At 39.6% G+C, this 288,358-nt stretch overlaps 2 protein-coding genes across 4 annotated transcripts; one reads left to right on the top strand and one right to left on the bottom strand.

Annotated features, from left to right (window-relative positions):
- Positions 1 to 59,343: 59,343 nt before the first annotated feature.
- Positions 59,344 to 165,831, top strand: CLVS1 (clavesin 1). The gene is made up of 6 exons (XM_075141789.1): positions 59,344 to 59,561; positions 70,005 to 70,629; positions 98,012 to 98,186; positions 147,252 to 147,362; positions 148,485 to 148,720; positions 164,571 to 165,831. The coding sequence occupies exons 2-6, from the start codon at positions 70,241 to 70,243 to the stop codon at positions 164,656 to 164,658; spliced, it is 999 nt and encodes a 332-aa protein (XP_074997890.1). The 5' UTR covers positions 59,344 to 59,561; positions 70,005 to 70,240; the 3' UTR covers positions 164,659 to 165,831.
- A 4,017-nt stretch (positions 165,832 to 169,848) lies between these two features.
- On the bottom strand, positions 169,849 to 288,070 carry ASPH (aspartate beta-hydroxylase). Of its 3 annotated transcripts, XM_075141785.1 has the most exons (28): positions 287,817 to 288,059; positions 269,096 to 269,245; positions 268,286 to 268,330; positions 266,944 to 267,012; positions 244,778 to 244,867; positions 243,156 to 243,230; positions 242,487 to 242,648; positions 241,244 to 241,303; positions 239,577 to 239,633; positions 239,006 to 239,050; positions 238,272 to 238,307; positions 234,897 to 234,935; positions 233,448 to 233,492; positions 233,286 to 233,327; positions 231,744 to 231,791; positions 230,737 to 230,781; positions 220,927 to 220,968; positions 206,854 to 206,939; positions 204,304 to 204,390; positions 201,028 to 201,178; positions 199,777 to 199,913; positions 194,203 to 194,301; positions 193,450 to 193,539; positions 188,313 to 188,450; positions 181,537 to 181,672; positions 180,600 to 180,691; positions 175,917 to 176,050; positions 169,849 to 170,149 (listed from the first exon to the last, which is right to left on the bottom strand). In XM_075141785.1, the coding sequence occupies exons 1-28, from the start codon at positions 287,875 to 287,877 to the stop codon at positions 169,999 to 170,001; spliced, it is 2,412 nt and encodes an 803-aa protein (XP_074997886.1). In that variant the 5' UTR covers positions 287,878 to 288,059; the 3' UTR covers positions 169,849 to 169,998. The 3 variants fall into 3 exon arrangements, with proteins under 3 accessions (XP_074997886.1, XP_074997887.1, XP_074997889.1); XM_075141786.1 differs by lacking the exon at positions 268,286 to 268,330 and having other exon boundaries at positions 287,817 to 288,070; XM_075141788.1 differs by lacking the exons at positions 169,849 to 170,149; positions 175,917 to 176,050; positions 180,600 to 180,691; ... (20 more) ...; positions 244,778 to 244,867; positions 287,817 to 288,059 and adding exons at positions 260,623 to 260,954; positions 272,245 to 272,301.
- Positions 288,071 to 288,358: the final 288 nt, after the last annotated feature.

Below are 288,358 nucleotides of genomic sequence, written 5' to 3'. Positions count from 1 at the left end.
ACACCTGGCACCCAGCTCCTCACCGGGTTGTGCTGAAGGGAGATGAGGATTTCAGTTTCCCAAGTGAAGGAAGGAATTGAGTTTGGTTTCACAGGAGGTGTCTACGGGAGCTATGTCCAAAATACTGAGTCATACCCCCTGAAATGATCAGGGCGCCTTACTCAGAAGAGAGGTGTGAGACAACACACAATCATAAACTAAGTCCATGTAGAGGACTCGAAATCCTTCTGGGGTTTAACCTGTAGTCCTTGCTCAGGCTTCATCTGAGCCTTACACATGCAGAATTCCCAGTGAAGCATCAGGAGTTGTTTTTCAGACATTGAAAGGCAGTTCTTTGTGTACTTGGAGAGAAAATGACATGAATCATACTGAAAATGGACCCTGGAAAATGCCTGACACGCTGAATGTATCTATGCAGAGCTTTGAAATATTTTGCCAGACAGGAACCATTAGCCAGGGATGAACCTTGTTCTTTTGAACATTTGAACTATCGCATGAATGAAAACAGTAAGCTTGTTCAACCGAATAAAGCTGCTCTATTAAGAATAGGAAGGGTTATACTGGAGTAACTGGAAAAGACTAGAGACTGTGATAACACAGCAGTTGACACAGGTGACCAAATCTTTAGACAACAAGCATAATCCTCAAAATTAAAAGTAGAGTAAAATAGCATACTTTGAATAGGAATGGAGGTGAGGGCCTGGCTCACAGCAGAGCCCCAGCCCTGCTTTGCTGCCTCGAGGTATCACAGAGCACGTGGGATGACGGCTTTTTGGGGAAAGGAGAGCAGGAAGTTTGCTTGCTTTCGGTCCACGATTGCAGAGCAATGAAGAAGAGCTGAACTTGAGGATGTGCCCCTCAGAGCACGCCAACAACAGAAACTTGAGTTCATCACTTCTTCGCATCGTGGACCAAACGCTTTCGAAAAACGTGAAGGGATTCGTGAAAGAAAAGCACCGCTCTTTTACTATCACGCGATATGATTGAAAATGAGCAAGAACGGGAAAACGTCGCGCCTCGGGGAAGCACCAGCAGAGGTCAGCACAGCCGGGCGAATGGAGCAGCGTGCCCCGCCGCCGCCGCCGCCGGGATGCTGCCGCCGCCGGGATGCTGCCGCCGCCGGGATGCTGCCACCGGCGGGATGCTGCCGCCGCCGGGATGCTGCCGCCGCCGGGATGCTGCCGCCGGGATGCTGCTGCCGCCGCCGGGGGAGGGCCGGTGGCGCGGCCCTTTCCACGTTGCTCCGTCACACCGAGAAGGAGTTGGAGTTGGAGTTACGTTCTGCTAAGTGCGTAACAGCACGCATTATCATATGTTCTGGGACAAAACAGCAGCAGATACTAGTAGTTTCTTTATTCTGACCTCATATGTGCTTTTAAAATTCAAGAAATGTAGTTTGACATAGCACTTTATGTGAGAAAAAAACCCACCTGAATTCTTTCACAGCAAATAAAACTTTCTCTACAATTCATATAACATGGAAGAAATCACATGTGTCACTGTCTGTTAAGAAGCCCAGCCTGATGCACCTTTTTCTTTCACAACACCAACTCTCGCAGATCATTGTAGACATAAAAGCCAGAACATCATTCATCAGACTTAATCAGTAAAACCCTCCTTCATGGAGCTGTTTGTTCCAGGAAAGCCCTGTTTCAGGAATCATTTTATATCTGGAATCCTTGATTTAAAGCTATTGCAGGAAACTGGATTTCCCTAATGTGAGGTGATACATCATGCCTGTTTCTCCTGAGAACAATGCTGAAACTTGGATTCCTTCCAGATCAAATGATGGCAAATGCCAAAACGCCCAATAAAAAGTGAGGTGTAAGGAGGTGCTATGCAGAAACATACACAGAGCTTGCTTCATCTCCTTCTGAAGTAGAACAGTGCAGGTAAGAGAACCTTGGTATGTAGCAGGGTAGTGTGAGTTTGAGGTTATTGAGTTATGAAATGAATTAATAACCATGATGATGTGCAGCTTAAAGTAATGTCAGTGATATCATGCCAGTGATTTCCTGGCTGAAGAGAACTGCAACTGATTGACTGCTTTGCTTAAAATCATGTGGATCCTTTCCCGGATCCAAAGAGGTTGGGTTTCTCTAATATCCCATATTCACACTATTAATGGAAACTTAGACCTGTGTTTCTCCAAGATAAAATGTGAGACACAGTTATTTTCCATAGTATATGTTGTATGAGGCTGGGATTTTCTGAAGAACTGATAAGAACATCCAAGTGAAATTATATTTCATACCAGTAGGCATAATTACAGAATTGGGTAACTTTACAGTGACGAGTATCATCACTGATGTCTCATGCAAAGACAGGAAAGAGACATATACCCAGCATGAATTCTGTGCAAAGACACCTGGGGTAACTGCTACACCAGCTGCTACACCAGCACGGCGTGATGTAGCACTGGAAAGAGCTACTAACATGGGCCTGGAAGCAGTAGAGCTATTTTAACTGTGTTTTTCATCTCATTTCATGTTAACCAGCCCTCAGCAGTGTTATTTAAGCATGCGATATCTACATGACTAAATTGCTGGTTATTCCAGAACTAGCTTGTATGGCACTAGCTTAGATAACTTTGCCAGTCACTGTATTACACAGTATGGGCATCTCGCTCACTTGAGTCCCTGGAGAACAGAAGTTACTAGCATCCAAAGAAATACAATTTCTTATAAGGCTGATGTAACTGCAAAATGGGCATCTACTTTGTGCGTAATTTTTTAACTCAGAAGATTCTTGTGGACTAACATGAAATGGAATACTGTCCACTATTATTTCAAATATTGGTCAACCTGAAAAACCCAGTGGCAAGAGATCTAGCAACAGAAATATAACGATGTGTGTAGTCTGTACTCAGTATTCATTGCGTAGAGAGGTCTGAGTGGAACTCCTATGGGAGCAGGGCTTCCACAGCTACATAGTCAAAAGGCTGAGAGCATGAAGATGTCACCAGATGGTGGTGAGACCCAAGCCTTGAGGGACAGAAGGAGGTGTCAGTTGGAGTTGTAACACAAAAATTTATTCAAAAGCTTTTACTGTAGGCTAAATACATAATAAACCCTAACAACAGTAAGATCCTGGGTATAACCCAAACACAGAAATGGGTTTGGACTGCTTAACTTTTACTCACTTTTCCTCAGTTTTCCTATAAAAATTCCATTATTCAGGGTAATTATTGGCAGACCCAGAGAGTGGAGGTCACGACAGCTGAAACCAAGTTACAGTGCCCTTGTGTGTGTAAAATGTGTCATTTGCCCCTTTATGTGAAAAGAAACGGAGCTGGATTTCTCTGATGCCCAATGATGTTTGAAGCCTCCATTCCCTGATAGGAATTGAACAAAGAAAACTGCATTTTGAAGAAGCTATTTAAGTCTGAGACAGGAAAAAATAATCCAGTTTATTGACATTAGTTTTCTTTTTGCCTGAAATCAGTAATGCACAATGTTTTTTTTCTGTGATATAAACAGAATCAGTATTTGTCTGGTAATGTAAAACATCCTAAATGACAGAGATTTACCAGTAGCAGATGATGAATAGGACAGAGGGCTGCAGAGAATAATTACTATATAATGGTAGGGCTCTCTCCTTCTAACCTAAGAAGAAACACATGACATTATTTCTGGATATCCAAGAAAACTGCTAATGTGCAGTAAAACGATTAATAAAGTGACTTTTCTCTCTATTATTTAGGCCTGCGTGAGACTGACCTACCTGACAAAAGACGTTGCCTGTGAGCTGGTGTTACTGATATAAATGATGGAGCAACCTCATTTTTTGCTGATAGCTATTTATACATGTAGCTGGGTTTTACTGTAGTACAAAAAAAAGGAACTCCTTAATATATGGTGATGCATGAGAATGAGTTTCTCTGAACGCAGAGGAGTACAGCATCACTTGTGACTGCACAGCTGAAAAAGGTGTCTGCGTATTCCCATTATGTCCAAAAAGGAAAAACCCAGTCTCATATATCAAGTGGAGTCAAGGATACTCCTTGACATGGATTAGTTTATATTAAAGAAATGTAGCGCCATGCATCAGAGAACATTAGTGAAATGTGACCTCATCCATCACTGGCTCTCAGGGAAGTGTAGCCATATCCATTAGTTTCATGAAAATCCAGACGTCGGCATCAGTTTATGTCAGGTAATCCTTGCATCGCATCATGTTACATTAGAAAGAATCTCAGTGTGGTAAGTTAGTATAATTTACTCCTACTAAAATCAACACAACTATCACTCACCACTCAGGCAATCTTGTTACACAAACTAATGCCAATGAAGAAACCCCAAACCTCAAAACCACAAAATAGCTGTCAGTCAGGACACATTTATGAGTCGCAGACTTAGATCTCACCAGCACTTCTCATCAGGGAATATCACATAGGCTGAGTGTGTTTCTGATGATGCCAATGCAGTGACATGGAATGACACTGCCAAAGAGCTGATCTTTCCCCCCTTCAACACCACCCCTGGCTCAAACCCATTGCTATCTTTATGAGAACTGGACTCCGTTGCATTCAGACAGGAATGTCTCATGCCATTTTAAATCCTCAGAGTCCTGGCAGGGATGGCACTGGGCCCATGGGTCTGCAACCTGCTAGAGGTGCAACTGGAGGTCATATAGGATAGCTTAGTGTCCCTAAAATGATACTGTATTTAGTCAGTCAAGTCCCACCATTGATGTCTTGCCTGATTTCAGAGAACTTCGACCTGGGCATCAGCCCTTTTCTGAGCAAAGGGTTAACATTAACAATGCAAACAGGTTGTCTTGGGTAGAAAAATCAGTGATGCTGTATATAAAATGTTTCATATACAAACATAAGTCAGTCTTTGAAAAGTACAGGGTCACACATCAAGGAAAGACTTGGGATGGTTTATTTCATAGTTTCTCAGGTGGATTATAGTTTTGGCACTCACTTTCCAATTCCCAGCATGCATCTGTTTCGCAAAAATCCATTCTTACCAGGACAGGCAGGGAGGTGGGGGGCCAGAGTGGCAGTCTGCCTTGGGTTCCTGTCGTAAAAGGAGCTTGGATTTTCATAGTGTGGTACATCCTGCTATGTAAATCATGTGCCTCAAGTTTTGCCTTTGGGCCTTCTGGAACTTCTTTGTGTCCCTGAGCCAAGTAACTCAGCTTCAATCATCAAGGTACCTCAGAGAAAATTATAATAGGGCATCATTTTATAATTAAGAATGGAAATTCAGTCTCCCAAATGGTCATGAAATTAATCCCTTTTCATCTAGCGTTTTCAGAATGAGAAACCTAGTCTAATGCATCTCTTGACAGTAGCAACAAAATCATCATCCATCACTTTGCACCAGGGAAGTCCCTTCATTTGCTTCATTTTCAGTCTGGGAATACCATCTTCCCACAAATGAATGAACACCAGAAAAACAGCCCTTCAGATAAATTGCCTCCTGGGGATATATATCTTTAGATACTGCATTGCATTCATATATTAGTATTATACGCATTATCTTTCCCATAAGATGAATAAAGTCTCCATACAGCAGAAATCACCCTGTGTATATTCACTTTATGATCAGGATAAACCTGCTACGTTACCTTTAGTGTGGGAATTCTGATTGGAGACCAGGAAACCACTGGAGAACAGGAAAATCTACTTTATTGCACTGCAAAGTAAATGTAATGGAATGTGCAGCTGACAGCCCTACATAGCCAAAAGCTACTGTAACAACCCTGCACAAACACTAAACATACAATCCATTTTAAATAACCTTGATGTTGTTTCCATATGTTGAGTACAATGATGCAGTGATAAATTATATTGAGGTTGGGAACCTTTCTAGAGAAACAAAATCAAATATCCTCCAGCAGAGAGATTCTTTGCTTTCATTCAGCAAAGAAATTTTGCCTCATGTTTGTGTTTGTGGAGGAAAAAGACCCAACCTGTTACTTACGGAATGTTTGCTTTTGTAATCTAAGAATATCAGTAAGGTCTTTGAAAATAAAGCATATTACTGTTCCCCAAACAATAGTAAGTAACAGATTACTGTAATTGTAATTGGGTATCAGACAATCTTGGAAATATTTTTAAGGCAAAAAGGTGGATGAGGCTCAAGACAATTATGTCTTATTAGACTGTAAGCGTTGCCTAATACAATGCTGTCCATAAAGGGAGCTTGGGCTTATTTGTATCACATCATTTCAGTAAAAATGCAAATTTAGAGGAATTCAGATGTAGACATTAGCTCAGATCAAAGAAAATTCCATAGGCTGTCCTCAGTGTATGCCACGAGATTTCTCCTCACCTCTTGTAAGAGTTAAAAAATTCCTTACTTCTAGAAAGGAAAGCCTTTTCTTCATATTGTACCTAGAAACAAGATGCTTCACCATGTGCACCACACAACACCACAAGATTCATTTTACTTGGCACAAAGCCTCTGAGAATAAATTTATCTAACTGCATCCTTCCTGTTTTGAACAGAGGCAGGAAAACTCATTCTTGCTTAGTACCTACCATAAAAGAATTTCAGGCTGAAATTTTATGTTGGAGACATTCACCTTCACTCATCTTAGAGAAAAACAAGAGTATACAGAAGCTGATGTTCAAACATCTGGCAGACCTTGCTCATGTCAGCAATAGAGCTTCAGAGCTCAAATGATTGCCTGTAATAGATGGAACAACATGGAGAAAATCAGATGAGGAAATATATTGTAAATGGGATGAATATTGTACTAGGGTAAAAAATGTGTTCCTCTTTCATTCTTCATTTTATTTCATTAAATACACGTTCAGTGAGCACATATACTGAGTTGAATAAAAGAGACTCCAGTGGAGGGATTTCCCACACTTGGAAAAGAAAACTAGCACACAGTCGAAGAATGTATCATTCTAAAATGGGACAAACTTCTTATTGCTCTATGGGAGTTTTGATGCTGGGTCCTTGAGTCTCACTGCTTTGTTAGATAGTTGTAATGAGGTCTGTCAGTCTAAGGGGTGTGATATTCACCTCTTATACCCTCACAGACAACCAGAATGCAAACCGGACATTTGTTTCAGCTGTGGTTTACACAGGTAGATACCAGGCTACATTTCACTTTACATTGAGGGAAGCTGCTTTTGTATATTAGTGGGCATTTCAGCAGGGATGGATATATCACAGTATGAAGTTGGTGGGCTGGGCCCATGGTAACTGCAGGTGAAGTGCAGGAGTGGGATGGACTCTCCGGTGTCCAATCCTTTCATCAGCTGGTAATTTTGCACTGGAGTTCAGTATAGATTTGATAGATTGCATTCTTTTTAAAATCAGAAATACAGGAATGAACACCTCCACTCCTGTATAGAAAACTGTCATCTTGTACTAAGAAAAATATTGCCTTTTCAAGGCCTGTAAGCAAGGCATTGCAGGGACCAGCAATAAAACTGGGCTTCATCAAACAGTTTGTGTCATGGCAATGATCTTTGGTCTCTCTTGCCTAAACATATACAATTAAATGGTAGCACCATTGATAATCTGATACCAGGGAACTCTGTCTTCAGGTTTCTCATTCTGTTTGTGAGAAATGGATATTAAGTATCACTGGATCTCTGAAAAACACTAAATCTTAGTTCAATTTACATAAGGAAAATGTAACTCCATGCTTCATTGGGTGTTGGAGAAACTCATGCATCACCGTAGATGGGGAGAGGTCAGCAGTTGCTTTTTATGCTCTTTATTCTGGGGAAACATTTCTCCAGGTGTCACTTTTCATTAAAGGTACTTGGCCACATGCATCATTCTGTGAAATGTAGAGTGGGTATAATAAATCACATTACCAGAGGGAGATACCATCACACATTACACTAAAGAAATGCTACCTCATGGTTTTGTTTAATATTGAGGAAAGGTAAATCTTTCACATCACTTAACATCATGGCAACGCAGCCTGGAAGTGAGGAACCTGGACTGGGAATTTCAAATCCTTAGCTAGAATAGCATAGGAATAAAAAGCATATCATTTTTCAGTTACAAATGTTAGTTATTTATTATTGTTACCCTCTCTCAATCTAAAGTTAGATTAGAAATAACCAATGCTCTTGGTTATTTCTACCAGAGGTGTAGTTGATGGTGGCATTTTCTAATTCTACCATCTAAACTTATCATGCTGATAGGGCACAGGGTGAATTCTTGTTGTCCAGAACACAGAACAGTTTTTTCAGCTTTCTGTTCCTAGCTCCCTTCCTTCCATTCAACACTTTCAAGTTTCTTTCTCTAGAAAGCCCCTGTGACCACATGGCCTTCCATGGGCCAGGCTGCATGTGATTGAGGTCTTCAGTTCTGGTTTGCAGAACAAGTACATTGCTATATGTTGGTTCCTTTGAGAGATACATGTCCCCAGAGCTCACCAAGGCTTTCTTTGTAATAATAGGAACTCATGGCCTATGGGAAAGATTGAAACAACTGGGGTTGTTTACCCTAAGGGAAGAAAAAAATCATAGGGGCTAATGATAACAATCTTCCAGTACATTAAAGACTCTAGTGAAGATGAGAATAATCTGACGTCTATGTCTGCAGTGAGCAGGGTATGTAATACACTGACCCTGCAGCAAAAGAAAGTCAATGTAACACTAGGGAAAGCTTTCTAGACGTAAGGATAGTGGCACATGGGAAGAGTCTGTTCATGAGAAAATGTCTCTATAATAAATCTTTTAAGAAAAAGCTGATGCTGCCCTGGGGCATAAGGTTTAGACTACATGACATCTCAAGTTTTATTTTCTAGTTTTATTTTTATCTATCTCTAAAGCAAACATCACGTAGTCTTCAAAAAGTTCACAATCTTCTTGTAGTATACTTTTTTTTGGGCCATGTTAAACTTCTTGAAAACTTCTGAAACTGTAGAATGACCATAAAACTCAAAACATCTTTCGACAATGTACTCAGTACAATTCATGTCTGTACTCATCATCTACCTCTTTTTTCCCGCACATCATACGTGAGATGTTGTTTCAAATGTGAAGCTTCCCCATGACAGATAACAAGGGGATTCAAAAGTGATTTCAAGTGCCATTTCTAGTCACGTGCTATTCTGAAAGGAAGATTTTCACTCTGGAAAGTTTTTCTCTCTGGAAAGTTTTATTTTCATTATTGCACCAGGTAAACCAGAATTATTTCCTGACATCTTTTCCAGACTTAATATAGTCACATGAACAACCAGATCCTAGTTATTTGCAGCTAACCTGCCAGCTATGCCATGAGAAGGAGGCATCAGTGTTACTGTGCTGTGCTCAGCAGGTACTGTGGTTTTTGCAGTTGTTTTTGAGCAAGTTGCCCTTCAGAATTCCTCAGTCCACAGAACCCTTCTAGGGACACAGGGTTTGGTGTGACCATAACAATCTTCCCATCCTCATAATGACATTTGGCTGTTGGGGTCAACCCATCCACTATAACTGCCAATAGTTCCTTTCAGATAGCGTGCAACAATTTACCTTTCAAGCAGTTTAGACTTCTGTTGCAATTAGCCATCATCCTCTGGAGTCCACTAAGTTCTTGTGTCAATAAAGTCCTGGGCTGTGCATAGCACCTATCTCCCATGAAGGCATGGCATGTGAAGATATGAGGCTTGTGAAGATATGAGGCTTGTGAAGATACACCAAGACAGGAGCGGTCACTTACAAGAATACTTGCCAACACTGAAGATGCTGAAGCATCTGCAGGCCATGGAAGTGGCTTTCCTTTCTGTCCACTAATGCAATGGTTTTGCAGTGTTAGCAAACCCACAAATACAACTCTCAAGCAGAAGCAGAGTATTTAAAAACATTGTTAGTCTGAGTGTTGACCACATCTGTAAAAATCAACCCTGAAATATACCATTAATGACGCAGTTTCTTTTAACTCCAAAAGTTTGTAGTACGTATATTCTGTTTGACTGCGTTTAAAATCCCTCCAGGCTTTCACTTTAAATAACTGTAGAAAGTCTCTTCCTCATCTATTATTTTACACAATAAAACCTTTTATAAGAAGTAAAAGCCGTAATATTGGTGTATAATGCCTGCACCACAGCAAACTACGTTCAGTAACAGCTGTCAGGCTCAGTGCTGCAACAGATATTTTGATAGTGTTTATAATTTACTTATCTTCCAAGAGACTCCCAGTGAATGTAAACAAGAATTTGTAACAACTCATTTTTTTCTTTTCTTTTCATTGTATATCTAAAATATCACTGACAGCCATTTATGGACTGATTTTTTTATTGGCAGCAGCAAAATAACAGCAGAACTTGAATATTACAAGTTTTGATAAGGATGCATCTGCCTTTCACTATTGGATTTTAGATCAAGGCTGGATCTTGATGACTTACCTATACAATAAATATATATATTTTGAAGATATGCATGCTTATGCACAAATATTCTTCAATATTTGAGGAATTTTCTGCAAACATTTTTTTTCTTTCTCTTTTTCTATCCTGGCGCCACAGATTACTTTGCAACTATTGTTCACACATCTTGTTGAACAGAAGTAAGGAATACTGCACATTACTAAGAACCCATGAAGGATTCCTACAAGGGGAATTTGGGATTGTTATCATAAATTTGCTTAGAACATCAACATTACAAGGAAAACCACTTTCATTACAAAGAGAGAGCAGTGTCAAGAAAAGAGAGAGAATATGTGACAGTAAGAGATTAAAGAGCCTTTTTTAGTGATCCTGGTTTATGGCTCTTGGTTGGCTTTACATCATTGGAAGAGGCTTCAACTCTTTCTCACCTCTGCTGCCTGTTGGTAGATCTCAGGTAGTCTTTCTGAAACCTGGAGTTATAAAGTACACTGGAAACTGTAGCCCATCAAAATAAGACATGGTGTAAGCCTCTCTCAAGTCTTGAAAGGACATATAGGTCACATATTTATAGCATTGTCTCACAGATTAGGGAGAGCCCTACGAGAAATCAACCTGACCGCTGTTACTACTAGGAGTAGCAAGATACTGAGTACCCTTTTCTTCTGTTTCAGTCTGTGGTCATTCTCATGGCAATGAAGTTGGTCTTCTCCAAAAGCTCTCTGTAATAGTCCCTCTGACAGTGTATTTGCTAATCCAAAGTTACGTGAACAAAAGGAAATCTTTATAAATATGTTCCAAAGTCTTCTTGGCTGCACTGCATCAATATACTTCTCTGATACAAAGCAACACATAGTAATACTCTGCTTTTCAATGATGCAAGGGCCGAGGTTTTCATAAGCTCAAGTGATCTGTGTGGCAGAGTCTTATTTCTGTATTTGTGTGGCAGAGTCTCATTTCTGTATTTATGATGCTTGGTTTTTCTGTTGTGCAGGAATGCATTAATTTTGGTGTCACATATGTACAAAAAGTAATGTAGTTGATTCGTAAATTCAGTGGCATGCAAAGTTGGACTCCTCTGACATAAAGCAGTGAATGGGATCCAGTTTTCCTTCTCCTGTTCAAATATAAGCTATGAAGTTGGGTTCCAATGAGATAGCTTTATAAGCACAACTGGTTTGTAATTTTTCTGACTGGGTATATTCTTTCAAATTGTAAGACTTTTACATTCATTATTTCAGAATGAAATTTAACTTTTTCCTAATGTCAAAATTATCTGTGATATAGGAATTCTGACTTTATAAGATTTTTTTCTGATTTTATATGGTTTCTATCTATCTATCTTCTTTTTATTTAGGTCTTCTGACTCCTAATTGAAGGACACATTATTACCTACGCCTAGGTTCTGTTTCTAGGTACATGACTTCAAACTGATTCACGTGATGACTGCAAATGATCCTTGGAAAGAGTCCCAGGGTTTCCAAGAAGTCTGAGGATTTGTCCAAGTCCAGCAGGTTTGCAAGAAAATATGAAGGCCAGATCACAAGATGGATAGGCTCTATGAAGTTCTGATTCTTATTCTCATTGAAGCCAGCAGAGTAATTCAAGGTTTATATTAAGGCAATTATATTAAAAAACTGTCACTTGGTATCTCTGTCCTGATGAGTTGCATTTGAGAGATTTGTCTTGAACATTTACAGACTTCCCCCACTCCCAGTCAGAGAGTAAAGGTCTCCCACTAACTTTCAGAGCGGCTTGGAGATAAGCCATGATGTGATACCGTCACCTGTGGAACAGCTGAAAGAGATGTGGTGACAAAGTGCATTCACATATTGGCTGAAAGTTTGTGATAAGTAACAGAGGAAAATCCTCTAGTTTTATGCAGGCTGTAGCTTGGCTTTGTCTTTGCAGCAACATATAAACCCAAAGTTCAATCGATGTCCACAGGCGAGGAACAGGTCACACAAAACGTGCACTGCAGTAATAGCACCTTACAGCCAGTAATGGACGATTTGGCCAACACCTAAACCTTTTCCTAAGAGGGACAGACCACAAATATTTCTCAACTCTATTCCTTTGCTGACACCTACTCCTTTGTATAACTTCGACCTCACTATGAAGCTGCTGGGAAGGAGTATTCAGTGAAGAAATGTTTGTTTTCCCTATGGTACACTTCAGACCTCAACAGTTATTCAGAAATACCTGATGGCCCACATTCATGGCCATGTGGGAGATGGTCATAGATGCCTGTTAATGAGTTTATGATTTCAGATTTAGTTTCCATCTCTTACCTCTCTATCTGCTGTTCATAATAATGAGCTCTGGGACATGATTCACTGGGAGGAGGGGGAGCCCTTAACATTTTTTTTGTGCATTCCCACTAACAGAAGTAGTACTGGGACATAATTGTGCATGTAACCTCAGAGGTGCCTCTGCTGCATCCTTTCAAACCAGCAAAGAGCAGATTTTCAAAGATATGAGGAAGTCTCTATTAGTTTCCCACTCTGAGAGAGGCAGAATGGTCTGAAGTCAAAAAGTTTTTACATCATCCCTTTTGGAGACACTTAAAGTAAATCTGAGACCCCTTTGAAGTTATACAAGCGTCTTTCAAAGCAAGAGGTCAAAAACAGCAGAAAGCACAAACGTACCACCAAAGTATAAATTAGATACAACTTTTGCTAAGGCTATACAGGGGGAAGCACACAGCTTTTAAAAATGGCCTTAATTATTTCTTGCTTCAACTCAGATCACTTGTATCCCTAGAGGGAAGAATGCCTGATAGAAAGAGGAGGGTTTGTCGTATTTGTAAAGATTGCCATTGTTTGGAGTGATTCAAAAGATGAAAAGCAGCACAGTGTGAGAAAAACAAGAGAGATCATGCAGTCCAACACCACCAAAAAGGCTTAGGGACGTGAAGATGTGATCTCTGGGCATCAAGCAATTTCTGAAATAACATCTGTTCCAATTAACCTCTTGTCCCTGAGAGTCTGAGCTCTCCATGAGGTTGAAACACAAGGCAGTTATCGAATTGTCCCCTGGATCACAGTCTGTGAGGTGCACAGCACCAGCGGCCAACTCGCTGGGCCCCAGCAAGGTGAGATCCAAGGCTTGCCATCAGTGAAGAAAGACAACAAGGGAAATACAGCGATCCTCAAATCAAACATAAATCTTCTGAAACATAAATCATCCAAAACCATGCCTTCTTAAGAGGCTCAGTATATGTCAGGAGAGCATATCTGAGACAAGGCAAGACTAGACTTCTGATGCTATTTTAAAAAAGAATGAACATTCTCCATTGTAGGAGAAAAAGGAGAAAAGCAATTGCTAAAATTAATTTTTGTTTCCTGAGCAGTTTTTGAAATACCAGTTTCAAAAATACAAAATCCAAGGAGAAAGAAATGGCAAGCGAGAGGTAACTCCAGATTATTCAGTATTTGAGACAGGAGATTTACCAGTTTAGGTGTTATTTAGCGCTGTTAGAAGTCATTAGTCATCTCCACAGGGTAAGAGCAGAGGTGAGATCCTGCACCTAACATGTCAGTGGAGGGGGATAACAACTCCTTTCTGACTCAAGAAGGACACACAGTAGGGGTTTTTCTTGTCAAACAGTTGATCACCACACCGGAGCAGGAGCCTCATGACTGAAAATGGTTATTCAGCAAGAAGCAGGCCTGGTTTCCTACTGCAGTCACTGCAATACAGCTGATAGACTCACATGAGGGATGCTTTGCCTAGCACCCAGAGAGCCAACATCATGGGGGTAATGCTTTCAAACCACATTTTCGGAAGCAATGTTTGGAAGCAAAAATGTGATGGAAAAACATAGCCAGTAATGGCAAGATGTTCCTTCACAGAAGCCAGGTAACACCTCCTTGAGGGGCTAGAGACAGGCATCTGAGAGAAACCCCCGGGGTCTTCACAAAACACCAGAAACCACATAAGCATAAAGCATGCAGGAGAACATAAAAAGGGCATCCACAGGATGGTCACCCAGTGTGGGGGACTCAGTGTCTGTGAATGGGAAAGTGTTACCTATCATGAAGTGACTTATCCTTTCCCATGTTTTGTACTTATGATGACCGCCTATCTCCTGGACACAGCCCTAGTTTCTGCAGATATTGGATGCTGCACGATTGTGTAATCCTGCTCCCATACATATGGTCCTAACTCCCATTAACTTCAGCATAAACAGTAATAAAAAATTTAATGTTTTGGAAAGTGCTGCACAAGGTGAGTAATGAGTATCTGTAGCGTTTTATAAACTCAAGGATTATCACACCAGATTGGAGGGCCTCTTTCCCACTAACCTTCATAATTCATGTGAAACTTTCCACATACACCTAGGTACTGCAGTGTCCCTTTTTTGATGTTTTGTATTAAGCATTTGTACACACTAAGAGTTTGTATTTGTAAAGGCCAAGGCTTACCCAAGTAACTACGTGAGCAGCCATAAAGATGCTGAATGGGATACGTAGCTGGGATACGTATATGCCTGGGATATGTAGCTGAGTTGCTGGCTGGGCAAACTCCTCCATCAGGACATACTAGAATGAGATCTGTCAAACTGCAGTTATACAATGAGAATAATAACGTTTTATTGTGCTGTTGCAGGTAGTACTTTTGCTTTAACCGAAATGATAACATTTGCCCTGGGCATGTTCCCAGGCAGAGGATGGCTGCTCATTCAGCCTCTTCCTCCAATTCATACATAGTGACAAAGAACTTTTTCCCAGACCACAGGGTTACATCTGTCCACAAAGAGCACTTAAAAAGCTACCTTCACTCAACACTCTTTTATTGCCTTCAGTTCAGTACACACACAACCTTTTTCTGTTGTTTTTTTCAGGAAGAACAGGGGTGATCTTGCTACCTTGTTTGCTACAGGAATCCCAGGAAGAAGAAGATGCACATTTTAAGAACAATAGTAGTTTACTAGTTTACCACAGGGACACCTTGCCAAGTGATCAAAACAGTCATTGCAAATTCTTCCTTTTCCTGTTTTTAATCACTTTAATCTGGTCAGATCTCTGCATCCATTCTGCTGGTTTAGATCCACTGGAGGTTTTACATCTCATGAGTAGAAGTTTTCAAAATATCCATTGCAGCAATAGATGTTGCTAATGAGTCACAATGAATTGTTCTTGGTGTGTTAGTTTACAAATCTTTCTAAAATTTACTAAGTCCACTTGTAAAGATTTGGTATTGATTATGTGACTCATTTCTCTGGATGAAAAACTGAATGGACCATGTTAAATTGCTATTATTGCTAATGCTGTTATTTTTACAAGTGCTAGTGAACAATTGGCTGATGATAGGCAATAGCTTATGCACCACAAAAAGGTTTCTGGGAACTGATTACATTCCTCGGAAAACAGTATTTGGAGCCTGACAGAATCTAAATGGAAAAGGTTTCTGCACAATGCTGAACTGTAGAAAAAGCCTGAGGCAGATTTTGACACCCTGACTGACCTTAGATAGCTGCAGGGTAAGTAACCAGTGCATAAAAGCAGTAAAAGCCAGTTCTCTTAGCAGTTGGTAAGTGTCTTGTTGCTCAGTCTTGTTGCTCAGAAGAGGTTAGAGTGCCTGAAGCTCACATCCTACCTACATCTGCCCAGAAAGTGATGCTTTCTCCTTTCTTCTTGGCGACAGTGTTGTATTTTGTGTACAATATGTAAATATTCATTGGAGCAGGGCTGCACATCTAGGACTTCTCCTTCCCAGCTGAGTGCTCTAACCTCTGGACTGTGGAGCATTTCTACTGGCTCCAGTTCCAGCACAAAGGCTATTTATTTATGTTGTTCGGACTGGAAGGACTTCAACTGAAAGACAGAGTCACATTCACGAATGTGTTATATAGTCTGGTGATGAGACCATTTGTTTAGGAGAGAAGAGGTATCAGATATCTGCAGGCAAAAGAGGGAGTTGAAAATAAGTATCCTTTGACCCATGATGTCCCAGTGTCTGGCTAATCCACTATCTACTAAACTACTTGGGTGAAAAGGATTTTCATCAGCTCTGTCTCTTTCTTCGTCATCTATAAGACCAGATCTGAGAATTCCTATCAATCTTAGTCTACAAACATTACTATTACTTTGTGATTGCTGTGGTTTGGGTATGAGTTATGTGAGTTAGCACTGAATCCTCCCACACTCATTTTTCAGGATTTCTGGACATGTAAGTAACTCAGCTCTGTACGTTCTGCACCTGAGACGAGCATCTAAGCATTCGGCACTGCAGCATTAGTTACCACAGTACTCAGGCCTTTTGCGGGATCTGTTTGTCACCCTCTAAATTAGGTAGTTCTCTATGTCTAGCAGCAGGAAATGTCCATGGCAGAAACATATGTGCTAGGCAACTGAGAGGTATTTTTCAGATTTCAGATCTTAAAAAGGCAGTTAGATGCCTATGTCCCTTAGTGACATTAGAGTCTGCTCTTCAAATACAGCCAAGAACTGCACAGTACGAGGAAAGTGTCATGATCTGGGTCCCTGCAAAATATGTTTTTGAACAGATGTCTCATGCATCCACCCAAGGTCAGAACGTGTGAATAAAATCATAGCATCTTTTGCTAGGTGGAGAAAAGTCAATCTGGGGTGTGAGCAGTATACAACACAACTATATTAGAATCGCCCAGCGTGAAAACATAAGGATGATTCAATGGTGTAAGCAAGAACCAGCCCCTAAAAGAAAGAACAAAAAGCAGTCAAAAACCACAGAAAGGGACAAAGTTCCCAAATGCGCTTTAAGAAAGGTATGGTTTTAAGTTTGTCTGATTTCTGCATTTGAGTCACATACTAGGGTTTTGATGCCCTTGAGCTACGATGCTGATGATTATTCTTCCTGCTGCTATCAGCACATCCAAGGTCACTTGTTCTGCTTCATCTCAGCTAGGTCAGGAAGGCATTGCTGACTCACCATGCTTCAAGAAAAGAAGGGGGGGTGGATTAGGGGCAGGTGAAGCCATAGCATCTGTTACAGCAGCTAAAACAAGGCCCTTTAGTGAATGACCATGGGTCCTCATGTTACTACCTAGAGCTTTGCCAGATCCTCTGGCAGACTTTCCCAGTCGCCCAATGCAGACAACCACCCAGGGCAGAGGTGGGTGGGTAGGCACAACCATACTGTGCCACTACAGCAGGACAGTGGTTAGGGCCATGATGGACAGATTAATGTGCTGTTGTTTTCTGCTGGGGCCAAAATGTGTGGGATGGGTCTATCTTTAGGACTATAGCATTGAGTATGCACTGATGACAGATCCTACTGCTGACTGTAGTGGTTGTCCAATATGCTGGGAAGAGGTTGGCCATCGTGGCACCTCTTGGGGTAGCCCAGAGGGTCTGTGAGAGAGGTCTGGGGCCCTCGTTCACAGTGGTCTCAGGCAACTCCAGTGCTGTAGGGAGCCCTTTTCTCCCTTCCTTCCTTGCGCAACCCCTGACTGGACGCAGAGCACCGAAGATCCCTTCCTGCTTTGGGTCAGTTGAGTTTGCCAGGTTATTCCACTTACCCCATAAAATATCAGTGTAGAGCCCTGCACCAGGACCAGTCATAAGCAGCCAGAATATTTCTCACAGTTATCTTCAAATTATTTTAGTTGATACTAAACTAAGCCTGTATAAACAAAGAGCTTATACCATTAAATTATTCCCTGTGTGGTGGGGTGTTAGGTCAAACTGAAGCTCTCCCCATTCATATGGCTCTTTTTTAAATCTGCTCTTAGTAGCTAGTAGCTAGCTGCACATTTGCACTGCAACTTTTCCTTCACTGATGGCATTAATTTGTCTGTCTTGCCTTTACTCAGCTGCTGACTTTCACAAAGCTTGTGAGAACATAAATATATTTGAGACTTCTACCCTTTTTTTAAATTGGGTTGAAACTAGTTGGATTTCAACAGTCTTTAGGAGGGCTAAGGATAGACAGATAACAGGACCTCATAAGTTTCACTGCCCTAGGAAGACAGGCTAAAGGAGAAATTTTTTTCCTAGCAGTCCTTAAGGGACTTCATGATGAAAGGACAGGCTTGGAAGGCTAAATAGTAAGGAAGGCATCATAAAAAGCAATGGCATTTTTTAGAAAATACAAGGTGAAAGAACTCCCTCTTTCAATTAGCTTCCATCTGATTGGAGATGTGTCATATTTATGCAGGGAAATAGATCTCTGAAAAAGACATTGGCCACACATATGGGCGATTTTTATAAATGGCTTCTTCCCTACGGTCTTTGTGAGTAGATGATTAGCTCTCTACATACCATAAACAGAAGCAGATCTTGGATCTCTCAGGGAATGTCTCAAAGAAGGGACGGACCAGGAGGCAAGTGGAGCCTGTCTGTGTAAATGGTCCCCAAGCCTTAAGTTTAAAGTGTTCACTCCTGACTGAGAGCATATGAACACAGAAGATAGACAAATGGTTAAAACTTGGATCTATCACATGGTTTTGGAAGATTTTTGGCCAAATGTTCTGTTTTCAGATAATTAAATTACATATTACACATTCCCCTCTAGATGTGAAGGGAACAGCCAGACTCTTTGGTTTCATTTCCTCCCTGGTAGAGCTCTGGTTGGAGGGCCTTGCTCTAAAGGATGTGTTCACATCCCACCACAAGCTTGACAATGTTAGCGCCTCTGGTTTGGAGCTCTGCAAACAGACCAACCCTGCCATTCATTTTTGTTGAGCAGGGAATTTAATCTCAAAACCAGCAGTTTTTCATATATAGCTTGGTGTCTGTGTGCAGAAGTGAGGATTTTTGCTTGCCCATGCATGCATGTGGCCATGCCCACTGGCAGATCAATATAGTCAGAGAAGAGTGAAGAAAATAGACGTGAATGAAAATGCAATGTTCTCTCATAGTAAATCAATTTGACCTATCCCCAGCTTTCTCCTCTGGGATTTCCAACCCCTTTCAGTGGCCGCAGGACCACAGCTTTGGCTGCCATCTGCCTTTGAACCAATGATGTTTTGTGAGTGACTTGAGTCCTTAAGCATAATCTGATAGCATCCATAGACAGGGCAGTGCTCCTGGTGCTACTAACTTGTTTCTAAACCAGGGGTGACATAAAAGCTTCCAAGCTCCTGAATCTGGATGTAACTTGACACTGGGAGGAGACCAAAATAAAAACCAGGGCCCTTCCTTCTTTTGTTTCCCGAGGGAGGAAAATGGGCTGGGTAAGCCCAGCAGAGTTCATGTTGTTTTCTGACTAGACCCACCGGATCCCAAAGACCGACAGGCCACTTTAGCTGCAGACAAAGAGTTGTCAGCTGTGGTAGCAGTGAACGCGAGCGATTTCACCCAATGGTGGGTCTGGAGTTTAGCCGACCAGCTGCAATCACAACTCTGTTGGAAGTCCTGCTGCCTGCTGCAACTTGCATTGCATGGGACCGGTCTCCAGAATTCCTGTCACCTCCTGAAACACTCAGACCGACTTCCCTAATTTTTCTGAAATATCTTGATGAAAACATATACAGAAAATGCGATGGAGTTACCTATGCCAGTATGGCTGCCACGGAGCGTGGGTTTAGCCATACCCCAAAGGGTCAGATATAGCTCTGCAAGCCATTTCAGGGTATCAGTGTCAGACCTGGTAGGGAGAGAAAGTGATTGAAATAGAGATACCAGCCCTTCAAACCAGCCATCATATTGGCCCCCGATACAGGCAGTTTGCATAACTTTTTATTTTTAGCACAGATCTTTCCAATGAATTGAACAAAAGAGGAATTAGGCCGGTGTTGAGGACTTTTGAAAATCCCACCTACAGCATTGTCAGAACTGACCATCCAGTACGAATTAGAGAAAAAACAGATGACTTGAAATCTTACAGCATAAATCCTATTAAGATATAACACTTTTCCTGTGTAGCTTGAGAAGATAAGAAAGGAAGACTGTAGATATAGCAAAATATGTCTTTAAGTGTTTTGTACTTCCCTTTGTCAATGTCATTTTAAGAGCTGTAGAGAGAAAGACCCAGGAAAAGCCTAAGGGAACAATCTTGACAGAACTCCAGCTAGTAAATCTTTTAGGCTTTATACTTCAGTCCTGCTCTCCAGTTTGTCATATACGCACTGAGGCTGGGGAATTATTCCTTTTTTTTCACATTTTCCTTTCCCAATTAGATGTATTGATTTTCTCTTCTGTTCTTCTCTGTGGTTGAAAGTACCATTACACTCTTATCCCAAAATCCCAGCACCTTTGACTTCCACACTTGCCAGATAAGGGTTTACTGACCCACACTGTTGAACTTTGCTAGAGGTTACAGAAACCCTGGACCAGCAGTCGCTGATCTATATGTAGCCAGGAAGGTTGAGGGGGAGGGAAGAAAATATTGCAAGCCCTATCTTGTGGGGGCTGTAGTTAGGGCTCGGCTGTAGGAGGCACGGAGTCTGACCTGCAGGGAGCTGACGTCTCCTTTTGGGGGGCTCACTGTCACACCAAGTGCTCCACAACAAACACTCAATAATGCTGCGGCGGCTGCTGAGCTGCAACCGTTGCTTGTGACACCACTCATTATTATCTCCTTCTTACCATCTGCTGATTTTATGGATAGCTTGCCATTTGCTTTCCACTTAGGTGGCTCGTCTTTGGAGCCATTCTCTCTAGCATCAGCGCAGACAACGAATATTGATAGCGCTTTTGTGGAGGGGGACTCTCTGACTTCCACAGGATCTTTGCCAGAGGACAATCATTACCATTTGACTGTTCATCTTCAGATCTGACCAGGGATCTGAAAGTCAGGAAGAGCCTTGTGCAAAGTCTGACACTAATGCAAGACTCCAAGGTGGCTGGTCCGAGGCAGACTGCCCTGCCAGGATGGCTCCTTTTCCCTCACAGCTCGAGAGCTGCAGGCAGTAGCAGTGTTGTGTAGTAGCATAGTATTATATATAGCAGGCATAATACAAAATGAATGAGTGTTTCTTTTAGAGCGAATGAATGAATTGTAATCCCAGATCCAGAAAATTTGGAGCTAGGGAGCATGCTGTGAAACTGTTAATAAAGAAATGAGTTTGCTGCAAATGGCATCATAGCCTTTCTTTAAAATAAATTGTTAGATGGATTTGGGGCTTCATCTGATTTCAGATACGGAATACATATCACAGCTTATCCTGTAAAAGCAGCTGCTAAGCCTGGCCACATGTATACACAGATGCTGATTTTACAACACATGTAGTGATAGGCACCTGAGAAACTGAGATCAGTGAAAAACTGATAATGTGTTCTTGACACCACAGATTGTAAAGGGAATTTGCAGTGAATATAGATAGTTAAAGTAAAAATGTAAGTGAATGCAGGGCTCTGAGTTAATAGCCACAGCATCTTCAGTTCTTTATTCCGCCCAAAGTAAGTAGGTAAGGGAGCAACAATGCAATGTTTGCTGGAGAGCTCATTAGCACTAATGGTATTACGATATCAAGCAGAGCTGAAGGGTGAACGTCAAAAAAGTCAGCGGTGAAGGTGACTGAGAGGCAGTTTTATTGCCTGGAAATAGAATGAAACCTGAAAATTCAACACTGTTCTCAGACTAGAAATCCCAAGGTATTTCCTTTTGGAAAGACAGGAGAAACTGGTTTCCAAAATAAAACACGTTCCCTGGATCTTAACCACTTCATCTGTATGAATGAAATAGAGCCTGACACCCCAGTAACTCCTGACTGCAGTCTGTGACACCCGCCATTTCAGTGTCCCACCAGCAGCACCATGGGTGGACAAAAGGCATCCTCGCCTACCCCATCCTTCTCCTGTCAACCCTGCAGGAGACAGGTGGGTTTCAATACAGAGCCACCAGGCCTCCAGGCCTCCCAGGTCCAGGATTAGGATAGCAGATGGCTGTGGATGCAGAGACCCAGACACCATGGCATCCTTGGTGAAGGCATCCAAGCCGCCAGTGTCACAGGCTCCCAAGGTTTAGGCTCTGAGCTCGGGCTGCTGAGAGTAGCTAGACACCTGGAAAAAAACTGGCAAGTGCCCTCTCTCTGGCCTGCCTCCCTTTCAAAGCCTGTTGGAGGTTGGTTAAAATAATGCAGGTTGGTTTTGGAGAACTAGCTAATGCCAATGAATAATAGGACTGAGAATTTTGCTTGCCATCTCTGCTTTCCAGCTCAGTTTTAAGGCTCTCGGTGTGGTGCTCTGGTAGCTCTGAGGAGTTTGCAAGCAAAGAATATTAATGGATTTTTTGTTTAGATTTTATTTAGGATAGGCACATTCAGGGCAAAAATAGAAACTTTCAGGATATTCAGGATAAAAATTAGAAAACTGTTTAGAATAGTGTCGTGGTTTAACCCCAGCCAGCAAAAATAAATTCCACGCAGCCGCTCGATCACCCCCCCCCGGTGGGATGGGGGAGAGAATCGGGAGGGCACAAGTAGGAAAGCTCCCGGGTTGAGATAAAAACAATTTAATAATTGAAATAAAACTAAGTAGAACAGTAATAATAACAATGAGAATAACAACAATAACAGAATACACAAAACACGCAATGCACAACACAACCGCTCACCGACCGCCGACCGCGTGTCACGAACGGGGCGAGCCCCCCCACCCACCTGGTTTTTATACTGAGCATGATGTCACATGGTATAGAATACCCCATTGGCCAGCTGGGTCCACCACCCCAGCTGTGCTCCCCCCTCCCGGTGCAAGCATCACCCAGCAACAGCCAAAGCATCAATGGGCCATCAACGCTCCTTTCTCACCGAACCCAACACACAGCACACCCCCCCAAGCTACTGGGAAGAAAGTTAACCCTGTCCCAGCTGGAACCAGGACAAATAGATTCATGGATCTATGGGTCTAGAGGTTTGCTGTGCTACAGCAATAATTTCATCCTTTGCAAATCAACACACCCATGCTGAAAACAACACAAGGCTCAATTGAAGCAATACTACAGCTCATAAAAGATAATTTAAGTACCAAAGCTCTAGAACCTATTGGAATTTTTAGTAGCAGTTTTTGCTAAGAAAAGCAGCAGCAGGGATCAAAGGTGTGACTGTGGTTTTTGTGGGGTGGCTAGCTAGACTGAGTTATTAAGGGCATTGAACTCCAGAGAAGAATGAAAATTACTTTGGAGTAAAGGTGATCTAAATGGAGAGCTTTAATTTTAAACCCTTTGAACTACAGTAGTGGATTAAGGTCATGCTTGGAAGATTAGATTCTGCTGCCTCAGTTTTGGCTTTGTTTCAAATGACAAACCCAAGTGCAGCTAACTTTTAGCTCTGTTCTCCTGTAAGAAAGACAAGTGTGAGTTCAGACTCACGGTGACGGACCGTGGCACCCGCTGCAGAAGGGATGGACTGGCCGGCTCGCCTCCAACCCCGGCTTACAGGCAGTCCCTGCTGCCGATCAGTCCCTAATATGGGGGTGAATTCAGGTTTTTTAATCAGGCCGTTGTTTATAAAATGTGAAATACCTCTTCAGGCACAACAAATACCACCAGCTACAGCATAAGCTGAAATCATCTAAAACAAGCCAAACCTGCACATGCTTAATTTGCTGAAGAGAGACCAGTCTATGTTCTCCCCGCTAGCTTTTCTCAAGGAGACGACAGAAGGAAATTCACCTATACATACTTCCCTACGGCTCCAGGAAGTCAAACTTCAAACCTTATTTTTTTATCACCTTCCATAAATTCAGAAGCTTTTTGAGATGGCTGTGTTTGTATGCATTCACCAGTATTTCCTGATGTCAGGAGTTTTATATCAATTTTTATGCTACAACTAGTGCCATGAACTCATCTTTCTTTTTTTAATAATTAAAGATGTTGATTTTTATTCTGTTAAGGAATGAGCTGGCCATTTTTAGCTCCTGCTTTTAATACTTCTAATTTGCTCTCCAGTGACAAGCTATCTTGAATGAAGTTTCTGGGGGTTACTTAGTCCCTCATTGTGAAAGAAGTGTTTTTAGATATGAATTGCTGTTTTCGTTCAAACACACTTTAATTTGGTTCAATGTTTTTTTTTTTTTTACACCTTGGTAACGGGGTTAATTGACTTTGCTGTAACATATGATAACCCTTACAGATAAACAGTTTTCTCTCAACTATGAAGAAAAACCTGGGTCTCTTTCAAGTCTCTTGAATACGTGAACTAATGCATTTGATAGTAGGATTGGATTTTAGGTACCGAGAATTTGCACAGTATACTGTATTGAAAGGGAAACCATATAGAAACTATTGTTGTTGGGAGCACAGAAGGGGACCTTTCTTGCAGACTCCAAAAGCCTGTGGAAGAGAGCACTTATCTGAAAAAGACAGGAAAATCCCTTTCAAGGCTTTTTAGAGTTTTAAGGCAATTTAAAAAAATATAGCAACCCTTAAGCACACACTAAGAAGCTCTGAATGCCGCTAGAGAGTATGTTCAAGGGTTAAATGTGTCTTTCCCCTTACCTTTGTGGTCGTTTGGCAGAACAGGGTAAGGAAGGAGCTGTGTAAAGGGAAAACGCTTTTCTCTGCTACAGCAGTGCTCCATGGGAGAGCTCTGCAGGCTTCAAAATGAAAGAGGCCCCTGGCTTGGGAAAAGGACACAAGGAGGCAGTTTCCTTCTCAAGACATAGCAATCTGTGGGGAAGTATGTATTGGAGTTGAATCTCCTTTTTCAATGAGAAAAGAATGACTTGGAAGTCATATTGCCAGGATGACATGAGCAGAGTGTGGGAGAACTGCCTGGTTTTTCTTTCTAGAGCCTTCAGCTAAAACTTCTGTGCCTGTATTGGCCAGAATGTAAGAGGGTCTTGAATCTAAGGCCACCATTTCTTTTCAAGAAACAGGAGAGAAATAGAGCAAGACTATGTGGGAAAGAAAAGGAAATTCCCAAGCACCCCACACTCATGCTTCTTCGATCCCTAGCACGGCTCTGCAACCCATCCCAGCTCAGCGACACTTCTGCTTTGTTGATCCGCAAAGCAACTCTGTGTCCTTCCCACAGTTTCCTCCTTCACACTTCGTTTGCTGGAGATGCTGATGCAACACAGCAGGCATCAGCATGGGTACCTCTGTGCCCAGCTCTGGATTTAGGAGGTGGTAATAAGGATATACAGATCCCCTAGCATCCTTGATCAAGCAAAGATTTAGGCGAAAGCCAAACAAATTGCAGTGCTCTCTAGTCACACATGAGGATACACCTGTGCAGCCAAGGGCAGGCAGACCCCTCAGCGGCGTGCTGAGCTGGCTAGGTCAGTGCTGCGTCTGAACAATGAATGCGCTCGCTTACTTGGTTTCCCAGTGAGAAATGCCTCTTACCTGTCCTTGTCAGAGAAGGGCAGAGCAAGCTTTGTTGTATCAGCCTTGAACTGCTCACAATTTGGGTTCCCTCTGCTGCAGGTCCTGGAGCTTCTTTTCTAGCAGATGTTTTTGTGGGGCCAGACGTTCAGCTCAGGGAATTCTGTACAACTTTGTAATATACAGTGGGTTTTCTTACATCATATTTTCTAAAAACAAATGCCACGTGCTGTATTCAAAACTATCAGTATTGCAATGCGCTGTATACAAATGATTAGTCTCATGGGCTCCTTCTTTATTTCATGGTACGTAATGGGCAACTCCTTTTAGCTTTAGAAGCTAAGGTGATACTCCTAATGCACTGTCTCTCAGGACATATGAGAGAATGTAACATCATTCAGCCAGCTCAATAAAAATCAACCGATGAAATACTATTGAAATAAATATTGAACCTCGTTCCTAAATAGTCCATGGGGCTATGTCTTAAAAGAAATCAATAATAAAGCAGATATGCTGGACTTTATCCAAGCAAATTGATTTTCACCTTAAAAATAGCAAGTAGTTTGACTTGTGTCTTCTTAATACAGTTGGAAAACCAAACAATATTCCATGATCAATACACATAAATGAATTTTTGCATCTAAATGTGTTGATTATATCTAGTGTAAATACATATATTTATTGGTGGTGTTAGGAAGTGTCTCCAGGTAAGAGCCTCTACAGATATAATAAAAAGAGAAGCCCTGTGCAAAAATGTAAGAGTGCTTGAAACCTTGACTATTCATGTTCACCTGGTGAGCTAAATTCTAGAAATTACTATTAGCTGTAGGACATAGCTAAATCTTGATATATGAAAGCCAGATATAATTATCAGAGTGTCAACATCATTTTTCTAGTACAGAGGATATGGAAAGGAAGAGCATGCAGTATGGAATGCAGTTTTCTATCATCCTTCGTGACCTGTATCCTCAAGTCATTTCGGAAACAAAGCAAGCTGAATATACTCCTTTTTCCCTACAAAATAAACAGTATTGAAAAGAATTAGTAAAAAAGCAGGATATATGTACACTAACAGGCTGAGTTTTAAGGCAGAGTTCAACTTAAATGCACGGAGCATCCCTGCTAAGAGAGCACCAGCAGCAGCTTGAATGCAGCAGCTTTGCTCAGTCTGGGCTGAAGAGGCTGAAGCCTGTCTGGCAGCACCTGCTACTTCCAACCTTGATAAATTTTGTCTACTTTTTACAGTCTAAGAGAAAAGTGATTTCATCAGTAGCATCTCTAAAACCTCATGTTCCTGACACTGGTAGTCTATTTTTTTCTGCTTCTACTGTAATTAGAGAGAAGACAAAGCAGACTTCTTCTTCACAGGACTGCTGGAGGATCAGAGAGCCCGGTGGGGACACCTGTAGGGTATGCTGGCAGCTGACACATACTCGATGGCCTCCAGAACCAGCTATTAATTTTTTCTCAGCTTTTTCATACCTTTATGATTCTAAGAAATATTTAAATTAACATCACAAAAAGAATGAGGGACCGAAATCTCTTGTTGCAAGAGTTTAAGACAACCTTGTGCTTCAGGATGAGGACACATTCAGCTAGTCAAATGCTCCCTGCAGGTTCCTCTGAGGACATAGTCCTCACAGACACTTCCTTGGAAGCAGCTGGGCTTTTTTCTGTTGGAAACAGGATGCTGTGCTAGATGGACCATGTGTCTCATCCACCACGGCAGTTTTTGTGCTCTTCTCTGCTCCAGGGATGCTTCAGTAAACTGTGTCAGGAATCTGGGGCCAAAAGTGACAATGAATCCTAAAAAAATTGTTCTGTATAGATATGCTATAGGATTTGCCTGTGGCCAGCAATACTGACCATGCTTCCTAACATGAAAAAGATGGATACATAAATGCTCTACTGGCAGTGTATCAGAGAAAGAGGCTGATAGGGCTTGCAGAAGAAACATCCTGAATAGAAGCAGCATGTGTGACATCTAAAGAGAAGAAAAAAAGGAGAATGTGTCTGAGTAGAAGTGAATTAGTAATGGCAGAAGTTAAAATCTCTATTTTTAAAAAGATGTTAAAATGTCTGAGTGCTTCATGGATTTCAGATCTCTTTGTTCTGTTTCCTTAGTTGGATTTGAATATGTTTTAGATAAGTTATGTTGCCTCTCTGGAGATGGTGAAGTCCTATGTTCAAATCAAATTTTAAATGATTTTTTAACTGGTAGCTGGCTCCAAATACAGATTTTGCTTTCACAGGTGTTAAGCTTAGGTTAACATTCATAGCAACTGATAGTATTTAAGCCTTGCAAACAGCCTAGTCTGATGCTATTTCTGCAAACTGGTCTTTCCCAAATTTTAGAAAATGGAATCTTTCTTCAGAAAAATGACCTCAAATCACACTCTTCACCTCTAAATCTCCCATGTTGTATTTAAAGCCTGCCCTTTCACTTTTTAGATATAGCATGCTGCAAGCAGTGGGAATCTCTGCTGTTACCCCTCCAGCACTGTTCTGCAGTAGGGGTAAATATCCATCTTCCCTATACAGTAGCCTATATGTTGTTGACTCTCACCATTTTTTACAGATGTCACCCTACCTGGGGTTATAGGAAAAGCCCCAGCTGCTCTATCCACATGGTTGTGCTTTAGCTACCATTTAGGCCATACAGAAAATATTCTCTCTCTCCTAGTCAGACAGCAAAGTTTCAAATTATGAATAAATGTGTTCGGAAATCAGAAGGATTCAATAAACATAATAGTCATAAAGTGTAGACCTCTTGGTGTTTGAAACAATCTCATGCTTATATATAATAGATACTGGATGGTTTTTGTGTTGTAGACTGGCAATACTATATATCCAAGGATCACAGACAATTTGTTTCTGTTGCCCTTTTTTTCTGCACAATATGACATCCCAGAATGTGTTACATACATGATTTTGGTGTCACTGTGTACACTTCCCTGGGTTTTGTACCCAGATCGATGGTACATGGAATGGTGACTGCATTGCCCCAAGCATCTTCTCATATGTGAGTATCACATGGAAAAAAAAGTCTGTAAGACTTAATCTGTCAATAGTGGGGCTCAATGGGAGATAGTTCTAGAAAACTGGATGTGCCCATAGCTGTCTTCGGTGGTGCTGCAGTAGGCAGCAGCTTCTTTGCAGAATAAGCCACCTGGCAGAATTAGCATGTTCAAAATTTTACTTAGTAACAGAGTACCACAGCAAACACACACCTCAGTTATACTCATTGTTAGTGGACCCAGTCACAGGACTACACAGTGGTGATGAATGTACAGTATCTTGAATATGATTAGAGGGAAACCTTTTTTCACCATTCACTTTACCATTTCCATGATCTTTTGGTATCCCATCTCAGCTATCTGAGATTCTCTCCTCGCGTGTGATGAGGTGGCACCATGCCCAGAAAGGCAATAGTTCTTGTTTAGTCTTTTCCTTGCATGTTTTGGAATGAGGCCACTAATGAAGCTTGCTAATTTGCATTTTGATATTTTTCCTTCCCCCATCCCTTTTTTCCCCTCTGTTCCCCTTTTACTTTTCTTCCTCAGTCCAGAATTTCAAGATAGCTTTTCAGGGGGGATTGTTTTCCGTGCTTTCATCTCTACCTCCCTCAGCTGCGCTATTGTAAATGGCTTTGTTTTTCTTTAATGGATTTTCTTGTAGTGGTGAATAATTGTTTGGTTCACTGCTTCATTTTTCATGCTTCATTTGCCTCATGTTCAAACTTTTGCTCTCCCTTGAGCAATTCACTTTTGTTGCTTCTGCTTTGCTCTGCAGCCTGTGGCTAAGATGAGTGCTCAGCCTGGAATTCAGGTTGGGGCTTCTCAAGGCAGCAGCTGTGCCTTGCTTTACTTCTGGTTTGCTGGTTTCTGTAGCATGAAAGCATAGTTTTCCCAGTGGTGTTTTGTACATCTAGCTGGTGAGAAGGAACATGGAGCAGGTGGATTAGCCTGAAGCAGCTCAGGGCATAGGCAGCTGGTGGCCGTAGAACAGGCAGAAATTTCTTATCTTTTTGATAAAAGCCAGAGCATGAACTCAGAAGACAGGTAAGACCTATCTGCTGACCAGCTCTCTCTTCAGTTTGTCTTTAGAACCTACTTCTTTCAAGTGTTACTCAATACTTGCAAGTCCTTTCTAACATAAATGACCTTAAGTAATATGTCACCATAAGTGTGACCATTTCTATTTTAAAATATGCTAGAACAGGAAAAAATCTAAAATCACGCAGTAATGGGAATCCTGACTTTCTAGATGAATTGAAAGGTTACATCTAAATGGAGTGGTGGGAATGCATGGTGATTCTGACCTCTTCAAAGTGACTACATCATGGTCCTGGATGGAGTTTGCACCTCCAATTCCTTCCAGACCATGTGCTGGACACTCCTTCACATGAAAGCCAGGGCATAGGAGAGGGGAAGGGTCTCCTATGCGCTTTGGTCTGATTCAGAGGTAGGGCTGGACCCCTGACGTCCATGGTCATCTGGGCCTTGGAAGTATTTCATTTCACTGAGGGTAAGTAGACTTGACCAAACGTAGTATGTAATGCCTTCTCTGAAATACAGTATTTTTCCATAAGGTCACTGGCTACTTCAAGAATTTGGTCAGGTACTACAAAAATGGTTACAGAATAATGACATTTCACCACCTACTTTTGCCCTTTTCTCCACAGTGTTTCTTGTAGCAGATGCTGGGAGGGTACATGGATGTCAAAACTGCAGGCACATTGTGTATCTGTTTCTTTTCTAGACACCATGGTCTAAATCATGCAGTTTAATCACTCTGAAGGGAAACAAAATAAGAACAATAAGATTTCAGATAGGTTTAGGCAAAAAGAACCTGATTATAATAAAGCACACCATGTGCTTACTATTTCCCCTTGCATCATTAGCATAAATGTGACCATGTCAGTGATTGTATTCTTGTATCTGTTCGTTGTGCAGCACAGAGTTCCATATTTTCATTTTATGAGAAATACCTTTATTTGAACATTTGAATTCAATGGTAGTATATATACAACTGAAAAATCCATTATAATGGCGTTTGGAAAAAAAAACAGCTTTCTAATAAACTGAACAATTGTTGTGATTTAGACTTTCTTGTGATAATTTCTACATTTCAGAGTGATGTTTTGGTTGGTTTTATTTCAGATAAAATATCAAAACAACTCCCTATGGTAATGTTGCCCGCAGCGAAACACCGCGTTTTAAATCTTCCTGAAACAAATGAAGACAGCCTAGAGCTGGCCACAGCCTGGGTCCCACTGAGTTGGTAGAGCCACCAGAGAAGTGCAGATGGTGGTGGGATCACTGGGTTTGTTCCAGGACTGTAAACTGCAGGTGACTTCAGGGTGCTGGAAGGTAGATGGAAAGAAGAAAGACTAAATAACTCTTCAGTCCCGCTTGTGAAATACATAGTTAACTAGAGAGTGGTATGTTCACTGTATTTCTCATTCCTATCCCCAGACAAAGTCCATATTAAACTGAACAAGTCTGACAACCATTTTCTGACCCTGAGAGCAAGTGCATATGTCACATGTCTGTAGCTCGCCCTCCTTCTTCCACCCCAAAACTAAAACAAGAAAACTTCAGGGAATCTTCATCTGCATATAAATACGGAGTATCCCATGGTCTGTGTCACCTTGCAAAGCATTTCAGCATTGTATGGAGACTGCAGTTTTCATGGGCCAGAGCCATATGTGGCAGGGAGCATGCTATTAAACGCTACACATTATCATGGACATAGCTTGAGCCTGTGCCCTAGCTCTTTTTTCATTTCCTAGTATAGACAAACTTATATGTCCCTGACCAATTTAAGAGGGTGCTTCCAATCAGGACGAAGGAAACCCTGCAGGAGCCAGCTCTGCCGGGGCATTGTGCCTGCTAGGGGCTTGGTGAGAGGCGTAAACTTCAGGACAGTCCTCAGAGCTGGCGGGGAGATGGGCTCTTCAGGAGGCCTTGCATGGATCTGGAGGAAAGCTGACTGAAGGAAGGCTGACTTTGTTTTGAGGTCGCCACGTGTTTATGCCAGAAAGATGAGTATATGATACAAAAACTACGAAGAATGAAGAAATGAGCCAGTTAAACATAATGACTACATGCTCCGAAATGCTCAGGATGCTTTGTTATTCATAAGAAGGTGGCTATTTATTTCTAACAGAGGGCGTTTTGGGAAAAGGGACGTAGTTTAGTAGGGTATTTCATGTTATGGGAAGTTAGTAGTTTACAGAGGAGCCAGCCTCAACATTATTACCTTTTTCGTAATAATGGTTTCTTCTGGTTTGTTAGCAAAATTTGTTTGTACTTTTTCATTAAGAACTTAGTCAAGGCATTAACAATAAGTAACAGTTTATCAAAGAGAAATAGGACTGCTGACAGAAAAGCTTATTTTCTTCCATAGAAATTAAGGGAGAAGGAGGCTGAGGGAACAGATAAGGAATAAGGCAAGAAAAAAACAAATATCTCCTAAAAAAAATCAGGTAAATGCATTATATATGTATTATTCTGGAGAACTCCTAGGTAATAATGGCAATATCATATTAGGCTGGAAAAAGGAAATGATATGGTGCTCTCCATAGCTGTACATTAACAGAGTGATCCTATGTTTCCAAGGGAAGCACAGACATACTGTCTCAGATCTTGTCTCTTTCAGGGAACTGACTGATTAAATTTCAGGCCAGACTGTACATCAGTTTGGTTAAACCAGAGCTAAGGTTTGTATAAGCACCCTTTGTTCTGTTTATCATGAGGTTTAGTAGACATAGCCTAAGTTGGTATACAAGCCACTCAAGCTAAGGAAAAAAAAAAGCTAAGCTGAGATTGAAACAAATATCCAAACAAGATTTAAATATTGCATTAAATTAGGACTGAGACACATGATTGACTGACTTACACTTGCGTACCAACTTACAGCCTATTGCTACAGCAGCCCACCTCAACAGCCACGATAGCTCTGCCAATACACACTCCTGCTGCAATTCAGTTATGTATGTGCCTGAACTCTGAAACCAAGTTGGCAGAAACAAGCACCCATGTATAAGACCACCTGTATTCAGGGCTGCAGCTTTTTGGGATGAGCTTTATTTCCCCCAGGGGGCATAATGCATAGCAGTTAAGGCCATTGAAAGATTTCCTTTCTAACTTTCCTTTCCTGTTTTTTTGTTTGGTTTGGGTTTTTTCCCCTGTCTTGCTGTTGAAAGTGGAAAGTGAAGGGGAAAGGAAGGACAGAAGCAGGAAGAGGGAAGGAAGTCACTCTTGTGTGTCCCAGAGTGAAGCAGCTGCAAGTCTTCTTGACCTTCATGTGGACTGTACAAAAGAAAGACAAAATTGCCCCCCTTCCATGCCCTTTCAATATTGTCAAGGTGGCAGTCCAATTAGTACTATGTGCTAGGCATGCAGAATGGCAGGGTTTTATTTAGTCACAAACATCTTCATCTCTGCTGAATGAACAGCAACTAATTCAGACTTCCTCAGATTGCACAACCAGCTCCTATTAACAGTAATTAGAGTGAAGTATGTGCATTGAGGGAAAACAGCTGTAAATGATGAAGACATGGCAAGCCTGGTCTCAATCCCTCCCAAATAGTTATCTTCACCTTGCAGCTTGAAGTATCTTCCTACAAAATGTCTTCAAAAGGGTTTGGAACTTGCATTTGAGAGGGAAAAACTTAAAAGAAGTGATACATCTGCTGTTGCAGGACATTTGAACTGACTGGCTATACCAGATCCAACAGAATCTTCAGAATATGTCATCACAAATAAACAAAATAAGTTTAAAGCCCCTCCATAGAAGAAAAACAATTTTTGGAAGCCACAAAGTAGGATCACAAGGTTGATCTAAGTACTGAGACTGCATGACTTCAAAAGTAGTTGGAAACAGGATGGGGATTTAATTGTCTGGGCAACTTCTAGAAGTCACACTACGAAGTGGTATTTCAGCTTCTTTATCATCTCTGTAAATGCAGGGTGCATATTTAGGGGTCACATTTCTCTGAAAGGTGGTAGGGATTTCTTTCCTCAGAAATATTTGAAAATGGGGCATGTTTGAAACTTTTACTTAGGAAATTTCATTATGACTTAATAATAGCTCGGTGGTGTTTATTGATTGTCAATGCAAAATTATGCCCTTCTTGTTTCTCACTTGGAATCAGCCCAAGCCCCCAAAATTCGACAAGAAGGAAATATGAGATAAATCCCAAAATATGTTTCATTTTTGGCCAGTGTAGTTGCAGTTCTCAGAAAGCTCTTAATCAGTAACTATTTTTTAAAGACAATTCCAGTAAAATACTAATAACATTTCTATTGTTATCATTAGAACTATTCGATGTTAGCCAAATAATAAAAAGGTGGAGTAGCCTTTACTAACTTTATGACAGTTATGACCCATGGTACGACAGAAAACTTAATATTTTCCTTTTTCTCTTTTCAGAGCACTAAAAAAATGGCTTATTCCATTACTCCAAACCCAAGGAAAAATTTCTACTGCTTTGAGTAAAAATTTCTATTCAAGGCCAATGTGTGGTGTGGAAGATACTAGGAACAGGAAAGATGCTGGAGGCTCCATGGAAGGATCCTCAAGGTGCTTTCTTGTCCTCTCCACATCCTCATCGTTTTCTCAACCTCCAGCTCTTCTCAACTTACAATAAAATGATTAGAAAAGAGAGGACACCTACATCGTGGAGAATACTTAGCTCATCATTGATAGCAAAGTTCTCTCTTTTACAACATTTTTACTACAAGTTTGCTATTGGTCCTATTTATGACAATGTTATATTACATGTCTGAAAGTAGGGGAAAAGTATTTCTTATACAAAAGGTCCATGATACCTGCACAAATACAAATTTTAAGAAGATACCAGTAAATATTTTAATTGGATTTTTTTTCCCAAATTACTGCTTCTATTACCAAAATGATTTATAAAAAATAATAGCATAAGCAAAACTTCCTACCTTCCTACAACAGAATTAGCTTGTTTCACAGAAGGTTTCTCTAAAAAGCTGAAAAATCTTAATTCAAAAGTCAGCTTAACATTAATCAGCTAAAAAAAAGTCACAGATGTGGTTTTATTCCAACATAAGTTATGATGAGCATGAGGATGAGAATGAAGATAAGGACAAGGACAAAGATAAGGATAAGGATAATGCTGCCATCTAAGGTAAGGGACGGAAGGATAAATCACCCTCTGGACGTGCTAACTCAGAATTCATGCTTAGCTTCTAGTTGCTACCATTGCTTCAGACAAACCTCAGCCCAAATTTTTGGAAGTTGGTATCAACGGATGCACAGACATTCGATTTACCCTTGAAGCGCATTTCACTTTAATCTTTGTTAGCCTTTCTGCATGGTCTTTGGCGAAAGGAGCCTCCACGTGCTCCCTCACCTCGGAGTCCACTAGAAAGACAATCTGACTTAAATAATTGCTGTATTCTTATAGCAGTGAGATTCTCATCCTGTTGAAGTAAGTGGTCATGTCCGTTAACATCAATAGGACCGGGATTTTATCCTAAACCTGTACAATGCTGCTGCTTTGCAGGGTTAGCTCCTTCTTGAAACAGAGAGGAGCCATCTGGTTCAGAGCCCATTTCTTGTGTGTCTCAAATACAAGGGAACATAAACAGCCGTGCTGGACAACTGCAGCAAGAAACACGTGAACAAGTTTGAAGGGCACCTTCTTGCTTTGTGTAATCATGTAAAGTACTAGGATGTCCTGCAGTAAGCTAACAATAAAGCCGTTTATTGACATCCATTTTTACCCAGTAATGGAGGAGGTAATTTATAGACAAAATTCATGTTCACCTTACACCTGAATAAGAGCACAATGTTATATGACAAAATAAGACTCAGGCCTTTTTTTTGAAAAAACACTGGGCTTGTTCTTTGCTATTGCTCTCTTCTCCCAAGTACTGTAATTGAACAATCTTTACTTTTTACAAAAGTGCTGTTTCACACAAGCTCTTAGTGCTTGAGGATCAATGAGAGATGCTGGAAGGTGAAATTTAGACTGACAGAGAAAAAAAGGGCTTTTGCAACACATTCCATTATTTTTAAATAAATGACCTTAATGCATGCGTTAAGCAGGAGCTGGCCTTGAAGAATGGCAATGGTAAAAGCACTGCCAGCTGGACTGAAACATGGGTCCTTTGTTCCAAATATTACGTATTTATTCTGGATCTAAATGAATATAGGATTTTTTTCCACGCTTCTAATAATGAAGTGAATGCCTGCCCTCCCCCAGGGAACTGACACTGACCAAGAGGCAAGCGGTTGTCAGACACTGCCTGCAGCACAGCTTACAGCTGCTCCAGATCAAGCCGCACTGAAGAAAAGACTATTAGGTCTCTGGGGACGCAGATAATAGACAAAAATAATAATGTATGTGGACAAAAGTAGAGGACAGTAGTGCTTTCTGGGATTAAGAAGCAGGCAAAAAAAAATGGTTTTGTTATACCCTGCAAAATGATTGCTGACTCTCGTTTTAGGATGACCCCTGACCCAAAGGAAAATAATGGATGGCCCATCTGCTTGATACACAGGAATCCTCAGGCACCATTTTGTCCTATTATGTCAAAACTGGTGCTAGAATTATGAATGTGTTACCATTTGTCTTTCCTTTGTTACATGAAACAAAGGTACCAGATACTTAACAAAACTCTCCCCCCACCTTCCAAGTATCATTCCCCCTGCATAGGGATGAAATAGAAGCAGGTCTTCCTCATGCAGTCTTACTTCTCACTCTATTTTCATTACAGAGGAAGCCATCCATCTCAACTCAGAGCAGACATTTCTTCCATGAACTATGGATGGCTTGAGAACTGCTAATAGGATATGGAGCCTTTCATTACTGTTCTGGTCATCTGAACCTGGGCCAGCTGGGGAGACACTGAAGGGCATTATTGTTTGTCAGCTGTGTGAAGTAGATGAGAGAATCTAGTTTGCCGTCCACTTCGTAACACCAACACCATTTCCAGCTCTCTCAGCAAATGTTTTACAAGAATCTGGACCATTTTCCCCCAGTAGCAGCACTGTTCACGTTGAGGTTGAACCACGTTGAACAAGGAGGTTGTGCAGGGGTTCCTGTGTTATGACTCTGTTGTGCTAGAAGGAAAATAGGCAATTCCATGTCCATCAACCCTGGAGCTTGCACGAGATACTGGAACCAAGATTTTGGAACTGGTGCTTACATCTGGCATTTCTTTCCCAAATTAGAGTAGGGCACCTACAATTCCCAGTAACTTCACTGATGCTCAAGAGGGTTGTTTGGTTTATCTTTACAGACATGAAAAGAAGAACCTAGAAATAACAAAACACTACTTCTTGGATCATAACTTTCACCACAAGCAGGAAGTGGTTCTTGTATCCGGGTGAATTTCAGCACATTTTTCTTATTTCTTTCATCTGTTGTGGGAAAGATATTTCTCCTAGGCCTGATCCAGGACACAAGGAGGTGGCATTGCTCATAGAGAATAGCACAGTGATCTGCAATTGCAGGCATAAAGTCACCATGCACATTGCCTGAAGTGTCCCTGTGTTTGTACTTTCTACGCAATCTGTTTCTGTTGGTACTGTTGCTGGGAGCTTTTATTCTGATTATCTCTTGCATGCAACCTTCATCCTGTCCTTTACCCTGCAGCAAGCCTGGGCAGACAGAAATAAATTGGCTCCCAGCTGTAATCTCAAGCCTTGTGAGTCTCCTCCTGGTTGCCCAAATGCATCCTCCAGCATCATCAGGCACCTGCGAGGAGGCAGTCAAAGATTTCTCTCTAAGGAGAAAAAGGACGAGCATGGATTTAAAAGGTATGGCAGCAAGGCATAATCAAATCTGCCAAGTAATACAGAGGATTATTATTTCAATTCTCTTTTTTGTAATTGGGAGCAGACATGTTGCAGAACACCCTTGCGTGATGCCCACTGCACAGTGCATCAGCACTGACATAATATCCCTCGTTATTAAGGAGCTGCATTGGCTGTTGATGGGAAAAGGAAGACAGCGTAGGAATGCATTTCCTGAGCTGAGCTCAGCTAGCATCCATGGTGCTGCTTCGTACATGAAAACAGCACCTTGTGACTGGCCCAGTGATCCTTGAGAACTGTTTGTGACAGTTGATTACCTGAGAGAGACATCACGATAGAGAGAGACAGAAAAAACCCCAAACAAAAGGAGAACTTCAGGGAACAGTCCACTATAATTCCCACTATAAACCTGAGTAAGTATACCAAGCTGTATCTGGGACACCAGGTGACAACTCCCTAGGAGAATTTCCCTCGGATAAATGTCCCTAGCTCTGATGTCACTATATAATTACATTTATTTGATGTGGGATGGCAGCTAGAGAAATCTGACTCATTTGTAGGAGCTTCAGAACAAAGCTCAGTAATAACAACTTGCATTTACATAACGTTTTTTCATGTCTGGAACACAGGATGCACTTAATGATTTAGCAGCATTTTCATTAGGCAGGTCCACTTTGCAGGTATGGGGAAGTTTAGATGCACTGAAGTTAAATAACTTGTCTGAATTCACCCAGGAGTTCTGACTCAGAGCTGAGAATATAATTTAGAATAACCAAGGCCTCACCTTCTTTTTAACCACTAACCTACAATCTGTTTCAAAATACTTTTTGCTTTTGGATTAAAAGATACAAAATCGATTCAACTTCTGATACATACCTAACTTGATTTCAATGCAAAATCCTCAGTGCCATTCAGTTGTTCAACTGCCTGAGATAAATCAGAAGCTAAAAATATTCCTGTCTTTCAAGTGATTTATAGGAATATGAATCACAAACACTAAGAAGGCGTGACATGCATGCTGACATTTTAATACAACATTTCCCAGTAAATTCCAAATCCTGTCCTCCAGATTTGTAAAACCAGAGACAAAAGCCGTGATGGCATTACAAAGCAGCAGGTCTGTTGTGACATCTGCCCTTTGACAGTAGCGCTTCTGCTCCCTTCTCTGTTGGGCCACAAAAGGAGAGCTTTTCCCCGAGACCCAGCTGGCCCTGGCTTGTACCTTGAAGCATGAGGATTCGTAGTTCTTATCATGTTGTCATCTCAGGCTGAGCTGCAGGTGCTGCTTTTTTCAGGAATTTTCTAGGCTCCTTCCTTCAGTAGTATCCTGTGGCAATGAACTGCACAGGTTAATTGTAAATGGTAGAAAATTGAGTACTTGTACTGTTTTATACGTTACCTTTCAGTATGATATCTTTTGTTATTTTAAATACTCATCACATTGCCTCTTTTAGTTGTAGCTTTTCTTTTTAGAATGTGCCTAGCCCTCCTCATAGCTTTAACTTTTGCATTATCCTACCATTATCCTATATACCTTTTCAGTATTTGCTAGGTCCTTTCTGAGACAAAAGTGATCAACGGGGATTATGACATTTACCATAAAGCTCTATTCATGCAATACTGTTCTAAAAACTGCCATTGACTTCAACAGGGCTTTGACATAGGTAACTGTGTATTCATTGAAGCTGAATTTCTCTGCTTTCATCTTATCTGGTTATTTACTCTATATAACTCTGGTTATTTCCTTTTCTAGGGATTGCATAATCCTCTGTAACTGTCTTTGTTCATTTTAATAATGACTGATATTTGTTAAATTTCTCTTTCTGCATTTATTGATCCCCATTCTCCAGATGTTTAGCAATGAACTCACAGAACTAATCTGCAGAGCATCATGAATGATCTCTGGATCAAAACCGGTTATTGATTCTTACTCAAATGCTCTGCAACCTTTAAGCAAACATATATTTTGCCTTTCAAAAACGGTAGAAATCTTTGAACTTAGCATGCAGATGCCTTAAACATCAGCTACTATTCAGCCAGCTCTATCCAATAGTACGTAAATGTAAAAACAAGGAAAATTGTCAGTGTCTTTATGTGACAGCATGCATCTATTCTTCAGTGTGTTCAAGATGCAAGATTCACTTACCCAAAAGTGAAAGCCATCCTCATGTCTTTTAAAATATGATAATTATATTAATAATCTTGGCACAGGCTACTTCCTGGGGGTTAGTGGCTGACTGGGATAAGTGGCCTTTGCCTCAAGTATCAACTCTTCCCACTTCTCCATCAATTCACTGAACCTGTCCTGCACCTCCTCTGTTATTGCTAAGTAGTAATGATTCTTTTAAATGTTAATATATATAACTACTCATTTACAATGTACTAAATTTATGACATGAAGCATGCTCCAATTACGTTTTCTAATAACCTCACCATAAAAGTGATCTTCCTATAATAATTAATGACTAAATAATTTCTATAATGAGAGATAAATGTTGGTGTGGTGACATAAAGTAATATGCCCCCCTTTCTCTTTTAACATATAGACTCTGCAAATAACCGGTGTGAGAAAATGGAACAGACGTCCTCATCTTTGAGTTACCCACCATTCACTCCAGATTTGTGATCAAATCAGTCAACCACAAGTTGGAACAATACAGAAAGGAACCAACATGAAGTATTCAGGTTCCTCTTTTCTTGTTTGTTTGTGTTTTCTTTTGAAATTATTTACATTATCCCAAAGAGCTTGCAGAATTAAATTAAATTGATTTAATGCTCGTAAGAAATCAAGATCTAGTAAGCAGTCTTATCATAGATAAGAAGAAAACTGATCTCCCTCAACATAAGCAGATTAATGAATGCAAAGAAAAGTTGTCTTTTAAACGCCACTTCTATATCCAGTCCTTCTTGTACCTTTGGTACAAGATACTGTGACCTAAGGGTTTGTGCCTTGTCCTATGAAACTCAGTGTTCATGGCAGCCACTCTGAAATCCAGGGAGCAGAGGGCGTTCGCTGCTGCTACAAGCACTTGGGCAGTTCTTTGGAGCAGCCTGTGAAAAGTGAGGCCGCCAGTAATAAACTGTCTTGAAAACATCCCTGCACGATATTTTAGCACAACACCAGAACGTCTCTTACGGTAGCTGTTGAAAGAATTATAGTACTTTCTCTTTGGTTATCATTCACGGTGACTGAGGACTGACAAGCAGCATTCAGAGGATTGTAATTTATCTCACCTTAAATATATATGTTGTTTTCAGTGTCTCAGCTGATGCATGGTTTTGTATGCACTGCTACGCACATCCCTCCTCAGTGCTCTTCTGGGGGTTGTGCAAATTTGCACCTCTGTATAATACATGCCATACTGGCTGGTTATTTGACTATAGTTATATAGTTATAACAATATAATGATATAGTTGTGACTATATCTTATAGTCACTTCGATGTTAACCCAAAGTGGCAGCAAACTGCTGGTACTGGAATTTACTGACAACGTTTAACATGGAAGAAAACTGAGAAGAATAGGCCTGGAGCAGTTAGTAGGGCATTATCATGCTTATATGTTTAATATAAAATAGAAATTTCTAGTCTGCTTCCTGTCAGACTTAACTTGTGAAAGCTGTCAGAACTCACTAAGTTCGATTAGAGGTAGAGGCATACAGAATTTCATAAATGTGTTTCATCTAATCATTCAAGCTGTTTATTTCTGTAGCTAGTGTGCATACCTTACCTTCATGGCTTCTGCTACAGTGTATATGGTTGAATATTCTGAATTACACATCAGTTATTACCTCATGCTGACAGCTAGGTTTGATTGACCCAGTATTTGCCAACACAGTCATCTGAAGTCCTTTCAACAAAGATGCACTGCAGATACAGGCAGATGCAGCTGCTCTTTAGCTGCCATGAATAAGGATGTTGGACAGGCATCAGGTGGGGAATGGCATATTAACGTATGGTGTTTTCTGTCTTTAACAGAGCAAAGCCTTTTGTGGCAGACAGGAAGGGAACAAAGTATTTCTTCTTTGTCCAATCCATTTATGCGTTGTACCATGACAATGTCAGGAAAGTAGTGGGATAAAGCACATATTTTTGTAACAGAGGGAAGCAGCCCTGAGCAGACTGGTTATCTGATCCCATTTTTTGCTATGTTCATGTCCTACAGTTCATTTGATCAGATGACACTGCTCTAACTGGTGCTGTGGCAGTTTTTAATGGTACCTCGCAGGAGACTTTTGATTTTCTGAGCGGAAAGCTTATCGCCTAGTTTAATTTCAGAACCTGCTGTTCCCTTTGTGAATACACTGCCAATTTCTCCTCACATATTTTTCCGAGCTCTTAAGAAAAAGTATATGGAGTTATGTTCTTCCAGGAACAGATCCAGAGGCCATATCAGCACATCCCTGCTTGTCCTTCTCTACACTGGATTTTAAGAGGCCTTAAAGGGTATGTCTTAACCGAATGATTCCCTAGGCATTTGCGAAATGCAGGATTTGGCCACTGTTTTTAACGAGAGTTGTGGGGGCGCATTGCTGAGCAGTCCTCATCTGAAATCTGACCTTACCTCCATTCAGACTTCCAAAAAAAGGCAGTGCCTCCAGAGCAACCACCCATCATTCAAAAACATCACCAGCTCTTAAGGGCCAGTAAAATCTACAGCTGACTTCTGGTCTCCACTTTGGAAGTCTTTTTCCTAAATAAGCTGCATTGTTTGCATGAATTTTCATTTATACGAATCTTGCATTTCTGCCATTTCTAAATGTGTTGTCAACTTTAAACCACTGCCTGCCATTTGGTTTGAAGATTTCTTAGTCCTACCAAAAATTGTCCTGGAGTTCAGCAGTCAGGCTGGTAGGAAAAGCAGTCCAACAAGAGCAGCTGAGTCAGACCTAACTATGGGTTATGTTTAGCTGCGGTAGCAGGTGCTATAGCAATAAAATAAAATAATCCTGAGGCAAGATTCCAGCTCTATTGACACATAAACAAAAGGCTTGTTTGATAAATACAGATAGGAGATTCAAATACACATAAGTGCAAGCAGGGTGTTGTCAGTGCAAAAAGACACTGCTGAGCTGAGCTGAATAGCAGCCTTCTGTAATAACCTGCACAGCTCGTCCCTAATTTTTCATATCTTTTCCTGTGTAGAATAGGAAGGCGTATGTTATTGTTAAAGGTGTTTTTATTTTTCACTATACTTTCCTCAAGGCCAGACAGAAAGTGCAGATCCATTCAAAGAGATGTCTCCTAGAGATGTGGACAGGTACAAAGCATCACATCATAAGAGGAAGCCTCATTCTCAGGGTGTAAAGTTTTAGTCAAGATGTAGCATAGTATCAAATCAGTGCCCTGAGATACTCAACACAGGGCCTTATCAATCAATGAATCTCTTCCCACCCACCCATACCCCCAAAAAAAGATAAATTCCTAAGGTTTTTTTACTGTGGTCTTTTAAAAGATGTAGTTTTCTTTCAAAGTTTTTATTATATCTTGCTGTGTATTGCTTCAAATTAACTCCATTGCTTTGCATGGTGGTAATGTTACGTTAACCAGGTTATAGATGCTGAAATCTTCAAACCCCTTTTAAATATGAGGATTGGACTAATAATCCTTCCATCTTTTGTAGTGCTGCATTCTTTGAGTTGTTTAACCATTAGTGTGTTCAGATCCTTGCCCACTTCCTCTTTAATTTACATTTTCTGGGTTCTTTGGCAGATTTCTCATCCTTCCTTATCACAGATATGTCCTTTATCCAGCATATCATATGGGATGGAAACATGTGTCTGCTTTATTCCAAATGCAGGAGAGAAACAGCTATCGAGCATTTCACATCTCTCTGAATCAGTATTTATGATTCATTGAGTGCAAGAAATAAGGTAGAAACAGAATGTGCTTGACTGAAAAGAACACAGCCTACCTTTGGGAAATCCAGTGATAATATTAGTTGTAAATGTCTATTATGTAAGATTTTTAGCAGTTTCTGACTCCTAGCAACAGTCTGACTGTCATAGTCTGAAGTGCCCAATATGACACTGCATTTCTGCAGTAGCACTTTTCCTTTTTCTCTTCCCCTTGCACAGCTGCATCACTTGCTGTTTGGTATTCAGCATGGTTTGGTTTTCAGTGCTGCCAGAACCCAGAGTTTGAGAAGGATTGGCACTAGCTCCTCAAAGTGGTTTGCCTGGTATTCTCCAAAGCAATGCTGTCTCCTCCTGAAAAAGCAGTTGTAAGCTTGATTGCTGACTTGAGAGTCCCTCATCAGGTTCTTCAGCTATGTGGATGAGGTCCTACAGCTTCAGCAAAAGCCATCTCTGCGTTATTAAAATGTGTCACAAAGTTTTCAGAAAGAAAGTGGTGTGGAGGGTTCTACCCAGGGTTTTTACATGAGAAATACTGCACGGGAACACTCCTTTTTTTCCTCTTACTATTTTTCCCATGCTCCAAAACTCAGCCGTACCAGTCTGCAGTAAGCCCTCATCAAAAGTAGACTCTGCAGTTCTCTGACTCCATGTGACCCCAAAAGAATAAGCAGTATTATGTTATTTCTTTTACTTAACTCTTAATGGAGCATTTGAGCAAAATACAGCAATGACAACTTGGCAAAGTATGTTTTAAGTGTCCTATGACAGAAATACAAGTGACACTTGGCCAATGCAGTCTTTTCTTTTCACTCACCAAGCGATGTCAATCAAGATGTCTTGCTCCCTGTCAGACCGTCCATCTACTGGAAATACTTAAGAAGATTTGGATCACTCTTTTCCCTGTGTTAACAGCGTCAACAATGAGCTCTTTATGTAAGGGTCAACAGGTCACTAGCCCGTCAGCTTGGATTACTCATTGTTTCACGCCAGGGTCCTGTTTTCCTGACCAGCAGCACAGCATGCAGGCTAGATTTGTCCTGGGATCTATTCTGGAGGGGAACAACTAGTTATCTCTCAGACAAAACCCATGAGTGGTTTGATGCTTAGATCAATCAAAGGTAGTTCCAGTAGGTGTTATGGCCAGGGCTATGCCTGTCTCTCTACCCAGTTCAGGCCTCCAGCAGGTACCCAGTATGATGGACCTTTTAATGTGTTGTAATATCGTAGCCTGCTATATGCAGCCCACACTCTCAGCAGTGTGCTGGAAAGGTATAAATGTACGCAGGTGTCTCATTTTCCAAGCATATTTAAAAAGAAATTATAAATCTTTTTAAAAAATAAAAACCAAACAAACAAACAACAGTGAATTGTCCAGGACAAAAGAGAGGCTTGACATGGCCTGAAGGAGAACTCAGACTTTTATAGCAGAAGGACTTAAGAAATCCCAGAAATGTGGGACTGGAAGAATTTCCCTGATTACCCAGGGGAAGCAGCAGTGTGGCTTCATGGTAAGAGGTTTGAGGCTCAAATCAGGCTGCGTGGCTCAAAATTAGAAAGACTAAAAGTGAGTCATGATGAAAACCAACTTAAAGCAGACAAGTAGTGTCTGTGTTTTAGAGAGGCTGTGGGTGACTAGACACAGATCTGTGGGCACAAATGCCTATGGGACAGTAATCGAGCCAGGGCACTGTGGAGAAGGGAGTAACCATAGACAGCCATGTAAGTGAGCAACCATGGGACAGTTGACCAGGAGAATAAAATCACTCTCTGTAGCTTATCACTTGGCATTCTTTTGCTAGGTAGATGAGTGGAGAACAATTTATTAAGACTTTTGGCACCATCTCCCACAGCATACTTCTTTGGAAGATGAAGCAGTATGGGCTGGAAGGAAGGGATTTTTGGATGGACTGTTAGGTGGGTTAAAAATTGGCTGGATCACCAGGCTCAAAGAGTAGTGGTTAAAAGCTCAATGTCAAGATGAAGACCAAAAAATAACCAGCATAACTTAGGGGCTGATACTGAAGCCCATATGATCATCTACATCAAAGACTTGAATGATGATATAAAGTGTACTCTCAGCCAATCTGTGGATGTCATTAAATTAGGTACAGTGGCTGACATGATAAATAGCAGTGTTCAGTCCAGGGGGACATGAGAAATTTGAGTATTGTGCCAACCGCAATCATAAATGACCACAAATTGCAGCTTGGGAGGTTGAGGTTAAGAGAAGAAAGTCACTAGGAGGGTAGTGCACCACTGAAACAGGTTGTGCAAAGACTCTTCATTCCTAGAGGTATTAAAAACTGACATAGACAAAGCCACAGCTGACTCGACCTGATCTTAGCAATGGTGCCACTTTGAACAGGAGACTGGACTAGACATCTCCAGAAGTCCTTCCCAAACAATGCTTTTGTGAGTCTGTGGTACTCTGCTGCATTGCTGTTCCCATGAATCAGCTGCAGTGCCTTAGATAGTGACATCTGGGATGGTTTGGGATATGTTTAGACCCATGAAGTGTCTTTTAGCCACCTATTTGCTGTAAAAAGGAACGTGGGTTTACGCTTTCCAGATGTCGGGGAGCAGCAAGGGCAAGCTGTTCTGCGAGGGAAGGGGAGCTAGGAGCAGAAGGTGACGGCAAGGCAGGCAGGGTCTATGACCTCCCCAAAAAGAAGTCAGGAAGTTTAGACAGCCAGGGTCAGGATCAGGTCCAGGGACAGTGATCAGGGTCAGCCTTAGTCCAGTGACAGCCCTGCAAGTCCATCGTGATCAGGCTGGTCCAGGGTCAAGCCAGGGAGTCAGGTCAGTCGGTCAGGATCAGGGTCAGGACCAAGGAGGTATTTGGACCGGACACGCAGCTCCCAAGGGAAGGCTTGGAGGGCAGGACATTGCTACTAGCTTTCTTCACAATAGTTCTTATTAGCGAGGGAGCTGACTTTGGACTCAGTCAATTAGACTCCTTAACTCAGTCAAATAGGTTCCTACAAGTAGGGGGGAGTGTGCTCAGGACCCTGACACCAGGGGATTCCTACCCAGAGATCAACAACCCAGAGCCTAAAGCTGGAGAGGAGAGCTTTTCTGGCTTTGCAATACATCATATATTATTATTTAAAACATGCATTATTATTTAATACATACTTGGCTTTCTATACATGCTTAACATAAATAACACAATGAAGAAATGGGTATCAGGCTGCTTTAATGAAACAGCCTTCCCTCTCCTTTTTTACGTTTTTTTAAGGGTTTCCTGTTCTGGGAGTGTCACAGTATCCAGCAGCTGGCATTCATGGGGGTGCAGTCCTGCGGGTCTCCAAGCAGAGTAAGTAGAGACAACAAGAGGGAGCTGAAACACAGTGACACCCAGCTGTTGCACTGCCCTTTAGTGAAAGAGGCTGATGGGATTTAGAGGAAAGGCTGTGTCTTGTAACACATAGAATATGAGCAATGCCTCAAAACTTGAAGTAGGGAATAAAACCCTGCATTCTACCTGCATCCACCACAAAAAGGCATCTACAACAAGAAGGCACTCCAAAAGCAGTGATTATCTAAGGAACTGGTGCTGTTGGTTGTTTTAGAGTATTCAGACTTCCAATTAAGACATGTTCAGTTGGCCAGTGATTGCTGGCTTTGTGTATTTATGGTCATGGATAATTACACCATGCGATGAACTAAAATATTCCCACAGAGTACAACTGTATTGATCCACAACCTACTCCTAAACGTCATGAAAATATCTTTCAAGGGGCATCAATGAGCAGCCTTGTTCTGGAGGAAATTGGGTTTGATTTGGCAGCATTAAAAGTGTTTAAAAATCACTCACTGAGCAATTACAGTGTTGGCTGTGCTCATCTTATTGAGATTGAAATTTGTTCACCTAAGGAATGATACACTGAGCCTGCATGCATAGCTGGAGATCAGTCAGTGGGGCATAGGGGTATATAAGTCAAAGGATGACTGTTTTTTTGCAGAATTATTATTATTTTCTCAGGACCATATTCCTCCTACTAGAGGTATGGCACTGTCTGCCAGGGCCAGTAATTCCAGGAAACAAACTCCTTATGGGTATGCGGGCTTGTGGGGAAAAGCTGATTTAAGAACAATCACTGTCTTGTCAAGAAACAACCTCATCTTGACTACATAAAGAACTAGACTATATGCAATGGAGCCTTTCATTTCAGTTTATAATTCTTGCCGCTTCGTATATCTGGCCTTTATCCATTGCCTACCCAACACAAGCTCTATAGACTTAAACTAGCATTCATCACTCTCCTCTCAGTGGTGGCTTAGCTTGACAGCGTTAGTGTCACCTTCTTCTGTGCTGCCAGGTGAGCAGGGATGATGTAAGGCAGCAGAAAGTTGTCAGATCCCATAGCTAAGTACAACTCAGATTTCAAAGCCAGAAAAATAAACTCCTGAATGGCTGTCATGCTTCAAGGCTGAGAAATTCTCATTCCAGTTTAAAGCATTAGAAAAGATCTTGGCTCTGTCTCAAACCCTTGTTTTGTGGTGTCAGTTATGACTATTATAAAACACAACAGCATTTGCTTCAGAAAAATGGTTCTTTAACGTTTAAAACACTGGCTTTCAAAAAGGTTAAATGTAATTGAATCCTCAAAGATTTGTAGCCTATTTGCCATAATAAAATTCTGGTTTTCTTTTACACCTTATTTTGATGATTCAGAAATCACATTACCCATATTAAAGAATTAGGACCTATAACATCTCCGTGCTCTAGGCTAGTATTACTATCCTCAGACTATGGAGCAGGAAATTTAAGGCAGTCAGAGTACTGATTTTGTTCACTGTCATTTAGCAGATACGTGAGATAAATGGGAATAAGATACAGACCTCCTCAGTCCCAGGACGGGGGTGTCAGTACTGCAGGATTCTCCTTTTACTATTAGAAGTAGTAACAACAGGCACTGAATTAACAGAAACTACACCGAGGACTCACGCACTTCATCAGGCTATGGCAAGGTAACAGGATTTTGGAATCCTGTCATTCGTGCGTTCTCAGAGCGCTTCATCTGTGAAGTGTTGCTCTTCCATTGAGCTTTAAAGTCAGAGGAAGAAAGCTAAATTAGTAGTGAGTATATTCATATCCCGTATGCTAGGGTTTCTCTGCTGAGAGGTGGCAACTTTATATGTTCACGGCATATGTTCAGTCATCCCTCTGAGCCTTGAATATAAACCAGGGATTTAATTTTGTTGCTTCAAATGTGTCACACCAATGGGTTCCCCCAGCAGATTCCAAATGGGTACATAGTAGTTGTACATAACACGTTTTCGTGCCTTGTGGTGATATGCCTGCTCTAAGTATCTTAATACCAAGAACAACAGAGAGAAAATGTTGCTTCTGGGATAGCCTTTGCAAACCTCAGACATGCCAGCGCACGTTGGAAAAGGTTTTGACCGATTTTAATGAGACCACACTTATGCCATCCCATCCTTATCCAGAAATGCTTGCTCGCTCTGCCCCCCTCTGGAAGCCACAGGATGACACATGGAGAACCGAGGAGTCTGCAGTTTCCTGCTCTCTGTCCTGCCAGGGCAGCTACAACTGCCTCTGAGACCAGGCAAATTTTCCTATGCCTTCGTGGTTCTAAAGGCATGAGCAAGGCACCGCAGACCGTGGATCTCACTGACGATTATTAAAAAAAGTGATGGAGAAAGTGCACTAGAAGTAACAGTGGAGGGAAGCACTGTATAGCGTTTGGAGCTGGCAAAGGACCTTAATCCATGCTTTTTGTAAAAAAACAAAGCACAAGATGTATGAATTGACAAAAAACTCAGGTTTGACTTTGCAAATAAAATTAAAAAAAGTAGCGAAAATCTCTTGTCATACAAATAAATAAGGAGACGAGTCCACTGTGTAGTGAGGATGGGCTAAATATGAAACATAATAATGATATGGCCCCAGACCCAAACGAATACTTTGCCTCATTTTTCAGTAAGAAAGATGACGTTGATGGGATGGAAGCAAAGGCTAAATGGCTAATGGAAGTGAATGAACAGAGACAGAAATGGCCACATCTGGGTGTAAGAATACTCAATATGCTCTTTTGAGAAACAAGGTAATTTACACACTGCAATCTGAAAAACATTCTGAATTTTTAATGACGCATGGAGGAGTACCGTCTGACCAGAAAACAGCAAGCACACTACCCATATATACAAAAGGGGGAGGAAAAGAATCCAGAATCAAGAATTTAATCTGAACTGGATGTGAGGTTAACACATATTTTGAAGTGGTGAACATTTAAAAGCAGGAAATTAAATAGAAACCAGGATAAAATATAATATGCATTTAGTAGTGTTAGATTGGTCAGATGATTATTCTACTTTTTGATAACAAGGGATGACTAAATCTTTGTAAAATACAAAAAACCACCCACCAAACCCAAAGCTAAATCTTATCTATCTTTATTGCAGCTAACTACTGACACTTTACAGGAAATTATTATTTATAGAGGTTATATGAAGAAAGTAGCAAGAAATATGACTTCAGAATCGGCAAAAGAAGAGAAACAATAATTGGTCTGGCAAGAACTGTTATTAGTGGAAATCCTTAAACATTTGGGATTGATTTTTTAACATCTTCATTAATGACTCTGGGATAAGAAGTTGGAGCGTACTAATGAAGTTTGGTGATGACACAAAGCTCAACAGAGAGGCAGACTGTAATATCATACAGGAAAAACTAAATGACCTTGAGAGTAGAGTATTAGAAATGGGATGAAATTTAATTGCATAATGTGCAAAGTCATGCACTTAACGAGCTTATAACATGAACTTCTGCAAATTGGGAGTTTCAGATGAAAATGACAGAGAAGGAGGGAGACCCTGGGGCACTTACTGATTACAGGAGGATTGTGAGCTACCAGTATAGTGTGGTCATGAAAAAAACAAGTGTCACAACTTAAAAATACCTTTCCTGGTATAGCCAGTAAAGCCAGGGATGTGTTTGTGTCACTGTGCAAGGCACTAATCAGAAATAATCTGAAACATCACCTATTTCCCTTATTTGAAAAGGACAGTGTCAGATGGGAATACATGTCAAATCAGTTACTGGGATTTTCATACAGCTGAAGACAGGAGTTTTCTTCTGTGTGAATGCAAAGGCAATATAGCCACACAAACGTCCCTATCCTGCCCGTGGGCCTGGACCGGTTCCCTGCACTGTGCCGTGCCCTGGCTGGTGGATTCATCAGCCCCAGACTGCGTGAGCCCGTTGTGCAACAGAGACGTGTCCTCCCAGAGTTAGTTTTCTTGGCCTAAAAAAGTAAAATTAGCTAGAAACTTGATACTCTCTATAAATAAACACTGGGTTTTGTAGCTGTCCTGTCCCCCAGAAGGGCAATGTTAAGGAAAAAAAAAACCCAACAGGGAGAAAATCAAATAAACTTACGTTGAAAATAAAGACAGCTTTGTAAGCAACAGAAAAGAGAGATTTAGCTGTGAAATTATGGAGGAAAATAAACTTGCTTTAAAATGGAGCTCAAATTCTTTAGCATCCTTTATTCACATTCTTTCCCAAAATGGACCCAGAAAAAGCTCTCAGTCTCTGATTTGTTCTGTAAGAGCAAAGCACCAACTTCTTGGTTTACGTCTACCACTTGTTAGGGAATGTGCTAATTTTTAACAAGTTATCTCACCATTTCTTTATGGAAAAAATACATATTCAATTCAAGTTTTGGGTGTCAGTGATTTTTTTAAAGAAAACTCAGCACAGAATTTTCATTGCAGAAAATAAAATGAAATTACTGGAGTTGTTTTGTTGGTTCTTCTTCCTTTACAGTGATCTGCCCAGTGTATTTGGTGAACATTTTTCTGCAGGAAGAAAAGTCAGCAGACTGAACTGGGCATTCAGAAATGCAGTGCTAATTTCTGTGGTGCGCAGAAATATTTTCTCCTAAATGGACTAATCTTTTCACACTAAAGATGGTGCAAAAGAGGCAAAATAATTTTTCCACTAACTGCTGTCAACTATTGATGTTTTCATTGCTAGGACACCAATTATACAGACAAATGTTCTTCATGAGGTCTCTTTTGGGCACGCATATTTTACCAGTTGTCTCCCTCTCCATGGCTTAGAGTGGGGATGTTTCTTCGGAGATCTTAAGCACTTGTCTTCCTTCTGATGCTGCTAGAGACAAGTTACTGGCTGGCAATTTGTAACTTTTTGCTAACAAAGTCCCTCTATCTAAAGTCCCTGAGTACTTTTTTTGGAAAACATTTAATTTTTTTTTTTTTTAATGTTTTCCAGCTCTCACAGTCATACATGATTATGGAGATTAGTTTGGAATTCAAGGAGGGATTTTTTTTTTAAATATATTTTGAGTCCTACATGCCCTGCTGTTTTTCCCAGGATTTTGCATTTGTCTGTAGCTTTTCAGAGACGCTGAGAAGCATACGGTTTTCAGCAACACCTAGGACAAGTAGACACTTGCCATCTCTTCACATTATACTGCAGTTCCGTAGGAAAAAAAATACAGGTGAGAGGAGAGAGGCTGCAACTCTGTCGCACACAAGTGCCCATGTTGAGCCACTCCGTCATCCAGTTATTCACCCATGCAGAGTACTTAACACCTCCTGATGGGTGCTGCAGGTCTGCGGCATTTAATGCTCAACAGCAGGACTTGGCCAGTTTCTAGACTTTTGTCCAATGCAGACATAGTGTGCACCACATCATAGGAAGAGTGACAGACGAATAATCTAATCTTAGCATTAGTGTGGAGAAAACTGCTGCACATTTTCATGGTATTGATCGTAAGTCCTGTATCAGGAAGGGCCAGACACAGTCCTCTCTGGAAAATCACAGCCCAAAGTTAAATCTTGACCTTTTACTGAGGCGAAGCAAGGCTAATTGTGCCCAGCTAGTTAGGCAATAACTGAGCTTGAACACCTGATTAAAGAGTTTCTGGGACTTTATGCCTCTCCAGAGATGATCTGGCAGCTGTGATAGACTCCAACAATATCTGACAGAGAGGGCTGGCTGCCAGAGTCAGATCTCCTTTCTAGCACTTTTGCAAACAGTTACTGAAACCCCCTTTCATGTGTACACATAGGAAAAAGTAGGTATTTGCAGTAGTATATGCGAGACATGGAACAGCGACAAGGGAATACATTTTCTCCCTCTCTTATACACACACACGCACGCACGCACACGCACACACAGATACGTGTCCCAAAGCCATTAAAATCCCAGCCGAAGGGGGGAGATTTCTCAGGATGTGTGAAGTGACAGTCCTTGGCACTTCTCCAGCCAGCCCTCCTGCCAGTCCCTGCTGCATGAGAACAAGCTGATTAACAGTTTTCCGCACCCTGAAGCTAGGGGAACTTAAGAGAAGGGGTTGTTCCTTTTATCCTACAGCTGCAGAGAGGGTATCGCTGCGGATAAGGTAATAAGAATTTTCCAGTAGTCTCACCTTCCCCTTCCCAACTGTTTTTCTCACTCTGCCTCTGCCCCTCCTCCCTCCATCTTCAATGTACTTGCTCATTAATGATTACAAGAAAACCTAGCTGGTACACACAGAAGTGCAAAGCTGCTGCTGAACAGACTCCGTTTGCCTCAGGATCGTTGCTGCATCTGTTTGTGAGGCTGCCAGTCAGGACTGCAGATGATTTAAGAGGCTTTCTTATTGGCAATTTAGTTAAACCTGCTGTGCACAGCTAGGTCCTGGGAGAAGGAAGATGAATGCACATTTTAATGACTGAATCAGCATATATTGGGAATCAGGATGGCAGCAGCCTCACCTCCCTAGGGGCTCACCAGCTATGACAAGCAAAAAGCCTCCCGCCTGTTAAAAAGTACATGATTGCTGTATGCCCCTCTGCTTGATATATATTCTAGATGGATTGTGCTAGGGCTCCCCGATGACATTAAAGCATACTCAGTGTTTGCAAGATGATGTTGATGCTGTTTAGACCGTGATTCCAGTACTGCATCCCGGGAGGGATAAAACCGTACTGCGGGTGGCTTCAGCAGATCGTTGCATCCTTTAGTTCCTGTATGAAGTGGTAATGTAAAACGTCAGACTGCTGACAGGTGTAATAGTTGTTTTATATACATACACTAACCCCCATGCTGGTTAGTGTAAATTAGTGCACTCCACAAGAGTCAGTGGAGTTATGTTGATTTATATCTGCTGAGGATTGCAGCCATAGTGCTTCCTCTATTTTTGTGTATTCATGTACTTCAGTTTGCAACAGACAGACTTCAGCTATCCAGAATAAGATTGTGCCCTCCATCTGTTTTTATTTCCAACAAAAATCTCTGCAGCTATTCAGAGTCACAAATGTGAAATTATTCTATTCTTACTCCTGGATCTCCTTAGCTCTGATCTTCATTTTCTTAGGCAGCAAGGCTAAGTTTTGCTATGCTGTTTTTTAAAAGTTATATCATTTAGGTACCAGCTATGCAAAACATGACATCTCATAATTTATTTCCCTCTGCAAAAGGACACTTAATGGTTTAGCAAGACAGTGCCATTATTGTTTAGACAGAGTAGCACTGACTTGGTGAGTAATTGAACTCAATAAGAGCAGTTCCCCAGGTGATTTAAATTACAGGTATCCCACTTAAGTCAGCACAGTCAGTGTTGCCAAGTTAAACCAACTAAAGACACGAGGCCAAATCTGCACCTGACTTATACAGCACATCTTGGCCTAAAGTCAATGTTTCCAACACCCAAACGATTAGGCCATCAGAGAGACACTAGTAGTTTTTTGAATGCTGATTGATCTTTGGTACCATGCCTGGATCTACACCAAGAACTTCACAATCCCAAAATAAGCCAGCTATGGGATTTAGACTGGTTCAGAGTTAGGCAAGAGCTGAGGGGGGAAATTCTGGATTGCAGTTCTGAGAGCTCAACTTTACCTGATTTCTGCTGGCCTCCAGCTCTGCACTGGATCTCCCTGCCAGCTCCCGGACTTCCCATGGAGTCAGGGACATTTCAGCTTCACCCCTCTACGTGCTTGAGACCAAAACTTTGCTCATGTCCCAGTTATACACTATTCTGAGAGTGGCAGAAGAGGCAATTGCATGTGAACTCAGCAAAAGAGTGGATTGTCTTCATCAAGAGTAAAAATGGCAAAAACTGGACCCTGCCCATTAAATAAATCATATGAACAGTCATTTGCATATGTTCTGCATTCTTGGGTATAAATTTTTAAATATTTTAAAGGTTCAGGAAACCTGGGAAGATTTATAACATTAATCCCTCTGAACTGTGATGTAAGAGTTACTTCTCCCTTAAGAATAATGATTTATTTGGTCTAAGCAGTTTTAGCATTATTATTTTTTAATCTACTGGGGCTTTCAATGCAGTTACTTTCAAAGGAAATAAAACCAGATGGTAATTGTAGATTAGGGAAAAAGAATGAGCTCCCAATTAATTATTAAAATTGACTGTTAATTTTAGAAACTTGCAGCAAATTGTTCGTAAAACAAAATTTAAAGATACAGAGGCATCCTACATTATATTATTTCTCAAATTCCCTATTCACAAGCTCTAAAGAACATTTTAAATATTGGAGAAATCATGTTGAAAAAGTGAATGACTTACATCGAAGATCTGTTCCCCTCCTTATATATGCACACCATTCACAAACACTGACCCTGTAAGATGCTGAATATCAATATGTTTTTGTGTAATATAGATATATATCTGTGTTTCAGTTTGAAAGCAGAGTGAGAGCAGTTTTCCAGTTCTTCGGAATTTTCTGAGGATTAAAAAAAAAATCCATTCCTTACTGTGATGAATGAAAATATTTCAATGGTTTTAGGCTTTGCATGGATGAGAATGTAATATCAGAGCTGCAAGAATGTGCAAACTAGCTCCTAGCTTCATGGCACTTTTTGGGAGTCAAAAATACAGCAAGAGGCTGTGTGTTTAATGTCACTGAGTGAAGACAAAATGTTTTGCTGAAACAGAGTAGATCCGGTAGAAACTATTTATCATACCTAGACCATGGACCCACTCTGCCCTTCCATGGCTTCCTTTGTAGTTCATGTACATGGATCCTTCCACTAGTGCTGAAAATATAAGTTCTTTTTTCAAGATTGTTATTTCATTGCTCTCCATTAAAACAGAGAATCAATATGTGTGATGACAGGGAAGGGCAGGTTAGAATAAATGTAATATCAAAGTTCTGTTTTACTTTCAGAAAAGGCTGCATAAAATATCCTCCCCCTTCCAAACTGATCCATTCCCTCCACGTGTTCAGTCAGTTCTAATGCCTTCAGTGACAAACTGTGATTACTGGCACATTTTTCTCCCCTTAGCTCTGCATATTCAATACTGCAAATGAGAAAAGGATGCAGCTCCAGCCTGTGCATATCAGCAAGGGAGTTCCTAATGTCCCAGACATACCTTTATGAAATGGAAGGTTTTATATCTTCAGCATAGCTGTTTCTGAGGTCGTAACTTCAGTTGAAGTGTAATGACTGGAACAATGCAAAGAATGAGAAGACCTGAGGCATGCTCTCAGAGTACAGAGTAGACTTCGCAGAAAGAAAGTGATGAGGAAGTGATGAAGTGGTGATGAGAAAGAAACCTGAGAATATTTTCAGCGGGATCAATATAAGGCCCTGCAGTAATATGTTTAGAGACTTGTTTCTACCATAGCATTGTGCTGCATGTCAATCATCCAGTGGATCAGCAGACACCGGTCACCTAACAGCAACACTAAGTGGGAAAAAAAAACCAACCTCAATTAACAAACCAAATAACAATAGTAAATCCCTAAATATTAAACATACCTCAAATTTGGCAACTCATTTGACTGCCTAAGGCAGTTGGTTTGTAGAGTCATGTTCATCCCACTTAATATTATTAACAATTCCCAGGGAAGTACTGCATAGTTACAGTACCTAGTACACTAATCTTTATCATATGTGCAAGAGTGGAAGCTTGCAACAGGATTATGAAAACAGCATGTTTATTGTTTTATTCCAAACAGATCTCTATGCAGAAAATAATGATCTAATGAGACCACTTACTTATCAACTGACTACTAACTTCCCTGGGACTAGAAATGCTCTCTCATCAAGTGCCGGGACAAATCCTCTTGTGTGAGTTTTGAGCTCTCTGCCTTTGAGCTGCTGCTTCATCTCTTCCAGTCAATGCGATTGGGTCACAAGATGCAAATACCTCATACTCCAATTTTAAGCATGCTGTGGGTTAAATTAATGGTTGTGCATGGAAATCATTCTAAAAGCACAAGGCATCTTCCCCACACATTCCTTTTGCCTTTGCTTATGAATATTGTGGGGTTTCCTCTAAAAAGCAAGTGACTCTGTCTGGATGTACACTCTTTCAAATAGAACAAAACCACTGGCTCTTCCCTTTTCAAGAGAAAGCAAAACTGAGAGTCCTCCTGTTGTGTTCACATTCTCAAAGTCTACTTTGTGTATAAGTATATTGAGTTTGCATGGCAAGGTTTTGGTAGCAGGGGGCCTACAGGGGTGGCTTCTGTGAGAAGCTGCTAGAAGCTTCCCCTATGTCCGATAAAGCCAATGCCAGCCAGCTCCAAGACAGACCCACCACTGGCCAAGGCTGAGCCCATCAGTGGTGGTAGTAGCAACATATTGAAGAAGGGGGAAAAAAACTGTGCAACAGTAGCAGAAGAAAGGGGTAGAATATGTGAAACAAACAGCTCTGCAGACACCAAGGTCGGTGAAGAAGGAGGGGGAGGAGGTGCTCCAGGCACCAGAGCAGAGATTCCCCTGCAGCCCATGGTGAAGACCATGGCGAGGCAGGCTGTCCCCCTGCAGCCCATGGAGGTTAACAGTAGAGCAGATATCCACCTGCAGCCCGTGGAGGACCCCACGCCGGAGCAGGTGGATGCCCGAAGGAGGCTGTGATCCCATGGGAAGCCCGTGCTGGAGCAGGCTTCTGGCAGGACCTGTGGCCTCATGGAGAGAGGAGCCCACGCTGGAGCAGGTTTGCTGGCAGGACTTGTGGCCCCGCGGGAGACCCATGCTGGAGCAGTCTGTTCCTGAAGGACTGCACCCTGTGGAAGGGACCCAGGCTGGAGCAGTTCGTGAAGAACTGCAGCCCGTGGGACGGACTCACGTTGGAGAAGTTTGTGGTGGACTGTCTCCCGTGGGAGGGACCCCACGCTGGAGCAGGGGAAGAGTGTGAGGAGTCCTCCCCCTGAGGAGGAAGGAGCGGCAGAGACAACGTGTGATGAACTGACCAAAACCCCCATTCCCCTGATCCACTGGGGAAGAGGAAGTAGAGAATTCAGGAGTAAAGTTGAGCCCAGGAAGAAGGGAGGTGGGGGGGAAAGGTGTTTTTAAGATTTTATTTTATTTTTCATTATCCTACTCAGATTTGATTGGTAATAAATTAAACTAATTTTCTTTCACAAGTCAAAACTCTTTTGCCCATGATGGTAATTGCTGAGTGATCTCCCTGTCCTTATCTTGACCAACGAGTCTTTCGTTATAATTTCTCTCCCCTGTCCAGCTGAGGAGGGGAGTGATAGAGCAGCTTTGGTGGGCACCTGGCATCCAGCCAGGGTCAACCCACTGCAGTAAGAATGTAAGGGCAGCCACTACTGGGTCAGATCAAAGGTCCATCTAGTCCAGCGCCCATCTCCAGCAGTGATCAGCAGTGGATGGCTACGGAAAAGAATAAGAACAGGGCAAGGATATGGTCACTCTTTCCCAAATATTATCCCAACCTTCAGCAATTTGTGGAACAGGGACTTCCTGAGCCAGAGGTTATGACTTCATGTTTAAAAGCCCTTAATGGATTTTTCTTCTGTGGATATGTCCAACAATTTTCTGAAGCCTGAATTCCAGTGGAAATGAGTTCTACAGCTTGACTAAATATTTTGTGACGAAGTTATGTCCTTTGGTTTGATTCAAAGCTAGCCCCTAGTGGGTTTCATTTCTCCTACTCCTTGAACTGGAAATGATACTGAGATATTGTTCCAATTTATCTTCCGCATGCTGCTCATTATTATGAAATATTATAAATGATGAAAAAACCACAGCAGTATTTTATCTACATTTACTCATCTCTTTTTTTCCATGCTGAAGAATCCTACTCTGTTTAGCCATTTCTTATGCAGAAGTTGTTCCCTATCTTTATCATTTATCACCCAGTTCTTCAGTATACGAAATCCTTCAGTAGGTGACACAGGAGAGATGTCCAAGCAAAGAGACCAAGACAGTCAGCTGACTTTAATCCACTACTTCCCAGGAATTATACTCCACAATGTACAGGAGTAGCAGAAGAAGAAATGCACTTTGCTGGTACATTTGGTTGGGCTTACTGTGTTGATACTAGCAGCTGAGTGTGAATTTGGTTGCCAAGGCCATTAGGTCACCCAAAGTCTTACAAGTACAGCTTAGCACAGGTCTTATGAGGCTCATACAGAAAGTGATTTTCAGGACCTAATTTAATGAGAGAAGTTCCCCTCTCCTGTCCTTTCTACAATGCTAGCTAAAGCTTACAGACCTCTATAATGAGTGAGAAGTGATAGTTTGTGAAGTAGTCAGGTGGTCTGTGGAGCTCCTTGTTAAAAGACATTATGGAAGGATGTTCTAGAAATGTGTAGGCGTTCTAGGAGACACTGGGAAAGCTCAAGGAGGACAAATTCATCCTAAAAACACAGGCACCACATTGCTGGGGAACTCCCAAAACTTAAAGTGCTTGGGAAAGGGGCTGGGAGAGTGCAGGGGTGAAGCTTGTCCTGTTTTTATATTCTTCGCTAGACATTTGCTGTGGCTGCTGTTGGTGGCAGCACCCTGAGCTAGATGTACCTGTAGTCTGACCCAGACGAACTTCTCTTATAAACCCAGGCTGCCATGTTCATTAAGGCAGCCCATCTATAATCCATGGCCCATCGAGATTACCCTTTCTGTGGCTGCTGTAAATGCCGCAGGAGGTTGTGCTCTCCCCGAGTTTTGCTGGGAAAGGGGAGATGCGAGAAAAAAGGCAGTGAAGACCATGCCACCAGATGAAAGCCCGCGCTGCTAAGCTCGCAGTGACCGGCTGTGCTGCTGCTTTCCCGGTTGTCAGCAGCCCGCAGCTCTTTTGTCACCACTCCCTCGGCGGTGGCGGTGCGCCGAGCCCGCAGCCTGGGAGCGCCGGGAGCGCCGGGAGGCAGCCGGGCGGGCGGCAGGAGGGCTTAGGACCCAGGGGGACGGCAGCCGCCGAGTGGAAGGACCCAGGCTTTGGTGCACACGCCTCCTACCAAAAAAAAAAAAAAATCCTAGCCCCGTGGAGCTGGCGCTCGCTCATTCACAGTTTTCTAGAGAGATCTGAGCCTGAACCTGGGAGCCGGGAGATCTTTCTCACCCACCCAGCTCAACAGCAAGGACACCTACAGGGGGGGGAAAAAATCATCCCACGCAGCCCCCGCCGCCCCACGGCAGGCTGCCTGGCGCTGTGCAGGTATTTGGATTTGTCTTTTCTCGGTTTGCAGCAGGGCGGCTCTCCGCGTTCCCCGTCCCCCCCGCGCCGCCGGGCCCGGGCTGCGGCGTTTCAGCACCGCTGGGCGGACAGCTCCGGCCGCAGCCCCGCCGCGCTGCGGGCGGGGGCCGCTCCCTGCCCGGCCTCCTGCCCGCTGCCTGCCCTGCCTGCCCTGCTCCCTGCCTGCCCTGCTCCCTGCCTGCTGCCTCCTGCCTGCCCTGCTCCCTGCCTCCTGCCTGCCCTGCCTGCCCTGCTCCCTGCCTCCTGCCTGCTCTGCTCCCTGCCTGCTGTTTCCTGCCTGCACTGCTCCCTGCCTCCTGCCTGCCCTGCCTGTCCTGCTCCCTACCTGCTGCCTCCTGCTTGCTGCCTCCTGCCTGCCCAGCTCCCTGCCTGCCCTGCCTCCTGTTCCCTGCCTCTCCTGCCTCTCCTGCCTCTGTTTCCCTGCCTCCTGCCTGCTCTGCTTGCCCCCCTGCCTCCTGCCTGCTCTGCTTGCCCCCCTGCCTCCTTCCCTTGCTCACTGCCTCCCCTGTCTCCATGTCCCCTGCCTCCACTGATTGCCTCCTCTGCCTGCCCTGACTCCCTGCTCCCTTCTTGCCCTGCCTCCTCTGCCTCTTACCTGGCCTGCTCCCTCCCTGCCTCCTTATGCTGCTCCCTGCCTCCCCTGCCTGCCTCATTGCTGTCTGCCTCCCTGCCTCCTTCCCCTGCTCCCTGTCTGCCCTGCCTCTCTTCCTTGCCCTGATCCCTGCCTTCCCTGCCTGTCCTACTTCCTCTGCCTGTCCTGCTTCTCCTCCCTGCCCTGCCTGCCCTACTTTCCTTACCTCCCCTTCTTCCCCTGCTTCCCCTGCCTCCTCTGTCTCCCCTGCCTCTCCTCCCTGCCCTGCTTCCTGCTTCCTGCCTCCTACCTCCTACCTCCTACCTACCCTGCCTCTTCTGCCCCCAGTCCCTCTTGCCCTGCTTCTCTGCCTCCCGCCTTCCTGTTTTCTGCCTTCTCTGTCTACTCTCCTCCCTGCCCTGCTCCCCTGCCTCCTTTCCTCCCTGCTCCTGTTTCCTCCCATTCCTCACTTTCTTGCCCCTTCTTTCCCTCCTGTCTTCCTTCTCTATCACCAGCCTCAATCCTTCCTGAAAGAGGGCACGGGGCTGGAAAAATCAGCTCAGAGCCCAGGAGCTGGGCAAGCAGGGGAAAGAGCACAAGTTGGAAGGGAAAGTCCAGATCAAATTTGAGAGCAGGGAAGAGGCAAGAGGGATGGAGGGGAAAGGGTTAAAACTGGGAGTTAAGGGACCAAGTAAGGAGTCCAGCCAAGTGCTGACAGACAGGAGCTTGCCAAACAGCAGCAGATACCTGTTTGCTCCTCAGGAAATTGATGCCTGCTTTGATCAGGTATATTCAACCCAAAGGGGGATGGGGGATTAAAGGGAGGAGGGAATGTGCCGGGTCAGTCAAATGTTCCGCTTTCCAACGGCAAACAGTGATAAATAATGGGTGCAGGGAAGAAGTGAGGTGAATCGTGCCTGCCCTGTGGATCTTTTGCTGCAGGAAGTCAAGAATTAAGTTGTGGTCTCTGCAAGCAGTGAGGGTGTTCAGAGAAGGCTTCATACAGAAAATAAACACAAAGCAAATAACGGCTGGAGAAACCCCATGCATGCTGCTGGCCTGACTTTAATTCTGTTTGCAATGATTTAATCCTGGGAGGGTGGGGAAGGTCATAGGAGAAAGGGAGCTTTCCCTTTTCAAAATGCTGATTCCTCAATCTACAAGCTCCAGGAATAATGAAGTTAAGGAGCAGATGGCTACTCATTGTCCATCACTAATCAGTGACTGGATCATATTTGGAAGGAAAAATTAAATTACAGAAAGGCTGCTTTCATATGCTTTCTGAGTAATCAGATCATAACATGGATTTTCTCCAGTACTAAAAGTTAACGCAATGCTGACATCTAAATGATATATTATGTAACAGTATTATACCATGCACTGCATAACAAAGGTAAGGGTTTACTTTTTCATATAATGATAAGTCAGATAACCTTATAGTGCTTTCCCTGGTTTGCAGTCTGTATCCTAGCTTGAAGTTTACAGGGGCAGCTTGTGTTGTCAGCATAATCAGGTCTGATATGTGTCTGCTGCTGATATATAAAATGCTGCTGATTGTTTTAAGAGTTCTGTTGACTCATCCAGCTCTGAAAACTACTGAGTATTTTCTAAAGATTAGACTTCATAAGGTATATGCAAAACAATGAAAGATATTACAACCTTTTTCAAAAACCTTCTTACTTCATTATATCATAATTCGTAACTTAAAATCTGGTGCAGAGACTAGATACTCTTATACTGAGTAGCACTGAGTGCTGCTGAATAGTAGTGTGTGCAATGTAATTGAGCTCAGCAATGGAGGAACTGCAGAATCCACTCCATAGCACTGGGTCATAATTCCTTAAACTCTATGTGTTTTGAACACAGAGGTTGTTTCATTGAAGCATGTAACAACAGCCTACTCATCTTCCAAAAGAGAACCATGTCAGTTAAAATACAAATGATCAGCCTTATAAAAGAATGGAGAATATTTCCTTCAAACTAAGATTGTAAACTAATGCAATTGTTAATTTAAGTGTCCAGTTACTGAAGCAATTGTGCTATTATTTGGCAAGCGAGTAGTATTTTCTCTCACAGCCCGTTGCTGTGGTGTCTGGCACATACACATACAAGATATGACAATTGGGACCTACTAGTAAAAAAAAAAAAGAAACAACATCCGTCTTTTATGGAGTGGGAAGTTCAGTGAGCAGAAGTTCACATAGTTTTTGGCAGATGAGTTGTAAGACCTTTCCCTCTTGATACTAACGCTGCTCAGAGGGTTTAGTTTGAGAGTTTCCAAACAGTTTTGGTTTTTTGTGTTGTGTGTTTTTTTTTCCTTCAATAGGATTTATAGAAATAAACTCCTTAAGTCTGATATGTTCCTCTTCTGAGAAAACAAACCCACAAGGTAATATCAAATTATAATAAACTTCATTTTTACAATTTTGGGAGAAGTATCTGTGTGTAGATCTTTGTGTTTGTCCTCAGACTTCAATAGTAGTGAGAGAAAAAACAGGAGATTTGATTAATTCCTGGGTGCAGAAATCCCTCCTTCTTTCCTTTCTCTCCTTCCTCTCTTCTTCCTTCCCTCCTTTCCTTCCTTCCTTGCCTTCCTCATTCCATCCTGCCTTCCTGCCTTCCTTCCCTCCTTCCTTCCTCTCTGCCCCTGCCCTTTCCCTCCTTCCCTTCCTCCCCCCACTGCTACCCCACAGGATGATGGATGGCTTCCTCTGGCATAATGTAGAAAGCAGAACTAAGTCAGCCACTGATAGGGCAATAATACATCACCATTGCATTTCATATTTTTTAAAGGAACTTAATTTTTAAAATGTGGAGCAAAAGAACTGTAAAAATAGATAAACTTCATGTTATTAAAGGTGTAGGACTAAATATCTCCATAATATGTTTTGTTCCTTCTTTTGTATGTCTTTGTGCAGATGTTGTAACACAACTTCTACAGTGCAGTTAGGTATTTTCAGGCACCAATATTATGAACCCATGCTATCAGATTCAGGTTTGGGGGTCAGAATTCATGTTTTGCATACTGCTGATAATTTCAGCTGCAAGAAGTTTCTATAGTATTGGATGAAGTGACCCGTTTGTCCAATAGTGGCCAGGATGCTTTTTGCATGGTGACACTTGGAGTAGCTCATGACTGACATGGAAGTCCCTCAGAGCCTGCGGCTTTTTTGACATGCCACAGGTCAGGCCCCACATTCTCATAAGGATTTGCAGTTTGTCTATGGTTGGTGAATACTTAAAACTTTAAAACTATGATTTGGAGAAAGATTGAAGCAATCTCATTAAGTTCATGGGTGTTTTGTTTAACTTTTTTGTTTACAAGCTGTTTATTTACTAGTTCTTCTCCTGAGCATGTGGTCCTATTCCTTAATACTCAGGTAGGCAGTAAGTTTTGGACATTTCAGATCAAGGGATAATGAGGCAATTTTTTAATTTTATGTCTATTAGACAACCTTGTCAGTCTCTCCTCATGCCCATCAGCTTGTAGCAACAGCAGTTCAGCTGCAGGTTGGTGTTGCAGATATGCCTGCCCTACGTACTATGCAGAGGGCCACAAAGATCAGTTGAGTTGCTGCCGTGTTTTGTGCTGTGCCATGTCTAAATTACCAGCCCTGGACAGATAGGTGTGGCCTGAGGGTAACCTGTAACTGACTTAAGCTGACAAGAAGTCTGTAATATGAGGGGAATAGGAACCTGTGATGTATTGTTTGAACTGAAAGAAATGTTAGGTTTTGTACCTGAGTGAGGAGATCACATCCCAGGAAAGTGTGAGAAAGCATCAAATTCCCCACACAGCTGTTACAGTCACAAATGTTCCCTATTTTCATATTGAAGAGAAGCAACAATTCCCTAGTGAAGGTTTACAGGAGCACTAGGACTTGCAGGAGAAAGGCTTGCAATACTTAACTCGTTTAGGCTGACTGGGAGAATCTAGTCCCTTAGGGAAGAGCTACAGGGAAGCAGGGATGTTCATAATAGTCAGGACTGCTGAGGCCACACCTCAGTGGAGTACACTGTATCCAGTTCTGGGTTCCCCAGTACAAGAGAGACATGGACATGCTGGAGAAAGTCCAATGAAGGGTCACAAGGATGATTAAGTGACTGGAGCATCTCTCCTGTGAGGAAAGGCTGAGAGAGCTGGGAATGTTCAGCCGGGAGAAGAGCAGGCTCAGGGGGATCTCACAGACATGTACAAATACCTGAAGGGAAGGTGCAAAGAGGATGGAGCCAAGCTCTTCTCAGCGGTGCCCAGTGACAGAACCAGAGGCAATGGGCACAAACTGAACACAGGAGGTTCATTCTGAACATCAGGAAACACTTTTTTACTGTGAGAGTGACCGAGCCCTGGCACAGGTTGCCCAGAGAGGTTGTGGAGTCTCCTTCCTTGGAGATATTCGAAAGCTATCTGGGCATGGTCCTGGGCAACCTGCTTTGGGTGGCCCTGCTTGAGCAGGGGGATTGGACCAAATACCCTCCAATCTCAGCCATTCTGTGATTCTGTGATAATCTGAGCAGAAGTCAGGCTATGGACTTGGGATGTGAGCTAGACCTGTCTGGATCTCCCATAGGGGGGTTGCTCTTGGCAAAAATATAAAGACATGGTACACTTTTGGGGTCCTGATTATGCCATTGAAGCCTAGGGGGATTACCCTAGGGGGATTACTGGGGACACTGGGAACATTGCAGTCTACCCCTCCATTTCCTTGTGTGCAACATGGCTTCACATTTTTCTCATGATGCAGAGAATTATGCATAGAGGGGAAAGATTGCCCAGATGTTAGCGTGTAAGCCTGCAGCTCAGGAGACACATGGTCTGTTCCCAGCTCTGTGAAATATGTCCTCCGTGACCTCAGGCAAATCATTCAGGGCTGTACTTCTCCCTACTGTCTGTGGAGGATGCCAGGATCCAACAGCAAAAGACAAGAGAGAGTCAGTTTTTCTCATCACTCTTTTGAAGTTAGTTCATGGAGCTGGGATATGTCCCTTTCTATGTCTGAGCACTAAGTTTCCAGTGTGGGTTCCTACTAAGGTACCACAAGGCCACAAAGTGCCATGGGAGCCATTCCCACAAGTACAGCTATGGATTCATCCTCCCTTGCCATTATGGAGCAAACCCTGCTAAGCAGAACATAGCCCCAAGATGTTTTCCACAGTTAACATCAAAATATTTTTTAAAAAGCAATTTAATGAGATGACACCCACACTCTGAGATGAAATCATTCTAGATTACCATTTTCCCTCCCTTCCTGCCCACTCCCTTCTTTTCTGGCATGATTTTAGCAGCTAATATCTGTATGAATGCTAGGAGTTAGGAATTATATAATGAGACAAAACATAACAGTGATGCCTATTAATACCAGGTGAGGATCAAACCCTAGTGCCTTCCCTGTTTAAAAGCTGTGGTAATGAAATTTCACATGGCATATAGCTTTGGACTGAATGGAAAACACTTGGTAGACAGAGGCAAGTAAAATCTTTCTGGAACTGAAGCGGATGGGGAAGGGCCAAATGGCCATGAGGACAGTGCTTCAAGAGGCAAATGGTGTTGCAGGGACAGCTAAGCGGGCGGGAACAAAATGATCCAGACAAGCATCATCATCACTGAGAGCAGGTTTTGGCCGATTTTCCAGGGGATGTAAAGCAAATAGGGGTTGAATATTGATCCAGAAGCTGTCATTGATGAGAGAGCAGTAAAGCTTATTAAGATCTTTGAATGGAAAGTGCTATATATACTTCCTTAAGATATTATTTTAATTTTAGTTAAAATTTATTAAATATTAGTTATTAAATATTACTGTACATTTTATTATTAACTGAATTTTATTTTTGAGGATCAGGCAAAAATGTAAGCTGTTTGTCTGAAAAATGTATCCCACTTTCAGTATTTTACCTATCCTAAAGCCACTCTCTGTCCCTTGTCGTTCTCTTGTTGGGAATGAAAATGAATAAGCTGAAAGGGTTTGTGACACCACAATTTTAGTGGAAATGTCCCTTTTTTTGTTTGTATTAATATGTTGTGTTTCAGACCTCTGTTAATTATTTTTCCTTGTTTAAAGCTGGGTTTTGTTCCTGTGGAGGGTTGATTTATTGTAAGTGGCTGTGAAAAGACATTAGGAGAGCTAATAGTCCTTTGGGAACAAAGAGTCACAACACAGAAAAACAGCTGTCGAGACTATAACGCAGAGTCTAGTGTGCCAACATGCAACAACAATATTCAAGATAGGGAAAAAAAAGGCCAGCATCTTCATTTGAGAGGAAAAAAAAAAAGCAGAACAAAGATGTAAACATCTGAAAAATTGGCAGATGGATCAGAGCTGTACACAACACCAGAAGAGAATGAGAAATTGCCATGTGTGGGAGGGGGTGAAAATGGAGAAGGTGCTTCTGTTACACCTTTGGGAATCAGAATAAAGCAGTACCATTTGAGAAAGCACAATGACAATTAAACGAGGTAGCTATGGAGCATTACATTTATTGTCAAGGTAAGCAGTGGGAGAACCAAATCATCCACTGATGTAAATCAGACTCCTTGAAGTCAATGGTGCTAGAGTGGATTACTACTAACCCGTGATTTGTGTTATGATTCAGGTAGCGACAACATTGTTCATACATATTTTGGATTATTTTGCACTATATAACACTACGCCAATAAAGTATTTTAGTGCAAAGTCTATTCCGGCTTATAATTGGGAAAATATATAGAGGCTCTCCTGTAAGCTGTAACCCATGGCTATAGCTCAGCTTACTATGAGAAAACTCTGAAATGCATTTAAAAATATATCTTTTGTTAGACTGAGTATTTGTAAGTTGCTTTTTGGCAAAAATACAGTCTGACAGGAGAGGACCGTATTTCCCTCACCTTGGAATCATCCTGGGCATCAAGGATATTAATCCATTTAAATAAGATAAAAACAGTAGGAAACTTTAATGATAATAAGTAGTATAATTTTTGACACTACAAGGAAATCTGTCTCCTTGATCTAACCCCATTTTCTTTTCGAGTAGACTGCAACTGACCTTTAAAGAATTTGCCTTATTTCCAAAGAAGCATCTATGTGGAGATGGGAGTCAGAAATGGAGCAGAGGAAGGGACAGTTCTACTCCCCATAAACTCTCAGGAAACAGATGAACCCACTGGGGGGGTCACAGTTAACTGCCACAAGTCCTTGGACCTGTTAGAACCAGTCCAGAGGAGGGCCACAAAAATGATCAGAGGGCTGGAACACCTCTCCTAAGAAGAAAGCCTAAGAGAGCTGCTGCTTTTCAGCCTAGAGAAGAAAAGGCTCTGAGGAGACCTTATTGCAGCCTTTCAGTACATAAAAGGGGCTTATAAGAAAGATGGAGAGAGACTGTTTACTAGGGCCTGAAGTAATAGGTGAAGGGCTAATGGTTTAAACTGAAAGAGGGCAGGTTTAAACTGGATATAGAGAAGGAATTCTTTACGATGAGGGTGGGGAGACACTGGAACAGGTTGCCCAGAGAAGTAGTGGATGCCCCATCCCTGGGAGTGTTCCAGGGCAGGTTGGATGGGGCTTTGAGCAACCTGATCCAGTGAAAGATGTCCCTGCCCACGGCAGGGGGGTTGGACTAGATGGTCTTTAAAGGTCCCTTCCAACCCAAACCATTCTATGATTCTATGATTCTGTAATTCTAAGTCACAGGAGCTCCAAAGGTGTTCGAATTCATACTGAGCCCTGAGCCAGAGCTGGCACAGACCCCAAATAAGCTTCTTGCTTCCACCCCTCTACCGAGCACCCTGAAGCACAACCAGCCTCCTTAGGGTATGACTTAGGGAAAGAACTAATCCTTACACTCATTCCCCCAGTGACAGTGTCACACTTAAACACACTGAGCTCCCCTAAGTAGCTTATGGAGGCAATTGTAACTAAAAACATGATTTATGCAAGAAAATGCTAATGCCACCATTCATTTGAGATCTTAAGCACAAAATATTGGCCTGATTTTCCCATGGCCTACATCAGTGGAATTCAGTTGATACCATCAGAGTTATCCTAATTTGGCCTAATAAAGGCAAGAGGAAAGCAAGTAACTGTTAGTTTATTTTTGTGTGTGCTATCCACCTTTAACACAACTCTCATTTCTTCAAGAATTAAATAACCTGGACCCATAGATTACCCCCTCAAAACTTCAGGGCCTGTTTTTCTGGAGTCATCTGCACTCCACAGTGACTTGCCAAAGGAGCCAGCCTTCCTTCTTTCCTCCCCCCTTTTCCCAGGTTTTCCCAGACTCATGAATCACCGGATACTCTGCCCTGCAGGTAGCTCTTCCTAACTCCAGCTCCACAGTGAATACAGAAAGAGACTGCTTAACAAACTCTCCTTTGTATCACCCACAGACAAGTCTAATGCACATTGCTGTTGAATGAAAAGCTTATCTCGCACCACAAATGTCCTTTAAGCAAATATGCAGAAACTCTCTGTATTCAAATTTAGGGATTTCATCCCGGGGCTGCAGCTGTGGCATCCAAAATGGAGTTTTTATCAATGAGATGCAAGCTCACGAAACAGGGAACTCGGGCATCCTTGGTGCTGATTAACTTCCAGGTCCTGCAAGGTAACTCTGTGCAGCCCCTGGAAGAAGAAATGCTCTGGCTGCTGCTGTCCCCTTTGTTTGATATGAGAACGCTGAACCCAGGGGAGCAGCTGAGTGAAATGGTTGTTTTGCTATAAATAATACATAGCTTTCCAAAGAGCTTTCTTCAAATACAGTAAAGTATGTCTTTCACTGAGGGATTCCCTTTTAATTTTTAAACCAATTTTTCCTTTTCAGAAATCAGAAAGAGAGAGAGATCAGTTAAGTGGTGGGTTTTTTGTTTGCTTGTCTGTTTTTGTGATGGCTGAAAAATTGAATGGATCTTGATCTTTCTTCATACACATTTCACGTTGGAACAGACCTTGATCTTATTTCGCACAAGTGTAACTACACAGATTTCAATGACAGCCTTTTGCTAATTATGTCACTGAAATGTAAGAGATTCACTGTACCATTTTGCTCATACATAACAGCTTAAGCAGCTTTTCTTCTAACACTTGTAAAAACAAATTCTAGGTAAAGTACAGGAATGGAAATGAAATTCAGAACTCGGTATTCAGGAAAGCTACAAGATACTAAAAAAAAGAATTTGGAATAAAATGCATCTCTTCAACTAAAACACCAACCCTGTTGGATTAGATTCATCAAAGACTTTATTCCTGGGAAGTTTCCCATGAAGAGGTATTAAGTCTCAATGGGAAATATTTTCAGAGAAATTTTACCAAGTACAAAATACCCCTGATATTGGTGGAGTTTTAGGGTTTTTTAAATCAGTTTTACAATCAGCTCAGGGACTAATTCAAGGAAAGGTACAAGCTGATAGTATGGGTGATAAAGCCAAATCAATCACTTGTTATACTTACTATGATAAGTGTAAATCTGCATACTTAGGAAGCTGAAATGTAGCTCCTGTTAGGAGTGGAAAAAAATGATGGTTATTTTTGCTTTTGTCATCCTGGGCTTGAAGTTATGGGATGCTGGAACTCCCACACTTCTATAAGACAACTTTGCGAAGTGTATTCTAATAGTAAGTTGATACAGCTTAGTGTTAATTGTCAATTAATCAGATTGCCTTTCTGAAAGCTTGAATATATACATTCAAGATGTCAATGACTGCCTTATCTTAAATGCTCCCATTCTGAAATTATTTGACTGCTATCCTCTTACATATGAAGCACACAAAGCAACATTATTGCTATGTAAACTTCAGAAATGCATTCCTGTAAGCTTTACATACATATTTAATCTTTCTTTTATATATTTGCTTTTTCTTTTAGTAAGTGATGGAATAAACAACACTTTCCCTTGGATGTATTATACTACATGTGAACTGCCTGTTACTCTTTCTGCAAGAATAAGAAAAGCCCTTCGCTTTCATTTGTTAATTATCAGCTTGATAGCAGAAAGCTGCTGAATGGCTCACGCTCACAGCTGACCATCAATTGAATGGGATCAGCACTTCTCCTACTAAAATATCCGAAGTTAAGGATTTGGAAAAGAGGTTTTTGCAGAGATGACCCACTTACAAGCTGGACTTAGTCCAGAGACTATAGAGAAAGCCCGCCTAGAACTGAATGAAAATCCAGACATTTTGCATCAGGATATCCAGCAAGTCAGGGACATGATCATCACGAGGCCTGACATTGGGTTTTTACGTACAGATGATGCCTTCATCTTGAGATTTCTCCGAGCCAGAAAGTTTCACCAAACTGAGGCCTTCAGACTGCTGGCTCAGTACTTCCAGTACCGCCAATTAAATCTGGATATGTTCAAAAACTTCAAGGCTGATGATCCAGGAATCAAACGGGCTCTGACAGATGGGTTCCCGGGAGTACTGGAAAATCGCGACCACTGTGGCAGGAAGATTCTTCTGCTTTTTGCAGCCAACTGGGATCAGAGTAGGTAAATGTAGATAGTGTCCTTATCTTTTACATACACTCACAATCAACTTGTAACAGAATATTTGTGATCATACTTGAAGCACAAAGGTCATTTTCAGTAAAATATTTTGTAACCATGAGTCCATTTCACTAAAACTTTCATCTGATCAACTCTCGTTCTTCAGACATAACACCATTGAGAGGTAAACGTATATCAGTGTGTGAGATGAGTAGCTCATGGGTTTTTTCCATAAATATTTCCAGGTTTTAGCCAGATAGTGTCTGTCTGCTATAAATACATTAATGCCTATTACATAATTGCTTCAGTAATATCATAGACTAACCGAACAGGTTGACAGAAAGAAAATGTCTCAAAATATATGGGGGTTCTCATAGCTTTTCTGATGCAGAAGGAACTGATCTGATTCTGCCTCCAGACTTCTTAACAGATTTTTTCGTTTGTTTTAACCATTTCACGAATTCCAGCCTGTGTTATGAGATTTCCACAAACTGCATTGTAATTTCTACACACTCTGGTTACTGCATGCTTGTTAGTCTGATAAATGGGAGATTCATGCAAAGTGTATTTTCTGTTCAGGTCATTTCTTTACAGAATAGTGTGAACAAAGATATCTCCCAGCCATTATTATAAAATTATGTCCTTAAATATTAATGTGATTAATCAGCTTTCACTACCTATTTGAAGTGATACAGAGAAAAGGGACTAGTCCAGGAATATCATGTTCACATTTTCCTCTTCATCAGAAGTCATTCCATTCCATTTTCCCTGCCTTCACGGTGAGATGGAGAAATGTAGTCAGCTGTAGGATTGCCATATGTTCTGATGATTTTTGATAAAAATCAGGCCAAAGAACAAAATTCATATTTAGGTTTTGAGTATCATAAAGTCTGATGAGTTCCAGGTAGGATTTTGTTTTGGCATGGTCTAAAGTTGTCCATGAAAGTGTCTTATTCTTAGGAGTCAATAGATTGGAGCTTTGAATTTATGTTATAGAAATTATTAGAGAACATTACACATATGCCTGCAATTTTTCATGTTAGTTGTTTTCAGGGAAAACCTTTCAACTCCATGTGAAAACAGAGTTCAGGAATGTTTCTGATTTTCCTTTGCATGTACAGATCTGGTAAATAAATGTACAGAAAAAGTTACAGAAATGTAACTTTGCATATACAAAAGTATTTGGTGAAATCCAGAACTGAAGACAGTGATAAAAGTCTTATTGACTACAAAGGGGCCAGCAGTTTATCTCCTGTCTTTCTGAACTGTGAGCTTGCCTTTCTTCCAACCACAAAACCCTTCCTTTAGCGATTGGCATGAAAAGAAAGATGAATGAACAGGTATCTTGAATTAATAGAAAGTATCAGCTTGAGAGGACAGAAGCACTGTGGCTCTGCTGGTTGCATTAAGGGATTTAGGTATTATACAGACCCAGCTTTGAGTTTCTGATCCCTCAATAAGATGAATCCTTGCGATTAACCTCGTACATCAGGTCCTGCTCAGGGAAAGCTGATAGTGCTGCTGTCTAAGGCTCCTGCACTGAGATTTTGACAGAACATTGATTCCTGGCAGGTTTTGGCTCAAATTTTCTGCAAGCCCTTTAATATGCATCCATGTATATGTGTATATGCATGTGTGTGCAAAACCCAAAGTGATCCTGCATGTAAGATACTTTGTTTCTGCAAATGTAATTTTAAACTTCAAAGAAGAAAGGCTGAGGCTAACAGGATATACTTTCCTAAGATTCCTCAGTGAAATTAAAAATTTTACCTCTCTTCAGCCACTGAAGCTCAACTCCTCTATGGATTCAAATGACAAGAAGTGTCATTTCTGTGGGCTTTTGTAGCACTGCAAGTGCTGCAGGGATTTGGGACAGGATTTAGGCTGTAAGTAAATAGAGGGATGACCTCCTCCTTTTTTACTGTCTAAATCAACAAGAGCAAAGCTGTTAAGGAACAGGAAATGATGAGTGCAATGTCCTGTCAAGCAGAGGGGAAGCAGGTTATTGACCAGAAGAAATATAATACATTATATTTCACAAAAAATCCCAAACAAACAGGCATTGTGTATATCTTACGAACATATACCTTGGGCAACCTTATTATAGACATGTCTTCAGTGATGACAAGATATTTACAAGCTTACATTTCAGCTGAATGCTAATGCAATCAATTCATATGATGCTGCGATGCTGATACGCAAGAGTAAGAGCTCAGCCTTCAGCATGCCTTTCCTAACTTTAATTTCATTTGCAACTGGCTGTGTTTGCTCTTTATCATTAAATCATAATGATAAGGGGTCATTTATAAAGAAATCATAATTTATAAAGGATCATTTAAAGTCAGCATGGCTATAATCCATAAACTGATTTTCAGTCCAGACATTCTTACCATTTATACTCCTGGCAGTATGGTGGCTATATGGATCACATGTCAAGGAGGGAGAAGCAGCCTCATAACTTTTTGATCTTACAAATACATTGATTTTTAACAGGAAATGTCATTATTTGTGACTGCTTGGACAAATCAGATCCAAGATGTTTTGAAGGGATTCCCTGTATGGAAGATAAAACTTCTGTGTGATCTTTTAGAAACATTTGTAATTTTAGCTTCAATAATGTAATTGATAGATCTAACATCTCTTGAAAACCAGGTTTTCATTTCCAGTCTCAATGTTTTCAGTTTCAGCTTCCAGCTGCTGGATTGTGTTAGTTTAAAGGGACCACAAAAATATGACAGCTTCCCATGTTTGTACTTTTGTGTCGTGACCACGTCATCATTTAACCTACTTTTGAATTCACTGAGGATGCAGCACTGTAGGGTAAGTTACTGTCAGGCAACAAGAAGATGGTACATTAGTTACTCTACAGCAGTGGTTCTTGTGTTCACTTTTAACCATGGTGAATGTAAACAGCTAACCCTTTTTTCCTTGAGGGCAAAACAACCTTGTGTTGTCCACAAGGTAAAGAACATGCTTGTGGGCAGCCAGCATGGCAAAGATAAAGTTCTGCAAAATATTGCACTTAATATCTTGCTTAATAGCTTAATATCTTGCAATATATTGATGCTGCCAAAGCTTAAATAGATTGAACTTCTTTACTCTCAGAATTAGGAAGATTTTCCAGGTTGATAATACTCTTCATCATTATTTTCTGGACCTTTCCTATCATTTTAGCGTTATGCAGATGGATGAACTTTCACTAATAAATCATCATGTGGTAACACCATATCTTCTGCTCAATAGTTCCCTCCTTTTAGATATAAAATTGTCACTGTTTTCTTAGCTACTCTATCACATTTTGAGCTCATGTTCAGCTCAAATCTGCTTCCAAGTCACTGTTTCCTAAAATACAAACACCACTGGTAAATGTGTCATACATTCTCATCCATAATGTGGGCACAGTCTAGCATGTGATTCACGCTCTTCTGCAGAGCTAAACCTGTCCTCCTCACTAATTACCATTGCATGGGTTTTGTGACATCTGCAAAGTTCACTGGCAAGAGTTTTATTTTTGCTTCCACATCATTGAAAAAGATGGTGATTACTGTTTTGACCAAAACCTCCTTGATGACTAGGAAAAAAACAGAAGGAATGATAATTCTTATCTCCAAATCACTATTTGAGATCTATCATGGTGCCAGGTTCATTTAGCATGAGCTGCATTGGTTTGATTTTGCTCTATTTTTTAGACACATTTCTTAGAGATGATGTCATCACTTTCTCTCTATGTCCTGCATAGCATATTTTGGATCTGTTAGTTAATGTTAATCACATACGATACAGAATAGAAAACTTCAGAGGTATTGAATAAGTGAAAATGAGCAGATGGATAGAAAAGAAAGAGATCAGATTAGTTCCACACTGAGGAGAGGAAAAATGTCAAGCTATATTACCGTACACTAGAGAATCCATGCAGGGCAGGGCCATTGTTCACTTTGATCAGAGCTCAGTCCTCAGAGGTGTAGAATAATCCAACTACAAGGTGTGAACTGACCCAAAACTCACAAAGGCTTCACATATACCAGTGCTCGCAGAGCACCTTATTTTTAAATGGAAATTGTGGAGTAATAAAGACAGGTGAGGATATCAAACTGATCTTGTCAGGAACTTTTTTGACAAAATAATTTGCAGCATAAAAAATCCCAGTTTGTAAAACAAATACATGCATACTTACAAATGTAGAGTTTTGATGAGACCTGAACCAGGATTTCACATAAAAACAAATGTGCCATGTGCTGGATTAAGAATATTCTTTCTCACACTTTTTCATTTCATCAAAGTCTCACCAAACCTAAGCCCTCACTCCTCTGATGCACCTCTAGTAAATTTGAAGCTTTTAAAGAAGTCAGATAAGAGCACCTTTTCGGCTGTTGGATTGAGAAAAGCCTTCACTAACTACCACAGCTGTTCCTAGGTCTGCTACTGCCTTCTAATATATCCTGCTCGTACACGAGGGAGATGGGGGAGTTGGGTGAACTGAAGTAATTCAGCAGAAGGTGTTCATTAATCTTCCAAGTAAAGATATTTCCTTCAAGGTTGTTCAGCCAGAGTAAAATTTATTTCTGCATAGAGAGCCAGCATGAGGGCTATCTCCAATCATCATCCTCTGCGAATAGGGTCTTGGGGTAGGGGGGCAGAAGGTTGCCCATTGTCTTTTGCAGTAAAATAGTAATTAATTTCTCTCTTCATGTCTGGACTGTTGTGTCTTAGATGGTCTCACATAGCTCCAAAAATTCTGTAAGTCAGTCAGACAGAAAAAACTGCTGCTTTGTTTACAACATACATTCCCAAGTCAGCTGCTAGCCATAAATTCTCTTTTATTAACCAAGGAGCCTCAAATGTCAGACACTTACCATTCTGTAGGGAAGTGTATTGAGATAGGCTAAAGGGCAAGGAAATACTCTGACATAACGGTAAATCGACAGCTATAAATATTTTAAAGGATTGCGATAGAAAAAATGATGTCCTTGCTGAGAATGTTCATAGTGGTGTAATTACAAGGATATTATCATGAGCAGATCCTGTTGGTATAAATGAATATGTCTCAAATGCTGATTATTCCAATATATTTCAAGGATAATCTCAGATGCTTAATAGAACATGAAGGAATAAACATCTGTTGAGACTGATTTATAGTCACAGGCAAACTGTGGCAATAACAGCTTCATAGCTGTTTATTATGAGAGATTACGGCTGAAATATGGCCAGCCCTAACACCAGAATTATTTTTACACAGCAGGTCTTTGCGTTTGGTTAAGAGATGGTGCTTCTATGTTGGGAGATGCTTACAGTATTGCAGATTGAGGTTGTGGTTCAAGCATTGCATTGGCCAATAAATAGCCTAGAAGCACACTGTATTAAAAAATAATTCATATTACATTATTACATTACTGAGGTAGTCTGAAATGGTAGCAGAATTCAGGGTAGTAGAGGAAGGAAGCATAGCATAAGCAGAATACTCATTTTGGGGAGTAACAGATGCACAAACTAAATGTTGGACAAAGAAGACGAAAAGGAGCTCTGTCTTGAAATGTTTTAATTTGCTTGGAGATGGCAACTTAATTCAGTTAGTACCATTTATTATGGAAGCCGAGTTTGGGAAGGCTGTTGTAGTCCATAAGAATGACAGAAGGATGACATACACAAATGACAGTCCTGGATAGGGCTGAGAAGGGAATCAAAGAAGAGAGAGAAAATGTCTGAAAAAGAGAAAGAAAAACAACAGCTGGGAAAGTTATGAAGCATATGTTGAAGAACAAGAAAAGCCTGACTGAAAGGAAAAAAAAATCAGCGGAGGGAGGGTAGGGCAATCAAACACATATTGAGAAGGAAGAGAAGGTGACTGGGTGGTGTTGGGCTGAGGGCTGACTGAAGAGCTGTGAAGGACAGAGCCAGGGGGTGAGACAGACAACTGCTGGAGCTGGCCTGCGGGATAACAAAGGGGAACAAAGAGCAGACTGGAAAGTGGCTCTGTGCCACCTCCCTCCTGTGGAGAAAAGAAACCAAATCAAATCCCCAAGCTTTATAAACCAGAGAGAAGGACAGTTGATTAAGAAAAATACACACACGTACACAACAAACACATATGCACACATGCACACACACACCGTTTCTTCCCAGACTGTCTCAAAAGACAAAAATTTTATTGTGAGGGTTTATGTCTGGGTGGCAGAAAAGAGAAACTGTATACAGTTGTGATAGCACTTGTCCCTTGTCCCTAGAAAATGACCCATACACCTACGTGGGCTGTATATGTCATCCTCACAGCTGGGTTCTGCAACAGCACATTATAACAGAGCTATATCAACAGAATAGTACGAAGCCAAACAAGATGACATCCCACTTGGCTCTTTGTCTGTTTGACCCTTGGGAACAGCTGGTAACCATGAATGAATGCTCTTATAAACAGGAGTCTTCCGAGGTGAGACTTTGTAGGAAGAGACCAGAATATTTTTTGTTGGAGCTTTTCCTAAATCAAGTTTTCTAAATATCTGATATTCTGATCAGTTTCTAACTTGCCAACCTAATTAAAAGGAGCTAAGGCAAATTAATGCATTGCAGCAGGAACACACTGCAAAGAGTCAGGGGAGGAAAAAAATGTAATTCTCTGACTACCTATTTCGTAGGCTACATGCATCAGAAAAGAGTGGAGATACTGAGCTGAAATCCTTAATTTGAAATTTTAAAATTCTAATAATTTCTTGATATATTATTTCCCCAGGCCATGATTTATTTTAGACTCTTTCCTCTGAATTCTAAGCCTCTGTATCAATTGCATTTTACATAAAAATAGTCGCTTTTTTCACCACACCCTGGTAGGTGCTGAGCATCCTCCACTTCCAGTACCCTCAAAGCAGCATGAGGAATGCTTGGGAACTGCTGCCGTTAGCAGGCTGGGTGATCCCAGAGGAGTTACAATGGACAGCATGAATTCAGACAAGATGTGCATGGTGTGGGGAGTGCTGAGCTCCATGAAATGGCTGAACAGCAAGTTGGGGTAAATTCTACCCTGCCACCACGGTCACCCTCCTTCAGGGTGCTTGTCTACCTTGGCAAGGCTGGAGGACGAGGGAGACGGCTCCCGTGGTTGCACTGATGAGAGTGCCGCGACCACGTGTCTCTGGGATGGTCTTGATAATATGAGGAAGGAAGTGGTAGAAGCACTCATCTGCCACAGGCACCTAAAAATTTAACAGACCAGACAGAGGTGGAGGCCAGGGGAAAGGATGGGAGGAGTAAAGATATTCCAATAAACTAGCCTAAAAATTGAGTTGTTAAAGCTCTTTCTTACAAGATATTTTGCCTCTTTTGACATGGGTAAGCCAATAACACAGGTGGAGCATCGTAGTTATTATGCCATGACTGGAGACTTGATTCTTAAAGAGAAGAAAATGGAATCACTCCTTGAGGAAGAGGAAATTTTTGTCTTAAATTCTGATTACAGTTCAACAGTTTTTATTTTTAATAAGTGCAGCAACCACAGAGGCAGTAAAAAGCAACTATCCTTTGCTCCCAGACGATTATAATCTCAGCTCTGGAAACTTCTTGGAGGGTCCATTTGTAGCAGGGGGCAGAGGGCAAAGCCAGTTAGCCTCCTGCTGGAACTATTTCCTATGTAACTGCCTATTTTCTGCCCATGCTGAGCAAACTTGCATGAGTAAAGATTAATTTTTAAGGGAAAGGTAATATGCAAATATCTTCATTGGTGCTTTTTCTTTATGGAAAGATGGTATCACTTTTCCACTTTCCCATTGCAGACACACAGTGGATGGCACATGTCTGTGCATACATTAACAGATGTGATGCCAGTTATCTTTCATATATGCAGTATGAATCACAGCACCAAGTAATGTTATGATGCTATAGGATCAATAACAATCTAGTTGAAAAACACATATGGATTATTTATGTAATATCCCATAATACATCTTTAGAGGGCCAAAATTCAGTATTTGATTGAAACTGTAAGATTCAAAGCTATGGACTACCATATTTTTGAAGTTAACTTATCAATATACATAAGAAGAAATATTTGGTTTTCAGAGGCAAATTAGTATGTTTTCTATTTTAACCTTGCCAACCTGCTGTGTATCAAACCCCTTGTTAGGGACCTGTTGCTGGCCACTGTCACAACAAAGATTTGGGGCCAGAGGAACCTTTGGTCTGATCCAGTAAACCACTCTCAGGTGTACTTTACAAGACACGTATTCTCACATACTTTACAAGACATGCAGCTGATGGTCTGAAATAACAAAGCAGGAAGCTCAAGACATTTTTTTTGCCTTTTTAGATGAATTTGGTTTTCTTCATTGAGTTCCAGTTACAAGCCATCCCCTTGTTCTTTCTCATAAATAGTCCTGTTCTCCCTTCCACAAAGCCATAATTTCAGCTCCTCTGGTTTTATACCATGTCAGTAGAGGAACTGAATTCCATACATTCAGATATGAATGAAGTAATAAAGGTGAAAAAAAGTGGTAACAAGCACAAGGCCACGGCTACGGTGTGATCAGGAACACGCTCTCTCCTTGCCAGTGCTAAACCTTTCACTCTTTCCTTCCTTCACTGACTTCCTTTCACAGCAAATCCAAGAGATGCCAGTCATGTATATTAAATATGCACAGATCAATCTACAGAGAATATGTGGTGCCTATACCCCTTTGGAGTGCTAGGATATGTGTTATCACACAGAATTTCTTTTGTATAGGTATTTCTGACTAGGAAAATCTGCACCAGAGTGCGATAACCTTGTCTAAGGCATCTCCATCCTCTCCTATCATCTTGGACCTGTGATCCTCTAAGTTGTTCTCACTTTGTGAGGTTTCTGAATAAGAATGCACTGCGTTGTTTTCCCAGGGATAATCCTACCCATCTGTTGTGTAAGTACAAAAGGAGAAATGTGATTTGTATTGAAAGAGAAAGAGACTGCTGAAAAATCCTGCTTCCAAGTGCACTGCAATATTCGTTTGAAAACTGAGATAAAAAAGGAGGAGGAATAAACTATGACCTAAGGAGAGATGGTAGGAAATCTCTCCATTTCTTAGGCTCTCATTTACATGTAAGTCACTTTTAGCTGGCTACTGCAATTCAAATTCAGTTTCACTCTGATAAAACCTTCAATTCTGTTTGAATAAAAGAGCTTTGCAAGTCTGGGGAAAATGGCAATTTGTGTATGCTGTAGCTGCCAATGAATGCTTTTCCTTTTTCCAACATCTTATTACTATTCTCTGCTAAAATGTATACACAGGTACATGTACATTTACTTTCTTTCAGAGAACATTTTATAGGATTCATTTAAAAATAATTCAGGATCATTTGGGGGTTTACTTCAAAAAGAGGCATATCAGATGTAAAGTCCATGTTAAAAGCCAAGGAACCTTGTGAGACACCAGACGTACCTGCCATTACTGGTTTAGTCCTGGCTGACGCGTGTCTCTACTGGGATTTTCTCACCTCCTGGTTTGTTAAATAGGGTATTCATGGTTAATTAATGGAGAAAATACTGACTGGGCACAAAAGGATTTAGGGTAAAGGGTGGACTACAAATGGAATGATACAGTAAGGTGATACCACTGAGGAAGCAATGTCTCTGAGTTGTTTTAGAGGAATGTTGTCTGCAGGACACCAGCAGTTATTCACCTTTACTCACCTCAATTGACCTGCGACTATGTGCTAGCATGAGAGACAAATTTGAGCTAAGTCAAGAAAAGAATAGTAAAAAAAGAAGTCTGGAAAATATGACAATGCAATAAAAGTTGAGGACAACAAGAGATGGGTTATGAATCTTCCTATATATAAAAGTTTACCTTAATAAAAAATGGTAGTGAAAAGTTCCCCATTTCCTTGGGGATAGAAATACAGAATGAAAGCAAATTAAGTAATCTTAAGCAGCATTAGTTAGATTTCTGAAAATTAGAAAACATTTTACAATGATTAAGCTGGTTCAGGACCTGAACAGGTAACTGAGGTGCTCTGTGGACTCCTCATCCCTAGATTTTTTACTGAACTCAGAGGCAAACTAGGATTACTTATGATGATGCACTGCAGGAGATATAAGATGCTGTCAGGTAACTTCCTACCCCCTATTTCTAAGATTAATTTTGCTCTGTCAAAAGCTTCTGAGGAGGATAAACTCAGAAGGTGCTTTAAGATATCTTGCAATTTAAGAACATAAACATTATATCTGTAAGCTCTAAAAGTATCTAAAAGTCCAACAAACTATCTTGTATACAAGAAATGCTGTGTAAAAACAATTTTCCCATCTGGAATTCTGAATACATGCTGGCTGTTTTATGCCTCAATTATATTTGAAAATTAATAGAGCTGATATTTTATGGTGTTCCAGTGTCATTGTTTCCTATAATGGAGCTGTGTCTCCCACTTACTGTGTGCTAAGGGGAATAATGGTCGCAAAACTCATTGTCTCCAAGGTCTATTGCAGCCTTCTTGCTGGACGAGAACCTGTTTGAAACCACTAAATAATGTAGGTATCCTAACTTTGTGAAAAGGTTGCTATGCCTATCTGTGATGTGGGAAATTGCAGAATCTTTAGGTAGGTAGCCCATCTGAAAATAGTCCTCCATCGGGGTCTTTCTGACATCACCCCAAGAAAAGAAGAGAAGAAGTCTAAGAATCAAGAAGAGGTCTAAGAATTAAGGAAAGTATCGATGAGTAAATACTCTGTCAGGAGGAGTATGCAGATGCAGTGGGTGAGAATGGCACTTTCTTGTGTCTGTCTTACTTTCAGAGGTATTGAGTTTTCCCATGGGAGGGAGTTTCTGAAGTACTGATTGCGGCTGTTTGTGAAATGTCGCAGTGCAGACATAGTGTTGGTTACATGTTCATGAAGGGAATGCTCCAGCTAATGCAGGAGCTACATGGCCTGTGCTGTTGGCTACCATCGAGGACAATAGCACAAAGAAGGCTTTCAGAGCTCTTGCTGGCCCTGCTAATCAGCAGCTGCATCCCTACATCCAAGGAAATTTAATTAGTGTAAAGCCACCTTCATCTTAACTCTGAAATACACTGGGGTATGGTTCTGGCACAGCTGAGTATCTATCTAGTGTCCAGGACATTAAATGCTGTTCTTGAATACTACTGGACCTACCAAGCCAAAAATACTGTCTTAGTAGAGTGGGTTTGAACTTTAAGGAGTTTACTGTGTTATCTCATTCAACTGCACTAGAGTCAGGGAAAGACAGTGAATACCAAAGGTTATATTAACATATAATGCAGGGAGGTATCCTACAGGCAATTGTCAAACGTAATAAAATGTAAGGACTTTAAATGCAGCTGCATCAAAACTCTTGCCCAGTCAATCCAGACCATGGCTGTTGAACTGGGTGACTGCTTATTGCATGACGTATCTAAAAGGACATTGCACTCATACTGGCCAGTTGTGCTCACCAGTAACCAATTTCCTACATGAATTTGTTCATTTTTTGCTATCAGCCCTAAACTGGGTCCTAACACACTAGGATGAAAAAAATAAAGCAAGACTTAACCCCCACCCTAGAAAGTTTGTAACCTACATGGACAAGGGAAAAGAAGCATCGAATACCTTCCCTAAATGAAGAAGAGTGTGTCAGGGGGTCGGGGGGTTCCCTGGGGCAGCAGGGCAGGGCCAAGCAGCTTGCAGCTGGCTGCATCGTGGGGCAGGAGTGCACCCGGGCCTAATGGAGGGACTCGCAGGGATTGAACACAGTCAGGCAGTGAATCAGTGACACAGGGAAGAAATAACTCAATGTTTCCTACTTGTCACACCACTGCCTTGAAGACAAGGTCTTCTTTAATCCTGCCTTCCAAAAGATACAGAAGGAAACCTGAACTGGCCCCCACCTGACCCACAGAGAGACTTCAGTCCTGGTCCAGCTCGTACACCAGGGTGGGCAGGACAAATCCCTTTGCCTACTTTTTTCTCCCCTGAAGATACTCTACATCTCCCAAAGGCATGGCGGAAAATAAATCTCTTGGCTGCCGCCTAAGCCTGGCCTAGGCTATGGCTCACTATAAATGTCTACAAATACATCTTCAATAAAAAAATGGTTATTTTGTTATCATGAAGTACCCAGAAAGATAAGAAGTGTTACCATACTAGTGGCATGTTAAGAAAAGCACCATTTGCCAGGCCGGTGCTGCCGAGCAATTAAGGAGGGCATGCAAGTCGTGGACAAGACTCATTTCTTCACGTGGTGAATTGCTCCAATGTGAGCATGGCAGGATAATAGAAAATGAAACAAAGGAAAAAAAATGGAAATAGTTATGCTAGAAGAAGTGCCCAGCATCATGAAGCAGGTATGATTTATAGCTCAGCACCTTATTAGCTGTGTCCTCTGAGGAGAGGCTCTGGCTGGGACCGGCGGAGTGGCAGAGTGGAGGGGTGAAGTACTGCGGCCAGGCGGAGGGCAGGAAGGTGTCCATCAGTGTCCTGCGCGCACAAGGTCCCACTGTGCCAGCGCTGTACTCTGTCATGCAGTTTCCTACTTCTGGAATGAAAAATGGCTTAATTCATACCTAGAGTCATGTTGTGGGGCCCTTAATAAAACTAGTACACATGACTAGATCAGAATAGGTGAACTAAACGTCTGTTTTCCGACTTTCATGAAACTATGATTTAGAAGATTGCATGGCTGAAGCCAGGGAACTTCATTATCTAGTTCTTTCAAAAGCATACATAGGGTTCATGCATTTCCAAAGAGCAAGAAGACAAAGAAAATTTTTTTTCATAACATCTGATTCAGCAATGCATATACTCACATGCTTGTGAACAACTCCAACAAATTCAACTATAGACACAAAATGCAGCAATGAGACTATTCATAAGCTTTACATTAGACATTTGCTTAAGTATCTTATGGCTTAATATTCTTCTCATGCAGAAGTGAAATCAATGCATTTACTTGACTGTTAAGCACTGTTGATTAATACCAAATTTGCAAAATATTAACCAAAGCTAAGTAAACTGAATGCAATGGAATGGAAACATGAAGCATTCTGGCAGATCAGGGAAAAAACCAACATGGAGAGGCTGGAAGCACACTGTTTTTTGTGTGTTTTTGTGGAGTGAAACTAACTGCAGCATATTGGCATTCATTTTGCAAAGACTTGATCACTTGTAGTTTTTCTCTGATATTGCCGTAAGGCCTTTTCAGTAACTTTTTTTGAAGTCAAAGCTTTGGCTAGAATAAAGAGGAGTATGTACTACAGTTGCTTTTAAGTGAATTAATTCTGCTGTTGTAACAAATGTGTTGTAAGACTGTGGTTATATCTATAGGAATGAATTCTCCCTGCCTCATTTTCCCTGTTCAATACTGTGTAGACTGTGAGGCAGTAACAGACAAAAAAGGACACCCAATGTAGTATTAACCACCCCTGCACCTTTAACAAGCCATCCCATGATACCAAATTACAGCTTTTCTATATTAAATCTTCCAAAGGCCATAACTTCCCTGTTATGGTGCAAGCATCTCCAGTGTCATGTCCAGAAAGGTAGGCTTTGCTACTTTTAAAAAAGACTTCAAGGTGCAGCTATTCCAATTGTCGTGGTTTAATCTGGCAGGCAGCCAAATACCACGCAGCCGCTTGCTTGCCCCCTCCTCCCCCCCCAGTGGGATGGGGAGAGAATCGGAAGGGTAAGAGTGAGAAAAAACTCGTGGGTTGAGATAAAGACAGTTTAATAGAACAGAAAAGGGAAAATAATAATAATAATGATAATGCTAGAGTATACAAAATGAGTGATGCACAATGCAATTGCTCACCACCCGCGCTGACTGATAACCAAGTAGCGATCGCTACTTCCTGGATCACACCTACCATTCATATACTGAGCATGACATCACATGGTATAGAATACCCCATTGGCCAGCTGGGCTAGCTGTCCAGGCTGTGCTCCCTCCCAGCCTCTGCTTGGTAGCATGGAAGCTGTCCTTGGACTAGGAGGGTACTTAGCAACAACTGAAAATGTCAGTGTTTTATCAACATTCTTCTCATACTAAATCCAAAACACAGCACTAGGAAGAAATTTAACTCTATCCCAGCCAAAACCAGGACACCAATAAACCATAATATGTTCATGGTAACACCCAATCCCTTACTTTCTTAACACCAAACCAGTTAGATCTCAAGGAAAATTAATTGTGACTTTCTGTTTTCATAAAGGTTTTTTTATGGGAAGGAATAGATGAAAAAATCAAGTGTTTCTTTGTAAACAAGCTTGTACCAATGACTGCATGCAACTGTTTTCCAGAAAACAAGAGGAAGTAAAGAAGGGATGATTTATTTGTTCAAGACTTCCACGTTTATCTCTAATACTGAAGTTTTCCTTCTGGCATTTTTCTCATTTGGGTTGACAGTTGGACACGATGATCTTAGAGGTCTTTTCCAACCTGTATGATTCTATGATTCTATGATTCTATGATTCTCAAGGCCATGAAACTAGATTTGCTGTGGCAATGTCTGCTAATCCTTTTTCTGCCTCTTTTTGCTGACTTTTGACAAAACAGGGCCTCCCGGTATCTTCACCGAAGTCATTACTACTGCTTGTGTTTGGAGTGAAGATCCTGGTTGTTCCAGTTAGATGGTTCTAGAGCTGCCTCCTACAAATACCAATGTGAGGTCTGGCAGGACATCATTGTGCATTGAGTTCAAAAGCACAAAAATTTTGGCTGTCTACCGTTTTCTACTTAATTGCTACATATGTTTCTCCGTTATTATTAATAGAATGAGTAATGTAGAGTAGGGACTTCAATTAACCATATTACTTCAGTAATTGTCTGTATTGACTATGTGAGAATTCTTCTTAGAAGTGTGAAAAAAAATTGAATTGATTATATTAGCTTCACAATAAAAACCAATACAAACAGAAACAGAAGAGTATAAAACATTACATCATCAATGAACAATTACCTGTTGTTTAGGAAACTAAAAGGCAGCCCTTTCCCCCAGAAACAGCAAACCCTGGAACAGTGGTTGCCAGAAGGCAGAGACTAAACATCCACACATATAAGTATACTCTACTTTACAGAGGTTAGAATGATTTAGGAGGTTGCTGATAACTTGTGTAAAAAGAAATTAATGAAACTTTTCTTTCAGAATTCCTAACATTGCAAGTCACATGAAATTCTGTCTTCAACACAACTGAATTTTAATAGTTTATAAACCACTTAAATTGTTTTTCACTGGTAATTCCTGAGAAAATTCGATTGTCTGCCAAAGTAATAACATTACTATTCCAAGGCAAGGACCACATTGCACCTGCAACACTAATCTACACTCTACTGGGAATTGGCATGTACCAAAAAATTGTACTTGGCTTCAGGGGAATAGAGGATAACAGGCTGAGCTTCCTTTCACCATTACCATATATTCAATACAAGGCTCCACAATCCTATTTCTGCATTCTTTGGGATCTCAACTTAAACAGTTACTACTCACCACTGCTATCAATACGTGACACAAAGATCCATCCTGTCCCATCCAGGAAAAAACCTTCATGGTGCTAGAACATGGAATTTGTAATCTTGGTTAAAAGGCAGAGTTTACTGCAGAAATTTAAGGATTCAAATCCTGATAATGAAATCAAGTAAAGCATTGATTAAATGCTTCAGGTAGATTGACCATTCTTTTCTTTTTTTTAAAATACGGAAGTTATGTATCAAGCCACTGCATTCACAGAAAATGAAGTACTCAAAAATTATGAAGTACTGGTCTTAGAGTTTTAAAATATTTTTCCCTTTGTGATTATGGTATATGAAATCATACTTAAAAATTGATTATAGCCTATTTTGTTCACTGTTCCTGCACAGGGGGCATTTTGAGAACAACTGTAACCCTGGCAGTTTCTAATTTTCAATTTGCGACCTGTACGTTAATATTTTTGTTCCATAATTGCTTCATCTATTTCAAGAAATCCAGTCTAAATACAATTTTATTTCTAAATAAGCTGGGCCAGTCCCATTAATTTATTCAGGTTGCTGCTTTGGAAAAATTTCCACTTGGCTTTTTGTGTTGCAGGGAGTCCTTCTAGGTTCACCTCATTTCCCTTTGTCTTGCAGTTCTCTCAGAAAACCATATTTTGCAACTTCAAGGCCAAAAAAACCAAAAACAAGATCCTTCCAAAGGACTATTTTGCCAAAGAAACCCTGTATATCCCCGGAAAGCTCACTTCTTCACTTGCAAAGCATCAAGTGGTTGTAGCTGTCTCTGGATCTGAATATTTTTTGTTCCTCTTACCTGACTTATTCTGCGTAAGTGGTAGTAAAATCCACAGAAAAAGATATTTATCTTCCTTTAGGCAGACCTCTTTTGGTCCATTACTGTCATCCATACAAAAATACACTTAGTAAAAGACTAGCGATGATACATAGTGTAGAGCTGATTGTACTTGATTTCTCTATTCAGTAATTCCCCTTCAAAAGGAGCAATTGCCTCACTCACTGGAGTCATTACAGAAGCAGTTGTCATTCATACTGCCTACAGAATTAAATTCAACACTAGCTCCTAAGGTTTCTCCTACAATGTGGTATGATTCAGACTGATGGTGTCTTCCATAACTTTTGTTTTCTACTTGGCAGTAGTAAAATTCATTCAGTTATCAGTCTTTTGTTGATTGAAATATTAGGGAGTCATGTGTCTGTGGAATCCAGATCTCCCAGAGCAACTTCTTGTCATCTGCTTTCCACATGGGAGGCCCGATAATTAACGAAGTCTGAGAAAAACCTGGAAAACATGAGTAAGAAGACATACCTTTTCTAATTCCACTGGTAACATTTGACCAGACTCTTCATTGTTGTGGATCGCATCACGCTTTTTCTCATTAAGGATTCTGTGAAGTCTGGAGTTTTCTACAGATATCTCTCATTTACACTTTCAGTGGATTTCTGGGAAAAAAAATCTGCTCTCTTAGGGGAAATGGTTGTTTTCATTCCTTCACTTTCTTCAATGATGTTGCGTGAAATACAATCCACTCAAAAGTGGCTAGGGTGAAAACTGCTCATTTTTCTTGAGTCTCATAGCACTGCATATCCTTTTCAGCGTAACTGTGCAAAGCAGTTTCTTTGTGGCTGGCAGCATCATGATCCCATACACTTTTAACAGTCTTCTCTATTTCATAAATCTACACAGGTTCATTTTTTTCTGATCCTTCTCCCCTGCTCAGTTGAATCATTATAGCAAGTTTCCATCATCATAGTTTCTGAAGAGATCTGCAGTTAATTTTTCCTAGATTGCTGTCTTATGAATCTTTATAGCATCTGTTTTGAGTTCCCCAACGATCATTTCTGCATCAATAATATCAAGTTCCTCCATCTTGTAAGCTATATCAAAGTTGTCTATTGTTCCAGTGGGAAACCTCTTTGATATATAAAGCTTGACACATCTTTTTATTTGCTTATAAGAAATTATTAGAATATTTTCATGTCTGTCTTTTATTGGCCCTGAATGGCTTTAACTAAAATAATTTATAACCCTTTTTGTGATTGACATCACTTTTGTATATCTTTTTAACGTCTGCCACTTTCACTGCCCAGATTTAGGTATAAGCTTATTTGCCTGATTTAATAGCCTTTTTAGGTGTTTACTAAGATATACTTGCGTTTCTATTTTTTGCCACTTCTTCTTCTCATGTCTTGATAACCTCTTACCCAATATTTCTGAAGAGATTCAGCTTTGATTATTTGCCTTTGATGATGATATCCCACATGGCTTCATCAGCCTGTTCTTGCTGTTCTTGAAAAACCCTGATATGCTCTCCACCAGACAGGCATAGGGACCGCTGAGCTTCTGCAAGCTTTTTAATAACATCATCATTTTTTTATTATCCTCTATATTATGATAGTTAAAATGTCATTTTTACTGGAGAGAGGTTGTAAGACTGTGATGTTTCTGATTGTTTTCTTTGCAAATTATTGCTTTGTTTTCATTGGTGGCATTGCTGCTCACTGCCTGTACCTGCTCTGCTGTTTGCTTTCATTCCTCCTGAAAGGAGGAATATAACATGGTCTCTCTGTTTCTCCATTATAACACATGGTGATACCAAAACTACTTTATAAATCTTTCTATGGAGATATACATTACTATCACAGGGTGATCTTGCCAATGAAGATACACAGGCCATTTTCCACCGCCTTCATGTGAACCATTTCTAGACATGCCACTACCGCGGGGTCTGTCTCTGTGTGTGCATTCATTTCACACAGGCCAAGGAGGATGTCGCACTGACTTAATAAAGTCCACTGGGATATTGTATTTTTCTTTTCCTTCTTCATGTTATGCTTTTGTTAGGGACATAGTACTGCAACACTGTCACCTTCACGCGCATGTCTGGAATTACCCATAACTCGGTCTCAGTTTACTGTGTCTTTTCACCATGATCAGCTCTGCTTTTCCTACTGGATAGAGCGTCATTTCTTGAGCCTGATGCAATCTGCTCCTGACCATCTGGCCTCACTTAGTTTTCCAGTTTTCTTATGATGTTTTCTGACTTTTTTCAGCCTGCAGAATCAAACGTACCTTCCATAACTCTGTACACAAGAAAAAGGGACCCTTCAGCAGAATATTTTTCAAAATATGGGCTGCTTTCACAGGCAAATTTTGACTCTCATCTGTCAAGCACACCTATTGTACACTATCTGTGGCTCTAAAAGTCTGATATTCAGATGGACCAGATTTCTCCTCTGACCTTAGAGCTTCATAGAGATTTCAGACTAGGTACTAGAAGGAAAGAGGTGACTTTGTGCATACCTTTTGGGTTCATTGTCAGCTTATGATTACCAACTGAAAGTTCATTACTGTAATTTCAAGCACACAGAAGGAGTCTGCTTCTTAGCTGAACAGTTAAACTTTCCAACAGAGATAGAGAAAAGTGAGTTTCTGAATGAATTTCCAGGCATTTTGCTACATTTTTCAAAGCTTTCTGGACTGATGAGTGCTGTGTGAGTAACCAGGTGCTGTTTGAATATCCACAAGTGATAATATGACTTTTGTAGTTCTGAACTCAGCACTCTCATAATATATGCATTGGTGAGCAGTTACTTGATTTTAACTTTACTATTTGATCTAGTCATCATTGAGGTCTGCTGTAAGAATGACTGATTGCAACCAAAGGGGCAATTAGATAATTTTGTTAGAATTGTCTAAGGTAAAATATGTAAATATGCCATTTAGTTAGCTAATCAAAAATCTTCCTGTGAAGTTTGTATTAAAGTCTTTTCAGAAAAGTTAATAAATATACAGATGAATTCTTGCCTTGCACATAAAAGTAGCCCTGATACTTCAGTCAGAGAGTAGGATTTGTAAGTGGCAAAATTATGTTATCATAATGCTCAGCAGTATTATTCTTTTGGCAGACGTAGGTGACATAAGTGGTGACGTGACAAAAAGTAAATGGAAAGTTGTGTAGGTTAGTGAACATCCGCAAAAATTGTGGAATACTCTAGAATGACCTTGAAAAGCAGCATTTATTATGCAAAGAAGTCTAAGTGCAGTGCAGGAACATGTTGGATTTTAATACGTGACCACATCTTGCATGTAGATCCCTTACCCTCTCTTCACTCTATGCAGTTTCTTCTGGGTTTTCAATTACTTTTAACCTTTTAAGGAAAACATCAGGTCATTATGGACAGCACAATTAAGAAGTGTACTTATTGTGCAGTGGTGGTCAGAAAAGTTAATTAGATGTTAGGCTGCATTAAGAATGAGACCGAGAACAAATAGGAAAAGATAACATATTCTTTTATGTATGCTGATATTCCAAACTCACCTTGAATACTGAATTCACTTTACATTGTATCATCTCAAAAAGAAGGGGCTGTAAAAAATATAACTGTCCAAAAAAAAGAAAACGAAAGGAATTCATTAGCATTATGAACAAGTGAGGTAATTACATCAGAAGGGAGCAAGAAGTCCGGGGCTATTTCAAATGGAAAAATGTTGAAGATGCAGTAGAGATATAGCTAGAGGATTCATACAGAGAAAACAGGGAGAATTCAGCAGGGAGACTGAATTGGTGATGCCATTTGTACCTTCTTCTAATAACAGAACAAAGGAGCTGTATAATTGCTTTCTGTGATTAAACTGTAGCTTCATAATGTTCAAAAGAAAATCCTTTGCCTTCTTGTAATGAAAAATTAACTTGTGGAACGCAATGATGTAAGACATTGAGCAAATAGCTTAGTGTGATGCAAGGATGGATTGTGGTGCCAAGAGGGAATACGAAAAGGCTAAGCAATCACACAGAGTAAAACAAAACAACAGAGGTAATCAATCCTAATGCTGCTAACCATAAGCCATTCATGTACCAGCATTCGTTTTGTTCATTATTACTACAGCTGTGCTTTGAGAGAACAGTATCACAGCATCGGAAAGAACATGACAGGAGATTAAAAACTACCTCTCAAACAGTATCCTGAGCTGTGACCATCATTCTGTTCCCACATGTCATCTCCTAAATTTCTAACAGTGGAAACCACTAACCTGAAACCACCATGGACTCCCTGACTGTGCTTATGCTGGAACATACTCTTTGCCCACCTTCCCCATGCTCCTCGCACGGGACATTGCATTTGGGACTATCCAGACAAATTACCGCAGTGGCTCTGTAGTATTGATTTATTGATTGCATTTAGGGGTTGTAGCGTAGGACTTTTAATAATTTCCACAGTATCATAACACACTGCCTGTGATTGTCACTTATTCCTTCTCAACAGAGAAATTTGCACAGTGTGTAAGCACGATATTGCTGTGGGTACTAAAAAGGCAAGACAATCACCAGAGTGTAGCTCAGAAATACTGCCTCCTGAAGGAATAAAACAAATCCACAGCCAGAGGAACAGCCATATTGCACCTGAGATTCAATTCTGGCCTTTCCTTTCAGCAGCAGGCTGCAAAGCAGAGCTGCACACTGCTCCTGAAGGGCTTCACCCCTGCACGGCGCTGAGCGCTCTGCCTGGAGCCCAGCCAAGCCATTAGCCTGGCGGCTGGGCTGCCCTACGGCACCCAAGTGGACTCCTGATGTGCGATCGCTAAGCTTGTGCTGTGCTGAGTTGCAGTCGGTTGCCTGCTCCATTTGGGATCAAGTTTCTGGAGAGCTCAGGGAGGGATTTTTTGAGTTCTCAGGAGTGTAACAATTTTATGCTTTGTCTTGGACTGATTCCTTGCTAGATGGTGTAACAAGTCCCTGGGCTGAGGCAAAGGGAAGAGCAGACGTCACCTCCTCACTCCCCTGTGTAGGTCTCTTTGGTGGAAGCTGGTGCCACCAGGGGTCCAAAGAGCCCCACCACCTGCACTCTCCCTCCCCAAGCACAGGTCCTCGTTTTTCAGCCAAATTACACGTAAGAAAGGGTCCTTGCACACTCACATTAACATCAGGGACAGAGTATTCATTCGTTAAGGGTGCCCACAATATGAATGAGTGTATGTAGGAGGAGATTCGTAACACTGACTTGAATGCGGAGCGTGTAATTCAGGGGCTATTGGTTGCTATGGAGTTCAACTGAAGTGGAAAGTGACAGCAAAAAACCTCATAATACTTGTATATAGAAAAACCTCGAGCAGAAACATAACATGGGGAATATTTTTATATCTTTCATAGAGCCACTGAGAGGTAATTTTTGCATGATAAAAGAATAAACCGATATAGTTTCTTTCTGCAGGCTGGCACATTTCCCTTTCATAGGCAATGGCAGAGGCTTCCAGCTCACTCCAAGCAGGAATTCAAAGCCAGCCAGATATCTGTGGGTGACTGGCCTCCGTTCAGTTATAAGCTAAGCCGTGGATTTCTGATGTTGTTAAATACAGTGCAGGTCTCAGCTTAGTCTACTCTAGTCTTTACATCCAGTGCCCTGTTGGACTAACCATTTCCAAAGAAAAAAATCAGTACACTTATCTATCCAGTCTGTTATTGTGGATGTAAAGTTACTTTGGAATTTTATTTATAGACTCACACAGATGCTGTGGGGAAAACTTGTTATCTTTTCATTACAAAACAGAGCGATGCCTGTCTGAAGCTGACATACCGGAACAGCCTAAGATAGCTACACTGGATGTGACAGAAGAATAATTTGGAGCTATGACATTAACTTAATTTAACCCGTGTTTTACTCAGTAGGATTTTTATCTGAATATATTCTGGTTCTACAGAGAAATAAAAAAAATCTTATACTTAACTTTGGTATGGCAAAGGAAGGGTTGGTACCCCACAAAATAAGAAAACATCTCAGATTGTTGTGTAAGAATTTCTCCAGTTTGCGTACTGGTGAATTATTCATATCTTTGCAGCTAACGAGTTTAAATGGCTTTGAATTGTTCTACGAAGACAGTTACCCACAGCTGGTCAAAATATTTGTTGTGAACATTTGCTGTGAATGCAACCCATTTTCTCTGTGAATCGTAGACAAGCCTTGCTAATTTCTGTCCACATATGTGCTATTCAGACCTCAGACAGATGAGACAAACAAGCCCTTTTCAGTGCATGAGTCAGCTGTGAGCTCCTCTGTTCGACTGTTCATCTTCTCTGGTGCAGGATTAGTCAAGTGAGTCACCACGTTTATTCACGATTCTTCATTTTGCAGTTATTCTTCCTGGTTATTCTTCAGCCAAGGGCTGCCCGGCATTGTGCGGGGTTCATATGAGGGGCCTTTCCTCACCAAAATGTCGTAAAATGTGAAGATCAGGTCTTGCAACGGTTGGACTGATTGCTATTTCCCTCTGATGCCAGAGAGGCAGGGTAGCTACTCATGATCATGAGTTTGAATCAAGACATGAATCCCCAAGGACTGTATGTCAGTAATTTCCAGTGCTTTTTTCAGTAGAGGTAAGTTTTAAATTTCTAAAATAAATATGCACATTAAAACATCCTAGATGTTTTCTAAGAACACATTATCGGAAGTTGGGGCTTTCTTATCAATACTTCATGAGCAGAAAGGAGAATTTAATCTGCTGAAATAAATGACTTTGTATGATTTATGAACACCTGTTCAAAACACAATGCTGACTGATTCCAAGGGCTTTTCCATGAACACCGTACCTTGGCTGCATGTGGGAGCAATTCGAAATGCTCCTTCCCGGGTTCTTCCTCCTCCACCAGCATCGATCTGCTTGTTGTTCACGTCTTCTTTTCTAAGCCTTTCCTTACATCTTCTTCAGTTTCGATTAGCTCAAATAATATGGGGCAACCTGAGCATGTTTTTCTGGTCCTTCTTCTTTCCCCTTCCTCTTCTGCACATTACTCCCAGTGGGAATCCATCTTGCAGGGCAGTGCCAGCTCTCCCCCCATTAGAAGCTAAGCGAGCGTTTCTGCTCTCCCTTGGTGATTTACTGTGTGGGGAGAGAACAAAGCGAGATGTGGCCTCTTACCTGATTTGTATCTATGCCATGTTTGCAGCTTGCTAATCATTATTCAGCCTTGGCCATAGCTTTTTTGTGAGGTGTACTATACTGTCTTCTCTTCTCAGATGATCAAACAGACTCAATGAAAACAGTTTTATATTGCTCAGTCTTTTGTTAGCTTATGTTAAATATGCTGGTGTTGCAAGTTCACTTCTTCGTTACATTTAAAAGGTGATAAGTTCATTGGTTTGGTATCCCAAACCGTTTTTTTAACAATTAAAGAAATCCCTTTTATCTACATTTGCATTTAACTAAGCACCTTTTAAGAATTACAGGAGAGAGGCTCTTACCACATACTAACCTAGGGATGTTAAGCTGAGTTGTCTGCAACTGCCAAGATAACACTGGTCCCAACTTTGTTAGCCTGCTGTCTTGTGGGACAGTCAGGATTTTTAGTGACAGTTTGTTTTTGCTTACTACCAGACAATCTTAATGGCTTCAGCTGCCAGTACTTCTGCACGTTCATACTTTTAACCATCTGAATAATCCAATTAATTTCACTAGCATGCCTGAAACACAGCCTGTGCTTAAATGTTCAGAGGCAATAATGTCAAAAGCCTTTACTGATGCTATCTTCTCCAAAATGTATCACTTTCTTGCAGCGTGTCTTATTTGACCCCTTATTTTCCAACAGTCCCTCAGCTTTATTATCCACGTATCTCTTCAAAATGACTGGTGGCAGACATGCAAATAGATCATTTAATTTCCCTGCAATGTCTTTATCCCCTTTAATTGTTCCCATTGCACCCTGGTACTCCACTGAGCCTTTTGATTCTCTCACAACCTGCTTACGCCTCTTATAATTAAGTAATTTCTTCTTATTTATTTTCATGTTATGCCTTTGGCTAATCTCTCCACCAAATCCCTCAGCTAAACCATCTTCATTTTTGTTTTACATTATTGTTCCTTACCACTAGTTTCTGTCGGGCTAACTTCCCATTTTCCAAAGGATGTTTGAAGAGCCTCTTTTGTGGTACCTTTCCATTCAGCCAAGGCAGATAGGCACTCTCCCTCTCTCCTCCTTTTTGTCTGTCTGGGGCTTGTGCAAATCTTTTGTAACTCATTAGTGGCTCACTTCAGTAGGCTCCATGCTGAATCCTTACAGCACCTTAGACATTACCCTTTGTGTAGTAGTAATTTATTTCACTTTTTTTTTTTTGTGAGAGGGTTAAACTGGTGGGGAGGGGGTTTGGAGGAGGGAATGAAACATTAAGCAAAGGAACAAAAGAGATGGACTAATAGAAAGTGGTTCTGTGTTCATGCATAGAAAATGATTTGGATGCAAATCAGTCACACAGCTGAATGATTTGTCTCAAAGCCTCACGATTAGGGAGCAGAGGGCTTCAGCCTCAAGTGGCACTCTGTCTGATTTCTGTCCAGACCCTGCATTCATAAAACAGCGTGCCTGCAAACAGCCCACCTGGAGGACTTGTGCACTGCTTTCATCTCTCCTTGTACTCATCTGAAAAACTTCTTTGTGTTCACTTTGAGTTATTTCCTACACCATGTCTTAAAACTGTAAATACATGGCAGGGGGGGATCTGGGCGGGAGACAGCCAGGTTAGTTACACACTAAGAAAACTGGGTGCCGTATCTCCCAAGAAATAATTTCTACTGAAAGTACAGGGAAGTACAGGTAAGAAATTGCTTGATAACCTGGTAATGTATGTAGACACGTAAACAAAGATTGGAATTCCTAAGGATAGAGTCTGAGAGAAAGATTTTGCTTAATCAAATGAAATATTTCATTGTGATTTAGAGTTTAAGTGTATTATAGAAGATGCCTTGTATACACCATTTCCATACAGCCCTACTGAAATCATTCCACAGCCTTTAAAAACATCAGAGGTAGCAGGATCATGAATATGAGTTTGCATCTTCTATTAAGAAAACTTCCTCCCCAAAATAAAGGATGAAACCTTTTCTGATCACAATGTGGATCTATTTTCACACCTTCAGTAATAACAAGTTTTCAGTTCGTGTTAAGATTTGCAAATGAGGGGTTAAATCAAGCTCTGGATTAGTCCATCTTTCCCAGTCTAGCCAGAAAGCCCATCCATAAATGATGATATCATTCTGTGTTGATGCCAACAAGAGAAGAGAAGGCTGGAGTGTGTGTGAGGACACTTTTGGAGACACTGCACACCTCTGAGACCTTCCTTGGGGCAGTTCTTGTGGAAGGCTGACCCTCTTGAATAGAGATGCTGGAGTAGAGTAATGTAGGATATATTAAATAGATATGGTCTAGGGGTGCAACTGCTTTTTTCATCACTGAAAGTGTAGTAATTTAATGCTGCTGTGTGAAAGTCATCACCCGTTTCAGCTGGGCAGTGGGTAGTATATTCATATCACAATTTTTTTGAAATAAATTTAGTCTGAAAATAAATGTCAGTTGCAAACCCAGTCGGTATGCCTTTACCTTATGTTGCTAAGGAAAGTACTCCTTCAGTTTGTCTGTTTAGCACAGCTTCCCCATATGATTTGAAAAGGTCAAGGTTGTCCTGTGACTGCAAATGAGGGTACCTAGCAGCAACAAAGTTAAGTATCTTTAAGTTCTATGTATTGCAAGTTGCCTCAGCAATTATACTTCAGAGAAGCTTCTAACTTAGGCAGAAAAGCACAGTTCAGGAAGAGCTTTTTCAAGGGACCGTGTCTTTAGAGAAGGAATGTACATTTCACTCAAAACCTGCTGAGAGAAAAGAGAAAGAATAAGAAAACACTTCACCATTTACTTCTAATAGAAATTTATCATGTGTTGCTGCCTTTCAGGGGTAGAGGTCTTGATGGTAGAGAAGTTTGTTTTGACTGCACATACGTTTTTTTCTCTCAGGCAGAATTTGAAACAACGCTCTTGTAGGCTTAGATGACTTGTTTTAAATTAAAGAAAACAGCAGAAAAGGATTAAATGAAAATCTCCATGGGAGAACATGGTGTGAGCCTTCCCTGTAATAGACCTCAGGCCTCATCAAAATTTGAGAATTATGCAGAGATAAAACAGACTGCAATAACGGTATGTTACAATTTCATTTTACAGAAGTTTAAGCTGTACTTTCTGAAGCTTTCCTTGCTGCTTGTTCTCTAGAAGAATCTGTTGTTTATAAATCATCTTAATGGAAAGGACAGATGATGAGAGGCCCTGATTCAGCTTGCTCAGGTGTAAATATGGAATAAGTCATTAAAGAGTCCAATTCTCGCTTTCATAAAACGCGTGAGATGGAAGTAGAGAGCAGCCCAGACTTCTCAGTACAGACTTTCATATTAAAGGAAACATTTCAACATTTCTTCTCTGTCACTTGCTATCCCCTTCAGGGCCTCCAAGGTTTCTATTTATTCTCCCAGAGCTGAGGGAAGCCTTGCAGCCAGCTTATTGGTAGCTACTAATTAATAAACTCTTCCCATTTTGAGTGGATGTAGCTATTTTCCATGTTGCATTTGGTTCGCGGAAATAAGGCAACAGTCAAACTTTATTGTGCAAAGCCTTGGATCATTCCCTCCACTCAAGCAGGAAGCCAGGGAGCCTAGTTGTAACTGTACCATTTATATTAATATCGTACTGATTTATTTGCTTTCCTGATTTTCTTCTTTACAATAGAAAGAAAAGAAGGGGGAAAAAAAACCAAACAAAAAAAATGGTAAAGTATATCCAAAGGAGCAGGGATTTAAACTGATAGCCTGAATCCGTTTCGTTTCACCACAGAGAAATATTTTCCCAAAGTAGCTTAGCTAAAATCTATTGTAAAGAATGCCAGAAGAATCGAAAAGATTTAATTCAAGGTTTATTTTATCCACCAGTGAGCGGGACTTATCACATCAAGCAGAGGAATGTGAGTTTTGGAGCAGGAACGCTTTAGTGACACCTCTGAAACAACTCTCTTTTCAAAAGAATTCTACCAGAATAAATCCCCGACCCTTGCTCATGCCCCATCCACAGCAAAGCTGAGTAACTTGAGGTTTGAAGATAACTGGAACCATTGATTTTTTTTTTTTTTTTTTGCTTTGACTTTAGGAACTCCTTCATAGATATCCTTCGGGCTATCCTACTGTCCTTGGAAGTGCTCATCGAAGATCAGGAGCTTCAGATAAATGGCTTCATTCTAATTATAGATTGGAGCAACTTCTCCTTCAAGCAAGCCTCCAAGCTTACGCCGTCTATCCTCAAACTGGCCATTGAAGGGTTACAGGTAGGTGAAGGGTAACACCTGTACCTGCAACTTTTATTGCTGCAGACAGTGATTTTTGCCTCATCAGGCACTGGGCAGGTGAAGGGTGGTGGGAGAAAATAATCCAGAATGCTTTAGTGTCCCATCCACTTGCAGCATAGATTGATTTTCAAACATTTCATTTTGACTGTCTTTCGCTTTTATTTCAGCTGCAAATCAATGTAACCAGTATGTGTGTTACTTACTGCAGCATTAAGAAGGACAGTTAGAGATCCGAGGTTTAATCCATCAGAGAATTCAGAGGGATTAAAATCCAGCAGCGTCTGCCTTCTGGAGTGTGCAGTCCACATGCAAGCACATCTGTATGGGCAGGGAGGGTGGCAGGAGAAGAGAGCAGTTCCCTCAGCAGATGGAATTGTGTTGTTGTGTTCACGCTGATGCATTTGAGTCGGAGGGAAATGAGGAAAAGGGAGGACAGGCTCCCTGTCGTGCCCTCATTCTGACTGCCTTAATTTATCACACAAGATCCTGTTACATTATGGTTCGGACTGTTCAGGGGCTGCACATCCACTTGGTGCTTGCCAATAGATAGGAGCAAGCTAAAACTGCGTGCTATTATGGGGTTAGGTGGAAAGTGAAGACAAGGCGGCTGGGGCCTGATGAGGCAACCCGAGGATGAGGGTAGGCTGTGGTGCTCAAAGAGGACTTCAGCCCTTTCCGCTACAGTCTGAGCCCATCTCTGTTAGACCTGAGATGGATTTTTAGGTTTGAAGTAGTCTGACACAACTTTATTATTTGTGGGCATTCAGCAGAATCCAAGGACTATTTAGGTTGGAAGGACCCTGGAGATCACCTTGTCCAATCCCCTGCTCAAAGCAGGGCTGACTTAATCTCAGACCAGGTTGCTCGAGGAGCACGTTTCATGTAGCTCCATATTTAAAAGGAGAGATTTTATAAGTCATTGTTTTTCCGTTTTATTTTTAGTACTTTTCAGGCATCTTGCAGTCATAAATACCTCAGGAATAATCTTCCCTCGTGTGTGTGTATTTTAACTTTAACTCATATACTAGAAAGAACAATTTGTTCAATTAATTTTTTGACTAACCGGTTGTCTGCAATTAGATCATGATTATCTCTACTTTACGTTATTATTCAAAAATGAGGTAGAAAAATCTGCCAGCAGTTTTAAGCCTGTGTTGCCCTTTGTGGGGAATTTGCATCTATTCTAACAAATTAGAAAGTCAAGCTGTGCAATTAGTCCCTAGGACTATACCTTATCTTCTCCCGCTGCTACTATCACTTCATCTGCCTTCCTTCACGGAATAACATTCTGTGGTTCAAAAAAACCCTCCAGTTAGAAGGAAGAGAAAGCCAAGTGACATTCATAAGGAAATCAAATGCCAGCAAGGTGTCCTGGTCCTGCCCAAATTTTGCACTTCCAACTCTCCAGTAAGAGGCCAGTCCAGCCTTCATCCCGTCTGATTTCTGGCCACAGGGCTGCCAGGTTGTCTGCCTACTGCGTGGGGATGAGGGGACGTGTCCATCTTATGGTAGCTCTAGCTTTGAGTGGTAGAAAGGAAAGTTATTCCTTTCGAAGCCAGTTTCCCCTACTGTGCCTGTTCACAGGCTCTTCTTCGACATCCCCATTACCTAGAAGGAGCCCCCAGTTTATCTGCAGTTGTTGGCAACAATATGTTTCTGGAAGTACCAAAGCCTGGAAGTACCAAAGTTGGTCTTATGATGGTGTCGTTAGCCTGACATCCTGTGCTGGGCAATTTAAGGAGGCTGCCTTTCTTGTTGGTGGGTAGGCATTTCATTTCTCATGTAAAATCACGTTACTGTTGTCTTCTCCACGATAAGTAGAAATATAACTATCTCTCTAAAAAGTACAACTTGGGACAATGTGTCCCAGACTTTTCTAACCACTGGTGGGCTTGATGAGTTGTAGGAGTTGTGGATGCTGCACTCTGATTTACTAGGTTTAGAAGCAAGTCATTCATGCTTGTTAAGCACATATTTAGCAAGCAATGTTGGTGGGGGTTTTTTAGGGGTGGTTTTTTTTGGCTCTCATCGTTGCTGTTGGAGTACCTTAATTAAGACTTTGTTATATCATTATTTTAAAAGAACTACTGTTATCCTAATGTAAAATTTATGTAAAATATAATTGAAATGCAGGCAAGACCTACATACAGAAAAAGAGGAGTCACAATATGAGCTGCATTGGAGGTCACTGAAAGTGAAAAAGTTAGGTTCTACTCTCACAAGATGATGATGTCTGAAAAAAATCGAGATTGATTTAGTTCCTTGTTATTTCTCACAGCTAAGGCATTGTGCATGTACAGATGCTCAGACAGGCAGATTACATGGCTATCCAAGTCCTCCTTTCTAAGAAGAGATTTTGGGTCATATTAAGTCCTATGTAAGTCTAGTCAAGTGGATGGAAGGAAAATAATTCTCTCTTACAATTTCTGGTAGTGTTGAATCCATATGTTCACATCTTGGTGTCTGAGCCAGGAACTTCTAGCCTCTCTCTCTGTAATAGTAATTCTAATGCCATAGCTGAACCATTTTCCCATAGCTTTGTTAAGCTCTCATCTGATTCAGTATCTTAGACCATCGCTTTCTGAAGTATAGGGCTGTTAAAAAATAAACAGTAGTGTATTTAATAATTTAAATTTATGCATTTGGTAATTTTTTTTCTAACTTTCAAATTGCTTTAAACCAATTAATATATCAGTAGTTCATTTTTTTGCATTTGTATTAAATTAATTTTTTTCCTCAAATTGCTGCTGCAGTGCATTATCACTAAGTGGAGAGAACAAACATTACACAGGTGCATATGTTAATTCATCCTGTGTTGCAAGACCAACACTAGTCAAATCTAATAGAATTAGGTGCAGAGATTAACATGTTGCTATTATATAGGATGCTCAGTTCCAAATACTGTAAAGTCTGTAGACGCTCAGGGAGATGAAGTATAAGTTACATCACCACATGGCTGAAAGCACATTTTGCTCAATACTACTCTTTGTTCTGTTTGGATTTCTGTATATATTGCATCACACAAGATATAGTTATTATAACTCAACAGGGCACCTCTCTTTCTCAGTTATTTAATGACCTAAAAGTAGCCTTACGACTCCACTTTAAACAACAGTTGTTTAGATGCTAAAAAAGTATTTGTACAGTATGGCAATTCTCATTGTGCCACAGCAGCACAGGGACAAGTGTGTTTTTAGTGCCTAAAACGTCTTTGTTTAATGAGCTCTGCCCTTTTATCACAAGGCAATTGCTACTGTATGCTTTGAGCTCATGCCATACTCCTTCCTAGACCTTACTGATCTTTTGAGTTTTAACACATTAAAGAGAAGATTGTCATATGGATGGAAAGGTGGGGAAAGAGATGTATATAAAACCAATCTATTTTGCCAATAACTTGATGAGTTTTGAGTTCTAATCCTTATTCTTTTAATGTGAACAGCTTTTCCCCTTCACAGCATATTTCTCCCCTCTGTTCTCTTCGTCTGTGAAGTTATACTTCTCTGTGTGCCACACTGATCTTATGATGGTAGGCAAAATTTAATTGTGGCTTAGATTAACCAGAGACTGATCTTTTGGCATTTTGCATAACAGTTTTGAAGCACCAGAGTCTAATGGCAAAGGAAAGAAACCCATGTTGCAATCATGAAACAGGAAAAGCATGTTAAAAATGGTCACTTCTTAGTATGCAGGATGTTTGCTACTGACCACTGCATTTAAAGACCTCTAATAAACATGGGAATTAGGGCCGAAGTGTAAGTGTTACAGTGAATATAGCCTGGGTGTCCAGTGAAGCCCAGACTTTTTTTTTAATGCTGGTTGGTTTTTGCTCAGAGAATGTAGTTGCTTTGCCTCCAGACAGGACTTTTGATTTTGGGGTGCTCCTACCAATGAGTATAGAGAACCACTGTTTGCTTCTGCCTTATCCAACACCAGAGCTATGTACTGCAGTTTGTGTACATGCATGCACATACCAGTTTAGAAATTCCCCCAGCTAGTACTCTGAGTTGAAATGCAGCAACTTCTCCAACAGCATCCAGAAATATTCCAAAACTTTCAAAACAGCACAAAGTCTGATCTTGGCTGCCATTGCTTTGGTGAAAACAAAGCCAGAAGGCCACTGTCTACCAAGACCCAGCTGAGTAGCTTATGGCACAAATCAGCAAGCTGGATTCAAAACTGACCCGAAGATCAGGTTTGCACTCCAGCATACCCAGTACTGCCTCACATAAAGGCTAACTTGCCCCAAGGCTGTCTGAAGGTACTGAAAGAAGTAGGGTGAATGGTTATATCCTGGCCATATTCATTTTTTCTCTGATAATTCTGTAACAAGCAATTGTACTTACATATGCGAGGACAGTCATTCTTAAAAATAAGCCCTATTCCTACTTTGTGACAATGTTGAATCACTGCAGGAGTGATCTTTAGGATTCAAGAGAGCTTTGATTCAAATTTCACAATCATTGCAGCAAATAGCAGTAACAACAGGGAACAATCAAGATCAGCAAACAGGGATTTGTCCCCGGATTTTCATTGGTAATAGCCTGGGAGAAGTTATGCCCAACAATGTCCACTAGGACATCCATTAAAGCTCTTTTATTTTTTTAAATTATCTTCAGTTTATCATCATCCAGTGAATTTGGAAACTGTTATTTCTGGGAGGAGAGGGAAATGAAAGGAAATCAATGATGCTTGACTTAGGAACATCTTAATCAGATATTGGTACTGATAAAATTATTCTGGAAAAATTCTTCAAATAAGGGAAACTTGTATAAGCTTCTCTTAGAAAATTGTTTAAGGTACACTTGTCCAAAATAACACCAATGCCGAGATCAAGTCAGATAATCAAGATAAGAGGTTTGTTTGGACATTATTGGAGGCTATCCCACTTTGAAATCTGGAATGAAATACCACATTAGGGAAAACTCAGTCTGCTTAGAATTATGTGAAGCTTTTTTATCTTTAATATGAGCAATAGATTTAAATAAGTTAAAATAGATTTTTAAAAGCTAAATTTTTTTTGGAAATTCCCTCCTACTGTAATTATGTGGGATTGAGAAACTTAATGTCAGTTAAATTATAGCAGCAGATTACTTGTCTCTTGACACTATCTTATACAATCAAATATTTTTCCTGTTGTGCTTTAGAAGAAAGAGCTAAAATATAAAGTATGCTCAAAATGCAAACTAGAATGTAGAGCTTGTAGGAAAAAAGTGTAGTCCAATATTATGGCAAGGGTGTAATTTGTTTATTTGCTTTTCCAAATCTTAGTGAAAAATATGAGCTTTTAGAGCAGATAGAACTTTGCCAGTGAAAAACATTTTTTTCTGGAACAATGCCATTTTTTCAGAATAGAAGTATTACAGTGAAATATGTTTCCAAAATTCTCTGGAAAACTCTGGAAATATGTTTGTTTCAAAAATTTTCACCTGGAATATCAAAATACTTAACATTCTATTTCATTATGAGTGGTAAGAACCACATGATTTCTTCCTTAATTGTTATTAGTTCTTGCTTTTTCAGAGTTGAAATCAAGCTGAGATAATTGAACAGTATTTCAGATCAGCATGACCTGGGTTAATGGGTATGACTGAATCTTTGTACTGGTCAAACTGGGGATCTGAACAGAGCCTGGACAGTCCTCATGCATCTGGAGACTTTGCCAAACCCTTTGCTCTGCAAGCTTGGTCTTTCCTTCACCAGCCCAGACCCTGGAGCAAGGAGCTGACTCTTCTCTCCTTGTTTAAACACGTTTATACTCTGAAACCCGATGTAGGTGTGATCTGTCTGACTTAGTACTTCCAGTTGAACTCTTTATGAGTCATGTGAAGGATACAGGTTATGAGATGCCTTACATAGTGAGCATAAGATACTGCTAGTCTTTCTATAGAGTTTCTGAACATAATACTGCTGTTACTTGAAAGTTTAAAGTGAGTGAGAATCCACATCATAACACACTGAAGAACACTCTGAAAAGACTTGTTCTAGCTCAGACTTTCTGTAGAAATCTGTAGTGCAGGGAGAAGTCTGTCTATGCTATAAATATCCTATGATGCTGTTATGTCTCATCAGGTATTTATAACAAGTCATATAAAAGAAAGACAGAGCTCTCTGCCATTGCCTACTGAAGGCAGAACAGATCAAATCCTCAGTAATAGAAGCTAGGCAAGTAAAACCATATATAGGCACATGTATACATTGGCTTGGACAAGGACAAGTAAAAAAACCTTAGCTCCTAGTGTTTATCTCTGGGAGACTAAATGCAGACTCAAAAGTCACTTGTTCATTTGCTCTGCTATTCCTCAGTCTTTCGGGTTCAAAATCTCAAAGACAAAAATCAGCAGACAGCTGAGGCCAGTTGCTGGGGTAGTATAACTGGCTGGGGCTCTGCGCACGTCTGCAGGGTAATGCTCATTTATGGCAGCTGAGAATCAGTCCTTCTTGCTCTTCTGCTGTTAGAAAGAAACCTACTTCAAGGCAGACTGTTTTTTCTTTTTTTATGTCCAGGATTTAAAGACTTGTAAAAAGTTAAGGAAATCTTTAGATTTTGGATTTTGTGCAAAAGCCTTGTCATGATCTCTCTCAGGAGAGAGAAACTGAAGAAAAGAGGATATTTAAGGCTGGGTTCTTGAGGATGGATAACTGCTTCTTTAGTAGTGGCCTACCAGAGAGCAGACAATTTCCTCAGAGTATAAAACCAGGATGCTCCTGTGTCATAATCAGTCTGTTGATACATCCAAAAGGCATGTTGTAGCTTCCCAAACTAGAGTCCCTGCTAATAACTCTGGAAGTCCTGCTAATAACTCAAGCTTATGTTCATAGAGACAAGATTAGCTATATAAACATGGTTTTACCTACAGAGGGGGACTAATCTAATCTGTGAAGAGAATAGAGAACTCCTCCCAGTAAGAATTATTTAACTGTTTCTGAAAAGAGACAGCTTCAAGATCTAAGGATATTCAGCATCTGGAAAATGGCTACAGATCACAATTTAGCAGATGCTATAAGATGCAGTGGGCTTTCCCAAATATCTGTAGCAAAAAGCTTTCTTGATTTCAAATCCACTGTTTGCATGAGATGTAAGTTTGCATATTTACACAGATATTTGGATGAAACCATTTCCAATATATGTACATTAAAAGCATACCATTTTTTCCATTAAATGCTGTCTCAAAAGTTCCCAAATCTGTTCTCTAGTTATTTTTTGACTCAATATTAGAATGTGCTTCATGTTAGAGACCTTTGCTGAACTGCTGAACATGAAGTCACAGCTAATGATGAGCACTTAGTATCCATTGAAAGAAGGTCAGTTCGAATCATTCCAGAAACACTCATGCTATCTGTCTCCAACAGCTGTTGTGATATGTAGAGTGAGTACTCTCTGAGCTGTTGGTGAGGGTGCCTTTGAAATTTTAGGAGACGAGAAAAGGGATTGACTCATTATACATAAAATAAAGGTAGATAAACAGACTTTGCTCTCTGCAAGAGAAGGCCTAAGCTCATTGTGTGACTATCATCTCTAGGGATTTGACTGGAACAAGGAAAAAGAAAAACATAGTAGGCTGTAGACTCACATTTGTCACTTGAAAATTGGAATTAACTGCTTAGTAGAAGTGGTCAGCCCAGCCATGTTTGCCAGTTGGAGGCTTTGGGGCTTTTGGCTGTGAGTAAAGGATAAGGTGCAATGTGGAGAGCCTGAGAGGCTGGATATGTTAAATGGAAAGTCTTTTTTTAATGCCCATTATTACATTTTAGTAAAGATCTCACTGAGTTGCCAATAAGAGACAGGAAGCAGATACTCTTTCAGCCCTGCCAAGGAAACAGGAAAGTTTATTGCAATAAGTCTGGTTAGAACAGAAAGCAGCTGTTTCTTACTGGTAGCCAATAAAACAGCAGCTAGAACTATCACCAGTCATGCTTGAACCTTCCCACCAACATAGGCATAAGTAGTTGTTGTACCTTGTTGTACCTTGAACCTTTCTTCCTCTTATAAAACGTGAATGTGGCCAAATGCACTTGCATTAATTTACATTATCCCTGTCATTAATTTCACAGAACTTCAGGAGTGATGCATCTGTAACAACTGTTTAACTTCTTTCACAACCCCAAAAGCCTTTTCCTTTTTAGCATGGAAACTGAGTGAAAGCTTCCTGAAGAGAGTGTTTACTACAGATACCCTCTTGCTATGAGAAATACATGAAGCAATTACGCAAATATAAAAAGGATTGCATATACAAGACTAGATGAGAAAGATACAGGAGTAGTGACATTTCAGTGAGAGCTACGTGCCAATAGAGGTGGAATGGGTACTATTTTGTTTGAGATGTAGGGTGGCGATGGAGGTACATGTGGGTAGGGAGATGGAGGAAGTCAGAGCAAGGGGAGGACTGACGATATGACTGTACTCTGTGATACGTGGCATGGATTATCCCCTGAGCACAGGTAGATAAGGACTTGTCTCTCTCTAGGAGAGGACTGATGCTGGAGCCTCAGTAACAACTGCAGGACTGAAATCCATGTCCCCTGGGAAAACAGCTACGGAGGTGTAAGATCAGTTGTCCCTTTACACCTCCGGCTCACAGTCCCCTTTTTAGCACATGCCTTCAAGGATGTGCTGCATCCTTGGGCCCATGGGTCCATGGGTCCCTGACTGCTGCCGTGCAAGAGCCAGCAGCTCGGCTCGCACAGCTGTGGGGAGGGCTCGCGCCAGGACTTTGTGTTCACACTGTACACTCTGCTGCTCTAGGCAAAGTAATAATTTCTGGTGCAAGTTTTTAGCAAAGAGCTGCAGAGAGTAACATTTTTAAAATCTGCAGAAAGGCAATGATTTTGAGAAACGTTTGCCTGCTTGTTGTTTGACTCCTGTTATGTGCAGAAAAACAGGACTTTTCTACCACACATAAAAAATCTCTTTAAAGCCTCATCTATTATTATTTTCTCCTTCTAAACAAATCGGCTTATAAATTCCTCATACTTTGCATAGTCATACATATTTGTATGGCCATATGTGTATGGTCAATACAGGCAAAAGAGACTGCAATGTTAGCAGTAAGTTTGAGCTGAAGTCCCAGCTGATGTGACTGGAACTTTTGCCATTGATGGAGGCTGTAATTCCACCCCGGTTACACCTTGGCAGGAAGTGATTTTCCATTTCATAAGAGTTTTCCAGGCTGGCAGAAAAAGTCCCTCAGCATCAGGCACTTCTTGGAAATGTTGCACATCAATTAGAACTTTTTGTCTAGCGATCTTGAAACACTCATTTTTGTTCTCAAACATTTTTATGCCTCTTCTTAACTGTGTAGAGCCTAACACTTGAAACAGGCATTCCTGAATAGCAGGGATTCCTTGGTGCAAAAATGTCAGCCAGAAACATCTCAAATGTCACAATCTTCCAAGGAAAGATGAAAACATCGAGTGAAAAATTCACTGAGACTCCCAACTTCCTTCTCCCCTCCTTTCTACCCCTTGCCCCCCTCTAAACTTTGATTTTGACAAATGGGCATTTTCTGAGGAAAAAAGCATTTCAGTGGAAATTCCTTCAGTAGCTATACTGCCCTGTAATTCAAACCTCCCTAGGATTCTTTCAGGATGCCTTTTGCATCCCTGTCTGCTAGACACATATTAGATCATTTGAATGTGTATTCTGCTTTTCACTTTGAGCACACTCCCACTATTTCAAACTGTTTGCTGAAGAACCAGTTTAAAGCATGGCCAAAGTGTAATAAAAATAATTTCCATTTCAGAGGGGACTTTTTGATCAACTCCAATCTACATGCAATGAAAATGCAGCTAAGAAAAAGCATAGCTAACACAAATACAATTACAATGTAAATATTCTTCAAATAGCAGATACATTTAGAATGTTATCAAATTGACAGTTTTTCAGAAGAAAGGCAGAAGCATGAATATATATGTGATGAGCAAAATACTTGATCGCTGTTTAAGGATTGCTGAGGATAACAGCAGAACTTTTAATAAACTAAAAAGAGAATTGAAGCTTGCTTAGGCTTATAGGGTAATATAAATCTTATTCTTCTATTTTCCAAGGGAATTTAGAAGCAGCTTTGAATTAGGAGAATTGTGCTCAGAAGCGCATGTGCTCAATGTCTAGAAGAGATGGTTTCTTGTGGGTTGGTGGGAATGCTCACATGAACGGACATCTGCAGTAGTTATAAAGTGTCCTCCTCTAACTTCTGTGTGAAGTTTCATGAAAAATCCCACTGGCAATCCTAACATTATTTGGCTTTATTAACAAACACAGAGAACCTGAATTTAAAAGTTTCTCAGGGAATAACATCTCCTCCGTATAGCTCAGACAGCATTAACCTCCTTATGATGGTCCTTTCCTTTATCATATCATTTGATATCATTTATCAAACTTATTGCTAAGTGTGAGGAAAGCTGTGAGGGGACAATCTTGAAGAGATAAGGATTCACGAATCTGTATTGCAACTGAAATTAATTAATTGGTACAGATAAAGCTTTGAACTTAATTAAGCAATGTGAGTGGGCTTTCTGTTAACATTGGAGACAATATCTATACTCACTCTCTCTGAAAAAAAAAGTTAATCATCTTACTACGCAAAAAAATTAACCCTCCGTATTTTCAGACAAGTTCCAAATATTTTTTTGTCAGAAAGAGAACATTTGCACTCAAAACCAACCAGGCAAACCTCAGGTTCTGTTGCTGGCCACTCTCTTTGCTTAAAATGAGTCAATGATCACTGCAGCATGGAGACTGTCTGTAGTCATTTGGCATCATGTGTAGAAGACCCACTTGGACAACCAGACTGGCAGAGGACTAAGGAAGCAGAGAACAGCCAAGCTGCAGTTCCAGTCAGATACTGCATCAGAACTTCTGCAATTAAGCTTTTTTATGAAAAGTCAACATTTTCTAGAAGCAGTTCACAACTTTTCACACAGAAATAAATGAATAGGTTGGCGTGAAGAGCTGCCTCTTGTTGAAACTGAGAGAAACTCAGTTTCTCTGCGAGATTCTAGCTTAAGTTTATAGTGTATCACCCCACATATTCCTACCCAGTCCCTGCCATGGATATGTGGGTTCAAGGCGTCTTTTAGTCTCAAGGCGTCTTTTAGTCATCTGATAGCAATTTCTGCTCAAAGTAGAACTACTGCAAACACTAGATCAGTTCAGCCGTGGCCATCAAATCAGCTGGCCATTATCTAGCTTTTTCCACTTCCTAACCTCCCTGCTCTTTCTCTACCTTTGATATTGCTTTCTCCTCTAAATATTAGAAGATAAATAAAGCTGTGAGGTAAACCAGGTGTGCAAGGTGTGCATTTTGTGGTGCTGAGGCCTCATGGCTAACAGCATTAGGTATTCAAACACACCAAATATAATTAAGTATTCAAGAAATTTCCCCCCTCCAATTTGTTATACATGCCCGAGTGAATGTTAATGGGGTCACAGAGCTCTTTGAACTGCTGCTGACAGAACAATAAAGAGTTCCTGTGGTTTTCAAGAAACAGCACAGTATAATTTTGCTTGCTTTGCAAGGGCATTTCTTAATGATATCATTATACCCTCTAAACTCCTAGTCCACTCTCAGAAACTCACAACACTTCAAATGACAAGTTACCTGCTCTTCTCCCTGGGAGAATTGAATCTCAATTATAATTTATAATGTGTTACTTACTCAGTGAATATTCTTTTCCTGTGCCTCTGAGAGGTGCCAGCTATGGTATTTTAATGAAGCACCCCTGTTTTATAGCCTCTCTCCTCTAAAACTGGAACAACAGCATTTAAAGGGCTAGACATCTTATCCAGCTTGCTGAGTAACAAAGGCAAATAAATTCCATTTGAACTGTCTTAAAAGACAATGAAAATAACTTAAATTTGTCTCTGTTCCAGAAATAACTTATGCCTGAACAGTATTGCCAGAGAATGAATAAATAACCTTACTAGCAAATTCCTGTCATCTGTAATAAAATTAATTCAAATATTTGAAGTATTTTACTTTGACTGCTTACACCACTTTGAGGTTGTTTGTTTTGCAATATATTTGCAAGATATTCTAGGCAAATTAACTCAGGAATGTTTGTTAAACTAACAAAATAAGTAAATGTTACTATTAGCTTGAGTAAATTTATTTGGTATCTAACTCTAAGGATTGCCCAGCTTTGTGTGTATATAGGAAGAAAACGAAAAGAATCCCCTTTGTGGTAGTGCATTCCTTTTCTTTGAGGCTAATGCAAAAAGTACATCTGTAAGATTCCACATTTAGACCAAAAGAAAAAAGACCAGGAAATAATCTTGCATGCTTATAGGAGATTTTGCAAATTAGTCCTCTTTGATGATCTTTTTTTAAATTGGAAATTTTACAAAGTACAAATTCTGTAATAATATCAGAATGTGATTCTCAGCAATTTGCTTTTAACAGCAGAGTGCTTTGTTGGGCATGCACATTGTTGAAAATCAATACCTCCATGCAGTTAGTTGTCAGGCTGCAGATTTCCCTCAGCAGCAGCACCTTAGGTACTGGCTCTCTGCAAATTGCCCTGGACCAGTCAGTAAGTATCTATGCCACTGGCATGAACAGGGGCAAGTGATCAAGAATTTCAGCACAGTGAATCCCCAAATATGTCACCAGCACTACCAACATGACTGTGGTAACCACAGGCAAAAATCGACATCTCCCCCATTTTGTATATTTGGGAGGTTGTATCCAGGCCCAGAGAGCAACTTCATGCCACCTCTCCCCAGACCCTGGAGGCGGTGTTTTCAAGGCAGGCCTCTTTGAATCTGGGCTGGTTGGCACACTGAAAGAAGACGTGAGATAACTCTTGGCAGGAACATTTCACTAAAGATGAAACATTTGTTGATTTTTGTGTGTAGTGCATCCTTTTGAGAAACCTGCAGCCTTAGTAGGGACAGCCTTGGAAGATGTGACACAGGTGAAGATTTTGAACCCTTCTGATTTCTTTGCCATTCAACTGTTGTCGCACGTGAAGCAGACCTTGCATCCTTTAAACATTTCAAAATACTATTTGTACATGCTAAATACAGCAAACCACTAACTTTAAAATGATTTATCTTTTTCTTTTTATCTACCTTTATGCTCCTTCAGTCATGAGCTCACTTTTCCCCCTGCATTTCTCCAATCGCTAATGCACAGCAGAGCTTCACAAGTATTGTTACACTGCCATGAGAGGAGGTTTTATGAAGTAGAACAGCTAGTGCCATATCTTTTTCTTTCTTTCTTTTTTTTTTTTTTTTTTGTTCAGCGTCAGAATTATGTGAATGAGCTCAGCAGCAACACATCAAACATTGATAAGCTTCCTGTCAGGAGGTAGTACTGGGAGGATATTTGCACTACTATGCTTTGCTAAATACATCAGAAAACATGCTGTTTCACTTTTTCTTTTGTTGTCACATCTCCCACATTCTTGATGTTCTGCCCTTTCTCAGATAATTTCTGCCTGAACTTCAACATACTGTCTCTTTGGAGATTTTCTATCTATAATAAGCAAAGCTCAGATAGTATTTAATACTCTTACTATCTTTAAAAGCTCTAAAAGAATTGTAGTGTGTGAGGGGGTAGAAGGGGTGGTCATTTTTTCATACTATACACTTTTCCAGGACTTGTGCACTATCAGCACATGCTGAGATGCTGTAGGAATGCAAGAGAAGTAGTGTTCAAAAAAACCCATTTATTTTCACCCTGCAGCAAAAGATAAAATAAAAATGGGGACAAAATAAATAAAACTCGAGTCGGCCTTTAAAATACAACTGTCTGTTTATTTTATATCCTGGGGTTGCAGGCAGGGGAGCAATAAACAAATTGGGGCTTGTGAAACCATAGCAATTCCAAGATGGGGGTGACGCCCACAGAAATCCAGTTGTTGCTGGTGTGTTTAAAATCTAGATCCAGCAGAAGTAAATCTTTGGAGCAGAATTCATGGCAAACCCCCTCTCTCTGGGCTTGATGTTAACAGTGGGGCTGTAATAACTGAAGTCTGGGAACTATTGCTCTGAAAAACTAAAGGAGCACAGGGCTGATGCTTTGCCACTGTCACTAGTGGCACCTGTTACTAGTCACTAGTAGAAGGACGAGGAGGTAGCAAATGAAGCTACTAGGAACCAGATTTGGAACAAACAAAAGGAGGCAGCTCTTCCTGCAGGACGCTGTAGACCTGAAAGTCCTTGTCTCAAAGGATATGTAGGTGCCACATGACTTCAAGAGACACTGGACAGGTCAATGCAAGAGAAATCCAGCAAGGGTGACTAAGGAGACAGGAATCACATCTGATTCTAAAAGCTGAGAGTAACTGAAGGCTGAGAGCGTGTTGGGTGAAGACACATTTACCCGTTCCTCCTCTTCCCTCAGCAGCTGTGTAGGGCAGCTGGTCTAGAGAGAGGACACTGGGCCAGATGGGTCTTTGGTCTGGCTTGCATGGCCGCCTTCTGCTCCAGAAGCAGCAAAATTTGTATCTGTCCTTCAAGTACTGCCTAGTCATGGTAACGGTTATAAAACATTTGTTTCCAAGAGTCCAAAGACACTAAGCAGAAGTGGTCCTAAATTTTCCCCTGGGAAGCAGCCGATGTCGGGACGATGGACTGTGGTCATGGCTCAGGAGCAGCCCTTGGCACTGCGGGACTCGGCTCTCCTCTTGTCAGTGCAACTCAGTGGCGTCAGGATATGCATTACTGCTTTATACTGAAATACATGAAAACAGATTAGTATTGACCCCTGTGAATATTGAGCAAGCCCATCAAATAGAAGCTACAGTTTGCTCAGTCAGTGGCTCTGTTAGCGATGTTACTGGCATGGCAGCGAATACCTTTTTCCTTCAAACATCGGTTTATTTCCAATTTCTAGCATGAGAGAGGGATTTACAAATATAATCTTCTGGGTTTACTAAGTGAGTAGAGATCTGATTCTGTATAATATGGTTAAAATGAGCAAACAAACAACCACCATCTCTCCCTGATCTCCCCCAAAAGAAAAACCATATCCCAGAATGAAATAAAAATGTCTGAGCCAATGTTGTGTAAGCTAACAGGAAATCGTTAGGTATATACTGCCCACCCCCTCTGAGCTACATGTTTCATTTTGAAACAAATCTGTACTTGGAGGCATCAGTAATTATTTCCATTTATTTTCCGCTTCAGTGATATGTAAAGCTGCAGTTTTGATATGGCTTGCCAAATACCTCTGTTGATTTACATAAAAGGTTCACAGGAGGCAGAAATATTTGCCTGAAGGATAAAAAGAAATATATTCAAGCAAACAAGATGCTAGTAAAAATGTAGTAAATTCTGAAAATTAGTGGAAAGCTGATTGTATTTCTCCCTGTGCTTATCTAAGCATGACCACAACAGAGTTTGGTGGATCAAAAGCACAGAGCATTCAGTATCCCCACTGATCCATCACCTGCTCCTAAACAGCACTGTTGCCATGCTGGTGGCCTCATTTGCAGGGGACAGCGTGAAGGCCTGGTGGGTTGCTGGTCCGACCAAGGTGGGTGGGGGCAGGAGCTGCTGAGCTGAAGGTCTATTTCTCCTCTTGTAATGCTGGAGTGAGCACCGCTGATGGGAAGGGCAGAGAGGGAGAAACCACAGAGCCTTTTCCTCCACCCTCTCCGGCAAACCCCCACACACCCTGTCCTGGGGCCAGATGAAGCGGTGATCGTGATCATGAGACAAAAGCTGGACTGTGGCACTGTTGCTCCAGTGTCCCATGGAGCGCCTGAAGCACAGGAAGAGCAAAAGACCCCTGAATTCCCCAGCTGTGCTCTGGCAGAAAACCACGCAGTCTTTCCCAGCGCTTTTCAGCTTCTTCGCAGGAGTTCTGCACAAACCACAGGACTCAAAAGGGAGAGAGTCTCATCCAAAACCCTGCTGCTGCTGCTGCGCTGCACCTGGCTTTCTTTGAGGAGCTCATGGAAACCTCACAGCAGGTCCTCTCCTCCAGGTGGGCAAGAGACGGTTAGTCAGGACAGCTGCTCCATAGTACTGTTACAGCCTCCCTCTGAAAACATCTAAAAAACCCCACACTCTTCCTCTTTTATCTCCTTAGTGTCATGATTCTTTTTTTTAATAGAGATGTAAATGCAAACAAAATTTAAGACTCTTCCTTTGCATTCAGTTAATGTCTTCAAGATTTTGTCTGCTGCTATGAAGGCTGGAACAATTTTCTTCCCATTTTAATGAAAGCCAAGCTTTAATGCAATGTCACAGGAACAGCAGCTCAGGCTTTAAGGGAATCTTCGAAAATCACAAGATTGATTGCAAGTGCTGCTTCTGTATCTCCACAGAATAGGAGGTTTACATATGCCCTCACTCCCTTGCAAGGCCACTTGTGACCTGGCTGCTACTGCTGGCCTTTCAGAAGAGACAGCTGCGTTGGATGTGGTTGTGATGGCAATGGGATGGTTAGGTTGGGTGGAGGAGGAGAGATGGATGGAGAGGTACAACCTCTCTCAGCCAAATGACACATAGCATCTGTTGCACTAAGCAAGGTTTTGTGAGCAGCTCCAACACTTTCCTGTTCACCAAGTCCACGTCTAAGTGTTTTCCATGGAAATGTTGTTTATTTGCAGCTAAAATCATTCATTACTAAAGACCAAGTCCCTCTTCCTTTGGATGCAGTCAAAAGAATTCTTCGTACAGAGAATTTGCACAGTGACAATGATGTGGGTTGTTTATTTTGCTCAGAGTGAAGAGTTAATATTTAAGAAATCATATTCTTCTTCAAATCAGAGTAACAAGACTTGCCTTGAGGATGAAGTGCTGTGTTGTTCTTTGCTCCCGCTAGCACTGCAGAATAAAGCCAGAAAGGAGATAGCAAGCTTGATTTTACTGCCACTTGCACACTCCCTGAACTCCCATGAAGCAGGGATGAGTGAGAAGGGAAAAGCCTGATGTTATTGCTGTTTCCAGGCTTTAGCTGGAAAAAAAACCCTCATCTTGTCCCTTGCAAAATGGGCACAGTTTGATTTGGAGACCATAAATTCAGAAAATTGTTCCTGTGATATTAGAGAGCCCTTATCTAGCTGTTGAAAGACCAGTTCAAACCAGAAAACAGGGCTCTACTTAGTGATGTGTGCTATGAACCACTACAGCATCTTATCTAGTGCAGTAGATCTTCCACCATCTGAGCTATGCTAGTGAAGGCTTGAAGGCTTTCCTGAAGATGTGTGCTATCCCTAGCTGGATTTACTGGGCAGTTTCCAGCAATCACTTGCTGAAAATTTAGTGGCTTTTGCTAAGCAATAGTCCAGACCAGGTTTCCATTTTGCTTCATTCTATCTTTTAAAGCTCTGCATGGCTGAAAAACGAGGACTGCTACTTGTCCAGTTCCACTCAGTAGCTTTTCAAATTCACAACATACTTTTACTGCTGTAAGTTCCCTTGTACCCTGGTTTTCATTCACCTTTTTAACACTGACAGCAGTGTGAGGCTGGAAGGCAAACGTATAATTTACAAGGAAGCACACATGTTCCTGTAGTGGAACAAGGAGTTTTTGAATAGGAAAAAGTCTAAATGAGGTACCTAGCAGGGTTTTGTTATCCAGGTTGTCCTTGTGCCTCCTCACCTAGCTATTTTGTCATAAAAAAGGATTAATAAAGAGTGTTGATCCATAGCTGTATTTTCACAGTGCCTTCTAGGAATTAGTGCACTATAAATGGAGGAGAATGAAGTGGCTTTTTCAAAGGTGAAAACAGGACTAATAAAGTGATTAATGAAATAACTCCTGCCTTTTGATTGCAATGAGAAATCTCTATGGGAAAAAATGGTTCAGTGAGAATGAAGCAAATAACAGTCCACCATCCCTGAGAAAGGAAGAGCCATAGAGATAACACACCTGGTGTGAGTGGAAAGGAAAAAAAATTGTTCGAATTTGGTGGAAAGCAGCTGTGTGTCATCACGGATTGGTAGTGAGTTTGTTTTGTACTCTGCTTTGTATTCAACCCATGACGATTTTAAAGACTCCTTCAAAACAAGATAAATTTTTGCTGAGGCAGCAGTCTGTCAGCAGGCAGCTGGGCTTCAGGGCACTCGGTCAATGGTACTGCAATTATTTACAAAGAAGATCAAGTAACCTCTAATTCTTTGGATTTTAGTCCCCTTTCACCTCCCCCACCTTCCTTTCAAATACAGGGCTAAAGAGAGGGAGATAAAGGTAAAAATGCTCTCTTTGGGGTTAATCTCTTTGCCAAACAGAGGTAAGGGGAAAAGAAAAAAAAAGAAGAGGAAAAAATTTACATGTGCATTTTCTCCAGTTTTATTTTTCAATCCTATAAATAGCAAAGTTCCAGATCTAATTGTAGAGTAAAAGTAAGGACATAAAGAGTCTAAATACACCTGTTTTTCCTGAAATAGATCTTTTTTTTGTTGTTCTTTGCATCCTTTTAAAGTACGTTTCTGGGAACCACAGCCTGTATCTAGGTTTTAGAAATCCCTGCGAGAGGCAGGAGCTGGGTCTTTCCCTGGGGGGGAGGTGAGGGAGGAGGTGCTGTGGCGGAGGATGGTGGGCTCAGCCAGCCGCGGCAGCTCATTGCAGTGGGTGCGGATGTTGGCAGATGGTGTAAGCAAAGGTGGTGGGTCCAGAGGTGTAGAGCTGAGCAGCCATCACTGCCAGGAGACCAGAGTTTGGGGGTCCTGACCACGGAGCAGTGAGGGGTGGCAGCAGAGATCCTGGGGCAGAAGAGCAGGGAAGTTGGAGGATTTGGGCAGAAGGAGGTTTGGGGCAGGAGGTTGGAAGAACTGCAGAGATTCAGAGTTGGGTGGTTGGCTTTTTGGGGCAAAGAGGGTGGGTGGTCTGGCATGCGCTGGGAAATTTTGGGAAGCTCTGATCTGAGACAGATATGTGGAATTAGAAATAATGATGAACGGGATTTTTGGAGTGATAAGAGCTGTGGGTTGTGGTGCAGCTGGAGAAGGGACAAGGGGACTCCAAGGTGATTAGACCAAAAAGGACAGAGAAAGCTTAAGAGGTTGGGTAGGGATAACTATGAAGCATCACTCAGGCATTCTTGCGGGGATCTTGGTTTGGGGTGGGGAGCACACACACAAAAATCGTCATTTTTGGTATAGGGTGGTCTACCATACCACCCTATATCCTTCAGCAAAGGAACCTGCCTTTTTCCATACCACCAGGGCCACCAGGGCCTGTCAGGTGACCTGCAAGAAGCCTGCAAGTGCAATTAAGCCCTTAGTCAGCTTTAATAATTCATAATACTACATAAGGCCTATATCTACACCTTGTTGATAGGCCTACATATGGAAAATAGGATTTTTTAAAACAGGGGTGTTAGCCTCCCTTTTTCACTCTGTCAATTAATATGTGAAGCCAAAAGGATCTTATCACTACATCCAAAAGAAAATACCAGTGGTATTTTAATTAGGTAGCATCCATATGAAAAGTCGAGTCTTTTCTTCTCACTCCCCAGAGCTTTTTCTGGCAAGAGTTTTTAGCACCGGACGGCCTCAGTCACTCCTGGGAGTGTCTCTCTAGTACCAAAAGCTCGCAGGACCGTATTTTACTGAATTGTCATTTTTTTAGTACAGTTCGTGTGTATTTATACATGACAGTTCTTTTAAAAACAATGTCAGGGCTATCATTTTGAGTTAGCTAATTGGACTTGAAAGCAATGTCAGCTCTCAGAGCACAGAGGATAACTGTGTGCGCGCCTCTCCGCTGCAGTACCCTGCTCGCTGCCAGTCAGTCTCCGAGAGGTAAAAAGCCCACAACTCCGTAAGACACTTAAGGTAACGTAGGCACTAAGGAACTAGTGTTTCTTTATATTTTCCCTTTTTCTTATTGAGATTGAAAGGATTCCCCCTTTGAAGTCTCAATTCACACAATAATTGGCCATATATGCTTCTCTATTCTTAAATTACTAGTTTTCTTCACCTCCCGATCTGGAGCCTTCTCCAGGTGGTGGTGACAAACAGGTTAAAACTTTAATCTGACATATGTTTATTGTAGCTGCAGATATAAAAAATAGAAATGGTATTCTGTTTCATAGTTTAATCAATACCTTTAGCTCTTTACCTACCTTTGGATTTTATAAATTGAATTGTCAATACTCTGGTGCAGGTACATTTCTTAAAGTTTGTTAGAAGATTTGAAGCCATGAGTGGCTATTTCAATCCAGACCTAGATATTACTCCTTGTGTTACAAACAAGTACGGTATTTATTTTGCTCCTCATATCCCCAAACTCAAACCTCTGTAGTCCCCCTCCCTCCCTCCCTCCCTCCCTCCCAGCAGTACTCACTGCAGGAGTCTTTCACATGGAGCTAGAAAATGACTTTACAACCTGCACACATACCCAGACTGCAGAAAAGACGGTCACTGCATAGGCTTGTGAAGCTTTTGACATGCCTTACAACACTGGCTAACAGGGGTAAAAAGCAAGACCCCTTTTTGAGTCATGGTCCTGCTGTAGGAGCCCTACACCAAATCTAGGATTAATCTCCAGTGCATTTCTAAACCTTCCCACATGACTCATGAAATGACACTATAGCAGAAGCCATCTTCCTGACAGCAGTAATTGAGCTACAAACACCAGTCTGTTTAGATATTTGTATAAATACGGGTGTGCATACATATATATGTATATACGTAAGGTGATGGTGGCTCAATGGAGGTCTCTTCCAGCATTGGTGTCCTGCTGCAGTTCCAGAGAGCTCTTCACAGACCTCTGTGTTACTGGGATTGTTGCGTGACTGCCACGAGGTGTGGATCAGCCCCCCTCAGTTCATGCTCACCAGGAGCCCAAGGCCCTGTGGGGTCTGCTATCATTTCAAAGTGGCACATCCTCACAAATACACTGATGCATTTTTATCATAATAATATTTGCATAGATGTTATGGGAAAAAATTACACAATGAGAACTTTCCTGTGCAGGCAAGGTTTTACCCGTGGCCCTGCGGAGCTTCTGTTTGTCATCAACTGTATAAGGGGTCTTTTTCACAGCTGAATAAGGTTCTAATTTTGGGACAAAACCTGCAGACCATTTCTATGAATGTATGTATGTTTTGTTTTGTAGAGGTCTTACTTTAACAAGAACTGCAAGATTTTGCCTTCTGAAGAAGAAACACAGTGGAAATTTTACAATAGACTTTAGCATAAACTTACCCAAATCTCTCTCAGATGCATTTTTGGCAGAGTTGCCATTATTTTCATTGAATCACAGCTTTACAATTTTACATGTATTGAATAATAAGAATAATATGCCCCCAACTTTCTTCAGGCCACGTACAATTTATTCAGTAATTTTCCAGCTGTTTTCATTTCAAAAGTTACAGATACTTCATAGCACTTGATATTTCAGGCAGTCCTTTTTTCCTTCTTTGAATTTCCTCTTTCCTTCCTATAGGGAAGGAGGTAAGATACTTTCATTCATGAGCTATATTTTGCAATAGATGCAGAAATACGAAATAGAAACTTCCTATTTCTTAGTTCAGAAAATCAAGGGTCGTTTTCTCTTGGGCCATTTTCTCTTCCATCCACTAGCTTAAAGATTTTGTATCCATTTGAATTTTGCCAACAGCAAGATCTGATGAGTAAATGTACCTCTTGCACGAATTCCCATAACTGACAGCAAGGGCAAATCTTCTTCTGACTTCAGAACCAAGAATTTCAGCCTAGTGAGTCATTTGGAACTATTTGCTCTTCTCAGAGTTTGTAATCACAGGGGATTGGACACAAAAATGGGAATCCAGAAAACTACTGCTACTGTGGTTTTGAACTGCAGATACTCATTTATAATTTCATGGGGTAATGCATTTATTACAGGAAAGAGGAATATTTCGCATCACTGAAGTTCATTAAGTTCATGCATTTTTTTCTCTGTTGGCTAATACCTGTCTTTCTTTCTAGCTGTGAATGACTTGTTACTCGCAACTTGCAAATAAGCAAATACTTCTGAAGTAATATTATTACTATTTTAGCTGCATTTACAGCTATTCAAAAAGGTGCGGAAAAAAACCAAAACCAAACCAAAGCAATTCCATAGCCAAACATTTTTATGAATTAAGAATGTGTAGCTCTAAATAAATGCCCTTTCTGCCGCAATGATGTGTTGCTTCTTACCTCCTTATCTATTGATGTCTTGCCAGGGCAGGGTGGAACAGCATGGGTGGAGATGTGCATGGCAGACCAGAGTGAAGGAGTTGTATGGCTGTAATTAGTTGTTTCAAATGTCATAGGTTTTTTCCCTTTTCCCTATCCCTCGGAACATGTACCTGTGTGAATTTATGTGATGGGGCCAGTGTTTTATCGGAGGGCTGTCTTCCAGGAGAGGCAGATAACTTGTTGCTTATGTTCAGGACCACACACATCTCTTCACCCTAGCTGAGCTCTTCTCCCTGGGATCCAGTGATAGGACGCGTAGGAATGGTTCAAAGCTGCGCCAGGGGAGGTTTAGACTGGACATTAGGAAGCATTTCTTTACCGACAGGGTGGTCAAACACTGGAACAGGCTTCCTAGAGAGGTGGTTGATGCCCCAAGCCTGTCAGTGTTTAAGAGGCATTTGGACAATGCCCTTAACACCATGCTTTAACTCGATCAGCCCTGAATTGGTCAGGAAGTTGGACTAGGTAATTGTTGTAGTCCCTTCCAACTGAAATAGTCTATTCCATTCCATTCCATTCCATTCCATTCCATTCCATTCCATTCCATTCTATTCTATTCTGTTCTGTTCTGTTCTGTTCTGTTCTGTTCTATTCTATTCTATTCTGTTCTATTTAAAATTTTTGGCAGCTCTTTGCGTCTAGGACAGGGTGTGAGGTCCAGGGAGGACTGGGAGTGCATTGCTGGGAGCAGAGGTGTTATCAGTTCCAGGGTGGGCAACAGAAGGACCCCCCTTAGAGAGACCCTGAGGCAAGTGTCTAGGGGACTTCTTGAGAGACACCCATCATGCTCACTGCCTCTCTGAACCATTTTTCCCCTTTGTCAGTGCACTTGCTGGGATATCTACCTCTCCTCAGAGATACAGAGGGCGTGATTTAAAAAATGTAACTCCTGAGAACACAGATGTTCTGCTTTCAGCATCCAGTCACTGGTATATCTACCAAATGCTCTGTCATTTCCTGGGCAGATCTCGAGAGGGCTGAGCTCTACTCGTACAGCCACGTTTGTGTTCAGTGCTCCTCTTCAGTTGGACAAAATCCCTCATTTTTGCCTGAGGCTCATTAACCTGGGTTAATAAACTCTCATTATCCAAGGTTTCCTCAATCGACTGCTGAATTAATGATGAGCCTTCCAATACATGGCTACACCAGAGCGAGAGGTTTAACATCATGTAATTAAAATCCCCATTATTTCTAGCATGAAGGTGACTGAACTGACACAGAGCAAACTATGCCTACTAATTTAGAAAATAATGATGCAGAGTGAAAGCGCTCAGCACTTCTCTCATCCAGAGGTCTTCCCATGCCTGCACAGGACACAGCTAAAGGATCTTCAGATGCTGGGAGGGATGACAAGTAATTTAAAATTGGAGACTGACTCAGAGGAGGTGCATGGTATGGTTTATCTATACTGCAAGAGAAGGGGTGGAAGATGTCTAAGATAATCAACTTAAGAACTAGTAGGGAGCTAACTGAGAGACATGTGAAGGAAATAATACCTTTTCAGATGTGATGTGGCACATCCACACAACATCAAGTGGACTTACTAATTTAGGTTGTGTGTAGTCAAGGGATGCACTCTGTGGTGAGGTGTAGGCATGACTTTGGTAACTCTAGACTTGTCTTGTTGACTCATTTCTTTCCCTTTTACAAGTCAAAATATTTTTCTAAATAGTAAGTATATGGTACTGTCCTGGGGCATGTGTCATCCTCTTCCTAGTGAGGTTTGAGGAAAAACTTCCTTGTTGAGCTGTCTTTGAGAATGCTGAGTTATAAAATACTCATGCTCAAATAATTCATTATAACCAGTTCTCTGTTAGATTTTTCTGAGGGTTTTTAGATCTTTGTGCCTTAAGTAAAATACGGACGGGAAAATTATTATGAATGTATTAAGTCTCCCAGGCAAAATAATTTTTAAACCAAAACAGCCATGACAAGAATGAAAATGAAGATGTTTAGATATGTATTCATTATACCAGAAATTGAACTCAACAGGAGATGGTACAATTTTTAAGTGACAATAACCAGCTCAATTAATTCAAAGTCTTATGATAAAAGTGTTAACAAAAGCAAAATTTTATCCCATGTCTGCACATATCTGGGCAAGTGATTCTGGTATCAACAGAGAATGATGGATTTTTAAGAGTAAGTTTGCATTTATTTCCAATCAAGGTTCTTTGCCAATGTGATTGTGAGATTGCTCAAACCAATTCAACCAAGCAACTCTAAAATAACAATTTAGAAATTTAAACCAATTTAAGAATGTTAGTTCATTTCAAATTCAGTTTGTCCAGGTAACACAGCAAAGCTTTGCTGCTCTACACACAGGACTACTGTATATTAAAACAAAAGTAGGACCATCCAGCCAGGAACAACTCCAACTTCAGAGCAACCCATGCTATAGCCCTTGCAGAGAAATGAGGGAAACAGGGATAAAAATCTTCTGACAATTTCTTCTCCCTCATCCTAATTCCCTGGGTCCTAATGTCTCCCTCTCCCCTTGTGTGACTCAATATGACCCTGTCACATGAGAAAAATGAAGTCGCCTTTATTACATTTCTGAATGAGAAGGGGTTGTGGTGTTTGATCATATAATGTCCGTGCTTCTAGCCATAGACCAAATACAAGGATGGGTCTTATAGTCTTCTGGTATCTCTGTAGAGGTTACATGACACATCATGATATACATTTTTTCTTCCAATAATTTGGAACCCGCATGATAGTGGATTCTCCAGTAAGAGCTAATTTCTTTAGATAAATGCAACATTTGATAGTTGAGTCTTCCCCTGCCTTACAGTCTTCCCAGATTTCATTGTGGTCTCTCTCTGCCTGGATGTATGGTATAAAGGGAGTTTTATATTTTTTATTTAGGTAGGAGGATCTGGCTCCATTTGGCTAAGCAAATACCGTCTCCAGTAATGATTTACAAATGGGCTTGAAGGACTTTAGCCTTGTCATGTGAGAGGGTGGAAAATAATTTGGAAAGATTGTTTATTTCAACCCTCAGCCAAAAGATTTGAGTCAACCACTGACACCTGACCCTGGCTCTGCCCTCTCAGTCACACCCAGGCTGCATTTTCATCTGTTTCCAGATTGGTTTTCAATCTAGAGAAATGTTGTCTATTCAATTTCTACTCATGCTCACTTCATACGGGCCAACTCTTGTTTAATGCTTTATTTTACAGCACTGAAAACAAAAGGAGGAATAGGATTGCTTTCCAGTTTCAGAGGTGTTAGGTTAGGCATGTCTGCTTAGCACCAGGAATTCACAGCCTGCAGCTCCTCAGTGTTAAATGGCAGGAACAGCACTTATGCTTTGACATGTGTTCAAGTCATATGCCTGAACTGTGCTAAGGTTTCTGGCCAGACTGTGAATATATATCAGCTATGCGGGTGTGAATAATAGCTGTATTTTTTGTATCATTACTAAAATCAATAATTGAGAGAGCTTATCACAGAATACCTGATTAGACGGATCACAGGTCCCATCTAAGTCCCTCTGTGCTGTTGTGGAGAAGGTGGTCTGGAAATCAAGTGATAATTTTGTGCAGTACATAGCACCGTCTTCATGTAAAATATATGGTCATGAGTTTAATTATTAACATTACTCTATACTGTGTCTAATTAAAATTCATACTCAAGGTGACAATAAGATACCTGCAACATTTTAATATGGGAGACATCTACATAATACAGCAAAATCACACAACTGACAGTATGATGCACACACCCTCCTGGTACACCTGCTTTTCCCCCATTACTTTAATGGAGAATTCAACAGCAAATGCTCCACTGATCAAAAAGACATGTAGATCATCAGACCACTTTGTCCAGACTGTTTTGATAAGATTTTGCCATAAAGCAATATTTTAAATGCTCAATAAAATTAGAAGATTATCTTGAATTCTGACACTGATTTGCGAAACGCTGATGACGTCTCACTGGCACAATGAGTAACATTATTGGGTGTTCATGAGTTCATAGGCTGAAAATGTTAATGACTTTGAATAAGTTGTTTATTCAATGCGGCCATGAACCACATTGAATGCCTCATTACCCACTTAACGACTAGAGATGAACAAATTGATTTTCTAAGTCGTTGTCGCAGTATTAAAGTCGGAAAAGCAATTGTTATGGGTCAGACTAAAACAGAAAACATCCGGTTCATTCTTTGACTTGCAAAAAGACTTCTTGTCATTTTGGAATGTTTCTTTCTCCCTTTTCATATCACACTGAACCTACATATCAAAAAGAAGTCAGCGTTCAAAATAAAAGTTGAAAATATACTTAGAAAATACAAAATAAAATTTGAAAATATTTTATGCATTTGCTTGATTTTTTTTTCTCATTCTTTTTTTGGTAAGACTCTTCATCAGATAAATACAAGTAGTTTCAGTCAATCTTTTGTTTCTTCGGTGAACAAATTGTTTTCCTAAGAAATTTTGGCCACATGGGCCTTGTCTGTACAGTTGAGGCAGACAGATGCTGCATCACCCCTATTTCCTAGTGTTAGCCTGAGAATTGGGTGGCCACTCTGGTGACAAGCACCTGAGCTAAGAAGCCCTGTTGAGATGCGAGTATATACATTACTTTGGACAAGTCATCATGTCAGTGTAGCTGTGCAGCTTTCCTGATCAACTTCTGATTCAGACAGCAAATGCTTGATGTTGCCAGAAATTGTTCTCCAACAGATATATTTTTTTTGTTGTGGTCCAACTGTTACTACCTGAAACAAATATTGATACCAAATTGTATCACCTTGCAGTGTTAAAAACCAGATAGCACTGGATGGAAGAGCAGACATCCTTCACTGAGAGATGTAAGGTCTCAATTTGGCCATGTTGTCAGCAAGATCATTTCTTGTTTACCTATCTAAACAATTAAATGGTCATGTAAGAACGGTTAAGTGTTTATAAAGGGCTTCCTGTGGTTTCCCAGTCTGGAGCTTGTTTACTTCGCTGAACAGATGGTGTTCCCAGGGCCGGGGAGAGGAGTATTTAAGTGCTCCCTGCTGGCCAGGCATCAGAGAGAAATCCCGGGGCAGGGGTTTGGCCTATGGTGAGGATATTCACATCTTGATTCTAAGGGAAGGCTGCGCAGAGGTGCTGTGCTTGCCCTATGCAAGCAGAGGAGACTATACCTCTTTGCTGCCTTTAACCAATTTTTTTTTGCCAGGGACTTTTACAAGCACTGCAACCCTCCAGGATTCTGGATAGCTGCACTAAATCTCTTCCACTAAGAGGCCAAATTAGACTTTACGGGTTTTGTGGGTTGTTGTTTTTTTCCTGAAACCAAAAGGCTTTATGGATGAGACATTCTGTTTTACAAGAATGGATTTTTTTTAATGACTGCTTGTTTCTATCTTCACCTGTTTTGGTACTGCACAGAAAATATGTTGAGTAGCTGTAAATGCGCAGTGTTTATTAGTCTGACACTGTGGAGTTTTTAGAAAATACACTTAATTGCATTCCCAGGAGTAAAGACAGCTACAAAAATAAACAGCACTGGAATAAGGGATGTATTGTAGCTTCTAGAAGATACCGTAGTCCTTGTGACCTCTTCAGAGTCAGCATTTCACTCCTGTCAACTAGAATAAGGGATTGTAATAAGAATAAGAAATTGTAAGGGAGACTTAAATATGTCATATTTTGGTGAACTGAGACAGCTTTAATAACCTTTTTTATCCCTTTTACTCTACACTGGGTCCTACTAAACACTTGGCAATATCAGGAGATCCAGAAGTACTGCTGCAGAATGTCACAGAATGGCAAGGGCTGAGCTCTCAAATGGCAAGTGCTTCTGGATGAAGTGCTGTTGTTGTCACTTTCCTTGCAAATTGTTTTCTTACGATCAATCATCACCTTTTATTCAACCCTTTCACCTCAGAAAGCCCACATGCCTCAGGCTTGGAGGTGAAACTAAAAAGGAAATGTCAACCGAATGAAAAACAAGCAAGTGTTTTGGGAAGTCCCAAGTTCATACTTGTAAGTGTTCAACACCAGAGTGCTGAGCCAGGTCAGGTTCTGAGGTAGTCCAAGGAGATCTGCTACCGTATGAGTCCCAAGGTCATTGTCACACTGTGAAATATGCCCAGCGGCTCTCAACTCCAAGGATGACTTGCAAAGTTATCTATTATATAAAGCAATGTAAAAAGCACGATCATAAAGATCCTGCTTTTTTTTTTTTTTTACAAGTATTTAAGCCTTGTTGCTTAAGCACTGCATGGGAGAGCAGAGCTCTCACAGGATTCACTAGTATCTGAGACGTGCACGTAAAACTTTCCTGGCTAGCACTGAAATGTTCCTGGAGCACACAGGACAGCACCTGATCTGAGACATGGAGGAGGAACAGCTGGAAGGACATTGTACTGCAACATTTGGGATCCTGATTCATGCTCTCAGGATAATAATAGGCTTGACCCCTCCCACAGAAATGCTTTTTGTTATTTTCTCCAGTGGAAAATTCTCCTACAAGAGCCAGAGAGTCCCAAAAGAGTCTTTCAGTGAAGCAAGTAATGAGCTATTGACTGTAGCAATACTAAAATATGCTAAAAAGGCAAAACCAGAGAAACAGAAATCGTGATGGTATCCGCTTCCCCTTCTCATACCCTGACTTCCAGGGACAGCGTTGCAGCTGGCAGGGTCCCTCCTGTTTTAGTAAGGAATATTTTGATAGGATAAAGCTAAACCTTGCAATCTATTCCCAGGCAGGCAAGCTGGACTCCTAAGGTATCAATAGTCTTCAAAATTCCTGTCATTTCAGTTCATTCTTTTTTTCATCTATAGATTGCGAGGATGGAGAATCATGACTGAATTGTCATTAGAGAAGAGATGTCTTTGGAGACAGAAAAATCTTTCAGGAAAAGAGCAAATACAGGAAGTCGTCATATACCAGATTTTATCCTGTTTTTGTACTCCTTCCTGGCTGTCCATCTTTGACCACTGCCAGAGAGAGAATATTGGGCTAGCCGGATCTGGCTCAGTAAGGACCTTCCTATGCTTTTATGAATGGATTTTTCAAAAATGGAATTTGAGCAAGGAAGTGTTGAGTTCCTGAATATTTCGTCCTGTTGTTAATAACTCAGAGGCAAAGAAAAGGCAATCAGAGATCACACTGGTGTCAGCAGCCAGTCATTAACACAAACAAGTAAGTTAAAGGATGGAAGAGAAGGAAGCGATGTTCAGACCCAGTCATAGGACTTGGGGAATTTCCTGCTCTCGTATTTCCTGCTTTCCCTGATAACAAAAATACCAAGTACCATTCATGTACCAAACCTGAGGGCACCTGGGTCATTGATCAGATGTGGAGGCCCACCTTAAAGTCTTGCCAGAGCAGTATATCCTTTGAAGATTATCTTTCTTCTTTGAAGAACAAAGGAGGGAGTATGAGGGGAGAAGAAGCTGATAGGCAACCTTAGAGAGGAAGATAGCCTGAGAAGTCTTCCAAAACATGGCCTCACTGACTACAATGGAGAAGAGTTGAGATTGCAAAGATGGCAAGGCAAAGTTTTCAATGTACACTATTATTCAATGAAAAGTAGAGCAAAGGGTGAGCAGATTCTCATGCAAATGTCCAAGCTGTCAAGCCACCATGAGACTCACCTGTCAGGCATGTTTGTGCTCTTTCATATTGTCTGATGAATATTCCCCCTGCTGGTCTCACATCAAGGCAAACTGCCAACTCTCCTTTGTGGGCTTCTATCAACAAACGCAGTCCTTCAAGATAACATACAATCAGCATTCAGTATTACTTCCATTTAAATGTCAGATTATTTCATCATCCCAAACCCATGACAGTGAAGGCAGCTTTTAAAATACACTGCCATGACATTGCAGTTGTTTCCTCAAAGTCTGATACCACAAAGTATGAAAAGAAACCAGGTTCTTTAGGGGGGTGTGAGTGAAGCTCTTGCAGACACAGCCACTCCAATATGTTTAAAATACAAAGTAATATCTGCCGTCTCTCCACTCCCCTGGCTCACCATTGCAAACCCGCCTACTTGCTTGCTGCATATGTCAGCATGTCTGGAGTCAAGGCATGCGATGCTGCATGGCACAGCAAAAAAGTATGGCTGAAATCTTCCCTCTTGTTATGCTGCCAGTTCCACCAAAAACATACCTGGGTTGTATTATGTGTTACAAAATATACATATGTGATACAAGGCTGATCCAAAGCTTAGTGTGGAAAATCAGATGGAAATTAGAATTAGATGGAAAAGTTCTTAATTCTCCTCAGTGGAGCCAGACCCTTGAGGCCAAAGTCATTTTGACAAACAATTCTATAACCTGAAGCCATTGAAGCTGGGACTGTACTTTGGAGCTACAGTTTCTACTGACATTAAAATCTGCCATAAAACCAAGACACATATCAGGCAGAAAAAAACAACACACAGCAAATTTCACTGCTTCAGGCACTGACAAGTGTTATATTCAGGTCCTCTTCTAAATAGAGAAAACATTGCCTGTACCTTCTGTATGTAAAATGCACAAGTGCTAGATTTTAACCTTTTCTTTAGTTATCTGGCTTCTAAAAAACTTAAACCCACAAAAAGATATTTTCTAAACAACTTAGAGAATAAACATATGATTGAATGGGTATAAATTAATAAGACTTTACAAGTTACCGTATTTTATTTGGGGGAGGTGAAAAATGACAGTGTACCTGTTCTTAACCCACCACAATTCTGCGGAGATCAGTTTAAGAAACTCAAGCCTCCTGAGTGTACACTTGGAGGAGTACCAGTAGTATAGTAGTATATAGTAGTATCCACCCCTCATCTTGTAATTTTCCATAGCTGTGGACCAGAAATACTCTTTGAGGTTTCAGGGCAAATACATCAGGTTCATCTAAGCCATCCTGGAAAGTTTTATTTGTAATATTATAGGGACCCTCACAAGGCCAGGTACAAGGGAGGGTAACCAACAATTTCAAGGAGGTTATTAGCAGTGACGGGACAACATCATCTCTTGCTTTTTCAGAATTGCACCCCTGTTCTCATGTGTTGAGTTTCACTTCACAGTAAATTTTCCCCTGTGTCTCAGCAGAGGCAAGGCTTTTAATTTTGTTTCTATGTCTTTAGAATTACACAGCATTGCTGCACGGAGGCAGGTGCTGTTTTCTTCAGCTTCCAGCTGGCACTGCTAGCTTCATGTTTTGCTAGGATGATCAGATATTTCTGTGGTATGTACTATTTATTTAGAAGAATACTTTATAAAGCAGCAGGGAGCAATGAAGCTTTTGACCTGTGGCTCTAAAAACACAGGGGAAGCCAATCAAAACGAAAGACAAAATGCACGCTGAAATACATTGTCCAGGATTTTGCTTCAACAAACTTAGCTGAGCCAGGAGAGGACTATGGATGATGGGAAAGGTGAAGGAGTTGCAACAATGGAGGAAAAAAAAAAAGGCACAAAAAAGGCACTTCAGGAACATCAGCATCAGGTCATGGTTTGCAGTCTGAATCTGAAACTTGCAACAAGCCTTGCAGCATAACAGAAACAAATATTCCTTACCTACTAGACAGAGATTTTATTGGAGGAGTAGGAAAAGGCAGCAGAAGGCAGAGCAATGAAACATTAGTGTCCCACTAACCTGCACCTCTGCCTCCAGCTCCTCCACATCACACTGGCAGCTCAGAGAGAAGGGGCCAGAAGAGGCCAGAGGGAAGGTCAGCAAAAAATTGTAGGACTGTGTAACATGCACACATATGCATCCATTAGCATAGGACAGGTCCAGCCACGTATGGAGCTGGCTCTATGAACTTAGCCCACATATGTCCATAACTTGGTGTCCTGGTTTCGGCTGGGATAGGGTTAAATTTCTTCCTAGTGCTGTGTTTTGGATTTAGTATGAGGAGAATGTTGATAACACACTGATGTTTTCAGTTGTTGCTAAGTGCCCTCCTAGTCCAAGGACAGCTCCCGTGCCTACTGACTGAGCTAGGTACACAAGATGGGAGGGAACATAATCAGGACAGCCAGCCCAGCTGGCCAACGGGGTATTCCATACCATGTGACATCATGCTCAGTATATGAAGGGTAGGCGTGATCCTGGAAGTACCGATCGCTACTTGGTTATAGGTCAGCGCGGGTGGTGAGCAATTGCATTGTGCATCACTCATTTTGTATATTCTATCATTATTATTATCATTATTTTTCCCTTTTCTGTTCTATTAAACTGTCTTTATCTCAACCCACGAGTTTTTCTCACTCTTACCCTTCCGATTCTCTCCCCGTCCCACTGGGGGGGGCGGGGGGGAGTGAGAGAGCGGCTGCGTGGTATTTGGCTGCCTGCCAGGTTAAACCACGACACTTGGGATGCGTCCTGGACAGGGGTCAGACCTGCAACAGGGAGCTGAGTCCTGCACCACTGCTGTAAACACCAGGGTTGTGCATATCCCTGGCTGTCACTGGTAATTAAACATGGCTGATACTCATATAGTAAAGACTCTGTGAGTGCTTTAAACTCTCTTGTAGAGTATCTGATTCCAGAACATTTTAACTGCAGTTGTGCTTTCTTGTTACTGCAATTGCTGGTACTACTAGCTTTATACCTTTGTAGGATGCTTGATTATTTGTGTCACATGTCTTTTTTTTAGAAAAATGGACAGGTTAAACTATGCAAACGACATCAAAATGGTTTTTAAAGAATGGAGAAACAGGATTAAAAATGAAACCCTGTTTACTAAAATAAGAGAAACCCTGCAGAGCTGTGATGTGACTGGATGACTAAGCCAAGCCAGCTATCCTTTCTTGAAGTGTGCTCTTTCCATGAGCAGATGGCTTGCTATTATGACCAGGGGATCTGCAGCCAGAGAAATTATCTGATGTTGTGAGAATGCCATTGGGGAGAACACATTTCGTACCTTCTTCTTCCTCCTTCTTGTCTTCTCTTCCTTACTGCTGCTTCCTACCAATCTGCTCTCTGTAAGCAGTGTGGGAGACCTTATCCTATTCCCTGCAAGGGAAAAGAGGCTGTTCCTGCTGCTTTTAAAGGAGATGATAGAAAGAAAGTGCTGTTTCACATTTCCACTCCAAGTTGTAAGCACAGCAACAGTGGGGGTAGTACACTGATCATGGCTAGATTGATGGAAGAGGGGAAGGGATCAGTAATCGTTTATTACCAAGTGGCTATTTTAAGGTCCTCCTGCAAGTTCTTTGTTTTCCCACAACTTCCCTTCCTAGGCACACCATCACTGATTTTTAATGCAATTCAGAATCTCAAAGACCATCAATTACCAGTGATCAATTAACTCCTGAGGTGCGCCATACTGTCACATGAACCCTTGGATCTCAGCTGTAATATCCATGCTGCCATTTCTGCCACGCCAGGTCCTTCGGGTCCTGCTGTCGCATGTCCTGGGGCTCAGCTACCTCAGCTGAGAAAACCTACTCCACTACTCCACCTCTGCTTGTGTCCATCTGGTGCAGCAGTGTCGCTTGCGTCCGGGATGAGTCCACTGCACATTGGTATGACTGCTTCCCACCTTTATCACTGCTAGCACCATTTCACAAACCGTACTGGACTTGCTGCTTTGCTCTATCTGCCTCAAGACAGCTGTGAGGCCAAAGTGACTCTGACAAGCACAGGCATCTTGTCTTCAGAGTTCATGTGACCTCCAATGCATTACTGGTGCCACAGTAATTTCACAATGTTAAATACAGACCTGGTTGAAACCTACACCTCCTGCATGTATCTTCTCAGTAGCCCTCTCAAGTTGCTGATGCAGGCAGCTTGATTAGGTACAAATTTCCTTATAGCTCCCCCATCTGAGGGGTCTGCTGGGCGAGCCATTCCCATGGGTTTCTCTGGAATATATCTGTACACTTTACATCTTAATTTGTTTAGATTATGTCAGAATGTGTTGTGTTTTCTGAGTTGCTTGAAGCCTCCAGACAGGATTTTTTACACGTTTCCCCCATATCTAACATAATTTATGCATAACTTAGTACTGTTTACACTGTCAAACATGTTGTATTTCCAAGCAAAAAACTTCTGGCTCTAAGCGCAACCCAATGGTGTTCTGAGAAAATGGTCTCCTAAAGAGATAATGATCATGCGCAAATGGATGCCCCAGTTTCATAAGGTCACCTCCCAGAGTGTTACTGCCCTTTCAGTTTCTCATTAGAGACATTGCAATACATGCCATTTTTAGGTCATTTGTATGCAGATGAAATATTTCAACATTTTTGCTTGCTTTTTACGTGATCTGCAAGAGCACTTCCTTCACTTGTTCTTCTCAGTTATATTTTTCTCCCTAGAGCAATAGGATTCTCTTATTGTAGCCTGAATTAAGGCAAGAGAAACTTTCCTGGGTAGATGAGCCATGGATCGCCTTGACACTTTCATCTCTATTCCATACTCTGTTGAGAGTTCCTGTATTTCCTGAAAGCATCCTTAGTTTTGTCATCAGTTGCTGTCAACAATTGTCTGCCCATTGAATTAGTTCACTCTCTGAGATCCAGAAGTTGGCATATTTTTATCTCAGTAATAAGCATCTTTTTTCCTTCTGGTACTATTATAAATTTTAACTTTTCCATATTTTTCTTTATCCAAACACTTACTGACATAATTCTATAATGGAATAAAATTTACTTCTATAAGACCAGGGTTTCATTGACTCCTACCATCAATGACTTGACTAAACATCATGGAAAATCAGTCTGTGTCCCATGGGCCTTCAGGTGGACAGTCCGTTCACCTTCTACTATGTTGTTTTCCATGACTGCCATGAAGAATGCTTCCTTCCTCTACAGACCTCTGCTGATGCTTGTAAATGCCTGTGTAGTGTTGTGATCCTTTCACAAATGGCAGATATTGTCTTGCATGAGTTGTTTGTCCACTCTGGGTTTCTCAGAGTCCTGGGCTTTGTGGACTCCCACACTGACAGCATTATGCTTTCCTGCCTCAGTCTCATTTGCAGAAACATTATAGGTTTCTTTTCATGTTCACAGCATGAAATTTTGGCATGAAACATAATGTCCACAAACATAATTTTTTTTTACCACCTTTTTTGTAATGTCTGTTTAAAAACACACATCTGACATGTTTCACTTTACCTTGAGAGTAGTGCTCAAATTGCTGTAATATTCTTTCATAATTAGCCTCCTCTGCCTAAGTTAATGGGAAAATATTTTTAAGAATCAAGGTGCTTCAGAACTTCTCTGTCAGAAATTAAGCTACCTTTCCAGTGGCACTTCTGGCTTATGGATACAGACTGAAGTACTAGGCAAACGACTCCAATTATCTTCTGTAGTCTGAAAGAATTTCGGTGCTGGCAAGGCATTTAACTACTTTGTTTTTCTGTTTAGGATATTCCTTTGCTGTTTATTCTTGGGAAAATTAGTTGTTCAATAATGACCTCGAGTGAAGAATTTGCTGCGTTCAGTGATGGATTTCACACTGAGCAGGCTTTCATAACCTGAACCCCTTCACACCTCAACCAGTTCAAATAGCAGAGCCTATTTAACGGAGTAGTCTCTCCCAGATTGTACAACACAGTGTGCCTAAGATTTGTTTTAAACTCAAAATTGAAATAATACAGTGCCTGGAGCAGAGAATTAAGGGGAAAAAAGAAGGAAGTTTGCTAACAGTTTGGTCTTAAAATTTTGGAGAGGATGGTTCCAATAAGCAGCGGACTGACTTTCCCAGACAGACCCCTAATGGAAGCGGGGAAGCAAGATATTAGTGCAACCTCTGCATTATAAGTGTGTTGTCAGCGACCCTTGTCTTGAATTTTTGTGCAAAGATGTACTGTACATGCACACTACTGCATATATATGATAGAAGTGTGTCATTGCCAAAAGAAAAGGAAAAAAAAAAGAATCCCAGGTCAAGCATCTGCAAAGTGTTCAGCAGTACTATTAACTTCTCACTAGCGTTTGCAGACAAATGTTGGCCTTGGTTGCAATCTCCAAATGTTTTCCAAATTGCTGGATTTCCAGCAGAAATTTTTTATTTCCTACCAGAAATAACCTAGCACTACGGGAAAGCTGTCCAGTGAATGGCATAAATGAACACTCTTTCCTAAGCTCTGATATCTTTCTGTGCCAGTTATAGATTTCAATAACAGAGAGGTTTTAATTAAGTTGATGGACATAAGTGGGATTAATATGCATTGGGGCATGTATGAAATACTGTAGCAGTTAATAGGGAATGCAGCTTTTCTGATGACTTCTGTTCACCCAGCACATTCCTGATAACAAGGAAATCCTTCATTATTGGAACAACAGTTCAGTGCAGGGAGTTAGTGATATAGATTTTCCTCTGGTCTGAACAGATTATTTTCTTTTGTTTATTGCTGTCATTTGTGCTCATAATATGGGTTTTGCAGCAAAGCATATCTTAAATAAGCCTTACCTTCCTGCCCATTAGTCTATAATACATTCTGTGGCATATTTTAAAGATGATAAAAGCTTCAGCTTTAAATGGAAACTGCAACCTGAAGCCCTGAGTAACCAGAGATCAGTCAGTGATAAGTGTGGAACATGACTAAGTAAATTACAGAGCAGGAACAGTTTGACGACTTCAGATGCACGCATACCCACGTATATAAAATACCACAGGATCACGGGATAGTTAAGGTTGGAAGGGATCTCTGAAAGTCATCTGATCCCATTCATGGCTTAAAAGATGGCAAACTTTGAAGTTAGATCCAGCTTTGAGTTTAGCTCAGGTGACCCAGGGTCTTGTTCAGCTGAGGTATGAACATCTCCATGGACGGGGTTTCCACAGCCTCTCCAGGAAACGTGTTCCTGTGTTTGACTGCCCTTCATGAAACTTTTTCCTGATATATGGTTTGGCTTTCCACTACAGCTGCAACTCATGTCGATTACCTTGTCTTTTCTCCATGAGAAAAGTCTGGCTGTCATCTCCGTAGGTGCCCGTTAACTAGTTGCAGGGAACAGTGAGATTCCCCCTTAACCTCCCTTTCTGCAGGCTAAACAGACCCTGTTCTCTGAGACTCTCCTCATATGCCATGTGCTCCAGTCCCCGGCCATCTAGGCAGCTTCTGATGGACTCACTCCAGTATGTCAGCCTCTCCTTCAGTAGGAAGCCCAGAAATGGACATAGCATTCCAGATGTGGTCTCACAGGTGCTGAGGGGAAGGATCACCTCCCTCACCCACTGGTTATGCACTTGCTAGTGCAGCCCCGGACACACTTGTCCACCTTTGCCACACAAATACACTGCTGACTCATATTCAACTTGCCCACCAGGATGCCCAGGTCCTCTTCTGCAAAGCTGCTTTCTGGTTGCTCAGTGCTTGACCTGTCCTGCTGCATGGGGTTATTCTGTCCAAGATAAACCACTTTGCATTTTTTGATGTGGTTCCCAGCAATTCATCTCTCCAGCCTGTCAGGATCCTCTGAACAGGGACTCTCTGCCTTAACCTCCAGCATATCAGCTGTACTCCACAGCCTGTACCACCAGCAAAGCTTCTGAGGGTTAGTTGCTCCCTAGAATTACCCAGGTCATTTATAAAGACATTAAGCTGAACTGGCTCCAGTACCAACCCCAGAGAAAAAACATTAGTAAATGACCATGAGGCAGACTTTGTACCTCTGATCTCAACACTTGAATCCCAGCAACCATCTGATCAATTTTTCACCCACACTGTATTCCACCACTCCAAACAAAATCTCTCCAATTTGCTAGAGGACTAATATGGGCCACTGTGCCTAAAGCCTGCTAAACTCAAGGTAAATGGCACCCACTACTTTGCAAATGCTGATACTCAAGCAGGGAGCAGTAATAAAATGCTTGGAGTTTAACAAGGAGGATACGCTGCTGCATGCCTTCAGGTGGAAAGAGTTCTCGATGGGAAGTCTTCAAAGGAGAAGCTACACACCGACTGCCCTGTATCTACCAAATCTAGCAAATCTAGCAAATTTAATGACCTCCAGAGATATGACACAGCATACTCCCAGCCTCTGGTTGGAAAAAGCCTAATTCATTTAAGACTTCATGTAGCAGTACTTAATGTGTGACTTTAATCCAATACGAGAAAAAAGAGGAAGAGGAAAATTTGTATGGCTTTTTAATCTGAGGTGAGTGAGAAATAAGATCACACCTTCCTGCTACCTGTAGTTTTAACAAATTCAGAGAAGTTCTTTTTCTTCTATCTTGGCCTTAGAAAAAATAATCAGAAAAAAATTTTAAGAGTAGAACAGGAGAATGGAGGAATCGTTATCTTGCAGACACTGTGCTGTCTGAAAACACAATTAAGAATAACCTTTTGGGCTAGGCAGTGCAAGTGCTACTCGGGCAGTAAACTTAACTGGTAGCCCTCAGAATCCTCGTGTTCAGGGACTGTAATGGTAGCAGGTGATAATATAGAAGAGGTCAAAGGACTGAAAAAGTGTCCTGGAATTATCCCCACAGTCTAATATCCATGCTTGTCTGATGATAATGAAAAGGCTGGGAAGCTGCATTGAATAGTGCCCTGCTTTCCTTGCACCTCCACAGACAGCAGTGATATAATTTTCCTACCACTATCTTTTAAAGTTGTTTTGAAGTCAGAGTTCAGGTTGCAGTAAAGCAAGGTAGTGAGGAATAAGAAATGTGAAATGAAGGGAAGTTGTGTTGTGGAAATGAGAGCACTGTTGCAGAGAGTATAAACATGTATTTTCTGTAGCAAAGAGTACAAAGTTTATGGAGCATCCAACGCTGCCAGACTGATAAAAGCCCTGGATTCTGAGAGATTATGTGATGAGCAGCACTGGCTCCCGGCTAGCATTGTTTTAGGTGGTGAACACGGCACAAAAGAACGTTAAAATGGCAAAGTCAGTTAGAAAAGGAGAAATCCCAGTATCAAAGTACAGCTTCATGAGGCCCTGACTCCACCTGTCTTTTACGATACCTCTAGGAGCAACCACTGCAGGGAGAGCTCTGCCTCCCACCCACGGGTCAGGGCTGCAGACGCCCTGTTGGGAGAACGTAGCTGATGAACTCTAAGGATTTTGACTGACCATAGCTTTTAAGACAAGAGGGTATCACTATGACTAGTCCAGCTTATGAAACATCTCAACCTCCAAACTTCCCTGAATGAGTTCTGGCATATGCACACACGGAGCTGCAAATTCTCACTGCGGCAGTTAAACCAAGTGCACTAGGAAAACCTTATGTGAAAGGTTGGGTCCATGCCCCAAAGGCTTTGAGGTTTAAATCTCCACCCTCCAGTAGTCATAGAAATATTTTTGAAGTGCAGAAAACGGTATTTTTCCCCGCAAGCCCATTAAGAAACACTCAAATCACTTCCTCAACCCCACTCTTCAACCACCAAAACTGTCCCCATGAAAAAATGTGTCTAGCTCCCTGTTGAAACATCTGAGCCCAAAATGTAAAACTCTGGCAAAGTTATAACAAAATGCAAATGGAGCATCAGACATTCTTAGCTATTGGTGGTGCTATTAGCAATGCCTACTTTTATGACCATAAGGGAAAAATATCAGTGTGTTCTCTGTACTGCACAGTACAAGGCTCTTCATGGCAAAATGATCTTCATAACTTGTTTCTTAAATGCAGAGTGTAGAAAATGTTGTGAAACTTAAAATGCTGTCTGCCACTGTAAAAACAGCTTTCCTAAAAATGTTTTCCACCATGTATCTTTACATGTATCTATACATCTTTCCACATGTATCTTTAGTATTACTCTTTTTTTGTTGTTGTTCTCAAAGCTTATTTCAAGGACATTCAATTATGGTCAGGCTTCTCACTACCAAGGCACTGCTCCATTATTAAGGGGAAAAAAAAAAAAAGAGAGACACCACAAAAGGGCAGACACAAAGAGATTATATTTTATTGCAGACCTGACACGTTGGTCTGCTCCGGTCATTTTAGCCCTGTGACTATGTGGGACTTTGTGAGACACAATTCCCTTCAGCATAAGAAAGCTAAGCAATCTCACTCAGATACTAGAACAAGGACAGAGACTGAATCACGCAAATAGTAAAAGATTTCCCTAGGCCTCTATTGTTTGAAGAATAAGAGGTTGTACATGAAGCAAAGCTGCTGCTGCTGCTGTCAGGTGTTTATCTAATGCAGCATGAGTTGCCTCATATTGAATCCCCCCAGAGCTGGGTTTCCACCATTGCACAGGCATTTAGCATTTTGACTCCCTTTAAAATAAAGTAAGTCACAAGGTTTTCTCACCCACCCTCACACACACACACACACTCCCTCTCTCCTGCTGAAAGAGAAAAAAGAATTGAAAAAGTATCTTCACCAGGGGGACACCCATCAGGGTACATTCATCGAGGATGACAGAGACCATAGAAATTGTTTAAAAAAGGGTTTGTGGGAGAGCTAGGTGAAGGGAAAGGTTCCATTTTAAAATGAGGTTCCAATCTCAAACAAATTAGGGTAAAAACTGAAATTCTTAGTGAAATAAGATGGAAATCTAGCCTCTGTTTAGCAGATAGCCTTAAGAAAATGGGTGCTAGAAGGCTATGATACCTTCAAGGAGCTGTATGGAGAAGTCAACACAAAGGATTTTCTTAACTTCTTGCTAGATGCAGAGAAATTTACTGTAAAAGGAATAATCTCTCTCAAATAGTTTGTTTCAGCCAGTCAACAAATGCCAATAAAAAAATGGTTTCCTCATTTTTTTTCTGACCTAGGTTAGAAAAAACATTTTTCTTTCCAGGTTACAATCTTACCACAATAATAGTTTAAAATCTCCTTTACATGTTGCCCTATATATGAATGTACATGCAAAAGCTTGAAGATGATTTCAGGCTTTGCTCAAACCAAGCTACAGCAGACTGCTGTTCAGTGCCAAATAGGTTGCCTAGCACTATAAATAACAAAATCTCCTTTTCTCCATCATCAGCTTTCAATCACAACACAAGTGTAATACAACTGTATGATTCCTGTGTAACACCTTGGCGCTTTCAAAGGCAAGATGGAAAGCTTTTTCTGCAAAGTCAATAGGTCTCCTGAGAAGAAAGGCAAGTGCCACAAGACCTTTTTTAATTGCTTTTCTTTGGCTGACTTTAACTAATGCTGTGGGCATTTGTCCTCACCATGACAGTTCGGCCTTCATTGCCCCTTCACTCAGACACAGGGATATTTTGGCAGGGAGCAGATACATAGATACAGCAAGTGGCGATGTGAAGAAAATACAGAATAAATGTTTTACATACATGATGTAGATTCTCAGCATAACAATGCATATCTAAAGAGGCAGACTTTGTACAGGGTTTTTATTTAAAATCCTTATAGTGCTGGACAAGAAATAAGGTGCTGTACTTTGTCCTTTTCAGGACTGGCTTTTTGCATGCACTTTCTTCTTTCCTTTCAACAGCTTTTTAAACCCTTAGTGGATTTGCCTCAGTGTCATCTTCTCTGCCCCAAGTCCTTCACTCCCTGTGCTTCCAACCAAAGTGTCCCACAGATCTACTGCCCTTCAGGATGGCTGCAATGCCTGTCTGTGGAAATAGAAATAGCTAGGGAGAGAGAGCTTTAAATCAGGTGAGCTAATGAAAATTGTAGATTTTGGCTAGAGTGGTTAATAGCACTAATTAATTTTGTTTAGAGCTTAACTTTTAAAAATGACTTTCAAAAAAATCTTTAAGTTATTATTTTTCAAAAAGTGTATTTTAAAAATAGAACATTTTTCAGGTCAAGTTTTCCATGCCAAACTTTTTAACCCCAGGGCTCCCTGGGTGGATCTTTTTCCAGGTGCAAGGAAATTAGGGTGGTCTTTCCTTAAAAATGTCTTAATGCTGACTTTTACTTTCATTGCTGGATGTGCTCATTCTGCTGGTGGCCATTTTGCTTCAGAAGGTCCTGCATTAAAATCTGGCTACAGGAAAAAACCCACTTCTTTATCAGACACCCAAAATTTATCAGACACCCAAAATTGAGAGCAACTCACACCCACACAACCCACCAACAGCTCAGAGATGAACAGCATTGCTTTAACTCCCAGTATCAGGAAAAGGATTGGAGGGACGTCACTTCTCTGAGAGGGACGTCACTTCTCTCAGAAATGTGACGTTTGCACAGAGACTGATGATTTCGAGTGACGAACCAAAGCTCATAGGTGACAGCCAGCCAAGTGCTTGGTATCCCAGGGAGAGCAAAGCATCACGGCCGACCTGTGGTCACACACTTCAGCCAGCGGCACCTGTGTTAGTCCAGCAAGCCTCCAGGCCAGGCTTGCACTGTGCCCAGCATGTTTTGCAGTTTCTAATTAAGCCCTAAACTACTTTCAGCTTTGATGATCTTCCTGATGCTTTTCCCTTCCCCCACAACTAATTTTAGATGTTCATGTTCAGCGAGACACAGGAATAGAAGCGGCTCAGCTTGCAGTCACCCTCACTTAAGAAAGCTGGATATGAAAGTGTTTCTGAGCTGCAGTTTGCACCAAAAATCAGGACGTTGGAGACAATTTAGCCTGGTTTGCTAGAGCTGGCTGCAAAGATCATAGCAAGTTCCTAAACTAACCCTGAAAAATAGCCTCTGGCAAATTCATGTCCCTTCCCATGCTGCCGCCGGTTCCTGTGACCCAATCTACCCCTCCTTAGCTTAGCGTGTGACTGTCACTCTTCCTGCTCCACCAGAAGCTCCCTGATCTGGCTCGCCTAATCCGACCTAACCTAGAGCAAACTGTGGCACCCCAGTCACACACATGCATGGGCTACTTCCAAATCAGTGGTCAGTGCTCTTTGTATTATTATTTTTTAATCACCTTTTGATTTCTTCTCTTCTCTGTGTACCTCCTCAACCCCAGAATGAGCCAGCTGTTTCTTTATCAATATAATTTATTGATCTCTTTTTCTGGAGGGAGCCTCAGGCTATACCTTAAGTGTGTGAAACACTTTGAAATCAACAGGGGCACGTGCCAAGCGAAAAAGCAGCACTGGGGTACGGTGTCAATCCAGCGGAGTCACTGTTTCTGGGAAATTTTCTGTTCCTAAATTATTCTGAGCTGGTTCACCAAAGGGTTTCTTGCAAAAAGGTAGTGAAGAAATCCCCCTTTTGCCCCAAGGTTACAAGTTACTTTGTTGGACCAGATGATATGACAGCATGATTCTATCAGGACAAATCAAAGTTTACTGAGCAAATCTGTGTTCTATAACCTGATTTATCGGTGCCATCTGCCAACACCCATGAACAGATGCTCTGTAGGACCTCACTAATGTGCAATAATGACTGGGAGAAACCCACTGCAAATGAGTGAATTTTAAAAGTTATCAAGTGTAGCAGGAGAGATAACAAACATAATGAAAAATATCTAGGAGAATGCATCCCAATGTTCATTTTTCAGTTCCAATTCCCTGACAGCAGTACTTCAGAGTGTGCTCATCTACATACGTGGGTATGCAGTGTAAAAATAACCAAACACTCATATTTTCCTGTGATTTTGCTCCAGTCCTTTGTTACTGCATGCTTCAGAAAAAAGAGAGCGTTCCATGTGAGCAGTTATAGTCACAGCTTACCTGAAATCAATGAGTTCCTCTCGATTGCAAGAATTCTTTTTACGGTTGTATTTGAGCAGGTCAACATTGCCATATTGCTAGCACTAATGTCTTTTTTTTAATGGGTTTCCCCTACTCCGCAGCTATTTCCAAGCCCCGTGTACTCTGAGGGCATGCCAAGGTAGAAGCAAACGAGTTTGCAATTATTGCCACCGGTAACATTAATTTTGCATTCCCGTGTCTTCAAAAACACAGGGGAGCAAAAAGATATAACAGAAAGACGAGCAACTTGCCCGGATGGAGATTTGAAACATGCCTGGGCGCAGAGCAGGCACCGTAGCAGGTGAGCAGGAGCAGCCCGGGCTGCTGCAGCCCCAGGGACCGCTTGGAGAGGTGCGGGAGCAGCCTGATCCCCGGGTCCTCGCGGCCCCTGGCCCTGCCACTCCCTCCCACTGCCTCCTGCCCGCGGGATTTCCTGAACTAAGCATTCAGGAGCTGCATTAAAATTAGAATCTGAAGCTGTAGCGGTGGGGGGGACACTTTACCTTCTCTCCTAACACGCACTGTAGGACAGCTTGCTCTGTCCGCACCAAGGGCGTTTACACGACGTTCATTCATACGTGCTCAGGAACATGTTTTTGATAAACAAACCTATCCAATATCTGCCAAAGTCATAAAATCGGGGGACAAAAACTTTCAATCACAGCCACTGTTTCAGAGGCTGAATTTGGATCCAGAGCTGGAGAGCGGAAAGCCTCCTTCCCTTATCGTGCCAATCCATTAAAATCACACACTCACAGAAACTCTCTATGGAGAAACTATCACCGAACTATTAATAAAATCTTCCTGAACTATTAATATGGTCTGTGGGAGCTTTAATCCACCGCGGGGACTGATTATGTAAGTGCACAGGCATGGAGATACTGTTTTTATCCTCTGTTTAAATGATCTTTTGGTTTAAACAGTTTTGTTTATCATTGAAGTCTTCCTGAATCTACAGGAAATTATTTTCTTTCAAAGGGGATTATATTTTGATTTGCAGTAAACTGGCAAGTATGATTGAGACTAAAGTGCATTGGCATGGCAAGATGTGTGTTTGCTTTTCTGATTGCAAAGGGTAGAAGTTATGAAAGCATTTTAAAAACATTTGTGTCACAAAATTCAGATGTCCCATAACCCAGAAATATGCTACAACTTGGTTTTTGAGCTCAGGTCATTGGTCTATGTAGCCAATTCATGCAGTTTGAAAAGATTGGCCCTGAGCATCAGGCTGGATTTATCCCTAATTTTGGTATTCCACAAATTGTTTTGCTTTTCTGCCACACTTTGGTGTGAGGAGATGCTGGGGGATCATCTTGATTTTTAGCTTTCAAGTAGTTCAGAACAACAACACAGTAAAAGGTTTCTGATGCATACTCATGCCAAAAGAAATAGATGTTGTGAAGGAAAGAACAGGCAGAAATAGTGAAAAATTGTCTCTCATTCACCTCGTAGCTATTGCTCCCGAGCTATTTAGTGGAACATTATGTACCGAGGGTTTTCGGTCCCAGACTCATTTCATTTCAGAAATTTCCCTGCACGGGAGTTCGCAGCGGAGAAGGGAAACAATGATCTCCGTAACATTTTCCTCTGATCTGCAAGCTTGGAGACACTTCTCCAATCTGAAATGAAAGATGTATTGAGGCCTGTGTGGATTTTGGGGTGTCTGTGGCAGCTCCAGTGTTCATTTCTTTCTCTTCTTTGGAAATGATGTGGAGGGGAATAACTGAAAAAAGTAAAGGAAAAAGTATATGAAGTTAAAAAAAGACAAATCAGGCAAAAGAAAAGTCCCGTCTTTGGCACCATTCCATTCAAACAACAGGAACAACTAAAACCCTGCGTCTGGACAATTTTGTTTCTCTAGGTTTACCTTTACAGTTTGGGAAAGGTGTCACTGCAGCATGGTTAGAAATATTCCTTGTTTTAGTTCACTTCAGGTCCCAGTGAAGAAGACCTGGTCTGACTTTGGAGTGAGCTGGGTGCCCAAGCAGGTATCTGGAGTCCTACTGTTTCTTCCCTGCTCTTGCTGAGTAGCGAGTTAGTTAGATGAGCACGGGGTTGGATGTATTTGTTCACGCAGCAATTGCATCTCTGAGCAACACGCTAGTACGTCCAGCCTGGTTTTCAGGTAAAATGGCAGCAGTGCCGACAAATAATTAGACCAATTCCTGCGTGCTATATTTTACTTATGCCATTGGAATAAAATGTAAATATATCTTCAGGATCGGGCATTTTTAACAAGGAATCAGGTTAAGAAAAGGCTCCATGATCCCAGGGTCCTTTTCACAGTAGGCTCCAAAAAATGTACCTCATTATAAAATACACCTTCCCAAGGAATCGCAAGACATGAGAAATCAAAAGAGAATTCCTAAAAGCAAAAGCTCTCCAGCAGAAAATCAATTTCAGCTACTTTCACCTTGCCCCAGGGAAAGCAGCAGAGACTCTAAGTGGGGTGTGGGAAAGGTCTCATACATCTTCCTGGAACTGCGCAAGGCAGACCTCCAGATGGGAGCTTTTCTTTCCAAGACAGCTCTGCTCTAATTAGGGACTTCTGCAAAATTGGTATGTTGCGGTTCCAAACAGTGTCTGGATGATTCCCATATCAAATTTCTTTGGTTTAAAAAAAAAAATTATGTCTTTGTCCTTGTTCTAATTGACAGCCTTACAAATGCAGGTGGACTGAGGGATGAAGGTCAAATTGAGCTTATTGTGCTTAATAGGGTAAGGAACAAAAAATTAGCAGAAAGTTACACACAAAAAAATGTTCTTTGGTTGTTTTTTTCCTGGCCATCATGCTGCCTTTTCAGGGGTCTTTGTGCATTTTCGGGTGTAACTTGAAAAGAAATGAAAAGAAAGCAATTGCCTTTAAATAAAACTGTTATATGAGGGGTTTTCCTCTAACACTTAATCTATTAATGTACCAGACAGAATCTAGTTTATGGACTCAACAATCTATTTTGGGTGGACATAAAATTCATTTTCTATATAGGAAAGTACATCCTTCTCCTTAGTCGACCTTTTCCAGAGGCAGTCTGCCAGTTTAAACCTCTGGCTGGTTCCTATAATTCTTGGCATTCAGACCTTTCTGGGTAATGTGGTATCATTAAGGCTAGTCAACATGTTCTAAAAAAAACCACGTTCCCCCTTGGAAATGAAGTCTGACTGACATTTCTCACCGAAGATTATGTTTAATATCATCTGTGCATTCCAGTGAGAAGGCAAAACAATTTTTCTTTTTTGGGTCCGTATAAATCTCTGTGTCTTAAAGTTATTTCCCTGCTTCCCATCTCTTATTTCTTTACTGTCCTTCACTTCAGACTCAGACTGTGTCTTCTACACTGACCTATGCTGCCATGGTACAACCTGGGGCGGCTGTGGCAGCTAAGCCCCAAAGAGCAAAGGAGTCCAGAACTTTTCCCTTGGAGATACAGCTTGTGGGATAGCAACCGCCTTGACAAATATAGAACTAAAAAAAAAAAAAAAAAGGCAAATGTAGAACATTCCAATATTTCTTAATTTTTTTTTTTTTTGAATATTCCGTGAAAGTTTCAAATCTTCACATTTTCATTCCCATGTGGGAGGAAAGCAAAGAATATATGAATTTTGCATGAGATGGGCATTTTTGGCTCTGGTCTTCTCTAAAGCCCAGTGTTAGGTTATCACAGGGTAGAAAAATCACTCTTGGCTTCACTTCACACTTCTGTTGGTCAATGTTTGTTCTAGGTGGGCTCAGATTCTCTGAAGCTGTTTCTCAGCATGACCCAGTTCAAGTCACTGCAACCTGCAGCACTGCAGTAGTTTGTATCAGCCAGAGCTGCATCCCTAAACTCTAATGAATATTCCAGCAGCAATGGAAAGATGGTTGTCTTTATAGTGAATGAACACCCCAACAGAGTGTGTGCCATCCTTAAAAAGCTCAGCTTATAGTTTATTGGGATTTAAAAGGGATCACCTGTTATGTTGCATTGCTTGCCCTCCTGCATGCTGGCCTGATTACCCACTAGTCTTGCACAGAGCATCCAATATTGAGATTTGTGATGATTTCCGATAAACTGACGTGTCCGAGGTGTAAGTGGTTTATACTACTGTATAGCAAAAGAAAAAGGTGTCACTTAATGCCTGTGGCTGCAGGCATTACCCGAGTATGGTTTAAGATGACTGCCAGGGCACTCCATGGCCAGTGGTAAAGAGCATGGAGAGTCCTGCCAATCTACCTTGGGTGGTAGGAGGTGGTGGGATGCCTACATAGTGCTAAATTTGGGAAATAATTTGACCTTGAAGCAGTGCAGAAGCTATACCGAGCAGGTGTATAAGGGGATTTTCCATATCATCTCATAAATCCACCCCATATCTTCACCAGCTGTGCTCAATCTCTGATGCTCCAGAGGAAGGTAGGAGAAAGCCCCAGGATACCCCACGCTAATTGTGGGGGGAATTAACCTGCCAGAGCCAAAGCCCTGAAGGAGGAGACCTGATTATGCTCTGTCTTTATACGCTGAGCTGTAGGGGTTAGGAGCACAGGCAGGATGAGGACGGCTTCATCAGGATCTCCCTTCACGGGGGAGAGACATGCACCTCTCCTCTCGCTGGAAGCGTATTTGCACGCAGGAGCAGCAGTCGTCCCACTATTTACGCAAGCGAAAGAATCCTAAGCTCTTCCCTGACTGACTGACATTTGTTAGATGAGAGTGTAGGTACAAAATGCCCATCACAATATACAATAACCTTTAAAGACACGCCAGCAACCTCCTCTTTTATTAAGCGTGCCACGCTGGCTGAGCGGAGTAGGACACTATTGCAAACACCTCCCCGGCGGGACGCTACCTGCATGCTAATGCCGAGGGTGTTTGTGCACAGCCTGGCAGCCAGCGCTGGGCTCCGGCAGTTTCCATGGTGCCGTCATGGTGCGCTCTCCCTACACCTTCACTTATCAGCATTTCCCACCCATCCTCCTCCCCATCATATGCTGCTCGCTCACCCCGAAAGGTCAGCCATTGTAATGATGATTTTAGCAGGGGGGAGGCAGGGAGGCCGAAGGGTGAAAAGGTGAGCTGTGTGCAGCGATGTGCGTGGGAACGGGGGCTTGCCTTACGCCGCACAATGAGAAATGAGAAAGCTTCCCCTCGAGGGAGCGGTGTTCATCAGCCCCCTCTCACTTCCCATCCCAGCCAAGTCAGATGCCCTGATGGAATTAAAAAATGTTCAGGCGAAGTGTCTGGTGAGCCTACTTTAAATCATCAGCAATTGATGCGTTAGTGTGTGGAGGGGAGAAGGGACTGCGCCTGCTAACAGAAGAAACTGATGCAAATGTGTCCAGGCGTCTTTCTCTTTCCACCTCCCTCCTGCCCCCCTCCCAGCAAGCCCAGTGCTCGTTTGCAGATGGAAAGAGGCAGACTTCTTCCTCTGACTTTCATCCTATTGACTGCTGGGCTAAAGCACTGCATCTATTAACCGCCTTCCTTTTCTTTCTTTCTGTAGGACAGCTTTCCTGCCCGTTTTGGAGGAGTCCATTTTGTCAACCAGCCCTGGTACATCCATGCCCTGTACACGCTAATCAAACCGTTCCTCAAAGACAAGACAAGGAAAAGGGTAATTAGCCAGGGCCGGGGGGGGATAGGAAGCTGCAGAGCTGGAGTAATTGAGTAGGTGCCTGCTTTCTTTTCTTCCTTCTTTTTCTCTCTGCATTTTTCATATGGCCTCAGAGAATTGCTGCTGTTATTAAAACTTAGAGTTTGCAATGGTCTGGATTGAATCAATAACTCAGCCAGGGACCAGAAATCTGTCATCACTTACAAAGTGTAGATACATTTTAATGGGACATGCTCAGCGATAGGGAGGATTGGCAATGTGAAGGGATTATCAGGCTTGGCTGAAGTCACACGCAGTGAGGGGAACTTCAGCTCAACTCTTTTTGCGGGCGTAAAATTTCCTATTTCATTCCTTCAGCAAGTGGACTCTTTTCACATGGTGGTAACTCACTTGTTTCCACAAAAAATGCCCATTCCTGAAGGCTGTTTGCTCACACCGCAGAAGAGGCAGGTCTTCCCCACTGAAACCCATGTGAACTGTGGTCCTGCAGTCATCTTGGCCATTTGTCCTCTGCAGTCTACCAGACAACCACTGGATCATCTCTCAGAAGGCCCCAGAGCCCACCCTGGGGTGTGTCTGACCCCAGGCAAATCAAGAGTAGTACCAGCCCGAAATGAAAGCAAAGAGGGCTTAGAGAGACAAATGTCACTGAAGCAGTGCAAAGTGGTGACACAGACCTACACCCCTGGGAAACGTCAGTCCCCGGGTGCAGGGCTGGGTTGCCCTCTCAGACATCTTTCAGTAAGCTCCACTATCTCCCTTTTCTTCTCACCGCTCTTCGTGCAAGCCTCTATCCTCTTACAGTAGCAATAATCCGTCATTATTCCTGACTTGCACTTTCCCTGATCTGGTACTTAAGAAAGTGAAAGTGTCATGTGCCAAAAGTAAGCAGATTAGGATTTTCAGAAGTGTTTATGGTGCCAGCCTAATTCTTCAGCTGCGCACCCCAAAGCTAATCCCCCTCCTCCACCCGCCCGCACCAGCTCTGAGCGCTTCAGAAATTCCCACCTGAAACTGCAACGTCAACTAATGATGCTCCACACCTCATTAGTGCTGTTATTATTGTACTTAATGAAGTAAGGGATCGATGATGACTTTGAACTTTCTTTTTATTTGTTAAAGATCTTTCTTCATGGTAACAACCTGAACAGCCTTCACCAGCTAATACACCCTGAATGCCTGCCCTCTGAATTCGGGGGGACTCTTCCTCCGTACGACATGGGGACGTGGGCTCGAACGTTACTCGGTCCCGACTACAGCGACGAAAACGAGTACACCCACACCTCCTACAACGCCATGCACGTGAAGCATGCGTCCTCCAACCTGGAGCAGGACGCCTCGCCCAAACCCATGAAAAGGTTAGTACTGCCTTTGAAATCGTCTCTTATTTGGCGTTCCAAACTGGTTTGGCACAAATCTAGCAGGAAGGGCTCATCTGGCTCGGAGAGAGGCTGTAATTTGGCAAACATTGACCGTAAGGAGCGCTTCACCCGGGACTGCGTTCATGGTGAGGTGGGAGAAAGGAAGCCTCTCCGTGGAACCGTAATTACTCGTCTGATTACTGTAATGGAAAACAAGGGGAAATTAATGAGCCCCTGCACAGAGCATTATGGAAAGTATATCAGAGCGAGGTGCTCTTCTGTATGGCGTAGTGCGGCCAGCAGCACCACTTCAGTGCTGGTTCCTATTACTTGCTGCTGCTGCGGTGCTGCTGACCCCAGGTATTAATGATAAGGGGTTTACCTCCTTGGAAATGAAGCTTTTGTATGATGAACACCACTGCCCTCTAAAGGGAAAATGGGTTAGTCTCCTCCTGCTGCTTCTGCTCCCGCTTTCTCCATCGAGCCCTGCTAAGGCAGCAGAGCTGATCTCTGATTTTAGATCTAGTGGTTGTGCATTCAGCTCTGAATGCTTAAAGTTACGCCTCTTGAGAGTATCACCCTCAGCAATTTGGACTGTTTGCAGGGATGGGGTGAGGAGGGTTGGATACCTGGCACAGGTTTGTGGGTGGTACGGCAGAGCCAACACCAGCTGCAGCGAGCGATGGCCGGGTTGGCTCCCCTGCAGGGGTGTCACATCTGCCCTTGCCTCACCCTCCACGCTGCGCTCCTCAAAACTACTTTCAATGCAGATCGCAGCGATGCTTTAACTCGCTGCTGCCACTTGATGAGTGCGGTGCTCACAGACACGGCGTCACTTTCTGTGACAGGGAGCGGCCATCATTTTGTCACAGCAAAATCAAAGCTGACAACACAGACAAGCCATAATGTCATGCAATTAATTTTAAAAGTCTTTCATCTTCAGAGGAAAAAGAAATGCATTCTTGATTCACAGCTCCCTCCCAGGTCAGAGGGATGCCACGCTGCTGCAGCTGCAAAGTGAAGCCTCGTGCTGGAAACACGCACACGTACAGCTGACGTTAAGTGCTGTGAGTCCCACGACTCACAGGGCCACGAGACCCCAGGGCTACGACCCTTTGCAGGGCTGCAGCCATGGCACGAAGAGAAGTGGCCATCTGCATAGTCAGCAGTTCTCACTACTGACTGCCAGCCAAGGCTGGGAGCCAGGATGAGTTTACAGAGCCTGTCCCAGAAAGCTGATTTTAAAACAATGTGTTTTTTCTTTTTTTTTAAATATTAGCGTGGAACACACTGAATTATTTTAGAAATATGTTAACTATGTATTCCATTATTATTAAAACATATATCAAGAGTGTACAATTTATGCATCTTTATAGAAAGAAATCTGCAGTTTTTAGAGCTTCGAAGTGTTAAGAGCTGTTCACAGGTAAATCTTTGTTGAGGATCAGATCCTCGGCTGCAAAGAAGGGAGGGTCTTATCGTGCCCTCAGGGGAGAACCACAGCTTGAAAATGAGTTCAGTGCCAGAAAACCCTTCCTCAAGGCAAAGCCTTCTTTTATAATCTGTTCCCTAATACAAAAGTGCATTAATACAAATATGGCGAGTGGATGAATCTAATTTGTCATGTTGCCTCTGGGCAGACTAGATCTAACTTTTAGCCTAATTTCGTTACTCGGCGGTTAAGTGAACCATCTGATCTTGTACCCCGTGGTCATTACTAGCTGTTAGAGGTGAAAAGTTCACTGCTTTGACAGATTTTCTCTTATGAGTAGTTGCTTTGATTCTTCTTCCCCTGAAATTACGGTTTGGCCTAACGCGAGGTAAAAGCCTACGCTTAGGAAGCATAATTGTGTGCTTTATTAGATTTATTAGACCAGATTTATATCTAAGGCCTATTAAAAGGTCTACAGAGTTCTACCAGCATTACCTGTCTTTATATATCCCCCCTCCTTGCCTCTTTAGGTTCATACATCTCTAACACAACAGGAGTCTCAGACCATGGCTGAGATTCCTGGATACTCCAGGGAGGTTTACACTAGGCATAGGTGATCTCCTAGCATTAGTCTTCATCTTAAATATAATTCCCTCACAACTGCCCTATCATTTTTTCCCTTATTAAAGTAATTTTACAGTTCCATTAAAAATCTCTCCTCTCCTCCTCCACTCACAGCATAGAACTCTTGAAACTCTTGAGTAAACATCCTAATTTTGTAAGTAAGTGTTTCTATGCTGAAATGTTGGTTTAAAAAAAAAAAGGTGGCTGACTTTTTCTTTAGGATTTATGTTCCTCTGAAAGGGGTAAGTATAGGAAGACTGAGGCTTCTTGGGTTTCTGTAATTTAAGGATGAAAAACCTTGCTGAACAATTATGAGTCTTCCTCTCTCTGACTTCCCAGATATCACTGCAGGTTTACCTGCCCAGTAATTAGCTGCAGGGGAGGGCAGTGCTCATGAGAAGTGCATTTAACCCGGAGGCTGAGGGGACATGGTTGTTCCCCCCAGAGCACCGTCCTGCTGCATGAGAAGGTGCAGGGTTGTAGGTTGCCCCTCCTGGCTCTGGGGCCACTTGCTGTAAAGCCATACAAGCACGTCCTCACTAGAGCTGCCACTGGACCAGTGCTGTGTTAAAGCTTTCTTAATCTTGGACTGCAATGCTGTTAGAATTGCTTGGAGTCTTGCACTGTGACCACAGAGAAATGTCCCCGTGAAATGTAGTACCACCATCCTACACCCAGAGAGAAGCTCACCCCGGACACAACCTACTCCAAATATAGTGTATAGCAATTTTAGCAGCAGACATGCTGAGAAATCAAGATAGGAATTATAGATTTGGAAGAAAAATGCCAGGAAAGGGAGTCAGAGAATAACTGACAAAAATCCTTTTGTAGCCACTTAATCTATGCTAGAAAATCAATGCAGAGGGGGAGAAAGAGGGCATTTTCAAGATGTGCTGAGACCAAACTGGAGTCATCAACTGAAAATTAAAACAAGTCTCAAAATGCAGACCAGGAGAAAATGCGGCACCAAGCAGCAGTGGGAGGGAGTGAAGCTGGAGCAGGTCCGTGCCCGTACGTTGGCTTCAGGACTGACAGCAGTGCTTTGGCTCCCGTCACCAGGGCAGATGCATATAAATTGAAACAAATTCACCTGAGACTTGCGAGGAGGGTGAGGAGAGCGGAGAGCGTATTTTTCCAGCAAGAAGCGATGGAAGACAGTGGTTTGTTCAGCCTCGCAGAGCAAAGGTTAAAATGGATATGACTGTTCTCTACAAATACAGGGGGGAATAAAAACTGGGGAGAGAGAACAGGTATTTGAGAAAAAAGACAACTTAGGCATGAGATCAAATGGGTATAAGCTGACCTAGGCCGCAAATTAGAGGAGGAGGTTTGCTAGTCATCAGAGGAGTGAGTTACTGAAACAGCTTGTCGATACGACAGCCTAACTGATACCTGAGTGAAAGGCCTGATATAAGGTGGTTACCAGCGGTCACAGGAGACTAGACTTGCCCCTCAAAGTCCCATTAGGTTCCAATGTCTGCTCTCCTTAACAACAATGGGATCAGAACATCATCTTCTCCCCAACCCCAGACAGGGGTGGTTTTTCCTATGACTTGAAATTGCGCAAGATTTTTTCTCAAAAAAGAGTCCTTGCTTACTTCAGAGAATGGAGGTGGTGGTGTTCAAATCCTTAGAAAAAACCTGCCACTGACTCTAGTTAGCAACATGATCTTGAAAATCTTGAGATTTGACCAGTTTCTATAATACGTAAAATCTTTAATCAAAATCATTGCAATTGTCATTTTTCCACCAGCGGCCACGCAAAGTCCCACTGGGGCAAAATCAGAACAGTGGAAATTGCACTCCCATCTGCAGTATTATCTCACACCCTGGGAAAAATCCCAGAACCCAAATACTGTAGGAACAGATGGGAAACAAAGCAAAACAGCTGATGACTCCACATAATGAGTCTTAATGGCCAGGGGAAAAAAAAAAGCAACAATAACAAAAATCCATTCAGAATATATCTGTTTATTAAGATTCAGCTCAGTGAAGTTTGAAATGGGCAAGGTAATAAACATGCAAACCAGCATTAATACAGTGATAGCAAAGTCAGTTCAATCCGAGAGCTTGGCCGCATCCGTTTGATAACCCTGGGAGCAGCAGTGGCAACAGACACTTCCCCTGCCTTGGGCCATCTCTTCTGAACGGTCTGCATCCACGCAGGGAGCCTGTCACTTACGAGCTGTGGGATTTCAGAGCAATGTAAATGGTGTGAAAATTCGGAACACAGGGAAGAAAATCACCTCCCTTACAGCTGGGTCCAAACCTTCTGTGAGCCCTGATGGCCAGAAAGGGGCCTTGGGTTGCTTTAGTCAACAGGGAGCTAACACAAAACCAAAGCATTTGCCTGAGGCACTCGTGCTGGCTTTTGTTGATGTGCTGTTGTTTTTGGGAACAGCTGGAGGTTTTATCTGGGTGTGCAGTGTAATGAATAGTTATGGTGGATGCTTAAGCCTAGCGGTTAAAGAGTCAGAGACTGCTCTCAACATACCACTGTGCCAACAGGGCATAGTCTTTTGGCCAGCCACAGTGGGAGAAGCATGCCTGTATCTATTTGGGTACCTAACCGCAGTGAGCGAGCATCTCCAGTCGGATCCAGTGACTGGGGAACATGTGAAGGAGCTCAGTTCTTTGTAGAGTTTCTGTTTTCCCCAGTGTCACCCTACTCTTACCCTTGGGTCCAGCAACAGCAAGTAACTTGCAGTAGCACGTTGCCTCCCTGTGACTCGCTTTTCTTTGCAAGATCTGCCTTTCTGCAGCTGCATCTGGGTCACTTCTTGATGTCTGAACTTAATCTTCAGTCCAAGTGACAAAGACTGTTCTCTGCCTTTGCTTGTTCCCTGTGCAGTCACCAAGCACAGCCTGGGAGATGACTGTTCCTTCTCTCTCCCAGGCATCAAAGGAGCGCTTGCTTTTAACCTGCTGCCAGGGCAAACAGGTCTGAAAACCTGGTGCAATTTAAAATTGCCCTGCAGAGAAAGGAAATTTTACCTAACTAACTGCTACATATATATTCTGACCAAACAACCTGGGCTTTTTAATCAAATTTATTTAATCAAAGTTTAATTAAGGATAACTTCAATCAAATTTGGGGTTAAAATTATTCTTAGGATAACATGGATTGCAAGAGCATTACCATCACCAAGTCAAGCTCATTAGAGACTTGGGGAAGTTAGGGTAAAACTTTTAAAGTAGAGCCAAGCATGCTAATTGTGAAAATGTACAATTTATGCATCAAGACACCATTAACTTTTCCTGCCGTGAAGTAGAAATTTGAGCACCTAAAAATGTGATGACCTGCCTAATCGTTCATCAAAAGCCCCCATATTAGGCATTTTGAAATTGCAGCTAAAAACCCTGTTGGAATGCATTGCCCCATGTTGTTGTGTCAGATCATGTGGATTTTTATGTCCCAGATTAGAGTGAAAGGATTTTAAAGTACAGATTAGGGTTTGCCATTATTGCCTCCTGATGTGTGCGTTTTCTAAAGGCCTGATCTTCAAATGAACTTGTTGCTGAAACTAATTGTTGGTTCTCAGAAATGGGATCCTACTCCCAGAAAGAAGGGTATCACAACTGGTATATACTAATGCCGACTGGAACAGTTTTAGATTCAAAAGAGGCCATTTGTGGGGGTGACTTATGTAAGGTTTTTATTTATTCAGACTGGTTCCTCCATATGCCCAGCTGGGCTGTGCAAGGCAGACCTTTCTAGTTGTTATCCTTGGTGTGACCTTAATGTTCCTTCGCCATATGTTTCTGCTTTTATGGGTCATGTTTTATGCCGGTTCACAGTCAGCACCAATTTACTGCAGAAGTAGTAAAATACCAGCAAATAAAAATCAGTATGAAAATGTGTGAAAACTTCTCACTGCCCATGGATGGCACTGGGGTTGCTCTGCTTGTAGCTGGGGTGCATTCCCACATGCTCTGGGGGAAAAGGGAAAGACTCCATGTAAGCTTTCAGTTAAAGTAGCTCTATAATATGCGAGACTTATATTCACTATTTTATTATGAATTATTTCAAACAACAGAGAATTTCTGAATGCTTCTTGGAAATGCTTCCCCCATACCAGATTATGAATGAGACACGTCTTATTAGTAAAGCAGGTGTCCCAGGGACATGCATATCATGTAATATATGCATTATCTAGTAACGTAGATTATTAGCTGTTGAACACTTTTATAGCTTTTGGCCAGAATTCTGCTAATACATCAGAGAGATATGGAAAGGACACGGTGGATCTGGCAGGTCAGCAGGTCCTGGGGAGGCTGCAGGGGAGACGGTGCAGAATACCCTCAGGAGCCAGGAGCGAGGAAAGCTGTGGGGGGAGACCAGAGTTGCAAAGCCAAAGCTGAACCAAGGACTGGAGGGACGGGTAGCTTGGTCCTGGGGGTCCCCTGGGGCAGGGGGGAAATCGGTTGCTCTTTGAGGGTGTCGACAGAGTGGGTTTCATTTGTTTACAGCACTCAATTTCCAGTGCACGGGTGCACAAACACAGACTGGAGGTGGAATGGCAGAACCAGTGCTGTTCAGGCTGCCTAAAATATTGCATTGTAAATTATGTCTTCAGCTGGCTATAAATTTGCCAAAAGTTTAGTAGTTTAGATTAGAGACATGACACTTAATAAAACAAATGGTTTTTCACCGCTTATGTCTTCTGCTGCCCTGTGAAAAATCCACCTACATCTGGCTGAGTTACAAGCCTTTGAAAAGGCAATTCACACATGCTCGGTAGAAACATATTTAATTTTAGCATTTAATGACCTCAAGGATTGTCTCATGCTTTAGCTTGGCCTCCCAGCATAAATAAACTTGTTCAGCTTGAGTTGATGGTTCAACGCTCACATGCGCATCTCCTGTCTAGGCCATGGGGTGCAGAGGCTTTTTGTAATTACAACTTTTATTTGTGATCACAACAACTTTCCCTATACTAGGCTAGGCTGTAGCAAGACACGGAGCCAGGATTTGGAAGGCTGACACCCCATGCTCTCAGGGCTGCATCCTCCCCACTGTTGGCAGGAGAATTGAAGAGATGAGGATTCAGCAGTGAATCCAGCTGGGATACTGGGAACTGGGGTCACTGGGATGGGATTCCCAGGGCAGACTGAAAGATGAGGCAGGCATATCCTTCCATAAAGGACTGGAAGCAGCTGGGCTAGGAAGCACACTTGGTGGACAAGCGAATGGGGATGCTTAGAGGGAGGGCTGATGGACACCAGGAATGATCCTGTGGTTAAGCCTGTTGGGTGCAGCCCTGGAGAAGCAGATCCTGCTCTCCCTCTCTCCCCAAAGCCCCTGCGTCGGCCTGGCAAGTTGCTTAAAGCAAACATCACAGAGATGGTGAGATTGCATGTTGCTTATTTTCAGCCTGCCAAGCTACAGGCTCTGGGGCCTAATTTCCAGGAATACTCAGCGCCCACCTGCAACAGAAATCAATGGGACATGTGCTTTGATCACACAAGCTGCCATGTAATGCTGAGCGCTCTGCAAAATCGGACTCTCAGCACTGGGAAATGGGCACCCCACATTAGAGGAATACTTGGAACCTAATCTCACTGTGCTTCAGCTCTCCACATGCAAAATGGAAGTAAAAAAAAACCTCACAGTCGTACTATGGCAGTAAATGAATTAACATTTAAGAGGCATACAAGTACTGCATTGATGAACTCCACAGAAAAGCTCAGGAGGGAATTAACAAAGGCTATCTTCGGAGCAGGCTTGGAATAATATGCAGGAAATGTGTCACAGAACCACACGCTGAATCGCTAGAAGAAAGCAAAATAAATAGCCACTTATTAGCTCGGCTAATCTACCCTGAGCACTGAGCGAGGAAAGAGCCCTCCAAGAAAGAACAGTGCGTGTTCCTGGGGCTGGGGCGCAACGCGGGGGTCACAACGCCCCCGCGCGCCCGGACGAGTGACTGCTGCTCCCACAATCTACATTTTGGCTTTTCCCGCTGTGGTGGTGTTTGACTTTCCAGCCTAAATAGTACATCTGCAGGGGTGCTTTCATGCTGCAGTGCTGTTCTTGCTAAGGACAGGAAACTTCTGATGTAGGATGGGGGAGTAAGAAAACTGATGCCCTTTGCTCTCGGGTTGCATCTTCCCTGTTACTGCCACACAGAAGCAAAGAGACTATGATTCAGTGACAAACCCGGTTGGGATACTGGGAACTGGGGTCACTGGGGTGGGACCAAAAAAGGCAGACTGAAGGATGAGGCAGGCATAAAGTACTGGAGTGCCTGAGCAAAGGCACTGGAAACTGTTGGGCTAGGCACCTTCCTTGGTGTGCAAGGAAATGGGCATGAGCAGGAAAAGCATGAATGGTGTTGCAGGAGGGTATGTATGTGTGCAATATTCATAAAGTGGGAGAAGAAAATTTTCTTCATTACTTGGACTGTATTTCTTTTGTTTGGATATAATATAAATTATTTTCTTCATTACTTAGCCTGAATTTCTTTTGTTTGGATATCATATTCTGCACAGTCTCACTGAAGCTGCTGTAAATTGGTGCTGACCGCTGCTGCAGTGTTGTCTCTATTCGGCCTCATGACCAGGCTTACCTTATTGCACCCCAGGGGCTTAAGGGTCTTCCAGGAACTGTGGAGGAGTCAGTCTGTAGCAGAGAAAGGAAACACAGAGGACAATCTCTCACCCACGCCTTTCCCCTGCCCTGGACTTAGGATGTGACCAAAGCAAGATCTTGGCACAGAAAGTCAGAAGACTTAGAAGCAGGAGCTATGAGGCACATCCACACTGATAAATCAAAAAAGACCAAGGTGTGCACCCTAATTCCAAAGCTGGTGGCACAGACCGACTCCTGTCTCTATTGCATTGCTCGGGGATGGCCTCTGCTAGAGGAGTCTGGCTGCATTTGCTCTGCATAGCGCCTGGCTCTGCCTCTCCTCTGGGTCTCAGTGGCCTTAAGGCGTAAGGCTGTATGAGCTATGCCAAATGCTAAGCACTTCTGTATGTTTTCGCAGTTCAGAGTGTCTGCAGTAAGCTGAGAGCTGTGTCACAGCCCACCAGAGAACAGTTTTTATAGCAAGTGCCAAAGGGTATGTGCTGCATCCCCTGGGGTGTGGGTAAGGGACAGGTTGGGACAGGGTACACGGCCGGCCAGGCCATGGCTAGAGCCAAATGCGGTGCCGTGTCACCCATACCACTCTTCGGTGCAGACCCTGCAGTGAGCTGTGCCCAGGGTTTGCGGTGGGGAGAAGCAGCTAGGACCAGCTGTCGGGAAAGGAGGGGCGCTGGCAGGCACAGGGAGGATGAGGGATCTCATGCTGGGCATCGCTCTGTGGCAATCGCCTCTTTAGCGGTGTAGATGCACTCACAGAGACTTCTTCACACATGCAGGTAAGCACAGATCTGGGCCATGGTCGCCCCTGGATTTGATGGGCCAAGGCACTATTCAGAGACCTCTCCCAAGGATGTGCTAAACATCAGGGAGAAAGATGGTCACTGCTGCCAGGGTGGCCACAAATCCAGCTCCTGTTTGGGAAGCGCAGCAGCTTGTCACCGGTGTCCTGTGGGCTAAGCACTGGGCTGGCAGTAAGGTTAAGCCAGAGTTTTCATGCTGCTTTGCCCCCGGACTCACCACCTTGGTGGATCGCTTAACCAGCTCAGCTGTGCCCCTAGACACGGATGTGCTTCATCTCTTTTGAAATGCTGCAGTTGGTGTATCAAAGCTGCCCCTCCGGGCGGGAGGGGGATATAATGCAGAGCTCTCCTAATGCAGAGCCGTGAGCCAGCGCAAGTGCAGAACCTGCAGAGTTGCATTAGCAAGAGATTTCAGCAGGGCTTATTAGCCTGGGCAGAGAGCCACACTTCATGGCTTCCGCGCCGGAGTTGTGCACCGCTGAGCAGAGCTTGCCTGCATCTGCCTGCACCACCTGCGGGAGCATACATGTCTTTCAAGATGCCTTGCCCCTGCAATTCATTTTCAAGTGCTTTAAATACTAAAAGAGTATTTTTTTACCACAATTACTTCACACCTGCATATCTGCATTGTTTCTGTAATACCGGGGAATAAATCCTTGGTTTTCATACTCTTGAGGTGTGTTGCAGAGCACGCTCTGGGGTGCTGCATCCTCCTCTGCAGTCTGATGGGGAGAGGGGAAGGCAGAGAAAGAAATTGCCCTTCAGACCTTGTCAATACAAAAATTCACGGGTGTGATTTTAAAAAAATGTTTTCTCTGCTTATTATGTTCTGTAAAGGGAACGAATAATTGGGAGATGAACAGCCCTGAGGTGCTGGTGAAATGGGAAAGGAATTAGAGGGAAATGAGCAGATGGGAGGTGAAAGGTAGATGAATAGAGTCGCACGATGCGATCTGATTGATTGGCTGCAGTGTGTCACTCTGAGAGCTTGAAGCCTCCTACACTTGGAGAAAAAAACATGCCATCCTCCTCCTTCGTCCACAAAACCCTCCAAAGGAAGCCCAGCACAAACGTAGTATGTCCTCGCTCCTGAGGGCTGCAGCACATCAGCAGTGCTGTGATGAAAAGCATAAAACGAGGGATCAGAGAACTGGATGATGTCTTTTAAGGCAAGCATGCCATGATACGCTGGCAGTTACTGTTGGTTCAGTGCAGGATTTTGGTATTTTATTTTTTATGGGAAACAAAACTGATACCCAACAGACGTCAACTCCTGTGAGCTGATTCGCTCTGGCTGTACTCTGATAAGAGCCTTCTGAAACCAGTGCAGCTAGAAGGCCTGCATCCAGTCGTCTTACAGGGTTTTTGACTGAATTTGAGATAGTTGCATTAAAATGACCACACACACATAAAGCCATCTGCTCTCTTAGAAATTGATTTACATACCTATGTAGTGCTGTCATTTGAAATTTATGGCTGCCCTGCTGGAGAAACAGCTGGATAGTGTTGATTTTCCAGACTTCCAAATATTCTTGCTGAAGAGTAAAACAACCACGGGGGTTTGATTGACACTTTAAATGGAGCACGCTCTCACTCTTTCGCTTCAAAAGTGAGCCTGAGAATTCATTTCTATTTCCATTTTCATTTTGCTTTCCTAAGCAAAGTTACCTAGCCTGGGAACCTAGGCTAGGAAAGTCTATGGGCAATGACTTGTCTGTTAATTACTTCAGACTTAGCTCCCAGCCCATGGTGATCACCTTGTACTTCTACAGGAGCTAAGTCTCCTGCATGTATCACGTTAAAAAAAGACAGGCACAGGGTCTGCCAGCTCGGGGCCCTATACTGACCTTATCTGTGTGATACTTGTGTTAAAATTTAACTCAGCTAGATACCACACACCCAAGCATCTTCCAAACCGGTTACTGAGAATTTTTAGCTGAGAAAGGAGGAAAGCCAAAAGGTTTTGAATTCAGATATACTCATTTATAATTCCAAAGTTGCAGCATATGCAGGATATGTGCCATATTTAGGATGAGTATTGAAGGTAATATAGCATGACACAGTCGTGGCTATGATATGTAGGAAACATTGCCTCGTAAATCATGGAACTTGTTCCCCTTGGTGTTAACAGATGAGAACTCATCAGAACAGGGATCGGAATGTAGGTAACCCATGAATCATATGATATGACCATATGTTTAGAACAGGTCAGATGAATTGCACCCTGGGAACATCTATTTCTCTCTGCAGTTTATAGCACAGAGTGACCATAGATGTCTGATGGTGAGATGAATCACAACACAAGTGACTAAAATGTAATGATATGAGGAGAAGGCCAATGCGATTCCTATTTCCTGCTTAGATGATTAGTTCATATCTGGCCCAGGTCAAAATGACTTGGACATGTCCTGAACATTACAAATTAGTTGCATTCATCGTGCAGAAACAGCAGCACAGGTGAGGCTCTGCTGCCTAAGTATAGGCATCTTGTATGATTTTAGGCACTGTGATGTCCTCTTGGCCTCCATCTGTTAGGCCAGAAGGACATGAGTTTTCTATAAGTCTTCTATAAACCCTGGGTCATAACAGTCAGCCATGGAAGGTTGTCTCAGATATCCTAAGGTGCCTTAAATGGCAGTAGGTATCTATGTTTAGCAGCTGAATGCCATCCACACTGTCAAAGTTGACACCCCAAAGGCATAATGAGCTTGGAAAGAAAATCATTGCCCTGTCAGGATAGAGAAATGTGAATTGGGATGGTTCAGAGAAGCTGGTATTTCTGTGGGCACAGAATCACAAAAAGGTTGAGGAAGGGACCTCTGGAGATCTTCTACCCAAACCCCTGCTCAGAGCAGGGTCAGCTAGAGCAGGTTGCCCAAGACTGTGTCCAGCTGGATTTTGAATATCTCTAAGGGTGAAGACTTCACAACTTCTCTGGGCAACTTATTCCAGTGTTCGTCCATTCCCACAGTAAAAACATTTGTTCTTATGTTAAAATGGAAGTTCCTGTATTTCAATTTGTGCCCATCGCCCCTTCTCCTGTCACTGGGTATCACTGAGAAGAGTCTGGCTTCATGTTCACTACTCCACCCCATCAGGTTTTTAACATACATTGATATGGAAAGGCAGCAAAATAAAAATGCTTTTGTCTGGTGCCATGAACTTCTGCTTGCCATGGGGTACTGACAGAACAGCATCCACAGCATTTACAAGACAAAAGCTTAAACGGAGCTTGCCAAACAAGGAAAGTTCTGTACTGCTCATTTATCATTTTACATCAAAATGGCTTAATCTACTGTGCAAGAGGGTGTTTTGGTGTTTTTAATGCAAAGATGGTTGCAAATTAAAGGGACTAGTCAGGCCAAAGGTACTTTGGTGCCTGACTGCAATTTATTTTTCAATAGGAGATTAAGGTGGAGTTAGATACTCAAACACCTTTCAAGAACCATGGTCAGATTCTACCTGAAAATTTGAAACGTGATGGTGAAGAAAATGTTAATGCAATTAAAACAGGTAGCAGTACTTTTAAAACAGAAACTAGTCTTAGTCTTGGTTCAATACTAGAATCAGCATACAAAAACCCCTAAATATTGTGTAGACTTGCACATACCTAGAATACGACTGCTTTCCTTGAACCGAATATGTGTTAGATACACAAAACCAAGATGAAACCAACAGATAGGTGCATTTTTTCAAACAGTATTTGTCTTATATTAATTTCTACAGCTGCAAAATATAGTTACTTGTCAGTTGAAAGAGCTTTCTGCAATGGTGGCCTATTGCAAATCATCTTTTTTCTGTCATTAAATAAAGTATAGCTATAGAATACATATTCCAGGATGTTCTAGGCCAGCAAAACATATCTCTCACACTGAGTTATTACATTAGACTGTGACCTGCATTGATATATATTGCCAAAATGCTTTTCTGAGCACCTACATTTTTAATATTTACCACAAATGAAGAATATGAAAAAAGTATTTTAGAATTTTGTGGAGAATTGAGTAATTTTCTTTTTGTCCTACATAAAATTTAAGTTAAAAAAAACTGGAAACATTTTTCAGCAAATGAAAAACTGATGCATTTGGAAAATGGAAATCCAAACACGACAGCAAGGCCTTTACTGTGGTGTCGTAGAAAATAGTGATGATTTTTCAAATCATTACTGTGCCCTTCAGATAGATGTCTGAACTGCTTGTTTTAGGATAGGGGGCTAAGCAGCTTCTAGCAGAAAAGGAAAAGAGAGAGAGATTACTGTTGCTGCAGGGCTTGGCAGATACTAAAATCTCAGTTGGATCCCTCTTCATGTTATTCAGGAGGGCTGGGCATAGCACTTGAGTCATCTGGCATCTTGAATTTGGAGGTCAGGTGGGCTGCAATGCATTTACTCGATGCTCCGGCTATTTTGGCTCCGTGTGAAGGTGAGCAGCGTGGGACCTGCATACAGAGTTTGGGATTACGTTGCTCCCAACCTGGCGTGCATCTGAGCAGCAGTATGGGGGAGAAACTGGTATCTTGCTGTTACAGATGCGAGAAATCTTTTTCTGTAATAAGATGAGAGCAGAGATAATCAGCAGTGATCACAAAAAGCACAAAAGGCAAAATTGTGAGATTTTTCGCATTTGACTTAGAGCAGAAACTTTCTGCTGTGTGCTGGCAAATGCTGCAATGGATCTTCAACATTTTATATTCATTTTAGGGCTGTGGGTCAGACAGAAAAGAAAACATTGGTCACAAGTATTAGTTGGGTACTATTTAATAAAAATTTAATCTAGTAGTCCAGAAAAGAATATAATGTGATTTGAATCCATTCTGTATCAACTGTATCAGTTTCAAAGCCACATGATTAGTTTTTGCTGCCATATACTACAAATATGTAAATTGCCATTTTGCATAATCTCCTGAATCAGCTGCTTTTCTATATTAAAATGCAGTCATAAACATTATGCATGTCACATTACTGTAAAAAATACACAGTGAAAATGTTTGGGCAAACATATTTTCTTTGAAAATTTTGGCATAAAGATCTTCCCATTGAACATCCAGGTTTTGTTATCTCTCTTTGGAGATTTTTTTTTTAATGAAAAATTTTTATTATGCTGTAATGAAAGCTCTGAGCATAAGAATAAGAAGAATAATGATAAAAGTTATTCACAGTCATGGTATTCAGTCCTGATCAAGTGCTGCAGTACCAAACAATGCAATTTATTAATGATTCTTATCAAAAGAGAGGTGATATCTCATGAAATAGCTAAGGCTTAAACTGAGGTTACCATAATTAACAACTGGGAACTACAAATACGTCCTGCAGGGAATGAGGGCTACCCCTAATTCTAAAAGCTATCCATGAGAAAACTGGCTCTTTAAAACGATACTACGCACTATGCAAATGCCTGGGCTGGATGATTCTACCCCTATCTTTGAAAAAGTTCCTGTTTTAAAAGTGTGCGATTCACAGAGTGATTTTGCTCTAAAAATTCATTGCCCACTCCAAACTGGGATTCAACTCCTAGTCCAAACCAGAGAAAATGGAGGGTAACAAATCTCTCTAACAATAAACTCATCAGTTCATCCTTCCATAGCTCAGTCAGCAAACACTGGAGCACACAGACCTCAGAAAATGAAATAGTCTTGAATTTTCCCACTAGTTTAAGCCCATTCAGCTTTTGTCACTGCAAGAAATCATGATGCTCCACTTTCTGTAGTGTTTACTTGTTTTTTATGTGGTGTGGGGTTTTTTTGTCCATTAGGAGCAAAGGATAAACTATACTTCCCACCTTGAAGACAGAAATTAATTTAAAATGGACTAGCCCTGAATAAAGTTCTCCTTCAAGGTTGTAGACAAGGAGATAAAGATAAATTGCGGGACTGGGCACACCAGAAGCTCCCTTGTAGTCATATTAATTCTGGCTTCTTCACTGATCTTCAGTAACTTGTGGAAGTTCTGCCCCTTAAGCCCCTACATCAGTAAAATGCGATTTATCTACTTGTCTTTCTCGAGATTTGTAGCAAGCATGAGCTGAGACTCACTCCTGCAAGCACTTGTACAAATGACTTTGCTTTCCAGTAAGCAGTTGCACAAGCAGTTTTGCCTAGGAAGACATTAAGCACCAACAGACCTCGTGGTTTCTCAGGACCAGGCCTTTAAGTTGGTGAGTACGTTCAGCATTATGGATAGTAGCTAAGCACTATTTTGAAAGCATTTGAGATATGCAATAAGTCACGTCCCTGTTCATATTCAAAGGAATGCTTCTCCAATTCCTTTTGCATTCCACAGAAAAGAATTAAAAAGCCATAAAGATGAAAATGGAGAACAGCAAAAATCATAAAGTGAAGCAAAGGACTCCAGGAAGGTGAGTGCTTCTGCAGCCTTCACTAGCATGCGTCTCTTCTTGCTTTCAGGTCCCAGTCTGTGGTGGAAGCCGGCACGCTGAAGCACGAAGACCAGGGGGAAAGCGAGAACACCCAACCGCTGCTGGCTCTGGACTGAGCTCCCACACGCCCAACACGCAGAGATACATTAACAGACTTCCACCGTACCAGAAACCCACAGGGCACACAACACACACACAAACACACGCACACACGTGTTTCGCTTGAGAACAAGTCCTTCATGTTTCTTGACCAAGTAACAACTGTCACCAGCCATCTGTCCGCGCGGCCGACGCTGAACAAAAACTGAGAAATTTCTATTGACGCAGGAGTCTGTCCATATACAAAGAATTTCTTTCTTTTTTTTTTTTTTAACTTATGACATTAAAATACTGGAAATGATGGGACTGCATTCTCTGTTTAAAGAAACCAGGGTGTGTCAGTAGAAGTTTTCCTGAAGCCTCCAGCAGGGATGCTCAGTTTTATAGAAGCAAAGGTTAAATGTGTTTTAGAGAAATGCATCTCAAATTTAAACTTCGCACTGTAATTAGCAGTTTAGTCTGGCTCGGAGGGCAGAAATAGCAGCATCTATTGCTCAAGTTTTACAGAAGAATTTTGCATTAAGAAAACTAAAAAAAAAAATAAATCAGTGCCAGCATAATGCCATTCAACATGACACTTTGTGACTGCCTCATCCATGCTGCTTACAGGGGGTCAACTTATTTCAGTATCTAGCAAAAATTATTCTTAACTTTTGAAGCCCTTATAAAACTGTCAGCTAAGTGGAATGAGCTGTGTGGGCAGCAGACGCACACAATTTGAAATGCAATTATTTAATTTTAACGATGTGTTTTTCCACAGGCAACTCGGGAGCCTATTAGATGTGTGTGTGTGTGTGTGTGTGAGTGTGCGTGTGAAGGGGGGGTGCTAGGGAGACCCACTGGACACATTCACCGGTGATTAATGGTTCAATCCAGATTGTTTCATTTAGGTCACAACGGCAAATGAAAGCTCTGCAGAGCCATTTACCCCCTTCCCTCCTGCAGTCAGTGAAAGGTGTAGCCAGAAGGGTATGCTGATTGCAGATGCAGGCCATGGTTAAAATGAAAAAGGAAAACTTAGAATTAATTATTCAGTACAAGCTTCTGCTAGAAGGAAATGTGGAAGAATAGAAGAACTGAAATGCCAAAGATCAGTTTGTTATTTCTCTATTTGCTCTAGCAGCAAAGACAGTCCCATCCCTTCATTGAAATGGAAAGCAGATTAAAGAAATAAAAGAAAAATCGTTATCAAATTGCATGTGCAGTGACTTTATTTCCTAAAACGGTTACAACCACTGTACACACCTTTAGTCTTCAATTAAATTGCCATACATTGACAATGTACTGGAACAAGCAGTTGGCAACAACATATCAAAGGTAGCAGTGTAAACCATATATATAAAATGAGATGATAATGGGCACAAGAGTTTTTAATGTGCCTCTGGAACACCCACTGAATTCATAAGTGATACACTGAAGTGGAGATATAGTTCAACTGGACACGGTCAACCCTAACAGATGGAGTAACAAAATACTGCCTTTACCTACAACAACATTTTATGCCCGCACAGGGCAGAAGGGACATCCTGCCAGATCCTATCAACACACCTGGCATTTACCCGCTAGTGTTCGTACAGAATAGCCTCATTCAGACTAACCTTCTTCTGCAGCAGCATGTCATTGATACAAAGCCTGGCCTCCACGATAGAGAGCGAGTCTTTAAGGCGTGGATGGTCCCAGCAAGGCAACACAGGAATTAGAAAAAGAAGCAGAAGCTTGCAGGAACATTAAACAAATAAGATGACTGAGCTCATTTATCTTTGGGATTTCTTCCATTCCCCCTCCCCTGGCATTACACCTGCTACAGAAAACTAGGATGTCAACTCCTGGAAACAGGACACAGCTCCTTTCCCTTCCCTTCCCTGGGCTCACGAAGACTCACAGGCATTTGGATTTGTCACAGAGAACTTGCTTAAAGCAGAAAGTAAAAAACCAACTGGACAAAAAAAAAAAAAAAGACAGACATTGCCTATTAACTGCAGCATTAATGAAGAAATACTTTGGTTTACAATTTTTCTTTGTTAATACACTTACTTCCACTGTCATTGAGCCTTTGCGATGACCTGTTACAATCACTGTTCATGCAAGTGGGACTTGTTCTGCCCAAGCAGTGCAAGTATCACTGAAATCTAGTCCTTCAGGATTAAACCTTGCAGAAGATTAGAATTATTTACTTTCTTTAGCTATGACATGAATAAATACATACGATGCCTTGTATATATCCGTATGATGCCTGTATTTAACTGTAGGATCTTATACAGACTCTGTGCTTGCAAGCAAGGTAACTACAGGCAGGAAGGAATCGACCTCCTAACATCATGACATCTCCTGCCTTACAAAGAGGAGACTGTATCACCCTTCTCTGTCATTTTCCTCTGTAAATAAATCTAAAGAAAAAAAAAATTTAAATTGCAATGGTTCTCCATTTTAAAAACATTTCCATTCACTTCCTCGATTGACATTTCCGATGTTGAAAAACTTTTCCAAAATGAAATACCGGTTGGCAAACAGGAATACCTAAAATAATATACCACTTATTCACTGCATAATTTCTGTAGTTTGCTATATATATATCCCCCCCATGTATATTGCTAATCCAGTAACCGTACCTGACAAAAAAGATATGCTCTCAGCTCCTTGAGAGACAGGCACAGAGTAGATTCCCTTCGGTGTTGCAGGAGCTGTTCATAATACACCTTGTCATGTTCAAGGCACTTATGATTTTAAATGGCCAATATGTCACTACATAATTTAACAAACAGCGTTACTCCGGCACACACACATCGTGGGTGGATTACTTTAATCTATTTGCCAATTTTATCTATTTGCCAATCGCAACCAGAAAAGATAAAGTATGAGCCTTCAAAGGAACAGTGAAACAATCTGAAGGACGGCATGGATTTTTACAAATAAGGCTCCAAAGTTTTTACCACTCCTTTAGTATTTACTCTGAGCTATAGAAACTAAAATGCAACATTAATAAAAACATTCCTAAACCACAAATTTTAGTTTCAACAGTCCTTGATTTCTTCTTTACAAACTACGTCTTTATTTTACAGAATTACAAAATAGTTATAATTTGTACTGCTTGATCACTTTACAGAGATACAAAATACAGCCTCGGACTAAACAACTATCAGGAGATTTAAAAAACTTTTTTACTATGACCCCCCGCAATAACGAGTACCTTATTTCCAGTTTTGCACAATTCTCCTAAAGCTCTCCAAAAGTATTTTTATATTTTCTTAAGCGTGAAACTTATAAACCTTTTCAGCTTTCATGATGATTAACTGAAAGCTGTTACTTTGTTGTATATTGTGTATAGTCTCAGTGTTATTTCTGATACAAACAACACATTAAAGCCTAATTATCATAGCTGTCTAAAACTGATTCTTGATCAGAGAGGGTTTATCAGTTTAATAGTCAAAAAGGAAATTAAAGTGCACACCTCCAGAAACTGGTTACACTAATTTATGGTGCAATCACCACATGTTACATGGCATTACAAGATTTAATTACCTAGTAAAATACAAAATCTGAAAAGCATTCAGTTTATGGGAATGCAAGGCTCTTATCTGTGTTCTGCTTCAGCAAACATGGCAATCTGGTCACGATACTTAGGTACCACGACGTGGTCTCTGCAGTACAAAACCACTGAACGTTAAACAAACAACATGACTCTTCAGTGTCTTTTGGACAACAAAGCCAAAGCTGTGGGCACTAAGTAATGGCTCCTTGCTTAGTGTTTGTCTCTCACAACCCTCGGTAAGGATGCCACTGCTCTTGACAAGCCCTGAGCATCCTAGGACACCTATCCACAGCCAGGTGGTTTTGCAGGCGAGTAGGTAACAGCCAGCCCCAAACATCACCAGGGCACCTCAGGTCTCTCTTTCCTGTTAGTGTTCTTAGAAGTTAACAGTGGAGGGCCCTGCACCCTCCATCTCCCATTAAACAGTACAGGCCCAAAGGAACAGGGAACTGCTTAAACATCCAACCAGTTTTCTTTCTTGAAAGTAGGCCTTTTTACCATATAGTAAATTCCGTACGGCAAATACAGAGCATACTGTAAACAGTACGGGGATAAGACTACTTCAGCATTATGTCGTACACTTCAAGACAAGGAAAACACCATTAGGTCAATTAAAGGAACATTCTAGCACTCTGTAGGATGCTGACAGCAGAAGTTAATACAAGTTAATAACCTGAAGCTCTTTGTCTGCTCTGCGTTCTGGCAGGGAACCAAGTTAGGCCTTGTCCTTCTGCCCCAAGCACAAGAAATTCTTCATACATTTTTTTCTGCCGAATGACCACCCAAAGGCAGCCGAGAAGGAGCCCCTGGAAGGAGGTGCCCCAGACTCTCGCTGGGTAGCAAATGGATATCACAACACAAGCTTTTGTAACGATAGGAGAAACAGCAGTTCACCACATAATCCTAAGAGCTGTCAAGCTCTTTAAGATCTGAGCCTACAGATGTCACATTTGCTCAATATCTTCCAAAATCACATTATCAAACTGCAGGTTGCCTGCTAACTAAGAAAACTATTTTGTTTTAGAAGAACAAAGCTTCACTAAGCAGCTGATTACGCAAGTTTCTGTTTGCATTTCCAGGAAGGCAAGAGAAGGCCACACTTGGCAAAAATGAAATCTGTTAATGTATAGTGTTTTCCTTCTGCTGATAGCTAGAGATGCACTTATATATATATTGTTTTATTAAAAAATAGTGGTTGATTAAAGAAGATTTGTTCATAATTATGCTAGAAAAATACAGTTACTCAGGTAGAAAAAAAATACAAACCACACATAACCCATTCAGACATTATCTACAGTTGATAACAAAGGGACATGTTCTATGCCTAAAGCAGCTAACATCACAACTGCATACTGATTTTCAAAGTTGGTTGTGTGCATATGTTTGTAAATATCTGATATGTTGCTTCTCAGATAAAAGTCTAGAAGTATTTCCCAGATATGGAATCACAAATCTTGTGCCTGAACATGGCCAGGCAGGTGCCATGGTTTTGTACACATAATATAGGTACGGCAAAAACATCTGCACATTCCTCAGTTTGAAAATCCAGACCTATTGCTCTTTGGCTGACAAGATTTGTATTTTCAGACTTGCAGCCAGAAAAACAATACATATCAGTGCTGTATCAGTATGAAACAAGACATGGCTTTTTTTTTTTCCCCCTCCTTCTTTTTTTCCTTTTTTTAAATCAAGTCCTCTGTGATTGCAGAATGTTGTCCTTATCTTTTCTAACCCTTACAATACTTCTTCGTATGCTGGATAAATTACTCCTATTTGCATACTCCGAAGGGATTAAAGCTCCTCTGCTCCAGACATCAGAAGGAACCCCTTAAATAGCAGGAAGGGTGCGTCTCTGCTGTGCTGTTAACTCAGGGTGCCACACATCCACAATGAATATCAGGCGATAATTTTCAGCATCCTGCCATACTTCATGTTCGAAAGAGTCATCAAAAATAAGAACTTTCCCTTCTTCCCAGGTTCTGCAACACAAAAAAGAACATGCTTTAGGGTAATATTTGAAGTGCCGTGGAGCAGGCAAGCTATATACCAGCTCTGAAGATGCTCTTTTACGTAGGAGAATTATTTAAACAGTATATATTGCACAGTCAAGATTTCAGTACCTAATATAAAGAGATTGGAATATCAGAGTTTTAACTGAAATAAACTACAGAAAGATCAGTCTAATGGACCTTCATATTGCTGAGGGATTGTTTCCTCTCACTCTGCATAGTTATGCCCACGTGTGTCCACATACACATTCAGACATTTGCAATATTTGTTATGTACTTTTAATGAGTTGAGTCCCATAAGCAGGGAGCATTCATCAGGCTTACAGGTATAATGCTGGTATAGTAATAAACTTCTCTCCTTTTCTAATCAGATACATACATAATGAGTAATGGAAACTGAATAAATGACCAGCAATATGGTTTGAAAATAAATTACATTAAATCAATCTGCTTTTTCTAAAAATCAGAACAACAGAATTAGCCCTGATCATGCTTAAAATTTCAGAGATGTTAACAGTCTTGTCCCATAAATCTATTCAAAGCACAGAGTCTAAAGATTCTTCTTCAGAGGAAGGTTGCGATGCCATAGTGTACACTGGATTAACTACACTATTAAAGCTGAACTGGAAGGGCGAGACCACATAAAGCCGCTCTGCTTGCCCTTGCCAAGTACTGCTTAGGCAGAGCAGATCACTGAACAGACGTAAGTACCCTGGGTGAGCGTTCACTACGGCATGGAAGAGCCATGTTTTAACAGCGGTACTTTTCCAAGGTCTGCACCTTTGTTAGGCACAAAAAGGGATGCACACAATTTATTCAAAGTGGCTTAGTTTTGAGCACCTCCACTGTTTAAAAAATTAACAAAATTACCAGATTTAAAAGCAATGGCAAGAGGCAATGTAGAAGGGAGATATTGTCAGAAGAATTGGTGTTCCTGTCAATTTTATGAAGGACAGAATCACAGAATAATTTAGGTTGGAAGAAACCTTGGAAGGGCATCTGGTCCACGCCTCTGCTCAGAACAAGACTTACTGCCAAGTTAGATCCAACTTTGAGGTTAGATGAAGTATCTCAGGTTCTCAACTAGTGGATTTTTGAGTGTCTACAGCCAGCGATATTCCACCATCTCTTCCAGTGTTTCACTAATCTCATTGTGCAAATTTTCTTCTATCTAGATGGAATTTCCTTCACTGTCACTTGTGTCCATTACCTCTCATTCTATAACTCCACACCTCCAAAAAGAGTCTGGCACTGTCTTCTGCACAGTCCCCCATTAGTAGTTGAAGACCGTAACCAGGCTCCCCTTTAGCCGTCTCTTTTTCAGACTCCAAACCAGCTCTCTCAGCCTCTCTTCATGTGTCGCATGCTCTAGTCTCCTAATCATCTTTTTCATCCTCCACTGGAGTCCCTCTAGTGTATCAATGACTTTTTTTGTACTGAAGAGCCCCAAACTGGACACAGTACTCCAGAAGCAGTGTCTTGAGTGCAGAAGAGAGGGGGAAAAAATCACTCCCCTCAAACTGCTTCCTACACACTTCCTAGCACAGTGCAATACACAGCTAGCCTTCATCAAGACAAGAGCACATTATGACTCATGTTCGACTCGTCCCCTAGGACCCTTAAGTCCTTTTCTTCAAAGCCGCTTTCTATCCAGTCATCACCCTGCCTGCCCTGTTGCAAGGTGTTGATCTGTTATCAGTTGCAGGGCTTTGGCATTTGCTGTGTTGAACTTCAAGAAGTTTCAGCTGGCACACTTCTCCAGCCTGCCGAGATCTGGATTCATAATTTTGAATAGAGGTTTAACGCCTGCTTAAATGCAGTCCTGATACTGTGAAAAAGCAGCAGCCGATCAATGACCACTAATGATAATGTCACAACCTGTCAAAAAGTCACTGTGCTAGTCATTTGTCACTGCCCCTCAGATCTCAATCTCACCTGTGCATTTAGACACCGCAGCTGATTACGTGTTACATGGTTTGTCTATTGTAAAGTGGCAGTGGCATGAGCAAAGCCAATTTATTTTGCATTGCAGCAGGACAAAAGCATGGACCTGATTATACCCCTTCAGGTGAGACTGGATGAATAAGAGTCAGTCGAGGCAATATTGGTCAGCAGTGTTACCTCCTAAAGCCACAATAATCCAGTTTTTTAACAGAATCCCCTAGGGGCTGAAGCAGTTCATGAGGATGGATGCCCTTAAAGGGAATTAGGAACTGTGAAGTGTAGTAATGGTAAAGAAACAAAGATCTTGCCATCAAAGATGGAAATGCATTGCTTAGCTCATTCAACTGTGTTCATTCACAGAGAAAACAATTTTCTTTCTTCAAAAATAGGGTGAAAATGAGATTTAGACTCCCCAGTCATCTCAGTATTTTAATTTTTAATTCAACAAAAGCAAAAATTAACCATCAAAATTTATGGGGTTGTGCTGCCATGTTCTGAAGAGAAATGGAAGTTTCAACTGAAATGATCAGCTAAACGTATTTTAATCAAGAGTAGATAAGTCAGAAAGCATAACATAGTAAAAAACTCACATTGGCTTGCACACAAACATCAGCCTTGAAGGCCCAGATAATGAGGTTTTTGCAAGTTTCAGCTATGATCATGTGTTTTTTCTGCTACTATGTTAGTTATCTGATAACAAAAATGTTTTATGTCATACAGGCCTTAAGTGTCTGCTACTGCACTACAGTTACATTGGTATTATCCAAGTCAATGAAAGTCAACCAGTTGCAACGTTATAATGTAGTAAAAAAATCAAGCTGACTTTGGGATTTTTTTTGGGAGTGGGGGGGTGGGGGTTTTTTTTGTTGTTTTGGAGGGGTTTGGGGGATTTGGTTTTGGTTTTGTTTGAGGGGTATTTTGTTTTGGTGGGGTTTTTTTGTTGCTTGGGGGGGTTGTTGGGTTTTTGGGGGTTTGCTTTTTTTTTTTTTTTTTTTTTTTTAAAAAACTAAACCAAGCCTGAAAAATCTTGCCCTAAATAGCCTGAAAGTGCAGCTCAGTTAAGGACAATAAAAACTCCAAGCACCCAGATGAAGTAGTTTCAGAGGTTAAAACCCAGGACCTACCATTTGCGTCATAATGGGATGGGTTGTTTTGCACAACAAAGAAAAAGTCATAAAGTTGAGAGAACTATTAGCCCCTTTTGAATAGATTACAAACCCCACCATTAGCATGCAAATAAATATTTTCTAGAAGCCTTTATGGTGTGAAAAACACTTCACAGCGGGAGCGTAGGGATGATATTATTCTGCTCTAGTGCTGAGCCACTTTGGGGAAGTTTCTATACCACAAGCTCTAGTGTCACCTGTTAAAGGTGAGGTCTTGGACTGGCTTCTGCATAAGGCTGTAATTCTGCACCTTCATTTCAAAACATGATTACCTTGTCTGACAGAGATGTTCGATTTTGATAACTAGAGACTATCTACCTACCGTTTTTGTGCATTGTACCCAACACTTTACAGAGTTGGGACTTCAAAATGGCCCAATGACGTAAAATTACGATAGCTGTACTGAATAACAATGAGGTGTACCGGCTCCTAGCAGCTGCAAAAAGACTCTTCTGCAGGTGAAGGAGTAAAACACAGTACTAGACAGAGCTGAGTTGCCTGTCCATCAAAGCATGAGTTGCATTGTCACATTGTCCTTCTAAACACCCACAGTGGGTGGGCACAGAGGTAACCAACCACAAAATTCTCATTGTTTCTGTTCTCTCTCTCATACACACAGCAGTGGGACAGGAGGCCAGAAAAGGCCTGACCTACGCTAACCCTCATACTCGAGCCAGCTCTCCTATTTGAAACCACTAGTTTACCACGGCCCTGGACCACCAGGAGGGGAGGAACAGAAAATGCCCAAGGTAGGATTTCCTCCTGGCACCATTCCCTTCCACAGTAGTTCACCCTCCTCCCCTTTCATGGGTGAAGGGATGTAAAAAAGCCCCTTTCGTTGCCATCAGTAGACACACTTTCCATGCTTTCAGGGAAAATCCTGCCTTTGATTCTGAATGTAGAGCTCTTGCCAAAAGCAACTAAAGTTAACACATTCCAGCACAGGCTGTAGTCAGCTCTTGAATCTTTTACATTTCAAACGAGCGAGTCTGACGCATAAGACTGAGCCAGGTTCAGGAGCCTGGACACTGGAGTGCTCGGTCTGCAGCGTACCAGCAGCAACAGGCGTTTCTCCACTCTTGACTTTGACAGAGTGTTGCTACCAAGGAGGAGGTCGTTAAGCTCATCGTCCATATCACTATTGCTTCTGTTCGGGTTAAGACAAAGAAGGGTGCCAGCTATAACAAAGGGTGCTGAGCTGTGGACACCTGCTCTCTTGGAAGCAGATCAAAACCACCACTTCGTTCACACAGGCCACTAAAGAGCCACCTAATGGTAATGCCACCACTGATCTGAATTCACAACAATGTCCTAAAGTGAAAAGACTCCCCGTCTCTCCTGTTAGTCCTCTATGCCCATTGGCTACGTCTCCCTCCATCTAAATGTCTTTCTTAAACTGATTTTGGATATTGGATTTGGATATGGAATGCTGGAAGCCAACATGTTAATTCCCACCTAGACATAGGTAGTGTAGATTGTAACACTGACTGTGACAGATTATTAAATAATCTGTATGTTGGCAGTGACAACATTTTTGGTTATTAACAGTTGGATACTTCTATCCCCAAAAGTTGGAAACACTTCTTGTTGTAGTTGTTTTCAAATGTTCTGGAAAAAAAACCTTTGCTATGTATTGCAGTCATGCAAACAGGAGTGGCATTTCAATTCTCAATATCAAATATATCTGTGCATTAGTACTATGAAAATAATTCAAAATTAATGCTTATTGCACTCAGATGCTGCAGACAAGACACAGAATCTTCCAAGAATATACATATAGATATTAAGCATCATTAGAATTTCACATAAGTCTTAGAAAATTAAGTCTGTAAGCAAAGAGCAATATAGTTAATACTATATTTTTCTGTCTATGTTTAATAATATCATGCAAAAACCTACCACATTTTCTCATATTTCCCAGGGGAGTATATGCCCCGCTTGTAAATGCCTAAGCTATTGCATTTTATTTTGGGTTTTTTTTTTTGCACTGAGCAAACAGAGCTAAAACTGCTCTTCAAGTCAGCATAATTTTTCCCTAAGGGGTAAGAATTCTTACTTAAAATGCACTTCAAAGAAATTTGCTACCTGTGTAACTCATGGGCCAAACACTTCACAGATATCTTCATCTTCAAATCAAATTCAACTGGAATATTTTTAACTGAATTATAACAAATAATACCAGCTAGGAAGGAGGCTTCTGCCAGAAATACAAGAGTGTTCTGTCACAGTGGTGAAAATGGAGGCACAGCTTATTCTTAGCTTTTGCAGAATAAGCAAGAATTCTAAGTCGCCCCAAAAACAAAACATATAGAGGAACTCTGTTGGCAACTATATTAGACTGGCATTGTTAAAGTAAACACAGAGACTCCGTGGACTAAACCTACTGTTATTTCCATGCCATAGCAGAGAAGAGCAGTTTTATCTCCAAAGATTCTTCTGTCATTGTTTGAGAACTGATATTTATATGTTTGTACCAAGAGTTAGGGTGCAAAATTGCCTGTTTAACGAAATATATTACACCTCCCGATCAGTAAAACACCCAATTTTTTTTTTCATTATATGTAGTCCCACCTCTTTTTCAACCTCGCAGAAGGTGGAAAAAAAAACCCTAAAACCCCCAACCATACCTGTTCTCTTGGGCACACCGAATTCTGCAGCCTTCCTTAGGTATCACCAAGCCCAAATGCATCCTTAGCCGACAATTGGTGGGCCCTGTGTGGGGCCAGACATGAGTCCCCGGGTGCATGATAGAATATTTGATCTGCAAGAAGAGAAAGGCAGGCCATCAACACGTTCAGCTTCACAATCACACTGCTAGGAGTTTAGGACTTCATTATGTCTCATCCTTGATGATGGGCCAAAAGTGCAATGTCACCTTTTGTTAGAGTCTCAGCAACAATTGCGCTTTCTCACGTCCTAAAGGCATTCAATACTACAAAACACGTCTGTGGGGTGTGTGTGCGTGTGTAAATGTGAATATTTTTCATTTTTTTTTTTAAATAATCATTCAACCTGAAAATAATTATCTTCTATCTACAATCAGAAAAATACTTCTTTCCTATGAAGACTTAAAGACACTCTTATCATTTAAAAGACTGGACCACAGGAGACACAAGGCCTGTGTTAGCCAGACTGACCAGCCCCCCTCAGATGACAATTGGGTTGTGAAAGTCGCTGTCAGCCTTGGCTGGAGCAACCATGAGATGGTGGAGTTCAGGATCATGAGGAGGGAGAAAGGCAAAAAGTAGGATCACTACCCACAGCTTCAGGAGAGCAGACTTGGGCTTATTCAGGAATCTGCTGGGAAAAATCCCATGAGATACAGTGCTGGAGAGAAGATGGTTCTAGGACAGCTGGTTGATTTTTAAGGATCACCTTGTCCAAGCTAGGGAATGGTACATCCCCATGTGCAGGAAGCATGGAGACCCAGACAAAACTGAAACACAAAAAGGAAGAATACTAGAGCTGGAAGCAGGGTCAGGTCCCCCAGGAATACTGTAAAGACACTCTCTGAGCATGCAGGGATGAGGTTAGGAAAGTCAAAGCTCTCCTGGTGTTGAATCTGGAGAAGGAAGTGAAGGGCAACAAGAAATGTTTCTACAGATACATAGCAGTAAAAGGAAGTCTAGGGAAAACATGGGCCTGCTGCTAAATGTGGCAGGAGGTCTGATGACAAAGGACATGGAAAAGGCTAAGGCACTACATGCCCCCTTTGCCTCAATCTTTACTGGTATGACTGACTATCAGGAATCCCAGGCACCTGAGACCAGTGGAAAAGACTGGAGCAAAGACGACTTACCCTCAGTGGAGGAGAATGACGTTAGGGAACATTTAAACAAACCATTTCCAAACACATAAAGGAAAAGAAGGTGACTGGGAGCAGTCAGCATGGATTTACAAAGGGGAAATAATACTTAACCAGCATTCTACGGTGAGATGTCTAGCTTGGTGGATGAGGGGAGATTAGTGGATGTTGTTTATCTCAACTTCAGTAAGACTTCCAACGCTGTCTGCCGTAAACATCCTCATTGACAAACTGATGAAATAGAAACTAGGTAAGCTGACAGTGAGGTGGATTGAAAACTGGCAGTTCAGCCAAGCTCAAAGAGTTGTGATCAGAGGCACAAAGTCCAGCTGGAGGCCACTCATCAGAGGTGTACCCCAGCGGGTCAAACACTGTTTAATAGCTTCACAAATGACTCAGATGATGGGACAGAGTGCATCCCCCTCAGCAAGTTTGCAGATGATAGAAAATTGGAGAGGACTGGCTGATACACTACATTTTTTTTGCTGCCATTCATAGGGACCTTGGCAGGCTGGAGAAAGGAGCTAACAGCAATTTTATGATAAAGTTCAATAAAGAGAAGTGCAAAGTTCTGCACTGGGGAGGAATAACCCCGTGCACCAATACAAGCTCGTGGACAACTGTCTGGAAAGCAACTTCCCAGAAAAAGACTGTGGGGTCCTTATAGACAACAATCTGAACATGAGCCAGCAATGTGCCCTTGCAGCAAAGACAATCAACAGTCTCCAGGGCTGCATTAGGGAGAGCTTCAGCAGCAGGTTGAGGGAGGTGACCCTTCCCCTCTACTCAGAGTTGGTGAGACATCTTGAGTGCCAGGTCCAGTTCTGTGCTACCTACTGTGAAAGAGACATGGACATACTGGAGCAAGTCTAGTGAAAGGCCATAAAGGTGATTAAGGGATGGGAGCATCTGTCATACAAGGGGAAGCTGAGAGAGCTGGGACTTCTCAGCCTGGAGAAGGGAAGGCTCAAGGAGATCTTATCAATGTATATAAATACCTGATGGGAGGAGTGAAGAAGATGGAGGCAGGCTCTTCTCAACAGTATCCAGTGAAAGGCAAAGAGGCAATGGACACAGATTGAAATACAGGAAATTCCATTTAAACATAAGAAAAAACTGTTTTACTGTACACTGAAACAGGTTGCCCAGAGAGGCTGTAGAATCTCTATCCTCAGAGGCATTCAAAACTTTACTGGATACAGTCCTGAGCAACCTGCTCTAGTTCATCACGCTTTAAGCAAGGGGTTGGACTAGGTAAAGTCCAGACTTCCCTTCCTACCTCAACCCTTCTGTGATTCTACAGCAATGAAACGGACAGGAATTGTGAATAACGCATGACAGCGGTGAGAAGTGTCTTTCCAACTGAGAAATCTGCATCAGGCTGGGATAGGGTAACCTTGATAAATCTTGGGGTTTAAGGTATTGCTTGCTCTCCAAATGTAACAGCAGAAGACAGTGTGTGTCTAATACCTTAGCCATTGCCACCATCTGAGGTTTCAGCTTACCAGCAGTTTCTTATGACAGCAAGTGACAAGCTCCAGTGGCCGTGGTGAACACAGATGCTCCAACCCACCACCTCTGCTACACCGAGGTGTGTTAACTTGATTGCCCTGTCAGACCCTAATGCAATGCAAATAACTGGCTATGCAGGATAGTTTCTAATATCCCAGAGAAACACTTTTTTTAATGCTATTATACCGGCACTGCGGAATGATTACTGTCATGTATGTTATCTGTCCACGCAGATCAGACTAGATATATCTGTGAATTATATGTATGTGCTGTACTCAAGTATATATAAATAGTCTTGAACTTCCAATGAGTTATACTATGGTTGTAACGTGAAACTCCAAAGAGTTAAGAAATGCCCAGAATTAAAACTACCTGTGGTACTTTTAGTTTACTGCTATTTTTAAGAAGAACGATATAATTTTTAATGATATGATCACTTGCTATTGTTCTACACAGTCTCTCAGCAGCACTGAGCAGGTAGTTGATTATTTTACATTTCTTTTATCTTTCTCAATACATAAGGTGCCCAAAGCATCCAAATGGTCTATCTACCACAGAATTCCTAATTTCCCAATTGTGTTTGTTCCCATTGCTTCCAAGTGCTTCAGTATGTGAACAGAGATTAGGTGATATTTTAAATTTAATTTACCAGTAAGAATCTGAGGCAGGGCTAGCATAAGACCAAAATTGTCCTAGGCATCCTCTGATATTGGATGTAAAACTTAAGATTTCTAGAGTACCATTTTTCAGATTATTTTACATTTTATATGTTCAAAACACATGACTACAGCTACAGCTGTGAATACACAATGTTGCCACAAAACCATATCCTGGTGATAACATATGGGGTTCCGAAAAATGATGAACAAAATAGTAGCCTCAAAAAGAATTTGCTCTCTGGGATAGATCCATTTTGGCTATGGATGCCACAGAAAGCAGTTTTCTTGCTGTTAGCCACACTGAGTGTGATGACCTCTCTCATCAGTTACATTCACTACAACCAGCCTTTGCAACAAATCAATGAAACAATAGCCTTGTTCATTCCCATAACAGTAGCCATCTAGTGCTACTGCACATCAAAAGCAAGAGTCTGGTGAAAAAGCTGAACACCTACTCTAAAGGCTCTGAATTAGGATTATGCTAGCACTGTGTTTTCCAACTTTTGCATCCTTAATTTTGCAACATGAAGGTTATTCTCATGTAGTCATTACAGATAAAATACAGTAACTTGGAAAAAAAAAAAAGAATAATGAAAAATTCTATCCTACAGAATCACATGATATCTGTATTGGGCCATTCATTCAGCTGCGTATGTATTGATCCACACCATATAAGTCTATTACATGATTTAATGAGGCTAATTTGTAGCCGAGTAGTCAGTGTAGACCAAGCACTTGAAACAAACTTTGTTGGCTCCCAAGGCCACAGCTCATGGATGTAAAATTTCCTTCCTTTACCTTTAGGAAAGAAGCATGTGACAGCGGTACTGTTGTTTGGCTTCCATGAAGTGATTCTCTTTCTGTCTAATGCAGCCAGGCTGGGGTAGGTGGGCGAATTTTATCATAGTGAGAATCTCACTCACTGAATTAGTCTTGTAAAGTTAGGTTCAGACCAGAAAAAAAAATTCAGGTTAGAAAGGACCTAATCCAACCTCCTGCTCAAAGCAGGGTTAACTATGAGTCAAACCAGGTCACTTAGGGCTGAGGTTTAGTAAGTCATTACTTATTGGTAGATAACTACTTACCTACCACGAGCTCCCAGGAAACACAAGGTAAAGTGGCTCAACTAAAGAGTCCATAAAAAGGCTTCAGCTAACATATTTCACCTTGTCTTTGCTGAGGGCTAAAATTGAGCATATTTTTACTGTTAACTTCATTGTGTGCTCGAGGCATCATTAAATATACCAAGGTCATGCACCCCTCTATACACATTCCTCAAAATTACCTGCTTCCAGCATTAGGAATTTGCAAAAATGAAGAAATTTGCCAGGTACCTGCCCTCTTCTGCAGCCAGTAGCTTCCGGGAATCTTTCCAATAAAGCGCATGTTTTCGGAACACTTTTACAAGCATTCTCATTTTTTCTTCCTAGTGAAAATAATAGATAGAGCATTGGTAAGAGCAATGAATGAACATTTCCTTGTTTTCTGCTTTGCAGAAGAGCAACAAAGCTGTCAAAGAGCTGACACTGAAAGACAGGTAAATATTATTCCCATTTTACAGATTATGAAACAGAAGTGTTAACACATTGTAATATCAGAGCAGCCTGCAATATCTTTGCTTTTAAATTATTTGTGAAGAGCAGGCTTTCTACCATTTTTGAAACATGATTCTAAAAGTATAATCATTAATGAAGCTGCATAGGAAAAAAAGATGAAAAATGCCACCAACATCACACCAGATTGTATTTTGATATAAGTTGCTTTTAATATTTTATTTTATAATACTCTTTTGTATGCAGAGTCTTATAAGAATTTAAGGCCATTCCAATAGTTGGGCTTCCCACTGCAGAGCTCAGGGACAGGACAGCAGGCTTAATAAAGCTCATATTCTTTTGCTCATACCATTTTTGAATGATAGATCTCACCTAGCTCACAACACAATATTGAGGATGCGCCTTCTCCCACGTTCCTGTCTTCCCTCAGGCTGATCTGTACTATGCATTACCGTGCAAAACGTTGGCAGCCTTGCCAGAAGGGGAGTATTACCCTCAAGGGATTCTTCGAAATGCTTGGGGACAACATGGTTTAGAATAAAGAACTCTTGTTCACTGCCGCAGAGGTCCCAGACACTATTTTATTAGCTCCCTCCTTCTGCAGATTCAGTGATTATAAAAACGGTTCTGGAAAAAAACTGTGTTGCTACTCCTTATTACACTATATTAATCTGAGAAAGTGAAATTGGGGAAAGAGAAGAAGTACAAAATGTCTTACCTTGTTGCCATAAGGTAAACTGGCTCCAGTCTCCTTTTTCTCGTAGATTCTCATCTTCAGGCAGGAAGAGGCTTCTTTTTTTATCCATCACAGCAAGCCCCTCATCCCGAATAAGCTTCCAATTTTTTTCTAAGGACTGTTTAGAGAACCATGTTACTGCACTGAGAACTTACTGCGTTTGGCTTTAGTACCGTTTTTATTTTTCCCCGCCATTATTAACTTTTTTTTTTTAATTTAAAAGCACTGAAAAAGTGTTCATCATCATTATCAAGTTTCTTTATATTCAATTCCCTTTTGACATGTTAAGGCAGGAAAAACATCTTTCACAACATTCCTCAGATTCAATTACATTTGGATCATAAAATTTCAATAATCCTCAGCCTCTTTGCAGACTAGGCCTCACTTTGACTTGCTTTTTGATTAGCCTAAGGGCTCTTTAACAGACCATTTTGTATTGCAAGCTAGGAAGAGTATTGATCTTCTGAAAGGCAGCACATGTTACCTGGAAGCACTCCTGCGACTAGAAAACCATTCACATAACCTGGAGCCCCAGGCGTTGGCAGAACATCACGGTTCAAAGAGTACAAATGTAAACAGACCACTTAAGTTGACAGTTATGATTTAAACCTTCAACAAGGTTTGCAAAGATTCACTTGCACATGCTGATGCTATTGAAAAAGATCAAATACAACTTGAAATGCTGGGTGATGATTTATGGACACAACCATTAAAAAATGTGTAAGCTGCTTGTACTTCATAAATACCAAACCCACAAGATTGTAGAACTAAAAATTCTGTTCTCTGCTGCCTTAGGACATTATATTTGTAAAAATCAGATAGATCAGAAAACCTTTTATCCTACCAATAAGTCATTTTAATGTTATAGCAATATAAGTGAAAAACCCATAACGATGGACCTGGATAAAAGTGACTTCCATTTCCCAGCTGCTTACTTTACTCACTAAACCTTATTTTGGGTGAATAGTTTTCATTTTTCCTTTGTGCTCTTGAACAAAGCATTTCTGTAAGACATTTTCCATCAATTTCATACTGAAAATAGGCTAAGGTGTGTTCCCACACTGCCTCTTTATATGATGTGTAAAGCTGAGTAAAGCTCAAAAGTCTGTGAGACTAGGTGATATAACTACCCCTTTTTAGCCTTAAAACTCCATACGGTTATTAGCCTTCCCCATTTAAATTAAACAGTTGCATTTTCCACTTGAGTTTTTTCAATTAAAAGACAAGCTGATCACACAAAATACGTAGTACACTGATATATCATAAAAGGCTCAGCAAGCCATGGCTAGAACATGCTGTCTATAATGCAGCGACTTTCTCCCACTAGAACATTTTTGGGTAGGCTAAGACCTATGAAAATTAGGATTGCACTTCTGTTATTACAGTACTCTCTTCTTCCTAGCAAATTGTTTTCTCTCTCACCCATCGGTAAAGGGGAAGAGCACTTACCATTTTTCCTGGGGCATTCACCTTATTCTCTCCCACTGATGGGTTTCCATAACACTCGTTTAACAGTTAACATTAAGTAGAAATATCTTTGGAAAACTGACTTCTCCAGAATGCAGAGTACAAAACAAGACTGAAAGTTTCCACCTGATCAGAGATGAATATGGGAACAGTGCTGGTACCTATCTACAAAAGGAAATACCACCTTGAGTACCTGATTTTGCACTGGCTGGAGAAGAGAAAGAAAAGAATAACTTGCATTTACACAGGCCTCAAATTAAAGTGATACAGATCAACAAAAGATATTACAAATGCTTCTCTGTTTCCTCAAACTCCTCCTACTCCCTCGTCTGAAAAAAGGTAAGAGGGAGCATTCACCCATGCAGCCAAGATGATGCATGAAGAGCACTGGTGGTCCAAGGAGTTGCAGGCAACAGCTGCTTTGTCACCTCTAAACCTTCACAAGTGCCGCAGGCTGACAGTTAAGCTCCAAAGGTGCGTGTTTGTCCTTACCTTTTAAAACTCCTTCCCTAGCATGTTGGATAGGTGATTTGAACACATATCGTTGATTTTGAACTAGCTCCTCCATGGATTTAGACATAACTTGCACTGAAATCAATAGCATCTCTATACTTCTGAAAACCTGGACCCCATCTATAAAAGACACTGACAGTGCTTTATTATGAGTAATAGGCAACTCCTAGGTAGAAATGAAGCGGAGAGTTACAGGAGTTCAAACACAGCTCAGCCTCGATCTCCCTGATTTTACAGACTCTTAGGCATACCTTGAATGGTAAGAACACATAACACCATTAAAACATAATGACTAAGTCCAGGACTCAGATTTAAGGCTCTTGATCCAAGAGCTGGTATCTACAGAAAAAAGTTAAATATGCTTATGCTCCATACGATGTAGGGATTCAAGCCTCAGGTTAGAGCGACAAATTCATATTATATGTGGTGCAATATCTAAGATTTCAAGTGAAGAATCAGGTGGTGAGCAGCACCGGGAGCATAAGTACTTGTTTCCTAGCAGCTGACTCCCATAAACCTCCATATGGCTTTTTAAATACAGTTCCTAACAATAATAGAAGTTTACAGTTGCTTTACATCTGGCAGTAGTATAGGTTTTATTGGCAAAGACATTACTATATTTAAATAGGGATTTCTTAATATAGGTTTATTTTCATGTGTGACTATTATATTAAAAGAATCCTTACTCTGTGCTGTCAAACCCTTTCAAATGCCTGGTCATAAACAACACAGGCAGAGATTAAGAGGTTACTACACCTCATGTGTGGCATAACTACTGACCACACATCCATTTTAATTCTTTGGACTATAAAATAAAATCATGGTGAAGACTTCAATCTATTTCACTTTGTTACTGAAACAGAGTAGGAGAGTATTCACAATCAGTTGCTGTGTCTCTGCTGGGGAACGCTGATGACCTCCAGGTAAGGGGCAATATTTTAAACTTTTCAAAATAGATTCCTTGCAGCCATTCAGTCACTCGGAGTGCTTGAACATCAGCATGTGTACGTATCATCTCTGCTCTTTTCAACACAAGGCTCCCCTTAAAGCATCCAGACACACTTTAAATGCATATTTCAATTTAATTTATCCTTAAATATGAATGTTTAGCTATTATTAGCTAAACCATTAAGCCCTAGCTGTCACTATACAGAAAAAATTATGGATATGTGCTGTTGCCAGTACTTTCATTCTCTTTCTGCGCTTTTCTTGCTGCACTTTAAACTTTTAATTAATAAAATCTAAGCCATCAGAGAAAACTGACAATACAAGATCTACTTTAATCAATCAGCTATTCACCGTAGTACATTATTGGCAAAGCATCCTCAGGGTCCTTTCCAAAAGTCAATGGACACAACATGAGGAAAGGACAAAGTTACCTAGGTCATATAAAGAAGAAATGTTTTACAATGAGGGTGGTGAAACATTGGACCAGGTTTCCCAGAGAAGTGGTAGATGCCCCATCCCTGGAAACATTCAAGGTCAGGTTGGACAGGGCTCTGAGCAACCTGATCTAGTTGAAGATGTCCCTGTCCATGGCAGAGGGGTTGGACTAGATGACCTTTAAAGGTCCCTTCCAACCCAAACTATTCTATGATTCTATGATTACCTATTTATTAGTTTCAGACTGGTGAAAAGTCTCTAAGATCCGATAGCATTGTACCTCTTATTATTTTTTTAAATGAGCACCAGAATAGAAAAATAATGCTATATACTGAGGTTTTACAAAAGGTATAGAGAATGATGCAATGACTCAGTAAGACTGTCCATGGAAAGCTAATTGCCCCAAGGGAGGAGGACAGGTTTTCAAAGATAAAAGTAAGGCTTCCTTTTAGCAGAGCTCAAAGAAGAAAGTGTTTCTTGAATCTCCAGACCCAAAGGCCTGAAATACTGTAGATCAGAAACATTCACAGAACATTTCTACATAGATCACTTGACACACTCTTCCTAATTTAAAGGCTTATGTTTTCTGCTCCCTTCCTATTCTTTCAAGGAAACTACAAAAAACTTAAGCGTTAATGGGCAGCAGCTAAAGAGATGCAAAGATCCACTTCCCTTCCGCACAGTAGCACTAACCAGGATTCGCCACCATAATACACATCCTGTTAAGTGTTCTTGAGATATTCTCAGTCTTTTTTTAATTTTCTTTTTTAAAGAAACTAAAAAACCCCTCTTCCTTAAGACATCCAGGCAAGTAGGTAATAGTGAAGTGAATGAAGTATGAGATTGTCTTTAATCTTACCCATCAGGCAGTTAAACATCAGGCCTAAATTAGTTGTCTAGGCTTCTTTTAGTAAAGCAGTAGGAAAGTTAACACCAGAAAGGGAGACATGCCATCCTTAGGTAGTTATTTAACATGGTAAAAATTAATCACCCTCTGGAAATACCTCTTTTTTGACCTGTAAACTAGACCACTAGCATGGACAATATGCCTCGTGTCTGTATGGCTACAGTTAGGTGAGCTGAACGCTCCTCAGAAGGAATTTATTAAACTGGGAATACCGAAAAAAGACAATTTTTTCTTCAGGTTTTCTGTGGAAAAAGCAAGACACCGTCGAAATTCACATCTCCATCTCCAGTCCCAAGAAACCACACGGCCCTTTGTAACAAAAGCAAGCCTGGTCTGTGCTATAAGATGCTACTGACCACAGCTGTGCTGGTTAGTAGAACGAACCAAAAAGAGCTGCCAGTCTGGCTTTAGCACTGTCTCAGTCAGCCACAAATAAATCCTCAGTTAGCATCGTTAAGCTACCAAGACATTGAAAATAGTTTGTTCACATTTAACAACAAGTGGTGAAACACAGGGAGAGAGGGTCAGGGCCTCCAGTGCTTTGCCCTTCATACAGCAGTTTTCCATGTCAAATTCTATCATTGGGATTTGGTAGCATTGCCCACACATCCTGTACAGATGTAAGAGGAATGTAACAAGATGAAGCAGTAAGAAATAACTGCTGATTGTTTTTTGCTTTGTGGTATGGAGAAATAATGTTTTTTTAACTAAAACACGTACAGAAGTTGGAATATTTCAGAAATCAATAAAACCAATGTTTTCAATGATTTTTTGCCACTTTCTGGAGAATACTCCTTCAAATTTTGCTTGCAGCGTCGTATGTTATTAGAATCAAGCCTGCTTTCTTTCAAAACTTCAAGTACTTCCGTGAATTATGGGGGAAACACAACAATACAAATATTTTTCCTGATGCATTTAACTTATAGTTTGGATTTATACTTTCAACTGTGAACATTATCTTGAAGAATGTAAATCTTACCATCCCCCAAATTAGGATACCTATGTAAGTAAATTAGCAGCCACAATTTAGTCCAGATTCAATGACATATCGCTAATAAAACAGCTAAAAAATATACCACTAAATGACTGGTTTGAAGAGGTACAAGTGGATTTCAGAGAGGCAGTTGTGCTGTGGAGGTCGGGCTGAATTTCTATCCTTGCTGGTCTTCTGAATGGCTCTTCTAGGAGCCACTCAAGATGCTGATCCAAACCAAGACCTCCATATATGGCCTGATCCATCTGAAAAAATCCCTTCAAGGTGGAGCCCTGGCCATTTTATAACAGGAAACTGAATTCTTTCATCATTCAAAGCTGACTTGTCTCCTCACAACACGGGTGAAGGGACCATTACCTTGTGTGACTCAGGAATTTGAATGGTTGACATGTAAGAGACTGTAAAACATCACAGCAGATAGCTCTAAAACATCAATAAAATAATATATATTCTTTTTTTTTTGTTTGGCAAAAGTATGATAAGAAGTTCCCAGTTTCTCCATCTCCTTTATGACAGGAAGTATGCACATTTCAAATCTTCCCAAATGCTAGTCCATAAAGCAAATTGCTTTTTTTGTGTGACTGAGATTACACTGGAGAATCACACTTCAAGCTAAATTTCCTAGCCTTATTTATGCTGCCATCAAAAGCATAACAAGGAGCAATCTTCCTTTTTTAAATTCATTCTTTCTTTTTTTTTTTTAAAGTAAAATCATCCTTTCATAGTAGGTTTTTTTTAACATGTTATGTAACTAAGTATAATGAAGCGACCACTCTGAAGGAACCTGTCTCTTGCACATAAACATTTACGTTTTCAAATTATTTGTGCAGAAGAATTTTGCTGAACCACATACCAATAATTAAAACATACAGGGAAAAAAAAGGTTCTTCCCCCCCTTTTTTTTTTTTAGGAATTATGACTAAAATTATTAAAATTAAAATAAAATAATAAAAATTATGCTATTTTGGAAACACAAACTATTATTATGAATAATAACCAGACTACTTGTCTTGCATTAAATAAAAAGAGAACTTTAAAGAACTTAAATTCTATGTTGTTATCCTTTGCTAAATCCATCACTGGGAGTCTAAACTTGTTTCTCTTATGCAATTAAAAGCTTCCAAAGAAGTCACCAAGTATTACACAAGGGATGAAGGACACAGCCTTTCCTGACTAATTAAAAATTCACAATGGGTGTCCAAGACATTGCCAAAGTTTGCTGTCATTTTGCACTTGAGACATTACAGTGGTCTACCATGCAAATTTTGTATTTATAAATCACTTCAGCCATCCTTTCCCATTCTCAATTTTGAAAATGCCTGAGCTCATTTTATAGTATCTTAGCTAAATCCCGTGCTCAGTCTGAGATCGGTGTCTGGTACTCACAGGCAGTGATTCAGACTTCACAGATTAGAATTTTCTCTGCTTAATACTTTAGATTATAGTCGTTATTAAAAATATAAAATCAAAGTATACAGAAACAAACTGCCTTACCTTCACCAGTTCCGTATAACCAGTTTCCCTTGCTGTCCACCAAGGCTGAGCTTTCAGTCCCTTGACATTGTAGAGGGAGCGCTGCCAAACTGATGCAAAGTGACCTCTTTGGTATCCAAGTTCATACCATTTGTATGCCTAAAAGATTGCAATTGTTAACAATCAAATTCATATCAGCCAAGCTTCCACAGAAAAAAAAGTAACTTACATTTTTTTGATAAGGTAACAGACTGTCTCTTTGGATGCCAGGGTTATTATTCTAATGTAATGTAGTAACGAACACTTCAAGGAAAAAAAACCAAACCAACCAACCAACCCAAAAAGCCCCAACTAACAATCCCAAAATAGATCAGTCAGCCAAGGCTGTTCAATCCAACATTAGCAAAATAGGATAATCTTCTCACAACCATTCACGCCAAATATGGGTCAGTAATCTAGGCGCTGTCCTTGGACTTGGGAGATCCAATTGTTTGTCATCTTGGTCAACTTTGTTTCCTCTATGTGTCAATTCTCTACCTATGAATTAAAGATGACTGCCTTCTGCTGCTAATAGAGATGCTGTGATGATGAACACAGTGCTGACTTCATGGATCTAAACTGTTACATAATTATCTAATACATATATACACTTGAGTTTCTTCAAATATTTTTTGCCACACCAGAACTGAGCTGATGCTTTCTTTCACATGGTAGAAACCTACTGAGGCTACCAGACCTTTCCACAACTTGCTTTACCACTGCATAGCACCAAAACAAGGTCCTGCAGAGGAAGAAAATAGGATGCTTGGAAAGAAAAGATCCAGCATAAGTAGCACTGTGACGAACCATATACAGAGAAGACTACATATAGCTGCCTCCTTCCTGTCCAGCATTGCTGCTACAGCTGCAATATTTTAGACAACACGAAAAAAACCCCGGATATGACAGGACAGCTAAGCAGGGAGATATGAGGTAAGAAGTCCAAAGCACAGGGGCTGAAGCAGGCAGCAACCCCTGCCTTGAACAGAAACTGTCCAAAAACCTCTTGACTTGGAGTCATGCACAGAGTCCCCTCTCTAGCTATACCACTTGAAATTTGCTCCCTCCCAAGTCTGCAACCTATCCAATTCACCTCTGCTTAAGAGTCACTTATCCAAACTTGGATCATGTTCTCACACTCCTTCACCCAACCTGACATTTGTTCTTACCTCACTCTACATAAAACAGCCTATAATTTCACCCTTGTGCTTCCAGTTAACAATACTCCCCCTATACCTCACCATTAACCGCCTTCCCTGGCTGCACCCACCTCCTTGCCAAGTTCTCCTCAAAAAAACCCAAACCCTCCACTTTTCTTTCCAGCAGGAGTAATCTGGTGTGCTGGTTTTGGCTGGGATAGAGTTAATTTTCTTCACAGTAGCTAGTATGGGGCTATGTTTTGGATTTGTGCTGGAAACGGTGTTGATAACACAGGGATGTTTTCGTTACTGCTGAGCAGTGCTTACACAGAGTCAAGGCCTTTTCTGCTTCTCACCCCACACCACCAGCGAGGAGGCTGGGGGTGCACAAGAAGTTGGGACAGGACACAGCCGGGACAGCTGACCCCAATTGACCAAAGGGATATTCCATACCATATGACATCACGCTCAGCATATAAAGCTGGGGGAAGAAGAAGGAAGGGGGGACATTCGGAGTGATGGCGTTTGTCTTCCCAAGTAACTGCTACGCATGATGGAGTCCTGCTTTCCTGGAGATGGCTGAACACCTGCCTGCCGGTGGGAAGTAGCGAATGAATTCCTTGTTTTGCTTTGCTTGCGCGCATGGCTTTTGCTTTACCTATTAAACTGCCTTTATCTCAACCCATGAGTTTTCTCTCTTTTACTCTTCCGATTCTCTCCCCCATCCCACTGAGGGGGAGTGAGTGAGTGGCTGTGTGGGGCTTAGTTGCCAGCTGGGGTTAAAACACGACATCTGGACAAGATGAACACTGTCCCCAGTAGCATTCTGGTAGGGTAGTTTCCCTGCATGACTAACTATTTTAATTGTTATTTGTTTTTCAAAGAGAGTCTTTTCTCCTATTTTAACTCATGAGTGTATGACAGTTGTCCATTAATCTGTCCACATTTTGACATGAAGGCTAAAACAAAAGACTCATTGAGCAAAAACCACAGTACTAACTCTTAATCTAAAGAAGAATCATTTTATGTATGGGGTCTAATGGAAAGCGAAACATACACTCAAATAAACACATCTCTAGGAGAACAATTCATGTCAGCTTATTATTTATGTTTACTTGAAGCCAGTAAACTAGAAGGAAAACCAAAACTTTTTTGGATACAAATCAGCCATGGGAAGAGTGTGTGACTTACTAAGACTTACTTGGTCTTAGCAGTCAGTCAAGAAAACAAAAAGTTATTGGAAATGCTTCATGTAATGGATTATTTCTAAAAATTTCCAGTTGTCATCTTAGAGATTTTTAATTTCATATATAAGGTAAGAAATTACTTTGGGTGGTTTTGTCTTCAAATTTTTACATAAGTCTCTATATTGTAACTATAGATTATTTTTTGAGAGTCTGTAAATTTTCTTTAAGCTTTTAAAAAATGTGGTACTCTGATCTTTATAACTCTCTTGAAGTATGGTGGAAAGGCTGCAATAGAATGTTACCTTACAGTATTTATCTGAAGTACAGAAAAACAGTGTGGATGAAGAGAATAACAGCAGACCATATATAAGCTTTCATCTTTTTTCCCTAGAGAAGCTTTTTAAAATTGTGTATGGGTCAAAAAAAAAAATTATGTATTACCTTTGGGTAATACACAGTATATCTTTAAATTTTGTCTTGGTTAAGTCTCTGAAATGGAGGCATTATGATTTATAATGTATTTTGCCCAAGATGTAAGTTGTAATAGCAGTGGGATATCAATAGATCGTTCATGCTGACTGCCTGCATTCATTTGCAGTGTCTGGAGTTAGCCCAAATGATAAGGGGGATGAATTACTTGCTTCAGCCACTGACTGATGAGTATGAACGTTGCTGCTCTTTAAGATCCGTCACCTATAATCACGATGTATAATACTGTTAATCCTTATCTATTAGAAGAATTGTGCTATCACGTTGCCTTTGACAGCATGGAATAGGGTTAGGTTACCTCGCTCATCCTTGCCAGTCCTGAGTTTCCATGAGAAACCTTTCTTTTTACATGCAGATCTTGGCAGCTGAAAACCTAAATAATGACCACTGGTACTATTCAGGACAGCTACAGCAGCATAGCTTCTTTTCCAGGAAAGTAATTGTTTGAGATGCACTCAGTTTATACATTCTGCGTGAACAGCACTTTGTTCTATAATACCTTCCACCGTTCTAATTTATCTTTTTTTAAGTCAATTTGGCATTTTATCAAATTATACTTGGAAAGGGCATACTCAACACTGTTTCCCTAACACTTACCAAGACCACATTCATAATTCCTAATTTAGCTCTAATAGATGAATATCTACCCTCAACAAACCTTCAGTGATAGCAATTTCACATGTTCCTTAAATATTGATCTGTTTCCTTGATTAAATCTTGAAGTTCAGCAAGTCTAGCAAGGTCAGTGAGAAAAATTTAGCTTAACAGTGGACTTTCCACTGACAAATTTAAAAGTCTCCTCTATGCCAAGAAGTTAATTTGTCATTGATTAAAACTTTTTCTACAACAGATTTGACCATTAACTCCATAAACATTAACACATAATTATCCTGGGGATTGGGATGATATACATTAATTACATCTGTGTGGTATCTACAAACATTGTAATGGGATGGTCTAGGCTCAATCATTCAACCCAGAATGTACCACGGAAGCATATAGGGATTTCCTTTTTGGTTTTCTGTTGAGAGAAGGACAGACAGAGTCAGACAGAGAGACAAGCGCGCGCAAGCAGACGCTGTGCGTGTGTGTGCACGCACGTGTGTGTTTACATATAGAATGAGGCCAACTAATTCTCACTTGTAAATGAACTTCTAAATTCAAAAAATTTCATTGGAAGAATATTTTATTGTACTTTCAGAGAAGGCAATCTAACTTAAAAAATACAGATATTATTACATTTCAATGTATGTATAAGGTATTGTAATAAGAGTTCCATGATTTATAAAAAAAGAACCTGATGAACCAGGTTTAAGAACGATCACTAACATAGGCTTCCTTATAGTCCACTTGCCTATAGTTCATATTGGAGAACTGCCTACCAACTCAAGATGCTCAAGAGGTCAGCATTCTTTACAATATTTCAGGTATCATTATTTCAGACCTATTATTAGAGAACTGATTAAAAAGCAATTCCACTATGCTTTTTTATTCTTATTCTTTTCACATTTCCCATCCAGGAACCTGAGTAAGGGGTTTTGGTTTGGTTTTTTTGTTTTTAAATTCATGCCCATAGTAAAGTTCTAATTACTAATAACAGTCCTTTGCTCCCCTACTACGGCAACAGCGCTAATTCACACATTTAAATTTGGCTTTTACATTAAATTTGGTTTTAAATTAACAAATTGGAAACTCTCATGGTTTTCACATATGTTTGCTTTTGTTGGGCATGCAACAGATTTGTTGCATAAATCTCTGCTTTTCTGATCTGTTTGCTACTTTAATTATTGAACAAATACCATAACTCAGCCCACACATTCAGTCCTCTCATGGTCTTCTTTTATCACATACTCATTGATGCTCAAGGTCACTTTGAGAAAGAAGGGAGGTTTACAAAACACTTATATCAGAGCTATGAGAGAACTTCTATACAGTGATATACATGTAATTGTTTTTTTTAACTCTGGTTAAAATCATTTTTTTAAGTGGTAGGAGTAGAAAACAGACTCTAAAAACACCTTCATTGAATTTTTGAAAAATGTTTGGTCTCTCAGTTCAAACTGCCCCATGCAAGCTTCAAAAGTTTAGGTTAGTTCTAAAGCAAGGGATGTAAGAGATTGTATTGTCACAGCAATGGCAGAGTTTTTGCTGTTGCTCATCTTGACCTGTACACACATATGCTGGACTGTTACTGCAATAGGACTACTCATGTTTTCAACATTGAGCCCATCCTTAAAAGATTTTCTGGATTCTGCAGTCCATCAGAGGTTTAGACTTTAAAGCAAGAGCATGTTAAATGCTTACCTCTTTGTCTCCCATTCTTTGCAAGGCATCACCCAGATGAAAATAAAAGCGTCCATCATTTGTGCCAGGCTCACCAGACTCGAGTCCTTCCTAAAAAAAAAAAAAAAAAAAAGGAAAAACTTCAGTAGGACTTCTAAAAGAGTTCATTTGATTGCTGTAAATAAGCTGCCAATTCTATGCAAGAGACAGGCTATGAAATTGGCTATAAAATATAACCACTATGAGAACCTGAAACTTAGGTTGAATGAATACAATACTTCAGTAAAAAAACATTGAGAAATGTTATCAGTTTTCCAAATGCCATGGCCTCTCCCCTCAGTCCCTCCAAGTCCCTCCAAGATGGACACTTTCCCCTGGCCCTATATACATATACACAGGCATTTTAGAAAGATGGATTAAGGTTTTATTTTGTGGTATTTCTTCCCAGACACTCAGAAGCATAGGTAAGCCCTCTCTGGATTTTTCAAGAATCTTAAGTTTGCAGCAATACTGCCAAACTCAAAACAATTTGAGATTCACAGCTGTGTATTTAATGTTAACCACTAAGAAAACAAATATTTGGTGTTTAAGAATTGATGAGTCTCAATGTACAAGTCTGTTCCAGTTCATAAGCAGTGATATTGCAATATAACTCCAACACGTATCTTAAACTGTGATTTGTGATTAGTATGCTTCTACCTTGACGTGTTTTATACATTCCAATTATATTTTTTACAGGTAAAATATTTACTGTAGGTGAGAAAAGAAAAATACCTTTAGATAGGGTATGCTCTCTGCTATCTTGTTTTCTGCCTTCAGAATGAAGCCATAATGTACTTTGGCAAAGCCATCATTTGGAGCCAGGCTTAGAACCTGTTTGAGAGCAAATGAATTAAATACTCACGTATGGATCTATGCAAATTAACAAACCTGTGCACATATTACTATTTAGTGACGCAATGACATTTGCTTCCATTGCTGACTCTCAGATAAATTCTTGGCTTGGCTGTATTTTCTTTTCCCCATTCACTTTTGTGCTTCTCCAGAAAAATCTATTACAAGCCAAAGTTTAAAGTCACAGAAGTAAAATTATTCCTGAATTTTCTGAAATTTCTGAATTGCGTTATTTTTTTGTTGTCCGTCTTTCTCCACCCTTTCTCTTGAGTTACAGCATGCTACATTACAGAATTAACACCATTAACACTTAAGTTACCTTTCCCAGGTTTGACTAATCTGAAGGAAAGCAGCTGCTTTTGAACAAGTCTACAGCACAGTAATGGGAAGCGTAGCATAGAAACATACCTGAAATAGTTTAAAATTAGATAGGTTTATACTGGTGGCAAACTACTTTTGGCAAGAGAAAATATACTACGTTGCGAAGCACAGTGAGGACAATTTAGAAAGATGCTGTAAAATAATGGTTGCATCATGTGATGGGACTGCGCAAACCCTGGGAACACAAAGGCGTTCTCAGCACGACAGTGAACGGGCGCACTCTCTGGAAGAGCTTACGCTTGCTTGGCCAAGACAAAGCTATCAGATGGTAATGCAAGGTCTAATGCAGTAGTGATTCAATGTGCTTTCACACTAGAAGGTGATGCATAAATTATTCTTGTATAGTTGTGAGCTGCACTCTTTGACCAAGACCAAGACCTAGCGTGCTGAATTAAGCTAAAAGATTTTGTATCCTGAACAAGATTCAGATAATGTCTGACTTACAACCTTACTTCGTTTTGCAGGAAAGGAAAACGCATAGGCAAATACCCAGAGATGGATATTTCATAGGGACCGTGCAAGAGAAAGATCTGTGAGTACAGGGACAGTTGCAGGAAAGGATCACTGTACGGGGGAGTGTTTCAGGGAAAGGAGGTGTGAAGCTGGCTGGCCTGAGTTCTGAAACATGTACCCTCAACGTTACTGAGATAATTTAAGTGCATTTGGTCTGCCTTAGCCAAGGGGAAAATTAGAGAATGTCTTGATCTACTTTCCAGCTCCACGTTTCTCTGATGTATATATTCAATATCATTTGTAGCTCTATGCGATATCAATTACATGGTCGAGTTAATCTGTTGTTACACCTCTTCTCTCCTTAAAATAAGGGTGGGCAGTTTTATCAGGAGAGATCCTCAGTCTGTGAGGATCATCACAAGTGCCTGGGAGTCAGTGGAATTACAGAGGTTGACAAGTGCTGAATGTCTAGCACAGTCACTAAATACAAAACAGATGAACAATTTCTCTTGCCTAAACCCATTTTTGAAGCTACTAAACCTATGCCATGGATAAAATGTCTGCATACATTATAGCCATGTCCCTTCTGCCTTTTCCAGTCACTGTCTAACCTAATTTTTCAATCAAAATAATTACAAGCAAAACCATAACAAGTCCTCTGGGCCAATTTCTCTGCTTTCTCAAACCTTATTACATACAAACTACATCTGAGCAAAAGCAAAATCAGTGCAACGTGGGTATAAAATGTTATGAGTTAAAAATAGCAGCATTTCACTTCTTTTTGCAGAAAATAATTACTATGAAGGAACAATCAATTTGAGAATCCATCTGAAGTCCATAATATGACACATTATTAACAAAAAGTGAACTTGGCAATTCATAGTAAGGATGAGCTTGATCCCTAGTATAATATGCTATCACCTTATGCAACTTATGCTTTTTGACTACAGCATTCTGTGTATAATCATTTTGATCCAAGAACCTGTACCTGCAGGGTGAAAAAAAATGACTGACAGAAATATTTATTAGCCATATAATTTCATTACAGTTCCTTTAAATATAGGATAAAGCTATCTGATTAATTAAGACAGAATAGTATTTTCTGCATTACAGTTCATTTAAACTATGCTGAGTTGCATTAAGGCATGATCTACATTCAGAGCCTCTAAAGAGAAGCGAAGAGATACAATCAGCAGAAATTACACTGGAAGTATTTAATGTAAATTGTATTACTCTGTTGCTGTTGCTGCGTGCAATATTAATTATGTTTAGAAATAAGTTTTACTAAACTGCTCATAGCTATTAAATATTAATCATGAATATAGAAATTAACCTCTGGGGCTATCAATGGCTAATTAGCCAGGGCAGAGTACTGTGTTAATCTGGATATTCTGCTTTTGGTACCTGAGATAGCTCAATCAGAGCTGGCTTATGCATGTCTGTATAATGCTGCACTGAGCCATGCAGACATGCCTCAGCATAGCAGGCAGAAAAAGTGCTACTAGCAGAGTAACTGGTCTTATAAAGTTCTCTTCCTCTGTATTTTATCATAATCTGTAGATCTTCGAAAACAAAAATATCTCTAAATTCTACTAGGACTACTTTTAACATTATGTTTTCTTTGAAAATAAAAATAGCTCTGAATATCTACTGGGACCATGTTTAACGTTATGTTTCCATGTCCCTAAGTGTAATGTTCAAAAGAAAATGCTTTAACATTAGAGGAAAAACTGAAATCCTTTCCAATAGGACACCATTTTCCATTTGTGATTCAGCACAAAGTCTGGCAAATGCTATTAGAAACGTGTATTTTTTGTCAGTTAAACCATACCACGTTACAGTTGTAAGTACAAAACTCTTGATCTGAAGTTCAGTGTTTATACACATCGCTTCTGTAGCTAAAAGAAGAAACATACCCTATTTAAGACTTCTGAAATAAAAATGTGAGTATAACACTTTGACAGCTGCTAAGACATCACAAATTTGGAATGGAAAACAAGAATTGAAAATAAGTAAACTGGCTATTAAATGTAAAGCAGAAAGTTTTCATTCACTAGGATTCCTTGGGCATCTATTCAATTCCTTGGACATAATGCCAGCTACAGCTAGCCTGGTCTGAAATGGTATGTACTGTAATCCCAATGTAGAGGACAGTGCCTGTGAAGGGTCCAGCTGATTGCATGTGCTCAGCCCATGCCTAACACAAACTGCTAACACTGAATTAAGACTGAAATGTTATAGCAGGAAGCAAAGGAGGACATGGGTACCTAGCAGATTCCCAGGAAATGGGAAATTTGGAGTCTAGATTCTCCTGCACAGAAGAGCGTTCAACTCTTGCCTGGGGAGCAGAAACAAGTACCACATACACAAGAAGTTAGACAACCATGAAGAAAAGAATGGGATCCAGAGGGGAATCAGCAAGAAGCTGAGCCTTTAGTCGAACAAGGGGTATGTTCTCTTGAGGATGAGTCCTGAGCTCTGCTCTCTCTCCCTAGATGCCCATGCCTTTCGCATTAAAGAACACTTGACTAAAATGTATGAACAACCTTACAGTGGGAACCAGAACCCAGGATTCGTAAATATTGGAAGCATCTACTGTGCAGCACTGAATTCATGCTCTTGTCTGTGCTGTCTTATGTTTTCTGTCAAATTACTAACTTGTCCTATACTAGCGAGGAGGATTTAATCATACTACAGAAGTTTCCCAGGTTTCTCAAAAATCATGGGAAGAGTAAGATGTCTCCTGAAGGCTCCTAGAACCACTCTTCACAGTTTGCCCCCCTCTTTATTGACTATACACAGAGCTCCAAACCATATGCCAATCACTTTCCAAGTATGCATTGCAACAGCTGAGCGAAGCGCTCAAGAGCAGACCATATGGCCCTTAAGCAATCTGCCCAAAATCATGTAAGAAGCCTTCAGTATAACCAAGAATAAAAGCAGGTACACGTGAGCTTCTGCCTGTTTCTTTGACTGTATTTCCTTTCTTAAAATTCTTCATGTAAATTTATCCTGAATTACAACAAAGAAAAAAAATTACATTAATGTGTTGGAATTCAACCTGAAGAATAGTCAGAATATGGACAAAACCCACATGATTTTTAAAAAGAATAAATCCAACTCCTTTTAAAAGGTATTTATTTGTGGTCTTTTACAAGGACAGAACATCACTATCTATTTCAGTGTTTAGTGAACTGCAAAACAGAGTAATTATACTGGATAAAGTCTATGGAAGCATGGAAAACAATATATTAAAAGCAGAACTGTTCTTATCTTGCATATCTGTTCTTAATCCGAGCAGTATACACTGCTTCTGAAGTATGTCAAACTCAATATCAAAGTAATTATATAGCAAACTCATTACCTTCTTCCATTTATAAAAAATCCTGTTATTATTGATATTGAGAAATTCTACTATCTATATTGTTTGCAACAAAATAGTGAAAAATTGCAAAGGAACATCTTGCCCAGGAGGAGTATGTTTTCGTTTTTTCAAGTTCCTTGCAGCTTGCGAAGCAGGTTCAGTTAATATATTCTATCTTTAAAAGCTGATGTTTCCAATCCTCTAAGAAATTTTGATAGCAGGCCAAAAATTATTGAACAGAAATGTTTTATGGAGGGACCTACAAAGTAGCTAAAGTAGCAAAGCAAACATTATTCTGGCAACATCTGACTACCAGAGGAGCTTGAGGAAAAAAACAGTATTATCAGGGTTTGGCTCCTGCTTCCAACGATGTGGTTGAATGTCCTCCTTCTCTTTGAGAAACCACCAGAGATAAGAATCCCCTCAGACTCCCAGATGTGGGGGATGGAGAACCGGGCCTTTATTCTCAGGAGGTGGTACTAATCATGCTGACACGTCCTCAGTCTACATAACCAGCCAATTACCGTATCACGTCTGTACTAAATAAGCACTGCAACAAGTGTGCCAACATCAACAAGACCATCTCCGAGCCGGTGCTGACGGCTTGTGCTCTACCAGTGACATCAAGCTCCGCATCTGTCAGAGAGTTTCCAGATGTTAACGGGGTTTCTAGATCACAGGAGCAGAGTGGCCCTTCCTGGCAGTGATAACCATAGTATAAGATAGGAATATAAATCCAATGAACTGTCCGCACTGCAAGCGTCATGAAAGAAAAACAGAATTTAGGCTGCCTACAAAAATCATGAAAAACCAAAGGTTAAATAGCTGTGTGAGTACTGAACTACTTTATCACATGGTTAGAGATGGTGTTCCTGTAAAAAACCAGGCTTATTTCTGCTTTCCATGTCTTGCAGATAAGACTTCTTTTATACTATGCATTACATCTATATATGTTGTCAATATATTCCAAACCTGGCTACCAGAAGGTATAAGAAATCAAATATTATTAAGCATATGAAAAACATCTGCATTTCTCTGTCTATAAGGAAGAACATTCAACATGACAGTATCAGGAAATCTGAATTAAAATAAGAAGACAATTAAGAACTGCACTAGAAAAAAAATCATGTCTATATTAACCCTTCAAAACCAGACATGCAAAATGTTTAACAACCAAAAACGTTAAAAGCAAGCAACCTTTAGAATGAACATATGAATGCAAATAATATTTTTCCTTGGCTGGAATGGAAACTCACCTCTTCGTATACTTTCTTGGCATTGCTGTTATCTCCTATCAAGAGGTAACCAACACCAAGATCATTCTTGAATGAAGTATCACTGGGAAACAGTTGAACTAATTTCTGTAGAGTAACCAGGGAACCTCTCATGCGACCTAATTTGATTGAGCAAGACTTAATTACAACTACAGATTTGAGTAACAGTAGTAAGACACTTACACAACATCTAAGAAAACACAAATCAGAGCCAGGTATTCCGCTTTCACTAACGATCAAGAAGCAGAACTTGAAAAAAAACTTGTGCAGATAGGAGTATATTCAGCTCCTTGGTTGTCACTGGGGGTGTAGCTGTACAAGGAATATTTCAGGAAATCACTGCGAATGCATATCATGCAGTGTTATGGTAGCCTCTAGTGGAGAACCGTTCACAGTGTAGCAGTGACAACATTATTTAAGCTTTGGTTGCTCTTTCATACATAGATGTCAGTGCTCAACAAAACTAGGTAAACGTATCAAAATAAACTTCGTCTTAATTGATTAAGTAATTAAACGCATTTCTAGCATTAAGCAATAGTTCCACTATATTTCCATTATGAAATTAATCATGCTTTACATGCCTAAAATTACATTCCTTGACTTCCCAGATGAGGTCTTGCTGAGGAACAGCAAGATCAAAACAAGTTGATATTAAAATCCAACCCATGGGAACAGAACTCTTTTCTCCAAAGTTGACTGTGCCTCATATTCTAATCAGCACTTCTTGTAAATCACAGAATTGAGATCTAAACTTTCGGATGTTATCCCTGAGTTCAACTCCATTCTTCCCTATGTTTACTGAAAATTTATTCTGGGTATGTTTACTCTGTGTATGTCATTAATTTCCTCATGATTTCCCTCAGCTTCAGTAGAAAAAGAACATTTTCTTCTTTGCCATTAATTTCCTCATGATTTCCCTCAGCCTCAGTAGAAAAAGAAGAACATTTTCTTCTTTCTCTGTCAAAAATTGTTTTGACCACCTACCATCATAGCTTCTCATAGCACCTAGTGCACTGTTGTCTACAGGCACTATTGTCATACACGCAATTATATACACTAGTTCCCTAGAAAAAATTTAAAGAATTTAAAAATATTCTTCATAAGTATTTAAGAGATTAGGAACACAAGTCCTACCAAAAATTCAATGGAATTGGCGCTTTTAAATCCTTAGTGATCTTTTGAAAGTCTTGCTCACACAACTTCCATAATTTTTACACCATCCTCAAATCTTACCAAGAAACTGCTGCCTGTCTGCTTCTCGTTTCAAGCTCAGTTTTATTAGATCTGAAGGGACATTTGGCAGACTAACCACCTCATCATAGGTGTTGATGGCTTTTTGCAGCATCTCATTACTTCTCATTTTCTCAGCTAAGTCATCTTCAGACTAGAAAGAATCACAAAACCATTATTAGAACACTTAATAACCCATCAGTCTTAAAACTAACTCAGTTTTCTTAAAAGGCAAACTATGCAATTGTTAGACTAGGGGAATAATTTTAGAATTATTTTTAATCTATATAATTTTGGCATAACAATGGAAAATTTATTTGGTTGTGCTTTATGGTAAGGCAGATTAGAATTACTGTTAATTCTTGTTTCCTGCAAACTGTTTGAAAGCATAAGTACAAGAAAATTGGAACCTAAAAAATACATTAACACAGGTTTTTGGTTAATATTTGTAGAAGTCATGATTTCTGCTTTTGAAAATAAATGAAGCAATCTGTTTCAATAATATGGAAGAAATGTAAATCGTTGCCTACGGATTATTTGTATACTAAGCCTCACACTGGCAATAATACACAGATCAAAACACCAACAAACACTGCTTTCATATATTCTGACACAAATTTATTTACAGTCTTTCTTGGAAAAATAATTAGGAATTGGCTTTACTCTTGCATATGTTGATAGAATATCTACCCTACAACTCTTTAGAACTTAAATTCATTCATCAAGCTCAGGAGCAGACCAAAGGATATACGAGATCTCCACTGTGAAATTACAGCTTCAGTGAGGCCAATGGAAGCTACTACTGATTTCATTTGTGGTATGGCACATTCATAATTTGTTTCCACAGCTGAAAAAAAGACAACTATATCTCAAATGCTGAATTTTTAAAGCATTACTTTGAATTGTTTATACAAATGCATGCATTTTCATTCTTCCCAAATGCTTTATTTTTATTGGTTTATGTTCTTAAATCAATTAGCAGAGCAAGGTGTAGGTACATCGCAAGCACTGCAGGTGCAGAAGCTTCTGCCGGTCTATCTAAATTCACTGTTGTAACAAACACATTAACTAAAACAGCTTCAACTGTGCTAGATGCATATGCTGTAGTAAGTAGTTAACATCTGGAATCTTTTTGCACTTCTGTCCTTTACTTTTTTTCCTCGGGTTACTTTGAAATTGAGTATGGGAAATACCAAACAATATGGTTATTCAGCCAAAGAGTTCATCAGCCTGTTTCAGAGATAACTTCAGAAATCAGTTTTAAGAAATAAATTATTTTTCTGACGTACATTCACTAGGAATTTGCTTTTCCTTTTTATTGAGGGAATTGCAGGGCAAAGAATAGTAAAAGATACATAAGTAAGAAGCAAAAATTGTCAGCATAAAATCTGCATAAATTCACCAGTATAGACACTATAAATAATATAAGGAGGTTTAAGACCTATCTACTGTTCTTTTCAGCCTTAAAGATGAAAAATATTCTACAGAAATTGTTAACAGCTGGCCTAAGTGTAGCTCCAGAAATCAAATCAGAAATTGCTCAAAATTCTGAAAAACACTTCTAATTATGGAATCTTTTGCAGAATTTTGGGGGAAACAGTTGCCTTTTAAAGCTATTACAAGATCCAGAAAAATGAATCCTCATTTCTTATTAGAAACTGAACCTACAAAATTAGCATGTAATGTTGGTTCATGGTTTAAAGAAATGGAGAAGTACACTCTTGTGGTGAATTCATGGCCTTTACCCTTATCCTTCTCTGCAGTTTTACCTTTAGTTAGTGACGAGAGATAGCAAATTTGTATGTGTTGCGTTGGTATAAACACCCATTTAAAAGTAATACGGTGTTACAGTGTAAATCCTAAGAATAATCCATCTGTCAGTGAAGCCCATGATTTTCCCATTCCTTCAAACAGCTTCAACTTACACACACTGGATTCAATAAGTTGTCATTGGTCATGTTAATGTCAGTGTTCAGTAAAAAGACTTGTATGAGCCTACAAAGGCTACTGAAAATGGAAATGAATTTATAGCTGTTTTTATACATTCCCAGGAAGTGTATGCTAATTACGACTTCAGATCTTGATCTGTAAGACCTTTTATGCATTACTAAAGTAGTAGGTTGTGACTACAAATTGTTGTAAAAGGACAAATGAAGTTGTGTCACTGTGGGGAATTCTGAATGAAAATAAGCTTCACAGCTGGCTTCAATGATCTGCCCTCCTCCCTAAAAGCAGTGAGGTAATGAGGAGGCAGGAAGCATATTTTCTTAGATATAATGAGTAGATTCATAAAAAAGGTAAATATTAAAAGCGTAAGTTAACAGAGCTAAGTCCATCATATATATGAATCAAAGTGGTCTCCTACTGTAAGAAGGTAAATAGTTCAGCAGACTATCCCTCACACAGAGCACTAAAGTATTTGGTCTGCTATGTATCAAGTGCTTGTGTGACAGCTTTTTGGATAATCATGGCTTTGGTTTTAGCATGACTATTATTAACCAAGTGAAAACTGGTTGTGACTCCAATTCAAGTGCCTCATTAATTGTATAACAGCACAATTCCCTTCTACGGTGAGGGTTTCACTTTGCTCATCTTGATTAACAGGAGTTCAAGCAGTCCTTTATTACACCTAGTGCAGTGGGATTATCCTACTACTTATGAAAATACAAAGAATTATTCTCTTTTGAGACATCCTAACACGGCTCAAAAGTATTACAAATGCAGAGCTTATTTTCCAATGCTTTTTCTTTCCTTGGATGAGAACATCTGAAACAGAACTCATTCTAATTAAGCCTCCTTGCCTATGAATTTGGGTTCTTTATCCTTTAACACTCTCTCTATAAAAACTCCAAATCCCCTTCCCTATTCCCACTAAGCAAAAAGCAGCATTTAGCCCAGAGCTGACTGATGGGTTGATTTACCAGCTGCAGCAAACAGTATGTAACATCTAAGTTCTGCCTGTTGTTCCTGCATTAGGACATTAGCTGGGATTTATCTCTTACCATTCGTCTGACAGTTTTCATGACATCTACAGGATGTCTCTTATTTTTGTGTTATTTACAATACTTCCCACTAGATTAAAGTTAGACAAAAGCTCCCAAAGTAATTGAGGAAGGATAGAGGACTGAAACTGATACAATATAACAGACTCACATAATTCTTTTTTTTCCTTAGGAAACAACCATAAAATTATAACTGAAGTTTGACGGGGGTTTAGAACTCTTGTTTAAAAGGGTTTATTTTAACTTTTTTAACATTTATGGCTCTTTTTTTTAGTACCTGTGCTTTCCCATATCTTGCTCGAGGACTCTGTGGATATTGACTCACTAATGCTTCAAAGACCCTTAGAGCTTCTTCAACTTTTCCCTGAAAGATAGAGATATTTATCAACATTTCTATCTAATAAAAATGCTGAGGGATGCACGACCTATTAACACATTAGTTTCCCCAATTAAAAAAACAAAAAGAAAAACAAAAAAAAATGCAGACTGAATCAACAGTTTTCACTCATATTTTTCTTGGGACTGCCTGCTTATTCAAGAGAAATCCAGTGTCATTATTTATGAAACAATATTATCCACTTCCATGGTTAAAATGAATAGCTTTGTTTTTATTTTACTCACTTTCCTTTTATTGACTGGAAAAAATGCTGAGATAACAACAACCTGCCTATAGCAAAATGGAAAGATTCTATTACTAATAACAAAATCCAAACTGAATGTAACAAAGAAAGCAAGTTCTATACCTACTTAGAAATTTCCTCTTTGCGTACCTCACATGACCAGCAGTATCGTAACTATGGCTCTTCTAGGGGAAATACTAGACTCATCCATAGTGAATGGCTGTTTCCTCCAAATGTTTTGAATAACAATGTCCCTCAGGACACCTCACGTGCTCTGTGTCTCTTCCCTGTCCCATACAAAGTCCAAATGTAACTATGGTATTCTCACGATTGCTGCTGACTAGCAAGTAAGGATGGAAGTTGAGAAGAACCAGCTGCACTGTTAAATAGGAGCTGAGCACTGCTCAGCAAAATTTGGCATCGGATCTTGCTGCCACTTCCAACTCTTACAGCTTCATAAAAGTGAGGGATTATTATACACAACTGTCTTGCTATCTTCAAATATTACATATGTCTGATTTGTCACTAAATTTATCCCGCTTCCTACAAGACAAATATGACTGTCTGCAACTCACCAAGAGACACAGGCAGGAAAAGAGAGTCAGCCAACTGACCCTATAGGCTCATCAAAAGTTTCTGTTATGCCTTTCTCTGATCAACCAATTGTTTAAGTAACAAGAAGCATGAAAATGCTTTTTATTTTTGTATTCTAATACGTAAACAAGGCTCCTAGTGAAGAGCAGCAGCAGAGGCAGCCTGAGGTTAGTGCTCTCTGTGTAGTAGCCCTTCAGCCCCATCATACACCTACAGGAACTCTGGGGCTGCATGGATAGCAATATAAAGCTAAATCTGCAGTCAGTCTTCTGAAAATCAAGAATAATCATAGAATCACAGAATCATTAAGGTTGGAAAAGACCTCTAAGATCATTGAGTTCAACCATCAACTCAACACCACCATGCCCACTAAACCATGTCCCTAAGGGCCTCATCTACACGTCTTTTAAATACCTCCAGGGATGGTGACTCCACCACTTCCCTGGGCAGCCTGTTCCAAGGCCTGACCACTCTTTCAGTAAAGAAATTTTTCCTAATATCCAAGCTAAACCTCCCTTGGTGCAACTTGAGGCCATTTCCTCTTGTCTTATCGCTAGTTACTTGGGAGAAGAGACCAACCCCCACCTCGCTACAACCTCCTTTCAGGTAGTTGTAGAGCGCGATGAGGTCTCCCCTCAGCCTCCTCTTCTCCAGGCTAAACAACCCCAGTTCTCTCAGCCGCTCCTCATAAGACTTGTGCTCCAGGCCCTTCACCAGCTTCGTTGCCCTCCTCTGGACACGCTCCAGCACCTCCATGTCCTTCTTGTAGTGAGGGGCCCAAAACTGAACACAGGATTCGAGGTGCGGCCTCACCAGTGCCGAGTACAGGGGCACGATCACCTCCCTACTCCTGCTGGCCACACTATTTCTGATACAGGCCAGGATGCCGTTGGCCTTCTTGGCCACCTGGGCACACTGCCGGCTCATGTTCAGCCGGCTGTCAATCAGCACCCCCAGGTGCTGATGACTGAAGAGTTTTTGTTTATTGTTGGGTTTTTTTTTCTTTGTTTTTCACAGTCAAGTTATTAAATTCAAAACTACCAAAACTGCTTGACTGATGTTAAGGTCTTGCTGCCACTGGTGAGGAGCAGGAACACCGGCTTCGTGCTGTAAGCAGCTGTACGGGAGCAGGCACACAGGGGACACACAATTCCAGCAAAAACAAAGCCTACTACAAAGATTTGCACCTAATGCTCATGAAGCATATGAACACTTACCGAGAGATCCACATTAACACACACATATTATTTAAGTGCTCTGATAATAGGTGACTTCAGTACTCAAATGGACAACAGTGATAGGACAGTGTGATTAACTGAAGCAGTTTTTTCATGACAGGAATTCAACAGTTAAGCTAAATATTTTCAAGGTTAAAGGTGCGCAAACACACGTGAATAGACACACACTCATGACTTCAAAAAATTTAAGATAAACTATCCAACAGAAATGAAACTTGAAGGAAAAACATGCACTGAATATTTAATTTTAAAAAGTTAATTTCACAGAAAGTAATCTAAAAGTAGTTTTCCCTTTTTTGAAGTTAATTTGTTAATTTTTATTGTATTCATTTTTATCCGCTGTTTACAGTCCTGAGGGAAAAGTTCAAAACTTACTTTTTTACGTAATTTTTCTGCAGCATCTAGTTCAGCTTTAATGGTCTTATCAAACTTGTTTAAGAGCTTTGGCTTCTTCTTTTTAGCTGGAAGAGATTTAAAGACATACAGTTCATTACTTCTTTTGCATTTCACAGCAATTGTTTGGAGCAACCTTTAACTAGAGACTAGTACTGTGCTGGTAAGGTGTACGATTTTCAAATAAGGCAGTTTCAAAATACACTGAAAAGAAGTTGATTTCTTATTTATTACAACCACAAACTCCTGAAAAAGCAATCTTCAGTCATTCAAACTGAATAATTTCACAGTCAAGTTTTTGATAAAGCATTTTTCATCTCATAGTCAAGGATTTTTTTCCAAATGGTTCAATTGACATGGAATAACAGAAAGAACTGTTATTTTTCCACATCTATATGGTATTATGAAAAATATAATTACCAGAACATGTTAATAACATATAGGCACAACTTTAGAAATGTCTACTATGTCTAAAACAATTAAAAGAGTTGATAGAAGTCATAGTTACTCAGGGTAGGAGCGACTCAAAAATCATGTAGCCCAACTTCCTGCTGAAAAGAGGTTCGATGCTGAATGTCTGATCAAGACCTCTTTAAGTTTCCACAGCTTAGCAAACTCTCACACAGTAGCAGAGCAGCAGCAGTATGTGGCAAACCAGTCTTGAAATAAATTGCGTAAAGTAAATTGCGTTTGAAGCAAATTGAAGTAAATTGTGTCAATTTAAACAGCTATTTACTTCATAGCAGTTCACTTTTAAACAATGTCTATTTTGGTTGCATTAAGTATACTAGATGTTAAAGAAATGCACTACTGAAGGATATGACAGCAGGTAACTGCTTTTTTCCACATTTGCTACAGCTAAACTAAAAATTAAATTAATTAAAAATTAAACTAATTAAAAAAAAACTTTTCTGACACAAGTAAGGGAAATATGTATTGGCTGACACAAGTAACTACTAGCTATATATATCTGTAATTAGTAGCACGTATTTTTGCTTAAATTATGCATTACTGTTTTCTCCTCTATGGACAATAAGTCATTAATAGCATGAAAAGAAGTAACATTATTATTTTCTTTGTAGAAGTTTAAACAGGGAATGCCGTAACTGGTATGCGTAACGCTAAACCCAAACACCATACAGCTTAACATCACAAGATTGCTGCAATGCGGTAGCAAGTATTTTGGATAATCGCTACAAGGTATTGTAACTGGTCATGTTTTATTCTGCTTCCCAAGTCCTCAGGTGCACTGTTCAGGGATGACAAGAGCCATCACATGCTACTGGAAGCTGTGCTCATGATTCATTAAATGATACTTTCTCTCTGAGACTCCAATCCTACACAAAGCTTTAGGCAGACAAATCACTTCGCCTATGTTAAACGTCAGAGAAAGACCAACACCTTAGTTAATGCTAAACCAATCCTGACCCCATCCAAGCATTAAAGGATCTCATGAGTCTGAGCTGCTTCTGTACAAGATAAAAAAAAGAAAAAAATTGACCACCTTTGATTCTTTCTGTGCAAGACTTTTACTGTCATTTTCAACACTGAACTTGGACAGCTCTGCATGGAGAGAGTTTTTCTTATGTTACCTTTAAAAACTATTCTGCAGCATTGGTATGCACAGTTAAACAAATGCTATTGCTTTTCAGGGGCGGGGGGGAAATATATTTTAAGCAGGATTGAAGCTATCCTACTAAATTCCGTTTACTTATTCACAAAGGTCGTATGAAGCTTTAAATACAAAAATGTCTTAAGATCTATAAAGGAAAGGTACTAAAGAAGCAGTGCATTAGGATTATTATATCCCTGTTGATCCTTCTAATAATAGAAGTGACTAATTTTCCAAGGCATTAGCTACCAAGAAGGTAAGAAGGAAAAAACTGTCTGACATACAGGAGTTTACTGCTTTTTCAGAATAAATCACCAAATAGCTCCTTTCAAAACCAATATATTGGTTTTGCTCCCCTAAACACTTCAGGGTTTCATTGTACCTTATGACTTTAAATCAAGCTTTTATACTCAAGCACACAATAATGCACTTAAGGAATGTAGTTATCATGGAACTGAACTGACCAAAGAGATGCTTTACTTTTTTTTTTTTTAATATAATAATACAGATGGTTTTAATGTCTTTTGTTCATTCCCCGTAAATAATATAGTAGAAATGCATTTCAGTCCATGGCCAATTCCAGTCTTGGTATGTCTTACTTTAATATTAACCATTCCATAGGAAAGCAATGGGCTTACTGCATTTTCATACAGTTAATGATGATAATGATTAAGGAGCACAGCACTGGCTCTGTTCCAAGTGTTCATACCCCTTGAATCCAGCAGAAGTCAGAACCAGCTCTCATCACGAGAACAAGGATCCCTCCACCCCAGACTTTGAGTCCACAGTGACTAACAGGTATGGACAGAAGTTTCTGACATAATGTCACTGGGCCTGAAAAGAACAAACCAAAACATGCAAAAGGTTTGTTGGGTTTTGTGGTTTTTATCTTTTCTCTTCTGAAAATATGCCAGCTCAGTTTTTCAAGAACCATTGTTATTTCTAAGGCCTGGCTTGTTCAACAGTAGGTGTGGATGAACCCGGAAGCATCAGCCCAAGGAGCCAATACAAGCAAGTGTCCCTGAGGACTTTTTAGGTTGGTTGAGCTCACAGCTGCTACGTGAAACTGTCATTTGTTGTTAGCAGGTGTCATGGTTTAACCCGGCAGGCAGCCAAATCCCACGCAGCCGCTCGCTCACTCACTCACTCACTCCCCTCCCCACCCCCCGCCCCAATGGGACAGGGAGAGAATCAGAAGGGTAAGAGTGAGAAAAACCCATGGGTAGAGATAAAGACAGTTTAATAGAACAGAGAAAGGAAAATAATAATAATAATAATGATAATAATAATAATGATGATAACGATAGAATATACAAAACGAGTGATGCACAATGCAATTGCACACCACCCGTGCTGACCGATAACCAAATAGCGATCGCTACTTCCTGGAACACGCCTACCATTCATATACTGAGCATGACGTCACATGGTATGGAATACCCCATTGGCCAGCTGGGCCAGCTGTCTCGGCTATGCTCCCTCCCAGCCTCTGCTTGGTAAAGCATGGAAGCTGTCCTTGACTAGCAGGGCACTTAGCAACGACTGAAAACATCAGTGTATTATCAACATTCTTCTTATACTAAATCCAAAACACAGCACTAGGACGAAATTTAACTCTATCCCAGCAGGAAAACTGAGGCATGTCAGTTCCGCTGGGTACATGATCTGGGGAGGTTCCAGCAGGACATCACCACTAAACACTCAGTTTGTTCCTGTTCTCTAAGTAGGAGGCTGTACCTACAAGAAATGATGTAAACCACAATTAACATGTCAATTCTCAGTTCCTATGGCATGAATGAAAATCTTTATCTAAGACTGGCCAGTTACACAGAAACTGTGTATTCAGTAAGAGAGGCCAGCTATTTGTCAGCTTTCTAATTTTCAGTATTTATGGAAAGATGTAGTCATTTGGTCCTTCTCAAGCCTGGTAAGCATGGCAACAGCGAGGTTCCTTTGAGGCAATGGAAAGAAGCTTTCCCGCCCACCAAGAAACTCCTACTGCCTGTGGGACACTGTTTCCACAATTCCTTTGAGTTTACAAGGAGATGAAACAGAAACAGCTCAGAAGAAAGAGTGAATGAAAATCTTACAAGTCTGTGGCACAAAGATATGACATCTTTCCCTTTCCCTGGTGATGTGTTGGAAGAACCTTTTTGCCACCCTCCATCACAAGAAAGTGTTATCTTCCCATATTCAGTACAATTATATATCAGCTCTAGACCAGCAGGAGATCAATACGAAAAGCTGGAAACGAGCTGTTAACATAAATATTATTCAGCTGCTAGGCACCAATATAACACAGTAAACATTATATAACGAGCAATCATTTTCATCTCCCATTCTACTCCTACGTTAAAGGATTCACCGGGGAGCTTTCAGTGTAACCATCAAGCATTCCTCTATATTAACCAGATAGCCTGCTATCTCCCTGCAGGGGTATTTTAATAAATTATCCATTGCCTCCTTCTAGTGTAATAATCTTTTAGCAGATGTGACCCAATATATTAAATTCAATGTTACAAAGAAGTTAACTGTTTTCAGAGGGAAAAAACATGTAATTTTTCTTCAATGACTTACAGATTTCACCATGTAGCTGAAATAATGCACGATCACACAACTCCTAGGGTGATTTGTAGTCCAAATCTGGTTGGGCATTAAAATGGTAATAATTCTTTTATACATCGTACTACGGTCTTGCAAGGATAATACTGAGGATTTTCAGTAATGGCCTTGGATGTAAGGATAGGCTTTCTATCTAGGATTGCTGTTGTAGGATTGATGAAGACTCCCTCAGAAAACAGCTTCCACTGTCAAAGCAGCAAACTAGGAAGAAGTCTTATAAGAAACTCCATGCTAGTTCTTTCTGTTGGAGAATAAACAATGGCCAGTGATGACAAGCAATCTCATGTCTCCCTTATGTATTAAGATACAGAAGGAAAAAAACCCCAAACCCCGAGAAGGAAAATATTTCGGAAGCGGTAATGTATTAAATGTGCAGTAAACTTAATAGCCTGTAATGTCATCCAATGAAAGATGATGAAATAGCTATTTTATATACCTATTTTGGCATATGAAAACTAAAATACCAGGCATATTTTATGGTTTTATGTTGAAAGGCACCTCGTCATCACCAAAAGCAGTGACAGTCTTTTTCTACAAAGGACAGAGAAATATATTTCGAAAAATAACGAAGGCACCGCTAAATACTCTTCAGACCACAAGAGCATCACGTGAAAAATAAGGAAAAGTAACCCAATTATTAAAGGTGATTGAATCACTTACTTTTGAAGAATGGTTTAAACATATTTTGTCTTTAATTGTTAGAGGGGGAGCAAGCGGGGCAACATTTACATCTGAATAAGCAAGAACAAAAGGGAAAAAGGTACTAGTAACGAGTTTGCCACTGGAAGAGGGGCATATACCACTCTGTAAAAAGTGGCTACAGAGATGAAAAGAATAAATTATTTTCTATATCACCAAAGTCAGGACAAGAAATAAAAGGCTTAAAATTGCTACAACAGAAAATTTGGCTTGAACATCTGGAACTAGTGTCTCTGAACAAGCATTGTAGAACAGATTGCTGAGGATAGTTGTGGAATTCTAATTACTAGAAATTTGTAAGAACAAGTTGTATAAGCAACTGCCAGGAACGATGCACACAGTTGATAAGGCCTTTGGTCAACAGAATAGACAAAGTAAGCTTCAGGTTCCCACCTAGCCTTATTTTCTACAATTTCTATAATATACTGCTATATGTCAACACGCTTTAGTGCCAAGACTATAATTACACAGGGAACTTCCATTCTCTCATTTGTTAATTAAAGAAACTCTCTCAGAAGCTCGCTGTGCCGGCCATCACTGTGACTGACATTCCTCCTAGCCCTATGCCAGCAACAGAATATTGAAGTTCAAAAATAAATGGATCAGTTGCAGATTATCTGATTTGTCTAACAATCATGCTTATGTTCTGCAGCTTCTACTCAACCATTAAGCTTCTGTTCATCTCCTTTCTCTTTCCTTCTCCTGTCATCCCCTTCTCAACCTTGATGCCCTACCACATTTCTTCCTTTTCATTTCTACACTTGTTCACACTCTGTTCCTTGGTCCAGCTCTTCCTATTTATCCCAACTTGTTCTTAGATACCTGTCTTCTTCCACACACTTGTTGCTCATGCCCTTCTTCAGGGGTCATTTCCCCTAAACTCCATTGTCTCAAATCCCTGTTACTGACTATCTACTCTACTGCTACTCTTCGTCTCTGCTGCATAGTTCAGAAAATGATTAGGGCTATAAGCAGCCATGAGACTGACCCAAGGAAAGATGAATGCAAGTGCCAAACCTCTCTTCTGTCACATAATTACATATGCCCCATACCAAATGGTGTTAACAGAACATACGTATCACTTTGCAAGAAACACTTCACCTGTTTCTATACATGATGCAGCACTGTGTTAATTACCTGCAAATTATCACAGCCTGAGCATGAAGCAATACAACTACTTGGCTCAGCAGCAGTACCTGATGGCATAGCTCTTTGCTCTCTAGCTAACAGTTCATTCATTTAGTCATCACTTGAGAATGTCACCAGTGCAGCGACAGCTTAAAATTAAGGCAACTAAATTTAGGTTTCTCTATGTAGGCACCTAAACCCTGCTATAATCTTTAGAAATCTAGTCATTACAGTCAATAGAGTGTTAAAAAAGTGAGTTCAGCATGAAGTGAACACCTACTAGCTGGTTAGCTGAAGGCTCCGCTGACTGTAGAGATGGCCATTGTATACAACGCAGCTTGGACACCACACTGGCACATGCAGCCACATGCACGTGCCTGGAACCGAGTCCCATCCAGGCTGTTCTCCTCACTCATTGACATTACTGTTAGATGACAACTCTTCCTCCTGCAAGCTGTTTGGGACCCAGTAGTGTGAACATTGAAAGACTCAGGAAACGGTTCATTCTTTCTTTCACGACCTGTTCTCACAGAAAATTTCAGAGCTGCGAAGGAATAGCATCAGAGGAAATCCTGCTCAGGTCTAAAGGTCTAGACCAGAACATGCCACCCGCTTTGAGACAAGTGGAGATACAGCAGCAAACAGCGCCTGGGCAGGCGATGGATAATGAAATTTAGCAGCCAAACTCAAATGTTTCTTCACTGATGACTATTAGCCAGCATGTGCATGTGTGAACCAATATTTTTTCGTCATTAATACTACATGCTCTTGCGGAGGAAAAAACATACACTAAGTTTGCAATAAAAGCTGCTTCTTTTTTTCATTTAAACACTGGGAAAAATCAAAGAAATCAGTGCAAAGTACATCTTGTGAGGCTTCTGAATCTTTTTCTTGAAACCTTGAAAAATCAATTTTTAGAAAGGCATTTCCAACATGACATTTCCCAAGGCAAATTTTCATCTCAGTGGTATAATTTGAGAAAAGCTATAAATGATTAAAAACAGTGCCTTATGAAAGCAATCTCAATTACAGATGCTATTATTAGCTTTTTCTGTAAAAACAAAAACAAAAGGCTAATAACATTAACAAAATCAAGTTCCATAAATCTTCATCTGAAGCAGATCTATCTTTTTCTCTTAAGTAACTGTCCAGATAAAGAGCATCAGGCAAATAATTTTGCAACTTCTGTATTGATTTTATTCACAGAATTATAATGCAAATATAATTTCTTGATACTTTACAACTTTCAATCCAAAAAATTGCCTAAAGAAATAACGATCAAGGAATTAAACTTCTCTAGAATTTCTAGACAAACGTTCTCAAATGATCAAATGTCTGTATGGTCTTGTATAACTGAGCAGAACACAAGGCTTGAAATTGGTGTAAAATGCCAAGTAAGCCAATTATATTAATGTGGTAAGTGCATCCAAACCCCTTTCATGAAGTAACAAGGAAAAAAAATAGGGAAAAAACCAGAGTGATGACTAGTACATGGCAAACAATTGATTACATCTGACCATAAGTCCAAAGCAATACAGAACAAAGTGGTAAAAATATTGTATCAGAAATAACGAGTAATAATACTTCTGTAATGGAGTAAATTAATCCTCTCTAGTCTCCACAGAAGGAGGGGGAAAAAAAAAAGCCAGCTCTGTATTTCATATCATCATCTGAAATACAAAACAATCAGCCACACTGAGCCTCATCCTCCTAAAGGACCAAACACTGTAGACCTAACTGATTAGACATCAGCCTGATGTTTAGCCTTTTATTAGCCAGAAACAGACAGAAATATCGAATACTATCACAATTATCTTTCATGATTAATATACTTTTTTTATCCTAAAGATATAGCATGCACTCGGCATTTTAACAGATAGCAAGTTACTTTTAAGTGGGTCTCTCTTATTGTCTACACTGTAAAGACTTCAACTAGTTGTTTTCTGAAAAGATCATTTAAAGGATGGGGTACCATTAGCACAACACATAGCATGAATTGTTCTGTCCTTGTTGACATATTCTGAGCCTCTGGTCAAAGGATACATGTACAGTTTTGTTCCTGAGCAAAGTAAGTGGGAGATAATATCACGCTGCTATTAAAAACCCCAGAACAATTAGCGTTTCTCTCTAAAACCAGTATGCACTTTCATACACATAACACAACCCATCTCTCACTTCTGTGCCTTGTAAAAGTTGGGAACAGATATTCTACAATTCTGTGATTTCATTCTGACACGACAGACATGTCAGGAAGAAGGACGCTGAGAACAGTGAGCTTGTTAGCTGATGTGCAACTGTGGCCAGGAAGAAATCTCAACTGGGACTAGCTCAGGCAGCTTTCCACCCATTCTTGCTGCCCATTTCTCCTCCTCCTCCACCTTTTGCTCTCAGTACTAACTATTCCCTTTCCTAAGCCCTCTGTTCCCTTTCTTATGTTTAGAGCCTAGGAAAAACAGTGGAATGGGAGGGCAGGCTTACCTGCTGCACTGGAGCTAGCACCTTGGACCTATCCTGGGCATTGATAGTGATGACTGACATCCCGGTTACTCTAACTTGGAGGTCTGGGAGGAAGGGTGCCTTCCACATAGGCTAAACTATCTTGCTTTAATGTTTGGAAACTGTAGGATTCGTAGTCAATGGAGAGGGGCAGTAGCCTCCTCTGTGACTATGAGAATCCATATTACACTATTGGCATGAGTATTTCTTGTTAAACATGTCTTCTAACGACATTTCTAGTTCCTCAGAAATGGCACGATGATAATGTCACAATCTCTCTGAGGGCGTGGGGAGAGAACATGAGGATAGAAAGACGCTGCTTCCTACCTAACAAACCACCTCATAAGTGGGGTTAAGTTCTTGTAATTAGATTTTTTATTTATTTTATTTATTTATTCCTATTGTCATTATAATGTCAAGGAGCATTCCCGGTGGCTTCCTCTATCTTGCATCTGCTACTACTGGCATGCAAAACAGAAAGCAGCTAGGACTCTGGCTTTTAGTTAATTACTTCATAAGGCACAAGGATTCAAGATAAACCATGGTCTTCACAGCCACCTTAAGGACACAGTTTTTGAATTGAAAACTACACTGGAACAGTCCTGCTGCACTGACTGTATGTTGTGCTTACAGCTAGCAGATAAGTTTTATTTAAGTTTTAAATAAAGTTTTAAATAAAAGCTATAACTATATAACCATAGCAGTTATAATGATATAATGATGTCTCCTTATTTCTCTCCCACGTTGACAAAAATAGACAAGTGGGGCGTGCCATCTCTAAACCTAATCTGAAATAAAAACCTCCTCATGTGACGCAGTCTCATAGTCCCTCGCAACGAAGGCTCCTCCTGCCACTTCTCCATCTTAAACTGTCAAAATCTAAGGAAACAATTTCCAGGGGAGCCACAGGCTTTGTTTTCTAAACACCCTCCTATCCCTGTGTCCCGGTTTTGGCTGGGATAGGGTTAAATTTCTTCCTAGTGCTGTGTTTGGGATTTAGTATGAGGAGAATGTTGATAACACACTGATGTTTTCAGTTGTTGCTAAGTGCCCTCCTAGTCCAAGGACAGCTCCCGTGCCTACTGACTGAGCTAGGTACACAAGGTGGGAGGGAACATAATCAGGACAGCCAGCCCAGCTGGCCAATGGGGTATTCCATACCATGTGACGTCATGCTCAGTATATGAACGTAGGCATGATCCAGGAAGTAGTGATCGCTACTTGGTTATCGGTCAGCGCGCGTGGTGAGCAATTGCATTGTGCATCACTCATTTTGTATATTCTATCGTTATTTATTATCATTATAATAAATAATGATAATAATGATAATAATGATAATAATGTATCATTACTGATACAAATTCAGTAATAATGTTCTTGGCAACTTGTGGATGGGCACCTTAAAAGACAGGGATAAGTAGATACTGATGATAATGGTCTGTAGAAGTTTTCTAATGAATTTTGTGACCTTCTGTTTTACTAATTCCCCTCGTCCCCTCCCTCAAATATTCTGACCTTCCCAGTCCAAGTTTCAAAGTTTCAGCTATGGGCTGAAAAACATACATACATACGAGTAGACAAACTACTTTTACCTGAAATTCAAAATTTGCTCAAGTAATTGTCCTCCCTCCTCTTACTAGGCCCATATCATTACCTAAATTAGTTTTTGAAATTGTGCTGCCTCTCAGTGGGCGCTTGAATGAGAATTTGATGATGATGAAAAACTCCTGTCACTGTCCTGTGTTTGGGAAGCTCCTTAGGTGAGATACAGATAGTGTAATTGATCCACTTGTTTTATGGGCTTCTATAAATGATAACTTAGAAGGTATAAAAACAAGTAACCGCATTTAGACAATTTAAAGCCAGTAGTGCTACAATAATTAAAAGATCATTCTAAATTGTACTGGTAGAATACGCAAAACCTCTATAATCAACTTATCTGGGGAAGCAGTCAGACAATAAAAACTGAGGCATTTTAGGGACTAATAAAGCTGTGGAATCTAATGACTATAATGAATCTTTAGCTGCAGTTACTCTAGAACAATTTCTTTTGCAGTAAAAAGTATTCTACAGGGTTTTCTGTCTGAAATTACTGTTGGTTGACTAGATGTTGATCATAAGAAACAACTGCAGAATGATAATTTTATTTTTGGCATGTATTTCCATCATTCACCTCTCCCTTTCATCATGAAGTCTTTTGGCTTTATTCAAAGGCTAGAATCAAGCAATCCTTTGCCAAGACCAAAAATACATTTCTTCATTGACTTTCCGTACAAAAATACACACTAATATTCTAATGTCCTATACATTTAGTTCTGCATGGTGTTATGTAGCAGTTTTGGACTTTGAGAACTACACTTTATAAAGTACAACATTGGTCATTCTGCCCACAGTTCGTTTTTGATGCAGGCTACAATTAAATATATAAGTAAATCAATAGGTAGTATGTATACTCTTGAAAGTAGAGCTTGCAAGGGTGGAACTCAGCCCACCTCAGACCTAACCTGAGGTGACAATGCTGGAGGTGAGCTAAGTGTGTAAGCTCTTTCTACAGCCAATGGAGCTCTGGTAAGGCTCTTAATGGAGTGTAGGGGACAACTCATCTCAAAAAAACTACATTTAGCCAGCAAAAAACTACATTTAGCCAGCAGAATAGCATGTTAGCCTCCACAGGTTATACAGGTTAGATCTTTACTGGTACCACAATCGAATCCTACATACCCCATTTAAAGGTAAATGCCTAGAGTAAACTGAGGTGAATGTTGACCCTGGTATCAGAATGACCCTTGCAAGGCCATTTGTGGAATGACATTGTCCTAAGCCTGGCTTATGCATAGCTCTATCCCTGATGCAACACAACTGAGTGCTCCAACCAAATGGCATTCATTTTCACTTTCATGTTTTACCAATTTCGAAAAGTGAAAATTATTATTGTAATTACTTATGCTGATGTTCAGTGTATGAAACATGTTCATTGCAGAAAATGATTGTTCCAGTTTTTATATCCATTCTTCACCAATATAAATGAATATTCAATATATGCACTATAAGCCAAAGTAGAAAAATGAAGCTCCTTACTTAAATTTAGATTTTGTTAGCCTATAGGATCAAAAACAACTAAAACCACCTCATATGGAAAGACGTCTTATGGATGTGGTATATATGCCCTGGATTGTACTACCTGTGAAACATTTTAACGAATTATTTCTCAAATTCACCTGAAACATCCATCCCATTTAAACTGCTTGTTTAAGTATAAAGTCTGATCACATTCTTATGGAGAAGACAAAAAAATCCTTCTCAATTAAATATAACAGAGGAAACTTGAAGTAATAGTACACTACAAAGGCGTTTAGTCAGGTTTTTCTTTCTTTAGAGGAGTTTCCAGGGGAGTTTCTGTTAATACGGAAGATGTTTCAGTGAGACTTTTAATAAACTTAATGAAATACTATTAAAAACTGAAATTTACAGAATTTTTAAGATATTTTACTAACAAAGTATTATGAAGACTGCAGCAGTGAAAAATGTTAATGTTGAAAGATTCACTCAAAGCTATAAATAGTTTCTGCACAGAAGGCCTTTCGGAGCTTGTATGTCCAAATATCTGAAAACAAATGCAGACTTGCGCATACATCTCTGTGCACTGTCAGAATCATAAGCAATCCCTAAACCCAAGACAAACATGAATTTTCAAATTCCCAACTCCTTAGATTCCTCAGTTTTCTACATATACCAGACAGTCACAGTACAGTGGTTTTTTTAAATACATTTTTCATCAATTTATTCATGCATCTTATTAGGGTAATTTAAATAAACCACTTCAATAGTACTTTAAACCACTTTCTATGACTAGGATATCTATAGCTAGGCACTTTTATTAAAAGTGAAAGCTTAAATAGTTCAACAAAATTCAACTTGTTTGAAAACCACACAAGCAGTTTAGCTATAACCAAATTTCATAAAACATGCAGGGTTGTTTTTCCCTGTAGGATGCAAAATTTTATCAATTTAACCAGGAAAACAAAACCAGCCCCTTTTCCAATTTATAGAAGTCCTATAATCTGCAATGGCAGGACTCAGTAGAAGCATTTCTTCAGTGCTCAGTGTTTGAAAAGAAACAAAAACACACAGCACTTAGGGTGCAAAAGGAAAGTGGCTCCATCTTGTCATACTTTCAAGTCATAAAGTTGTCTTACAGTTCTGGTTAATAATATTGCATAATAGTAAATCTGTATGTTTTCATTTTCTGAAACAAGCTAGTATTTTTACCTATGAATGATTTTTACCCATACTGGGTGGCCATTGTATGTAATTTTATTCTACTGTTCTAACAGGTCAATAAAACCAGCACATAATGGTGGTTTTTTTCCTACTATCAAGTGCAGTAAGGCATTTCCTGCCAAATCTATCCTTTTATAAATGGAAATGTGGATATAATTGCCTTGCTTTCCAAGTAAACTGGCTAATGGTATGTTTATTTTTTAAATGTAATGCTTACATTTGGCATATGTAATACTTAAACAAAATGTTTAAAGTTTGCCAGTCCTAGAAACTTATATTTAAAATACAAATACACAAAACCAAAACACCTTACTAAAAGATCATAAAAGTAGCATTGCTAAGTACTCAAATATAAAGTAACAGCCACATAGAAAATTGGAAACAAAGAATGAAGAAGGAGCAGCAGACTCACTGCTGAGTCACTGAATCCATTTTCCTCCATCTAGAAGTAGTGATGGAGCTACTTATGGCAGGCACTACTCTGTAGGCCATATCCGAGCGAAAAAGATGCAGGCACAGGCCCTGAGGCTTTTGTGTACTGCCAGCTGCAGTGATGTAGCCAGGGACAGATACAAACCTCGATCCCAATGAAGGAGGCTGTGCAAGCTTCGTGCAGCGACAGGGAACGCACGGGGCCAGCACCAACGCCAGCGTAGGGAGAACAGATTCACAGTGCTCTTGGCACTGCTCACTTCTTTTCCACCAAACCTGCCTCTTTCTGTTCTTACCTAGCCTAAGACAGACAGAAACCCTCACTGGGTAAACACGGGGTTGACAAGGACCGATTTTAGTGCCGCCTGTCTCCCCAGGCTTAGCACAGCAGGCAGTGCCAAACCCGGATTTCGGGGCAGTGCTGAACCTGGCTTTTCAGCCCAGGTTGCCTCTCACCCACAAACACCCGAGGGGCCTGGTGAAGCTGTGACCTCCGGAGTCCTAAACTAGGAGTACAACCCTGAACATTTTACTCCTGAAACAGCGGAAGTTTTTAACAGCAGCCTGTGACCATATAAGAGGGGAATACATTGCTGTCAGCTTTGGAAACAACTGTGTGTTTACCTACAAAAGCAGATGCACTCCGGATACTTATTCAGCTCCAGTTCACCTACATAAGATGTACAGGAGCTAAGCTTCAATGCTATTTAATCGGATTTGAATCAGTCCTCCCAGAAAGCACACTTTTCAATTTCAGAAGAACCAAATGTTACATGCAGACTTACCTTTTTCTGTTTTGTCTTGTTCAGTTTCTTTTTCACTTTTCCCTAGAATATTAAAAATATAATTTCAATGAAATAAATTTATGTTAACAGTTTATGATAAGAAAGAGATACAATAAAATTACAGCTTATACTCAAAATATAATTGGGCCAACAGGACTTTTTTGTTTCATTTTTATTTTTTAAAGTGACCATAGATTGCTATCTGAACTATAGTTACATCTCTGCAGATGCTTCAAATATTACATCATTGCTTCTGTCACAAAATATTTCATAAGCTTTCCCCTTTAGATATTTGGTAGATTTTAGTGATACACACTTACGATGCAAGCTATTCTGTAAGAAAAACACCTGTTCACCACTTAAAAACTCTTGGGAACACTAGTTTTATATCTCTCTCTCTCTCTCTCTCTCATATATATATATATATATATATATTTTTGATTAAAATGGAAAAACCATGGAAATCAATTGGGAACCTAGGTCTCATTTTCAGAAGAGACTTGGGCACTTGGAAGCTTTTGTCTTATTGCAACTTTTAAAGTAATTTAACTCAGGTGTTTTGTAAACATCTGAATGCACAGGTAACTGTGAAATAAGCAGAAGACAGTCTGTAGCAAAAGACAGACTACATACTGTACCAAAATCATGTATGTGTATATCGGGAAGGTGGTACATACAGAGACAGGCTTGTCCTCTCCTCTTTTTCTCCTCTCTAAACACTTTTTGATCCTGCCCTACTCCGTAACATTTAAAGCATTTTGCCTCACAATTCCAGCACTATCATTCTGTTTCCAATTTCGCCCCAATAAGCTTCCAATATTTCCTCCCAATAAACTTAATAGAGAATACTAAAAAGAGAGGGCAGTTGGCTTTTTAGTTACAGTTATTTTCCGCTCTAACATACTCTTTAATTTTGATGTATTCTTTTATATATATATATATTCTAACTCAATTAGAGACATTTTTACAGAATACTCAATCTTCACAGTTTTTTAAACTGACTGCTCAGAAGCCATATATTGTGAATAAAATATAGCGTGTAAAAATGCTGAAAAACATTGTTTTTCACAGAGAAATTGGGTTATGCACACACATGAAATCAAACTATTTCACATTCTAATTTCACTCTTTACTACAAGCTGACAACTGCTACTACTGAACGTGCAGACAGCACGACTCTGATTTTTATATTCAGCACAAGGCAGAATGAGTATTAACTTGATTATGATATGGTAAATTAAATAAATACGGTCACATTGAAAGTCATTCACCTCTTCATCTACATCATAAAATCCTGTCAATTAAATTGAAACAAATGACAAAAAGATCTATACAGTCAGTTACATACTATGGGATAACTTGGAGAAGGAATATTATTACTACAACAGTATATTAAGGAAAACGTTCAGTACTTTCTAAAATACCGGCTTTTTTGGTTTTTTTTTTTTGTACATACCACACAATAAATAAAATGGTTATGTCCATCTGCATGTCATCAGAAATACTGTATTTTAAAAAAACAATAATGCAGCTCCAGATGAGATACAAAATAGTTTATATACTCATATTTCTATTATTTTCACCAACTCAAAGCACACGAACAATTCATTAGAGGATAGTAAACCATGATACAGCATGCCACCTAGCCACCCATTTTCCCTGTATCTTTTCCACTATCAGCAACACTGATATTCTCATCTGACCTCTCTAATTCCCTCTAGGTCACTCAGTCACCCTCTTCAACCCATCTTGGACAATCATGTTCTTTCTGCAACTTCTTTTCCATCACAGGAAGAAGAAGGTATGAGCTCATCACTAATGCCTGCTCCTATCTCCCATTTCTTGTCCAGCTTCACATTTCTTTATTACTGAGGCTCAGGCAACATATAACCTACAGTTCTCTATACCCATTTATGTATTAGGATCAATTCTCCAAATTCTCTCTCAGACTTTTTTCAACCTGTAGTCTGCTAAATTAGCTGCCTTTGATTTCACCAAAGCCTCTCCAATGATCTTTAGATACTCCAGCTTCTTCTAGGTTTCTGCTTTTGAAATTCATCACAACTTGACCTTGTTAGCTCTGAAGATCTGTTTATCTCGGCTCTCATCATACTTAACTAAGAATTCACTTCAGCATCATAATCAGCACATATTGCTTTGCTCTCTCCACACTGATCCCTAACTTACTTTCATGGTGCAAATGGTTTTAATGATGCTATTTCTGACAAAGGTTTAAAAATCTGCTGTCTCAAAGACAGGGATATGATAGTAAATCTTGAGACTATTTTATCATCAACTTAAACCAATCATAGCTCAAACAAAAAATTCTTCTTAGCTCTTCAGACCACTTTCATCCTTTACTCAACTTCTCCCTTTCCAGCAAAATGAATCTAGATCAAAATCATACACAAAACTGTTTTAACCAATCTCTATAGGCTAGGAATGCTATCACTGTGTAACGTATGCTCCAGGTATTCCCAAGAAGGTTTCTACTATAAAGAATATATTTATTTTTCGTACTATAATACATCTAAATATTTGTGAGTGCATGTGACAATGACCCGAGTCACAACTAAAATGTATTTCATATCTTGTAGATTTTACATGAATCCCAATCAACAATGTTATTTACATCTACGTAATTTTTGCAACATGTAAAATCGCACAATGATATTCAGTAAAAACGTGACATTTTTCAGTTTCTTTCCAATATCCAATCTTATCCATTTTCTTTACTTCTTTGAAAGAATAGTGTCATGATATACCTTTTCAATTACTGAGAATGTGAAAAAGTCACTTAAAATTGTAGGAAATTTTCAATATTAAAAGAAAACTTTAGTATCCTACTTTTATTTAAATTTTGCTTTCCTTATTCGAATTTCTTCCTGTGATTTCCAAAAAAACAACTGAATCCAAGATTTCATAGATTCACTGAGATATAGCAAGAAGCAAGGTAGCAATGTGAGAATATAAAGATGTAAACTTTTGACTTTTTCTTAAACTACAGTTATTTATTCAGCAATATTTCATGATAAAAATATGGAGGTGTTTGAAAACTGAAAAGGTCAAGGAAGATTTTTGTTGTCAAACAGAGAACTGCATAGACACAACACCCTTGCTAGACTTCTGATTTAAACTATGGACCATAACCTAGAATATTTCTCAAAGAAAGGTAGATGATATACTTCCCCCACATATTCGCCTTTGTTAAAGAGTGATACCTCATCCATTTTAAATTACAAATAGAAGTTATGTATCATGGGCAAAACTCAGACCAAACTGGTTGCAAAATAGCTAATACTCCAAAAGAAGAAACACAACACAATTACAGAAGACACAGACCTTAAGAGTAATGCCCATTTCCTTCACATAATACCACCCAGAAATAAAAATTACTTTTACTTGTTATATTTCTTCCTCCTGGTAAATAATACTTTCAAATATATTTTTAAATATTCAAAATTATTACTTCAAAAAATAATAATATTAATTAGTGCCTGAGGCAAATATTTATCCCCATAGTTAAGATCTACCACATTTTGGAAAAAATAATGACACTAGAAAGACAAAGATATTCTTCTGTGTTTTATTGCAGCCAAACATTAAAACAGATTAAATATACATTTTTTTAATAGTCCTCTTGACCTTGCTCAGCTTGGCATATTTTTGTAAACATGAAGCACGTAAAATCACATACCCAGTTACAAAATACTTAAAATTTGATCACAGCATAATATACTCTCACAGTCCCATAATTCTACAAATAGGCTGCCACTGTTATATAAAAAGTCCTCCATTCACCATTCTAAAATTATTGCCAAGCTTCCTCACAAAATATGGCTTTGTAAAAATTATTGCTCTGCAATTCACAATCACAGGTAATTTTACTAGAATATCCCATCCCAAACCACATCACAGTTTAAAAGTATTATTGCTTTCCTGAAAAGTCTAAAGAAATCACTTTGGGACATCTTCTGTGTTTGTGGATCAGATGTAACACTCACTTACTGTGGAGTCTTACTGAAATCCCAAACAAAAAAAAGGCAAGCATATATGATGCCCCTTTCACTATAAATGTAAGCAACTAAAAACCTGACTTCAAAACAGTGTTACAGAAATTTAAAATCTCCCTGTCAACCAAAAGGCAACCACTGTTAGGGTTACCAAATTGATTTTTTCTTCTTAAAAATTTATTTTATTTTATTTCTTCTAAACTCCTATATCAGGCTTGGCAATTTCCTAAAATCACAGCAATTATTCCTGAGCCAAAAAGGAATGCATGCAAGATGCCAAAGAATAAAATATGTCTTCGTAATTGTGGAACAGCAGCACAGAACAGGTAAAAAGTACACCTGTTATATTAAAATCACTCAAAGTCTAACTTTCAGACGTACCATTTACAAGAGCATTTACGATTTTAGGTCTTAAATTTTGATACCCTATTTTTCTTAAGATTGACTTTCCAAAGCTTTTTTTTTTTTTAAATAAAATTTACAAGTCAAGTATTTGCACAAATTTGACTTTTTAAATAATTCACTGAATATAAAGCTTACTAAATCCAGCTTTGAGATCATTATATTGGTAGGCAAACTAGAATAATTTTACTGAACTCAACCCAATTCCAGCAACTCAGTTTTGTTGCAATCTACACTGACTCCCTGCCAGGTTATTATATAGTTTCTAGACATTTTTGCTTTAAAAATCAAATTTGCATAAATAAAAAGTTCTAATTCACACATAAAGGGTTTCTGAAAAAAGTAATTAAGTAATCTGCCCTTTTACTAGTATGAATTAAACATACGCATTTTGTATCTTGTTAGACTATTTTAAAAATCACCTGAAATTCATGTAGTGTAACTGTTGACATAACATCAGTGCAAAGAGATACAAGTCAAACTTCACAGCATAGTGTGTGCCTGATTAGAGTTTTCAATAAAATGCAGTTAGGCTGCATGCTATATCAGCAGTTATAAAACATTTAAAACTTCATAATATTATATGTCCCATTTGACCAAACTGCCCTGTACATACTGTATGAATCCACAACAAAAGATATATATTAAAATCTGAAAAAATGTACTTGCTGCTACGTTATAAATAGAATATTAACAATTGCTTGAACAGCACATATGAAATGCAGCTCAAAGTTGCAAATCTATCACAAACACAGAAGAAAAATAATGTATTCACTAAACTTGACCCCAAAAAAAAAAAATCAGACAGGAATGTAAACTAAACATCCAAGTGTTAAAAAAGCTTACTACAATGACAGTTAGCTACAACCCATTTATAATATCTTAGTGTTCATTCCCCAAACCCTGAACTGCTTGGTAATTACATCATAAGATCTATTACAACCATCTGCTCCCCTTTTGTAGCGTATGGTTGGGGCTGGTCCTCCTGATGTAGGGACTTTTCTTTTGAAGCTTTAAGTATCTGAAAAAATAAGGGGAAATCTATATTAAAGGACCAACCAAAACACAACTTACTCTAAAACAAACAAAAAAAAATTTTATATGCTAAAAAATGCAACTTTGTATCAGATTAGTTAATTTGAGAAAGCTATCATTTCTAGGAGCTATCATAATGAATATACACAAAGTTGCTGTATAAGGTGGGAAATGTAAACTTTTAAATATTTATCTAAGCAGTAAATTTTTTCTCAGCATATGGCACTTCATTTACCTTGTAAAGGAAATCTAGGCCATGTCACAAATACATTAAAACAATTTATTGAAAATTTTTTTTTTTTTAAAGTCAAGGACACGGACAATTGGAAAAGAGGAGCCAGGGAATGAGGAAGGGTCAAAGTTGTAAAGTGGAAACAACTTCTCTACACATAAGGGATTTCAGCAGTTGGTAAAATAAATGCAGGGTTATAAAAATGTCAAGGATACAAGATGAAAGAAGGGGGGAGGGGAAATAACCCTTAGATATTTTAAATCTGAACATATACAAGAGGGATCAAAATCCAAATATAGAGAGTAAAGGTATCCCCTTAAAATGTGTCTCCAACAAGTACCACTCTTATCAGAACCACTGCAATTTACGTGCCAGGGTAAAACAGGATTTTTAGGAAAAATCCTAAATCAGTTATATTTCAAGCTGGCCTATCATACCACTCAAGTGCTTTAGTTTACAAAAATACAGACTATAACTGCAGTTAAAATAGCCTACTGCTGGAAAGTAATATTGGTAATAATTTTAGAAGTAAACTTAGAGAACCAGAAAACAGTACATACAAATACCTAAAGATGCAGTTGCTTATTATTATTTTTTTGTGGTACGCCCTGAAGTCAGCAAAAAACTTCTGACTTGCACTCCAGCACATTCAAATCCCACACCCGATCTCTTCACTAGTGATGTGAGAATGTTCCTTACAGCTAAATTCATCCTCTGAACTATCTCCTGTTTTCCTTCCAAAACAAGTAAGTTCCTATGTTTCAGATAAAAATCAAACAACTGCTCCTAACCTGATACAAACTGGTGCCACCATGCTTCAAATGAAGTTGCCTGAATTTGTAGTACCTAAGAACTCTATAGTGACACTTCTGAGTATCTTTTACACTACCTGAAGTTATGTTGATTACATAAATAGATACATCTTTCATATGTGTAGAGTGTATACGTGTATATAGGTGTTCTTCATTCAGAATAGAGTTCTTGACTGTCTCTAGGACAATGAACTTTAATATTATTATTGCTGATGTAACAGGAAATACTAGCTTTGAATACCTGATGAAATGAAATCACATGAACAAAGAAAAGACTTCTGACAACAAAAAAACCCCCATACTGAATCCTCCATCACAAACAAAAAAAAAAATCCCCGGTAAATATGAACTTCAAACTCTAAGAGGAAAACATGAGAATAATGTTGCCTTCAAACCGAAATTTTCACATTCAAAAAAGGCAGGTAAACATCCTTAATAGAAGAAAAAAAAAAATTTAATAGTAATAAAATTTTTATTTCTGGTCACTCATTTACTTATGTCCCGTTTCTTTTCTCAGTTTTCAGAGATGCTATTTGAATTCTACTTTATGTGCTGACACAATAAGCTTTTTACAAAAACTGATAAACAATGATTCTTCTGCCTTCAAAGTGGTTCTCACGTAATTACAGAAGTTACTAAAGATTCTTCAGTATGTTGGTACACTGTTGCAGATTTTGTGCTGATCAAATTATTTTCATTTCTACTTGCTAAAGGAAGAATCATATACATGGTACTACTTGTGTGTTTAATAAACAAATAAATAGGTTTTGATTGATTCTCTCACTTTTTTCCTGTGAAGGGAAAAAGAAAATATTCATTCCTTCCACTGCTGCTGCTATTATTTATTTCCACAAGATATACCAGGAGAGAGCTAACATACCCTTGAAGGTTAATGTCGTGGTTTAAAAAGTATGTTGCACCAGTTTTGAAAACAACCGAAGGTTAAAAAAAAAAAAAATCTAAAAAACCTTTTGAAAGGATCAGAAATACTTACTATTTCAGAGTAAAACAAGTTATTTTTGATTCTAACAGTGTTTGAAAACAGCAAGGACTCTCTTTGTATCACAATACAATAAAAGGAGAGTGGACAATGAGGTTCAATTCCACCATCTTATTTGAAAATCCGCCTGCAATTAAAGGAGTAAATGTCCTCACTCACAAGGTGGTGAGTCTGCACCTTGAATACTGTGTTCAGTTTTGGGCCCCTCACTACAAGAAAGACATTGAGGTGTGGGAGCGTGTCCACAGAAGGGTAACGAAGCTGGTGAAGGACCTGGAGCACAAGTCTATGAGAAGCAGCAGAGGGAACTGGGGTGTTTAGCCCGGAGAAAAGGAGGCTCGGGGGAGACCTTATGGCTCTCTACAGCTACCTGAAAGGAGGTTGTAGCGAGGTGGATGTCGGTCTCTTCTCCCAACAAGTGATAGGACAAGAGGAAATGGCCTCAAGTTGCGCCGGGCTGGGGGTTAGATTGGACATTAGGAGAAACTTCTTTACTGAAAGAGTGGTCAGGCCTTGGAACAAGCTGCCCAGGGAAGTGGTTGAGTCACCATCCCTGGCAGTATTTAAAAGATGTGTAGATGTGGCGCTTAGGGATATGGTTTAGTGGTGGACTTGGTAGTGTTAGGTTAACAGTTGGACTCTATGATCTTAGACGTCTTATCCAACCTAAATGATTCTATGATTCTCAATGGAATATTTGGAAACCATCCACTACTGTACAACATAAAAGATTTTTTTTTAGTGAAGGTAGGAAATTAATTTACTGCTGCAAGACTGAAGCATAAATTACAGCACAAAAAGCAATAGAAATATGGTCTATGAAAAAAAAAAAGATTTCAAGTTGATGCTTGGATTCTGAATGTAGTTTTAAAATAGTATATGTAAGTCAAGAAGTCACTTCAGTATCCTCATATCAATACAACTAAAACAATGCAGTGTTGAAATTTTGCAATAGTCCTCTAAGAGCCTTTTTGTTATTTTAAGGAGCAACATTTTTTGAGAGAAAACATGGTTTCTTGTTCTACAGTTCCAAATTAAAGCACAACAAACCAACTGAACACTACCTTTGCTGAACTTCTTGCCTATGCTGTCAAAGGTAACTACTGCTTGTTCCTACACTGATTATAAGCTGTGGTTAAAAATATTTCATATTCATTATGAAACAAAACATTTTTAGATAAAGCATCTATTAATGAACATCTATGGCTTCAAACATTTCAACACAATGTGGCTGTTATGATAAACATATGAGGTTAGAAAAACCTTACAGATAACACAGTTACATACTGATATGAGCATTTCAAATCACCTCAGTTAAGGTTCAGCATGTAAATTAAAACATGAACTAAACCATGCCTCCAATCTGTACTGGGCAACCACAAAGGCCTCCGATGTTTTTTCCCTTCTCTGACTACTTTTGGCATGCCCAAGAACCAAATACGAGTTTCCTTTCCCACAAGAAAAAACAAAACCCAATAGAACTACCTGGGCACCACACCACTTAAGAGCTTCTGCATATTGCAAAGATTAACTAACCCAGAAAGGTGCTCAGGCTGATCAGAACAAAACAGAAATATAGCTTTCAGGGCTCCTGGATTGCAGCTTCTGTGATTTACTGCCTAGAGATACAACTCAGTGTTTCACTCAACACAACTACTCCGTTACGAAGAACAAACTAGCACCTTGTAATAATTAACTCCAAAAAGCAGATGAAATGTAACAATATGCAGACTTCAAATTCAGAAGCCATTTAGCTACTCTAAAAATGGTTTGGGTAAACTCTATGTTTACTACTGTCAGGCAACAGATGGAAGAGCTGGAACTGCTGTTGTTCTTAAAATCAGTTATGTCAAGAAAAATGTGATGGCATGACAAAACAGTCCTGTTTCCAGATCAGTGGCCAAAGAACATGCCGTAGTTGGACTCCAATAGATCTGACTGATACACAGAAGTGACAGTATCACCACCCATGATCAGTTACTCTAGAAAGGAAGTACGCACATGTTTTGAGACCTGAAATTTTTGTATTTCCTTTTATAACAAAAGTATCCAGCTCTGTATGAAATCATTAAAAATTAAGTTGTAAATTAAAACTGCTCACAGTTTTATTTGGAATGCTTCCATATAACCTAGTAACTATTACTAGCATTTATCCAGTTCAAGATAAAAATTATTGCTTTAAAAACAGGAAGCAACTTTAAATGACAATAATGATATCCCTTCACTCCTCTCCAAAGTAATTTGTTTACAAACTTTCCCTGTAGCTATAGCTTCATTTTTTTTGGGGAAAAAACCAAGCACTTAAGATTAACTTACCCACTAGATCATCATTTGAATAATCCTCAGCTTGAACAGGCATTTCTGTAAGGCAAAAGTGTACAAACAATTCAAACAGGACAGTTCTCTAAATATTTAGAAAAAGCTGCATTTTTTTTCCCTTATGATCAAAACAGTGACCTATCAAGACTGCTCTGTAATACTACTTTTGCAGAAGTCGGATGCAAATTTTCCTCAGCTGAATTTTTCCAGGGGAAAGATTAATACTTAAGTAGGCCAATGAGTAAATTGCAGGGTTGCAGAGTTTCAAAAATGATACTTCAGAAGTCTGAAACTATATTATTCAAAGCACAAATCTCCCACAGTTTCACATGCTACTACAGTATGGGCTACTACAACATAATATACTTATTATGTTCCCAGCTGTAATTGTGAAATATTTGACTTCAAAATTTAGTTCTTTTTAATTCCGTATGTATGTTTAAATTGGATACATCACATGTCACCAAGTGCTATTACTGCTAATAGACTGAAGGTTGCACATTCATGCATGGAAGGAGTCAGGCTCACCAGAAAAGAATTCATAATAGCTGGCTGTAGATAGTAAGAAGAATCAAAGAGAGGGAAGTACATTCTCTGACTCAGGAAGCCCATAAAGTGCTCAGAGCTGGGGAGATATTCCAGTTTATTTTACTTCTTACATATACTCTCTTTCCTGAGTACGCACTACTGGCTGGTGGGAAACAGAACATAGCAAAGAAATCTTCAGCTTCACATGACCTAATATGGCCTTTTTTATCGCTATAAATTTTTCTGAAACTGGGAGCACTCTCAGCTTCTAAAACTGAAGAGCGCTCTGTAAGCCATTAAAATATTGTCATTAAAAAACCCAAGCTGCTAGATTCCAACAACACAGCCATGTTTGTCCTTAAAAGAAAAAAGCTGCAGAAAAAGTTACAAATGTATTTTTATTGCAGCACAGAATTCTATTCTATGATATTTATCATTCTCAAAGTAGCAAACTCATGCAAAAGATACATACAAACCTGATTCCTCTGGTTCAGCAGCCACATCTTCTGTATGCTTACTTTCTACTGTTACAAAGAAAATAAGTGTTGAAAGTTACACACAGTTCACCATTTTGTTTTTATTCTCCACTGGCCACCCAATCAAATTAGTATCAAACAAAAAGGAAGATTTAAACTGCAGAACAACCAACTAGGTTAAATTAACAGTAGAAAAAAGGTACTGAATGCATGTCATGTCCAAAAGTTTAGCTCCTCTTTGTTAGTGACTTCCATTCCTAGCACACCCCTCAAAAGTGATTTTGGTTACAATTGTTATTTGTGTGAAACAATAATGTTTGTTTCCCCATTTAATTATATTAGAACACATTTTTCAAGTGGAAAACCTAAATAAATATAGCATCTAATCCTACACACTGTGCTCAGACTGAAGTGCTTAGATCACTTTGCTCTAGCTGACTGAATTAACATCATGTTTGAAAAAAATCTTGCTTAATGATATTTTTAACTTCTTAGAGCAAATCTTCAAATTACATTTGACCCAGTACTCATTTAAAATTCCCTGACACCAGCACAACAAACAAAAGTTTACAACTTTTGAGAAGTAACATGGGAAATTAATATACTCCATTCCTCAAACTGGAGCTCTAAGTACTTCGTAAGAACGTCATGAAGTTCAACAAGGCCAGGTGCCACGTCCTGCACTTGGGTTAGGGCAATCCCCAATACCAATACAGGCTGGGGGATGAATGGATTGAGAGCAGCCCTGCTGAGAAGAACTTGGGGATACTGGTGGATGACAAGTTGGACATGAGCTGGCAATGTGTGTTCAGAGCCCAGAAAGCCAATTGTATCCTGGGCCACACCACAAGAAGCGTGGCCAGCAGGTCAAGGGAGATGACTTTCCCCCTTTACTCCTGTCTCATGAGACCCCACCTGGAGGACTGTGTGCAGCTTTGGGGTCCCCAGTACAAGACAGACATGGACCTGTTGGAGCGGGTTCAGAGGAGGGTCACGAAAATGATCAAAGCACCTCTCCTATGAAGAAAGGCTGAGAGAGTTGGGGTTGTTCAGCGTGGAGAAGAGAAAGCTCTGGGGAGACCTTATTGCAGCCTTTCAGTATATAAAGAGGTCTTATAAGAAAGATGGAGAGAGACTTTTTACCAAGGCCTGTAGCAACAGGACAAGGGGCAATGGCTTTAACGTGAAAGAGATTAGATTTAGATTGGACATAAGGAAGAAGTTTTTTTTACAATGAGGGTGATGAGACACTGGAACAGGTTGCCTAGGGAAGTAGTGGATGCCCCATCCCTGGAAGTGTTCAAGGCCAGGTTGGATGGGGCTTTGAGCAAGCTGATCTAATGAAAGATGTCCCTGGTCCCTGCCCATGGCAGAAGAGTTGGACCAGATGATCTTTAAAGGTCCTTTCCAACCCAACCCATTCTATGATTCTATATAGCAGATTTCCCTGCTTTGTTTTTTTTGTGTTTGTTTTTTAATTATATTAACAAATATAAATGGAAGAAAAAAATGTGTTCTTTCACAAACTATAAAAACTCATACCTGACAGCTTTTTATCAATATCAAAATCTTCAATAATTTCATCTATAAGAGAAAGTATAAAAAGAAAAAAGTATCTAATGAACTTTTTTTTTTTAAACATCAGATTTCAAAATGCATATATTTCATCAAAACACTTTAAGATCACAATTACAAAATATATACCTGGCTCTGTGGCTTCATTCACCTCCTCTGGAAGTTCCTCAACAGCTAAGAAAACATTTAATTCAGAGCAATAATGAAGTCAAGCCCTCAACTGATAAAACTTACATACAACAAAAAAGAACATAGCTAGCACACAGACATGTTTAACTGTGAACAGTAAATTGCTATAAACAAACAGGAACTTGGATGAATTTGAGGGAAAAAAAGAAATTACTGCTTAAATTTTCTTCCCTGTTTCACTGAAGAACTGCTATATTCATTAGGTAAATATTTCAAAATTGTACCTTCTGAACAAATGTTGTGTGGATTAAGACACAGTAACTTTAAAAACTGAAATTTTAAAAACACTCCTTAAACTTTCTAAGCATAATCAGTACTCCCACTTTCATCTTTTGCAGCATCAACTCCATCTGCTAGACATATTAAAAACAAAACAAAAAACCTTATAATCTTTTACTTTAAAAGTCTTTTTATTTGGATAAACATACAATTCCATGGTGGGTCCTACCTTCCTTCTTGAAGGACAATGAGCAAGTTCTTCAACTTAAATTATGGATTCCATGAAAAAATACATTATTTTTCTTTTCGTTGAATATAGCACCTTTTAACTCATTTGACTGTCATCTTAAGCTTATGATCATAAAGGTGACAAAACAGATACTTACAACTTATTTACACTAGAGAATTTCCTGACTTGATTCTAAATTAAACAATTGTGTCTTTTTCAATCAGCTGTCTGAAAGGACTCTCAGAAGTGCTGGTATTTCAAGACAACAAAGTATATAGGACCCAGAGAGAGAACTGCAGACAAATAATTTTTTAATTGCTTCTGCTAATTAGACAAAGGCACTAGCAAAAAGTATGCATCAAAGCAGAGCTAGTAGTGACAACCTGTACATTTTGAATGATCTAAAGCACTGGTTACAAGGTTATGAGCAAGGCTCACGGCAGGCAGCAGGTTGAGTGTCTATGCTGAACTACCATGTTCCAAATGTCCACAAAAAGCCTCACATGCCCCACTTTGTGTCACTTAAGACCTTAAAGATGAATCCTCAAGGATGGTATATTAAAAGAAGGTATCTCAGTTCATAGTCAAAAACCTAACTTTATAAATACACAGACTGTAATGCACCTTTGCCACAGTTGGCAATATATCGTGATTGAAGATCACACAGATTACATATTTCAATATATGTAAATAGCAAGACTAAGTTTATGATTTTTATGCTAACATTACCAAAATTTCTCTGATTTTGAAAATAATTTATATTCCAAATAACATTTATTTTAGAGGTATTTCTACTTTAATTACATATAAAACAAAGATTTTCTAATATACTCCCTATATATAAATATATATACATGGAGGGGGATGTATGTGGGAGTATACACACACCCCACCCACCCACATATACATACACACACACACACACATATATATGTATATACCTGTATCTTGAGTCTCAGTCTGCTTTTCATGTGTCAGTTCTGAAAGGAAAGAAAAAAAAAGGTCCTGCGTGGTTGATATGCATGAAGTATCCTAAAATTTTTTTTGTGAAGCATCCAGTTCATTTCTTTACTGATAAATGCAAAGCTCTCAAAGACTTTCTCCAGTTTTGGGGCCTGAATAGATACATGAACCTTTACTGGAGCTTTTAGTAGAAATTCTAGACATAAAACAAATACCAGATGTGAAAAGAATGCTGAAATTTCAAGCTTTTCTATCCACACAGGTGAAATACTGAAAACAATGACAACAATAAAGCTATTGCCCCTCACTACAAAAAGGACATGGAGGTGCTGGAGCGTGTCCAGAGGAGGGCAACGAAGCTGGTGAAGGGCCTGGAGCACAAGCCTTATGAGGAGCGGCTGAGGGAACTGGGACTGTTTAGCCTGGAGAAGAGGAGGCTGAGGGGAGACCTCATCGCGCTCTACAACTACCTGAAAGGAGGTTGTAGCGAGGTGGGTGTTGGTCTCTTCTGCCAAGTAACCAGCGATAGGACGAGAGGAAATGGCCTCAAGTTGCGCCAAGGGAGGTTTAGATTGAACATTAGGAAAAATTTCATTATTGAAAGCATGGTCAGGCCTTGGAAGAGGCTGCCCAGGGAAGTGGTTGAGTCACCATCCCCGGCAGTATTTAAAAGACGTGTAGATGAGGCGCTTAGGGACATGGTTTAGTGGGTATGGTGGTGTTGGCTTGGTGGTTGGACTCGATGATCTTAGAGGTCTTTTCCAACCTTAATGATTCTATGATTCTATTCTATAATTCTATGATTCTATCGTTTTGTACAATTGTTATAATTCACCTACACTCCTAATCTTTGAATAAAGAGCCCAGTCTAATTTTTGTAACTCTGAAGAAGAAATAGGTTAAGAATATTCATTACTTTTCTTTAGATAATGTCTAAAAATAGACACAATGCTATCCATTAATTGTCTGAATTTTCAATACACATTTATTGTGAATTTTAGAACAAAAGAAGTTCAATGTTCATGCAGTGGTTTAGATAATTCCATTATCTTAACAGGTACCAACCCTCATCTGAAAAAGGTTATTTACATAAGATTTTTTAAAAAATAAAATCTTTCTACTACTGTTTTATCTTAAAAGGCACTAATAGTCACTTGGCTCCCCCTCCATCCCTTTTAAAAAAAAAAGTTTTTACAGCATGTTCTTAAAAAAACATCCAGAACTCTTCATTTCTAATGAAAATCTCAACTTGACTTCTTTCTCTAGTTTCCCTGCTATGAACTGTATAAAACTCTTCATAAAACTACTGAAAGTTGTGTACAATAACTGAGTTCCTGTATTCCAAGTCACATGATCAATCCATTTACACTTCAGTGTGAGCACATACACTCATTTCAACTAAAGAATTTTTACATTAGCAATAACCACAGAAGGTATGATGAAACGATTCCTTTCAATATGCTAGACACACAAAGTGGGTGCAGCCTACCATAGGCCTTCAGTTTCTCCCAACGCAATGCAAGGTAAAAGAGATTACAGGTACTGCAATCCTATTAGAGATGGTCGCTCATCTGAATTAAGAACCAAGTCATACAAAGCAAGAGTCAGAAAAGAAACTGAACTGCTCTGGTCAACAATCATCTTGGCACTGCCCTCTCAGCTTTCTGAGAATTCTAGGAAGCACCAGGACTGGATAAAATATTAAATCAGAGGGTCTGCCAGAAGAGGGGAAACACATCTAACCAAGATGGAGAAGATACATTGACTCTAGAATAGAGAAGCTTATACTTCTGCTGATTTCTTGGATATTTGCATCTAAAGCTTTAAAGTGAATCTTCTTGTGGATGCGAACTGCAGTTTTGGAACTAATGTCAAAAATATAAGCTTTACATTCGAGAAAAAGAATTTCAGATCTCCATGTCATCCTCCATCCCTTCTTTGACTTTAGAATACAGGTGCTAAAAACTCTCTTCTCCAGAAAAAAAGCAAATCTGTTTCATTTTCAATCCAACCAAAACCATGTCAAAAGGTACACAAAAAATGGGCCAGGAGACAACAGGAATGAAAACTAGGTACTACAACTGCTAAAATGGTGTCTAGCACACATTCACGAGCAATTACAACTCCCATGCCCTGAAACTGGATAGACTGAACTCTGAAGGAAAAAATAGTGTCTCACAGAAAGACGGCCTCGCATCTTTCAGCACACCTTCAGAGATATCCATGGTTGGCTGGTCAGCTCAAACATTAAAGGACTGACAATATAAGATGAGCTTATAGGTCTGAGTGTGATTAGATCGTCTTCCCCAGTGGTGTGTCTCATCTTTTCTAGGGATCCTGATAGCAATTTCTGATTTTTTTCTCTGGTTATTTCTGAGACACCAACGAGCACCTACAAATAACGGTGCCTGTACACAGGTCTGCCCTTAGAACAAACAGTGAAATTCCAAATAACTTTGTAACTTCATGTAAATTTCAAGATGGGGAGGAATTTAAAAAAAAAAAAAAATCAATCAAATCTTGCAAATGCGAAGAACACTCAATGCCTCACCTGACTGGTCGTCTGCTCCAGGCTGGAGCTCTCAAATGAAATTCCTCTAAAAAGTACAAAGGAAGCTTTGTACAAAGTGCTTCCTCTCATAACTAGAATGTCTTGAAGGGAAAGCTTGGAAGCAAGGCACAATTCTGCTGTAAAAAGGTGAACTTTTATCAACAGAAAAGCAGTTTGTCATGGATTATGTTGAATTGCAGGCATAATTTGCTGCGTAAAAAAGCCTGGCAATTTAGTAGCCAAGAATAATAATTTTTTGACAATCACCTCCTACTTTGGAATTTCCTTTGGAGAAAAAAAATGGAACTTCCTATTGTTTCAAGACTGTGACCACTAGTTGTCTTCTTGTTTACTTTTTCATTCGGTCTCAGCAATCATTAGCCAATCATTAACCAAATCAAACTAAAACAGAGTCATCTCCAAAGAACTGGTAGTTATGGACAAGATGAAAGAGTAACACTGAGCTATACAGATGCAATGGACCACAGCTGACTTGGCAAGGGTTTCATAAGAAAAAGGGCATGCAAAGTCTTCAATGTTCTTATGCCACATAAGCACAAAGTGTGACAAAGAGGACAAATATGGGAATATAACCTATACACATACTCTACACCTGTTCCAGTGTTAAAGACCAATTGATTGCTTACATACACATGGCGTTTGAACATAAAAAAAAAACCCATAACTGAGAACTTGCAAAGTAATGTGGCAGCACAGAAAATTTTAAGACAAAGTAACTTCACTGTCATATTAATGAAAGACTTTGATACTGTCATTTCACTAAATATAGCAGTTGTCATACCATGGTCTTCCTTATAATCCCCATGCACTCTATCTTCTGTTTTAAAAAAAAAAAAAAAGAAAATTGATGGAATTTTAAAGACAATAAATACAAACAAATAATACAGTGTCAGGACAAAAAAGATATTCAAAACTATAGTATTTCATACTGTATTAAAGTTAAGAGTTCAACAAAGATGAAGTTTCTAAAAGATCCTGTGAAAAGAACGGAATCATTTTTTGACATCACGAAGATAAAGCACTATCAGTAGGCTTTTCTTATACAGTTCATCAAATCATCTACCTACAATTCAGAATGGAAATACTCATAAATCATTTCTATATACAGCAAACTTCTACAGCAGAATTTTGGAATCTGTTTGTTATGGCTTGGTTGCTTTTTAAAAAAAAATTTTTTTAAAGATACTACTTTTTTCCTGATACTTATCACACTAACTTCAACATCTTCGGCAAATTCAAATTATTTTTTATCCACAGAAACATTTCTATGCAATTTAAAATACCAACATCCATTCTCCTGCAAATTTAACTCTCAAAATATTCTGCCCATTTGGCTGACATTACAGAAAAGTAGTATTCATGAATATCTTTTTATTTACGTTCTGAAAAAATACAAGTATAGATGTAATAACTTACTGGGAACTGATGCTATCTATGAGCTCCAATGTTTTGGGGTTTTTTTGGCCTGGTTTGGGGCCAAAATTCAATGAAAAGAAATAAGACTTTGGACTGTACCTGTGTAATGTTCAATAGCATCTTCTAGCATTAGCTCAGAGTCACCTTAAACATAAATATTTTATATTCTAATCAAACTTTTATGCAACAGCTAAATAGCACAAGAGAAGTTAAAAACGTCACATATTTAGCTCAAGAGTAACAGAGCTAAACATACTCAGTTAATATGACGATGTATTATTTGGAAGTGACAGCTGGATTGTAAAACACATCTAGGAGCTACACCATAAGCCACACAATATAATCAGCTCATGCATATTTCTATTTAGTCTTAAAATCAGGAATACAAATAGGTCTTAGACAATCCATTGATTAGACTGGAAGACTCCCGACAGAACAAGATATTTATTTAAGTATTTGTGGATTGCATTCGTGGAGTGTTGTGTTCACAACTGTAATGGTAACACAGCTGCAAAAAATCAGGCTTATTTGAAACTACCTGAAAAATTGTTTGAAAATAAAACTGTGATGGAACAGTCAAGGAACAGTCAATATGACACATTACTTTGAAGCATGTTTAAAAAAGTGTAAGTGATTATATTATAACCTGAAGTAATGAAAATTTACAAACCTGGAGCTTCTGGATCACTTACTGTCTTTTCCACATCAATATCATATTCATATGAAACTGTAAATTAAATATGAAAAAAGATTTTTTTTAAATTAAAAATATAAAATATTTTTAATACTCAATTATTTTAACTTGCATCCATAATGTGTCTGTCAATAGCTAAATGTAGCTCCTTAGTTGAAAACTGACAAATTAAAGCCTTACAGACACTTGCAACTTGACACACGGCAATCTAATGGAAGGTGTTGGGCTACCCTCTCTTTCAGTCCTCTCTTACACTCTCTGAATGGAAACTAGATCCACCAGAGCCATTAGTCTCCCAGAATATTTTTTAATAGTTCTTCTAATATGAATAAAAAATGTAATCTTCCCCTATTCTCAAAGTTCTAAAGTAGCTTCTCTACTAATGTGCAGGAGGACGACTGGTGATGATCTACAGAAGACAAGGTAACAGCCAGAAATCAGACCTTGAGAAATATGTACATTTGCTTCTGGCATCACAGATTTAGAGCAATTTACTTTTCTTCATTGCATAGCTAAATATGTGGATTTACTTTCCTCTGTGACTATAATTCTTTGTGATGTTATTAATATACTCAGTACGATACATCTGACAACACATGGTACTGAAGGTAAAGTAACTATCCTTTTACTTTGGAAGCACCGCAGCTTGGATTCCAAATCAGTAACTGGAAAGCAGTAATCTCCCACAAAGATAGGAATAAACAGTTTTAGCTGCATCAAACAAATAAAATTATTTTTCTGTCATATTTTGCATCAAATAACTAACATTAACCCAAAGATAAGAAGCCTAATCCAAACAGAAATCAGTGTCTAATGTAAATGGCAGAGGCTGCCTGTACCCCAAAGAAGCATTATTAGCATGCAGAAGAAAATACTTATCAGATAGCAGAGAAACTAATATCCACCTAATGTTTCTTCATAATGGGAAAGATGAGCTAATGTCATTATATGTGATATCAAGCACAATATGAAGATGACTATAAGCTAATTGGATTAGTCCAGGCAAAATTTCAGAAAGCTTTAAAGATGAATTAGGGTGTGCAGAAAAACACTGCAAGGATGGTTCAGAATAAAGTCCTTGGTGCTGACTCACTCTCAGATAGTATAATCGGCCATAAAGAAACAAACAGTTCTGAAGGAAAGGTTACAAACTGGATGCTTCTGAAAGGTGACAGGTTCCATGTGAGAACAGAAGTTTCTGACTAATGCCAAGAATATTTAATAGACTAGAAGAACCTTAGTATTAGACTGTAAGACAGTAGTAATATAAGCAATAAATCTCATTCTCACTTTCTTAGACTGTACAACCACAGATCTCTTGCCTATCCAGATCGCAAATTGTACACAACAACCAGAAACACATAAAAAAGTAAAAATGAAGTTTTTGCATCAATGAAAGCAAAGTTTCTATACCTATCATCTGTTCTTTGTAAGAACCATTTACAATAGCAAATATCATACAGTCATCTCAGTCAGAGTAAAAATATTCAAGACAATAAAGAACAGTTGTTTGGAGAAAAAAACATTTTCAAATTTATATATTACTAAACCAGTTCTAACCTCTTTTATTTTGCTTTCTCACATAATTTGCTAAATTTAGGCAGAAAACCAATATTACCGAGTTTGGAAAAACAAAATTATACCTGGAGCTTCATATGGTTCAGGCTCCATTGCTCCAAGATCATCTGCCAAAAGATCAGCATCTGAGAAACAAATATGTATTTACAAATTTTAAATTTTTTAGATGAATACATGATACCACAAACCCTGTAACAGAATATTATGTAAGAATAGAGTCAAATTTCTAAGCAGAAATTCTAAGCATATTTCTTCTAATGCCAGCAAGATATGTATATGGATTGAAAGAATAAAATTTATAACTTTATTCTTATATATAATACTGAGAATGTGTATACACACAAACTCTATACACATTTGCTTAAAAAAAGATGACTCTCCACAGAAATTTCTGTGTGAACGTAAAGAAAGTAGAACATATTCTAATAATTTTAAAGTAATATTCTAGTAATTTTAAAGATTTAAAGTAACTGGAATTTGAATTTCTCCTCTACTCCCCTACTTTAACTTACACTGTGGATGAATAAAAGAGATACAGAAACAAGGAGGTATAATAGACCCAGACTGAAAAGAATTACTTCAGCTGTGAAGAAAGAATCTCAGTGTACTTCCAGCAACCAAAACTTTTAGATGGCGTCCACGTCATGAATTTTTCAAAAAGAGGTATTAAGGTATATGTAAAATTTTCAATACTGCAGAGAAAAAGCATTCAGAAATATTTTTCCCTAAATTGGATTTAGATCATATGATTGTGTTTTAATATTTTGATTACAATTTTTATCATCCTGTCAATGCCCCAAGGCAGCAGGATATGAGCATCTTCTTTATATGATGTTATGTTCTCAGCAGGACTTGCGATATAGTTCATGTATAACATTCTCTTAGAGAGCCATATTAGAAGGAAAGTAGAGTGAGAATAAGTCTGTCTATAAAAGGCTGTGCTCTCTTAAAATTTAGTTTAATAAACCAGAAAGTCCCGAAGCAGACTCCATACAGATATTATAGAAGTTCCTCTATTGAGGGAGATATGCATACCTGGAGCACAGATTCATTTGTTTGAAAGCCAATACAGCAATAAGTAAACAATAATACATTGTTACCTGGATTCCAAAACACATAGCATTAAAATATCCCATTTTGATTTAAAAAAATATTTATTTGCTAAATAATACTTGCTGTAGTTGACATTTGCTAAGTCTCTATCGCAAGTAGAAATTACGAGTCAAGTTCTTAATGAGACATATTTCCATTTGTATGTTCTTATTGTTGGCAAAATTTAATTTTTAATATATTTAGTCATTCAGATACCTTTCTGAACTGAGTCTGGTGTCTCATATGCTTCTGGCATTTCATTCTCTAATGCTCTGAGCAAGTCATCTGTTGTAGGAGCTTCAAAAGTTTCTTCATGTATTTCTTCCTTCACTTGCCACTGGTCATTTATACTTTCATCTACACCTTCGTGTCTCTCTCCTAATCAATAATACAGATTGTTAGAAAATAGCTACTCTTTGGTAAACTCTATTAGCAGCACATATTCAGTTTTCAGCACACCCTTCATGTTTTTCAACTAATCCCCAAAGGGGATGGGGAGGGGGACAGATGACTTGTCTGCACTTTCCAGCAGCATAAACCCAAAGTATCTGCACTGACTTGCCACTGCCGCCTTTGCTCCTGGAGAAACCCACAGTAAAAACCATCTCTGTTTACCCATTCTTGCACTCTACAGAGTATTTTGAGGAAGTTTTTGTCAACTGACTGATTTGACCTACTGCTGCCAAAAACCTCGGGGTAAGAGGCCGCAGTTTTAGGATTTGGTGACTGAACTTTCTGAATTTTCTTGAAAATTACAAATTAGCAATTAGAATGTTTTGCAGGCAAAAGTACTTTAAGTGCATACGAAAACCAGACTCTGAGATTCATCTACCCTATGGCAGTATTTATAAATTCTTTAGTGATTTCTAAGTGTTAAGGCATTACCAGGCTGGGAATGGAGAGCTTCATGAAGAACAGACCGAATTTCCTCTTCCAATTCTATGTCAGCATTCTTGTGCTCTAAAAGAATTATAAATTGCAGTGAAGGTAAGTGCAAAAGGCAAAGTCTAACCATTAGCTAAAGGTTTGCAGCTTTTGGTAGCCTCCATAAAGTTCCTACTCCATTTCATCAAGTTCTGTAGTGATCGACTTGCAGGTGAACCTCTGCAACTCGCGCAATTACAAAAACAATTTGTTTTGCTTACTCTCCAATACGGAAAGTATTGCATCAGTCACATCAAATTCATTCTGAAGATGAAGTGGAAGAATCTATCTACACTGCACTTTCTGCACATATCTTTTTCTCAGTGCCAGTAACATTAATAATTTCAGATAACTATTCAAACCAAGAATTCTCTTATAAGTAATTATTTTACTAACACTTTCATCCATTACTTTCCTACAATTTAGGCAGCACCACTAGCACGCCATATTTGACAACAAAATGTCACTTTCAGAAGTGGGGTTTTGTTGGCTTTATAAACAGGGAAAATAGATACTAACATTACAATATGAAGGTCTTCTCCTAGCAATTCATAGCGGAATAAATCACAAACTGATTTCAGGGACAAGTGATTGTCATCTAACACACCAGCCCATGACATAAATGTCATGAAATTAACATTGAGTAACTCAACAGCACAAAACCAAATCAGCTGCATTTTCAAATAAAGATCCAAAATGGATCATGTTAGTTATGGGAAAAAAAAAAAAGAAAAAGAAATGACATCTTAACTTGATATATTTTTTATATATAACTTAAGAAAAGTAATGCAAGTCTTTTAAAACAAATTCTATATTCCATTTTATTGACCATATGCTCCACATTTGTGGGTTATTGTGATAGGTTCACAGAAACATGACGTAGGATAAGCCTCTTCAAGGAACAGGAAAAAAAAAGTACTCTCTGAATAACACTAAAACGCAAACCACATATCTGGAATGTGACGTGCAAAAATATTTTTTCTTGAATTCCTATTGAACCTAATACATTTTACTAATACTTATGGGGCTTTTAAAATCTTTAAATTATTTTTTTCAACACTAGAAGCTGTATTTATTGTATTTATGATATACTATTGGTTTTAGTGGAAAAGTGAATATTTGATTAACCTTATGAAGTTTGTTGGTTTTTGTTTGGGTTGTTGGGTTTGTTTGGCGTTTTTTTTTGTTTGTTTTTTTGTTTGTTTGTTTGTTTGTTTGTTTTGGTGGAGAATCTACTGTTATTCTGACTGGGTATACTGTTGCATACGTATCAAAACCAGAACTGTACATCAGCAGAAAGTTGTTCTGATATGGTATGGTTCCAATGGTAACCATGAGAGCTGACAAGAGTGCCTTCTATACATTTAAATTATGAACTTTTCCTGGTCAGTGATTTATATAAAGTTATCAACAGTGATTTCCGTTAAATAAACCGTACTGGATAAGCAACAAAAAATCAAGGAAAGATTTATTTTTCTACCCAAAGAAATAACACAATGAGTTTGCATGCTGAGGAAACAGAATTATATTTCATATGAAGCATCACGTCTTTTGTTTCACCTATGGTTTACGAAAGGCCTTACCTGATTCAACATATGACTTCTCAGCAGGCTGGATGGTCTCCTCAGATTCTGGTGATGTTGGCTGTGCTGGGACAGATCTTTCTTTAAGGCCTGCATTTTTCAGTTATAAAGTTAACTTTATGCTCTTTTTGATCTGATTCAATTATAAACTAAGAAAGTTGTTTCAATTAAATTAATTGATGTTAAACTCTCCAAAACGTATTCAAACAATTAATCGCAATTATAGGGCTGTCCTGATATACAGTGACATGTACAAAGACTAAAGTGTATTCAAATAGTAAACGTGTTTTGAAGACAAACATACAATGAGGGGGAAAAAAGGGACAGAAATTTAAGCACTTGCCTTTACTTCAAAGTAACTGAACACATGACTATGCTATTCTCAACATCTACTCAGTACCCAGAAGAAAAATAGGCAGCAGGTTTTTCTCACTGTTTTTCTCTTTGGGCAAAAGTATTTCACATGATCAATTTTAGGTTTTATGAAGAACTAATTTGAACTTTATAACATGCTGCTCAGAATGAGAAGAGGTATTTTAAATTCATATGTTAAATCTTAGAAGATCTGAAGAAGAGAACTGTAGTTTCTTCAAAGTAAGGTAATCTCAATCTCCCGTTTCTTTTGACAACTAAATTACTACAGAAAAAGTACGACTGATGGAATTTCACCACTAAGATGCTTACTATCTATACCACAGAGTCTTTCTAGATCAAAACACAATGAAAAGAAAGCAACCAATAACAGCAATGATCAACACCACGGTAAGACATAAAAATAATCCATAGCCTTGAAAGATTATGCCACATCTTAAGATACCACATCCTCAAGAAAGAATGTATTGGTATTAGCCTAATCCTCCTCTCAACTATCCTTTACAAAGGATTCAAGCAAGACTTAAGTGAGGTTCAGACTGGATATAAGAAAAACTTACACACACACACACCCCCACACACATACCCCACCATGAGGACAGTCAAACCAGTGCAAAGGGCTGCACAGAGTTGTTGTGCATCCCCATCCTTAGAGGTTTTAAGGACCACACCAGATAACGGCCAGCGTAACCTAGTCAGACCTCTGAGATGACCCTGTTTTGAGCAGGATCTTGGAACAAGGATCTCCTGAAGTCTCTTCCAAATGGAATTCTCCTATAATCCTACATTATTTTTCCCAGGTTCATATTTAAATATAAGTTCCAAGGTCAATTAAGATAAAACTACCTTCTTAAATAAACACACACACTGCCCAAAACAAAATAAGTTTCTCAAGAGCTGTGTGCCCAGAAATCAATAGAAAAATAATATTTAAGAAAGCAGAGGCTACGCTATAATGAACACTCCTGTACTGCTAAAAATCTTGTAAAAGTAACTTTGAGTGGAACAATATAAGTATTATATTTCAAGTCAGTAAAGTTTTAAAAAATAGAATTACCAGGTTTCTACTGGAGTCAATCATATCTCAATATAAATAGTAGTGTGCCTCAAAACAACTTTGTGTAAACTAGAAAGATTTTATTATTTTATGCATCGTGAGAAAAACATATATTTATTCCATTACCCTATATAAGTAATGGGAACAGGAATAACAGAATTAATCCTGCTTACACCTTTTTGTATTAAATTACATGAAGATAAATAGTTAGGCTGTATCTAAAAGTACTGTACCTAGGAGTCCACTACTATGGAGTCAAGATCAAACGTTAGAACAAAAAAGCCAAATTTACACTTCATTTTTTGCCAATTTTCTTCTGTGTTATTAAAAAAACCCTGAAATATTCAAAAATATTATTAAGACTTACATTCACCTTTTACTGCAGTAATTTTAATGGCTACAAGAGTAAGTAGCTACTACTACTTCCTCCTAAAGTCATCTTTAACTACATATGGAGATAAAACCAGTTACTTATTTTAGCCACTGTCTCACACCTCAGAATCTGGAAGCATAGACACAGTGACCCTGCTTTCACAAATACAGTTCACTTTCCTTACATATACACCTCTTTAAATAAGTCCTCATATCCTCCGATAGCTCACATCTCCAATTCCAGACAACCACTTGCTCTGTTTCATAAACAATAAATGGATTCAAAGTATTTCAAAAGACATTCAATACTTCACAGCCAACAAGCACTTAGGGTGTGTAAAAGGAAAGAAGGGACTAGCAAGAGTATTTCTTTGTTTTCCTTGCACATTTCTCAACTTTGCTTTCAAGCTTTTTATACACATCTATCACGTGTTTATCACTGATTCCTATTCCATCCTGTTGAGTATGTAATATGTTAAGTCATTTACTTTTTGCAAGACACTATTTTCTCTCATCTTTCTATCAAAATAAAGTTGCACTCAGTTTTCACTTCTGTAGTGTATTTTTTGAGCTTATGTGGTAACTTGCCATGTTAAGTTGAATGACAATAATATTTCATAGGGATATACAACAGCAAAATAGATCTCTGGGGCAAAAATCTCATTTTATTGTGTGGCTATCTGTATAGTGGAGTGCTGCTCCAATAAAACATTCTTTGGGAAAAAACCCAAACTTTTCTAGAACCAGAAAAACTTTCGGTCATAGATACAATAATATGTTAATCAGAAAGGCAACTCATTCCAAATTTCACTCCCAGACAGTTACAACTTCTGTCACATTAGGAGAGAAAATAAAAAGTGATGTGCACTACACCACTGAGTGCTCCTGTATCAAATATGTATCTTAACACCTATCAGAGCAAATATGAATAAACAGGTCTACCATTACCAAAACCTAAAAGGGAATGCTCGTTATGCAAGTGCATTTATTAGATTTTAATTCTGCCACGTATTTTGCTAAGCCCTACAATGTTCATAATGCACACATCTTTTCCCTCCTTCTTCACACATATATAAATATTTAGAAAATATTCGGTATATAACCTCTGTTAATTATCACAGCTAGAATTTTAAGCTACTGCGCTATTTTCTATGGCTTTCATTTGAATTATTTTTCATAAGTTTCCTCTAATGAAAAAAAAAAAAACACCAACCACAACCAGATCGTATCTTACCCTATTACCACATCTTATACGTCTAGGGATCAAAGCATCTTACAGAGACACCTATATGCTGTATTGAAAGTCTGAGATAAGTGTATTGCCAACCGTTATACACAAAATTTAAGCAAAACCACGAACAGAAACAACCTTCAGGACTTAATTTTACGCTACCACCCACATGCATATACTCATGCTCAATTTCACTCCTTAGTTTTGTTTCCTTTAAAACCGTACTGCAGTATTACAATAATAAATCTTCATTTCATTACAAATTTTGTTCTGAATCTTGTGTAGTTTTATTGTGCAATTAATATTTCAACATACTAAGTGATACTATTTGTCTAGTAAAATTAGAAAACATTCCTTTTCTATATAAACTTGAAAGCAAGTATAGATTCAATAACATACTGAAATATCTCTGACGAAATGTTTTGTAACTTTGTTTATTCTAATGAGACTGCTGGGTAAATCATTCATCGGTGCTAAAAATACAGAAGCTGTAAGAGCAAACTAACACAGGAGCTTGCTTACAGAAGCATCACGTACTTGTTTGAAGAAAATAATAGTTGCAAAAATACATAAGCTGTTCTCTAATCAAGTTCAACCAGGATACAGTAGTAGTAGCATATCACTTCTTAAAATGTGACTGGAATCCAACAATACCCATCAATGGTGAAACAGGTGGCCTAATTTTCAGAAGTACTCATTACCAGAAGCTTGGAAAACTCTGAAAAAATCAGGACACAGTAAACTGAAAAGTGACAGTGAATCAAGTTTTCAGACCTAAAGATAGCTAAAAAATAAATAAAGAAAGAAAGGCAGGAAGAAAAACAGAACATATTGTCACAAGATCAATAAACAAACATGTTGCAATGCTTTGAATATACACCGAAGTCTCATAAGTAAACACAACACTGAAATTGGTTTGAGAGTTTGTGTATAAAATTTTCTCAGTGTACGTAGGGAAAAAAGTTTAGCAGGGAATAATTTACATTTATTTGCTAAATTCCTATGACAATACGTTCTATTAACGCGCCTCTTGGTTGTTTTTGTGAAACAGAAATAATTTTTTTTTGGGAGTTTCCACTATATGTGTCCAGATAATCCTCTTAATATTGCTTTTAAACTTGCTTCTGATATACAACATTACACTTTCATCCCCACATCAAGAAAATAGTATTTTAATACAAGGAAACAAAGAAAGGGAAAAAACCCCAACAAAACCAGATTTACAGTATGCTTGAAGTCATGGGCATCAATTTGATATTTCTGTTTTCAATACACATTGTTAGTCAGTCATATTAACATATATACATATTTGAGTTTCACAGCAAACATTTTTGCTTTGTGTTTACAATGCCAGTACACGCTTAACAGTTTTCAAAAAATTATTATATATAGCCTTTGTTCACACTCATTTCCAGAAAACATTATCTCCTTATTGCCATATTTACCACATTCATATAAACATGCTGAATTTCTCATTCCTGAGGTCTGTTCCTCATTAGCACAACCAGAACTCTGTTTATTTCTTTTCTTTCTTGTCTTCTTTGGATGGGTTTTTAATTACCTTTTTTGTTTCTTTGTCTTTTCCCACCTGAATAGTACCATCTTTTTCACTGGCTGATTTTTTTGTAGCCTCCTTGGATTTCACATTTTTGTCTAGGCTTTTTTCCTTTTCCTTTCCTCTGTCTCTTTTAGCCTTGTCAGAATCTTTCTTTAATTTATTCATATCAACAGTTTTCTTGTCCTTTCGATCCGTAGCATCTTTTCCTTTCCTGGCTTTCTTTTTTCCTTCCTCATCTTTGATTTCCTCCTTCTTGGATTCCTGTTTCTCCTTTAATTTCTTGAGCGGTTCTTTAATTGCTTCTTTTACTTTTTAGTTTTTCATTTAAAAAAGAGGAAATGTTCAATAAGAGAACCATTCTTAGATCAGAAAACATGAGCAACTATCTAAAAGCTTTCATCGAATTCTTACTTAATGTTTGTTAGATGCCAATTTAAACTTGTATAATTAACTATTTAAGCTTTAAGCCATTTAAACAAATTAGTTCTGACTTTTAGCAGTATCTCACACCATGCAGCCAGCCAATAAAATTAGCTTACTGCAACTGCATCCAAATAAAGCATTAATCTAGTGAAAATCATGCCTCTGTTATCTTACCGTTAGCTAACTTCTGCAGAACGCTAAAAACAGTTTAGTCTGTGAGCATGAAAATCCCAGTGAATTTTGAATCTTTGACAACAGTATGACCATTGTAGGATCTAGAAATGTCAAGAGCATCACCAAAAGAAAATTTTTCCACAATTTTCTCAACTTCCTAAAACTACAAATGGAAGCGTTATAACAACACAAATGAATATACTACAACATTTTACTGACATTGTTACTTCAGCTTAGGCCAAGACTTAAAAATGTATCTTAAGTATATGTTTTACAAAAATAAGAAATAACTACACCATAATTAAGAAGAAACAACAATGTCCTGGTGAATTAAATCAACTCCAAAAAAGTTAACTTGGTTTGACCATATTCAGTGAAAATCAAAGTAACAATTGTAAATTAATTCTTACATCTTTGCTTTTCCATATGTAGCATTATTAGTAATACTTTTTTGTTTGTTTTACTTTTGGAGTTGTATCTCTTGTGCTTATTTTCTCTATTTCAATTCACATTTGGCTGTGACATGGTATCTAAATAATATATCAGAAGAACAGTCAGAACAGCATCCTTGAAATTTAAATGTTCAATATTTACTTCCACTTTGCCCCCAGTTTCAAAAAACATTGTCAGTACCATCAGCAATCTCCAGAATAAGGAATTTTTAACTCAAAATATATAAATTTTGTCCACTAAATCCCTGTATGCAGTATTTGTATTTAAAATTAATACTCCCACATTATTAAAAAAGCAATAAAGGTTTTATATATAAAATACAACAGCTCTGTTTTTATTCAGACTTTTGAGAGAAACTGCAGTCTATGAGGTAAAAAGCAGGCAAGTGACATTTCTCCTGTAACATCTGCTTTTAACTGCTGTGTAACATTTCTGCGAGTGAACAATTCGATCACACAATCAGTCTAAAAGGAATAACATCACGATTCCTTGCAACTGTTTTTTGGCATAAAGCATTTGAAATGTATCATACCATTTCCTCATTCTCATACCAAACATTGAAAAATAATCCAAAACTCAGGAATGAATTGTTAAATGACATTTATTACACCCTTAGAAACACACAATTTGCGAGCAAGTCATACCAAGCACAATGTGGAACAAATGCTAAAAATTTCAACTTGCATGCAAGATGCTAAAGTCACATTCATATGAGCATGAGAGCTTCCCCCAACAAATGCACTTTTTTCCTAATGAGACTTTGTATTACAAACAGCGTGCATTTTTCACATACTGCTAGAAAAAACACATTAAAGTCTAAGTGTTTTTAATGCAACAAAGAGACTGTGTTCTTTATATAGCACCATGCTGTGTGGAGATAACTGAGAAAACATCTAAAAAGTTAAGCACCTGAAGTACATCTGGTAGTTTGCTGTTTTGCTGAGGCTGATTAGTTTTTTTAGTCTCCCTGTTGCACTGAAGACATTTAGACCATTATGTCCTGTTCATACAGCTATATAATTATAAATAAATATGTGGCATAAATCAGTTGTGAGCTATCCTGCTTTAAGCTTTTGGAAAATTTATAAGTACCATCATTGCAACGAATCCTGCAAATAATATTAAAGGGGAAGTTACTGAACTTTACCTAAATTTCTCCTTCCATAAGAAAGAAATAGATGAAACTATTTAAGTACAGACTTAAGCAGAAATTAAGGTGCTCAAGTCTAGTTACAATATAGTAATAGTATCATGAATTAATGGAAGATAACTAAAGGAAGATTTCATACAGACCAAAATCTGCATATACATCAGAACTTTTTTTTTTAAACATGCAGAATATGAAGTTAACATAACTACTTACAATCCAAATGAGACAACTGTTGTAAAAAAATTTGCACAAACAAAATATAATCTCTAGTTAGGAAAGCACTCGCATTGCCATTAAATTACAGTCGGTAGTAAAAAAAAAAAAACACTTACTGAAATATGGGGAGGATAATAGTTTGCTGCACATTAGACAACACTTAGCCAACATAGCTAGTATTAGTAAACATTATTATAACCTGCAATCTGTATTTGCAATGCGCATGCATTTCAGACATCATTATCTGCACAAAGTTCCACAACAAAAAGAACATTAAAAATACCTTTGACTTTAGTTTTTTTCTTGGCTACCCCTCCTGGTTCCTCACCTGATTTTTTGCAAAATGGAAACAGGTTATGAACATATCTGTGATGTTCAACAAACATGACATAAAATTTTCCAATCTGCCACGCCATGTAAAAAGTTATCTTTACATAGCACAATGCAGTGCTATGGAGAGATACCAAATGTTAACTCATTAAGAATAAAGCATCTTCAGTAGCAAGACCACCACAAGCGCTGAGATGGAAGACTAGTTAATCCAAGAAAAGTACCACATCACCAGATGCATGCTACTTGAGATGCTTCGTAACTTCTTAGAGCTATCTCAGTTCTCTCCAGACAGCATGATGCCACGTAATTATGATGAATATCCCAGGTGATTTCTCTATGTATTGTGCCAGTTCTCTCTCAAACCCATTAACTTATATTTCTATACTATTTTATAAATATTTAATAAACATATTAACCCAAAAGATCTTCAAGTACCAATGTACTACAGATTATATCACTTGAGTATTTTCTTACAATGAATTACAATCTATGGTTCTTTATCCAATGGAAAATACGTGTTTTGGCAAAGGTATTGCTCATATTCCAAAAAGCAGTTTCCATTTCATTTCAATGCAATGAAATGCTTTACTTAAGACTGCTTTACTTAAGACTATTTAAGACTCTTAAGACTTTTATTAAAAAAATAAACCTTACTCTCCAAAGTCAGGTGCTTTCCCCATTGCAGCTAACAGAAATTGAGGTCATTCAGCATCTTGATTGTGCTTTATACCTAGAGCTCCACAGGAGGCACGAAGGCAAAAGCCTTCCCCAAAACACAAATAATAATTAGCCTCATCTTTCTAATACCATAAAAAGAGATTAGATTATTACCATCATGCTGCTGTGGATTAAGACCTAAACCCCGTAAATACAACTACCTTAACCACAAAAATCACATGCATTGCTACCCAAAAACCAACTAGAAAGCTAAGAAAAGTTATGGTAAATACATTTTTAAAACTCATACATAATCTTATTAAACTAGAAGAGATATTCCCATGTCTCAACATTAGGTTTCTCATTCAGACATATAAAGTGCCTACATTGGACATCTGAACCTCAAGCTTAGGTTTCTAGAAAACAATTAATAACTACCCAAATTGCATCAATATACCTCAACATTTATTCTTAAAAAACAAAACAAACAAAATCCCCATATTCTACACTAAAAAAAACTCATAAGTTTAAAGAATGTAGCCATTAAAGTCATTGTAATCAACTTGCATCTAATTTCTATCTTAGGTGTTTTCAAAGTATCAAGCATTGACATCATGGCCAAAATTTCTTAAAAATGGGTTAGCCAGGTAAAAATACAATTTTTAGATCAATTTCCTTACAAAGTCATACCTGGGATATGAAGCTCTTTCCTCACAATTACCATCATTGCTGCAGTCCAGAGTTGTAACTTTACTAAATTCATTATTCCATCACATTACCTCTAAGCAGTGTGTGGAACAGTAAGTAAACAATTTTCTCATATAAAAGGAAGAATAGACTCCAACTTTGTTGGAGCATCAATGAAAATACAAATAATAAAAGGTACTTTGCAAAGTTGTACAAAGTCATATTTAAATTTCTAGCTCCTCCCCTCTTCTCATAGTAAAATTAAATATTACTGGATATTTTAAGATACTTTCTTATAAGCACGTCTTGACAAGCAAAACAGAAAATTTTCCAAAGACCTATATAGACAAAGATTATCATACAGATAATTGAAATTGTTTTTACATAAAAGTATATGCATTACATTGAAAGATTACAAAATACCTTGTTCACTGATTATTATTTCACTTTTTAAATATTCAGAGAAGCAGTAATTTGTTTCAATCTACTTTTATACAATGAATAGTTGTATATATATAGTAAATTATCAATGCATGACATAATTCTGTAAATCATGTACAGTTTAACATATTATGAATAGACCCATTTACAGGAAAAGTATGTAGAATAATTTATTTCGACATCTTAATATTATGTAATAATCCCAAGACAGAAATCCTGCTGCATTTTGATTTCCGCCTGGACAGGGTCCCTACAATGGTTACCGCACAGGGAAGTCTCATTTGTAAACCACAAACAGGCTGAAGCAAGACATGGGTGCAAAACCATGAGGTTCAACAAGGCCAAGTGCCGGGTCCTGCACTTTGGCCACAACAACCCCAGGCAATGCTACAGGCCTGGGGAAGAGTGGCTGGAAAGCTGCCCAGAGGAAAAGGACCTGGGGGTGCTGATTGACAGCCGGCTGAACATGAGCCGGCAGTGTGCCCAGGTGGCCAAGAAGGCCAACGGCATCCTGGCCTGTATCGGAAATAGTGTGGCCAGCAGGAGGAGGGAGGTGATCGTGCCCCTGTACTCGGCACTGGTGAGGCCGCACCTCGAATACTGTGTTCAGTTTTGGGCCCCTCACTACAAGAAGGACATGGAGGTGCTGGAGCGTGTCCAGAGGAAGGCAACGAAGCTGGTGAAGGGCCTGGAGCACAAGCCTTATGAGGAGCGGCTGAGGGAACTGGGGTTGTTTAGCCTGGAGAAGAGGAGGCTGAGGGGAGACCTCATCGCGCTCTACAACTACCTGAAAGGAGGTTGTAGCGAGGTGGGTGTTGGTCTCTTCTGCCAAGTAACCAGCGATAGGACAAGAGGAAATGGCCTCAAGTTGCACCAAGGGAGGTTTAGATTGAACATTAGGAGAAATTTCTTTACTGAAAGAGTGGTCAGGCCTTGGAACAGGCTGCCCAGGGAAGTGGTGGAGTCACCATCCCTGGAGGTATTTAAAAGACGTGTAGATGAGGCCCTTAGGGACATGGTGTAGAGGGCATGGTGGTGTTGGGTTGACGGTTGGACACGATGATCTTAGAGGTCTTTTCCAACCTGTATGATTCTATGATTCTATGATCACTTCACTTCACTTTTCCAAGATAGCAATGTCTTGGGGCATGTGATAAAATCTGGCATCTAAGTAAACTCATTGGCAAAGACTTAGGCTCTTACAGCCTTGGGGCACACAAACCAGCGTCCAGAAGTCTATGAATCATGTAACTGAACTTGTGGACTCTTATTCTAAGTTCCAATTCAAGTGTCTTCACACTTTTTTTGAGCAAGTTTAAATTCCTTCTTTTTTCTACTCAGTCCTACATTACAAATGTCCAGTGCTGGCAATACAAAAAGAAATATAGAATTTATAACCACGGATGTGATTATAATGGAATGTCAGAAATGGCTACTATTGGAGTCAGTGAATTAAAAAGTAGACTTCAAAGTTAACATAGCTGGATAGGTTTCCGATGTTTTCCAAAGAGCTGCTTTAAACAGTCATACTAAAAATTAAATATTCATGTCAAAGTGGTTATTTTTACATAATGCTTAATGGTAGATAACAGTATCTTAACTGATTCTTTGAAACAGAATATTACAAAGCATTTTAATTCTGCAACAAATTCCAGTTGTTTCCTCTATTTTTCTCATAAAAATCTTCAAGAACAACCTCTACAAAAAGAACCCCCAAGTAAGAGCACAGCTTTAGAATTTCAGCATCAAAAGAAAAATATGAGATACTTTTTTTATGTAGAAAGATAGGCATTGCAAAACAAAAATAATAGATAACACAAAGCACTCAGTCTTTTTGAACAATTTCACAGATGTGAGAGAGAATATTCTCATAATATCTTGAGAAACCTGAAGTTTATTCTTGCATATGCAGATTTTATATTATTCATTTCATAATACTGAAAACTTTAATATTCTTGCTACACTAATGGCTTTGCCACATGAAAAAATTCCTATAAATCAATTTCACCACAACATTTACCTGCATAAACCCTTTTAACCTGCAGCATCATGCAACAAATGTAAGCTAATTAAGGTGGCTTATCCACTTACACGTGAAAAAGGAAGAGGCTACTTCACATTTACCACAGAAAGCATACGGTCAAGGCTAGCACTAAGCAGCTGACAGACAGAACTTGTTACCCTTCTGCAATTTGTGCAAAGCCCGGATAACAGAACAGAAAGTGTCAAGCTTTAAACATTAGGGCTTGTGTTCAGACTCTTGCCTTAATTCATGAGGTCCCATCAAAAACCTCCTTCACCACACAGAAAATTAATAAAAGACGTTAAAATTGCAGAACTAAACAAGGAAGTACAAATCTGTAAGCCAAAACCATTATTAACCTTTTTTCTCTCCTTTTTGTTTTCCTTCTCCAGCAGAACTGCAAGTCAGAAAAGGCTATGATTGTTTGCATATGCACCTGCACATAATTATTACTATTATTCTGCATTTATAATATGCTACATTGGATATACAAGGTCTTCTGTTAAACAAAATAGCTTAATGGCAGAAGGCTAGCACCCACTTACCTTAAACTGAACTCATTACCTGTATGCAGATTACCGTCCATACCACAGCCTGTAACCCTCCCAAATGCAAGAAAGCTTTTTTAATTCATACAACTAGCATAAAAAAAAATTAAAATACTCTCAATACATTCTCAGTAAGTTGCTTTAATATTTCTTGCTAATTTAATTGCCTAATTTTAGAAGAAAAATTCAAATCGGAGACGCAGGGCAGAAAGCATTTTCTGAAGTCACAGGTGCATATGTTGCATCTTGTATGATAAGACATAAGAAATCAACAAGCAGGTCTTGCCTTTATTAGCCTCATCTTTAGGAATCCATCCTAACTGACCATACGAAAGACGACAGCATTTCATGTATTTCATGCCGCTGTGCCATCATTACAATAGCTACTTAACTGATGGCAACTGAATAGGGAAAAGAGTATGCACCTGTCCAAAATGACTGAACTGTATGCAACAGCGTTCCCCAGCACTCAAATACTAATCAAATCACGTTTACAATATAGGTGTTTTTTTCTGCCATTTGACCATTAACTATTATGAAATGAAACAAAAATACTTCTAATGCTTCAATGCATTCTTCTTTTACCCTTCCATCCAACTGTAACCTATATGAATAACTGTTAAAAAAAAATCAGTTTCTTCTAAGGCCAGTCAATGAAGACTAACTAATAATGCAAAATTACCATAAAATGAAACCTACACGTGGTAAGACTTATTCACTGACCTTGAAACAAATTTCAGGAGTGAAAGATTGAATACACTCTCAAAAAAGATCATTTTTTGAAGAAAAAAAAGTTGTTGCAATAAGAATTTCAACAGATATGCAAACAATTTTCTTTTTATTCTATTCAATTCTAAGTTATTCTATATGAGCATTGTGATTTTTTTTCCCCCCCATATAAAACACTGTCTTACTTTCAAATTAAATATTGTTGAAGGTGGTCACAGAAATCTGGGGTTCAAACCTTCCATAAGTTCTCAGCCATTTCAGATATATGGGTATTAAGGTTTTTTCCCCTACAATTTCTTTACATTAATATCACAACAAAGCAAGCAAGAGCTTATGCTACAAAGGTTAACGCAGCATTTTGTTTGAAGGTTATAAGTGTCTGCTGAAGACTGGCAGTTAAAATATCAAACATTTACCAACACTAGAAAATGGCAAAGCAATACATCCTGGATATTTCTAAAAATGATGGCCAAACTGGAAGACTACAACTTTAGTCACAGACATTTACTTCTGCAGCTCTGTAAAATTTAATATAAATGACCTGTAAGGAATATGAAGGTAGCTAATGAAAACTCTGTGTTCAATTTGACATAAAATCACTAAATTTTCATTCTTTACTAGCTACAAAACCTAGGAAGTTCCTATCACTTGAACAATATATTTTCCTTATTAAAAACATGGTTTGCTACTAATTTGCTCCAATTTTAAATTCTCAAACCAAAAGCTGTAGGTAGAAAACAGCAGCTTTGCCTTCTGAAATAATTATTGTAAAATAGTATCAGAAGGCAAAGATGCCACAGCTACAGTTTAAAAGCACTTTAAAAGTTTTCTGGACTTCTTTTAAAATATTAACATACTGACTGTATCTTATATAACTGATAGTCACCACAAATCAAACTAAAAATTTAGGTTTCAATTTCCTCAACTAATTTCAAACACTTTGTGTGGACTTAGAAGCAAGAGTTGAGATACAGTTCAGTCTTCCTTCCTTATTTGCGTATCATACTCAGTTTAACCTTTTTGCTGTTAAAATGCTTTTTTTTAAAGAAATTGTCATGCTGATATAACTGAAGACTCATCTAAATCTTACTACCACCCTTACTAGCCAAGTCCTGCTTGCAATCACAACAATTAATGCAATTCAGTAAAATCAAAGTCTTCTATCCCAAACTTTAGGAAAGCTTTTGACAGCTCTGCTCACCACTGGTGAGGGTTTAATTGTTAACAGGAACAACACCAGGCAAGAGGGAACACTTCTGAAAAAACCACTATATTCTTGAAACTAAACACTCTAGAAAGTTATTTACTGTTAAGATTTCCCCTAGGTCTTCCCCTGCTACCGCTTTTTCTCTTCTTACAAATTCTTTATTCCCACTATAATTGTTTTTGAGCAGACTTCCACACACTTAATAAAATCAACAAGGAACTTCCATATCAAATCAGAACTTTCTTGGCCGGCATTTCATCTCCCTAGTCCAAGTTAAACTGATGTAACCATTACCTATTTGAGTGCCTGTAGCTTTCTCATGGTTCAAGCAATGTATTTATCTCTATTTCACTAGAAACGTCATCAGATTATGGAAACATCATCAGATTATCAACATGTGTTTTAACTATTTGGTATAAGCTTCATGATACAGAATTCTCATATTAGATGTTTTCATCCTCTTTTTGGCTATCTAGTTCCATTACTGAAGAATCTACAATAGAATTCAATGTTCCATAACAATTTTTCTAATTCAAACTGATAGATATTATTATCCCACAATAGTGATGAAACTTCTATTTCTAATTCATATCTGCTTCTAAAATTAAAAGAGGAAAAAACCAAACAAAACAAACCAAGCTTGCTTATTTCCTACATCTCCAATACTTTAGAAGTTTCTTCCACTTGGTAAGAAACTTCCCAGCAATGTTCCACAGATCTACTAGCATTTATTTTCATAAAGTACGCGGGTATTTTATTTTCTTTGCCTTAGGCTTCATATATCTCATAATAAAAACCATTAAATCTACATGTTATTAACTTTCTTATAACCTAATCTTCAAATATTTGGAAGAAAAATGTGACTAATGTTTATGTGGCTCTATTTCATCTTAAGCAGCAGTATCAACACTTCACAACTATTTTTTTTTTTTTAAAACACTTCACTTGCTTAACACTATCACTTTTTCTTTTTTATTACTTTTTAAAGATTGAGTAGAACCCTGATTTGGATGATTTAATTAAAGTTTTTTTTTTAAACAGGCATGTTACATTGCTTTAAAATTGCCATGCCAAAGCAAGCAAAAATTCATTTAATTTAGAAACAGGTTAAAATTTCAGCCTGCGTCCACTAGTGTTAAAACCTGAGTATAAACTTTATATGAAAGCAGATACAAACTTAAGCATAGCAGGCATCACAATGAACAATTTCATATAATTTTAATAATAATCTGATTGAATACACTATTCATGTATTAAAATGACAGCTCAGTTTCAGCTTTTAGTACCTGATAAAAACTGCAGAACACAATTATAAACTCCCCTTTCTATACCCATTACTTTATGATAGCAGACAGAATTCATGTACATGAAAAATATTTTTGGAACAACTGCCATAAAACAGTTTCACAGGAAAAGGATTAAAACTTGTAAAACTGTATTAAGTTCTTGAATTTAGGAGGGAATAGAAGACATTACATTATAATTTCCAGTTAGTCTTTAATATATTCAGTATTACATTAGAAATACATAATCACAGCTTCCCACTTCCATAGAAGGCCCACCTTAAAAAAACTCAAACAAATTTAGAACAACCCTTGTGGTGTGATTGTTATATTTAAAAGATGACTGAAAACTTAGTTTGAAAACAGACAAATTAGTGGGAATAAACCATATGTGACATCATATCTTCTGAATACAACAGATGTTAGCTAACTTAGACATAAGTGTTTCTGTAAAATTTTCAAGCACTTTTAAATGAAGTGCTTTTATTTGAACAGGTAAAAAGAATCTATCTGAGAAATCAGTGAATCACAAAATAAATTATTTATTAAAATTATATTTCACAAGAGAATTATCATTGTCGTATCTACATTAAGATTAACATATAAATATGTATTTACATAATGCAGTCATGCCAGAATACTTTACAATCAAAGCTGTTACAAAACACTTCAGTTAATGTTTGCTAGAAAGACAAATGTTATAGTGTTAACAGCAGAGGTTATTACACTTAGCTCTGTGCACAAAATGCACAAATTGAAGCACATACAGAAACCAACTACACAACTGCAGATACACATTTCATTCTACATATTTACACAACTGTGTAGTATTTGTTGTCCTGTCACAAAAATGGAAAAGTCACTGAAAGGTTTTCAACTAGCAAAACTACATTACATGGCTGACTTTAGTTCAATCTTTATAGTCCATTTGGGAGTTTTCCCTCAATGCCATAAATTCCTGTTATATTAAGACTGATGATTTCATGGACATTTTCGAAAGCCAATCAAATTAGTCTCTCCGTCACTGGTTCTGTAAATCCAAAATAACACAAGTCTTTTTTCCCTGAACCCCTTCATTCTGTGACGTACCATCAACATCATCTGCAGCTTCGCTCTCCTCTTCTTCTAGTATTTCAAAAGGAGTCAATACATCATAGATAAATGAGAGAAAGCCATAAAACCAATCAGAGCTTTCCTCTGCTAAAATATTAAGGACTTCCTCAAGGGAATCAATATTTTCATTACTGCCATCTTTGGTCAGGCCTACACAAGAATAGAGGAAAGAAAGAGAGAGAGAGACAGGGAAGGAGGAGAAAAAAAAAGAGACAGCAGTTAGGTGGAAAGAGGAAACTGTAAAAAGAGGATCTGTGAAAGACATCTCATGTCACAGACAGCAGTCTCTACAGGAATGCTAATTAGGAAATAGAAAGATGTTAAGAAAGTTGAATCTTTCAAAGTGTAAACTATAATTTGGTCAATAAACATGCACAATATTATGCCAAAATCTTAAAAAAGGCAGCAGTTTTGCTTTCCCTGTTTCCTAGTCCTAAAACCAAATCCATTTATATTCACAGTTTTCTTGCCACAGCATTTACGTTTAGACAGTTTTTTAACGGTAATCCTCCACTACTTAAAATCATCCAATTTGCCTTTTTTTTTTAAACCATCATGTTCAAATTCGAGAGCTTGCAACTGATAGCTGAGAATAACATTTAAAAGCAGACAGCATTTAAACAAACTTGTCACAGACACACTGTTAAGGATAGCATTTATTCTACCATGCAGAATTTTGATTTTGCTTAGAAGTAAGGACTCTAATTGCTGGGGGAGTTGTTTTGCAGTTTGTTTGCTTGTTTGGTTTTTTTAACACGCTTCTCAATCATTTTTTTCCCTATGATATATATTCTACATGACTGACTTAATCTTCAGGAATTAATTCCAAAACTGAGGATATACAGAACACTAGATAAAATGAATAGGTAGCCAATATAAAGGGTGTATGTATTGTTACATAGAAAATCTAAAGCAGGCTAAAGACTGCTAAAGTAGACATGGCCAGAGCAGTGAAGAAAGAGCTTGTCACTTCTAAACTCTCTGATACCAAGAGTTGCTATCTTGGGCTACAAGACCTACTGATCTAACCGGTGTTTGTAAAACACAAATAAGCCATGATTAATGCTCTCTTTTTTTACCTCCTGTTTTTCGGTATTAAAATCCACTGTTTTACAATTATTACTAAATAACGTTTCAACTTTTCCATTCTGGGAAAAGTACAATGGAACGATCAAGCAATGACAAACGTCAATTATTGGTAAGCTTTAAAGCAGGAGCGCGAGGGACTTCCCCCACTTCTAACCAGAACAAACCTTTCTTTGTGTTGGAAGGAGAAGCAGAAAAGTGAGCTAAGGGTGAAGACAGATTGTTGAGACATAAAATTAAGTGAACATGTTGCACATGCAGACCACAAAGCAATATTAGGTGCAGGTTAATGAAACATTCAAGATAGAGGAGTTCATGGCAGAGACATTTAACACATTTCGACACGTTTTTCTTACAGCACATAGTGAAAGTATCAATGATAATTCTGAGGAAACTTCCAAGTCCGTGATGTTCCACATCCTTGTACCTGGATGTCCAGAACCTCTACTTGAGTGACCAGCCATTTTCTTTAATTTTTCACTGGATAGCCCAAAGGTTTAAAAATGACAGATTGAATCCAGGACGCAATCAAGGTATTATAAATATCCCTCTCCAACTTCTTCCATGGCTTAGTTCTATAAAAATTAAATTTTATAGACTTAACTTTATGCAGGGTAGTCAGTCATCATTCTAATTGGTTTTCAAAATTTGGACCAAGCAAGATGTAAAGAAATAAACCAAAATAAGTATATTTACTGAAGAAAGAAATCTCAATTTAAGAATGGAAACCTGAATCTAAAAAAAATCAAATTTAAGTTATAAACACAGAATTATAAATATTTGTATTATTCTATTCTGTTGGAATCTGGCATTAAAAAAACAACAACAAAAAAACCAACCCACCACTCACAAAAGACCCGAGGGTTTAAATAGCATTTCTGTAAGCACGTGAAGAATGCCCCTGTTCTTGCACTAAGTCAAGAATAAGACCCTTGGGCAATTATCTTTATAAAATATAACATGGAGTACAGCAGCATATTTTCTTTAAAAAGATTAGGACACCAAAGAGAACCCGAGAAACTGGAAGAATATGTCTTATAGTCTTGACCATAAAAACCACCAAACAACAAAACCCCAAACCCTTTCTTTACAATTCTCTACAAAAACTATCCAAGATTAATGTAACGGCTTTGAATCTAAGGGTAAAAAAAAAAGAAAAAAGACACTTCAGCCTGAGTTACAGAAAGTGACACATTATTTCATATGTTTATCTTTTTTCTTTCTTAGAAAGAGTTAAAATAAAAAAACACGCAAACTAATTAATACTCAAACTGGTTTTGGTCTTCATTCATCCCCATAATCGAGAACTGCTTTTCAAAGTAAAACTCATGTACAGATATGCACACATAAGCATGGTAAGAAGTGCCTGAAAATGATGACAAAAATGGAACTGCCCAATCAGGCAGTCATACCATGCTAAATCAGTGACTCACAAGAAATAACTACTTTATTTCAAGAGAAGTCTAAACATTACAATTAAATCAAACAGTAATTGAGGGAGTCAAAATCTTAATCTATTCAACAGCGTTACCACAACCAATGGGGCAGAGGGCTTGCCTACATTCATTTAACAAGATAAAGCCTTTCTTCTCCTGCAAACATCTTTTACAAGAATGAGCATATGAGCAAGCTTTTAATATTTGAAGGTACTACAGTAGAACATGAGAAAAATATAGAAGAGTATGAATCTTATCATAAACAGCTGAACTGTACAAAAGTATTCTTTCAACTCCTGTTATCTCACCACAGATTTCTGAATGTGTCATCTTTGTACGACTGCTTGCAAACATCTTTTTCTACCATAGATGAAACCAGGGGAAAAACAGTTGGTTTACAAAAGCTTGGATTCTACTGTTTACTACCCTTTGTTTGCTGATACACTAGGGTTTTTTTCTCCCCCATTGTCTGCATAGCCAGACTACTCTGAACTAAATGCACAGGAACAATATATTGATGACTTTCTGTAGCTGCAGTTCCAAAATTGTACTAATTACTGCAGCCATTTAAGTAGAATTTCTCAGGATATTGTTGCTTGTTAAAAAGGACTGAAGTACAAAAAATGGCTCGGCTCCAAAGATTCTATTACAACAGACATCGGTGCACCCTATACATGCATTTTTTTGTAATACTACTAAAGCCACCATTTCTCTGTACTCAGTTCTCAAGTACAGAGGTATAACACTTCTCCTGAGAAGAATAACTTCCTTCAAAGAACAATCAGAGTGAGGTAGACAAAAAGTGGGAATTACTGATGACAGCAGCCCTCAAAAGAGCAGATTAAGAAGCCTCTCTTCCCGTTACCAAAAGGAATTCAGTAAACAGAACCTCACAAAATACCTGTGAAAAAGAAAGAATCTAAAAGATAACTGCAGTCTAGCTTCAAAAAGTTTGCATTTCCACCCTGGATGGATAAATGAATACAAAACTAACTCAAATACTTGGGGTTGGTTGGCTGGGGTTTAGGAGGTTTCCCCCCCACCCCTTACTTGGGAAGGGGGGAAGAAGGGAAGAACACACTTCTTGCACACCATTTTTAAAAGTACACAAATACGTCAAGAGAACTTAATCAAACTTCCTTTGATTTCAACAAATAAAAAGACCCTATCATACCTTATATATACAAGAAATAAAATAATAAATTTTAATTCTTCTATTTAAGTGTGCCCAGGTAGTACAGAAAACTACTAAGTTATCAGCTACTAAACCATTCTTTGAAATATAAAATAAACTCACCCTGGTAGAAGCATTTCTCAAAATTAAATTAACTTAAAAATATATTTACCATTAATATGCAAATTAAATCTTTAAATTTGTAGCAAAAATTAAAGATTATGGAAGTGGACAACATTAAACCACTGTACATGCCACAATTTCAATATACAGTAGTTTAGTAATAGCTAAAGAATAGAAAAGAAAAAAGCATATGAATTCCTAGCATTAAACAGCAAACAGTGGTATCTCCTTTTTAAGTCAGTATTAAATTAGCAGAGAAACCATTTGCTTTTATGGTAGTCTGACCCAGAGAAAAATGTCAGAAAGTAACAAGTCTTCAAACACAGCATATGTACTACCAAAATCCTCACAAATAAAATATAAAAGGAGCTATGCATTCAATATTTAGAAAGTTACCCTAATGCAGCTGAATACAGGCTTACTATCTGGTTTTCTGTACTACAAAGACTTAATTCTGAAAGACAAATTCCTCAAGAGGGAATCTAGTCTTCCAGTTTCTGCATCAACGAAATAATCTTAGTCTGCATAGTGGTGTTCATTTTTTAGTTCATATGAAATGTTAAATACAAACAAGCACAATAATTTACTGCGAACTTCAGTTAATAATATCACATGCTAGTTATTAGAAAAAAAAAATTTTTACATTCATAATTTCTATCAATGTCATCTAACTTTTCAAAATTTACCATTTCCTTTGTACTGCAGAAAATATTCTTAAAATTAAATGAGATTAAATCATATTTCTAAGCAAGTGTTCAAAAATAATAAAAATAACTTTTGATCTGTGACCTTTTAATGTCACATTTGAAGTATAAGGTTTAAAAGCATGATAAAATAAGCTTATAATAGAAACACTGTCATGTTCTGGCAGAATTCCCAGCTATATCAAGCTGCATAAAACAGAGATGTAACAAGGCAGCAGCATGTTTCTGGCTACCACCTTGGCAATCTGAATCCAACTAATACGACACACAAGTGATTGATATCCACTTTCTATACACTACACAACAGACAGAGAAAGATTAGGATTATAACTATACAAAGTGTTATCTTATTCACCATTTATAATTAACACCCAATTTGTGGCTCTGAAGTCATTCAGAGCACTGGAGATTCTTTGGAGTGCCTCTCACATTCATACCACTGCAAATTAGTTCAGTAATTTTGATTGCATGGGTTTTCTTTAACCATGAAGGGATTAAACAAATGAACCCCCCCAAAAAACTTGCTTATTTCTGCAAACATAAGTGGGGAAAAATAAACTGATGATAAACTGATTTTTATGGAGTATGAGTTTCAAATAGCAAGCCATAACATCCTAATTAGGGGCATGGTTTAGTGGTGGACTTGGCAGTGCTAGGTTAACGATTGGACTTGATGATCTTAAAGGCTTCTATGATTCTAATATACTATTGATAACTTTGACTAGTTTGAGACACTCTGCTTTGCCCTGTGCTCAAGCTGTTATTTACTATGCTGGGTTTTTTTGTTGTTTTGTTTATTTGTTTAACTTGCTAGGTTTGTGTGCTCAGAATAGGTTTACATTTGAACAAAATAATTAAAGAAAAGTAAACTTCCTAACATCAGGTATGCAAGAAGTATGTATCCAATGCTTGACTGTGAAGCTGAAGATGGTAGCACTTTAACTCCTAGAAGATGTAGGTAGAAGGGCAATATCACAAAGCATGTCTAGTGATTGAAATTTCTCTTTGAAGATACATGGTGAGCAAAGAGACGTTCTCCTAAACTACAAGGAACAGAAGCCTAAAACCAGTGTTGCAACATCAAAGAAGAAAAATCCATGTCGTGTAGGATTTCTGAAGGGCAAAGAAAACGAACAGACTTGTGGAGAACTCGGAATAGAGGAAAGACAGTACAAAAATATGCTAAATGAATTGTCATCTAAGAAGTACAAAGGCCTGTTGGAAGTCATTTTAAAATGGACCTGGCTTAACATGTTAATATAAACAATGTTTTAACTCTTGAAGCATCTTAAGCCCTGCATCTGATAAATTTATTAATAATCACAACCATCTTTTCAAAAGTCGATAGAGCAGCACCAACCAGCTAACTTCAAAATCATCCTGCAAGTAATTAAATGCTTTCCACTTACATTGCTGTATTAGAAGAAAAAGAACACAATGCTACAAGTTGCACACACAATCCTACAACTTGCATTAAGAAAAAAACCCACCACAATTAAATCAATTTAAGTTCTTCAATTCGGAAAAAACAGAAATATTGTTTTGACATGAAACAAAAACCAAACATGTATATGACAACTGAATTATATAATTATTCCATCTGTGTTTGTACTTGCCTAGCAATACTTTAGCATCTTCCACATCAAAATCTCCATCTCCATCAGCATCATATATCCCAAGCTTGCCTAGAAATGCAAAGAGAGGAAGAAGAAAGAATTAGGGATTCAGTAGTTTGTTTCCAGCACAGTGCTTTTAATGTGCCATGGTTGACTATCAATGCTAGGCTGTTACCATTTTTTTTTTTAATGATTTAGCCATACTCTTCTTAACAATATTTTAAATTTCCTGGAAAATACTACAAATATTTTAAGTTCCTTTCTGCATTTCCTAGACTTTAGACTGAACACAAGTTAGTATTTTTTCCACACATTTATTTTGGTGCTCATTTAAAACAAATCTGTAATTAAGTGATGCACTTCATGTGAACATGCTTTGTTCAGAATAAAATTTAAGTTCACAAGGAACATTCAACATGTTTGAGGGAAAAGAAATAATAAAACAAGAATTAATCAAATAATCACCATTTGTTTCCTGATTATATGCTTCTTGCCATTCTAAAATCTCAGAAAAAAAATAGATAGGTATATATTTTTTAGTGCCAAGTTAATAGAAGGTAAGCAACCTACTTCCTGGACAAAAGAAAAATATTCATAATTTTATCAACAACCATATAATATTCACTGCAGACAAAAAAGTCGTCCATCTTGTTATAGGTGACTATAGGTGAATACATCAGACTTCTCACTTTTATTTTTGAAACTGCAGCTCTACCAGCCCTAGCAAAAGGAGAACCCAGTTTCTATTCAAAAAGAATTTTTAGCATAGAAACGTGGTATCCAGGATTAGAGGTATCCTGGGATCACCAAGTGATTAGAGAGCTATCTAATTAGTTTTGATAAAATTCAGACATAACTTTTAATAGGACTGAAACTCTGCACACTGTTTGCAGAAGAACTCGAAGTCCTTATAGTTTGTCAATTTATTATTGCATTTGTCATTCTCTAAATGGAGGCAGAACTTGATTGCCATTAAAACAAATGAAATATAGTTCTTAATATGGTACTTAGAAAATTAGAAAACAGTTTTGTGGAAGAAAAAGTTCAGACTTGGGTCTAGAACAGACAAAAATAAGGCCATCACCATTGTATGGAACCAATCAATTAGAAAGGATCTTCATCAGTTTATAGTTAAACACAAAGATTGGTGGAAAAAATGTAATTCTCTAGAAATAAGAATTGTACCATCTTCAAAACTATGGAGAATGAGACAGATGAGAAATGACTGAGTTTCATGTCATTGCAGAAGAATAGTAATTCTGTAAAAAATTAAAAACAAAAAAGTAAACCAAAATTTTTAGCCAAGGGACTGTAAAGCAATCTTATTTCTCTAATATCCTACCTTGTAGGACCTCTGACAAGTTATAACGGAAATCCTTTGCTTTGGCTGCATGCATGGTAAAAATATAGAAACCATTATTTGCATCACTAGACCCAATTACGTTTCAAACCAGAAGGTTCTCTTAAAATCAGTCCAGATCAAAAAAGCATGTATCAACAGACTTGTAAAGCTGTAAAGCTTGCAAAAGTTTATGTTGAAGCCTACAAGATCAGGGACAATAGCTCTACCTATGGACATACATCTTGAAATTCGAGACACTAATTTTCACTCTTAGATACTATATTAACAATACTATCTTAACATTGTCATATTGAGATACAATTATACTGTTATAAGCTTAAAACTGAGGTCATTCAACACCTCATTCATGAGAGGATGACTGATCAGTTGACCTGACTCTATAGGCAACACAGTTCGTCAGAGGAGCGGTAACATTAGCTGCCCACTTTCAACCACTGCTGCAGGTTTCTGAGAGTTTAAACTGAAACAATGCATATTTAGCTTGTATTTCAAATGAACTACAGCATACATGTTACAAAGAGATTCAGATCTATCCTTGGAGATTTCTTCAGTTCTTTAATAAATGCAGTATGTTAATAACCTTTTCCAGTCTTATGAGAATCCCATTTCAACATCATAATAGAGTTCAACATTAAGATGTACTTTCTGAACTACATTGCCTATTCTTATCATGTAGGTCATTTGCAAACACCGCAGTAGTCAATTTGGCTATCTAGAAATTTTAAATGGCCTTCATTTAATGTATATCATAACAATTATTAGAGGCGTCTTAAGATTTAAAATTCTTACCTAGAACTTCTTCATAATCTACAAGTTCAAACCAGACAACTGCTACTGATGTCCAAACTCCCAGCAAAGCAATTACCATAAACCAGGTGAAAAATGAGCTTCCAGAGAGGCCTTCTTTCTTTCCATTCTTGCTTCCTCCATGCTTAGTCTCTGTTAAAGTAAGGCAAACAAGTAGGAAAAATGGATTCGTATGGCAGTTAGAAAGTTATGATTGAGGATATAATTATAAATCTTGTTTCTTATGACTACACGGAATACAAGACATTTGAGTAACAGTTTTTTTGTTCTTTGGGTTTTTTTAACTTTATCACTGTTACTTGCTTTTTCTATTACTATGAATTACAGTGGGAAGCCCGATGATTATTTAAGTAAAAGCCCTATAACCAACCAAACACCAAAAACCCACATGTAATTTGTCTTAACAACTTAGTTGGAAATCCCCCCTCCCTCCCCTTTAGCGTATATTTATACAGAGCTTAACATTTTTGAGATGCTTTGCATTTGTGCCAACAGTTCTCAAACTGCCACCAGAGGGCAATATGACCAGCAGAAACAGTTTGGAAAAAAGCATTTCTTCTGTAGCAAGTTTCAAAGCTAGTTGAATTAGCTCATAGAATCAACATGAAAATTCAAATAGCCTAAGCAGCCTAAAAATCTAAACCATATTAAGGGTAAGACTCCAAGTTCAGACATACTACCAACTAAAAATATCTTCCCTGTTGCTTTGAATCAAGCAGAGATTCACTACATGCTGAATACCTTTAGACTTCCAGTCCCATGGGCCTGGGATGACACGGAGACTTAACGCAAATCACACCTTCATTTATAACCGCACATATGGAACGTAAGTATATATAAAAAAAATACAATAGTTGTAAACAAACCACTGGGAAAAGAAAGACCTCAACCTAGCACATGGGTAGGGGGTTTCAAATGGGCATCACCACTAGAGAAGACATAAATTGCTTGGTCCATTCCTTTAGGATCATTTTAGGAAAAGAGGGATACATGTAGTAAATAAATGTGCCTCCAAAAAAATGCCTGTGGCCTTTCTCCAAAGCTCAAGGTCTGCTCTTCTGCCTTCTGATACTACCGCTGCAAGGCTGGCACTTGGCCACAGTTTCATGTCTACCAGCCTATTCCACTTCATTCCCTTCTAAGCACCAGCTTTTGCCCATTCAGCCACATCCAGTCCTAGTTATTGAAGTAAAACAATTTCTTACAGATTTTGAAATACTCGAGGAACTTTGTCATGAATATTGTGATAATATAATAAGGTGGGGAGTTAACTTTATCATACTAACTGCAAGTAATATTTGATGTATTTATCAACACTGATCATAGAAAAATATAAAAAATACTCTCAACCACTAAATACCAACATGATTGTTTTTTAGAATAAAATGGAGTAGCTCTGAAAGATGAGTAATGAGAGATTGGTGACTGATTTATTTCTTTATTATATAGAAGTACTTTCAGACCCTGCTTGCCATCAGATTCACAGCTGTAATAAACTAACCTTTCATTACATTCATTGTGCTATATACTGAGTTCAGACTAAAAAAAAAAAAAGCCACAAAAAAACCCAACTGACTTACACCAGGTCTTACTCAGCTCAGCATTTTATTGAAAAAAAATTTCTTTTATTAAGACTACTCCGTACAAAGATCAAATACGAACCTTTTAGTTTCTTTTCTGTATTAAACAAAAAGTTGCCTTGGTATAGACTGTCCAATAACATTCAGAGAGAAACCAAGACAACTTAACCTCACATCAGGCATGTATTGCTTGCTACTGCACAGTACCCTAATTACATATGTGCAAGGTCCATATACGTTACTTATCATAACATCTCTCTTGTGGGAAAAATGTACAGGTAGCCTGAAAATAGAGGCAAAGACAAGCAGCAAGTGCCAATACATTCAAAATATGATCAACTCTGTGTGAAAATTATTTAACATACTCTTGAGCTGGAAATTTTAATATTCAGAAATAGACAATTATACTATGTAACAGCAGAACTTGGCTACTCCTGTGTCCCAATGCAGTCAACATATTTAAAATGAAACCTTAAGGCTAAAAACATTTTAAATGATTCCAGGTTACAAGTTTGTTCTAGAGCAAACTAGGTATTAGAATAGGCAAACAGGAAAGAGAATCTTACTATATTTCACACTTACTCATTTATCTGTTTTCTACTGTTCAATGCTAGTTGCCTCTGAAGAAAGGGGCATTTAAGTAATCAAACATAGCTGGTTCATATTTTTTTCCAGTCTAATAGACTGTTTCATGCAAATCCCTCAAAAACAGATTCTGCTATAAAATATCATTCACAACAATCACAAAGATACATTTTTATCCTCCTATCTTATAGAAAAATTATTTTCAAAACTCGTGAAAAATTCTGCTAAGAATTCAACCATGGCAGCTTGATCAGGCAACACTTTAATATGAATGGAAGTTATGTAACACAAAATTTACCTATTATCTGCACAGATAACCCTACACACAGGGTCAGAACAAAACATTGCAAGGACTGAGCTGGCTCAGAGCTCATTGCAGACAGTTAATTCTCAATTCAAGCCCTTTCCCTGCACATGCTGCCAGCTATGTCAGAAGTAGGTCACTTGCCATATCTGGTAAGCCTGTGCTTACACCACCAGATGTCTTGTGGCAGACATCACAAAGTCTTAAAGTGAGCTCTATTCCTCAACGGCAAATCTTTAAAAGTCCTATACCTCACCCACCCTGCATTAAGAGTCACGCCTAGATAAAAATGTATTAAAACCTTTTTCCTTTTACTTTAGCGTATGTTAAAGACACCTAGTAATTTCACGTACTCCAAAAATAACTTTAAAGTCAGATATTTGAAGACAAAACAATGTCTTTTATGTTAATGTGTGCTCTACTCAAGCAAAAACTAAGTTACAATTAACCACCTGCCATAAACTCATGAAATACCTCTAGCCCAAAGAACATTTAATCAAAGAGAACACAGGCAGCCAGTAACACAGACTAGAACAGCAAACTGGCTAGAAAACACCAACATACCACAGTAAGCCAGTTATTTTGCTGATTACAAAATCAGACATAGCCGGTATTTGCAACTATGCACTTTCCATTTGTTCACAAAAAGGTTAGGAATATACCTGTGTCGTCAGCCATGACATTAGTGCTCGATTTCCACGGACAGAGCGAGTGTGTCGATATCTCCAAAATTAACGTTGAAGGCAGAATAAGAAATGATTTAGCCTCACTGTAGTCTTGCAACAGGAGCAAACAAGTTTCCTAAAGCCAGCTCAGCTGGAACACGAAACTGGACCCAAGAGAAATCTCTCCTCCAAATCTATTTTTAGAGCAGTTATCCTCAGGAGCCAAACGCTTTTCTGAACTCATATGGCAATCTAATTCTGACGACAATCAAATTCACTTACTCCTCCTAACAGAGCATCCTGGGTAGTTGATCCTTTCCCCTCCCCTTAATCTTCCAACATCGAACACAGCAGTGAATGAAACCGAGCACATTGTACTGCAGTATTTTTGCTGCAATGCATGCCTCAGTGCCTGAGCTCTAAGGACATTGAATCCATCAGCATAAGCTGAAACACAAGTCTGGACACAAAGCTTGCCTGCTTGCATTTGTTAAGTTGGCCCTCTCCCAAGAAACTTTCTGCATGTTGGCACTCCTCTACCAAGCTTCCCAAGTATACTGTGGAGACTGCTTATTTGAAACTTGCTAACTACTTTAAGAATAAAAGACAGCTAATTTCTAAAATGTAGTTTTGAGTCTTCTTAGAGTTACTTGAAATCAACCACGCGCATTCTTGCCAAAAGAATTTTCAGATCAGAACTGTTGCCCCAGTACACCTCATATTTGCTTCTAGCAGACCCAAAGGAGGGTTACTGACAGTTTTGCCAAAGCAAAGCCTGTTTCCCTAGAGTGCAATACACCACATGCCATAAAGGTAAACCAGGAAAAATCTCCTATTGCGTATTTGTTAAAAGTAGCAGAGGTGGTGTTAAAAGTAGCAGAGGGACCTGGACAGGCTGGATCGATGGGCCAAGGCCAATTGCATGAGGTTCAACAAGGCCAAGTGCCGGGTCCTGCACTTCGGCCACAACAACCCCAGGCAACGCTACAGGCTTAGGGAAGAGCGGCTGGAAAGCTGCCCAGAGGAAAAGGACCTGGGGGTGCTGGTTGACAGCCGGCTGAACATGAGCCAGCAGTGTGCCCAGGTGGCCAATAGCATCCTGGCTATGAGAATGCTATGTATCAGAAATGGTATGGCCAGCAGGACTAGGGAAGCGATTGTCCCCCTCTACTCAGCACTGATGAGGCCGCACCTTGAATACTGTGTTCAGTTTTGGGCCCCTCACTACAAGAAGGACATTGAGGTGCTGGAGCGTGTCCAGAGGAGGGCAACGAAGCTGGTGAAGGGTCTGGAGCACAAGTCTTATGAGAAGCAGCTGAGGGAACTGGGGTTGTTTAGTCTGGCTCAGGGGAGACCTTATCGCGCTCTACAACTACCTGAAAGGAGGTTGTAGCGAGGTGGGTGTTGGCCTCTTCTCCCAAGTAACAAGCAACAGGACAAGAGGAAACGGCCTTAAGTTGCACCAAGGGAGGTTTAGATTGAATATTAGGAAAAATTTCTTCACCAAAAGGGTTGTCAAGCATTGGAACAGGCTGCCCAGGGAAGCGGTTGAGTCACCATCCCTGGAAGTATTTAAAAGACGTGTTGATGTGGCGCTTAGGGACATGGTTTAGTGGTGGACTTGGCAGTACTAGGTTAACAGTTGGACTCGATGATCTTAAAGGTCTTTTCCAAACTAAACGATTCTGTAATTCTATGATTTTGCTTTGTTGCCCTCCCTTTCCAGAAAGGGCTAACACTAGCTCATTTCACTCACCCCTCCTTTAAATTCTGACAATAGTCACGCTACCTGTACTATTTAAAGATAACACAAATGATTAATGATCAACATACTCCCTTCTTCTTAAGGGCCAGAAAAGGAGGAAAAAAAACCCAAACCACTAATACACTATTCAACTTATTTACACCTTCAGTTTCAGCGAACTAGTATTTTCCCACAGCATTTCAAACAAAAGCAAGCTCCTTTTGGGTGGGAGGAAGACAGAAAGAAACTCATGTCTCATTAACAGCAACCCTAATAAAAACTTTAGGATCTAGCACTCTGCCCTTCCTCCCCCACGCTTCTTTAAATAACATAGCCATCAGGTAGACGGAGTGAACAGTAGAATGTTACAGCTACTTTGAAAAACAACATATACCTCCTGTGGTTTTAACATCCAGCAACTAATTCCCAAATGCACTTCCCAATAGCTCAAGGGAGAAAAAAGTGAGAAATAACACCCAACTGAGTTTAAGACTTTTCAGATGGATGTAAAGAAACTACATGCAGATGATTCTATAACTAGTATTTCTTTTAACTATTTTTAAAGCCACTTAAATACATCAAACAGAACAGATGCTTTAAGAAAGACCCCCTGACCAGTACATTTCAGCAACTTACGTGGTGCACAAGCGATTTAGAGCAAGACAAGCGAAAAATTTAAACAAAGGGTAAAAGACACCAAATATACAGAGAAATCAACAGCTTATTAAGGGAAATAATTGTACGTGAAATTATATGTAGTCTATTGCATATAAAACTTATATTGTTTTGACAGGCATTAGATTAGGCAATTTGTTGCAACTTTACTTTGGCTGCACCTGCATTTGCAGATACCGGATCTCACTACAAGTGGATTCATAGAGCGTACAGCTGATGCTGAGAACCTGAAGTCCATATTATATGTATTTTGGGGGGATTGCTCCAAACTAGATCTTACCTGGCTGAATGCCTATAAGCAGTTGCAGCATATCTTTCTGTTTCATTTCATTCAAACCTAAGTAAGTATATTCAGGGACAACAGCACAACGAATAAAAGCAAAATGAGTGGAGACACTCAAGAAATTAATTTGAAATGTACACTCCCAATCTGAACTAACACACATATGTTGACCTTTAACCAAGTACCCACAGCTTTATCTTGTGCCCTTTAAAAAATCAATTGATTGCAAGAACATGTATTCCCAAGAAATGACAAACATCTTCCTCCCTGAAAGGGGAGGCTACAGCTAAAACAAACTCTTCAGACTCACCAAAAGGAAGAGGGACCAAAAGGAAGAGGGACCAAAAGGAAGAGGGACCAAAAGGAAGAGGGACCAAAAGGAAGAGGGACCAAAAGGCCACAAAACTGATCATACACCCCATGAACAACATACATTAACACACATCTTGAAAAATACAGCTTACACATGTATCTCTCTGAATGCTATAGTTCAAAATATCAGACAACATAATTTTGGTTAGTTTTGTGAAAGACAAAGGTTAAATTGAATAGATATATATTTAAAATACAATTCAATATTGGGATAGCTAAGTCAGCAGCGCAGACTTCTTGTGAGGTCTGATTCTACTGTGTTGAAATGCTGTGACTACAGGTTTGTCTGTTGGTTCTTTTTTGAAGCAACTGAGATTGCTTCACTAACACTTTGGTCCCTCTTCCTTTTGGTCCCTCTTCCTTTTGGTCCCTCTTCCTTTTGGTCCCTCTTCCTTTTGGTCCCTCTTCCTTTTGGTGAGTCTGAAGAGTTCCGTTGTTTTAGCTGTAGCCTCCTTGAAGGTGAGGTGAAGAAAAATAACTGTTTCAAACTTAAAAACTATTTTCAAATTAGTTTTGCTACAACTATGCACTCCATGCTATTTTAGTTAATTTTAGAAAAGCATAACTGACAATCAAGACTAGCAGCATTAATTTCACCTGTAGATCACTACCAAAGTGCAAGCAAAGAAGCTTAAAGGAAAAAAAAAGTCAACTATGAACACAAAAATAAAGGCAGGCTTCAAAGCATCAAGCTAAGCTTTTGTGATGTGTATAATTATTTCCCACAAAGGTGCATTAGGAAGTAATACAGAAGCAATTTTGGATTATCACATGAAGAGAATGGTGCACACCAGCAGGCAGTGACTAGAAATTAGAAAAACACAGCTAAAGGGAAAACAAAACACTAACCTCAGAGAAATATCGAAAAATAGCATTTCAGAAGTAAAAATTATCAATCAGCTAGACCATAGGCTGACTTTAGAACAAGCTTGTTTTAAAAACAAAATTCAGAGTGATAAAAAACAGATATGGGAGAGAAGTAAAAAATTAAAATAGATTACAATAGAACTATCCTACCAGCAATAGAGCTCAGCTAGTAGCAGTGCAAAGACAGAAAATGACCTCTTTTGTATGAGTATGTACTACCGCTTGACATTTTTGCCAAATTACCTTCTCCAATATGATTAACGATAAAACAACTGTTGCAAGCCATTCTCAGTAATAAAATTGCAGTTAATTATTTTAAACAGTTTTTACACAAGGGTTTTTTGGGTGGGGTCAGTAACTAGTGTTTTGAGTAAAATATCTACTAAAGGGAAGTTTACAGCATTCTCTGTTGATACTATTTTCCCCGTTATTAAAATATGAGCTTCCCCCCCTGCCATCACTACTGTGAGACAGGTCATATATGTGTGTATATATATACACACATACACTTTTTGTGATATGTACTTCAAAAACTAGACTCAATAAGCATGTGTGTTGAACTGTTCCATTCTGAGAAGTCCACACACCATAATGATTGCAAGTGCTATCCTGAGGTAAAACAGATTTTCATCTTTAATTTTCATTCAGTGTAGGAAGGGTGGAATAATACACTTTTAATGGACAAATCTGAGCTTTTGATGTGCTTTTACAAAATCTGTTTCTTTTGTAAGGGTTACTGTTTTCTCTCTGTTTACTTTACAGATAGAACAGAGATTTTTACTGAAATACTTATGGTATCACTTATAAAATATTCCATGCTCAAATTTTCACAAATATCCATACTCAGAAATTTTTGTTTGTTTTACAAACAATCATGACAGCAGGGTCTTTAGAGATAAGATCTGAAGTTTAAGGTAAAGGTTTACTTTTAATGAATTCAATATAAATTCTTCATGATACAAAATTGATTCTTCCTTTTGGTATCTAAGCAATCTTCTTCAGCACTGCAAGCTTAATGGAAATTAGGGGAAAAAAGTGGCTTTTAAAACTATTTTTCCTCATTAAAAACTAGATCTCTACTCTGCATTTCATATAATCTAGTCTACACAGTTGTAAAGATACCTGTGCACATTATCAAAGGACTAATAAACTAAATCAGCAACTTACTAGAGAGGAACAGGCAAATGGATGGAAAAGAATGAGCTGTAGGTTCAAAGAAAACACAAAGACCAGAACTTAAAGTTGAAATAATAAAATAGCCAAATGAAAGGCAATTTTGGCTCTCCTGCTGCCCCTTCACAGATTTTTACTCTCTTGTCTGATTATTCCACATATAATCAATCCTCACATAAACCTTTAAGGCCCTTAATTTTCAATCCCTACAAGATTTCTTATAGTGAAGTATCCTACTATACAAACAATCAAAGAAGAACATAAATACTGAAAACAAGAGCAAAGTCATAAATTCAGGATTCAACAGCTAAGCAGGCTGATCATGGAGCTGCTGAGGGTGGCCGGCTGGAGGGGGGGGAGGAGGGGGAGAGAGATGCATCATGAAATATGTAAAAAATCCCTAGGATCATAAGCGCCCTGCTGAACTTCCCTAGTGAAAGGAAGCTCCTCCCTTCAACAGATGAAGCAATTCCACTGAACCATCTCCTGGAATTCAGCACTTAATCAGGATGTGAAAGACCAGAGATTCAGTCTCTCCTCCACACTGGGGAACAGTGTTTGAATTTCTTTGGAGGTCTAAAACACATTTTTAAGTGTACCCAAGAGTATAAGAACAAAGCCATTTCAGTCCCTCAGGACAAAGCTGTTTATTCGTGCACAGTCAAATCTTAACTGGCCACAACAGCAATCTGTAAGAGAGGAGCTCCACAGAACGGAGACTAAAGCCCAGTTTTTCCCCTCCTTTCTAGGTAGGAAAGGGGACTCTGGACATAACTGGCCTATCGTCACGCTCACTCTCAGCAGGCTGAATCTGTTTCACATTGGATTGGAACAGTTTCAACAACAAGAATTTAAAATATACACTCTCACTCCTGTTCAAGTATACCCCATAAACAGCAGCTGCAACACTGAAAGTCAACCAAACTTTTTCTTCTTCAAGAAGAAAATGAATTAAATCTTTTTCTCCCTTATCCTAGGTGAGAGCTTCAATTACAAAAATATTGGACAGAAGTAAGAAACCACTCTTTCTTGCCCTGTTCTACACAGAATCAGGTAAGCAATCCTATTATCTGAAAATATGCTTCAAGTAAAATAGATATAGGTAGGTTTTTTCCTTTCTTTTTTATATTCAGTTTATAAAGAGACATGGTCAATACTTTTAAAAAGTCAGCCCATTTCTGAATATAAGCTGTTATAGTTCAAAGTACTTTTAAGCCTACAGATACCTTTCCTGGTTTACAGGAAGCACCACAATGCCTAGAAGAGTTTTTTAGTTGCAAGCTAAAGTGATTTGTTACTAAGAAATGAGAATTAACTATTCTTCAGAAAAAAATCCAACACAAAACAATACTAAGATTATCATCTGTCCAACTGATGTCAAGCCTCATTCCCACTTTTTTTTTTAATTATTATTCTTATGTAGTTACATTTATTCTGACTATAAACAGTGAACAAATCCTGATGGCTTTCCATTTAAATGATTCTTCTAAGACATACATACACAACAAAAATCAGAAAATTTATTCAGACGAAATCTACTCATAAAAGAAACAACGCAAGAATGACTAGCTTTGTTGTTTTGGTTTTTTTAAAGGAACAGAAGTTTTTCTCTCTAAGAGAAAAACAGTCACAAATTGAAGACAAAAAGAAACTTTACGAGAAATTCTGTCCTAGGAGGTTGCACAGTTTCTTAAGACTTGTCAAAGGCACTTTATCTAAATACAGCACAATAGTGAATTCTACTTGCAGCGCTAGCTCTGCACTTTTCAATGAGGTTTGGAGAGACCAGCTGTTTGCCACCATAAGAGCTGCTGTTAACAGCTTTGCTCCGGAGTTCTGTTTATCTAAGCATAACTTTGAAGGCAAAGGAGGTAAAAATGAATACAGAGATACATGTTAATAAGAGAAAATCCTAAATCTGCACCTGCTTCCTTTCTAAACGTGCTAGAAAGATGATCACTTTCAAAATCTACTCAAATTTTGCCCAAGCCATGTTTTGGGTTTTTCTTTTGGTTATTCAGATGAACATTTTTTTGAATAGTTCTTCAGTTAGGATTTATTACAAGGAAAAAATACACACAGATGTGCACACAGCTTAAACGACTAATAATGACACTGCTTACAACTTCAAAGAGTTTTATAATGAATACTGACAATCAACAGAAATATATTTAAAGCAGCATTTAATGCGTTCATCACATACTATCTGAATAGTTTGGATTACTTTTTTTTTTTTTTAAATTTTCTCCACAAACTTAAAGATAATACAACAACAGGCTTAGAGAGTTAGCACTTCAGGAAAAAAATGAAAGTCCTGTAAAGACAGAACAAAAATATTTTCTGTTATCCATTTACCTAATCTAAATAGATTTGTATAGAAAAGTAAGCCTTCCTACATTCTTGTATTTTTCAGAAACACTTTAGTCATTTCCTCGAGTTTTGTTTTTATGTGTATACAAACACAAAATAGAATTAATGTCCAAAACAGAATGTAGAACTTGCCTCTTGTAAGCTTACTTGACTCAAGCATAGTTTTCGTACCCTTTCTACTCTCTCCCCTCTTTCAAGCCACCCTCCAAAATTCTAACTTTGACATCTTAAACATCAAGCCAAGAAATTCAAGGTAAAGACTACAAGCTTATAAAGAAATTTTAGTTTGTCTCCTGCTACAGGATCAACATATTTATATCAGCTATAACACTGATGAGACAAAATTAATTCCAATTCTAACTGTGCAGATGACTTAAAGATCTTTAATAGCTGCTATTTTGATTAACCACCTTTCTCCCATAGAACATTTGGAAATAAAAAGGTTTAAAATTATACAACCCACATACTTTGTATTTGAACGATTTATTGTAGCCAATAGTCCTACATAATTACTAGGTTAATTAAATATTTGGTTGTATTGAGGCCAGAGCAGAGTTCAGGAAAGGTAAATGTGGAGAGGAAATACAAGAAATATTTAAGCCCAGAACATGCAAATTCTGCTGGTAGTGACCTTTAAAAAAGCTTCTGTAACATAAGCTTGAAAACCCTCATCTCTGCATATAGCATGCTGGCATTAATTTTAGGGTATTTTTTCCGTGTTCCATTTTCCTATCCTGTAATGTGGGTCACATCAATTTGTTTTAGCAACAAGTCCAAATTAAGCCACAAAGGAAAGAAAACAGATGATGTAGTTTCAGTTCTGTCAATTTTTCTCATGGTTTGAAGGAGTTTCAGATAGAAGCAAATAAAAGTTGCCATGCAAATACCTACAACTCTGCTATTCACAGGTTTCTGCTCATGGAAAAAAGAACTTTTAAAAATCCTTTATTTAATGCCTAAAAGTTATTAAAGTTTCAAGTCTGATACTAAGTCAATTTAATTAGGTGCTAGCTCATAGAGGTTCTATGCAGCTGCAATTCCTACAGAGATCAAAAGAGTTTGTAGGTGTCTCATACCTACAGTCATTACATAGTCTTGGATATATAAACAGTTTTTAAAATATGTTGTTAGGAGATCTCAGTTGCAAAAGTATTGCTCTTTTCACAACTCTCTTGCTACAAAAGATACGGCTGCGTCTTCCAGTTGCTATGGAAAGAAATAGTTCCACAGTTGCAAACTGTTATCTGAGCTTTCTTTAATAATACTACAAAACCACCTTAAAAAACACTAGTGTAAAAAGCAAGAAAGAGAGATATGCTACATTAGTAATTAATCATCGATTATCATTTAAGCAGAACCTCAGGAAACAAAATTGTAAAACAAGAAAATCACTACTCAGTATTTATAAAACCTCTAGCTATTAAATATTTTATAAAGTCTTCAAACAAACAACTTGGTAGCATTTTACACTGGGTAAGTACATGCATATTAATAGTGCAACTGCATACGAAGGAGAGACTAAAGTTTGTTTCATTTAAAAAGTTCTAGCAAAGCTGAACCACACATACTACAGTCTGTTCAAACTCAATGTATGTTTAACTGCATACTTAATTTCCAGTGTGTTTAAAGACACATAATAGAGTTATGATTTCCACTTCAAAGCATAGCTCAAAACTCTTCCATGCAAAGAGCTAGCCCGTAGGATGCAGTTAGGACGATTGCTGCAGGCTATCACGCAGATTACCAGTTTGTGATCTTCATCAGGAAAGAATCCCTTGGAGTAAACCAGAACTTCACTGCTCAAGTTCTCTACAATGAAGAATTCAATGTGAGAATTAGCATAGGAACACTTTTTACATGTTTCAAAGTGATTCAGAAAGGTCCAGCTGAAAAAGAACTTTTTTTCTTTTTGTACAGGTGATCAGTAAAGGGGTTTTCAGTTTAAAGAAACAGCAATATTGAAATCTTACCTCTTTACGCACTCTGTAATTAGAAATAATCTTAACACACATGCCTTTTACTGCTAGTAAATTTTGTTGTCTTTACTGAAGCCCTTAAATATCCAGCCATTACATTAGCATATCCAACCAAAGCATTCACCTTCTGTGAGGACATAATCTAATACAAACCTCTAGATGCAACTTCACCCTCCCCTGATGCCCAGCCACTCATTGTCATTTCTTCCCTTCTACCCAAACGGCTTTCCATAAAGCTGTGTACTGAGCTAGCCTGGGGAAAAAAAGAAAAGAGTCAGCTTTAGCTTATCAGTTCCCTGGTGTGGTTCACCTAGCACCTGCACAGCTACTAATTCAGGTACAGGAAGACTGCAGAGTAACCTCAGACTAGATTAAGCTGACTGCAGACCTATAAAATTGAACTGTAAAAAGATTTAACTCCTTAATCGCTCAATATGATATACATCCCTGGAGTCTGAACCCAGACTAGCTACTACCTCTGATGGGGAATTTTCAGGTGCATTCTCAGAGTAATTGCCAAAATCTGAGAAAATATACTCCAACTTTCTGTCTCGCTGAGATTATTAGTGATACTTGAGGTTCTCCACTTAGCATTTAAACAAGCTCTATCTCCAAAAGACTATTGAAAAGGTTACCTCTCTTACATACCATTTAAACTCTTACCAAAATGCTCAAAAAGTATATGACGCAGACATCCTTACAGATGTCAAGTGCAAGGCTCCTCCATATTTGAAGCACCGTATCTTTTAGCCCACAATGTCTTCCTGCATACAGGTAAAATACATTAGACAACACAGAGCAGGCCCCAGATTTCAGCCCACACTGGATCAAAAAGGGCAGAACTTTCCTTGATGTCTTTATCATGTGGCAGCATCTCTGGAAGTGGGGAGAGGAATCTCCCAGTGCTCCACAATTCTTAAGGAGAAAAAGCACTGACAGAGGGAAAGTATCAGGCTCTCTTTTTATGTTAATCCTGCTACACTTAGGTATAAATCTTAAAACCCGAAATAATACTTTCTTGAGAAAAAGCAAAGGGAAAAAATCCAAATATCAGGCAATATGGAAAAACAAATCATAAAAGTAGATACTGTGTTCAAATTGATCATTTTTCATCACAGAGTGACCTTGGCAGTCAGTTACTATACCTTTCAATAGCTATCGGCATATAGAAAGTTTCATACAGATAGACCTAAGAGATGACAGGGTTGCCTTTTTAGGATTTAGAGCTCATAACTCCAGTTCTAGACGCATGAAGAATATATCCAGGACTCACTATTCCAATGCAAATATGTTCATATATACAGAGGAATACCTGTATTAACAATTTTAAGAGTGTTATTTACATCACATTCATTTAATCAGAGATAAGAAAACCGACTTGTTTGAAGAGTTACTGCTTCAAGTTTTGTATAGGACATTTAAAAAAAGAAAAGAAAAAAAAAAGAAAAAAAAGGGGAGGGGGGGGAAACCCCAGCAAAACCAGTAATTTCACTGATGGCACTGCTGCAACATACCATGTAAATTACAGATGTTTGGATCATTACTGTTGCTTCCATTATTTAATTTGGCAGATCATTTTACAATATGTTAAAATGTTTTCCAGACAGGCCACCCTGAAGAAGACACAGAGCAGACAGATGAATCACAAAGAGGTGGCTGTCTACATTTTCCTGGTTTTGCTATTTGTATTAGCACGTTTTAGGGTTTCCTGAAGAATTAGGGAAGAAACATACACACACACATACACAGTTGTTATTTAGATACTTTGTCACTGACATGAGCAATTCATACTTTGAAAGCTATAGTTAGCTTTGGATACCAGGTACACAAATACCATTCAAATTCAGAGATCTAGGATTAGTCTCACAAGTCATAATCAACTTTCCTGGTTAAATCCATCTTGCTCCAAATACAGAGACATGTTTTTTACCAATCTGTGCCAAAGAGTTTAAAAAATAGTAGTATCTGGCACTAATGGTAAAATTCAAGATCTTTGACTAGTTGTAAGCAACTAAATTAGGCAATAGGGATAAGCTTGGTGAAGAAATCACTGCAACATTTCTAAAACAGTATATAAAGATTCCATCTGTGAGACACAGAATTTCTGATTTGTCTGCAACAGTCATATCGCAACCCTAACAGAGTAATAACTCTCCATTGTATACTCCTGAATACCAAAAATGTTACAAGAAAACATTCTAACGTTGAGTTTAAATAGCCAAATCAAAGCACTGAGCAGCGCACTAACTGAATTAATCAGAATTTGTACTAGTTCAGTAATCACTAGGAGTTAGACTCGGACAAACCAATCAAAACATTTGTTAAGCCCCACAGAGCATCCCAAATTCACATCTCACTTATGACCTCCAATTCCTTAATACTCTTCTTCCTAAGGATTACAATTAAAGTGAAGAAGGAAATAATAGATAGATTGTAACACAAGAAATCCGATGATAAACTACACAATTGTAAAATCAAAAGCATAAAGCAAGCACACTGCCAATAGTTCAGGTCAGAAATTAGAGACAGAATTTTTAGATAAATGGAAGCATCATATTTACATAGAATCTGTCGTGTAAGAAAAGGAGATGTTATACCACAGCACTGTGGGGTAGCCGAGAGAGACCAGAGAAGGCACGGGCCACCGCACTTAAAACATTGGAAGCAGTGATGTGAAGTTCAATGTTCCCAAGAGCCAACAAAAGAGCTTCAGCAGGAAAAAGTGACCCATTTAGCTGATGAACTTTCTCTACTCATTAGGTAAATTAAAAAGCTAATGGAGAGCCTCACCCAGAGAAAGTACACTATAAAGTAGTCTTTACAATAGCGATGAGATAAAATGTAAAAGTTCATGTAAATTAGCAGGCACAACTATGTTTCTAGAAGTGATACTGTTAACTAAAAAAGAATTAATATTAGCACAAAATTGCATTTGGATAAGGACATCAGGTCAACTTGAATGCATACAAAAAGATCCCAAATACGAAGAAAGCTGAAAAACCAGACATTAATGAAAGAATTAGATTAAGGCACCTTAGAAGGTCCAAAAGATGAGTAAAAGGATTTAAAATCTTGGCAACACATTTGCATTTGGATATATAAGGAAACTACATGGTTAAAACAGGAAAAAGAGGAATCAAACATCTTCTGGGATTTTGCAGAGAAAAGTTGGGGATGTTAGAAGATAATCTCAATCATTACTATGGAGATTAAAGAAAATTTATCAAAGCAACAGTAGAGTTCTTTGACTTCAATCTGTGTGACAACAACAGAGCATCAGAACTAGCAGAGGTAGGAATTGTTTTTTTTTTTTAGATATAAAATGCAGTTGTCTGTAGATACAGATGGTGCGCCTTGTGTCAGAAATGTGGTTTTTGTATAGTGCCTAGCTTACTGGAGAACTACTCTCCCACTTGTAGTTAGAAATACAAAGAAAACAGACAGCAGTTATTGCACAACTATACGATCAGTGAGAATTACATTTAAGTAAGTCCTTGCTTACGTACTATAAAACAAGAGACACCCACATAGCAACATGATGATAGATGCCCTATCTTCAGTACTCTTATTTCTACAAGTAAGCATAGCTTACAAAGTAATTCATGTTTTTTCAGCCATCTGTATTTCAAAAGTAGCTGGGCTGCTGATCCTCACTCTTACTGAAAGGCTTCTCCACAACGACCTGCTAATGCCCAAGATGTTTCCAAATTTCCCATCTCATGAAATTTGAGGGAGTTAATTCATGACCAGGTGACACACATTTGTTCTTGTACCAAAACTGTACCTCATCTAACGAAGCTTTAAGTAATATTCCAGCAAGTATCTATTACTTCATCTAGCTGTTTAAAATTGATTTTCTTCCTTTTGAGAGGCCAGAGTTTTTACAATGGATTCTGTAGGCTAGCGACAAGAAGCCAAAATTTCCAGTAAAGATAATAACAAACACATGTTTCCCTCTTCAAGTATCCCCAAACTGTCAAGTTTTGATCTGATTTTCGCTTCTGTACTCCAAATAAAATCATTGGCATATTCATACAATTCTGTAAATGTCACTTTCAAAGAAGTGTCCATCAGTAGCAGTACAAAGCTTAAATAAAAAGATTTTTTTTTCCATTAGGACTGATTTGACCGCTTCTAGTGTATGACTTTTGAAACTAAAAAGTAGAGTTCTATTTCTAAAAAATATTTAGTTCTGCTTCTGACATTTCAATGAATCCGAAAACACCTATATAAACACTACAGTTAAAACTATTTCAGACTGCATCTATTTGTAAGATTGCTATCAATATTTTCTGATGCAGAAACCTAAAAGCAGATTACTACATTCAGATGCAGGCATTGTCTTCAGCGCACAGATTTTTAGATGCGCTGTCAACTTCAGTGGTTTCAGAGCTATGAGCAATACCTTGGCAAGAAGCCATGTCCTCTCCCATGAACTGCTGTGAAAGCGAATACAATATTATCAAGAACTGCCTCAACTTGAGGTTCCCATATTTCAGTCTCAATTACTAGCCGTCTCAAAATTATTTCCTTATCTCATTTTCACATCCCACTACTGTGGAAGGCTTACTGGCTGATGTGACATTCTCAAATCTTGACAAACCTTTAAAGTGATATTTAAAATATTAACAGAACCATGGTTAGTATTCAAAATTATACTGGGGATGCATGTTCTTAAAGCATTATCATTGAAAATCTGTATTTAGCATGCTTAACACTGGGTGATGATCAGAGTACCTCCAGTCCAACCAAAAAGTGTAGTATAGACTCTATAGCATAGGCCAGCAATTGAAAAGATTTAAAAAAGGAAAAGGAAAAAAAAACCAAAACCACTTCTATGAACATTGTAATATCATCTCTAAACTCTTTTATGCATAAGGATATTTGAAATCTTTTTCTCTCAATTCATCTTGCAATAGGTAAACTAACCCTATGCAGTCCATCCTTTAATTAACACTGTTCTCCATATTATTGCTGTATTCAAAGAGGAACAACAGATATTATTTCAGTGTCGTCACCACATTTCATCCCTGGAGCTCTGTGCATGTCAAACTCAAAACCAAAGAAGTTGCAACGAGCAAACATTCAGATCTCTGACAAGAGCACTTCCTTTCTTTAGTGCAGTGTGCATGGTTGTATAGTGACTCCAGAAGTATATACCTTTTTTCTCTTTCAAGCATGTTCTGCTATGCTTAAAAATGCTAGTGCATATAAAGCTTCCCCTACCTAAATTGTCCATATGTAGTAGTTTATGAAGTCAGATTTGCTAAGGCGTTCTTTATTAGGGGAGTGGGGATAGGGATAGCTGTCTCAAAAAACCTTCTGCTTGCATTTTTCCAATACCATTCCTCCATGCCTCTATATTTATATAAACCATCAGGTTAGATGCTACACCTACAATAAATCTAATAAGTTCAGACCAGTGTTGTTAAACAGGTATGCCTAAGGAGATATTCCAACATCCAAGTTCCAACACATGAATAATCAATCAGCATCACATATTGGGCATCCCGGCTCCACCCCCGCTTCTGGAGGAAAAGATCCGAGGGCACTTTCCCGGGATAACTACGGATGCCGAGACCCGCTCCGGGCAGACGACCTGTCCATCGCTCACCCTAACCCTTTTGGGGAGCTTTCGAGGGGCGTCCCCACCGCCTAGGCCCGGCCACGCGATTTTCTCCTCCACGTGAAGGAGGAACGACGGAAACGCGAGGGACAGACCTCGGCCACCTCACCCTGATCCCCCCTACCCCCAGCTCCCGCGGCGCCAGAGGAGCGCGGCCCCCGCAGGCCCACGCCGCGCGGCCGAGGGCCGGCAGAAGGGGAGGGAGAGGGCGGGGGAGGCTGCACCTCAGCCCGCCGGGAGGCGCAGGCGGAGAGGAAGGCGCAGCACCCCCTCGCTTCGCCCGGGGGCTTCCCCCCGCGCCGCGGTGAGGGCCGGCATCGGCCCCTTCCCCTCCCCCAGCTCCGGGGCTCCGGCCGCCGCCCCGCAGCGGTAAGCAGCGGTAAGCCCCGCTCCGCCCCGGCGGGCTGCCCCTCGCGGGGCCGCGGGAGCCCCCGCCCCTTCCCCCTCAGGCTGCGGTCCCGCTCCCGCGGCGCCGCCGCTCACCTCTCTTGGAGCCGGGGCTGGGGCTGCCGCCGGCGCCTCTAGAGCTCTTGCGTGAGGCCATGGCACCTCCTGTCAGGCAGCGAGGGGCGGCGGCTGCGCGCGCGGCGGGGGCGGGGCGGAGCCGGCGGGGCCGCAGCGAGAACGAGTCAGGAACCGCCGCCGCCACCTGAGCCCCGCGTGCGGGAGCGCCCTGCGGCCACAGCGGCGCAGCACCGACCGCACCGAGGCCCGTCCCGCCCGGCGCCAGCCAATCGTGGAGCGCCCACGGGAACGAGGCGGTGCGCCTCTCGGCTCCGATTGGCGGTGGGGCGGCGGTGTGCCGGGTGCGCGTGTCCGACACGCTCCCCGCCGCCGGCGCCTTTGAACGTGGCAACGCGGGAGCGAGCGGTGGCCTCTCGCGAGGGTTCGGCCGCGCGGACGGGCTGGGACGGGCCGGCGCGCGCGCTGGGAGGGGGTGGGGCCACCTCTGTCACTGAGGGGCTGCGTCGTGGCGGCCGGTTTGAGCCCCTCGTCAGCGGTTGCCGCCGCCCCCCGACCCGGGA

This window comes from Calonectris borealis, chromosome 2, assembly GCF_964195595.1.
Source record: "Calonectris borealis chromosome 2, bCalBor7.hap1.2, whole genome shotgun sequence".
Taxonomy (NCBI): Eukaryota; Metazoa; Chordata; class Aves; order Procellariiformes; family Procellariidae; genus Calonectris; species Calonectris borealis.
This window is presented reverse-complemented; position numbering and strand designations above follow the sequence as displayed.

What these genes read in the sequence shown, in the direction of transcription:
- ASPH (XM_075141785.1), bottom strand. Translation starts at nt 287,877, where the DNA reads ATGGCCTCACGCAAGAGCTCTAGAGGCGCCGGCGGCAGCCCCAGCCCC. An exon ending in CTTGTCAGAGGTCCTACAAG is followed by an intron (nt 267,013 to 268,285) that starts GTAGGATATTAG and finishes TTGCATTTCTAG; the next exon opens with GCAAGCTTGGGATATATGAT. An exon ending in TGCTGAACCAGAGGAATCAG is followed by an intron (nt 230,782 to 231,743) that starts GTTTGTATGTAT and finishes TTTGCCTTACAG; the next exon opens with AAATGCCTGTTCAAGCTGAG.
- CLVS1 (XM_075141789.1), top strand. Translation starts at nt 70,241, where the DNA reads ATGACCCACTTACAAGCTGGACTTAGTCCAGAGACTATAGAGAAAGCC. An exon ending in TGGCCATTGAAGGGTTACAG is followed by an intron (nt 98,187 to 147,251) that starts GTAGGTGAAGGG and finishes TTCTTTCTGTAG; the next exon opens with GACAGCTTTCCTGCCCGTTT. An exon ending in AAGACAAGACAAGGAAAAGG is followed by an intron (nt 147,363 to 148,484) that starts GTAATTAGCCAG and finishes TATTTGTTAAAG; the next exon opens with ATCTTTCTTCATGGTAACAA.